Source organism: Pipistrellus kuhlii, unplaced genomic scaffold (assembly GCF_014108245.1).
Source record: "Pipistrellus kuhlii isolate mPipKuh1 unplaced genomic scaffold, mPipKuh1.p scaffold_m20_p_3, whole genome shotgun sequence".
Taxonomy (NCBI): domain Eukaryota; kingdom Metazoa; phylum Chordata; class Mammalia; order Chiroptera; family Vespertilionidae; genus Pipistrellus; species Pipistrellus kuhlii.
This window is the reverse complement of record NW_023425529.1, coordinates 42,527,169-42,771,267: the sequence shown is the minus strand read 5'-3', so window position 1 is coordinate 42,771,267 and position 244,099 is coordinate 42,527,169. Positions and strand designations below refer to the sequence as shown.

Here is a 244,099-nt window from a genome sequence, read left to right as displayed (position 1 = left end):
TTGCTGTTGTCTGTTCCTTCCATTGTGTTATTCTTCACAGTTACAATATCTTTTCTCATGCTATTGAACATCTTTGCTATCATTATTCTGAACTCTATGTCTCATAAATTTCATACCTCCATTTCATTTAACTCTTCTTCTGGAGAATTCTCTTATTCTTTCATTTGAGGCTTTTTTTTTCTTTTCTTTTTTTTCTTTCTTTTTTTTTTTTTTTTTTTTCTCCCCATTTTGGTTGCCTGTTTGGATTTGTGTCTGTGTATTAGGTAGATCTGTTATGACTCCTAATCTCTAGTGTAAGACAATGTCAGATGCTATTTGTGACTGGCCCTGCATACCCTGTTTAAAGCTATCAGCAAACTACAGTGTGTGGCTCCCTCTGCTAGGGCTGAGTGCCTTTAGAACGGACAAAGACAAACACGAGGGTCTGCTTTTCCTAGCTCAAGACCTGGGATTACATCGGGCAAAGACTCAAAGCTTCCAGAGCTCTCGGCCCTCAGTCCCACTGACACTCAGACTTGATTAGCCTCAGGCTATTGACTAAAAGGTGGAGTAAAATGTCTTCCAACAGGGTGGGACAACTGCTTTCCCCCAGGCAAAAGCCTTCTGGACAGCAAACATCTGCCGGAGAAAAATTTCCTCCACAACATGAGGGAATGACTCAGTACAGGTAACCAGAGCAGCTAGCTTCCAAGCTCCACTCCCAGAACCCGAAATCTTGGCTTCTGTTCACACAGCTCCAGTCCACTCTGCCTTCCTTCTGCTGGAGCCCATGGTGAGTGGCTGCACACCAAGTTTTGTACATTGGCCCTTTAAAAGGATGCCTGCTTTTCCAGCCATTTCTCCCTGGCATACAGTTACCTTGCTGCTTTTCAAAGACATGTTATGTGGCACCTTTCTAAGTTCTGGCTCTTTGGGCTATGGGGCCCAGCTTGGGGTTTAAGATCCCAGAGTTCTCTGTGGTAACCCCCCACAGCTGAGCTCTCCCTTCAGAACTCCAGCCGCTGTCTGTGGAAGCCTGATCAGCCCTTTTACACCTCCATACTTCCTACAACTCTCTATGTAGTTCCCACTTTCCATCCTGTTATCAGGGTTCTCTCCAGCTAGTCTTCAGTTGATTTTTCAGGGTGGTTTTTCTGTGTTTTAGTTGTTTTTCCAGTTTAGTCCTGGGAGAGTGTCAGTGTAGCTTTCTTTTACTCCACTGCCATTTTGAAATCTCTGTTTATAAGTTTCTTTTGTTCATTAGAATCCACCTATAAGTGAGATTATGTGATATCTGTCTTTCTCTGATTTATTTGCCTATTGTAATACTCTCCAGGTCCCTCCATGCTGTTTCAAAAATGTAAGAATTCCTTCTTTTTTACAGCTCCATAGTATTACATTGAGTAAATACACCACAGCTTTTTAATCCATTAATCTACTGATGGGCACTTGTGTTGCTCCCAGATCTTAGCTATTGTAAATAATGCTTCTGTGAACACAGGGCTGCATATATTCTTTTTGATTGGTGTTTTGGAATTCTTAGGATATATTTCCAGAAATAGGATTGCTGGGTCAAACAGCAGTTCCATATTTAATTTTTTGAGGAAACTCCACACTGTTTTCTACAGTGGCTGCACCAGTCTGCCTTCCCACCAGCAGTGTACTAAGGTACCCTTTTCTCCACATACTCATGAGCACTTGTTTTTTGTTTTATTTTATTTTTTTAATTTAATAAATCTTTATTGTTCAGATTATTACAGTTGTTCCTATTCCCTCTCCCATAGCTCCCTTCCACCTAGTTCCCATCCCACCCTCTGCCCTTACCCCCTCCTGTCCTCATCCATAGGTGTATGATTTTTGTCCAGTCTCTTCCTGCACCCCCCACACCCATTTCCCCCTGAGAATGTCAGTCCACTCCCCTTCTATGCCTCTGATTCTATTATATTCACCAGTTTATTCTGTACATCAGGTTTTTAATTCACTTGATTTTTAGATTCACTTGTTGATAGATATGTATTTGTTGTTCATAACTTTTATCTTTACCTTTTTCTTCTTTCTCTTCTTAGAAAATACATTTCAGCATTTTATATAATACTGGTTTGGTGTTGATGAACTCCTTTAGTTTTTTCTTGTCTGTGAAGCTCTTTAGCTGACCTTTGTTTCTGAATGTCAGCGTGGCTAAGTAGAATACTCTTAATTGTAGGTTCTTGCTATTCATCACCTTGAATATTTCTTGCCACTCCCTTTTGGCCTGTCAGTTGAGAAATCAGCTGACAATCATATGGGTGCTCCCTTGTAGGTAACTAACTTTTTCTCTTGCTGCTTTTAATATTCTCTCTTTGTCTTTTGCTCTCAGCATTTTAATTATGATGTGTCTTGGTGTGGTTCTCTTTAGATTCCTTTTGTTTGGGGTTCTGTGTGCTTCCTGGACTTGTAAGTCTATTTCTTTCACCAAGTTGGGGAAGTTTTCAGTCATTATTTCTTCAAATGGGTTTTCCATATCTTGCTCTCTCTCTTCTTCTGCCACCCCCATAATTCTGATGTTGGTAAGCTTGAAGTTGTCCCAGAGGCTTCTTAAACTATCTTCAACTTTTTGGATTCTTTTTTCTTTTCGCTTTTCCAGTTGAGTGATTTTTGCTTCTTTGTATTTCAAATCTTGTGACTTGATTCTTGTGTTCCTCTAGTTTGCTGTTGGGTGTCTGTATATATATATTTTTTATTTCAGTCAGTGTATGTTTAATTTCTAGTTGGTCCTTTTCCATATCCTTGGGGGTCTCTCTCATATCCTTGAAGGTTTTGCTAAATTTATCAGCCTTTTCTAGAAAATTCTTGAAAAACTTTATAACCGTGGTTTTGAACTCTATCTCCAGTAGTTTATTTTCCTCCATTTCTTTTGTTTGTGATCTGTTTCTTTGTCTCCACATTTTCACTGCTTCCCTGAGTTGGTAGGGTAGCTTTGTTTGCTAGGTGTCCTATATGGGCCAGTGGTTCAGCCTCCCCTGTTACCTGAGGGGAGACACTCTTGGTCAGGGGTCTTCAAACTTCTTTCATTATGAGAATCACCTGGTGGAGGTGTTAAAACACAGATTCCTGATAGCACTTCTTATAGTTGGGATCCGGGAATCTGTGTTTTAACAACTCCACCAGGTGATTCTCATAATGAGAGAAGTTTGAAGACCCCTGCTCTTGGTGTACCCCTTTGTGGACTGTGTATACAACCTTGTTGTAGTTAAGCCTTGATTGTTGTTAGTATCAGCTGCATCTATGCCGGGAGACAGCCTTATTTGACTAGACTTGGAAAATTGCAAAAGCTTCTGTGCTCAGCTTGAATGGGGCAGAGTTTCAGGGTGGAGCCTACAGCCTTGGCTTCCCATTAGCCCCAACCTATGCGGTTCCTGAGTCTCAGTGTTCCTTAGTATCCTTCAGTACTCGCTGCAAGCGCCTCTGAGAGAAAGGCACCCTCGAGTTTTGCCTGCTGTCAGACAGTCTAGTCTCTCCCTCAAAGAATCTGGATTCCCAGATTCTTGCCTGGAACTGGGGTAAGGCAGTCCAGAACTTCTGTCTCCTTCCCACTAGGACATTTCAGTGGCACAGTCAACAGCCCATCCTCTGCGCATTCACATGCACACCTCTAGAGCTCTGCCTTTTGCCACTCTCCTGAGTTTCCGCCTTACAGCCCAGATTTCCCCAGTATGAGCCTAACCCATACAGAAGTCTGACCCAGAGTCTGACCCAGAACTGGGGATCAGTGCAGTTAGAACTGGGGTTCAGTGCAGTCCAGAGCTTTTATCTCCTTCCCACTAGAGAATGCCAGCCAGGCACTCAGCAGCCCCCTCCTTTACGGCTCCATCCTCTCCACACTCCCGTGCCTGTGTCTCCGTACCTCAAGCTTTTACAGCTCCTCTGATTTTCCTTGTGGTTTTCTCTTTCCTTCTAGTTGTAGAATTTCCAGTCAGCTTTCCTGTGGTTCTGGATGATGTCCATTTTGTCTTTTAGTTGTATTTTTGAAATTGTGCGAGGCTGCAGTTTAGGCGTATACCTATGCCGCCATATTGGTTTCTCAGCACTTGTTGTTTGTTGATTTATTGATGACAGCCATTCTAGCAAATATGAGGTGAAACCTCAATTATATTTTTAATTTGCAGCTCTCCGATGATTACTGAGGTTGAGCATTTTTTCATGTCTATTGGCCATCTGTGTGTCCTTTTTGGAGAAGGGTTTAATTTGGACATTTTAATTGTAGTCTTCCTGGTGTTGAGTTTTATGATTTTTTTGTATGTATTTTAGAATTAATTATTTATCAGATGTATTAATGGCAAATATGTTCTCTCATACTGTGAGTTTCCTTTTCATTTTGCTGGTGGTTCTTTTGATGTGCATGAGCTTTTTAGTTTGATGTAGTCCTATTTGTTTATTTTTTCCTTTGTTTCTCTTGTCCTAGGAAGACCATCAGTATCTTTCACTTAGATTATTCCAACAGCCACCTAATGGGTCTCCTAGCCTCCAGTTTTACCACCTTTCAAATGATTCTTCATATTCCAACCAAAGTTACCTCTCTGGAGTACACATTTGATAGTGTCATTCCTGACCTTGAATACTTTACTATACTGTACAAACTTCAGTATGTGTAAGAAATGATTTGGCAGTGTTGTGAAAGACAAAAAACACACATACACACCAAAAAACAGGTCTGAGAACTTTAACCTAGTGATTTTGACTCATAAGATCTGGGGTAAAATATAGGAATGGGTATTTTTAACAAGACTCCTAGGTAATTCTGAGGTAGATAGTCATACATTAAGGCACAATGTTTATTTATTTATTTATTTATTTATTTATTTATTTCAGCAAAACAGTTTATTTTATTTTTTATTTTTTAATAAGTTTTTATTGTTCATATTATTACAAATGTTCCTTCCCCCCCACCACCATTGCTCTCCTCCACCAGGTTCCCACCCCACCCTCTGCCCTTTCCCCTCTCCCCATTGTCCTCATCCATAGGTGCACAGTTTATGTTCAGTCTCTTCCCACGCCCCCCTCTCCCCTTTTCCCCAAGAATCGTCAGTTCACTCCCCTTCCATACCTCTGATTTTATTATATTCAACAGTTAATATTGTTCATCAGATTTTTTTAATTTCCTTGGTTTTTAGATTCACTTGTTGATAGTTACGTATTTGTTGTTCATAATTTTTATCTTTGTTTACTTTCTCTTCATCACCTTGAATATTTCTTGCCATTCCCTTCTGGCCTGCATGGTTTCTGTTGAGAAGTCAGCTGACAATCGTATAGGTGCTCCTTTATAGGTTACTACCTTCTTTGCTCTTGCTTCTTTTAATATTCTCTCTTTGTCTTTTGCTCTTGGAATTTTAATAATGATGTGTCTCGGTGTGGTCCTCTTTGGATTCCTTTTGTTTGGAGTTCTGTGCGCTTCCTGGACTTGTAAGTCTAATTCTTTCACCAGATGGGGAAAGTTTTCTGTCACTATTTCTTTCAGTATGTTTTTGATATCTTGCTCTCTCTCATCTTCTGGGACCCCCATAATTCTGATGTTGGTTCGCTTGAAGTTGTCCCAGAGGTTTCTTACATTATCTTCAATTTTCTGGATTCTCTTGCCTTCTAGCTTCTGTGGAGGAGTGTCTTCTGGCTCTTTATGTTCCAAATCTTTGACTTGATTCTTGCGATGTTCCCTTCTGTTTATAGGACTCTGTAAAATATTTTTTATTTCAGACAATGTATTCTTTATTCCTTGTTGATCCCTTATCATTTCTTGTTGATCCCTTATCATTTCTTGTTGATCCCTTATCATTTCTTGTTGACTCCTTATTAATTCTAGTTGATCTCTTTTCATGTCCTCATAGGTCTTATCCATCTTTTCTAGGAAATTCTTGAAAAACCTTATAAGCGTAGATTTGAACTCTATATCCAGACGCTTTTTGTCCTCCATTTCTTTCGTTTGTGATCTATTTTGTTGTCGCATTTCGCAGTTACAGATGGGACGCGGTTTCAGGGTGGAGCCTGCAGCTTTGGCTTCCGTCAGCCTCGCCCTATGCGGGTCCTTCAGTGCTCGCTGCTGCCGGCGCCTCTGAGAGAAAGGTGCCCTCGATTTTCACCTGCTGCCAAACAGTCTATGCTCTCCCACAATGAGCCCGGTATTGGGGTTCAGTTCAATTGGAAGTGGAGTTGGAGGTGGCGTTCAGAGCAGTCTGGAGCCCCAGTCTCCTTCCCGTCAGGGCAATCCCGCGGCACAGCCGACAGTCCCTTCTCTGCGCACAGTGTGCGCGCCTCCAGGACCTCCTTTCGCCGCTTCCCCGAGGTTCCGCCTTACAGCCCAGCTCCCTATGGCTGAGCCTGAGTCCCCGGGGTCTGGCCTAAAACTGGGGTTCAGAGCAGTCGGGGGCCCAGCACAGTCAGAGTTTTATCTCCTTCCCGCTTGGGAACGCCCGCCAGGCACTTGGCCTCCCTCCTCTCCGGCTCTGTCCTCTCCGAGCGCTGTGTCTCCGTACCTTGGGCTTTTCCAGCTCCTCCGCGCCTCCTTCTGGTTTTCTCCTTGCTTCACGCTGTAGAATTTCCAGTCAGTCAACCTTCCTGTAGTTCTGGGCAATGTCCGTTTTATATTTTAGTTGTATTTTATTGAAATTGTTGTGTGCGGCTGTGGCTAGGTGTTCACCTGGGCGCAGCCATCTTGGATCCCTATACTGTTCTTAAGGCACAATGTTTAATGGCTCCCCAGTTCTACAAAAAAGTTCACTCTTTAACATGTCTTCCAATGCCTTCTACAATCTTGCCTCTGCATACCTTTCCAGCTTCATTAATGACTTCCTGTACCATAGGCTTAAGTTATACTGAATTTCCCCACATTTTAAAAGAAATGATCTGTTTTCCCTTGTTGATCTTACCCCATCTACCCATTCCTTCCAATAAATCAACCAAACACACAAAATCTTCTGCTTTGCCAATTCTTATTTTCCATTCAGTTTAGACATTAATTTCTCTAGAAAGAATACTGATTTCTAAGTCTGAGTTAAGTATCCCTTCTAAAGGCTAGCAGAGCATCCTGTATTTTTCCCTATCACAGTACTATCTAAAGCAGTCTACTGACTTATCTGTCCTATTGAATCACTGTCTTGTTCTCCAATGAATTTCCAGGTGCTTAGCACTGTACCTAGAATATAGTAAGCACTCAATAAAAATTTATTGAATGAAAAGTAAATGAATGACTTTTACTTAGAAGTATGAATAAACTTAAGAGAAATAAGCTAACATTTTTATTTATGTAATAGAAAATATGTATACCAACAAACAAATGCCAGGAGGGACAATAGAAAAATAACTATAGTGAATGAGCTAGTAAAAAAATGAACAAAGAATTTTTTTAATTAATTAATTAATTAATTAATTAATTTTGAACAAAGAATTTAAATAAGCAGTTCACATACAGAGAGAAAAATAACCCAAATGGCCAATAAGAATAAAAAATCTAGTTTATTCTCATCGACCACACAAATGCAAATTAACCAATGATTTGTACACATTGAAAGGAAATTAATTAGAAAGTGGCCATTGGGGTGGGACTGAGTGAGATGGGCTGGACATGCCCTGGATCCAACTTCCCATGGTCCCTCCCTGGATGGCCACACCTGGGGTGGCACCACAGCTCAAAGGGTATCTGCAAAGTGAGTGGGGTCCCTTCAGCAGGTGGGATCCCTCAGCCTGGCCTGCAGGCATAAGGTCCAAACAACTCTTTCACATCCCTAGAGGGGTCCCAGATTGCGAGAGGATGGTTCTCAGGTGACACACCCCAGAACTGGGCTCCCTCCTCTCCGGTTCTGGGGTGCATCACCCAAGAACCACCGCTGCCAAGTCACTGCAGCTTGGCAGCTCCTGCATTGAATGTTTACCCCATGATGGTCAGTGTGCATCATAGCTACCGGTCGGAGTGTCTGCTCCCTGATGGACATTGCTACTGGCTGGATGGTTGCTTTGTCTTTTATATATATACTAGAGGCCCGAGGCACAAAATTCATGCATGGAGTGGGAGGGGTGTCCCTCAGCCCAGCCTGCACCCTCTCCAATTTGGAACATCTCGAGGGATGTTAAATTGCATGTTTAGACCACTTGGATCAGGTCTAAACAGGCAGTCAGGAATCCCTCTCACAATCCAAGACTGCTGGCTCCCAACTGCTCACCTGCCTGCCTTCCTGATTGCCCCTAACCATTCTGCATGCCAGCCTGATCACCCCCTAACCACTCCCCTGCCAGCCTGATTGATGTCTAACTGCTGAAAAACAAATCAGTTTCACTAAAAAAGAGATGTTGACAGGAAGCCAGGAAGGCTGGTCAACAACCTTAATTGCTCTAACCTTCAGTTGAGACATTGTTAGCTGAAGCAGCCTCCACCTTGTTTGTCCTGTGTAAGTTTCTGTTATTTCCTGCCTAAGGGCTACATGTAAATTTCTGTTTATTTCTTTTCCCCCCAAAGCTTCAATAAAAGGGGATGGCAGGGCCAGAGCAATGAGTAGTTCTCCCACTAGAGTTGGACTACCACCTGGCCTTCCATATCGCCAAATTGAATTTCTTCAAGTCTCAAGTCCTTTCATTTGTGTGCGGCCCTTCTCCAGAACCCGAACACTGAATTGGAACTCTTTCCACGTGGGTCGTGAAAGAGATTCCTATATCTAACTGCTCCCCTGCCAACCTGTTTGTCCCCAACTTCCCTCCTCTACACGCCTGGTCACCCGTAACTGCCCTCCCCTACAGGGTTGATGGCCCCAACTGCCCTCCATTGCAGGCCTGGTGCCTCCCAACTGCCCTCCCCTGCTGGCCATCTTGTGGTGGCCATCTTGTGTCCACATGGGGGTAGGATCTTAGACCACATGGGGGAAGCCAACTTGTGTGTTGGAGTGATGGTCAATCTGCATATTACTCTTTCATTAGATAGGCTAGAGGCCTGGTGAATGGGTGCGGGCCAGCTGGTTTGTCCTGAAGGATGTCCTGGATCAGAGTGGGGGTTCCCTTGGGGTGTGGGGTGGCCTGAGCGAGGGGCCTGTGGTAGTTTGTAGGCCAGACACAGCCCCCGGAGACCCAAGCTGAGGCCCTGGTATCTGGAATTTATTTACCTTCTACAACTGAAACTTTGTAGCCTGGAGTGGAGCCTAGGTCAGCCAGGATGTGTGGAAAGTTTGGCTTCCATTGCTGGGGAAACCCAAGCCTCTCTCAACTGCTCTTTGTGGCTGTAGCCATCTTGGTTGGGGTTAATTTACATACTTGCTCTGATTAGCTGGTGGGTGTGACTGGTGGGCATGGCTTGGACAGAGCGATGGTTAATTTGCATATTGCTCTTTTATAAGGTAGGCTATATATATCCATGAAACTGGCAAAGATTTAAGTCTGATAATACTAATTTTGGGCAAGAATGTAGAGAAATGAGATCTCACAGGTGGCAGGGTAAGCTGAAGGTATATTCCTAGAAACTCTAGAATATAAGTATAAGGTTATCCTCTTAAAATTGTTTATAACAGTAAAAAAAATGGAAATAATCTGAATGTCCACCAGTAGTGGCATATGTATCAATGAAATACTTTAGAGCACTTAAACATCGTTACACATATAAATATGGATAGTGCCTCATAGTAAAGAATAAAGAGTTAATGTCAGTAGTGCCAATGTTTAGAAAACAGAAGTAAAAAACAAAGGATCCAACACAGAAGAAAATCAGAGAATAATGGTATAACTATTATTTGATTAACTTAATCTGCTATTTTTCCAACAACTTTCTTATCATTATGTTTGATACATGATCTACTATTAAGCTATAATTTCTCACCTCATACAAATTCATTACAATAAAACTTTAAAAATAATTGTATTGATTTTAGAGAGGAAGGGAGATGTAGAGAGATAGAAGCATCAATGATGAGAGACAATCATTGATCAGCTGCCTCCTGGACATCCCCCACTAGGGATTGAGCTTACAACCCGGGATATACCCTGACCAGGAATTGAACCATGACCTCTGGTTCATATGTTGATGCTCAATCACTGAGCCATGCTGAGTGAGCAAAATAAAATTTCTTTGAGCTTTAGGAGTACTGACTGCAAAGTGCTATCTTTTTAGCTTTTTGTATAGTTTTTGGGATTGTAACATTGTTTGATCCTACATTAATATCTACAAAATCCTGAATATCATTCACATTAATTTCATGTTTTAAGATTTCAGTTAAATGATGCAATTTCTCCCCATCATCTATCTATAGTGAAGTTATTTCTTCACAAGGCCAAGGAGATGGTTCTAATAAATCAAAATAATTAAAAATGCGCCGAGACCGGTTTGGCTCAGTGGATAGAGCGTCGGCTTGGGGACTGAAGGGACCCGGGTTCGATTCTGGTCAAAGGCATGTACCTTGGTTGCGGGCATATCCCCAGTAGGGGGTGTGCAAGAGGCAGCTGATTGATGACTCTCTCTCATCGATGTTTCTAGCTTTCTATCTCTCTCCATTCCTCTCTGTACAAAATCAATGAAATATATAAAACAAACAAACAAACAAACAAAACCCTTTAAAAAAATAATTAAAAATGCTTTGTTTCTAATAAAACACATAAATTCAGCCGAGACCGGTTTGGCTCAGTGGATAGAGCGTCGGCTTGGGGACTGAAGGGTCCCGGGTTCGATTCCGGTCAAGGGCATGTACCTTGGTTGTGGGCATATCCCCAGTAGGGGGTGTGCAAAAGGCAGCTTATCGATGACTCTCTCTCATCGATGTTTCTAACTATCTCTCTCCCTTCCTCTCTGTACAAAATCAATAAAATATATATTTTTAAAAAGACAAATTCATTACTTTTTAAAGATACATTTTTATTTATTTCCAAGAGAAAAGAAGAGGGAGAGAAATATCAATGATGAGAATCATTGACTGGCTGCCTCCTACACGCCCCCTACTGGGGATAGAGCCCACAACCTGGGCATGTGCCCTTGACCGGAATGGAACCTGGACCTTTCAGTCCATAGGCCAACATTCTATCCACTGAGCCAAACCAGTTAGGGCTAAATTCATTACTTTTTATTAAAATACTAGAGGCTTGATGCATGAAATTCGTGAAGAGGGGGTCCTCAGCCCGGCTTGCACCCTCTCACAATCTGGGACCCATAGGGGGATGTCCGACTACCAGCTTAGGCCCAATTTGGCCTAAATCGGCAGTCAGACATTCTTCTAGCAATCCGGGACATCTGGCTCTTAACTGCTCACCTGCCCGCCTGCCCGATTGCCCCAATCCCTCTGCCTGCCTGCCTGATCACCCCTAACTGCTCACCTACCTGCCTGATCACTCCTAACTGCTTCTGCTTGCCTGCCTGATTGGCCCCTAACCAACTCTGCCTCAGCCCCCACAGATGAGGCTTTGTCCAGAAGGTCCTCTAGAAGGACATCTGGAGGGTGGTTTGGCTGCCCAGTCTAATTAGCATATTATGCTTTTATTATTATAGATTCTTGTGCAGAGCTTCACCTTTATTTTTATTAAAATGGAATGTCTTTAAACTTACCTGACTTAAATCTTTAATATGAGATTCATGCTTTCTACTACCAATTTAAAACTTTCCAAAGCTTTTATGGAACATTTGATTAATTTTTTTTTAAATATATATTTTATTGATTTTGTACAGAGAGGAAGGGAGAGAGATAAAGAGCTAGAAACATTGATGAGAGAGAGTCATCGACCAGCTGCCTCTTGCACACCCCCCACTGAGGATATGCCCGCAACCAAGGTACATGCTCTTGACCGGAATCGAACCCTGGTCCCTTCAGTCCCCAAGCCGACGCTCTATCCATTGAGCTAAACCGGTTTCGGCTGATTAATTTTTTTACTTTATGTTAGTTCATATTGACTACATTACCACTAAAATTTGTCAACTTAAAAAATTTTATTGCCCTGATTGGTTTGGCTCAGGGGATAGATCGTTAGCCTGGGGACTGAAGGGTTCCAGGTTCAATCCAATCAAGGACATGTACCTTGGTTGCGGGCACATCCCCAGTGGGGGTGTGGAGGAAGCAGCTGATTGATGTTTCTAACTCTCTATCCCTCTCCCTTCCTCTCTGTAAAAAATCAATAAAATATATATTTAAAAAAAATTTATTAAAAAAAGAGAATGAAAATTCTTAAAAAATTTTCAAGGTTTTGCAAGAAATCAATGTTAGCTAATTCCTTTGTCAAACCAGAATTTAACAAAAGAGAAAAATGCATACTTTACAAAGGATATGACTGACATAGAGCAGTGGCAGTTCATAAACGACATATTGCCCATCTTAAGCATTATACTTGAGCAATTTTAATAATTTCACTTACAATTTTTTTGCTACAGTTTCTAATTTAATTTAATTTTTGTTGGGTTTGTGATAAATAAAATAAATTTTATCCAGAATATTTTTAAACAATTGACTTATTTTATTTTAGGTACTAAATTGCAATAAATGATTTAAACAGTGCCAAGTGATGACTTCAGGAAAATTTTCTAACAAATTTGTAACTACTCTAAACTTCCTTCCCACTACTGTAGGAACACTATTACAACAAAAATAAAATTAATTTCACTTTCAATTATACATTATCAAAGGCCCAATCATTTAAAGCAGACAATACTGAATTAGAAATATACTCTGTAGTAGCTGATACCAATTATTTTGAAGTAACAAATATCAGTAGAGAAACTGACTCAATTGCATATTGAAGATCCATTACAAAGTGTTTTGTTTATTTTTTTAAATATATTTTATTGATTTTTTACAGAGAGGAAGGGAGAGAGATAGAGAGCTAGAAACATCGATGAGAGAAACATCAACCAGCTGCCTCTTGCACACCCCCTACCGGGAATGTGCCTGTAACCAAGGTACATGCCCTTGACCAGAATCGAAACCAGGACCTTTCAGTCCACACACTGAAGCTCTACCACTGAGCCAAACCGATTTTGGCACAAGTGCTTTTTTTAATTATAGATCCCTAATCAATGATAGCACATAACTGTCATCCTCTTCTATGATATTCTTAAGTAGTTTCATAGAATTTATTTTGCAATATATTTTGCTGTTCTTCTTTATTGCACTGTATCATGTATGTAAACAAATGCCTATATCCACTTCATTTTTCTCTTTTAACTCTATAACCCCTCACTATCAGACAAAGACTACAGTGTTTTATTAAACCATAAAGAGTATTAAAAACTTTTATGATAGTATCAGTGTCTTTATTTAATTTACACAACAAATTGGCAATTGAGTCATTAGGTGCTTACTTCAGCAGCACATATAGTGAAACTGGAATGATACAGAGAAGATTATTAGCATGGCCCTGTGCAAGGATGACATGCAAATTCGTGGAGCTTTCCATATTTAAAAAAGAAATTGAGTCATTAGTTGATGCATCTGACAAATTTTAAATTATGATAGTCTTTTTAAAAAATCATGTTCCTGCTCAAAGTCACTAATTATCCGAGAGATGCAAATCAAAACAACAATGCAGTACCATCTCACACCTGTCAGAATGGACAACATCAACAAATCAACAAACGACAAGTGTTGGCGAGGTTGTGGAGAAAAAGGAACCCTCGTGCACTGCTGGTGGGAATGCAGACTTGTGCAACCACTGTGGAGAACAGTGTGGAGTTTCCTCAAAAAAACTGAAAATGGAGCTCCCATTTGACCCAATAATCCCACTCCTAGGAATATATCTCAAGAAACTAGAAACACCAATCAGAAAGGATATATGCACCCCTATGTTCATGGTAGCACAATCTACAATAGCTAGAATCTGGAAACAGCCTAGGTGCATGTCAGCAGATGATTGGATCAAAAAACCATGGTACATCTACACAATGGAATACTATGCTGCCATAAAAAAGAAGAAATTCTCATCATTTGCAGCAACCTGGATAGAACTAAAGAACATCATGCTGAGTGAAATAAGCCAGTCAATGACAGAGAAACACCACATGACCTCACTCATTTATGGATAATAAAGAACATTATAAACTGATGAACCAAAAGATAGATATAGAGACAGTAAAGCAGGGGTGTCGAACTCAATCAGAGAAGGGGCCAAAATCTAAAATCCAGCCTAAATCGCGGGCCGAATGGTTTACTGAACAGTCATAAACTGACAATGTTAACCAGAAATGTGAATTTAAAATGAGTGGAACAATCTTTTCCTTAACAGTGCTGTTAACCAACTCACATGCTATCAAGCAAAACAGTAATATTGGTATCAAGCAAAACAGTAATATTGGAATGTACCTAAAATGCTCATTGTTTTGTTTTCTGGCTAGATGTCTGACACCATTTTCCCCGGATCAATGAGTCAATGTTCGGTTTTATTTCTTGGGCTGTAGCAACCCGCAAAACAGCATGGAGGTTGTCACCGGTAATGCGTGATCTGTGCTTGTTTTTGTTCAGATTCATTATTGAAAACATCTGTTCACAAAGATAGGTGCTCCCGAACATGGATAGAATACGGGCAGCATGAAGTCGGAGCTCTGGCATTGAGTCAGGGGGCAGTAGAGAGTAGAAGTCCTCAATTTCAACATCCTGAAACCTTGATTTCAGGCCACTGTCAGACTGAAGCTCGATTATCTCCATCTGAAGGTGATGGGGCACATTGTTGACATCAACTGTAAAAGGATTGGCAAAGATGTCAAAGCCTGAGTGCTGTGTTCTAAAGTCAGAGAAGCGCCGCTCAAATTCACTTAGTAAACGGCTAACTTTGGTAGCCAGCCGACTGCAAGGAAAAGTACCAGAAATAGTGGTTGAGATACTCAAACAAACGGGAAAGTGGGCAAGATTGTCCTGTTCCAGTTGGGACTTCCATAGTTGAAGTTTACGCTGGAATGCTGTGATCATGTCAGACATCTTCGTGGTGACTTGTTTGCGTCCCTGCAGCTTCAGATTCAGTTGGGCGAGATGCTCGCATATGTCACACATCATAGCAAAATCACATAGCCAGGCGGGATCCGACAGTTCAGGCAAGGGCTTTCCTTTACTTTCCATGAAAAGAGCAATTTGTTCTCTGAGCTCAAAAAATCTTTTGAGGACTGCGCTCTTGCTCAGCCATCTTACTTCTGTGTGGTATGGCACGTCTCCATGCTCTGCACCCACCTCCTGTAAAAACTGCTGGAACTGGCGATGATTCAGGCCATGTGCCCGTATAAAGTTAATAGTTTTAATGACTGTGGTCATTATGTCATTCATGTCCAGAACTTTTCCACACATAGCCTCTTGGTGGATAATGCAATGATAAGTAATCAAGGGTGTGTGGCAGTGACTTTTTTGCATTCTTTCCTTCATTAGTCCAACCAAACCTTTCTTTTCTCCGCACATTGAAGGTGCGCCATCGGTAGTTAGCCCCACCAACTTTTCCCAGGGTAATTTAAAATTATAGATTTCTCCACAGCCTCAAATATATCTCTACCAGTCGTCGTCCCATGCATGGCAGCTACATCCAAAAGTTCCTCAGTGACAGAGAGGTCGGTCTTCGTAGCACGTATAAAGATGGACAGCTGCGCTGTATCAGTGTTGTCTGTGCTTTCATCGATAGCAAGTGAAAAAGCGAGATAACTGCATGCCTGTTCGGCCAGCTGTGATGATAGATTTCCTGAGAGTTCTTGAATTCTATCTGCAATGGTGTTTCTTGACAAACTGACATTTTGAAAACTCTGTATCTGGTCTGGGCATACTTGCTCACACACTTTTAGCATGCATTGCTTCAAAAAGGCACCCTCTGAAAAACACCTTGAAGTACCGGCAATTTCTTCAGCCACTATAAAGCTTGCTTTCACTGCAGCATCATTTTTCGCTGTAGCCTTTGTAAACATTTGCTGCTGTGATTGTAGTTTGCCTTTTAGTTCTTTAACAATTTTATGCTTTTCTTCCAAAGTATATTTGCCATACTTAACATTATGTTTGGTGTCAAAATGATGACGTATATTGTACTCTTTCATCACCGACACTGTCTCATAACACAATATACACACTGGTTTGCCCTCTCTAAGCACAAACATGTATTCATTTTCCCATTTGTCATTAAATTGTCTGCCTTCACCGTCAACTTTTCTTTTCCTGGACATTTTGGGATCAATATTGGCAGTAAAAGATGTAGTTTATTGGAAATCTGCGTTAGAAGGAAAAAGTTGAAAACTGCACAGGGATGGCTTGATTTGGCAGATGGAGTGGAGAAAAAAAAAGTCAGTCAATAAATGCCTGGCTGGGTACAATAGCAGATTCTGTTGCGATTTTTATGCCTGCACTTTATGCCAGGAACTGGCAGCTTCTGTTGTGTATTTTTTATGCCCGCACACTCACTCTCTCCTCTGCTCTGCCACCCGCACAACCACATAGGATGCCGGACTATAGGTCACGCCTCCTGAATCTTGCATGACTTGTTATCTATGTGGCCGGCGAGGCAGCCGGCGAGATCACAAGCCTCCTATGTCACCGTGCATCATTGTGATGGAACGCAGCGGAGTGTAGTGATGACAGCGCGGTGCGGGCCACATTGCAAGGCCTGGCGGGCCGAATTTGGCCCGCGGGCCTTGTGTTTGACATGTGTGCAGTAAAGCAACAAGCAGACTGCCAAATCACAGCAGGTAGGGTAGGGAGATCTGGGAGAAATAATAGATCAACCGAAGGACTTGTATACATGCATATAAGTACAACCAATGGACACAAAACTCGGGGGAGGGGGATATATATGAGGGGGGGGGCAATGTTAAATTATGTACATAGATAATAATTGAATTAAAAAAATGGGAAAAAACAAAACAAAACAAAACAACAACAAAAATCATGTTCCCCAATTTATTTATTTAGTGGCAGAAATTTGCCTACTAGTTTTATTAGTACCATCTCAAGTTACTAAATATGACTTCCATTCCGTGGACCAATGGACATGCTTTTCTGCTGTTACTCCTAAATGCTGAATTATCAAACAATTCTTACATCCATTCTTTTAAGTCTTTTGTACCATTCTGAAAACACTCCTTTTATAGCCAATTTCATGCTACGAATGTGACAACTCTGGACACAGAGTTGAGAAGAGATACATATATTACACAATATTTCCTTCACACAGACCGATAACCTCAAGAGCAGAGTTATTAGTAAAATGAAGTTAAAAAAAAACATAGCCTTAACCTGTTTGGCTCAGTAGATAAGAGCATTGACCTGTGGACTGAAGGATCATAGGTTCGATTCCGGTCAAGGGCATGTACCTTGGTTGTGGGCACATCCCCAGTAGGGGTTATGCAGGAGGCAGCTGTTCCATGTTTCTCTCTTATCGATGTTTCTAATTCTCTAACCCTCTCCCTTCCTCTCTGTAAAAAATCAATAAAATATATTTTTTAAATGAGTTTTAAATGTTTACTTGTTCTTCACATATTTTACTGTAAATTTATAAATTTGATTTTAATAGTAGTTATGCTTAATACCTGGCTCATAAAATCCATGAAAATTTAGCAGTCAGCCTTGCAAACTGGTAAGTCAACTATGTGTACAGTAAGGGAGGCTTTGGGAGAGCAAGTAATTTGCCTGAGTTGGTAAGGGGCTAAGTCAAGATTCAAATCTAAGTACAAAACTCTGACACAGGTTAGGTTTCTTGGTGAATAAGGGCCATAATTGGCTTGTGCTTGTGTGTGTGTGTCTGTGCATTCATGCATGTGAGTGAGTTTTAAGTTGCAGGGCGTGGGCATATACTGAGGTAACTCCACATGCAAGGAAATTCATTTTCTGGACTACCATCTTATATTGATACCAGGGCCCAGTGCACGACTTTGTGCACATTGAAAGGAACTGTGGGCTTTGGTGAGCATAGATGCGGGTCTGGGCCCATCCTCCACACCCCCACCTAGCCCGTCCTGCCACGGTCCCCAGTCCCGCCTGCCGGCAGCCCGGCTCCCACTGCCGTGGCTCCAATGCCAGATGGCGGTGCCAGCCCCAATCACTTTGTGCCTTCATGGGTGTGAGCCGCAGCTGCTGCCCCGATCACCCCTCAGGAGCAGGGGAAGGTGGAGAAGCCCTGAGGGGTGATCAGGGACAGCAGCCGCCACTCGCACCCGCTGATGGCGCAGAGATTGGGACCTGTACCAGGCACCAGCAGCAAATGCAAGAGTCTGGCCCCATGATAGTGACAGGTGCCCCACCTTGGTCTGGCACCCCAGCTCACCTGCTCCACCATCCCAACACAGCCAACACACGTCATGTTTGATGCATGCCCCCTGGTGGTCAGTGAATGTCATAGTGATTGGTTGTTCAGTTGTTCCAGTTGTTCTGCCATTCAGTCTATTTGTATATTAGCTTTTTATTATATAGGATTGCACACTCTTTTACATTCTGGTTCTGATTGCCAGTTTTGCTAGAGTCTTGATGTTTCATACCTATCCAAGAATCAATTTAGGCTGGATACTTGGAGGAAGAGGGAACAACTGAGTGGTCTATCCATCATCTGCTATTGGACATTTCTCTTTAAATTTTTTTTTAAATTGCTTTTAAAAATGTAAATACAGGTGTTCCCCACCACAAGCCTCTTAACAGGACTACATGAATTCCAAAAGGCTTCAGAAACCTTGTTGTCTGAAACCGTACTACCCTTGGGGTGCAAGAAAAGGAAAGGGCACGCTTCAATCCCAGGAAACTGGGGCAAAAGTTTAGGGACAGCCCTGACTGGTTTGGCTCAGTGGATAGAGCCTCAGCCTGTGGACTGAAAGGTCCCGGGTTCGATTCCGGTCAAGGGCATGTATCTTGCTTGCGGGCACATATCCTGTGGGAGGTGTGCAGGAGGCAACTGATAGATGTTTCTAACTCTCTGTTCCTCTCCCCCTTTCCCTCTGTAAAAAAAAAATCAATAAGAAAAAATATATATTTAAAAAACAAAACAAAACACGCACTTAATTAAAAAAACAAAAAAGTTTGGGGAGAGGAGGACCAAGTGCCAGCTAGCCTTCTTAAAGTTCTCAAAACCTTTCACACAGCCTTTTCCTAAGAACTGTGAGAAAGGCTGGCTCTGCTGGAGGAGAGCCTGGAGATCTGGCCTAGTCCAACCCCTTCATGTAAAAGGGGCCAGTCTGCTCTAGTGGGGGGAAGCGACTTGATGAACGTCAAGCGGTCGAGGCAGCTTTAATGTACAGCTCTTTCCACTACAACACACGGGCTTCCCCTGACATGCCCTCCCTGCCAAGAACTTACCCCGAAGTCACCAGGAACCTGGCCGGGGACTGGCCTACAGTGGAGAGAGCCTGGGACACACCGCCCACGCGCTCCTGAGGCAAACTGCAGTCACTGAGTCAGAGTTCATTAGGGTCACACAGAGATGCACAAAGCCCCAGGCAGTTAAGATACGTGGATTCCTCAGCGTGGAGACTCGGCCCGGGGCTAAGCAGCCCCGCCCCTCACACACGAGCGCGCGCGGCGGGAGCAGCAGGAGCAACGCGAGGACCCGAGAGGGCAGGGCACGCAGCCGGCGGCGCGCACGCTCGCCCCGAGGCCGCGAGGGAGGCGGGCTGACGTGTGCGCGCCCGCGGCGGTGGGCGGGGCCCGGGGCGGGGCTCCGAAGCGGGCCGGGGCGGGGCCCCGGGAGCTGTAGGTGCTGCTGCTTAGGTCGCGCGACAGGTGCGCGAGGCAGAGCGCCTGCGACCCGGGGCAGGGCTGGTACCGGTGCAGAGACAGGACCGCTTGTAGCCAGGTAAGGGCCTGCTCCCTCCGCATCCTCCTCAGCCGAAAAAAGTGACGTGCGCGGACCGCGGCTTTCCTCCACACCGCCTTTCTCCCGCGATTTCAGGGGCGCGGGGAGCGCAGGGAGAGCGACCCCCTTTACCCTCGAAAGAGGGAGTGGAGGAACCGCTGATTCTCCGCGCTCTTCCTTCACTTCTGGGTACTGCCCCGGGGTTGGAAGTAATTATAGAGGGCTGAGCCTTTGCTGCCTGAGGGAGGAAGCTGATAGGAACTCCCTCTTATTAAATCGGGAACGCTCCTTCTTCCTAATTATGTATTTTTTGATGTGGTGGAAGGAGGTGGCAGTTCATCTATAGTCAAAAAGTATATCCCAAGAAAATACTAGTAGGATATTCAACTGCTCTTTTCCCCTCCTTAATTTTTTTTAGCCATTTCGTCCCTCTTTGGCTTTTCTGCCCTGCCATTCTGCCGGTTAAACTCTGTTTAAGACACTTAATAAGTGTCTTAAAGATCCTTTAGAGGTGTTTGGAGACGACAGCAGCCCTTGCAGCCGGATGAATCATCCCCGAGTCGCTATCGTGTATATATTGCTGGCACCTGTCACTAACGCACGTAGGTGTTAATGTAAGGTAACCGTACACCCTGACTACACCTCCTACACTTGAAGTTGTAAGTGCTAGGAGCGAACCATCTGGCGCTTGTCCTTGCCTCCTCCTGGCGCTTACAACAACTGAGTTTAGCTGATCCTGGTGAGAGATATTTGAACTACTATTGTCTTTCACTTAATTTCCAGCTTTCAAAAACCTATCTAATCCAGATGGTTCTATCAATTTGACTCTTTAAGTTAGTCAAGGTACTGAGAGAGTTATCAGCCTTTAAGACAATGCCTCTGTAAGGGTTCGGGGTGTCTTCTTTTGAATGAAAGAATTTTTCTTTTGCTCTTGGTTCCAGTAGTTAAATAGGATACTTTTTATCTGCATAATTACTAATACTATTCACAAATGATAAATTCACAGGGTTAGGAACTGTGAAATAACAAACTTTCTTTTGAGGTCTGACGTATACACAAAAGAAGATGACCCTTAACAAACATTTCTAAGTTCCTGTGGAGTTACAGCCTGGATGAAGAATGATCACGTTTTAAGTATACCTTCAAGGAATTGCAGAGTTAGCAGGGGAGGTTTTAAAGGAAAAAATAAAGAAAGCTGTGCATGCATATATATATATATATATTTCTTTGTTTTGCATCAATAGAAAAAAAAAACACATAACATGGCAATATGTAATTTCTTTAAAAACATTTTTCCCCCATACATTTATTAAGTGCCTCTTGTTTTGTCAGTTCTACTGTGGATTCAAAGTTCCAAATCGCCAACTGTAAAAGAGCTTAAAATCAAATGGGTTTGGCAGATCACTGGCTATAATTTACAGGGTTGGTGAGGTCGATGCTATACTATAGATCAGTCCAGAGTGCTGTGGGAGCACAGATAATAATGTTTGTTTGTTTTAATTCTGCCTTTTAGTTTCCCTTAAAAACAAGACAAAAAAGTAAACAACCACATAGTAAAAACCTTTGAGTAATAGGGTTCTCTTTAATTCATGAATCTGTATCACTTATATTTCTTACCTTGCATTCTGTCCCCATTATGGCCTTTTCAAGATGGGCTTATGTCCTGTTGCTGGCACTGTAGCAGTTCAGTAAATAGTTGGTGGAGCTATTTTCACTGTTCTCTCAGGAGCCTTGAAGTGTTGTTATCAGGTAGTTCATGAACTGTAGAGCTACTGGGGAGAGAATAGAGTATTGGCAACATCAGTAAAGCAGCTGCCATGTTGGAAAAATTGCTCCATTGTGTAACTTTGTTTAACTTGGTACATTCAAACTTTGTTCTAGATGCTGGTTAAAGGTGGGCCAGATTTCAACCTTCTAATAATTGTAAGAAAAGAAAGCTTCAGAAGTGAAAGCAATTCTATTAACAGCATACCTTGGTAACAGAGGATATTTTTTCTTGCTAAGTTTTTCTCAAAATGTCTTTTTCTTTTTTCTTTGGCAGCAGGGATGGGGTGGGTAGATGGGTGGAGAAGGAAAGAGTCAGAAGAGTTTGAAGATTCTTTGTAGAGTTTTGATTATCTGAAGTCTAGCAGTCTTGAGTACTCGTCATATAGCTGTAGGCCTACTGTGTGCCAGTGCCCTAGTATACAGAGGATGAACATGACATGGTCCCTTCTCTGTGACTGTGTTTTTCATTTTTTAAGTAGGATTGTGCATTAATAATAGAGATTGTGGATGTTTCGTTTGGTAATTTGAGCCATGGCACTTGTTTCTTTAACACTGCTTACCTCTTTTCTTTCCATTTACACTCTAGGAAAGTGGTCTCCACCAGGAATTTTTAGAAAGGTATATTTGCATGTATTTTGGGTACCAACAATGATTACATTGCTTTCTTACAATGTTTTCAAGTACAAAAGTTCTTCAAAGACACACAGACAAAAAAGAAAGTTGAGAGTGTGAGAGATCATTGGACAAGTTTGCCATAAAAGGCCTCCTAACCACAGATTGGGAGAATTTGTCATTATTTATACGGACCATGAAACTAGTTTTCAGGCATTCTTAATTCCATATACTCAGAAGTAGATTATCTTTATTTAGATTGGAGTTGTAATCCTTCTGCAGATAGGAAAGGTGGGTTAACTTGGTTCTGAAGTCAGAAATTTCCATAAGAAAAGACTGTTGGTTTTTGGTTGTTTTTTTGTTTGTTTGTTTTTTAAGGTTGCTCTCGTCTTTCACTGTATTTTTTTTTTTATAAGAAGTTAAAGTACTTTATTTTGGATTGTGTACAGTAATCTCTAGGTGACACTAAATCACTTAACACAGACTCTCAAAGTTCTCTAGTAACAAACGAGTGGTTGTAAATTGAGTGGTTTCTACTTAATAATTGCAGAATTGAGATTCTATGGTCAATGGTGCTCTTGGTAGGACTATACTGATATGTTTATTCTGTGACTGGATGCAAAGTCCTTGAGCCTCAGTCAAGTTACTGTGCTAATGAAGACCTCTTCTCATAAAAAGGACAAGGTTTGACCCAACAAGTAATTCATTATTCAGCATGTCAAATGATTTTTTAAAACTTGAAAACGTTTCTAGAGACTTAACATGTCCAGTTATAAGAAGTTAACATGATACCATGAAAATTTAGATTATTTTTATTTTCTTTTAAAGAATTTCTTAACAACAATGCTACTCAGACACTAAGAACTTTTATATTTAGAAAAAATGCAACTTTTTTTGTACTTCTGATAACAAATGTGGAGCTGTTTTTCCTATATTTATCCTATAACAGAGCTTATTATTTAAAAATCTTACACTCGCCGAAACCGGTTTGGCTCAATGGATAGAGCGTTGGCTTGGGGACTGAAAGGTCCTGGGTTCGATTTCAGTCAAGGGCATGTACCTTGGTTGCGGGCATATCCCCAGTAGGGGGTGTGCAAGAGGCAGCTGATCGATGACTCATCGATGTTTCTAACTCTCTCTCTCTCTCTCTTCCTCTCTGTACAAAATCAATAAAATATATTAAAAATAATAATAAATAAAAATAAAAATCTTACACTCTTTCAAACATGTTTTCTCTTGCATGCCAAAGTATTGCCAATTTTTGTTTCATTACCTATTATAGATCAGTAACCCAGATACGCTTTTACTTGGCTTTAGCTTTCTATAATTTCTTTTTTTCTTCCATAAATTGAAATCAAGCAAATGGCCCAGGAGTTCTTTTCCTGATAGTCAGTTTTACTGAACAGGTAACACTTGCTCAGATTTAGCTTCTATCTCCAGTACTAGAGGAAATCTGTCTGCCTTTACATAGTCCCAGTGATTTCCCTCTAATGGCCCTGTCACTGTCCTCCTTATCACGTGGCAACATTTGACCAAGAGGACAACTTCTCTGGTTCTTCCTTTCATTTGGCTTTCTTGATGCGAGTATCTGGTTCTCCGTCTTCTATTTGAATCACTTGCTCCCTCGGTCCTTCAGTAACTCACAGTCTTTTTGCCCCTTAAAATGTGGGTGTTCGCCATGGCCCTGTCCAGAATCTTATTCTCATTATACTCTTCCCCTGTGCAATTTGATCTGTTTTAACACCTCCATGTAAGTGACTTGCAAATTTATCTTAAAAAAATACACACCCATTAAGTCCAGCAGGTGTGGCTCAGGGGTTGAGCGTGGACCTATGAACCAGGAGATCAGGGTTCAATTCCCAGTCAGGATTGCAGGCTTGATCTCCAGAAAGGGGGCGTGCAGGAGGCATCTGGTCAATGATTCTCTCTCTTCATTGATGTTTCTATCTCCTTCTCCCTCTCTCTTCCTCTCTGAAATCAATAAAAATATATTTTAAAAACACACATTAACAATATAATATATATAATTCTTGTTTTATTTTTACAAATACAACTATATATTCACATTTAGAAAATAAAAAGTACATATACTAATTATAAAAAAACCTGGGACAAATTAATTATAAAGAAGATAAAATATTTTATCTGTTCCAGAGAGAACTATAATCTGATGTATTTCTTTTCAGTCTTTTTTTTCTTTGATGCACAGACATACACACACTCACAAACACACAGCTAATTGGGTTCATACTCTTACAGTAGATACAGTTTTGTATCTGCTTTTTTATTTACATTATGTCATAGCTTTTTATGGCATGAAAATCATTTGAAAACAATTTTAGTGGATGTTTAATACCATATTGCATTGATGTTGCATAATTTAACTGTGTACTTGGGTGTTTTGAGTGTTACATTATTAATAAGTGAAAAATTTTTAGAATAACTTTATGCATAAATCTTTGTACAAATCACTCATTATTTCCTTAGGTTAGATTCCCAGAAGTTGAATTACTGTGTCAAATGGCATGAAATTTTAAAAATACTAAGCCTCCTGCCAAATTGCTTTTCATGAAGACTAGGCTAATTAACATTCTCACCTGCAGTGATTGTGAGTGCCCATCATATTGCATTCTTCATAACACTGAATATTATTTTTTAATCTTTACTAATTTGATAAGCAAGTTATTTAATTTGTATTTCTTTATTAGTGAAAGTGAACACTCTTCATACATTCAATTCAATTTCTTCTGTGAATTATGATTTAATTCATTCCCATTTTTATTTGGGCCTTAACATTATAATTATGTTGTTTTTCTGTCTGGGGTTCATTCATTTATTTGGGGGAGAGAGTATAGGTTTGTATTAAGCCAAGTTGAATAAGTGGAACGACAAAGTAGAAAGTGTACAAGAAGTGTAAATTGTGGTGTTTTAAATGCCCATTGCTATGAGAAGCCAGAGCTTGTGATGGCTGAAGCAGCCCTACAAACAGAAAGGGTACTGGCTGCCTTAAGAGTCAGGATTCCCAACTTGGTGTTGGAAACAAACCACTTAGGTTATCCTGAGTAAATCATTCATCCTCTCTGAGCTTCATCTGTAAAGTGAGAAGGTTGGGCTCTTGATCTCAAAGTCCATACAACATGAATAACTCACTGTATATTCTGAAATTTTTTTATCTCCCATTCCTAATCTTCATCCATTTTATTATTTTAAAAAAATATATTTTATTTATTTTTTACAGAGAGGAAGAGAGAGGGATAGAGAGTCAATCTATGAGAGAGAATAATTGATCAGCTACCTCCTGCACACCCCCTACTGGGGATGTACCCGCAACCAAGGTACATGCCCTTGACCAGAATCGAACCTGGGACCTTTTAGTCTGCAGGCCGACGCTTTATCCACTGGGCCAAACTGGTTTCAGTTCTTCATCCATTTTAAATATACAGAACCTGAGGAAAGACTGGGTACAGCAAAGGCAGTTTCCACAGGGGTAGCAAGGCTTAATGGAGCCTGGTGGCAATTTAATGGCTTGCTCCCACTGGACAATAGAAGTTGCGTAGATTGACACTTGGCAACTTGATAAAGTAAGTCTGAAAGCCCTGCTGATCTATGGCACATAGCACCATCATCTCTAGTGAATGTAAAGCAAGTCTTATGTTATGATAAAAGGTTTAAGTTGCCATGCCAAGTTATTTAACAACTTTCACTATTTCGTAGGGAAATTATTTTTAGTGTTTTTCCTTGTGATATGTGTATAAGCTCTTTATTTTAAGAATATCAATTCTTTTGTTTAACTAGATAATTGTCTTTTAATTTATACATGATTTATTATTATTTATCTATAGATCTTTTTCTTTGGGATTCTTTTCTTGCTTTCATGCTTAAAAGTCTTTTGTCATCCAGAGGTGGATTAAGTATTCACTTCAATTTGCTTCTAGTTTTTATGGTTTTGCTTTTTATATTTAACTAGAGGCCCAGTGCATGAAATCTGTGCACCGGTTGGGTCCTTAGCGGCCGCGGGCTGCTGGCCGGGGCCTCCTTCCCTTCACCCAGCCGGCCTCACCCTCTGGTCAAACTCCCAGACAAACTCCCGGTCAAGGGGACAGTTTGCAATTTATGATTTTATTATATAGGATTATATAGGATTTTTAAATTTTTCTTTTTTTACTTTGGAATACCAAATCAGTATGTTTAGTGCCTTTGTATATCTCTGAGCTTCAGATCCATATTTCCAACTACCTGGTAGACCATGTGGGTAATCTTTATGTACCAGGCACCTGCATCCATCCACCTTTTTCCTAGTCTCCCTAAGGAAAAAGCTTGAATTGTCTTGAACACTTCAGTCCTTTTCTCCTCCCACATTTAATCACTAACATTCTACCCCAACAGTGATAATGCCTCAATGCCTCTTTCATGTCTTCTAATTCAGATTCCCCTTTTTCTACTAAAGTTGCTGAGCATCTTTAGAGTTGGCTTGTCATTGCTTTTTCAGTCATTAAAAAAAAAAAAAATAGAACACTGATTTTCAGAGTATGGTTTCTTCAATTACATGTTTCAGAATCACGTGGGGTGTTGGTTAAAGAGCTAGATTCCCAGGTCCTACAGAATCTACAAATAAATATATCTGGGGAATGGAAGTACCTCAAGAGATTAATTCACACACTTAAGGGGAACCAGTGCCCAAGTCAAGTAAAGAAGTTTCTCTGCATGCCACTCAAGACCCCCACTCCCATGCCCTGGCAGCCTATTTTTCCAAGCTTATCTCCTACATCACTACCCACCCACCTGGCACTGTAGTTACACAATGATTCGTGGTTTCCTGGACCCACCCAGTCTTTTCCTGCCTCTGTGCCTTTGCTCATGCAGTTCCCACAGCCTTATGCTCCTCCCCCAACTCCTGCTAAAATCCTTTTCCTTAAGAGCTCAAATAAAATGCCAATTTAAAGAAAAAAAAGCCTTTTCTAATTTCTCTTAGTTGAATCAGTGGCTCCCTGCTTAGTCTTCACTTAGCACTTTATGTTTACTTCTTTTTTTTACCTTAATGCTGTCACTATATATGAATTATTGCTTCCTTACAAGATTATAAGCCTTCTAAGTGAGAACTTTACCTCTTCATTTCATAGCTATTATTCATATAATAAACAATTAAATACACAGTACATGAAATATATCTCATCTTGCAAATATTATTATGTAACAATGTTCAGCTTAATATCACACTTAGAATAAAATTGAAATCTTAACCATTCATTGCTGTCTATCCCGTGTTGCTCAGTGGTTGAATGTCAACCTATGAACCAGGAGGTCACGGTTTGATTCCCTGTGAGGGCACATACTTGGATTGCAGGCTCTTTCCCCATTAGGGGGGAAGAACCAATGATTCTGATCATTGATGTCTCTCTTTCTCTCCCTCTCCCTCTATGAAATCAATAAAAAAAAAAATTGAAATAACTTAATCATTGCTTATAAATCCTTATTCAATCCAGCTTTCATTCATTTCTGTGATCACTTCACTTCTCATTCACTCACTAGCCATATTTTTCCTGCCTCAAGGCCTTTACCTCTGCTGGAAAACTCCCCCATATCTTCTCCTCACCTGGTTGGCTGCCTCTCTCCTTCCCATCATTCAGGTTTCACTCAAATGTCATTTACTCAAAGAGGCCTTCCCTGACCACTATCTAAAACATCTGCCCCCTTCCCTACCACCACTCCAGTTACTCTTTTGTCTTTCTTCACAGCATGTAATTGTCCTGCCTCCACAGTAGAATGGAAGCTACATGAGAGCAGAGACCTTGTCTGTCACTCTTAAGGTTGTATTTTTAACAATTCTGCTTGACACATGGTTAAGTGCTCAATAAATACTTGTTGAATGAATAATTAAGGCTTGAAGATAGACTTTTCACTTTAACAATTCTTGTTTTGGTTCACAATCCAAAGCTTTGTTGTTGTTGTTTTAATGGACAACAGCTGAGGTAGTTCCCCATGAGGGTTCAAATCAGGTAGCAGTCTCTGAGGACTTCTGAAGGTAGCAGGACAAAGGTTTGGATACTGTGATAGGCAGGGCTCAGTTCCATCTGAGTGCAGGTTTTCCAAGGTGTTCCCAGGATCCAGGCCACTGTTTTACTACCTGTCAGCGTCTCCTTCCAGGGTTACTACTGCGAGCCAATACTATTTTATTTTTAAATTGATTTTAGAAAGGGGAAGGGAGAAGGAGAGAGATAGAAACATCAATGATGAAAGAGAATCATTGATTGGCTGCCTCCTCAATGCCCCATTCTGCGATCGGGCCTGCAACCTGGGCATGAGCCCTTGACCATACTCAAACCTGGGACCCTTCAGTCCACAGGCTGACGCTCTATCCACTGAGCCAAACCAGCTAAGGCCAATGCTAGTCTTTTAACACTCATTACATTTTTAAAAGCAAGTGTAGCAAAACTATAATAGAATCCAACTGACTAGAATCTTCAAGTAGCCAGAAGTTTTCTTCTGCTTTCCTTCTCTAGATGAAAAATAAGGAAGCCACAGAAAATCTTCAAGGAAAGTATATTTTCATTATACTTACTATACACTCTGAAATAGGAGAGTGTATTGATTGGAAGGACTGTCAACAACAATTTTAAACAAGGAATTCTTGTTAACAACTAGTTGAGCCAGACAATGTAACTAATCAGTTCTAATATCTTCCTGTTTCTCTTCATTGGGTAACCTTATTTTTTAATTACATTTTTCTTGAAACTGAATGAAAATTTTATTTAAAATAATAATAACAATTTATGATCTTTCAAAATACTTTGACTTTTACTGTCTAATTTAATCTTCATAGTTATGTGAATTATTATGTTTTTTAGATGAAGAACCTGAGACAAAAAAAAAAAAATTTGATTTCCCAAGCCAACTAAAAGATCCCTCAATAAATCTCTCCCAAAAGCTCTTTTAAACAGCACCATAATTTTATGTGATTTTAGAAGGTAAACATTAAAATTTAATTAAAACACTAGCATTAATATGTTTGTAACCAGTACTCATTAAGAAATAAGATGCATTGCATCAGTGAAGATGAGCAGAATTTTATTACTTCTGTGGCTGTGTGATTTGGTAATTCTTTATGTGAAGAATTGTCACAAGCTTCGGTTGTCCTTGATTAAAGCATTGTTCTGTGTTAGCTTCTCAGATTTTTTTCAGAAAGGAAAGATTAGAGAACTTGCCTAGAGAAGAATCACTTTTCAGTAAACCCGTTTTAATTCTCCTGCTTAAGGGACTGGTTAAATTGATCTGAGTTGGCTTTTCAGATTGAGCAAGACCTGAAAAAAACACACCATCTAAAATTTCAGATAAGAAGAATGGAAGCCAGGCCCTTCCTGGAAATGGCCAGGAGTGAAACTAAGAAGCCCTGTATTTGGAGAAATCTTGCTTAATTATTAAGGACAAAGGACTGTATAAGGTGGTATATCTTTAACGGAAGCAGCCTTCTTAAAATAATTGTTTATATTTCTTCTGCTTTGACATTGTGAAGAAGACTCCTTTCATTATCCACTTTGTCTTAATTAAGCATGTAATTGGCAAGACCTGTGAGCGTTTAGGCAGATATTCAATTATATCTTTGTCAAGAGATATGGCAACTGAGAACTAGCATAGTACTGTTTTTTATTTGTATAACATATTTATTGAGCCCCTACACTGTTCCGGGCACTGACATTTGATGCACCGGATGATAAAGTATGGAATGGTACAAAGGTTAAAGGAGAAACAGGCTGTTCAGAGTAAACCTATGCTTTTGTGGCCTTGGTCAACTCTAAATTTCCACATTCTTTTTCCAATTAACTTTGCTTTTCTCTACTTTCCCCCTTAAGGGTTACTATCAAAATTATCTGTTTTTCTACTTTCCGAAAGAGATTTTACTTGCTATGTATGAAAAAAAACCCTTACTGACTTGTTGCCCTTACAATGAGTTAATTATCAACTGGGTGGAAGGGAAGGAGAACTAAGTGAATATATAACAAATTAGATTTGAGAGAGAGAGGTAGAATTAAACTTGGATTTGATCTAGTAATTTCTTAATTTAAAGGAAAAAAAGATATGATTCTTTATGACCTAAAAATTTTAAACCAAAGTCTGTTTTTAAAGGCTGCAACTGGAGGTTACTCTTTTAATCATCTAAGTAAGATAAAAGAATAAATGGTTATTCTTTTAATCATCTAAGTAAGATCGCGCTCTCCCTGTTCTCACCCCTCCCCTGCCCCAGGCACATAACCATTAGCTTCCTCACTCCCAAGCTCCGAGGGCCCTCCCTTTACCTCTATAATTTGTTTCCTAAACTAAATTAAAACAGTATCTGAAATATGGTAAATGTTCCATAAATGTTAGCTACTTTTATTATCACAATCATTATTATTAAGCACATATTTTAGCACTGAGCTAAAAGAACATTTTATTTTTTAAAAATATTTTGTATTGATTTCAGAGAGGAAAAGAGAGGGAGAGAGAGATGGAAACATTAATGATGAGAGGGAATCATTGATCAGCTGCTTCCTGCACAACTGCCCCCCCCCCCCCAGACACACACAAACACACACACACTGGGGATTGAACCCACAACCTGGGCATGTGCCATGACCGGGACCATGACACTCAACCACTGAGCCACACCGGCCAGGCTAAAAGAACATTTTAGAGATGATGCGGGAGGCTAAGGCTTTTTTACTAATGTTACCTAATAAGTAAGGCTCAAGACTTAGGCCAGAGCTGAAAGGAACCTGGATAGAGTTGGCCTAGATATAAAGCATTACCATTTCTAGTTTCCTTTTCTTTTTTGGAATCTTTTTTGTGAGTTTATTTGAGCCAAACAGTCAAAGTTGCCAGGACACAAAATCTCAATAGATTGAGATAATGCTCCCACCATTTCTAGTTTTGAGATACTTAGGAGGATAAGACTGGCCCAGACTACCCTCAGGTTCTGGGAAGATGTTGTTAGCAGTAAGTTGTTAGAGCATGGACATTAGGATTTCTTAGACCAGTGGTCGGCAAACTCATTAGTCAACAGAGCCAAATATCAACAGTACAACGATTGAAATTTCTTTTAAGAGCCAAATTTTTTTAACTTAAACTTCTTCTAATGCCACTTCAAAATAGACTCACCCAGGCCGTGATATTTTGTGGAAGAGCCACACTCAAGGGGCCAAAGAGCCACATGTGGCTCTCGAGCTGCAGTTTGCCGACCACGGTCTTATACTGTTTCAAATGCTGGCTCTGCCTCTTACTAGCTGTGAGACCTTGAGCAATTTATTTAACCTCTGAGCCTCGATTTCTCCTCCTGTAAAATGAGAACAATAATATTTGTTTCATGGTATCATAGGATTAAGTGAATAAGATCAGCTGGAATGAATCACCTTGCATAAGACATGCACTCAATAACTGATACCCAGGCTTATGGTAAGGTGGCCCAAACTTTTGCTTGATTCTGACACAGTCCATCTGGGTGATTAGGATCTGTGTGTGCTCTGGCCTAATAACTCTGGGATCAAGCCAAAATTAAACTCTCAAACCTGTTCTTACATTGGAATGTAGGAGACTCTTTTCAGAAAAATTAGATGTGTTTGGACTCCACGTGAGATATTACATTCTAAATATAGTCCTGATATTCAGAGAACCTTCCCTTCACACATAACCTCCCCACCCCCAACTGAGAGGCATTAGACTGGCGAGTTGAAGGTAGCAGCTGGAGCACAACCCCAAACAGTGATCTCAATGCCTGGATTGTCGTGCAGTGTCAGTCAGACTTCTCAGAGGACTGTGCTCTAGCAGGAATGTTAATGAGCAGTCAAGGGGTAGATGTCCTACAAAAGGGAACTCTACAGAAACTAGGATCTCATCTGTATAGCCAAGCAACAATTCTATGTAGAAAGAATATTAATGAGATCTGGATAGGAATCAGACACCAGGAAAGGACAGCTGCTGTGAGAGGCAATTTGAATTGTACAATGAATTACACATGATATTCAGAAAGTCCTTGTGCAATTTTAAAAAGTAATTAAGTTGTAGAGATAATAAACAATTTATAATCGAAAAGTAAATGTATTGAGTGGCCAATACACATTTGAAAATATACTCGACCTCCCCCATGATTAAAGGAATAAAAACTAAAACAATCATGTATTATTTTTCCCACATCTAGCAGATTGGAAAAAATTAAAAATGTTTAATAATGCTTAATATTGACAAGGATGTTGTGAATCGGCTTTCTCTTTTAGCTGATGGTTCAAATATAAATTGATGCAAATATATATATATATATTTGCATCAATATTTTGGAGGGGGGGAAAAGCAACTTTTTTTGAGAAACATTTGGGAATGTCTATTAAAATGTTAATGCATAGGCCTTTTGAACTACAAATACTGCTTCTGGGAATTTATACTATAGGTGCGCATCTTCAAGTAGGCAATAGCAGAGGCATGTTCATTACAGTCTTGCTCTTAATAATGAAGAACCTAAAGCCACCTAAATGTTCATTGGCAGGGGCCTAGTTAAATAAGACTATTTTGGAGTGAAATAATAAGTGGTCCTGAGGGTTGCAGTAGATGTGTATGTCCTGATGTGGGAAGATGTCCAAGGGGAAATAAATAATGGCCATATAGCACATTCACATAAGACCATTATAATTTTTTAGATGCTTTTTAAAAAATATATATTTTATTGATTTTTTTATAGAGAGGAAGAGAGAGGGATAGAGAGTTAGAAATATCGATGAGAGAGAAACATCCATCAGCTGCCTCTTGCACACCCCCTACTGGGGATGCTCACAACTAAGGTACATGCCCTTGACCGGAATCGAACCTGGGACCTTTCAGTCCTCAGTCTGACGCTCTATGCACTGAGCCAAACCAGTTTTGGCTATAAATTTTTAAAAAAATATTTTTATTGATTTTTTACAGAGAGGAAGAGAAAGGGATAGAGAGCTAGAAACATCGATGAGAGAGAATCATGATAGTCTCTATTCACTGAGCCAAACCCATTTAGGCTATAATTTTTTTTAATGTCTGTTTGTGCATAATGTATATTAGCATCTCTGTGCCTGAGTTTTCTCATTTGTAAAATTAGCATCATAATAATATCTACCTCATGACCTATTGTGAAGATAAAATTAGATACAATATGTAGATACATCCTTTTAGAACGGAGACTGACACAGAGATATGTGTTTTAGTATTATCATTATTATTATTGCTACCACATATAAACAATATTAGGAAGCTTATATTCCAAACTGTGACAGAGGTTATCTTTGAATAGAATGGGCTTGGGGGAAGGGGTGGACAAAAGCAGGCAGACTTCTATTTCTTATTTCTTTTATTGATTTTTTTTTTATAGACAGAGGAAGAGAGAGAAAAACATCGACGAGAGAGAATCACCTATTAGCTGCCTCTTGCACACCCCCTACTGGGTTCAAGCTCACATCTGGGGCATGTCCCCTGCCAGGCTATCAAACTGGCAACCTCTTGGTGCATGTGTCACCACTCCACCAACTGAGCCACACCTGTCAGACCAGATTCCTATTTCTTCCTTTCTTTCTTTTTTTAATCCTAACCCGAGGATATTTTTCCATTGATTTTTAGAGAGTGGGAGAGAGAGGGAAAGACAGAAGTAGCTGTGTGAGAGAAGCACATCAATTGGTAGCCTCCAGCACAAGCCCCTGACCAGGGCTCAGGCTGGGGAGGAGCCTGCAGGCGAGATGCGTGCCCTTGACTGGAATGGAACCTGGGACCCTTTGGTCCATAGGACAATGCTCTACCCAAACTAGCTGGAGCCAAACCAGCTAGGGCCAGACTTCTATTTCTTATAGTTTATGATAAGCAGGCCCATCTCTTGATCTATCACTCTGACTAAGGAAGTTACTGAAGACAATGACAGCTCTGGTTTGGAGTGCTTGTTGAGACCCTGGAGGAGGAGAGGTCCCCAAAGGAAAGGAGGAGGGAGGGGGAAGGAAGGTGGGGCTCTGGGGAGAAAGGAGGGATTCCACCTTGGCTGCTGAAACTCTTTTGAAAATCACTAACGTAATTAAAGATTAAAATTTTTTTAATTGTGCAAGAACCTCATAAAGGCCCAACAATTATATCTGGACTTACTATTTTTGCATTTTAATAACATTTTTACTAATACAGTGATTTATGTTTAATTTGACATTTGAATTAAAACTACTAAAAGTAATTGCTCAAAGTGGCCAGAACAAATATTTAAAAAGAGGTAGTTTTTCTAATAATTATAAAATTAAAAATTTAATGGTTTAAAGAGACCCATGTCATAATTTTTCAAGTTTTATCCAATACTGTGGCATGTATCAGTATTTCACTTCTTTTATTTTCTTTTAAAAAATATATTTATTGATTGATTTCAGAGAAAAATAATGATGAGAGAGAATCATTGATTGGCTGTCTTCTGCATGCCCCCCTCCCCCCCACTAGGCATGTGCCCTTGGCCAGAATCAAACCTGGGACCCTCCAGTCCGCAGGCCGATGCTCTATCCTAGGGGTGTCGAATTCAATCAGAGAAGGGGCCAAAATCTAAAATCCAGCCTAAATCGCGGGCCGAATGGTTTACTGAACAGTCATAAACTGTCATTGTGATGGAAACGCAGCGGAGTGCAGTGATGACAGCGCGGTGCGGGCCACATTGCAAGGCCTGGCGGGACGGATTTGGCCCGCGGGCCTTGTGTTTGACACATGTGCTCTATCCACTCTGCCAAATTGCCTAGGGCAGTATTTCACTTCTTTTCATGGCCAAATAATATATGTACCTTTATATGGATAGACCATATTTTGTTTATCCACTAGTAAGTTGATGAACATTTGGGATGTTTCCACTTTGGGGCCATTGCAAATAATATTTTATGAACATCCTTGTACAAGTTTTTATATGGACATGTGTTTTTATTTCTCTTGAAGATACAACACCCGCCCCCTACCACATATATCTAGGAGTGGAAATGTTGAGTCATTTGATAATTACATGTTTAACGTTTTGAGGAAATGCCAAGTATTTTCCAAAGCAACCACACCACTTTACATTCCCATAAGCAGCATATGAGGCTTTCAGTTTCATCCTTACCAACAGCTGTCAAGCAATATTTTTCTTTTCAAACAATAATTCTTAACCACATCCCACAATAAAAAAATTAGCATTCGCCAAAACTGGTGTGGCTCAGTGGATAGAGCATCGGCCTGTGGACTGAAGGGTCCCGGGTTCGATTCTGGTCAAGGGCATGTACCTTGGTTGCAGGCACATCCCCAGTGGGAGGTGTGCAGGAGGCAGCTGATAAATGTTTCTCTCTGATCAACGTTTCTAGCTCTTTATCTCTTTCCTTTCCTCTCTGTAAAAAATCAATAAAATATATATATATTTTTTTAAATTAGCATTCTTACCCAGTTTATATATATACACACACACAAACAAAAGCTTTATAAAAAAGTACCTATACTATGTGTGATGTTCTGACATTTTCCTATTTTCATTTTGTTTTTTTTTCATTAATGCAAACAAACATATTGGTTCTGTCCTACTGAACTGATTTCACAACTCACTAATTTTGTTACCTGCTACTAGAAAAACTCTAGGCTATTTTACTAATATCCCTTTAATTTTACACAATGAGGAAATTAAGGCACTGGGCAGTGGCAGCTTGTCCCAGGCTAATCCCCTGAACCTGTCTCCCAGGCCCCTATTCTCTGACTTTCCAGTGAGCAGCCCAGCCGTGGCTCCCTGTTGCTTCTTCTATGCCCTTCTATGTCCTAAGTGTGTTTTTGCTTTGGTCAAACAAATTCTTGCTTACTTTCCTAAACACACACAAAGATTGCCGGTTTGATTCAGATCTGGGTATATGCCTACGTTGCTGATCAATGTCTCTCTCTGTCTCTCAACCACTCTCACTTCCCCCCTCTCTCCCTCTCCCTTTAAAATCAATAATAATAAAAATATTTTATTTCAGTGTGTGATGGGTATATCTACGATGCCACAATTACTTCAAGGTTTTTGTTAAAATGTGGTCTACATAGGCCCTACTCCAGACCAAATGAATTAGAATTGTGGGCTGAGACCTGGAAGTCAGTATGTTAAATTTCCTAGGTGATTCTTATATACACTCAAGGTTGTGACCAACTGAATTAATTTTCCTTCTTTTATTTCTCACATTAGCTCCTTTTTTGGGTTCTAGAAATATTATTTGGCATTGTTGCCTGAAAAGCCAATAGTTACTTGAAAGAATTAGCATTTGTAAGAAAATACTTGAATTGCACTGGCTGGAGTTGCTAAGTGGTTAGAGCCTTAGCCTCTGCACAAAAGGTCTAGAGTTTGATTCCTGGTTAGTGGCAAATACCTTGGTTGTGCCCCTAGTTGGAGTGCATGTGAGAGGCAACCAGTCAATGTGTCTCTCTCACTTCTCTCTCTCTCTCTCTCTCTCTCTCTCTCTCTCTCTCTCTCTCTCTCTCTCTCTCTCTCTCTCTCTCTCTCTCTCTCTCTCTCTCTCTCTCTCTCTCTCTCTCTCCTCCTCTCCTCCTCCTCCTCCTCCTCCTCCTCCTCCTCCTCCTCCTCCTCCTCCTCCTCCTCCTCCTCCTCCTCCCCCTTTCTCCCTCTCTCCCTCAAAATCAATAAAACTACATATGTTCGACCACATGGCTCAGTGGTTAAGTGTCACCTTGTGAGCCACTAGGTGACAGTTTGATTCCCAGTCAGGGCACATGCTTGGATTTCAGGCTCAATCCCCAATAAGTGGCATGCAGGAGGCAGCGGAACAATGATTATCATTCATCATTGATGTTTCTTTCTCTTTCTCCCTCTCTCTTCCACTCTGAAATCAATAAAAGTACACTTACTTATTTTTAAATATATTTTATTGATTTCAGAGAGGAAGGGAGAGGTAAAAATATATTTATTTTAAAATATATTTTTATATATTTTAGAGAGGAAGGGAGAGATAGAAATATCAATGATGAGTGAGTAGTAGATCTATCCCCAACACTGATTACATTGTTGTTTTTAATTAATCCTCACTTGAAGGCATGCTTATAGAGAGAAAAGGGGAAAGAGAAAAAGAGAGGAACGTTGATGTGAGAGAGAAACATTGACTGGTTGTCTTCCATATGCGCCCTGACCTGGGATTGAACCCACAATCTAAGTATGTGCCCTGACCTGAATTGAACCAGCAATCTTTTGATATACAGGGCAACATTCAACCAACTGAGCTACTCTGGCTGGTCCACATTGTATCTTTTTGGTTCAAGGGATAATGCTCAACCAACAAAGCCATACCAGTCAGGGCTAGATCTAGCATTTTAGGAACTTAAGACAAACCTCCTAGAGCAGGCTGGAGGGGTCAGGGAAGGCATATGGAGGAAAGTGTCATCTAAGCTGAGACCAGTAGCATAAGACCATGGAGGAGAATGTAAGGACAAAGGCCAGGAATCAAGAGAGAGAAGGTATGAGAAAAAGTATATACAAAGTCCACATGTCAAAAATAAAAGAGTTGTGTGAAACACTGCTGATTAATAATAATGATGATAATATTAAAGATTTACTTAGCATTTATTAAGTGCTAGGAGTATAGTACATACTTGACATTTAGGAACTTGTGTGGTGTTTTTTTTAACATACATTTTTACTGGTTTCAGAGAGGAAGTTCCTTGCCGCGACTAAGCAAGCAACTTCTTTTAATTGTCAAAACAATATTATGAGGTAGGTTCTTTCCCCCCAATTTAGAGAGTAGGAAACAGAGACAGAGTGTAATAACTTGCTCAAGATCACACAACTAATGAGTGGTATGAGATTTGAACAGCTAGATTTAAACTCCAAGGCCTATCCTCTTAGCCTCTATGCCATTCTCTCTGCAGTGTCACATGGTAGACATTATATATAGAACTTTTGATAAGCCAAGGTAGTTGATGGTACATTTTTCAGGGAAGTGAATAAATCACCTATGGTCAACAGAATTGAAAAAAGGCAGAAAAAGAACCTGTAAGTCCTCTTTTTAACTTCAGACATTGTACATACTTTGTTATATCATATTGTCTTTTATGTTATATTGTTTTGTTTGATATAAGCAAAAATACATATTCCATCTCATCTTTTGAGAAAAATTATCTGTGGTTAAATAAACTTACTTTGAGGGGTGGAAGTAAAGGATGAAGATACATATGCTTCGGGCTGTGTTATGTTGTGTCTTCATGGGACGTAGGAAACTATCCAGCATGCAATGGAAATTTTAGGTCTGGAAGTCAGGAAAGTTAAGACTTAAGATACAGCTTTGGGAATCATCTGGTGTGACCTTTGATGACTTGAGCATGGCTGAGCTCACCCACAGAAAGGAGAGAAACTGACACTTGACTAAAGTCTAGGAAGAGGGGTGAGTGGAGGGCTAGAGAAGGGGTTCAGTGAGAAAACTGAGAATAGTTTGAAAGATAGGAAAGGAATCAGAAGAGTTCCATTTAAGAAGAAAAAAAAAAGCAAGGGAAAATAAAATTTCAAAAATGAGGAACAATTAATAATTCAAATGGCAACAGAAAATGATAAAAACTGAGATATGGTCCTTGGATTTGAGTTAAGAGATCTTCAGGAGAATGGTAGGAGTAGAAGCCAGAGCCAAGTGGGCAAAGGGATGCATAGAAGATGAGAAAGTGGAAACAGTGAGTATCTGGAGACTAAGGTTTGGCTGTGTAGGTAGGAGTAAGGTGAGGAGGTAGTTTGAGCTGGGATGGGGGTGGGAGGCATAAGAGGAAAGGGGGTTATTTATTTAATCCATATATACAAATTTCAAATATGTATACACACATATCAAAAATGTGAGCATGATTTTAGGGCAAAATCAGAGATGGAGGTGAGCCGAGGTACTGGGAAGATAGAAGGGAAAGATCAGGGGCTCAGATGGGTTGTCATAACACTTGTTTTTCTCCTGACATATAGGCAAGATGGGGGAACGATGATTCTACCCGAGTGAACTTTTTTTTGCTGCTTCTTTTATCTTTGGAGTGGTAAAGTGTGAATCACTACAGATGAATGTTTGTGAGTGCCAGGTGAAAGTCACTCTGTTTCTTTGGTGAGCAGTTTCCAGAAGTGACATTGTTTCTCATTTATACAATCTGTTCTTCATTATTCTTGCTCTAAATCTTAGTGTTTTTTTAAGAACAAAATATCCTTAGAAGGAGAGGAAAAAATGTTATTAAAGTGAATTTGCCTTGATGCAAACATCTATGTCCTTGTTGAGCCCTGAGAATTTGGTCATTGTTATAATTTTCCTATTGTCTGGGGTACATGTGTCTACAGAGGCCTGGCTAAAGGTCTTCCAAGAACAGTAGCAATGATTATTCTAACATGCCTACAGACTTGTCTGTCGCCATGTTCCTGGATAATAAAGCAGAGAGCCTTTTATGTATAGTATATAAAGTTATTTAATGGTCCCATTTTTTTTTTATATCACTGAGTTTATCTCAGAGTTTAAATAAACTAAAATTATTAATTCATGGTTCTGAAAAAATGATATGTCTTTTTTTGACAATTAGTTTTGGACTGCATAATAAGCATTTTTTTGCACTGATAGTGTTTTGGTTAAAATTTAAACCTTCATGCAATTTTATTCAAGACAAATTTATAGAGTTCCTTTTATTTATAAAGCAATATACTAGATACTAGGAGAGCAAGAGGTCCTTGACCTCAAGAATCTTTCTTGATAAAAAAGATTGACAAAATTATAAAGCAAAGGAAATGACCTATGCTGATTGGGAATAGGTCAGGAGCAGTTCAGGAAAGGTTCTGCAAGATGTAGTCTCTCACTTGAGCCTTGAAAGGCAAATAGATTGAGGAAGGGGAAGCATTCCAGCTGGAATGAGAAAAAAAAATAATGTATTAAGGGAATAGATAATGGTAATGGCATAATTTTGAAATTCTAGATTTCTTTTTATATCAAAATTCTATGGAGATAGGCTTCTCACTATCAGAGAAAGAAGTTACAAATAAATAAAAGGGAATATATACTGGAATGAACCTTGTGGTGCTAGATTGGAATAAAAAGTATCACTATAAATTTATAGTTTAAAAATAAGTATACAGACAGGTAGGTATAGAAATATAGATATGTATAGATACGTAGGTTAATATACTTATATATTTCCTGGTTCTGTCCCCTAGAAGCAATGACATATCAGTAGTAATGAACATGCCAGTACCCAGATCTTGGCTTCTCCAATAAAAGGAATCAGTACTTTTGAGAAATTGTTGATTCCAGGGCCGGGGCAGGGAAAATACAAGATAAGTCTAGAATATCTTATAATGCTGGAAAGTGAAGAAATGCTCAAACAATAAAAAAATAAAATGAATTGGTAGTATGTTGAAAGGACACCAGGGCCAAGCTGAAAGAGCTCCAATGGCCAAAGGTGGGACAATTTGAGCAACAAAATAATTCAGGAAACAAAGTCTGTAGTTTAGTTAATAGTTATTGTACCAATGTTTATTTTTTACTTTTGATAATTATGTTGTGGTAATGTAAAGTAAAGCTAGGTGAAAACTACATGGGAACTCCTGAGGATATTTTTCCATTGCTTTTCAGAGAGAGTGGAAGAAAGGGAGGGAATGAAAGGGAGAGAAAGGAAGAAAGGGAGAGAGAGAAAGAGGGAGAGAGAGAGATGTGAGAGAGACACATTGACTGGTTGCCTCCCACATGCACCAACCTGCCCCAGAGTACTTGCCCTTGACTAGGAATTGAACCCATGACACTTTGGTGCAAGGGCCAATGCTCTAACCATTAGAACACTGCCAGGCTATTTGAGAACTTTTTAAAAAAATATATGTTTTTTATTGCTTTAGCTGGTTTGGCTCAATGGATAGAGCATTGGCCCACGGACTGAAGGGTCCTGAGTTTGATTGTGGTCAAGGACACGTACCTCAGTTGCAGGCTCCATCCCCCTTGTGGGGTCCATGTGGGAGGCAACCAATCCATGTGTCTCTCTCACATTGATGTTTCTCTCTCTCTCTCTCTCTCTCTCTCTGTCTCTTCCACTCTCTCTGAAAATCAATGGGAAAATATCCTCAGGTAAGGATTAACAACACGAAAATAATAAAATATATATTTTTTATTGATTTTATAGAGGAAGGAAGAGGGAGAGAGAGATAGAAACATCAGTGATGAGAGAGAATCATTGATCAGCTGCCTCCTGCATGCAGGGATATGCCCTAACCAGGACTCAAACTGACCTCCTGGTTCATATGTCCACACTCAACACTGTCCAGGCTATCTGGGAACTTTTGTACTATCTTTGTAACTTTGAAAATCTAAAATTATTTCAAAATAAAATGTTTTTAAAAAGCTATTAGCTTTACATTTTTAAAAAAATATATTTTATTGAGTTTTTACAGAGCGGAAGAGAGAGGAATAGAGGGTTAGAAACACTGATGAGAGAGAAACATCCATCAGCTGCCTCTTGCACACCCCCTACTGGGGATGTGCCTGCAACCAAGGTACATGCCCTTGACCGGAATCGAACCTGGGACCTTTGAGTCTGCAGGCCAACGCTCTATCCACTGAGCCAAACCGGCTAAAATTTTTTTCAATCACTACTTTTTACACAAAAATATAGCCTTAGAAATAAATGTAGTTTATATTCTGGAAATAAAAATAAAACATTATGTGGGCATATATTTCACATTGCTTTTTTTTAAAATTTTCCTTTGAATCTTCAAGATTGTTAATTTTTTTTCCCTTTTAACTAGTTGTTCCCGTTTATCTGTTGACATCTAATCTGAAGAGTTTTTGGTTAATAATAAAAGAAAACTTTAAAACTCTGCAATTTAAAAAACAAAGAAACAAAACTCTATAATCTATTTCTAAAAAAATAACATTTTCTCTGAACAAGTGAGTTTGTTGTACCATTGACCCTTGAACAATGCAGACAGGGGTAAGGGAGCTGACCCCCAGGCAGTCAAAAATCTGTGTAGTCAGGCTGGCGTGGTTCATTGACTGAGTGTTGTCCTGTGCACCAGGAGGTCACCAGTTGTGTTTCCGGTTAGGGCGCATGCCCAGATTGTGGGCTTGATCCCCAGTAGGGGATGTTTAGGAGCCAGCCAACAGATGTTTCTATCACTCTCTCCTCTCCCTTCCTATCTCTGAAATAAAAATAAATTTAAAAAATTGCTCTGGTTGGTGTGGCTCATCCCGTTCAGCAAAGGGTTGCTGATTCAATTCCCAGTCAGGGTACCTGTCCAGGTGGTGGGCATGCAAGGGGCAGCCAACCAGTGTTTCACTCTCACATGAATGGATCTCTCTTTCTCTCTTTTTTTTCCTCCCTTCCTTTCTCTCTAAAAATCAGTAAAAAAATTTTTTTTAAAAAAAAGTCTGTATACCTTTGGACTTTGGACTCCCCTAAAACTTTACTACTGTCAACTCGAAGTCTTACCAATAACATAAACTGTCAATTAACACCTACTTAGTATATTATATGTATTTCCTATCTAATAAAAGAGTAATGTGCAAATTGACCATCACTCCAACACACAAGATGGTTGCCTCTATGTGGTCAAAGATGGATGCCCCTATGTGGACACAAGATGGCCACCACAAGATGGCCAGCAGGAGAGGGCAATTGGGAGGCACCAGGCCTGCAAGGAGCGATCAACCCTGCAGGGGAGGGCAGTTAGGGGTGACCAGGCCGGCAGAGGAGGGAAGTTGGGAGCAAACAGGCTGGCAGGGGATTGGTTAGGGGGTGATCAGGCTGGCAGGCAGAAGTGGTTAGGGGCAATCAGGAAGGCAGGCAGGCGAGCAGTTGGGAGCCAGCAGTCCTGGATTGTGAGAGGGATGTCCATCAAAATCGGGCCTAAACGGGCAGTCAGACAACTCTCGAGGGGTTTCAGATTGGAGAGGGTATACAGGCTGGGCTGAGGGACACACCCCCTGTGCACAAATTTTGTGTACCGGGCCTCTACTTTACTATATTCTTACAATACAGTAAGCTAGAGGAAAAAATATTATTAAGCATATCATAAGGAAGAGAAAATGTTAATGGAATTTATTGAAAAAAAATCTGTGGTTTGGCTCAGTGGATAGAGCGTCGGCTTGGGGACTGAAGGGTCCCAGGTTCGATTCTGGTCAAGGGAATGTACCTTGGTTGCGGGCATATCCCCAGTAGGGGGTGTGCAAGAGGCAGCTGATTGATAACTCTCTCTCATCGATGTTTCTAACTCTATTTCTCTCCTTTCCTCTCTGTATAAAATCAATAAAAAAAATATATTAAAAAAAAAAAAAATCAGCCGAGACCGGTTTGGCTCAATGGATAGAGTGTCGGCTTGGGGACTGAAGGGACCCGGGTTCGATTCCTGTCAAGGGCATGTACCTTGGTTGCGGGCATATCCCCAGTAGGGGGTATGCAAGAGGCAGCTGATCGATGACTCTCTCTCATCGATGTTTCTAACTCTCTATCTCTCTCACTTCCTCTCTGTACAAAATCAATAAAATATATATTTAAAAAAAAAAAAAATCAGCCGAAACCGGTTTGGCTCAATGGATAGAGCGTCGGCTTGGGGACTGAAAGGTCCCAGGTTCGATTCCGGTCAGGGGCATGTATCTTGGTTGCGGGCATATCCCCAGTAGGGGGTGTGCAAGAGGCAGCTGATCGATGACTCTCTCTTATCGATGTCTCTCTCTCATCGATGTTTCTAACTCTCTCTCTCTCTCCCTTCCTCTCTATACAAAATCAATAAAATATATTTTTAAAAAATCTGCATGTACCGTGTTTCCCCGAAAATAAGACATCCTCCGAAAATAAGACCTAGCGCATCTTTGGGAGCAAAAATTAATATAAGACACTGTCTTATTTTTGGGGAAACAGGGTAAGTGGACCCGCACAGTTCAAACCCATATAGTTCGAATGTCCACTGTACTTTGCTCTCTTAAATTTTTCAAGACTATATTCAGGCAACTATGCCTCTTGCACAAGTAGCCATCTCAGGAGAGAGAGAGAGAGACAGACAGACAGACAGACAGACAGACAGACAGAGAGAGAGGACTTAGATTGGGCTTATAAGAACAGGATTCAGGAATTTATTAGTGGCAGCCCATTTGCTTTTGTCCCAGCCTGGTTTCTGAGAGCCAGTTCACTAGGTTAGGTAAGCCTATATCAGAGTAGGTTTCCTGGAGCAGCTGAAGACCTCACCCTAAGCAATCACTGGAGGAAGCTGATACCTGGGGCCAAATATCCCAGTGAGTCATTACCAACCCTTAACCTTTCAGAGACCTTTGTTCAGAGATCTTTATTTCCAGGCTCCCGCTCACCTGTAGAATGTTTAGCTATTCTACCTCAACCTATCTGGTATGACAACAAAAAGAAAACAAAAAACAAAGAAGAAGAAGAGCTTGAACTGAGCATTAGAACTCTGGCTCTCATACTAACTACCTGGTGAGTTTGCGAAATTATTGGACCTTTATGTGGTGTAACTCCCGCACTGTAAAAAGAGAGAGAGAGATTTTGGTTACTGATTTCTAAGCTGCTCTCTTGTAAAATTCTGCACATGTATCTAAAATTTGAAGACATCTTCCTTTATAGCAAAAGATTCCCCTTTCTATGTATCCCGTTTTATTTGATATGCCATTGCCCTTACAGTCTGTAAGGCTAAAATCTTATTTTTGTTACATCTGTTTCCTTTAACTCTGGCACATAACTGTCAACCATTCCAGCAGTTCTTTGTTCATAGTCAAAGTGGTAATAGAATGCATATGATCTTAGAGGTTGGGTTTGGAGTCTTGTTTACATACAGAATGTTTGAACCTGCAGAGAATTTTTATAGAGTTTATTTGAGCCAAATTGACAACAACGCTGGGAAGCGAAATCTCAAATACTTCAAAGAACAAGTTCTCAGTTTCCTTTTTTTTTTCCTCTTCAAATTCCAACTTCTATGCAAACTTTTATTATTGAAATTGAAGTTTCTTTTATGCATTTGAAATTAAGGAGGGAGTGTAAGAAAGATTACATGAAGATGGGAGAAAGCTAAGTGGGGACTGGTTTACAGGTTAGTTAAGATTATATGCTTTAGCCCTAACCCGTTTGGCTCAGTGGATAAAGCATCGACCTGGGGACTCAGGGGTCCCAGATTTGATTCTGGTCAAGGGCATGTACCTTGGTTGTGGGCACATCCCCAGTAGGGAGTGTGTGCAGGAGGCAGCTGATTGATGTTTCTCTCTCATTGATGTTTCTAACTCTCTATCCTTCTCCCTTCCTCTCTAAAAAATCAACAAAATATATTTTTTTAAAAAGATTATATGCTTTCTTTTTTTTTTTTTCTTCTTTTTTAAAAAATATATTTTATTGATTTTTCAGAGAGGAAGAGAGAGGGATAGAGAGCTAGAAATGTCGATGAGAGAGAATCATCGATCAGCTGCCTCTTGCACACCCTCCACTGGGGATGTGCCCGCAACCAAGGTACATGCCCTTGACCGGAATCGAATCGAACCCAGGACCTTTCAATCTGCAGACCAACGCTCTATCCACTGAGCCAAACTGGCCCCGGAGATTATATGCTTTCTTGAGGGTGGTTACACCTTGGAGGGGTATTACTTCTGGCATTTCAAAGGGGTGCATGTGAACAATGAACAGGGTTTGCTTTAAAAACCTTCCACTAAAGAAGTTATAGACCTGTCATATAATTACCCACCATAACCAGTCTAGTTAGGAATTTATGATCAGATAACCCTGTGAGGTTATTTTCCAAAGAACTCTTTTTCTGTCCATAGTTGAAACACTGGATTCTGCTTGGGACATACACTGAGTGGCCAGATTATTATGATCTCTGTACACATAATAATCTGGCCACTCAGTGTGTGTGTGTGTGTGTGTGTGTGTGTGTGTGTGTGTGTGTGTGTGTTAGAGGCACAGTGCATGGGTAGGGTCCACCCAGTCTGGCCAGGGCGAGGGGACATGGGCGGTTGGCCGGCCTGCCTGCTGGTCAAACTCCTGGTCAATGGGACAATTTGCGTATTAACCTTTTATTATATAGGATATACACCAAGTGGCCAGATTCTTAGACATTCAAAGATCATAATAATCTGGCCACTGAGTGTATATTAGCTATGTGACCTTAGGCAAATTATTCCACTTCAGTGAACCACATTTTTGAAAATGGAAATCATTCCGGGACCGGTTTGGCTCAATGGATAGAGCGTCGGCTTGGGGACTGAAGAGCCCCGGGTTCGATTCCGATTGAGGGCATGTACCTTGGTTGTGGGCATATCCCCAGTAGGGGGTGTGCAAGAGGCAGCTGATCAATGACTCTCTCTCATTGATGTTTCTAACTCTCTATCTCTCTCCCTTCCTCTCTGTACAAAAATCAATAAAATATATTAAATTTAAAAAAAAAAAGAAAAGAAAAAAAATGGAAATCATACTCTAGGATTGCAAAAGAATTAGTTGAATTAGTAAGTGACCAATAAGTGATAGCTGCTGTTACTGTTTGTTTTGTGTGCAAGCTGCTGCGGCTGGACGACCTCTTTATCACCATTTATCCCCTGCTGCTGTTATTTGTGTATGGCAGTGGAAAAAATATTCAAGGGTATTGTAGCAGCCCAGACTGAGTGGGTCTTTCAGGTGTTGGTACATGTGTTTTTCACTCTCAGCAGGATTTCTGGAATTAAGGAAATTGTTCTAAAGTCTGAGAATAGGACCCTCATTTGAAAGTATGTGAGGGAGATATACCGTTTTTAATGTAAACCCATGAAAGCCAAGATAGTCACAATGGAGAGTATTCCAAGTGGGCCCAAGTATCTCTGAGAGAACAAATGATTATTTCTGATGCTTATCATTCTTGGAAGATACTTGCCACTCTATTCTCATTGAAAGATAGTTTGTATGAGTTTGCAGCTCGGGGTTCAGAGATTTTGCTACCCAATTTTCTACCTTGGCTGAAAGATGGTTTTAATAATGATTCATTTCTTGTAGTGGAAAGAAAATTGACTTGGGAATCAAACAGAATATGGGTTTAATAGCTAAGTGATCATTATAAAGTTATTTAAATCTCTAAATCTCAGTTTCTTCATTATAAATATAAAACAATAAACCAATTTTGTAAAGTGGTTGTGAGAATTAAGTGAGATATGTACTTCCCAAAAGTAGATGTTTTAAAATGTTTATTTTCTTCCAAGAGTCTGATTTTTTAACCTTAGCCTTGAATTTTTAGCTTCCTGTAGTATATCAGTAGTATTTGTATTCTGACATGTGTATCTCAACATGTGTAAAGCAAAGTTCATCATTCTCCCTCTTCTTCCCATATTCATTCTCTCTGTTAATGGCAGCAACTTTCAACATTATTTAAGTTTGATGGTGCCAGCTTTGATTCCTTCTTCTATCCTAAATCCTTTTTCTATTCTAAGAATGATCAATTCTTTCTTTCTTTTTTATTTTATTTTTAATTCTCACCTGATGATATTCCACCCCCCTATTATTTTGTAGAGTGAATGGAAAGGAGGAAGGGAAAGAGGGAGGGGAGAGAGAGAGAAAGAGAGAGACAGAGAGAGACAGAGAGAGAGAGAGAGAGAGAGAGAGAGAGAGAGAGAGAAACATTAACGAGAGAGACACATCAATTGGTTGTCTCCCACATTCACCCAGACCAGGGCCAGGGATTGAACCTGCCACTGAGGTATGTGCCCTTGATCAGAAATCGAACTCGCGACCCCTTGGTCCCGGGTCGATGGTCTAACCACTGAGAAACTCAGCCAGGGCTCTCTTTCAACCTTTCTATTTCCACCTATTTTGATTTTAACCTTGATTACCTATCACTTAGACAGCTTAGGATTTTCTTGATTAGTAATTTACATTCCCATCTTTTCCCTCTTCTCAAGCTACACACTGCTGCAGAATCATTTTTTTAAAACATGGCTTTTGCCCTGGCCAGATAGCTCAGTTAGTTGGAGCATCGTCCCCTACACCAAACGGTTGTAGGTTTGATTCCCAATCAGGGCACATACCCCGAATGTGTGTTTGATCCACGATTGGGGCCAGTTCGAAGGCAAAAGATCAAGATTTCTCTCACACATCAATGTTTCTCTCTCTCTCTCTCTTTCTCTCTCTCTCTCTCTCTCTCTCTCTCTCTCTCTCTCTCTCTCTCCTTTTCTCTCTCAAATCAATAAAAAAATATATCTTGGATGAGGATTAAAAACCAACAACTAAAAACAACAACAGCGACAACCCAAAAAGGCTCTTATTAGGGTGCTTGCTTTTTCAGAAATGTTCTTCATCCTGCCACAGAGATTGAGGAATTCACTACAGAGTTCTTTTCTTACAAATGCACATAATGAGGCTCAGGGAAATTATTTTTTAATTTTCCATAAAATTAAATTAAAAATTATTTTTTAATTTTTCATATCTGTGCTAGAGAGTGGCACCTTAATAAGATTACAAGACCTCAGCTCACTCACAGGCTAGTTCTCTCCTCTATTGGAATGTGGCCCAAACACAGTTTTCAAGGTCTTCCCATTCCATCTTTCCATAGTTGACCTTCAACTTCTAGTGCACCTAGAGTCTAACTCCATTGAAGTCTCCTATGCTATTCCAAATCCCTAATGGTGTAATACTGTTCCTTTCACCCTCACTTGTTGAAATTCTGTTGTTCCTAAATCCCAAATCAATCTGATGTCTTACCCATCAAGCCAGAAAATCAGGTCCTATATTCCAAAACATGCATTGCCTCTAACCACATTCTGTCTTGTGCTATAATTATTCATGTACATGTTAGCAAGCCCTATAGATTAGTACGCACACTATTTGGGTAGGGCCCTCTCGCTACACCTGTCGGAAGTAGTTACTCAGTAATCTGATACCAGGTGATTCTTTCCTTTATCTGTTTCATAGGATGCTAATTATAGTGCTAAGAAATAACAGTATGCTTCTGTGAAGAGAAGTGTGATCAGGACGTGAGTATAAAGAGTGCTTAATGTAGCCTTATATCAAAATAGATGTTCTGACTTTTCTTAACATTCTGGACAAGAGTAATCAAAACCATGGAATTAGACTTGGGAATTAAACTCATTTTCTTAATCATATTCAGTCCTTCAAATAATTTATTCTTTTCCTTTTTTACAAACAAACCTGAGAACGTATCTTTTGTATTTTTTCTTTGATTCAGAAGTGATTTCTGTAGAACTGACAACATTTATACCCACACCTATGCTAGAAGCATAATTGTACCAAATAATGTTTTAAAGTGTTGGTCATTATTTTCTAAAGGGTTATTACTGTGGTTTTACATGATGAAGTTTAGCTAAATTGTTTGTTGTTTCAGTGTCTTTTTCTTGTTAGGGAAAAGGCTGACAATGTTTGGTGGGTTTGTCAGTTATAGACTGGAAAACAAACAGAGAAATATCATATAGTATTTAATAATTCAGGTTTATTTCAAAGAACATGTATAGAATTAAGGTTATTTATCCAGGGAGAAGAGATAATATAAAAACCAAACATTTATTGCTTACTTATTCTATGTCAGGGTATTTATCTTCTTTATTCCTCATAAGGATACGATGAAGTAAGCACTATTATAATGGGTGAAAAAAAACTAAGATTTAGGGACAGACACAGCTTTAAGTGATGGGGCTAACACCCATTTAGATGCCAAAAATGTCTCTAATACAAGAGTTTCTTACCATTAGAAGGTTCTATGTTGGGTCCCAACTTGGGGATTATAAAACAAATTAGTAAACAAAAATAACAAAACTAGTGTTTTCAGACAGAGCTTTAGTTGAGAGAACAAATACTGCACTTGAAAAAGAAGCTCAGTCTTCTAGGGCTGCCTATCACGTACTATGTATCACAGGACTTTTAGTGTGAAATGGAAGCCCAGGTTGCTTGGGTGTGTTCTGCTGTTGTCAAGGCTGTGGGAAGCAGTACCGAGCCATACATTCTACCAGATCAGTTATGCGCTGTGGTTGTAAAGAGTGCTGCAAATAGTCCTGTCATCTATATTTTTCACTCTTTAAATAAGGAAACTATTAACTCATTTCTAATCTCACCTCTTCTGGACAAAGGTTGGAACTCCTTTGGTAATTACTGGGGCAAAACACACACACAAACAAATCAGGGTAGGGACCAGGTGATACCAAGGGCCAGGTTTTATGCAGTCTTTGACTTGGAAGGATTTTAGGAAAGAATTTAAGTAGAGAGGTTTTAGCCCCCTGAATTTAAAGTCATTATGATTTCCCCAATTGTTAAAAGGCTTAAAATAATAATAATTATAACAGAAGTGGTTACTAATATATTATACTTTAAATGCTCTTAATACTACTGTCACATACCTAGTATTTTAAATATATTATCTCCTTAAATCTGTATCAAAAGCCTTAGAAAGGTAGGTAGTATTTTCATTTATTTCAACTGAAGAAACTGAAACTGAAAAGATGACATAATTTGTTTAAGATAATAAAGTTATGATTTTAACTGAAGTCTGTCTTGCCTTAAAGCCCTCGCTCTTTGTATTATCCACGCTCTGTCCCCAGCTCTTTCCCCAACAACAAGTAGTCAGTGCTGCAGAGCTTGGGGAGAGAGGGCAGCCAAAAGAAACTTGGATGTAGGTAGAACCTACTTTGGACCTGAGTCTACAGAGATGCTGATTGTACCTCCCCTGGGATGTAACTCAGAAGAGTGGAACATTTCACTCCAAATGTGACTTTGGAACAGACTTAAGTTCAGGAAAAGGCCAATCGATGTTTGCACAGTAGGGTCAGTCATAAAATGATGGAACTGGAAAAGACCTTTGAGATCATCTGGTCTAACCTTCTCATTTTACAGGAAACTACAACCCAAAGACATTGAATCATTTGACCAAGGTTATGGTTTTTGAGAGAACAGGTAGAAGACTGTGGTCTGCTGGTCTAAGACTCTCTGCTCGCTCTCAACATAACACTGCCAGTGCTTGGATCCTGGAGAATTCTCTTCTGTGTCTAATATTCTGATTTCCTTTATTTAATAGGTATTTCAGTATCTGTGGACAAAATGGAATCAACTCCATTTAATCGACGGCAGTGGACTTCACTATCATTGAGGGTAACGGCCAAAGAACTTTCTCTCGTCAATAAGAACAAGTCATCGGCTATTGTAGAAATATTCTCCAAGTAAGTGCTGATTTTGGTCCAAAAGGACCATCTGTCTTGAGCAAACATTACCACCTGTCAGGGAAATCGGTAAAGGAAGTACATGGTATCAAATGGCTTTATTGAGCTCCTTTTGTATTTTCAGCACTATTTAGGCACTGTGGAGAAGGTGGATGACTATAATAATTGGGAGACACATTTTTCTTTGAATTTTTTTTAGTTGGAGAAAGAAAAGGTTACAAATTCAAAAGGTAATTATAAAACACATAATTACCAAACAAAATGTCACAAGTCCCAAATAAGTAGGAATAAGACCTAGATACAGAGTAAGAGAGTGACCATCATGGACAGAGGCTAGTCACAAAGGCTTCCTGGTTGAGATGAGCTATAAAGCGAGTTTTGATTTAGTTGAAGAGAATGGAATGTAAGATGCACTCTCTACCTGCATTGTCCAATATAGTAGCTACTACATATATGACTATTTTAATTAAAATTAAATAATATTTAAAATTCAATTCATCAGCTGCACTGGCCACATTTCATTACATGTAGCTGGTGGCTGCCATATTGTACATCACAGAAACATTTCATCATTGCATGAAGTTCTGTTGAACATTGCAAACTATGTAGGCAAACTGTTGGCCACTGACTGCATTTTAGTAAATAAAGATTTACTGGGACACAGCCATGTCCATTTGTGTACTGTCTATGGCTACTTCCATCTACAACAGCAGAGTTGCAGCAAAGACCTATGGTCCTCAAAGTCTAAATATATACTAGCTGACCCATGAAGAAAAACTTTGCTGACTTCTACTCTGAACCATGAGTTCTTTGATATGAGGGTCCCTTTCCTGCTTATTTTGTATCCCCAATCTATAGCATGGTGACTTGAACATAGTATCAATAGACACTCAACAAGTATTGAAGAAATTCTATCTATCTATCTATCTATCTATCTATCTATCTATCTATAAAGGCAGTGACTATGACAACCGCAACGACCATTTGACCAGTCACCATGTGTTGCTACCATAGATGCATAGACACAGGTAAAGTCTATGAGTGAACTAAGAATGAACAAGACAAATGCTTGCCCTCATGGAACTTGCACTGTAAGAAGGTAAGGTCAGGGATGAGAATTCAAAATGGTCACCAGCACAGACCTGAGGTGCCACTTCTCAGAGCGGTCAGAGATACACCTAGTAGTGGACTGGGGTCGTGACTGAGGGCTGATGCTAATGTGAAGGTGAGGCCATTCTGTATTTCCCAGAGGAGCCAGTGGCTGCCTAGGAGGTGTGTACCGTGCCAGCACAGCCAAGGGTTCGGCAAGCCTGAGGGAGGGATGTAGAAAAGAGAGACAAAGAGAAAAAGCTGGGTCTAGGTGGATCTTTCTATGTCTGGCTAAGTCCACAGAGAAAAGATCCAGACAGCAAGCTAAGCCTTTATTTTATAGCCAGAGGTAAACAAGGTAGTGGTCACCATAGTTACAATGTTCTTATGAGTTTCACTTGTTTTGGCAGCACTTGCTGCATTTCCCACAGCCCATTAACTGCTCAGATAAGATCTAGGGGGAATCTTAAGGTAAAGTTTAATTATGCTAAGAGGTCTGTGCCCTCTAAGCTGGGACTTGTTTGTGGCTTTGCCAACAGGTCAGTCTGAGGCTTAACCATATAGCCTCTCTCTAGAGAGGTAGAGCTTTTTTGACACTGACTGGCATAGAAACTGACCAATCAGAACCAAATCTAGGTGAACTGAAAGGAGCCAATGGCTGCCTAGGAGATGGAGCTTTTGACACTGACTGGCATAGAATCTGACCAATCAGAACCAAATCTAGTTAAACTGTGAAGAGCCAATGGCTGCCTAGGAGATGGAGCTTTTTTTTTTTAATATTATTTTTTTATTTTATTGATTTTTTACAGAGAAGAAGGGAGCGAGATAGAGAGCTAGAAACATCAATGAGAGAGAAACATCGACCAGTTGCCTTTTGCACACCCCCTACCAGGGATGTGCCCGCAACCAAGGTACATGCTCTTGACCGAAATCGAACCTGGGACCTTTCAGTCCGCAGACCGACGCTCTACCACTGAGCCAAACCGGTTTCGGTGGAGATGGAGCTTTTGATGCTGACTGGCATAGAAACCGACCAATCAGAACCTAATCTGGGTGAACTGCAAAGGCAGAACCTAAGGTGGGGGCTGAGGACGGGTTTTAAGGGTAACAGCTGTTTGGTGTAAGGTATAAGAAGTTCAATTTTTTAATAACCAGTTTGGCAGTAAAGTGCAAATGGCTGGCTATTAGTCCAGATATAAAGGTTATGTATTTTGTCTTCCAAGAGCATCTCCTCCTGCTGAAAAAGGCTCCCCCCCCCCTCCATTTAAGCAATTCTACCCTATATAATCTATCTATACTAATAAAAGGGAATATGCTAATTAGACCAGGTCGACCAGCCATCTTTCAAACATCCGACTTCCTTCAAGACAAAGCCATGGTGGTGGGGGCCGATGCAGAGGCAGTTTGGGGCAGTCAGGCCTGCAGGGGAGAGCAGTTAGAGGCAAGATCAGATTGGCAGGGGGTTAGGGAAGACCAGGCTGGTAGGGGAGGGCAATTGGGGGTAAACTGGACGGCAGGGGATGTCAGTTGGGGGTGACCAGGTCAGCAGGGAGGGCCTTTGGAGGTGACCAGGCCAGCAGGGGAGGGCAGTTGGGGGCCACCAGGCTGGCAGGGGAGGGCTGTTGGGGGCAACTAGGTTGGCAGGGGAGGGCAGTTGGGGGCATTAGGCAGGCAGGCAGGTAAGTGGTTAGGAGCCAGTGGTCCTGGATTGTGAGAGGGATGTCTGACTGCTGGTTTAGGCTCAATACGCAGGCATCCCAGCAGGATCAGGCCTAAACCAGCAGTGTGACATCCTCTGAGGGGTCCCGGATTGGAGAGATTGCAGGCCGAGCTGAGGGACAACTCCTACCCTGTGCACGAATTTTGTGCACCAGGCCTCTAGTCTATATATATAAAAGCATAAGCGATCATTCAACTGGTAGCCATGACGTGCGCTGACCACCAGGGGGCAGACGCTCAATGCACAGGCATGGAAACATGGAACAGACTGATGAATCTCAGAGGGAAGGGCGGAGCGGGGAGGAGAGAGGGTGGGAAGAGATTAATCAAAGATTGAATATGCATACTAGAGGCTCTGTGCACCAGTGGGGTCCTTTGGCCTGGCCTGCGGGGATCAGGCCAAAACTGGCAGTCTGACATCCCCTAGGTCCCGGATTATGAGAGGATGCAGGCCAGGCCAAAGGACCAGGCCACTAGTATACAAATAATAAACTATGATGGGAAATACATTGACTTTGTTCAATAAAGATTCCACAGTTGGGAAGAGCTTAGGGAATATGGTAGTTTTATCTCACAAGTAATTTGTTAATTGATAGGTAACTTCAATGCATTTAAGAAAAGCATGGTAGCCCTAACTGGTTTGGCTCAGTGGATAGAGTGTCGACTTGTGGACTGAAAGGTACCAAATTCGATTCTGGTCAAGGGCATGTACCTTGGTTACGGGCACATGCCCAGCAGGAGGCATCAGATCGATGTTTCTCTCTCAATGATGTTTCTAACTCTCTATCCCTCTTCCTTCCTCTCTGTAAAAAATCAATAATATATTTAAAAAACAAGAAAAAGAAAGAAAGAAAATGATGGTAAATATTTAAAGAAAGTAATTCTGGGAGCTATATCTAGGTAATTAAATACCAATAAGAGATTTCTGTAATCTACAATATCACCTTTTCTTCAATAACAAATCCATCAAGCACCTGCTATGTGGAAAATACTGCCCTTTCAAACTGTTGACCTTGGTTATTGCTTAAGGTGAAGTGAAGGTTGCATGAGACCACCCAGCCCATTTACCTTCTACATTATGCATTTTATATTGCTGTAATTTTATGCCACACATGTATTATTCTTATATTAAAAAATAAAATTAATGAAGCTATTTCAGACAAAAAGGATAAAGATCTGAAGACTATTAAGACTTAATCCCTGACCTCAAGGAACTTAATAGTATATTTAGTATAGTTTATATCCAGGGTATCCCCCCAAAATGTATATATACTTAACAGGTAAGAGCTCAATTGATGTTTCTTTCTTTTCAGATTTAACCCATTGGAAGTAAAAATTATTCAAACTGTGTATACATTTTGAGGGCACACCCTGAGTAAAGGAAGTCCCCAAACTTCCTGAATCTTAAGAATCACATGGGGTACCAGTTATCTATGCTGCATGAAAAAAAAAATAATAATCTTCAAAGTTCAGTGGCTTAAAATAATGAGAGCATTTATTTTGTTTATAAATCTCTAATTTGGGCAGAGCTTGCCTCTGCTCCATCAGCCAGGGTGGCTCAAAGACTGGTGACCTTAATTTTACCTAAAGGCTCACTCAACTCATAAGTGAGGAGGTCGAAGCTGGCAGGCATCTGGGCTCTCAGCTGAGGCCCTGTTTGGAACACCATGTGGCTGCTTGGCTTGGTTGGCTGCATTCCAAGGGCAAACATCCAGACACAGAGGGAGTGATGGAACAAAGGAGGAAGGGAGTCAGGGTGAGAGGATGGATTGCCTTTTGTAACCTAGCCTCAGAAGTTACACATTTTTGCCACATTCTCTCCATTAGAAGTGAGTCACGAAAGCTGGCTCATATTCAGAGGAAGGGGAGTTTGACTCTACTTTTATTAATTCTTTTAATCCTCACCCAATGATATTTTTTCCATTGATTTTCTTAGAGCACATGTGTCAAACACAAGGCCCGCGGGCCAAATCCGTCCTGCCAGGCCTTGCAATGCGGCCCGCACCGCGCTGTCATCACTGCACTCCGCTGCGTTTCCATCACAATGACAGTTTATAACTGTTCAGTAAACCATTTGGCCCGCTATTTAGGCTGGATTTTAGATTTTGGCCCCTTCTCTGATTGAGTTCGACACCCCTATCTTAGAGAGTGGAGGGGAAGGAGGAAGGGGAAGAGAGAATGAGAAACATCGACATGAGAGCAACACATCAATTGGCTGTCTCCCGTACATGCCGGGGATGGAGCCAGCAATAGAGATATGTGCCCTGGACCAGGAATCGAACCAGAGACCCTTCAGTCTGCAGGTTGACACTCTAACCATTGAGCAACTGGCAAGGGCTGACTATTTTTTTAAAATATATTTTATTGATTTTTTTTTTACAGAGAGGAAGAGAGAGGGATAGAGAGCCAGAAACATCGATGAGAGAGAATCATCGATCAGCTGCCTCTTGAACCAAGGCACATGCCCTTGACCGGAATCGAACCCGGGACCTTTTAGTCTGCAGGCCGATGCTCTATTCACTGAGCCAAACCGGTTTGGCATGGGCTGACTATTTTTTAATGGGTGGTATTTCAAAGGTTGTTTTGGATATGTTTTTGTTTGTTTTTTTCATGATAAAGCTTTTTGTTCAAACAGTTTTTTATTGTTTAAAGTATTTACTATGTCTCCTTTTTCCCCTGATTAACCCATCCCTGGCCACTCCCACTCCCCAGGACCAGCCCCCACTGCTCCAGTGTCTGTGTCTCTTGGTTATACTAATATGCATGCTTACAAGTCCTTTAGTTGATCTCTTACCAACACCACCCCACTCGCCACCACCCCCGCCTTCTCTCTGAGGTTGGACGGTCTGTTCTGTGTTTCTTTGTCTCTGGATCTATTTTTGTTCATCAGTTTATGTTGTTCATTATATCCCATATATGATGAGATCATGTGATATTTATCTTCCTCTGACTGGCTTATTTCGCTAAGCATAATGCTCTCTAGGTCCATCCATGCTGTTGCAAATGATAAAAGTTCATTTTTTAGAGCAGTGTAGTATTCTACACTGTTTTTTAATCCACTCATCTGCTGATGGGCACTTAGGCTGTTTCCAAATCTTAGCTATTATAAATTGTGCTGCTTTGAACATAGCGGTGCATATAACCTTTCTGATTGGTGTTTCTGATTTCTTGGGATATATTCCTAGAAGTGGAATTACTGGGTCAAATGGGAGTTCCATTTTTAACTTTTTGAGGAAACTCCATATTGTTTCCTTCAGTGGCTGCACCAGTTTGCATTCCCACCAGCAATGCACGAGAGTTTCCTTTTTTCCATATCCTCACCAGTATTTGTCGTTTGTTGATTTGTTGGGTATGTTTTAAAACCATCCTATATGGCTTACCCGTCCCCCACCTCCCCCTAAAGATTCTGATTCACTATGTCTGAGATGGGGCCCAGGAGTGTTTTTAACAAGTATCCCAGGTGATTTTTTTACCTCTAAGGAAATTTAGGAAGCGCTGGTAGTGGAAGAGAGGGATTTGTGAACTTGAACATAAAGCAGAATGATAGCCTGGCCAGTGTAGCTCAGTGGTTGAGCATCAATCTATGAGCCAGGAGGTCAAGGGCATATGCCTGAGTTAAGGGCTCGATCCCCAGTGTGGAGCGTGCAGAAGGCAGCTAATCAGTGATCCTCTCTCATTACTGATGTTTCTTATCCCTCCCTTTCCCTTTCTCTCTGAAATCAATAAAAATATATTTTTAAAAAATAAAGCAGAATGATAGGTTCGTGCAAAGGATTGTAGAAAGCAGAACATGAATAAAGGAAATAGGAAAGCAAGCCATCTGGCATGGAGAATTCAAAGGGGAGAAGGGACTGGAAGGCGATAAACAATGGAAACAATTGAAGGTTTTCACTCAGGGAGAATGTCATGATCAGACTTGTATTTTAGAAAGATGCTTGTGGCAAAGGTGTAAAAGGTATCCTGGGAAGGGGAGAGGTTGATAGCACCGAGACAAGTCATGAGGGTCTCTTGAGAACCAAAGTGAAAGCTATTAAGGATGGGGGCCAGCAGGGATGGAAAGGAAGGGAAGGATTTGAGACAGTGTTGAGATGTGATTAATGGGACTTGGAAACTCCCTGTTCTGTAGAGAAACTTCTTCACATTCTTACCCTTTTCACCTTCTCTAGCCCCACCTCTCTTCAGCTGAAGTTGGCTTTTCCTTGACATGCATTCTGTTGAGTAGTGTCTTCCTGCTCTTTCTACGCATGCTTCTCTGAATATTCTGGCGCCAGGAATCGGGTGCTACTCCCCTACATCTCCACTCTGTTTCCCGTCTCTTGTATTTTGTGCCTTTTTCTGAAGTTCTAACCCTGTGCTTTTAGACTCACAGCTATCTATACTAGAATCCTCTTATCCTCCCATTTGTTGCATTGGGGGGCCAGCCTCAGGGTCAAACTCCTTGCCTTCACTGAGGACACTAGCTTCCAGATTCATTCTCTTCTCAATGTTTCTCAGTGGGGGTGCTATTAACATTTTAGATGAGGCAGGTCTTCTTTATGCAGGATGTTCATCATTTTTGTCTTCCTTCAATTGCTGGTAGCACCCTGTGACATTGTGACAACCAAAAAAAGCAAAAAGGGGTGAGGGATAAACCCCAATGAGATACCCACGCTTTTCCAAATGTCCCTTGGAGCCAGTAGTGCCTCCAGTAAAGAATCACTGGTCTGCCCTAGCTAGTTTGGCTCAGTGGATAGGGCATCAGCCTGCGGACTGAATGGGCCTAGGTTCAATTCCAGTCAAGGGCACATGCCTGGGTTGTGGGCTTGATCTCCATGGGGAAGGGGAAGAAGGGCGTGTAGGAGGCAGCCAATCAATGATTCTCTCTCATCATTGATGTTTCTATCTCTCTTTTCCTCTCCCTTCCTCTCTGAAATCAATAAATATATATTATTTAAAAAAAATCACTGGTCCACATAAATGATCTGACTGATATTCTGGACTCACAATTTCTTGATCTCCCCTACTTCTTCAACCTGCACCTTGTCTCTCGTGCCCCTGTATCTAATCCCAACCCCCTCATCACCCAGACTCTATCTCTGAAATGTTACATTTGGAAAGGCTACTGCCTGTTTAGAGCCTCCTGAGCTTCCATATGTTATTCCCACCGATCCTGCTCTCTGGTCACACCAGGACACCCAGGCTGTGGATGTCGGTCCCTTCCTTGTCACTTCCTTCCCTGTCTGGCTTGGTCAGTCATGTCAGTGAAACTCTCACACTTTTCTCAGTTCTCTTCTCACTCCTTTACCTTGTCCAGCTCAGTCAGTTCTCATGATAGAGGGTTTGAGTCTTGCAGTTGTACTGAGAGAGTTAGGAAGTTGGAAAAAGCTGTCCATCTTAGGGGCATTCTTCACTTTGCAGTGAGAAAGTGCCAAGGGATCTTAGAGATTGTCACAGCATAGCAGTTTGTCTTTTCTCCAGAAAGGTTCTAAGGGTAAATGGCAGTTATGCAAAACTGTAAATCCCGAACTCATTAATTAGAATTAATTTGCCCAGTACTGTGCTAGACACTTGATAGAAATAGAGACTACTTCTAACCCTAACAAAAATTGCATGAGGAAGGGACATTACACCTGTTTTATAGTTGAGAAACCTGAGGTGTAGAAAGTAACCAGCCCTTATTAGTATTTTGTTTCTGCCTGGTATTTTTCTCCTGATGCTTATATCCTAACTATTGACTGGCTTTGAAGGATGAATAGAATCTTATTTGGTTGGGTGGGAAGATAGCGGTGACATGGCTAAGGGAGGTGTAACAGGAGGTAAGGCACAGGACTGGGATAGGGCCCGATGTGAAAATCAGAGATCTGCCTGGATTTCTTCTCCAGGTTTCTTACTAAGTGAAGACATGATGCTGATACTCCTTAAGGCTGTTGGGGTTCACTCACTGTATGCTCCCAAAGCAGATTGCAGGACTGAGTTCTACAAGGCATATATGAATGTCTACTTCCAACACCTAGTGACCTGATTTTCTCTTATTTTTTGGAACACTGTCTAGTATGGAGTTTGGAATTAGTAAAGCCTATACAAGCCTAGTCAAGAGACTGTAGGAACACACTGGAGGTTTCTCATCAGAAATTAATATAAAATTTGGAGGAAACTTAATCTGGCAGATGATCATAGAATTAGCTGGGCTTTGGATTTTTTTTGGTGTCAGTGAAAATGACTAGCATTTAAAATATATTTTAATGAGAACACTTTCTTACTCTCTTTAAATAAAAACTCAAATCTTAATATTTTATTTTTAATCCTCATCGAGAATATGTTTTTATTGATTTTAGGGAGAGAGAAAGGGTAGGGGAGAGAGAAACATCAATGTGAGAGAGACACATTGATCCATTGCCTCCTGTGTGCACCCCAGACCAGGGTTCAAACCCGCAACCTAGGTATGTGCCCTGATGGGGAATCAAACACACAACATTTTTGCTATTCAGGTTGACACTCCACCCAATGGAACCACCCACCCAGAGCAAATGTGAAATTTTTAATCTGCAACTGCTCTGGCATGAGGACTTCATAGCTCCCTGGGCCACAGGGTTTTTGACGTGACACCACTAATTCCCCAGTCCTCTTAAGGAATGTGTGAGTCATATCTTCCTTTGTTGGAAGTCCTGGTGACAGCCTTCAGGGGCTTGCTTCTTGTCAAATGATTAACTACTTTCAGTTTTGGGTTCACTAAGGAATATTATTGTGAATTTAAGAAGTATGTGCTTTTTCTAACTCAAGCATCTTTAATACATATTTTCCCCAACATGGACATCTTTTTGTACTTTTTATGCTGGTAGCAGTATGCAGTTTATGAGGGTGCTGTGGATCCCCATCATATTTTTCATGAATTCCAGGTGAGAGCTAAAACGCTGGAATTCTTGCTTGGTAAATTTGTGATGAATCAGGTCGGTACAAAAAAGGGATTCCACGCCTTTTGTCATAGTATGTCATTTTCCCCGGGGGCCTGTGATCTATGGAGCGCAAAATCCCGGCCCGGCATGTGGTGACTGTTCTCTGTAGAAGCCATCGGCAGGAAGTTGAGCAGAGGAAAGGCCGCTTGGTTTTTCTAATTGTTAACAATGCATTTACATGTATATATATATAAAAGTAATTTTTCTAGCATCAGAGCTTGTCTCATGAGTACTTTATAGTTCCAGAGTTTTCTTTTACTAAACTTCCCTACTGCATAAATAACTGAATTTGAGTTAAGGAAGGGCCTATTGATGGGTCCATTTGAATGGCTAGCTTGAATTTCACTTACCATTGACTTCAACATAATCCTTTGCTTGATTAAACTATGACTATTTTGGTGGAATTTGGTTTCTTTGCAGAAGGTTCCTGTTTGACTTATACATTTTTAGAATTAAAGGGAATCTAGCTCCGTAGTTTTCAAACTCTCTTAATTGAGTTCTGAATCTCAGGGGACAATCCTGAGAAAATGGGAAGATCTAAAGGGCTGAGCCTGAGCCCTTTCACCCTAGTCGTCCTGCTTTGATCCCTTTTATACGTTAGGTTCTAAATACGATGTCATTTGAACAGTATTCTGCAGCGAAAAGAGTTTAAAAACTACTAATCTGGCTAACCTTCATCCCATTCCTCTGACAGAATATGAACTTGATGTCCAGCAACTATGACTGAAGACCACACCCTACATAGTGTCAGAACAGAGCACACATATTCCTCCCCCTCCCACAGTGCCTTCCCCCATGTCACAACTCTTCCCACTCTTGTTAGCTACTTCGTAGTCCCAAGGAAGAACAGGGTTTATATTTAGTTTTCTTCTTCGGTAACAAGAGAGAGAAAAAATTGACTCTTAGATCTTCCTGGTTAACCTCTTTGCTTCTTTGTAATATTTTAGTGGTGAGATTGTTCCAGAAGAAAATACATTGACTAAAACTTGGGAGTTTCCATTTTCCCTTTTTGGCTCAGTGTTCCCTTTGCTCTATTTGAGGGCTTATAAGTAAGAGTCATGGCTCAGGAACTTTGTTTTCTGGCCTTAGAAAAGTTTGAGACACTGTTATTACTCCCCAGATAATTTTAGCATCCTCCATCAGCTGCCTGCCTCACAGCTGAGCATTAATGAGCAGTTGCAAAATTAAATTCAGAATGTGAAGAAGAAAAGACTGAAAGGAAAAAAAAAAATCTGGGCAGGGAAGAGGGATGATATTTTAATCATAGAAATCTCATTGCAAATATTTCCTCCTCAACTTTAAATCTTCAAAATGCTTCAGCCCCTTCCTCAAATCAATAACCTTCATATTTTGTGTCAGAATAATGCTAATTGCTCTCAGTGCCTTTGAGGAATGTCTGAGGCCAGACTCCTGGTTTAATACCGAATTCAAAAGGATTACGCCTTAGCATCTCTTAGCATTCTGAGGGTACAAAATGTAAAATTAGCAAGAACCCGGCTTGGAAGAAAGCAGTGGTATAGAACCTGTCTCCTTTGAATCTACTATTTTGCAAGTCCTTACTTACAAATAAAAGGGAGATATTTGGTTGGGAGTTTCAAAACAATTCAAGACAGCCATCAGAATATATAGATGCTGCAGTGCTAAAAGGTCAGGACTGAAGATGAAAATTAATTTGATCTTCTTTCTTTAAATCTGTGTTACTGTTAGGACAGTAAAGGGAACTTCTGAACTTATTTACCCAACTACCCACAGTGTAAATATTTTCCTTGGAGAACAATTGACTAAGAGTAAATCCATTTGCTGATTGGCTCTGGCTTTCATATATTGTATTATTGCTGTAATATACTGAAGATGATTACCAAGTGTTGTGGAAACACAAGTTCAAGGCAGGTTCTAAGTGCCTTTGTAGCTATAATCCAGTGTTTCTGCAGTTGGATTTTTAGGTACTCTCTCAGACATATGTGCATTAGACAAGTGAGGAGGGAGGGATATATGTACAAGGACACTCACCAAAGCACTATTTACAATGGTAGAAAACTAGAAGCAATCCAAATGCCCATTAAAAGGAGTATGGGTAAATGAATTATGCTGAATTGATAATGGAAGAAGATTGCCAGGGTAACCAAGGGCTACTGTGTTGCTAAATCGAGATGTTTGTTAGCCTTTGTCTTGCATGACTTCTCACCACTTCTTCCTTCCCACATGTTTTTCTTCTCTTGACCTCACTGGCAGTTTCCTGGTTTTCCTTCTACCTCTCTGCCTGTTCCTTGCCATTGTCTCCTATCACCTCTTCTTCCCTTTCTGACTGCTAATGTTAGGGTCTCCAGGACTGAGTTCTGGGCCTTTTCTTGCTCTACACAAACTTTGTAGGTGATATCATATACTCCTGTGCTTTAATAACATATGTGGCCAAACAAGTCTTAAATTTATAGTATTAGCTCAGATTTCTCTTCTGAGCTCTAGACACATGTATCTAATTACTGCCACCATGAAATGGATGTTTTAGTTAACATGACTAACACTGACCTCTTGATCTTCCCTATCCGCAAATTCACTCCTCCTTCAGAATTCCCCATTCCAGTAAAGTAAATAGTACTTCCATTGACCCAGCTGCCAGAAACCTGGGGATCACTTTGACTTCTTTTTCCCCCACCTCTCATCACCAATCTTGCTGATTCTATCTCTGAAATATGTCTCAAATCTATTCACTTTTCTTTATCTCCAATGCCACCACCCTGGGCCAAACCAGTATTATCTCTCGCTAATGCTACCTCCATTGTCAGCCCCTTCCAGTCCATTCTCCACATAGTATCCAAAGAGCTCTGTTAAAAACATGAATTAGATCAATGACCATTCATTGTACCTAGGATTTTTAAAAGTTCCCCCCCTCCCCCCACTGATTGATTTTAGAAAGAGGAAAGGAGGGGGGGAATGAGAGAGAGAGAGAGAGAGAGAGAGAGAGAGAGAGAGAGAGAGAGAGAGATCTATTTGTTGTCCACTCCTTTATGCATTCACTGATTGTTTCTTATATATGTTCTGACCAGAGATAGAATCCACAACCTTGGCATATTGGGATGACATTCTGAACAACTGAGCTACCCGGCTAGGATTAAGTTAAAAACCCTTAAAAGCCCCTGCTTCCAAGCGACATCTCCTGCTCTCCCCCTTTCTCAGTGCACTTCAGCAACACTGGGAGTCTTTGTGTACCTATACATGAAATGCTTTCTTGCCTTGGGGCCTTTGAGTTTGCTATTTTTCTGTGTCTGGAATGCGTTTCTTGCCTCTTTTTGCCTGGCTAATTCCTTCTGGTCAAACTTCAGATCTCAGGCTAGAGGTCATTTCCACACACACACACACACACACACACACACAGCCCTTCCCCCGCCCTTTCAATTTGTTCCCTTTATTAGGTTACTTAATAATACTCTTCTTCTTTGAAGGATTTATCACTCTATATGTGTGGTATATGCTTATATAAGTGTAATGTACATGCATTAATGTGGAGGAAATGTACATCCTAGCATTAATTCAATGACAAATCCTTTGACTAATCCCAAGGCAGTTTTACACATGTGATCTCATTCATTCTCCCTGCAACCCTGAAAGTAGCTATAGAAAATAATTTTCTAGATAAGAAAACTGAGGCCTAGATGAGTTAAGTGACTTGCCAGATATCATAGTTAATAAGTGATGAGACTGGGACTAACACCCCAGACTTTGTGGGTACTTTCTGCTTTGCCCAGTTGTTTCCCAGCATTCGGCCTCATCAGCTTGGGTATGTTATATCAGAGCAGTTGACAGGAACAGCAGGAAGTGAGGACTACTCTGATTCTCTGCTTCTTCTGATAGAGTTGTTAAAGACAGTTGCTGTCAGACATAGGTTTGCAAAAGACATTTTCTTAAAGATTGAAATAGTAAAAATATAAGTTTAATTTGAGGATGTTCTCTTTTTTTTCCTCCCCTTCTTTGAAGGTACCAGAAAGCCGCTGAAGAAGCAAATGCGGAAAAGAGGAGAAATGTAAGTACTCAGAAGGCCCGGGGCATGTGAGGCCTCAGGAGCAGAGCCTGTGTGGGCCAGCCACCTGCAGCCTCTGTGGGGCTTGGGCTCCATGTCAGCTGAGCCAGGCACTTGTGCCAGCTGGTCTGAATTGTGAGCCATTTGCTCAGGAGAACTTGGCTTAGGTGGAGGGAATCATTTTTTTCACAGATGTACTCCTTTCAAACCACTTTTTCTTTCCCGAGTTGAGAGAAGGACAGAAGGCCAAGGGCTTTGCCTGAGGTTACTAAACTGGCTTATTACTTCTGCTCAAAGTAGGATACAGAGCTTCCTAGGCTTGGCCTTTTTTCCAAATCAAACAACCAGAATTTCTGTATCTCTGCATTTAAGTGGTAGCAGCTGTGCAGCTATTGTCCTCCTCTGGGATGGTTTGAAACAAACTTCTTGACCCAGTCTTGTTAGCAAGTTTCTTAGCTGCAGGATCCATCAAAGGCTTAAGCCTCAGACCAAGCTCTCTGCTCATACCCATTCTCTACTCTCCCTGCCAGCTAACTTTCCAGCTGGGCTGTATGGTGTATTTCTTTTGAAATTTTACTCATTTAATCTTACTGCAGGGCTAGGGGGTGAGGGGAACCTCATGTACTTGGACAAGAAACTGCATTATGAAAATATCCGCCTGGCAATTTTTAGTACCTAACCTATTTAAATTAGTATATAACTTGCCCATGTCAATTTGTTCTCTCTAAAGAGGGAAGTGGGGGAATGCTAAATTGGCCCTAGCTGGTTTGACTCAATGGATAGAGTGTCAGCCTACAGACTGAAAGGTCCCAGGTTCGATTCCTGCCAAGGGCACATGCCTGGGTTGTGGGCTCGATCCCCAGTAGGAGGCATGCAAGAGTCAGTCAATCAATGATTCTCTCACATCATTGATATTTGTATCTCTTTCTCCCTCTCCCTTCCTCTCTGAAATCAATAAAATAAAAAAATAAAAATTGGATCTCCTCAGGTGCATTGTAAGAAAAAGCTACCATCATTTCACTTAGATGCTAGTTTTTTTAAAACATCTATTTATTTATTGTTTTATTTATTGTTTTATTGATTTCAAAGAGTAAGGGAGAGGGAGAGAGATGGAAACATCAATGATGAGAGAGAATCATCAATCAGCTCCCTCCTGCATGCCCCCACTGGGGACCCGCTCCTAACCAGGAATCCAACTGTGACCTGCTGGTTGATGCTCAACTATTGAGCCACACCAGCTGGGCTCAAATGCTGGTTTCTTTTCTTTATTCCTTCTCTTCCCCTTGCCTGCTATTTCCCCCCATTCTCTGTCCTTCTTTCCTTTTACTATTCATTTAGCAAATATTCAAAGAGCACCTACTATGAGCCAACAGGTGTTTTAGGCATTCATACAGACTGCCTCCCTGCCACCAGGGGGTTTAATTTACATTCTAGTGTAGAGAGAGACAAATAAAGATATTTTGTCAGTTGATGATTAGAGCGATGAAACACATGGAGCAGTTAAGAGAGAGAGGTCAAGGAAAGGTTCTGAGAAGGAGACATTTGAGCAGAAATCTGAAGATTTGAGCCAGGAGAAGAATGTTTCAGGCAAAAAGATAAGAGCACATGCAAATGCTCTGGGGCAGAAACATTCTTTGTATGCTTGGGTAATAGGGAAAGCAGGGCAATATAGGGCCATTGTGAGGACCTAGACTTTCTTTTCCTTTTAAAAAAATATTTTTATTTATTTCAGAGAGGAATGGAGAGGGAGAGAGGTACCAGAACATCAGTGATGAGAGAATCATTGATTGGCTTTATCCTGCATGCTCCACCTGGTTATTGAGCCCACAACCCAGGCATGTACCCTGATGGGGAATCAAACTGTGACCTCCTGGTTCACATGTTGATGCTCAGCCACTAACCCACACAGGCCTGACTGAGGATTTAGACCTTAATCCTGATGGAGTGTTTGTGTGCAAAGGAGTGATGTGATCTGGTTTAAATTTTAAAAAAAGGAGGGACTAGCGCTAAAATGGCAGAAATATGGAAACCAATTATAAAACAACTAAGAGGTCTGGTGCATGAAATTCATGCACAGGTAGGGTCCCTAAGCCTGGCCGAAAAGGGCCTTCCAGCTGTCAACCGGGGCCTATCTTTATTCTGTACCACCCCCTGGTGGTCAGTCCACATCATAGCAAGTGATTAAACTCTTGGTCTCCTGGTCAAACTCCCAAGTTTGCATATAAGCCTTTATTATATATATATATATATATATATATATATATATATATATATATATATATATATAGACTAGAGACCCAGTGCACAAAATTCGTGCATGAGTAGGGTCTATAGGCCATATATATATATATATATATATATATATATATATATATATCTTAACATGTCAGTGGTATTTAAAGATGCAAGAGATTACCTAGCGAGGGAATGTAGCTAGAGTAAGGTGACCAGACATCCCGCTAGTCCCAATATTTAGCCAGGATATGAGTTTTATATTATTTTTGTTAATTTATAATGTTAAACTTTAATAATAACAAACAATTGTTGAGAACGGATTATCGAGAACTGCTTACCAAAGTTCGCATTGTTGATCAGTTGTTAGAATTCAACCACCGTTGTTTGGACTTAATGAACAATGGCATTTTTGGGGATTGGCAACAACAAAAACATTTTGTAACTGTCTCTCAGACGATACACATCGTACTGCGTGCTAGTAAACTAGTTAAACAAGTGATGTCATTACAAATCAGCTATTCAGATAATTTAGGTAAATTATTTATTTATTTCATAAATATTGATACATAAATTTTCTTGAATTTAGCAGACAGTACTCAAATTATTTATATTTTATAGTGGCGGCAAAAAGTCTAGCGCCGGCCTTGAAAGTGATACTATACATAATTTTTATTTATTTATTATATTTGTAAATTGTACTTATGTTGAAATTTTAAAAAATATATTACAATACTACTTTTACATTCTATGAAAATTTTTGTTGTTCCATATAGACCAAATTTTTAATCAAGAATTCCCCCCCCCCCTCCCTGGTCAATGGTGTCCCACTTTACCAATGTTAAAATCTGGTCACCTTAAGCTAGAGGGAAGTTCTCAGGACTGAGCTGAAAGGTACCTTGGTGTTTAATGGTTGGAGAGATGAGGAACCAGCAAAGGAAACTGAAGGAGAGCAATTGGTGAAATAGCAGTGAAACAAGAGAATGTCAGGAGTCATGTGAATAAAGTGTTTCTAAAAGGAGAGTTCTCAACAGAGTTAAACACACAGGCTGACAATTGATGGTTGGATTTGGCAACATGAAGATCATTGGTCATCATGTGCTGTTTGGGAGTGAGATAAAGGCCTGATTGGACTAGGTTCAACAGAAGTTGACACCACGAGTGTATAAAAACAATATGGAGCATAAATTTATGGAGGAAGAAGATGTGCTCCCTGTCTTCATGGGACTGTTCCGAGTTTTGAAAATAGAATTTGTAATCCCAGTGTGATAAGTACCATATTAAAGAAATACTCAAGGTGCTGTGTTTTAATTTAGGAAAGATTTATAACCTGGGCTATGCCATGTCAAGAAATGCTTCCCAGAAGTGGTGCCTGCTTGAGCCCAAAGGACAAATAGGAATTAGCTTTAAAAGTAGGGTGAAGGAGTGACAGAGAAATCAGTATGTGTACAATGTGGAGGTATAAGAGAACGGGCATCTTTGACAGTTGACAAGATAATTATCACATTCACCAAGATAGAGAATTTGGGGGGTGTGGGGGAAAATACAGATTAGTCCAGGCCAGTATGCCTCAGTTGGTTGAGCATCATCCTGTACACCAAAAGGTCGCTGGATCAATACCTCATCAGGGCACATGCCCAGGTTGTGGGTTCAATCCCTGTCAGGGTGTGTGCAGGAGGCAACCAATCAATATTTCTCTCACACATCAATGTTTTTCTCTCTCGCACTCCCTCTCCTTTTCTCTCTATCTAAAGTCAATAAAAATATATATTGTTTAAAAAGAGTTTAAAAAAGGGGGAGAGAGGAGAATATTAAAGTATGAGGAATGAAGGAAAGAGAAGGGAGACTTGAGCCTTAGATAAGGATGAGTGTAAGGTGCCTGTAGGGTTTCCAGGAGAATTAATAGGTAAGGAGAAATATCTGGCTAGACTTATGGTTATGAATCATCAACAGATAGCAGGGGGCTGAAACCAGATCAACTATAGAGAATATGTACAGTGAGCAAAGAAGAGGACATAAGACAGAGTCTCAAGGGACCCCACCATAGAAGAGAGGAACAGGGGAAGAGAAACCTATAAAGAAAATTGAGAAGTGGTCAGAAAAATGGGAAGAAATCTAGGAAATGGGGGTATTATATACATCATGGAAGGAACTAATTTTCAAAACTGGGAGTAATCAATAATCTAAAATGCTATAGAGAGATCAAATAAAGCAGAACTGTTCATTGCACTTGACAATTGAGATAAAAGGATGTGAACAGTAATTAAAGAAACAATAAATGAAAAAAAAATAATAAACATGAAAAATGCTTAGCCTCACTAATAATAAAAATTCTTTTTAATTAAATTAAACTATTCATGAACTGTAAATTGTAATGTAAATAGTTGGCAGACTTTTAAATGGATAATATTCAGTATGTGAAGAAGTATGAACTCATATACTGTTAGTGAGAAGTCAGGCAATACTTATTAAAATATTAAATATATTTCATACCCATTGATCCAGCATTTCTTCTTTCAGAAATTATCACACACACACACACACACACACACACACACACACACAAAAAAAAATCACAAGAAAAAGAAAATAAACTTAAAAGATACATATTGCAGGATTTTTTATAATACTGAAAACTTTGAAATAATTCAGATCTTCTCAAAGGAATGATAAATTATGGTACATACATTCAGTAGTATATTGTGTTGTATATTATAATATATATAGTATTATACTATATGGGTAAGATTTCATGTACTGACATGGATAGATATCAAAAGTACATTAATGATTAAAGCAAGGTACAGTATATGTATAGTATCCTACCTAATAAAAGAATAATATACAAAAATAACCATCACTCCACTACATCCACAAGCCACGCCCACCAGCCAATCAGAGTGAGTATGCAAATAAACCCAACCAAGATGGCTACAGTCACAGAGAGCAGGAGGGAGGCTTGGGTTTCCCAGGCAATGAAGGAAGCCAAGCTTTCCACCTGCCCTTGCCAGCCTAAGCCTCCACTCAAGGCTACAAAGTTTCAATTATAGAAGGTAAACAAATCCAAACAGAAATGGTGGCAGTCACAGAGCTGAAAAGAGTGGGAGGCTAGGGTTGCCCCTGGCAATGAAGAAGCAAAGCTTTCCACACACCCTGGCTGGCCCAGGCCTCCACTCCAGGCTACAAAATTTCAATTATAGAAGATACATAAATTCCAACAGAAATGGCTGCCCCGAGCAGGAGGCTTGGCTCCGCTCCAGGCAACAAAGTTTCAATTGTAGAAGGTAAATAAATTCCAGATACCAGGGCCTCAGCTTGGGTCACCAGTGGATGGTCTGCAAACTACCTCAGGCCCCTCACCCAGGCCACCCCATGCCCCAAGGGAACCCCCACCCTGATCTGGGACACCCATCAGGGCAAACCAGCTGGTCCCCACCCATGCACTAGGCCTCTATCCTATCTAATAAAAGAGTAACATGCAGATTGACCATCACTACCACATACAATATGGCTGCCCCCATGTGGTCAAAGATCCTGCCCCCATGTGGACCCAAGATGGCCACCACAAGATGGCCAGCAGGGCAGGGCAGTTGGGAGACACCAGGCCTGCAAGGCAGGGAAGTTGAGAGGGACCAGACCTGCAAGGGAGGCCAGTTGGAGGCAATCAGCCCTGCAGGGAAGGGCAGTTAGGGGTGACCAGGCCGGCAGAGGAGGGAAGATGGGGGCAAACAGGCTGGCAGGGGAGCAGTTAGACATCAATCAGGCTGGCAGGGGAGTGGTTAGGGGGTGATTAGGCTGACAGGAAGAAGTGGTTAGGGGCAATCAGGAAGGCAGGCAGGCAAGCAATTGGGAGCCAGCAGTCCTGGATTGTGAGAGAGATGTTGAACTGCTCATTTAGGACATCCCTTGAGGGGTCCCAGATTGGAGAGGGTGCAGGCTGAGCTGAGGGACACACACATACACACACACACACACACACACACACACCCTGTCCCTGTGCATGAATTTTGTGCACTGGGCCTCTAGTGATTTTATAAAATAAGTATAGTTTATAAAAATAAGGGGGAAATTGAGAATATATACACCAAAATGTTGGCAGTGGATATCTTGGATAGGAGGGATGGGCTGTCAAATAGGGAAAATTATAGCATATATTTAATACATGGATGTATACATTCCAATATTAATTGTGACTTTTTACTCCCAATAAGTTTTTTTTATTACTTTTGTAATTGAGAAAAATAATGTTAAAAATAAAATAACAAAATGGAATTTTTTTAAAGGAAATTTGTGATCTTGATTAGTGCTGCTTCAGAAATATTTTGGTAATAGAATTAGAGTGAATGGAAAGGGATCAAGTGGAAATAGCAGCTATAAGACACTTAACTCTGAAATGCAAGAGAAGCAATAACTAGAGGAAGATATAAAGTTAAGGAAGGGTTGCTATATTTTCTAAACAAACTTGTTATTTTGAAATAATAATGAACCTACAGTAGAGTTTCTAAGCTAGTACAGAGTTCCTATATACCTCCACCCACCTAGCTTCCCCTAATGGTAACATCTTACATAACTATGGTACATTTATCAAAAATTAAGAAATTAACATTGGTGCAACGCTATTAACTACAGACTTATTAGGGCTTACCAGTTTTTCCACTAATGACAGAGGGTTGTTTTTAAGATCCACTAGACTTATAAGAAGTCTGAACTGTCTCCTGAAGAACAAGAAGTGTCCATATACAATATATTTATAGAAGTGACTGATCAGATAAAAAAATACTTAAACATTCTACCATGGAAAGCAAGTTAGAGAAACATTAGGGAACAAGTAGGTAAATTTGTTCCTTTAGCAAATAGTGGGATAACCTAACTTTCCAAAAAGTTACTCCTCGTCTCTCTTCCTCTCCCACTTATTCCTATGACCCAGAAACACAAACCATTAATACCACCACTAGTTATATTTCCAGGTTCCCCTCAAGCATGGAATATGCCATTTCCTGAAATCTGTGCTGCCTGGGCCCTCATCTCCAAAATGACTGTCACTTTTCTGAGCAGCTCTCAGCCTAGGAATTTCTTCCCTTCCTAATCCCACTGCTGTTTCTAATCCCACTGCTGTCTCCTACCAAACATCCTCCTGCTTTTTTAAAAACACATTGTGTTGGTTTCAAAGAATAAGGGAAGGAGATGGATGATAGAAACATCAATGATGAGAGAGAATCATTGATTAGCTGCCTCTTGCACCACCTCTCCTTCCTCCCCCATCCCCCCCCCCCCAGGATCAAGCATGAACACAGGCATGTGCCCTAACTGGGAATCAAACTGTAACTTCCTGGTTCATAGGTTGACACTCAACCACTGAGCCATGCCGGCGGGCCTGCTTTTAATATGAACATTCCCATGTCAATTTTAACATTAAAGCTCATTTGACTCGGCCTCTTCATTTTATAGGTGAGATAACTGAGACCCAAAGAGAGGAAGGGACTTATTCAGGGTCAGTGAAGGAGCGAGGACTCATCCTAATTCCAAGTCAGACGCTCCTGCAGAAAGGACACTGTGTTGCGTCTCCTTGGTGTTCCTGATCTGGATTCAGGCAGCCAATTATGGTCTAGACTAGAGGCAGATCTGCCAAGATGCTCAGCCTTGCTGGGTAGAATGAACAGTGTGCTAAATGTCCCTTTGAGGAAAGAGGCTATGTAGCAACCAAGGGCCCTTGAAAACTTGCATCATCATTGACTTCCCACTGCCTTAATCTAAGAAAATAGTTGGGGGGAAATTAAAACCGTGACACAAATGACATCAACTAGAATCTTACCTTATTTTGTGCCCCCACACCTATAGAGAAAGTAAAAAGAACAGTAAGAGACTTTAACTCAAGTTCAGGATTTGGGTGATGGCTGGGTTCAATGGGTGATCACCACTGTGAGATATGGCTTAAGGGGTAGAGAGGAGCATCCATCTAATAATAATTACCACTTCCTGAGTGCCTATTTATATCCAATGCTACATTACATGCTTAATATATCCTCATTTATTCTCCACAATAGCCCTGGATGGTAGTTTCCAGAAATTAAGAAACTTGCCTAAGGTCACTTGGTTGGGTGGAGCTATGTTATACAAGTAACACATATTTATTGTAGGAAATAAAGATAAAGAGAAGAAAATGTAAGTGACCCATAATCCATTATCCAATGATAACCCAGACTATCTCAATCCAATACTCTGTTCACTGTGCTGACCAGCCTGCTTTTAGCTGTCCTTTTTGTCCTGTACTTTCTTGCATCTCTTTCTTCCCCAGATAGACTGTAGGCTCTGCTCCTTCCCCATCTGTGCTTCCCCCTGGGTCCTAAAGCCCTGAACACCTGGCATGACCTGGAAGTGCTGCCAGGAATGAGTTAAGGGTGTGGGCCTTTAATGCTGTCAGATCACACAGCCCTGCCCTTCCCCCTTTTGTCTCCCAGCCAGCACTTCTGAACTTGTATCCTTAAGTGCTTCTTTTAATAAAAGAGCACATTTGCTCCTCCTTAAAATGCCCCACAGGGATGTTCTCCACCCAGGCCCTCTGTTTGGGACACTGCTGGTATTCTATCACACATCCCTTTCTTCCCAGTCACCACGAGTCAAGTAGAAATGATAATTTTCAAGCTGCTTACAGTAACATTAAAATTATTTCATTTTCTGTAGAAGCTTTTTGTGACATGAAGATGTCTAATTTTATCTTTATATTCATTTTATTACACAATGAATACATATTTATTATAAGGAGAAAATACAGATGCCCATAATCCATGATTCAAGGGTAACCCATTAATTTCCTGATGTTTTTTCTTCTAGAATACTTTTCTATGCTTAGATTAAAAAAAAAAAAAAAAAAAAAAAAAAAGCATGTGTATTACAAAATGGAATCATACTGTCTCATAATTTGCCCTTTCCCACTCAAAAGCATCTTTCCTTGTTAATAAATATACATCGATCACATGATTTGTCTCTGAGAAAGGTAGTGTCCAGTTACCCGGTCAGAATGCCACTTTGATTCCCAAGGCTCCTGTCTGGGCAGGGCAAGGGCAAGGCAGGTAAAGTTGGAGACCAAGATGACTCATCCATTGTGTGGCAGGAGGTACACAGAGCCAAGAGTGCCGCTGGCAGTAAAGGTAGCACCAGCTTCCAGAGCTGGTTGGTTTTTTTTTTTTAATTCTCTCTTTCCCAACAAGAAAACTTTTCATGTTGCTTCTATTTCTGATCCATACATGTTTCCCCCAGTGAATCTTGTCACCCAAGTTTTAACACTAAAATCAAGCAGTTCGTAACTTTAAAAAAAATCTTTATTAAAAGTATTACATATGTCCCGTTTCCCCTACTGACCCCGTTGCCTGCTCGTCCCTTCCCCCTCCCCCCCAGACCTTCCCCTCAGGCTGACCTGTAACTGGTTTTCAAGCCTTGTAGCTACTTGATGAAGTGGCTCTCAGTGTGTGTTCAGAAGAGGAACAGGGAATCTTAATTCCCAGTATAGCTGCTAATCCTGTTTAATTCCCCCGAAGTCATTCACTTCTAGGTGGTTTGCCTTTTCTTTCTCAATTGAAAGACGGGTGAGTCACAGACTACGGGAATGGAGGGCAAGAAGGTAGTATTAGAATTTGTGGTTTGTTGGGAAGGTGGAGCTGCTCTATTTAGGAGTACTTTCAGAATGTGCAACGCTGAATTTTATTTAAACAAGCATGTTTCCTCTGTTATTATGGAACAGCATTGACAGCTTCCAGGTTGTTTTCTATCTGTCTCACATTTTGAAATTAATTCCATTTTGGCCCAGCTGAAAGGTAGCTCTTCTGAGATATTTAAATTTCTGCCCTTCAACCAAGAGAGTGTGTGTCGATGCTTTCATATGAAGCCTGGATATTTCTTAGCCAAAGGGTCTCTAAAATAGTGACTTTTCTGATAACTAACATTTACATATGGACAAACATGTAGAGAAGAGAGAAAAAAATTAGATTATTTTTATTAAGGTATTATATATGTACATATCTTACCATTGCCCCCCCACTCCCATAATTGCCCTCCCTCCCCAGAGTTTTGCACCCAAAAAATTAGATTTTTACGTACAATTTGACTGTTTCTATGCATGTAAATTGTCAGATATAATGAAATATTGTTTATGCAAATACATGTAAAAGTCTGGTGACTTCTTTAAATTTCAATCTTTGATGCTACTCTCCACAATTAAAGTATTGTGTAGTTTCAGCTATATTGCCTTTTTGTTTTTAAAATAATAATTTAAAAAAAAGTAGGATATACCATATAACTTTGTGGCATGTAATGATGAACTTTTGGGGGTGGAATTACTGCTGAATATTTACAGAGTTTAAAGTACCTGGTGTTTGCTTTTTTCTCTCTCATTTCCCCCATTGATCTTTGGATAAAAAATCTCTTGTCTCCAATGTAACTGTCATTAGATCTGGGCTCTCCTTTCTCCTCATTTTGTCCTTATAAGGCTATCCTGTTTTATCACTTCCTGCTTCAGCTCCTGACTTTTTCTCTCTTCCCCTCTCCCTCTCCTGGGTGGATGCTTTTTCTCCATGTGGCAGGGCTGTAACTGTTCACAGCTGTGTGAAACGCCAGTGGACCTGGGCAGCTTGGAGTTTTAACTTTCATTTTACAAAGAACATCATGTTTGATTGTTTCAGCAGGCAAGTCACAACTGGCACTTACTTCTTGTTCTTCTAGAACACCGAAAATCTCCCCCAGCACTATAGAAGGGGAATCCTGACTGCGTTAAAGAAGAAGTGGGAGAACCCAGTGCTGGGAGCTGAGTCTCACACAGACTCTCCGCGAAACAGCAGCACTGAGTTCAGACACAGAGACGACCATCCTCCTGCTGAAGTGGTGAGCAACTCTGCCTCTGGGGCCGAGGCTAAACGAGGGGAGCAGGTCCATCCCAGACCCAGACTTGGATCACCTGCTGACGCCCACATTCAGGATCCGTACCCCCGCACCGGGGACAGTGAACCTCGGAAAGACCACTCAACAGAAAAGAACAACATGGAAAACTGTCTAGTAGGAGAAGCCAGGCATGAAGTAGGAAAGCCTGACATCAGTGAAAATACAGAAGCTACAAACAAAATAGAGAAATACAACGTTCCGCTGAACAGGCTTAAGATGATGTTTGAGAAAGGCGAACCATCTCAAACCAAGGTAAGGATTGAGAACATTTAAGACTTGGTACAGTCATTTCACATGAACAAAGCTGGTTTTCTAATCCAGACAGTTTCAGTAGTGTGGAGCATGTGGTCTGTATGTCTTGAATCAGGTTCAGTGAGTTAATTACAAATCTCGAATTATTTGCCTAGATGGTAAAATTTGTGAGGTTCCAACCCAATTTCATGTGAAATCAAGCTCACACAGCGGTTTCAGGTTGATGTCTAGAAATGAAGAGAGTCTGATGCCAATGTGATTTTGTGTTTTTGTACGCTTGCCCTTTTAATTTGTCTTCCTGTGTCTTTTGTCATTTGTCGGTTTGGGGGTGGAATTATTGCTGAATCGTTCTCTTGGACACAGCTGCAGGCCGAGTGTTAGGGCCAGATTTTAATGTTAAGACTGAGGCTTAGTTGTCTCTGCTCGCTGAATCCTTTCTCCTCTTCTCAACTTCCTCATCTGTGCCTTCCAACAAATGTTTTCTATCAGCTAAAATCCTCTCCCAGGAAAAATCAATGAAGATAGCCAGACTAGCTGTAGCCTTCAGGATTTTTGACTTGCAAATGCACAGGGTTGCATTTTCCTACAACTGTTAATGAAATTTGATCCTTCGTGTGGATTGCAGACCAGGTCCCCAGAGGGAATTACTTAACTAGAAAATGAGTTACATATGCTGGTGACTTATAACACAATCCAGGGGCTGCAGAACTGGTAAATTTTTCCAGTTTTTTCATACTTTCCTGCATATCTGGCTTTGTACATGAGGATGGTTTGTTATAACAGTCATTATAATGAAATAAACAGATATGATGGGTAGCAAAGCCATCATTTACTTTAGATTCCATCTAAATGGGAAAGCTGAGGGTTTTTTTTAAGCTAAATAGTTGGCCCCAATCCCTATATTTGTGAAGTAATGGTATGAAGCGTTCTTTCTGAGATTAAAAAAAAAAATTAGATTACTATCCTAATCCTCAATTATATATGGGGTGACTTAGTCAATTTCTTCCCATAACTTACAGTTCCTGGAGCTTTCCTGCCTAGAAACATTCCTGAGTGTTTAGGGCTCATCTGTTTGAGAATGTAGAAAGAATTTTTAAAGGTTTTCAAACCTAGAACCCTGCTCTGTAAATGAGTTTTCGCTCTGTTTTAACACTGAAACCAGTTGGCAAGAGATGTAACCACAAAGCAGTTTTACAACTTTCCTTAAACTCTCATCCTTCCCAACTTTTAGTCCTCTAGGCCTGCCAAGTCCCTCTTTCTCCTTTATGGTCTTAATAAAAAAAAAATTTTTAATTTAAATGGGAAAAAGAATTTTAAATGGAAGGGAAAAAAATGTCAGAAATCCTAAATAGAGAGGAAGGGGCTTTGTTGTGACTCAAAGCGCCATTGTCAGTCTCCTCCTCACAGACCCTGCTAAGGGGCAGAACAGCTGATGTCATGCCAGCACACACAATGTAGGTTCAGTGCAAAAGGCTGCTGCATGTCAAAACTGGCCTAAGGTGGGAAATGACTGGGATTGCAGCAAACAAAAATGCTGATTATGTGTAAGGATCTGGTGAGAGACTTTTTTTCTCATAAGTGCCTGCTGAGAGATGGGTCAGAACAGGCCTGTCTCTTTGTGGCTGGTCAGAGAGGAGAAAAAATTCCTTATATAAAGAATTGTGAGTCCCCAACCCAATTTCATAGGCACTGAGCAGCTAACGGTCTAGGAAGATTGGGGGTGGGGTGATGGTTGTCCTAAGATTAGACTTTTTAAAGGACCTTTTTAAACTTCTTAAATAGTCATTTGTCACTTAATGGACTGCTAAGGGAGTGTAACACACAGCAGCCCTTGGTTTTATTAGCTGTGTCTAAATAAGTAGCATTATCCATGTTGGAAACAGTATAGATTACTTTGAAAAGTTTTGTCTATGGGCGGGGGGGGGGGGGGGGGGGGGACAATGTTAAATTATGTACACAGATAATAAATGAATAAAAAAAAAGAAAAGTTTTGTCTAATATTTCAGTAAAACTGTTAAAATTTTGTCTACTTTAGGCAAAGGAATAACTATTCAGTTTGAAACTAGGTTATGGTTATTGTTATAATTTCAGCTTTAATAAGGATAAGGCTATACTCAATTTAATTAATTTGTTGTTCCACTTATTCATGAATTCCATGGTTTTCTAATATGTGCCCTGACCAGGGATCGAACTGCAACCTTGGCGTATCTGGAAGATGCTGTGTTGTAGGTGGCAGGAAGGGCACCAGGTGTCTGACCAGTGGGATTAGACCAAACTTGGGTTCAGCAACCTGGGTACTTGGGTTCTGGCCAGGAGAGAATTCATGGCAAGACCCAAACTATAAGAGAACACTTACTGGGTAAACTACAGAAGTAGAAAAAGTAATTCCTAGGAGAAATAGTCTTAGAAAACAAGTTCTAGAGTAAAGGAGGGGCCCCTGGAGCTTGGGATGAGAACGCTAATTGAAACGTGAGGGGTGGGGAGTGGGGCAGCACTGGATCCTCCCTTCTGTTTTAAGGATGGAGATTTTAGGGGAGTTCCTAGGGAAGATCCTAATAGAACATTTCCAGGTGTGTCCATTCAGGATTGTGGTCTCCACTGGTTGATTGGCAGATACCAGGGCAGGGGGTCATTATTCCATGCAGCTGGTCCTGAGGTCAGCCTTGGCTGGTTTTGTTACTTATCTGGGCCTGGAGCTGAAATACAACTGAGGCCTAAATGCTATCTCACAGTAGGAAAGGTCAGGGGGTACAAACCTCATGACCAGTGATATGCTAGAGGAAGTAAAGTCATCCTGGGGGCAAGGTCCCACCCTACAATTGATTGTCCATTGCTCGCCACCTGGGGCTTTCCACCCTGGTGATCTTCTGTTCCTGGCCCATTGTCCTTGCTCTGCCCATGTTTGTCTGCACAGCATAACCAACAGAGCTACCTGACCAGGGAGGGCCTCGTGGTATATTTTAGTTCTTCTAGTTAGTCATATTTTAGTTGTGTTCACTTGTTTTAGATTACAAAGATAAAATAGTACATTGGCTAAAACAGAAATAACTGAAATAAAAATGGAACTTTCCCTTGTCCCAACCCCTTTTCACTTCTTTGCTACTTCTCTCCCCTTAGACTTCTAAACCCCATGAATTTCCCGTAGAATTTCTGTTCCTCTTATTATCAGGATCATTATATGAATGGCTACCATCAAAAAAGCAACAAAACTTCACTTGTTAATAGGAGAAAACAACTGTCCTCCTTCAGACAGTCCAACATTTTTGTGGTTTTCCTTCTTATAAGTTCCTGGAAGAGACGCCTAGTATTTTGTGTAGCTTTATATAACACTGGTACATACCAGTGTGTATGTGTTGCTGTAATGGAGCAAGCCCTTGAGAAAATAAGGAAAGTAAGTTAAAGTCTGATCTGTGGTCATCAGCTATTTTATCTATAACCAACGAATCTATAATCTACGTCAAAAAAACATATTTGCCTTCTTGAAAAATGGGTAGGTGTCTATAGGGAACCTCTACATTGTTATAAAATTACCCATAACATTTTATCTTCTCCTTTCATAGTTAATAATTGTGTGTGTTCCCTTATCTACTTACTGTCATCTTAGTAAGATTCTTTCTTCTGCTTTCTTAATGTCTCAAGTAAATTAGTTGGAATTAAATCCCAAGAAAAATACATATTTGAGGATGTTCATAATTGGTATCATTTGCATATTTTTGAATCATAATTTTAAGATGGGCTTAAGGAGGAAAGGGATTTGAATAACTGTCAACATTACAGTGGTCATCCTAATGTAGGGTAGTATATCTTTAATTTGCTTATCAGAATTATAAATCTTAAATTGATCCAGCATCCTACCTCCATTAGATACATTGTTAGTGCCTTAAGTACAGATAACTGGTTTTGTTAAATAAACACGAGAATTATCCTTGTTTTTTTGTCAATGCTATCTTTCTTGTATATCTTATTAAAATTAAATTTTGCTGATTTATTATTATTCACTCTTGAATAGTTTGTAGCTTCTGTGACTTCAAATGTATATAAGAATAACCTTTCTATAGTGAATAATTTTTCATAAAGACCTCGTACTAGTATAAATAATTTTTATTTATCCCTATTTAATAACTGAGTAATTGTTTGGTCTTTTGTGGTAAGATGATAATGGACCCAGGTATAAAGGTGCCAGTCAAGGAATTCCGATATTTTTCACTGTTTGTTGCCCTAAATAGCTGACTTTGATGTGCCAACTGGTGACCAATAATCTCTTTTCTGCTTACTTTCATGCCAAATAACTACTTAACAGGTTTCTAACTGGTTTTCATTACAATAAAACATGTTGAAAAATAATAGCAGGAAACTGGAACATTCTCTAAGCAATGTTGGCTACATTAGAGTTTGGAGGGGTCAGAAGGACATCATTTACCAAATATTTACCACTTCTGTCTTCTTGCTATTGGACTCAATCCTGGATTAGACAACATGATATGCATCCAGATGAATGTATTAGTCATTTCCTCTAGCCTTCTGACTTATCAATGAGTTACAAGGTGTGAGAAATCCCTATCATGTTCGTAATCCAGCTCACTGCTCTGGGGCAGTTAAGATATTTTATAGATGGAAACAGTCAAGGTCAGAGAACTTAACTGATATACCCAATGTACTGTGGCTGATTGATATCAGAAAAGGACTGAAATTGTGTAGTACCCTTTCTACCATATTACACTATCTTCATGATTATTATAATTGCTTATCAGATAAAAGCAACTGGCCATGGCCTTATACAGTTTTGAAATCTAAGGAAATTAAAACATTAAAAATTTAAAAATTTAAAATTAAAAATATTCTCAAAGAATTTAGCTCTCTATCATTTTTCTTGCCTCATTTTATAGTCTCTTAACTGAATAAAAAACATGAGGGCAATGAAGAGAAGAAATACATCATAATACAGATTTGTACTAAAACTCTTGAATTAGAAGTTTATGGTTTGGGGAAGTTTGGTTTTCTTATATAAATGAAATCGTCATCTGAACAATTTCTTTCTCTCCTCTCTCTCTTACACACAACACACACACAACACACAACACACACACAACACACACACACAACGCACACTATACACACACAACACACACAACACACACACACACACTACACACACACACACACAACACACACACACACACACACACACACGGTAAACCAGAAAGGAGAAGAAAAAGCTAAGTAATCCAGGAAAAAAAAGTAACCATCATCAGTTGTGCACAGTAATATCCTTATCATTGCATAACTAGTTTTTACATGGTTTAGTCACTGTATACTTACTGTTTTATATGCTTATGCTTTATTTTTTTGTTTGGTCTTTTTATATAGACCTTTCTGTGTATCTTCCTAGTTCATGTAGTTATCTTTTTATGGCAACATGGTATTTCATTATATTGTTTAATCATTCCCCAGTAATTAGGTTCTTGTTTAGCCTAATAAAAAAGCTCTAAGCATCTTCTAAGAATTTTTTTTATTTTTATTTTTTTTTTTTTAGTTATTTGGGGTGTTATGGTCAAAAAATATAATTCATTAAATATTTTTCTTACACATTTTCTACTTGTTCTCAACGACTATATTATTTTATAACATCACTAGCACAATCTAAGGACATAGTCAATTATCCAGCACCTCATCACCATTGGTTTTACCATTTTTATCTGTTTACCAGTGACCTGATGCATGAAATTTGTGCACAGAGGGGGTGGTTTCCTCAGCCCAGCCTGTACTATCTCCAATCAGACATCCCTCTCGCAATCTGGGACTGCTGGTTCCTAACCACTCACCTGTCTGCCTGATTGCCACTAACTGCCTTTGCCTGCCTGCCTATTGCCCTTAACCCCTCTGCCTGCCTAACTGCCCTCCCCCACCGGCCTGATCTTGCCCCCAACTAACCTCTCCTGCTGGCCTGGTTGCTCCCAACTGCCCCCCTGCCGGCCAATTTAGTTTTGATTGGTCGGTTTCTATGCCAGTCAACATCAAAAGCTCCGCCTCCTAGGCAGCCATTGGCTCCTCACAGTTCACCCAGTTTGGTTCTGATTATTCGGTTTCTATGCCAGTCACTGTCTCCGGGCCTATCTCCAGCCCTGATCAGAGAGACGGGGCTGATCAGCAGCCCCTGCGGAGACCTGGAGAGAAACAGAGACTCAGCTGCTGGGAAAGCCCGAAGAGGAAGAGAAAGAGACAGGCAATGGCTGATCAACAGCTGCCACTGAGCCTGCGGATCAGACCCTGCCTCTCTTTTTGGGCCTCTCTCTGAGCCTGATCCACAGCCCCCTCAGCAGTCAGTGCTGGGTCATCATGGCAACCCAGCATTCACTGCAGAACTGACTTTTGGTTTTCATTCAAGCCTTCAGTCGGTCATTACGGACCCTGGGTTTTTATATACAGTGGTGCCTCACACAACGAACTTAATTCGTTCCAGGAGCAAGTTTGTTATGCGAAAAGTTCGTTATGTGAAACGCATTTTCCCATAACAATACATGTTAAAAAAAATAATTCGTTCTGTAGCATAAAATATGCTAAGATGACATAAAAAAAGATAAATTTTTTGTTATTATTTTTATTTAGATACATCTAAAAACATAATTTTTTTTAAAATTATATAAAAAAAATATTGAGTTTAACTTAAAAGGACGACTGCCGTGATACGTGCGTGATTTAATTCGTAATGAAGAACGATTGCCGAGATACGTGCTTAAGTTAAGCGCAGTGACTAACAACTGCCTGCAGTGCCTGCTCGGAAGGATGCAATACATCGGCAGCGATCATGGAAGCTCGGGCGAAGCAGTCGTGGAAGCTCGGGCGACTTCGTTGTGTGAAACGAAGTTCGTTGTATGAATCATGACAGGAAGTTCGTTGTGTGCAGCGTTCGCTGTGCGAGGCGTTCTTTATGCGAGGCACCACTGTATTAGGATATTAATTTAATAAGTATGAAGTAATGTCCTTGCTGGTGTTGGTTGAGTGTTGTCCCATGTACCCAAGAATCGCCAGTCAGGGAATTATCCTGGCCAGGGCACATGTGCAGGTTACGGGTTCAATCCTGGTCAGGGTGCATGCTGAGGCAGCTAATCGATGTTTCTCTCCCTCTCCTTTCCTCTCTAAAATCAATATAGATGTTTTCAAAATAGGTATGAAGTATTACCTCTCTTCTTTTTTTTCTAATTGTAAGAGTAACACTTAATTTTTGTAGAATGCTTAGAAATACAGAAAAAGGAGAGACATTGCAGCACTGGAGATGAGTGCTCCTTCTCTATGAGTTGTTTTACTTAAATGAGGTCTATTTTTCCTAAGAAGGTCCTTGGAGAAGGCAATGTTTATCTCACAGTACTTAGAGAAATTAAGGCCAGGTTTTATTTACACCCTATGATAACCCTGCACAGTTCAGCAAAGTCTCACTTTTACTTAAAAGTTGTCCTTTCTCCTCCACCCTTGACTTTGGAGTGATGAGAGTCTTCAAGAAGGTCAAAGTTGAAAAGTTGAAGGAAGGGGCTGAGAGAGGTAGGAACCTCTTAATAAATTAAGGTATTGAAAAATCAACTTTTAAAGAGAACTTCTTATGAAAATAGGATGGAGGGACAGGAAATCTGCTTTTTACTTGACACTTGGGACCTAACTTATTTTATTTCTTTAAAAAAATTTTTTTCCAGAGAAAAGAAATTCCACGGACTATTAGCTAAAAGCCCCAAACTCTTATTTTATTATTTGTACATGTTGATGTGTTTATGGATTCACAGAGAATGTTTAAATAGAGTTAGTTACTATAGTCGGCTGACAGGAAGGAGGACATTTGGGGTGGGGTTAGGTCAAGCCATAGGAAATTCCAGAGAGTCTTAAAGTGTCTTATCTTTTCTTAACAGATTTTGATGATTAAGACTCCCTCAAACATCTGAATAAAAAGAGCTAAAATTCGATAAAATATGTTACAGAAGAGTGTTTCAGTATCACAATTCCTGTTTTTTTCTTTCTGTGTTCCTCTGCTTCCTTGAGAAATATTGAAGGAAACCCCTCCTTCTTCCTGTACTTCAGATTGCCACTTGTAAAATGAGGCTCATAAAATTCATAGTAAATGCATTTGAGAAGTTCTTATTCTGAATATTTGAGTAGTTTGGAGGTGAAAAGGTATTTAGAAAGTGCTTACTGCTTCCCCTGGAATCTCACTAAAAGCAATCTCAGATCTGTATTCCTCCTCAGAACCAGTGTCAGTGTAACTTTGATTTTCAGAGACGTTTCTATTTTTCTCTAAGAATTAGCTTTGCACAGTCACTCTTTTAGTACTTGAAAAAAGGTAATATAGAGTATTGATACGCTATGATCCAGAGGCTTTTCTTTTCTTTTCTTTTCTTTTTTCAGAGGCTTTTCTTTTTCCTAAAGGCTCTTTATTTAATCCAAAGGTTTAAATGAAAAGCTAGCAAAGATTGAAAATTTTATGCATTTAAAACCAAAGAGTCGCTCTGCCCTGGCAGGGCATATGCACTAGTGCTGAATGGCCTTGATCCCAGGAACACCAGTGCAGGGCCTTCCCACGTGACTGTAAGTACAGACAGAAAACTGAACACTCAGCAGATTACGAATGTAACACATACCCTTTGATTTTTTTATTGACTTCAGAGAGGAAGGGAGGAGAGAGAGATAGAAACATTAATGATGAGAGAGAACCATTGATTGGCAGCCTCCTGCACATACCCTACTTTGAATTGAGTCTGTAACCCGGGTATGTACCTTGCCCGGGAATCAAACCGTGATTTCCTGGTCCTTAGGTCAATGATCAACCATGCCAGCTGGGCCACATACTCTTTGAATTGTACTGAAACTTTACCTTGATGGGATGTAAGTATTGGAAATATTGCTCTAGTATTAAGAATGCAGAACTTTGCTGGGACCGGTTTGGCTCAGTGGATAGAGCGTCAGCCTGTGGACTGAAAGGTCCCAGGTTCAATTCCGGTCAAGGGCATGTACCTTGGTTGCAGGCACATCCCCAGTAGGGAGTGTGCAGGAGACAGCTGATCGATGTGTCTCTCTCATCGATGTGTCACTCTCATTTATGTTTCTAACTCTCCTTCCCTCTCTCTCTTCCTCTCTGTAAAAAAAATCAATAAAATATATTTTAAAAAAAGAAAAGAATCCAGAACTTGTTCGCTTTCAGTTTTTTAATTTAAAAAATATATATATTTCTATTGATTTTTTACAGAGAAGAAGGGAAAGAGATAGAGAGCCAGAAACGTTGACGAGAGAGAAACACCGACCAGCTGCCTCCTGCACACCCCCTACCGGGGATGTGCCCGCAACCAACGTACATGCCCTTGACCGGAATCGAACCTGGGACCCGACCCTTCAGTCCGCAGACCGACGCTCCACCACTGAGCCAAACCGGTTTCAGCCGCTTTCAGTTTTTTAAAAAGGACTGTATTTTCAGGCTTCCTCTCTTTGAGCCCTGAAAATTCTAATTTTTATAGTGATCATATTATAGTGTAGCAGCATTTGGAATAAATCTTTGGAATTTCCTTTACTTTAATTATCCGCAAATGAGAAATGTTTTAAAAACAGAAAAAAAATATGTATGGGGGGGTATCCTGCCAAATTTATCTTTTCCCTTTAGCAAGTGATCTTCATTTCCAGATTGGGGGCTGCTCCTGTAGCAACAGTAGGTTGCATCATATGCGTTATGTGGATGTGATTAAATATGCAGCTGACCTGAGTATAATATGGTAAAGTTAGAGTTGCTGCAGCTTATCTTGATTTTTATAAAAAAAATAGATTCAGGGAACATTTGAGATTTGCTCTCAGGCATATGTTATCTGTTTTGGCTCAAATAAACTTGTAAAAATAAAATTAAAATAGATTCAACTAGCCCAGCCAGTATGGTTCAGTGGTTGAGTGTTGACCTATGAACCAGGACGTCACTGGTTCCCAGTCAGAGCACGTTTAATTCCCAGTCAGAGCACTTGCCTGGGCTGCAGCCTTCGTCCCCAGAAGGGGGTGTGCAGGAGGCAGCAGAGCAGTGAGTCTCATCATTGATGTTTCTATCTCCCTCTCCCTTCTTCTCTGAAGTCAATAAAAATACTTTTATTTTTAGCCGAAGCTGGTTTGGCTCAGTGGTGGAGCGTCCGTCTGTGGACTGAAGGGTCCCAAGTTTGATTCCGGTCAAGGGCATGTACATTGGTTGCGGGCACATCCCCGGTAGAGGGTGTGCAAGAGGCAGCTGGTCGATGTTTCTCTCTCATCGACGTTTCTAGCTCTCTATCTCTCTCCCTTCCTCTCTGTAAAAAAATCAATAAAATGTATTTTTAAAAATATTTTCATTTTTTTAAAAAAGATTCAACAAATAATGTAATAGCAAAGCTTATTTGAGGTAAATTATATTAATTGTATATAACTGACTTCTGAAGTGTGGGGAGATGTGGGGAGACTTAAAATAGGCAAGAGTTCAGTCTTAAACTTTATTGTTTAAGTTGATTAATCCATTGAACTTAGAGGTTTAATAGCTATTTACTAATGTTGAATTCAAAAGGGTACTAAGTTTGATCTGTTATATTGAATTTCAGTTACCTTTTCTACTTCATGTTATCTTGAGATGTAAATGATAGGATAGAGTTGAAGGCTCTCATTACAATCTGGAACTATGGAAACATTCCGTGACTAAGTACCTTTCTATTGAGTCACTCTTCGAGGCTTAAAAATTATAATTTTTAATTTTAATTAGAGTTCAACCTTAGATAGGAGAGATAGAAATATAGTGATTTACAGGAATCACAAAATGCTTTACTAAGAAAAAAAATATGTATCATTCACTTTTCTATTTAAAAAAAAAAAAAAAAGGCATAGTCTCTTGCCTTCAATAAGCTTCCAGTCCAGTAGAGGAACACAGAGCAGTTTGATAAGCATTGTCATGGAAGTGTAGCCAAGTACTTTGGGTATAGAGGAAGAACAACTTAGACTTACGCAGAACAGACTTCATAGAGGGAAAGTTGCTTAGTTTACAGAATCTTGAAGGAACAAGCATTTGCTAGACAACAAAAGGATAAAATGGTAATCCAGGTAGAGGGAACTAATTTACAATATCATGGGCCTCACAGCAGTTTGCTTTGCATGGATGTTTTCTCTCTCATCACTGATGTTCTCTCTCTCTCTCTCTCTCTCTCTCTCTCTCTCTCTCTCTCTCTCCCGCTCCCTCCCTCCCTCCCTCCCTCCCTCCCTCCCTCTCCCTCTCCCTCTCCCTCTCCCTCTCCCTCTCCCTCTCCCTCTCCTCCCTTCTCTCTTCTCCCTTCTCCTCCTTCCCTCCTTCTCTCCCTCCTTCCCTTCTCTGATATCAATAAAAGTATATATATATATTTTTTTATTTTATTTTTTAATTTAAACAGGAGAGTAACATAAATTATATTTGGGGAAAATTGCTTTGTATTTTTGTATTACTTGGGATAATGGCAGCATCATAGAGACTTGATTGGAAGGTAGAAGAACCAGTTAGAAAGATAATCAGTAGTCCATCCACTGTAGCAGCAGCAGAGATAAGGTAGGACATAGAAGGGAAATATTAATAGCAGATACTGCTGTCAGGACTTGGCACTTTGGAGACATGTCATTGTCATCTGGGACATGAAGGTTCCCCTCAATGATGTTTAAATTACAAGGCTTTCTGGTTAAGCTGGTTAGGTCCTAATTGTTAGCAGAGAGCATAACCTTGATAGAGTGCACTTATTTTTCCCTGGGCACTTGTGACCATGTAGTGCTTGATACTGATAATATGGAAAATATATTCTGTGGAATATAAAAACAAATATAAAATTGAATTTCTTCTGGATTTTTATTTATAAAGGAGATTTGCAGCCTTCTTTTTTGAACACTGCATCAAGATTTCCCATCTTCTATCAAAATGTATTGCTTGGTTTTGTTTTCCAAACAGATTCCTCGGACCCAAAGCCGAAGTGCAGGTGGAAGGAGGATCTCTGAAAACAGCTATTCTCTGGATGATTTGGAAATAGGGCCAGGTAAGCAGAGAGTTCCATGTGTATGACGTTCTCCTGGAAGTACTCATTAGTAAACAATTTATTTTGGCCTCAGCACCAATGCTTTTGAAGGAAGAGTGGTACAAATTAAATGGAAGCCTATCTGTTAGATACTGTTATTGGAGAGATCTATGGATTGTCTTTCTCCAGTGCTAGTGGGAGTGAGGTATCCCTTTCCCTATTGGGGGCTGCGTACTTATCGAGAAAAAGAATTTTCTGAACCTTGCATGGGAGGATGAGTGACTTTTATTTGCATGTAATTATATCCTTGGGTTTTCAAAGTTCCATTTCCCTTAATCCAGTCGTGGAAGACGTGCAGCTGGGGGTTCAGTAGAACTAAAAGCAAAGCCAGTGTCCCAAGTTTCCTTTCCATGGTGGAATCGGGTGGGGATTAGCATAGGCTAGTTGCAGTGCATCAGTCCACGGTGTGGGGTCCACATGGCCACTGGCCATGTGGGCGAATGCAGGAGTGTGAGAGTCCCGCAAGGCAGGAGTTAAACACGAGCAAGCAAGAGGCAAGAGTGCAAACCAAGCCTGGCCGGCAAGGGCTGGACAGTGATTGAAGCAGGAGGTCACAGATTCCTGGTTGGGGCATATGCCCAAGCTGTGAGCTTGATCCCCAGCACTGGGCATGCCAGAGGCAGCTGATCAATGACACTTCCCTCATTAATGTTTCTATCTCTCTCGCCCTCTCCCTTCCTCTCTGAAATCAATAAAAATATATTTAAAAAATAAAAAAGGAGTGTAAAGCAAGACAGGGACCTCCTTTGTTTAGGAGCTTAGATACCTCAAGTCTTCCCAGGCTTGCAGTGGCTACACTAGTCTGGCCAATGATCTGTTCCCAAGTGTGACTGACAGGCAAGAACCTTTCCTTTATCACCCAGGCTTGACTGGGCATGCATTTAAACTGCAGCTTCCTAGAAAACTGTACAAATTGCTACAATATCTGGCCTTCCCTTTGCTCCGTTCCTGCTAATTGATAACTAGGTTAAATTACAACGACATCGATACAAGCCATTCCCAAATGTCAGTGCTTTCCACAAACAGCTTCTCTGTATTTTTTAATCCATCCTTGTTAGTGGTAACCTATGGTAAATATCTGGTACCTCTGCAGGATTTCAAGGAAACTGCTACAGAGAATTTTGGCTCCATGGTCATTTGAGACTTGGGGCTCTCATGGATGGGCAGTATCAAAATCGGTTATCCTGGTCCCTGGCCAGATAGCTCAGTGGGTTAGAGCATTGTCCCCATACACCAAGGTTGTGGGGTTTGATCCCCACTCAGGGCACATACAAGCATCAACCAACTAATGTATAAATAAAAGTAGAATAGCAAGTTGGTGTTTCTCTCTTTCTTTTTTTTTCCCCCTAAAGTCAATAATAATTTTTTTTAAATGTATTTAAAGATGGATTATCCGTACTACCAGTGGTAACAAAACACCTTAAGGTTGGAATTATGTTTTGAAGGGCATATAAGGGAAAATAGAAGAAATTTATTCCATTACATTACAATAGCCCCAAATTGAGAATCTTGAAACCACTAAAGTCATATTTTATCTTCTAAAAAAGCATCTTTTTGCATACTTCCAGGTCAAGTGTCAACTTCTGCATTCAATTCGGAGAAAAGTGAGACTAGGCGAAACCTGGAGATCCCGCGCCTGTCAGAAACCTCCATAAAGGATCGAATGGCCAAGTACCAGGCAGCTGTGTCCAAACAAAGCAGTTCCACCAACTACACCGTATGTGTTCGGCATCATTCATTCATTCATCCATTCATTCCTTAATCCAACAAATGGTCACTGAGCACAGGAACTAGAAGTGTCACCAGACCCTGACTTGAAAGCCCTGGCTCCTTCCCTCGTCCTCCCAGTCCCCATTCCCTTTTCACAGAGATCCTTCCCTAGCTTTATTTCCATCCCTACCATGTTCTATCGTATTTTGCTTTCCTAGGCCTCATTCCTATCCCAGTCATTTTTTGTATAATGTTACCATTCAGTAATGTCATAGAGTTTTTCTGTCTCTTCTGCTTAATCTTGTTGTTAAAGAAGTGGTATTTTATTAGTTATTACAGAAACATCTATTTTTGTTTATGTTTTTGATTAAAGAAAAGGCAAATAGTGGAGAGAAATATCAGATATATTTGACATTAATATGGGTGGGAGTTTTTGCAAATTTGTATTGATATATAATTCATATGACATAAAAATCACCATTTTAAAGTATAATAACTCAGTAATTTTTGTATATTCACAAGGTTGTGCAACCATCCCCACTGTCTAATTCCAAAACATTTCCATCATCCCAAAAAGAAACCCCATGCCTATGCAATCCTTCCAATTCCCCCAGCAGCCACTAATTTACTTTCTGTCTTTATGGACTTGCCTATTCCAACATCCTATCTAATAAAAGAGTAATATGCAAATTGACCATCATTCCAAGACACAAGGTGGCAGTTGTGGGCAGTTAGGAGTCACCAGGCCTGCAGGGAAGAGCAGTTAGGGGTGACTAGGCCAGCAGGAGAGGGCAGCTAGGGGTGACCAGGCCAGCAGGGGAGGGCAGTTGGGGGGAACCAGGCCTGCAGAGAAAGATAGTTGGGGGGACCAGGCCTGCAGGGGAGGGCAGTTGGGGAAGGGGGGCCAGGCCAACAGGGGAGGGTAATTAGAGGTGACCCAGCCAGCGGGGGAGGATAGTTAGGGGCAATTGGGCCAGCCAGGGAGCAGTTAGACATCAATCAGACTGGCAGGGGAGTGGTTAGGGTGTGATCAGGCTGGCAGGCAGAAGCAGGTGAGCAGTTGGGAATTAGCAGTCCTGGATTGTGAGAGGGATGTCCAGACTGGTGGTCAGACATCCCTCAAGGGGTCCCAGATTGGAGAGGGTTGCAGGCTGGGCTGAGGGACACCTCACCCCTCTGTGCGTGAATTTTGTGCACTGGGCCTCTAGTTTCCTATAAGTGAAATTGTATAATATATAGCCTACTTAATCTTTACTCTTCGTGATGTGATGATTTTCTAAAAAAAAAGAAAATTAGAATAGTGGATGAGAAAGGGGGAGAGAAATGACAAGATAATATACTCAGTAAGAACAAAGAAATTGGTCTTCTAAATAAATTGGAGGGTTTTTCTATTTTATACGTACCTAGGCTTAACTGGCAGGATGACACTATGGAACTGCTTAATTGAAGTTGCCTTTTAAATGCTATTTATTCATATTACATATGTATATATACACATGTACACATATTTATCTTTCAATATTTGTTCCTTCTAAGATTTCAAATTACAATACATTAATCTCTTTTTTTATTATTATATTTTATTTCAGAGAAGAAGGGAGAGGGAGAAGGAGAAATAGAAACATAAATGATGAGAGAGAATCATTGATCAGCTGCTTCCTGCACTCCCCCTACTAGGGATCGAGTCCGAAATCTGGAATCAAACCCCGGGACCCATCAGTCCGAAAGCCTACACTTTATCCACTGAGCCAAACCAGCAAGGACCATTAATTTCTTAATGTCCTATTTTTTAAACAAAGTTGGAAGACTAGTATTGAATTTTATTCATTCCCAGCCAGACTGAAACTGCCTATTAGAAATTGTAACATGTATTTCAGGAGTTGAGCCTTCTTTTTCCCACATTACTAAGTATGCATTCTCCAGTAGTATTTATTGGTGGGCTGTCTCAGGGCGATGAATGATTTCATCTTGATTTTTCACTGTAATTTTAAGAAGAGATGTGTGTAAATCAACAGTGAGTGTGAAAAGTGAGCAAACTTAGACTTCACTTAGAAGGCAGGTCAGGAGATACAGCAAATCCGTGATCTGTGCAGCTCTGTTCTCTCCTGTTGCAGGATTTTGCTGCTTCTCAGTGCCCTGCTGCTATAAACATTCCGACCAAGTGACTCCCTAAGTGGAAAAACCTGTTCAGTGACCTTTTTAAAAAAAACTCCTAATAGAGCTTCTGCATTGCAGTCTCCATCTCTGAAACTTTTAAGCGTTGAAATGCTTTAGGAATTCTTGTAAAAAGCACATTTTATCTCATCCCCAAAGAATTCCTCAGGCCCCCTACAGAGGATGGTTGTAACAGGCACACACTCTTTGGCCATGGTTCTGGAGGCTGGGCTGTGAGATGGGGTCAGGAATGAGTGGTTGGACTGCTGTACTATTGTCTTCAATGCTGGCTGCCAGCTCCTCTCTATTGATGCACCTCCAAAATGTATGCCTTAATTTGGAATTCCACACCTGATTAAGTCAGTCACACTCACACTCCCTTCCATTGGCCCTGTGGCCATAATTATGTTTTCTCCCCAGGCCTACAGAATCACAGAGATCAAAAAGGTACTATGTTTCTAGCAGACTAATGATAGGAAATGTTCATAGTTACCTATCTCTGTATTAATTTTGGGTCTAATATATAAAGTTAATTTTAATAGTTTCTCCTACATGTTCTTTCCAAGGAAAAAAAAAGTTGATTTTGCTTATTCCTATGATAATATTTATGCCTGCTTGGCATGTTCAGGCTCTGTCATGAGAAGTAGAATAAGGTGTGTCTTTGTACTAATGTATGAATTTTATGCGGAAAAAAACCCCCACCATGTTTTTTGAAAGTCTCACTAAAAAAAAGGTTGTTTTATAGTTATCATTAAATATAATTTGTTTTCATATGTATACATCATCCCTGTCTCTCTTTCCAGGCCGGGCATATATATGTGTATGGTCAGTATATTTCCTTAATTATTGGCACTTGGCATCTCCCTTCCCTGCTCCAGAATGGTCTTTTCTGATAAAACTCACAAGCTTTGCATTCCCACAAGCTCTGCTGCTAGAAGAGTGAATCACAAGAACATTGTATGCTGGGGGCGGTCTGTGTGTGTCTGTGTATATTTTCTAATGAGCATCCGGTTTTAGACTAGTGTACAAATACTTAACTCTGAGGTATGTGTCCACAAAGCTGCTTTTGTCGTTTCACAAGTCAGTGGGTTTTGCTTGTGAGAATTAGGGGGTTGGTTTGATCTGAGGCCTCTTAAAATAAAATTTATTTTTCACATTCCAAGTTTACTTAATACTTGTGCCATGAAGAGAATAGTGAGAATTTATTTCATTTTATCACTTTGAGAATTTAAAAAAAAAAATCACAGACTTTTTATTTTCTAGAATGAATTGAGAGCCAATGGCAGTGAAATCAAAATTCATAAGTTGGAACAAAAGGAGAACGTGCCCCCAGGTCCTGAGGTCTGTATCTCCCATCAAGATGGAGAAAAGGTGGGTTTAAAAGTCTAATGTCCAGTTGCCAAAGAAGCATGTGTTCTAAATTAGATGCTTAAAATTAGAAACCACTCTAACTCTGGGCTGTAGAGTGTCTGGGAATTTGGTAACAGCTGCCAAGACAGATTGTTGTTTTTGCAGGTCACATAATTTTGGTTGGGAAGCTCTGCAACTTATAGCTGACCAAATAATGAACCTTCATTGGAAAATTCTTTTGCTCAGCAAATGCTTAGAGGGCATAGAGCTAAAGTGATTTTTAAAAATCTGCTTTGATTAGAAATATTATCTTCAAAGTATTTTTGTATTATCAACTCATTTTATGCAATAAAATTTCATTCTTCCACTCAGTATTTTGAAAGGTGGGCACTATGCTAAGCATGGGAAATGCTAAGCTTAAAAACTAAATATGAACGTACCACTCTATGTGGTCTTTATCTGCAAGGAAGCTAACAGTAGAAGGGAGATGAGTAACAGGTTGGCCATCATAAGACAGTGTGACCTCTGCTATAAGAGGGCTCTTCAGGGCTATGGAAGCTGAGACTAAGGACACTTGCCCTAACTTCCTCAGGAAGGTCATGTCTGAGTCGAGTCCTGAAAAAATGTGTGGAAATAGGCAAAGTGAATAAGGAGAAGTTTGAGTAAAGAAAGAGAAGGGTAGTCCAGACATAACAGAGGTTGGAAATTGGAGATCTAAACTAAGATGACTTGGCTGAGCAGGGGAGGTACATACAGGCCATGATGAGAGACAGGTGGAGGGAGAGGGCCAGAGTGGGTCTTGAAGAGCTTTGTATGCTACCCTGAAGAGTCTGGGATGTAGCCCTATAGTGGTGGAAAGCCAGTGTAAGATTTTAAGCAAATTAGACCTGTATGTTATGCATTTATTTTAGATGAATGGCTTAGTTGGAATAACTAATAATATGACTATCAGGTGAATTTATCATTTTCTTTTCCAGTCCATTACCCAATCTCTTTTACCTTTTGGTCAATATTATAGTGAAATGTTAAGTTAGTTAAGGAGAAAGAGCTTTCAAATCTATTACAGTAATTAATCTTAGGAGAAAAACCATTGTTTCTGTTACACATATTGACACCTCAAAGCCATTCTTCCAAAAGGTGAAGATATCATTAAAATAGTTCTCAAACTTATTTTACTCTAACAGACTTTATTTTTAAAATATATTTTTATTGATTTCAGAGAGGGAGAGGGAGAAAGAGAAACATCAATGATGAGAGAGAATCATTGATCAGCTGCCTCCTGCAGGCCCCCCACTGGGGATGGAGCCCACAACCTGTGCCTGTGCCCTGACTGGAAATTTACAGAGTCGATACTCAACCACTAAGCCATATCAGCTGGGCCCTCTAAAGTTTGCTGTATTGACAGAACACTGACAGGAACTCATGAAATACACTACACTCTTGGTTGGACCAAAGTAGTCACACAGAAAAATGATCTCAGATTAATGGCTACACAAGTTGAATCATAAAACAGAACAGGAAAAATAAATTTAGAAAAATTAAATCCCTTTATTTTACAAAAAATCACAAATATATGTTGAAATAATAAGACAAAATACTTGGCAGTAATGTCTTTCAAAATCATAAAATTACCAAATAAATTACGTACATCCTTGCAACAGTGGGCTCAGGCATGAGTCACAAGTCCTGGAGCAAGTGAGTTCTCTCCTAAGGCTGCCTGGGTTTCTCACTTTTTTAAGTGGAAGATTATGTCTTAAGAATAACAAAGTAAATATGTTTGGAATTTTTTCTTATGGCTTATAAAAAAAGACATTTAAAGGAAAAATATTCCCAGCATGAAATCCCCAGTGTACCCTAGCAGCATAGTTTGAGAAATGATCCTCTGGAAAACAATACATGGATTGTCCCTATATCTAATTTCATGTTTTCTTCTTGATTGGATTCATGGTTTGAAACTGAGACTGAGCTGAACTGGAGGATCAGAACATTTTAATTATAATCTAAAAGAGCTTCAGTGTAACTGAATCACGAATTGGGGAGTGGGTGTGGAAGAAAGGTGTAAAGATATGGCATCGTCTTCAAGCACGCACTGTGGGTTCATAAACGCTTGGCTGCCTTAAAATTCAGAACATTTTTCAGAGTCTCAGCTATCCTTTTGGTTGTTTGCCTAGTTTTGGTTAACCAGTACCTAAGAACTATTTGAACTTTGATTGGTTACAAAAGGACATTAGTGCGAGGTCAAACTTGCCACAAATAGAATATTTTGTAAGGGTATTGTTCTTTCCTTTTCCTATGAATGAATTTGTACTTTTCTTTAATGAAATGTTTGAGCAAAATCTCACGTGCTCTCTCCTGGCTGTTCCTGCAGTGAAGTCATCTGGCTGGACATGTACAATGATGTCATGATTGGCATTAGCTTTACCTTTTAGGTTCAAGGTGAGCAAATTAGAGGAGAAAAGAAGAACATCCTGGGATAGATACACCCACTAATTAGCAAGAATTGAAGAGCTTTTTATGGCCATGCATGACTTTCAGAAATTTTATTTCATATCATTAAATGAAATAATGCATGCAAGGTGATCATTTCAGTGAGCCTCGTAAACACTCAGTAAATATTGGCTGTTATTATACTGGTTCACTTTATACCATGTCAGAATCCCTATAATGAAAAGAGAGTAGTGGGGAAGAACCAACCATGCTGAAATTCAGGTGCAGTCAGGCAACAATTTAATGTCCAATATTTTATCATCATAAATGTATTCAGTAGTTAGGCAGCCTGGTATAAACTCTCAGCATCGCACATAAAGTCCCTGATATCCGAGTAAAAGAATTATTACAGGTAGAGCCCATACTCAGTCTCTACTGACCCTCATTATTTTGAGTGTGGAGGAAGACACCAGGAAGGCTAGGGGCCAGGAGAAAGGTCAGAGAAAGCTAGGAGAAAGTTCTTTATTTAATTTTAGTGGTTTCTGAGGGGAAATATGCACCTACACATAAGATCTGTCATCTTGTTAAACACTGCTATTTTGAGACTGGGATTAAAAAGGGAAACTAACCTTGAAGGTAATAAATACCAGAGGTTGGTTTTATAATAGATACATTTGTTGTACAGCTATCAGAAAGTCTTCTGTGCTGGCAAGCTGGTTTCAGCAGCATGTATTTGATTGGGAAAATTAAAGAATAATAATAGTTTCTATGTGTAAAGACTATTTTGCTTTGGAGTGAGTTGTGGTTTATGGCGAGGAGCTTTGCTCTCCATGATAGAGGGTTTGTTTGCCACCGCTCCCGCTGTCCTCTCCCTTAACCCCTTCCCCACCACTCCAACCCAGCCCTTTTTGTTTTTTGAGAATTGAAAGATATGGTTTAGAAGTTCTTTCATAAAGACAGATGATGCAGAATTTTGGCAGTGGAGTGCAGTCTGCTTCCGGCCTTACTCTGTAATTGAGAGGCATGTTAATATCCTCATAAAAGACGTTTTGCTGCCTCTTGTTTAAATGCTCAGCTGTTCAGGGGCCGTTATTTCCCCCAGGCAGCTGGTGACTGACTGGAGTCAGCAGGTTTCTATGGCACTAACAGCAGCTTGTTCATTTATTTTTAATATGATTGTTAATCCCACCCCTCTTTTTTTTTGTAGGTTTCTGCAACTGAGAATAGCCTGGCAGTCCGTTCCACCTCTGCTGAAGTTGACTACCGTAAGCATTCATTCTTAGATCTGGAGGGTGTTCCCATTGCTGTCAGTGCTGAGAGAGTAACATTAAATTCAGCCGATCAGATCTTTCCCTTGGTTTTAAGGAGTGATGCTTGAATACCCTTCACACATTTTATGGCTAAGGGAGAAGTTAAATTCAACTATATCGATATATTACTAACTTGGAGCAAACAACACTTTTTTTAAAAATATGGGAGAGGGTAGAGAGAAAGAAACATCGATGATAAAGAAACATGGATTGCTGCTTCCTGCAAGCCCCATACTGGGCATCAGCCAGCAACCCAGGCATGTTTTCTAACCAGGAACAGAACCAGTAACCAGTCTCGTTTCATGGGTTGACACTCAACCACTGAGCCACACCAGCCGGGCAAAAATCTTTTCAGGTTTAAAGCTGTAAAAACTAATTTTGAAGTTTCATTTACAATATATATATATATATATATATATATCATATATTTTTTTATTTCAGAGAGGAAGAGAGAGGGAAAGAGAGACAGAAACATCAATGATGAGAGAGAATCACTGACTAGCTGCCTCCTGCATGTCCCTCTCTGGGGATCGATCGATCCTGCAAACTGGGCATGTGCTGAGACCTCCTGGTTCATAGGTTGATGTTAAACCACTGAGCCACAATAGCTGGGCTGAAGTTTCATTTTAATAAAAGTTTAGCCAAAGATTTCATTCATTTACAGGGATAAAGAATTAATATTTGAGTAACACATTAAATATCTTTCTCTACTTATCTAAATATGTACCATAGTCTACTCAGTCTAGACAGAGTCTAGAAATTTTCCTGTTTTGTTAAATTTCATCACCTTTTTATCCTATTTTGGAGTGATTTTGAGTTTCATTTTGCCCAAAGATAAAAAAATTTGGTTTTCTCTTTACTATATCCACTTTGACTCTGATCTGCAGTATTATATCTACACTAATAAAAGAGAAACATGCAAATTAACCATCACTCCACTATACCCACCAGCCAATCAGGATGGAATATGCAAATTATAAGGACAAAGATGGCGGCCACCCAGCTGCTCCAAGCGCAGAGTGGCTGGGCCGCAGAGTGGTGGGGCGGGGGCAGGGCAGGACACCTGCTATGTGAGGGAGGGGGGGTGGTGGGGGTGGGGCGAAGGGATCTACAGGAGGGCACTCCAGCTGCAGCAAAGATGAAGACTACAGACTCCAGCTGGAGTCTGCAGTGAAGCAGCGAAGACAAAAATAGCAGACTCCAGCTGGAGGGAAGGCCTGGGTCCCCAGTACTGGAGGAAAACTGGTGCTGGAAGCCCAGGGAAGGAAGGCCTATTGCATGAATCTTTTCGTGCAGCAGGCCTCTAGTATATACATATTTGGATTTCTACCTTCTCCCTGGTTAATTAGTTTATTAGACGCTTAAAAACTCAGCAACTAAAGTAGAGCTAAACAAATCTCTAGTAAACCCTACCTTATAATTTTAGAGAGAAACTTTTGCTGCTTGAACTCAAGAATATTTCTTTTGCAATCATTTTGCTTGTATAGAAATTTTTCTGGTCCTGGTGGGTGTGACTCGGTTGGGTGTTGGCCCGTGCACCAGAAAGGTTGCATTTTGACTTGGTCAGGGCAAATGCCCAGGTTGTTGGCTTGATCCCTGGTCAAGGGCATATAGGAAGCAGTTGATCCATATTTAGCTCTCACATAAATGCTCCTCTCTTTCCCTCTCCCTTCCTCTCTCTCTAAAAAATAATTTAAAATATTTTAAAAATCTTTTTTCTTAGTTTTGACTAGGTTTGCAAAACATTTTTTTTGAAAAAATGATCCTTAATCTTTTAGTACTTTGTTGACTTAACTCTATATTATAAGAAATTATTCTATGTTTCCTTAGTAGCTGTGTAAATGGCTTTTCTGTGCCTCTTCTTAGTTTTCCACATTATGAATGTATTGGCAGGAAGTTAATTTATACAGATGACACGTCAGTGAATATGAATAAAATTTCATGGAACTTTTTCCATAATCTTTAGCCATGAATATCTGCTATAGGACTAACCAAAAAGATAGTGTCAAATCTCTCTCTCTCTCATACACGTTTTGAAATTTCTGCTCTCAAGTGCCCCAGAAGGAATTAGAGGGAATGGTAACTACCAAAAAGTCATCAAAGTCTATAAATAGCCTTTAAAAATGACAGAAGTGCCCTGACGTTTAGCACCCTGTCCATCTCAAGCCACTAAGTTGTTTGAGCATCATCCCCTGCACTGAAAGATCACCAGTTCAATTTTGGGTCAGGGCATATGCCAGCATGGTGGGCTTGATCTCCGGTAGAGGGTGTCCCCCCAGGGGCAGCTGATCAAAGTCTCGCTCTCACATTGATGTTTCTCTCTCTCCCTCTCCCTTGCTCTCTACCTAAAATATAAATATTTATGTATAAATATATATAGAAAAATATATACACTGAATGGCCAGATTATGATGATCTCTGAAAGCATAATAATCTGGCCACTCAGTGTATATCCTATATAATAAAAGGCTAATATGCAAATTGTCCCCTTGACCAGGCTGGCCAGACCCCACCCATGCACGAATTCATGCACCAGGCCTCTACTATATATATACTGAGTGGCTAGATTATTATACATTCAGAGATCATAATAATCTGGCCACTCAGTGTATATTAAATATATATATGTCTTTTTTTAAATGACCAAAGCTACAGGGCAGAAAGTTCCTTATATAGGGTGATTTGGATCCTGGCTGTTTATGACAAAGGGTGAGAAAACATCCTGGCTGAGAACCTGATTTGTGAGAGACCCTAAGACATAGCTTTTAGCATTAGAATATTCCATAGAAGAAAAGCAGTGTTTTTCCTGGTGTTGAAAGGACCTGTTATAGTGAAGATCCTTTCTTTGCTTTGGGAAAGAACCTTTTCTCTGACTTCCCATGAGGTTTAAAAATTGTCTTCCTTTTGTAACTCAAGCAGGTAACTCCCAGGTTAAGAGTGAGGTCCAGCAGCCTGTCCATCCCAAGCCACTAAGTCCAGATGCCAGAGCCTCCAGCCTTTCTGAGAGTTCTCCTCCCAAAGCAGTGAAGGTATGATGGCAATTTCTCTGTGAGCCTTTGGGCATTGGTGTACTAGTAGAGTTCATTGCACCTCTATCATTATGTTCATTATAACTGTTTTTACTTTCCAGGAGGTAAAAATACCAAACAAGGATACACTTAAGGCCAGTCACTTTTCCTGGAAGTCTCGTTACTTCTGCTCCGATGTTTGGGTCAGGAGAGGGGAGGCTCATGAGAGCACTCAGATTGAAATCTGGAAAACTCATGAAAGTTTTAAGAAAACCTGAAGTTAAAGGAAATAAACTGATTTTTTAAAAGTCCAAGTTCATTAATCTGTGAATGGGTAAAAGCTGAGAAATGGAAAATCTGAGAAATCCATTAAACTAAAATCAGCCCATTGAACAGGAATGTGCAATGTCAACTTCAAAAGAGTGGCTCCCTGGTTTGGGGAACTTGACCATCACATGATTAGTGGTTAGCATATTTAAAGAAAGAATGTGTACATTCCAGAGGGGGTTGGCTAGCCCATTTGCTGTAAAAAAATTAAAAATTAAAAAAATGGACATTCAAGTAACACTTGTTTTGATATACTCTTATATATAAAAGAATACAAAATTTTTGTACTTCAAGAAAATTTTACTTGGCTATTCAACCTATGATCTCTTTTTACTCATCAATTTAAAAAACAACAACAACATCTCTTTCTACAAACAAATATATCTTATATAATAAAGAGCTAATATGCAAATGGTCATCATGCCCTCACGCCTTCACGGCTCAGACACTAGACACTGGGGAGAGAGGAATGGGGACAGGCTGTGGCCCAGGAGAGGGACAAACCACCCACCCTGTGGTTTCAGGCACCAGTGGCTGTGGCTGCAGCCCTGAAGGGGGACAATCTGCACACTCACAGTCCTGGGCGCCTATGGCTGTGGCCCAGGTGAACCCATCCGCCCATGGTTCCCTGCGGCTGTGACCAGCCCAGGTGAAGCCAGCCCAGGTCTTGGGTGCCTGCTGCTGGCCAGAGAATCCTGGGTCCTGGGTGTGTGCGAAGCAGAGGCTGTTAGGGCTTTTGGGCCAGCAGGGGAGCAGTTAGGAGCTATCAGGCCAATAGGAGAGCAGTTAAGGGTGATCAGGCAGGCAGGCAGAAGTAGTTAGGGGTGATTAGGGGCAATTTAGACAGGCAAAGTGGTTAGGGCAATCAGGCAGGCAGAGGGGTTAGGGGCGATCAGGGAGGCAGACAAGTGGTTAGGAGCCAGTGGTCCCAGATTGTGAGAGGCAGTTGGACATCCCCTGAGGGGTCCCGGATTGGAGAGGGTGCAGGGACCCCCCTCCCCGTGCACGAATTCCACTCACTGAGCCTCTAGTTCTCTCATAAAAATAAACAAAGGTTTAAAAATATCCAATACTTGTTGTAGACTGATTATTATTAAAACTGACTTGTTTTCGTTGAATGCTTTGGCAATGTTGTGCTAATTGACTCATTGGGATTAATAACCAAACATACCTACATTCCTTTAGTGTCTTTTCTCCTCTGGTGCTCTCTTAAGTTTTGAGAGAAACTTACATTTTGAGAGAAACTTAAGTTTTGAGAGAAACTCAGCAGGCAGAATTAGTTTTCAGGTAGTTGAGGCTGCCCCATCCTCCTGTGCACATCTGCTGTGCTTGTATCTCTCAACTGTGGGCATGATTGGTCCTTTAATGAAAGTTATTGCACAAAAAGGATGAAGAGAAGAGGACACACGTGAGGAAAAGAGAGAGTCCAGTATTTAAAGGTGGGTTAAAACGAGGGAGGATGGGTAAAGAAGATAAACATGAACCTTTAAAAGGAATCAGGAAAAAGAAAGGAAGCAGAGATTCATGAGGACAGTAAGATGTATTGAAAAGGAGCAGAAGGTAAAGAAAGTAGCAAGAGAAAGTAGAGGGAGAAAGAACTGAGTTATAGTGATCGAATCTGCACATGTGCTGGCCTCAAAGATCCTTATAGGCGTCAGCACTTTTCTTTTTCCAGTATTTGGAGTCCAACAAAGTAGCAAATGCCACAGGGTTAGTTTCCTCTTCAGGAGCAGCCCTGCCAGATGTGAGTCCTTAGGTTATACTTCTGGATTAAGAACAGCTAGCAAATCTGACTTGTCTGTGGGTTCTGTGTGACTGAGGGACTAAGGTAATGTAAGAACTGAAGTCTATTCTTGAGTATTTTTTAATTCTCAATCCAGTCCTAAGTCCTTCCCTCACCTGCTAGATCAGCCTTCTTAGCTATTTCCTGATTCAGACTCCAGGGTCTGAGCTTGAGCGATGAGCCATAGACATCTCACTTAGATCTTCCTGGCATACCATGAAGAGGAGCTGGAGGTATAGCTCCCTGTGCACCTTCCCCGAACCCGTGCCTGCCGCTTTGGCCCTGGTCACTCAGCAGTAGCATGCAGACAGGCCTGCCTTCACCAGCCGTAGATGGCAGGTTCTGAACATTGTCGAAAGGCTGGCCTGCCGCCATGTTTGCCCACGGATCAAAGCCCAAATGGTTATGGTGTACAGAGCCCGGGGTGAGACCCACCCTCAGCTCCACTTTTGTTTCAGAGCAGTTTGTTTTCCTCGAAGGTACCCTTTACATTCTGCAGACAAGTATTTCAACACTTTGGCATAACCTGTCTCATGGTTATAGACCATGAAACAGAAGGTGCTTCTCCATTTTGGGAAATCACATACAGCTAAGAATAAAGTTGTTCACTCAGAATAGATTTTGGGGCCTCACGAAACCTGGAAAATACTGTTTCTTCGTGTCTGGCCGTTGATTGAAAATAGGACATCTAAGTCGAGGCTCAACCCATTTCCAAGTTTAGCTTAATTTAAAAAACACACAATACTGGTCTTAAAAAGTAAGGATTTTGTATCATCTGAACACTGGCTAAAGAACTTAGTTGATGAGACTTGGTGCTAATAAAGTTGAAGTTGCAGATTCCTTCTCAAAAAACGTGTTTTTCTGGGTGCAGAGCTCAGTGGACCCTGTGAGGAGGATCAGAACCTTTTGACTCAAGAGACCCAGAGGTCTCTTAAGCTTTATGTTTTCCCATTGAAAGAGTTACCCCTGAATGTTCCCAGAGGGGAGAGTAAGGGAGGAAGCACAGGGAGTTTTAGCTGGCCTGGGAGCACCTGCTGCCCCACAGTGTCCAGGACAGCCCTGTGCCCGGCCTCTTTGGCTGCTCCTGCTGGTGAGTGTGGAGAGAAAACATGGCAGACCGCAGGAGAGGGTGTGCACTATGGCATCCCCCTCCCCACGCCTGCCAGCTGGCCCTTCCTCTACAGACAGGGTCGGAGGTCTTAGGCTCTTCTGTAGAGTGATCAGGATTACACTAGAAAGGCATCCAGGCACCCAGACTCTTCTCATTATCTGCATCATCACTGCTTCCTCAAAGCACTAGCCTTTCCTCTACATGTAGAGCAATCTGTTTAAGGTGTGAATGCCCCCAAAATGCTTTCAAAATGTTTCACAGAAAGTGAGGGGAATGGTTACGGCTGTATAGAACTGACCACATTTACTATGTGGCAAAGAAGTTTAATTTAATTACCTAGCTGTTTTGCTCAAATTGGAAGGAGGGAATGACAGGCACTTTGTGGTGTTCTGGGAATAGACGTCCGACTTCCATACTGAATGTCCTCCTGATTTCACTATGTCTTTAAAAGCTAATAGCTGTTGCCTCCCCCCACTACAGACACCCATAAACACCCCCCACTGGAGCCTTCATTAGACTAAGAAATATACTTAAGATAGGAGACTGAAAGAATGTAGATGAAGTCATGCAAATTTGTTGGAAAAATTGCTTTAAGTAGATGCTGATTAGCAGAGGCCCTGTAAGATCCCTCAGGTGGGAAAGACATGACAGTATTTATGAACATCAATTATGTATATATTACCTCATTCATTCCCAAATATCCTGAAGTTATTATCTACAAAAGACTGTATTTTGTTCAAACTGCTGTAGTAAGATTATTTCCATTTGGGTTAGCATCTGCTCTCTTCTCCCAAAGAGTTTCCTTTAGTTATGGAAATTTAACAGTCCATGAAAAATAAAAAAATAAAAAGCTTTGTGGGTTTGTGAGTCAATAATTCTGAGTTTTAATTTACTGACTGTGAGAACTTTGATAAGGCACCTGATATCCTGGCGAGTTAGTTTCTACATATGAAAAAGGGTGAGGGAGGGGAGATGGAAAGACATCTTACACGCTGAAAAAAATATATTGTAAAGATTGTTAAATGTCTAACATTCTAATGTTGGCAGTATTTTAAATGTGGCTGTGCCAAGTCTGAGTATGCCATGAAGGCACGGGCAGGATGTATGCCAGACCTACCATAATGGTAGAGATTTTTGGGCATTGACTACACTTCCTGTTGTCTGAATAGGCATGGAGGCAATTACAGGAAAGTGGCTGAGAGCCCAGGACAGAGGAAATAAAAGGGAGGCACAGCCACAGCTACTCTGGCTTGGCGTTATACCATATTGCCATCCTCTTGTCTTTATGAAACTAGAAGGGCCCTTGGGCAGCTGCCAAATAAACCTTAAATAATATCAAAAAGGGTTTATGTAAAAAATGAGTAGGAATAACGGGGATCTGGTAGGTGTGGTTAGTTAGAAGCTTGTGGTTAGTCAGATATTTGAGCAGCATACCTCGGAGAGATTGTAGGTTCGGTCCCAGACCACCACAACAAAGTGAGTTGTAATTTTTTGCCGATGGAAGATTTTGCCTTTATTTTGTAAAAAACACACATCTGTGAAGCGCAATAAAGTGCCATAAAACACGGTATGCCTGTATGATTTTGATATTAAAGAGGAAGAATGATTTTTCACTCGGGTGGGTGAAAGCTCTGCTCCGTTCAAGGCAGAGCCATTGTAGGTCAAGGGTAGAAGGTAGTAAGACATTAAAGAATCGTTAATGAAACACTTCCTGTGTGGGTGAAGGCTCATAAAAGCCTCTCTCCTGAGCTGGGGCATGTGTCAGCCTCAGGTAGATATGGGTGAGGCTGATTTTGCCACGATTAGCTGAGTTCGTTGAAAAAGAAAGCAAACGTGGTCTTATTGGTGGATCTGAGTCTGTAACCGAGTTACAGCTCAGCCGCAGTGAAGCGCTCCAGGGCGCACCAAATGCTGTGTATTCATTGAAGGTTCCTGTTTGTCTTTTCCAGCTTCTGCTTCCTGCTCCCGGTACCTAATTTCTGCTCCTGCCTTCCACTTTCCTCCTAATGTGAGCTCAACTTTCAGCTTTCTCTCAGGTTCTCCCTTCTAGTCACTGGGCTGCTCCCCTCTCCCACAGCGTGCCCTCTCTCTGTACCTACAGCGGAGGGGTGTTCTTTAGCCTTCCGTTCCACTTTAGCGGGATAATACCCATTTCCTCCTGTACCATGGGGAATTTGTCTCCTGCTCTGTCTTTACTGACTGGAATGAATACTTATTTTTCTAAGCCAAATGTTAAAAAAAAAAAAAAAAAAAATACAGAATCCACCCAGCAGCTAAAAAATATTTTCAATCTGATAAATACATTTATCCTGATACTTTCACATTATGTGAATTGTGAGTTGTACCAGCTCTCTTCAGTGGCTTCAAATGTACTATTATACCGAATCATTCTGCATTTTAATGTATCTCCTGCTTGCTAGATAAGGGCCTAGTTTTTTTTTAGAGAAACCTAATTAAACTATTCAAGAACACCTCCACTTAGGCCCTATCTTGTTAGAAGTGTTCATAAGAAAAAAATAATTCAGAGCTCCAAACAATGCCTTAATTACTTCCAGTGGCATTCAGTATTGTAACATTTGATCACATTTGTATACCTCCCTTATGCTTTGGTAGACTAGGTTGTAGCTGTGGTCTTTGATTCTTTAAGTTTTCCTTTTTAGGACTGTACCCCTAGGAATGGAGGGGGTTGTTATTAAGGAGCCATTTCCACTCAGTTTTGCTTCTTCATTCTTAAATACTTTGGTGCTATTTGGGAGTTTCCTGCTAATTTTATCAAACTCCTTTTACAGCTCTTCCCCTTTACTTCCATTTCATGCCCATTTTCTATTTTCATTTCCTGTGTCCAAATCTGCTTGAAAAACCATTCCTACTTTTTGCTTTACCTCCTAGTGAATCATGTGACTTGGGAACCAGCAGTGTGAAATTTTTATGGGTCTATTTTCAGGGTTTTTTTTTTAATCAAAATTCTCTCTTGTCCATACCTGGATTGTTTTAAACTTACCTTAACCATTCGGGTCCTGGACCTTGGAACTCATTTGCATTATTAACACCACCCTGGTCCTGGCAACTACGGGGCCACCCACCCACGTGCCTGTGAGAGCCTCCTGGCCACCTTAACCTAAGCTGCTCCTGCATTTCCTGGTTGAGATGTTTCTGTTTGGGCAAGTGAAGGGTTACACACACCTAAGGACTTGGAACCTCCACCCTTGGTAGCCATGTAACCATTTTTTATTATGTAAAAACTTACAGTTTTGGAATTCTGGCTTTCATCAGTGCTTGAATACCAAGTATTTTATGCTCTTTAGGATTGAGTTTACCAGCTAGAACATCTGTTTCTCATCACACCCTATTCCACTCTTTTTTTACCTTTTTTAAAAATTTTTTATAGAGAGGAAGGGAGAGGGACAGAGAGCCAGAAACATTAATGAGAAACACCGACCAGCTGCCTCCTGCACACCCCCGACTGGGGATGTGCCCGCAACCAAGGCACATGTTCCTGACTGGAATCGAACCTGGGACCTTTCAGTCCGCAGGCCGATGCTCTATCCACTGAGCCATACCGGTTCCGGCCCTATTCCACTCTTTATAAATAGTCCATGATTCTCATGAAGTCGGTTATGACTTCCCATTTTTTTAGTTTTATTCTCCATTGTTTTGTGTGGGGTATTTTTTAAGGTGTTAGAACTTATAGCTTTATTGGGCTATGCTTTCTTCTGGAGTCCTAATAAAATAGTTTGTGGCTCTTTTAAATTGTTCCACTTATGTGTCAGTTTTGACTTTTTTAAAAAACATTATGCCTCGTGAATTGAACAAGTCAAGATTATAAGCAGAGGGAACTAAAAGATGCTTTATCAAAGCATCTTTTCCCAATTCCCAAAGCCAAATGCTCTTCCTCTCCTTGAAAATTTTCCCCTTCAGAATTTGTTCTTATAAAAAGTCTGTCCTATTTTTCCTTAGCACTTGAATGAAACAATCACACTTCCTTCTTGTGTGTGATATTTTCTCCTAATTTCCTGTCTGCAGAAACATTTTGTATGTGCCATTTTGTGTGTTGTGGCCTGTCTAAGCCTTTCTCCTCAATCCACCCCTAGACCCACCCATCCTCAGTGGCTGCTACACTTAGGGCAGCCAAACAGTCTGGGAAGGGGATTCAGGACAGTCTCTTCGCTTCAAAGAGCCAGCTGATACAATCACAGTGGACTTAATTTTCCTGTGAGAATGAATAGGCCGGGTGAGGGAGCCCTTAGATAGCAAAGTAAATTTCAGGGCCCATCTCAGCAGAGTCCTAACTCATCACTGCCTATGCTAAGTGAAAGTTGTCCTTTTTTTTCTTTTTCTAGAAGTTTCAGATACCTGCAAGAGAGACCTGTGTGGAATGTCAGAAGACAGTCTACCCAATGGAGCGTCTCTTGGCCAACCAGCAGGTGTTTCATGTCAGCTGCTTCCGTTGCTCCTATTGCAACAACAAACTTAGGTAAGTGAGACTAAAGCAAGCCATCTCTCTGTAGAGTTGGACCCCCTGGAAGGGAGCCTTTGGCTTTTAGATGCTGATACCAACAGCTATTGTGCTGATAGGATGCTATTGAAGGCCCTTGAAAAAAGTAAAAAGTACTGTTTAGTGATAAGTATTTCGTATCAAATGGTTGAGGTATTTGGAACTTCTTGGTTCATTGATATATTAATTTACATGTTAGGACTGAAGCTTAAATAATAGAGTGGCAGGTAAGACCCCCTATGATCTAATTCAATAGAATGTTTTCCCTTTGTGTCATAGAATCATAAAGTAAAGAAATTTCAGGAGGGTAGTTATCTAATCTCTTACTTCAAACTGTCCTGAGTACTGTATAAATGACAACAATAGCAATAATCATGGACCCGGAAGAGCATGTGTTTTTCTGTATGTTGCTTTGTTTTCTCTCTGAGAAAAATAGTCATTATGAGTATCATTTCTTCCAAGTAACTCAAAGTCTGGATGTAAATGTGGCCAGCTAGGGGAATATTCCATATTAACTCATTGTAATTATGAAGCCAGGATGCTACCTCCTCCAACTTTCCTTCCAGAGCAAGCCTCCCTTCTAAAATGCCCTTGAAAGATGCCCTGGCATCTGCATGACAGCCAGTTCCAGTGTGAAATGGCTCTAGCTCGACAGCTTTCCTTCCACTGAGCCAGCGTGTGCCTTTCTAACTTCTACTCATTGGTCCCTTTTTTCCCCCACTTCATTTTTTTTTTATCCCTCCAAAGCACATTTTTTTCCTGAATTTTTGAATTTTTATATTCCCCTTTAAAATGTCTCACCCTGTGAGAGACACCAAGTCTCCTGAAGGCCTGTCCAGCATGTTAGACTTACTTCCCGGCAACTGCGCACTGTTCTCCTGCGCACTGTATCCGGCCACTAGTCCCTGTTGAGTGCCAGCTTTTTGCAGCACATTGTTCCATTCCTGTAAAGATGTGCTTTTAAATTATAACACAAATGAGAAACTAGGAAGAAGGGGATTCAACTTTTACAAAGGAATATCATTGTAAGTAGCTATATAGGATGTAAATACTTGGGAAATACGTGAGTGATCAGAGTTCCTGGATAAAGTTCTGTGTTTTTTGTTGTTGTTGTTTTTTTTTTAACAATTTTGACAAACGGTAAGGAAATCATTTGAAAATGAGAAAATGTACCAGGTAGAAAGATGTCTTGCAAAGGTTCAGGTCTGGAAGTGGTCATGTTTTTTTTTATAAGGATAATAAAACTGTTGTGCTTTAAAAGAGGAGAGAGCCCAGCTGGTGTGGCTCAGTGGTTGAGCATCCACCTGTGAACCAGGAGGAGGTTACAGTTCAGTTCCCGTTCAGGGCACATGCCTGGGTTGCTGGTTCAGTCCCAAGTAGGGGGCATGCAGAAGGCAGCTGATCAATGATTCTCTTTCATCATTGATGTTTCTATCTCTCCCTCCCCCTTCCTCTCTGAAATTAATTTTTTAAAATGTTTTCAAAAGAGTAGAGAAAAAAATAAGTACACCTTATTGCTACAAAATATAAATAAATAAATAGAGTAGATAATCCTAGGTGATTGATGTGTTTTTATATTTTTCTCACTTGTCATCTTCTGAAAACACTGCAAATTAGATTTCAGCCTGCTGGTGTAAATAAGAACATACAGATTTGTTAACTCCATGCTCTTTTTCTTTTAACAACAGTCTTGGAACATATGCATCATTACATGGGAGAATCTATTGCAAGCCTCACTTCAATCAGCTCTTTAAATCTAAAGGCAACTATGATGAAGGCTTTGGGCACAGACCACACAAAGATCTCTGGTCAAGCAAAAATGAAAACGAGGAGACACCGGAGAGACCAGCCCAGCTTCCGAATGCAGGAGAGACCCCTCAGAGCCCAGGGGTAGAAGATGCCCCCATTGCTAAGGTGGGTGTGCTCACCGCAAGTATGGAAGCCAAGGCCTCCTCTCAGCCAGAGAAAGAAGACAGGCCGGCTGAAACCAAGAAGTTAAGGATCGCCTGGCCGCCCCCCACGGAACTTGGCAGTTCAGGAAGTACATTGGAGGAAGGAATAAAAGTATCCAAGCCCAAGTGGCCTCCTGAGGATGAAATCAGCAAGCCTGAAGCTCTGGAGGATGTAGATCTGGATCTGAAGAAGCTGAGGCGATCTTCTTCACTGAAGGAAAGAAGCCGCCCATTCACTGTAGCAGCTTCATTTCGAACCATTTCTGTCAAGAGCCCCAAATCCTCGTCCCCACCTTTCAGGAAGGGCTGGAGCATGTCAGAGCAGAGTGAGGAGTTTGTAGGAGGAATAGCAGCAGGAAGGAAGCAAGTGGAAAATGCCGATGCCTCTGAGAAGAATGGGAGTGTGGAAAAAACAACCTGGCAAAACAAGGAACCTAAAGGAGAGGAGACAGGGGAGAGGAGAAGTAAGGAAGCTTATGGTTTTGAGATGGGGAGTGAGAATCTTGTAGAAAATGGTGCAAACTTAGATGAAGATGATACAAACCTTTTCAAACAGCAGTCTCCACTGGAACCCAAGTCTCCAAATTGGTCCGGCTTTGCAGACAACACCTCTCCTAAAGAATTCACTACTCAGAATCAGAAGTCCCAGGATGTGGGATTCTGGGAGGGAGACGTAGTCAAAAAGCTGTCTGTGGAGGAGCAGATAAAGAGAAATCGGTACTATGATGAGGATGAGGATGAGGATGAGGAATGATAAACTGCTACGGTGCTGGGCCTTATCTTGTGCTAGTGTTAGTGAGCCATGCCCTTTATCAGAGTGATGTATGTATACAGTTATCTTAGCGTAAACTGTAATTTATGTGAAAGTCATTTGGGGGAAACAGTTCTTGCTTCAAAAATAAATTTAAAAATCCCATACTGCAGCTTATCTCTAAAAGCTAGAGATAACATTACCTAAATCCTCTATTTTAGCCATGATAATATACATAAGTGCTTTAAGGCCTTATAAAAGAGAAGGGGAATATTCCAACTGATATAGTCCAGATTCCACTGTATTCCCCAAAAGGCAATATGAAATAGATAGATGATTAGTATAGTACATTGTTACACTAAAAATTGAATCATTCAGAGGGATTTAGGGGCCTAAACAATATTACTGTATGCACTTTAGTATAAAGGGCACAGTTTGTATATTTTTAAATGAATACCAATTTAATTATTTAGTATTCAACTGTTAAGAAATCAAATATTTAGTCTTTTTTTTTAATTTTTTAGGTTAACTACCTTGCTCAGATATATATGGGGGATTTATTGTTTTGCATTCCTGCTCTTTAAACCACACCCTAAAATGAATTCTTGAGATATAACACAGAATCTTTCTGAAACACCTCTAAGCACCTTTGGTGCTTGGAGAGATCCACTCTCTCCCCAGTAAACTATAGTATTTGCCAATAAGTGTGACTATACCCCCAAGTGATTGCTTTCTTCTCTGGTGGTATCTGTGCTCCTCATACTTTGCTAAAAGATACAATATTTTATTAAGATCTTTTATATTACTGTTTGCCATGTTTGATGTTACAGCAAAATGAGTTTAAAGAAGGAATAACAGAGTGGGGGTGGGGGTGGGAGGGGGGCTGTTTTAAACCACTTGAGCTCAGACCCCAAACCATATATTTCACTTCAGATCCCCTTTCTGGGACACTAAGTTTTTAATTCCTATCAGCTCTGGAATGTATTGATTTTTATGGCAGACAGTATTCCCAGGGTGCAATTAAACCAATTATAGGCTTTTGTGTGTATGTGTGTGTGTGTGTGTGTGTGTGTAGGGGTAATAAGGGGAGGAGGGGGGGAAGGGGGTCCTAGTGTTATGTCTTTGGAACATTATAAGCTTGAGTACATTTGTTGTACATAATTGATATTCCAAATTATATGTGGTGAAGGGAGGCGTTTTAAGCTATAGGCTTTTCTTTGTACTGTATTTTTAGAGATTTAGCTCTAATATTTTTTAGAGATGTAAAATGTTCTGCTTTCTTACAGTCTTGCTTCATCTGAAACATTTTTACTCAATAAAGCTTTAAATTTACATTTGAACTTTTCAATGTTCCTTTTTCATTATTATTTTTTTACATTGTTACAGACTCCCAGGATCTACTGTTACCTTAGCAGTTTATAAAGAAAAATATCTGATGTGGGTTTAAGTGAAGTGCTATTAATATACCTCACCACTAGGTGGTGGTGTTGGGATGATTTTGGGGGCTTTCATCATGAAGGGAGGCATTTTTCTTGAAAATTGAAAACAACTTGGCAAGAGAATTAATGTGTACATTCAAAATGAGCTGTTTGTTTTACCAATTAAGAATGTAATGGTGGGTTGTTATTGTTAATTTTTCTCAACATTTAATAATTTACCTTACAATTAGGCCTAAAATGCCAAATGGAATTTCCAAAGGCCTCTGCTGAAAATGGACTTGTTTTCCACTCTGAGCAAAGGCATAGTTGGTTGTTTGGTTTCCTTGCCTGCACAGGCAATCAACCCAATTGTTAAGGCACTTTATTTTTATTTTTATGGGAAGTGTGGATTTTCTTGGAGAGAGGCATGTTATGTTTTTCAGGGGTGCTGTGCGTTTCAGGGTTTACCTGGTTTTCTAACTACTTTTTGCTCTTGCTCCACCATAAGCTAAAGTCGGTTAGAAAGCCTTGTTCACTGAACAGTTATCCAGAAGCTCCTGTTGACCTTCATAAAATATCCAATCCTGGCTTCAGTTTATCTACTCTTACTGTGACACACTGCTACTCTAACCTATCTACATGATACAATATCTCCTGACTTTATACAATAAAGTCTGAGTGCTTATGGCTGGCATTTATGGTTATCATTTGAGTATGTCACCATATATCAGGTACATGGGCACTGAGATTATACTTAGAACCCTTTTCTATGCCTTTCAAGGGCTAATGTAGACATAGATATAAAAAGTAGAAACAAGCACTAGCTCCGTAATTAGTATAATAAGAGTCATTTTAAGAGAATGACCAGATAAACATTCTTAGAAAAAACAATAAACATTCTTAGAAAAACAAAAATGACAGCTAAATAAAAAGTGTTTATTGTTTATTCTCTCAGTTCTCCCGAATGAAGGCAACTTGTTTGGACTTGATATGTTGATGGTGGCAATAGGATGTTTCTCATTTGGTGAAGTGGGAAAAGGAGACTCTTAAACACTGCATGCTGGTGCGATCACTTCTGGCCAAAGCTTTCATTACATATTTCATGAGCAATAAGTTTTGTAACAGCCAAGAGGTTGAGAAATGGTACAAATGTGTTTTTCTGGGGGTAGATCATTTTGCATATATATATATGTAAATATATGGTTGTGTTTTTTTAAGAGGGGGGGAGGGAGAGAGAAATACTGATGTGGGAAACATTGATCGGTTGCCTGCTGCACATACCACTACTGGGGATCAAACCTGCAACCTGGGCATGTGCCCTGACTGGGAATTGAACCTGCAATTCTTTAGTGCATGGGACCACGCTTAACCAACAGAGCCACATGAGCTAGGTAGGGCTTGGGATAAATCTTGAGACCAAGATCATTGTGTGTTCCTGCATGCCAAGTTAGCATGTTCTCTGTTCCTTTGGGCTCTGATTTGAATTACCATGAGATCATGGAGGATTTACGTCTTTTAAAATGTATCTTGAATATAGATAGGGTAGTTACCATAAGCTATTGTTGGGTTTGGAGAAAAATGGTTTCAGGCAGTGCTTCTCAGACCAGCAGCAAAATCATCACCTATGAGTTTTTTAGAAATTAGAAACGCATATTCATTGGCCCTACCCTGAACCTCCCGAATTAATCTCTTTGGAACAAACTAATGGCTGAGCTGGGGTGCACTAAAGTTTGAGAATCACTGAGTTAAAGCAAACCTAATGTACTCCTTAGAATGGCTGGAGTTTTGTTTTTTCCTTTTCTCTCTTTAAAACCCTTTAACTGCTGCCATACTAGAGTTACTTTATCTGTCCTTAGATGAGAGGTAGAGATTTAGATTTTTAACTTCTTTTAAAACCATTCCAGTTAGCCTCTGATGGTGGAGAAGAGTAGGCGGGACCAGCTCAGATGAGAGCGGGGAGTAGAGAGATGAGTACAGCTGGGAACCGGAACAGCTTTGAGTGGCCTGGGCTGAGAAAAAGGAATGTCCCTATTATGGAGCTAGCCCCGAAATAAAGGGTGTGGCAGTAGGTGGACAGGCAAAAGAAGCGAAGCCAAAACTGATAGGAAAATAAAGGGCGGGACTAGCGTTCTGAGGCCAGTGGGGGTGGGGCCAAGGCTGGGGAGGCGGGGCTGGATGGGGCGTGGCTGGGGCGGGGCCGAGGGAGGCGAGGCGGGGCTGGATGAGGAGCGGGGCTCAGGGCGGGGTGGGGCTGGATGAGGGGTGGGGCTCTGTGCGGGGGCGGGGCTTAGGAAGGGGCTGGATGATGATGGGCGTGGTTAGTGTGGGGGCGGGGCTGAGGGAGGCTCGGGAAGGGGTGTGGCCAGCCTGGAGGGCGGGGTCCACCACGAAGTCCGAGGAATCCGCGGTGAGCGAGGTGGGCGGGGAGGCGAGAGGGGCGTTGGAGAGGCCCGGCTTCGCGGAGGAGGCTCGGGAAGGGGTGTGACCTGGGCTGAGACGTGCGGGGAACCAGAAGGGGCAGGAAGGGGGCGGCCACCGGCCCGGCCCCGCCCCCCCTCCCCGGGCCGCCTCCCCGCGGGTTCCGTTGGCTGTGGCGGCGGCTGAGGCTGCGGCGGCCGCGGGGCGGGCGTAAGATGGCGACCGCGGCGGCGGGCGCCCTGGGCCTGCTGTGGGGCTGGCTGTGGAGCGAGCGCTTCTGGCTGCCCCAGAACGTGAGCTGGGCCGACCTCGAGGGGCCGGGCGACGGCTACGGCTACCCCCGGGCCCGGCACATCCTGTCGGTGTTCCCGTTGGCGGCGGGCGTGTTCTCCGTGCGGCTGCTCTTCGAGCGGTGAGAGCCGGCGAGCGGGCGGCACGGGCGCCGGGGGCGCGGGCCGGGGGGCGCCGGGGGCCGCCGGGGGCCGGAAGCAGACCTGCGGGCAGAGCCCGGAAGCAGGGGCTGGGAGCGGGGTGCAGGGGGAGCCCGGGCTCCGCGCGGGATGCGCGGAGGGTGGCGAGGTGGCCAGGGAGCCTTGGCAGAGTCAGGAGGCTTGGGGCGTGGACCATGGTAGAGTGAGAGTAGAGTGAGAGGGGGGAGGATGCTGGGCCCATTCAATTTCAGGTTCCAGAGGCCTTTGGGGGGAGGGGGGGTTCTCCCAACCTCCACGGATTCTCCAGAACTGGCTGAGTGTGAGCTGCGGCCGAGAACCCGAAGCGAAGAACAGGGAAAGGGCCACGGGAGCCCGAGCTAGTTGGGGCGATGCAAGCTGAAGGGTCAGCGCTAGAGCCAGACGTTCCGGCAGAAGGGGGCGGGTTCATGGGGATCTAAGATTTGCGAGGATGCTTTAGTTTCTGAGCGTTGGCGGGAGCTGGGTTATTTAGGCCCTACATGTTGGTCTGTCAGCTCTTGGCCATGTGCTTGTGTTTCAATAAAATTCCACCAGGGCCCGTAAGAGAGTAGGGTGTGGTGGAGCCGGAGGCTTCCAAAATGTGGAAAGTTGTCAGCTAGTTGCTGATGGGGCCTTGGAGGCCAGCGATGGAAGGGGGAGTGGTCATCTTGAAGGGATGGAGAGCCCGTGGGGCTTATGAGAGAAAACTGCTGTGTTGAGTCAAACTTCTGAGCGCAGCAGAATCACAACCTCTTCGTTAGGCCGTGTTTTTGGAAAAGTGATTTCACCTTTCTTTGAGTGACTGGATTGTCTCTTAACTGTCAAAGCTCTTCAATGAGAACTTGATGTGGTGATTTTATAAGGTGGACTTACAGCTGTGGGTGATTTTGACCAAGTCTACTCAGACTCTGGAAAGGAGACTTCTTTCCACTAGGTTTCTGGTAATGAAGGCGGCACCTGGACACCTTTTGTTCACTTGGGCTTTGTATAGAACATGAATGCCCTTTCTGGGATGCCATAGATAAAATAATCTGTTAGTCTCTGAAAAATTAGTGTTATCTGTTTGATTTGCCCACTAATGACACAAAATCTTTCAAAAGTATTTGCTATGTAGCTAGCTAGTCATTAATTCATTTATTCATAGTGTTTGTATATTATCAACAAAGTGTTCTGCTAGATTTCAACTGCAAAATATGACGCTTTTAAAAAATGTTTTTATTGATTTCAGAGAGAGGAAGGGAGAGAAAGAGGGAGAGAAACATCAATGATGAGAGAGAATCATCTATCAGTTGCCTCCTGCACGCCTGTCACTGGGGACCAAGGACTGAGTTGGAAAACCTGGCAGGTACCCTGACCAGAAATGGAACCATGATCCTCTGGTTCATGGGTCATCGATCAACCATTGAGTCACACCAGCTAGGCTGATGCTTTTAATTGTAGCAAATGAAGCCCAGATGCTTTTTATGGGTCCTCGGAACTTAGTGCTGCAGTTTTTAAAAGTATAGTCATTTTGTAAATGTTATTGGGATGGAGATACAAACCATTTATCTCTCTTAGGATCAGGTTAGTATGAATATGAAGGCTGAAAAAAGAGGAAGACAATGTAATGACCAAGAAGGAAAATACATAATTCAAAACCTGCCAAAAAAATTCTTTGTCCTAAGAAAAGATTCTGTGCTTCTTACATAAATATATACCAATATGGAAATATCTCCACATTAGTGGCAAGAGGAAGTAGCTTGTTGCTTCTAAACACCCGTTTTATATAAACTTACATATCTTCAGCTTTCCATAAAGTTGTCCCAGGTGGCTGAAGACTCTCCTGGCAGAGCCACTGGAAAAGATCCTTTACCTGTGGGAATTCTATCTGAATGTTTCTATGGTGCTCCAGTGTCAGGAGAGTAGGGGTGGACGGGAATACTGAGCTGAAAGCATTCTAGAATGATATTTCTTGGCTAGTATAGATCAGTACTTTGTTCATCTCATGTTTGATCTTAGGAAAGTTTAACCCTAGAAGCAGTCTTGCTATTTTGTTTCTCTTTTAAGACAATACTTCAATAAAACTGACTGCTAGATTGCCAGTTCCTCTATTTGCTCTGGTCTTTCATAAAGGTAATAAATAGAAGCCATTCTTATTGAGTAATGAAAAAAGATATATCAGAAATATTGGTGGTGTCGTTTTTCCTACATTTTCTCATTTCTCAAATCCTACCTACTTAGGTTCTAGAAGCAGTTCTGTAGTTATCATAAACTATAAGAGCTAGAATTCCAACCGCCTTTTACAGATAAAATATGGCCACTTTTCAGAGGTTGCATATTCTCCTGGGGGAAGAGCTAGAACCAAGATGCAGATCATTCCCCCAGCCCAGTGTGTGTATAATGTGGCCATCTTTTCCTGTTCCTTCACCTCCTTTCAAGGGTTAAGATTTAAACTCCTGGTTCCTGGTATTCTAAGATTTGGAGAACAAATTCATGCTCATCTTATTCTTCATTATTTAATATAACATGTTTGACTTGAATTTTGCAATTTTTTAATTGTTCTGCATATTTTAATGAACCTTACACTATAACCCCTGATAAGTTATCTCTATTTGTGTTGTTTTAAGAATCTCCCAAAGAATAAATATAGAGTTTACAATCTGTTCTCACTTTCTCTTTCTTGTCATCAATAACAGTGAATATTTTATTTTTTAAGTTCCTACATCCCCTGGTGAACTGCAGCCCATCTGGTAAGGATGACTTGAAAAGCTACACGATCATTTATGTAAAGTGTTTATATCTAGCTAACTATTGTATTTTGTTGAAGAATTACAGGTAGGAGAGAATTACCTACCAAAGAACAAGAGGCTTTCCTGTGTGGGCCTCTGTTGACTGGTTGCATTGTTATGGCCCAGTACCTTGCAAAAATGCCTTGGGTGTAGCATGTGGTCAGTAAATACTTTTTGATAGTTTGAGAAGGGCCCACCCTCATCTACTCATTTGCCCAGAGGAGTAACTGGAATCTAAATCTTCAATCTGAAATAGATTTTTGGCTTGATTAAGAGAGGCAAAACTATGATTCCTTTGTTTCTATTGTTAAAGTTCACTATACTATATTTGCATGTTGTGTACCTTTCTACATATTCTTTCTCCTCTCTCCCCCGATACACAAATTCATGTTACCCTGTACCTATTAAAAGAGAGATAAACTTTCCCACCTGTTTTTTTAAACTTATTTTAATATTATGTTGATGGTTGAGATCTGAAGGAAAGAGTGGTTCAAACTAGGTCTGCTATGTCTTCCTTAAATTAGATCTTAAAGATAAATTGTTTGAATTTTAATATCTAGTCCCATGAGCACTAGTTATAATATCTTGTTCCTTGGGATTAAGTAGGAGCCTGATTCTTAATATTGACACCGTCAGAGATATATAGGCTCATTATTTTGAATATGATACTGCAATAGGAGCTTTATGTTGCCAGAAGAAAATTTTATGAATTATGCAGGAGGTAGATTAAAACTCTCCTTGCTGCTCATTCATTATTTCAATCCCCTCTTCTCTCCTGTTACTTCCTAGGCAACCTCAGTAGGCTGTCTAAAGAGCCTTCTCAATAGCATTCTCACTGGGGACTGAACATACTCATTTGCTGGCCATCATGTAACTGGCAACAAAGAGTAGTGACTGTGTGTGTTTGTGTGTGTGTGCATGTGTACTTTCTTAACCACTCATCTTCCTCTTGTAAACCTTGCTACCTCTGCTGTATACTGCCTTTGTCTTCCTGTTCTCCCCCACTTCCCCTAAGCAAAGGATGAACTTTTTTTTCCCCTCTTCCCGACAGACCTGCTGTCCCCTCTTGGAACCATAGCATGTCACAGCATTGTGGCCAGTGTTAGAGAAGAGAGGCTTTGGGAAGAATGGACTTAGCTGCTGACTAGGCTGGAAGGGAGGCTGCCAATTCCACTGCATCCCTAAAGGTGTTCTGTTGGGTGTTATTGAATTGTAAATCACAATTAAATCAGGTTTGCAGATCCAGCAGAACGAGATTGAAAAAATGGTCACATGACCCTGCTCTTATCTAAGTATCCACCTCTTAATAAGCTCCAGATGGTCAAAAGCCTAATGTGTTCCTCCTCTCTATGGGAAAACTTCTTTCCCAAGCCCTTTCTGGGTAGTGGGTATTGATGCTCTGCAGATAACCCTGAATACTGTCATGCATGAGGTCAGGCTCCTGGCTTATCCCTAGAGACAATGTATTCGACACTGAAAAGAAATGTGCTAGATGTTTTTGCTTTAGCCACTTCCTGAGTCAGAAAACTAGTTTTTCTTCAAGAAGAAATTCATGAAGGAAGAGACAGCAAATGAAATCTGTACACATACCCCTCCCTCATAGAGCAGGAACGGAGAAATAATAACCTATTTTGACTTCCTTTCAGGGGTATTTTTAGGCAAATAAATGCTGCTTTCTAAAGAATTCACTAAGTTATGAGCTTTTTATACTGAATCCACTTCAATTTAATTGAGGTGTTGCTACAGAAGGAGTTAACCATAATCACTTCTAATTTTTTAAAAATCTAAAACTAGTTTCCTTAGGTATGAAGGCAGTTTTTCTAGCTGTGAAAGAGAATTCTCTCTGAATCACCTAGGATTGTGCTGTGCAGTATAGTAGTTATTATAGTTGGTACAGTAGTTAGTACAGTGGTTAGTACAATAGCTGCTAGCTTTTTGGCATTTCAGATGTGACTAGACAGAACTGAGATGTGTTCTAAGTGTAAAATAAAATACATACTGGATTTTGAAGGCTTGATACCAAAAATTAGTAAAATATCTAAATTTTTAACATTGATTATATATTGACATGCTAGTATTTTGTATATATCAAGTAATTATTGAAATTAATTTCACCTTTTTTACTTTTTAAAATGTGGCTATTAGAAAATTTAAAATTAGCTATGTGGCTCACATATTTCTGTTGAGCAGTGCTGCTGATAGTGACTCAAACAAATGTTAATAATAAAAAAGAATTATATAAATTCACATTTGATTCAGTTTTTTAAAAACAAGGAGTCTTTCTTAAAAAATTATAATAAAAATGAGATTTCTAAAATGTTAATAGTCTATTTTGAGATATCTTTGATTGACAGTGCCTTTAGCCAAGCATTGGTCTGTAGTTTTGCTTTTCTGCATACATCTTCTCAGTTGAGTAGATAATGAGCTATAAACAAACAAGTTTGTCAAGTAGTTAAGTAATAATCATACTATCTGTTATCTTCTCAGAATTATGGAGTTTCTGAAAAGGGTATTCCTTGCAGTCTTTAGCTTTTAGAGTCAGAATTTGTAGGAAGTCTCTATTATAGGCACAGAGGGTCTCAAACAAAATCAGATTGCTACGGTAGATATCAAACTATGTGCCAAGGATAAAAAGGTGAATTAGTCATGATGTCTACCCTCAGAAAGAGAGTGAGAAAATCAGTAGTTAGAAGACAGTGTAATAAATGAATGCAAAAGGGTAAGTTATGGGGGTTTGGAGGAGGTGGATTCAGTTCCTTTTAACAGCTATTAACTAAAATATAGGCTTAATGTCTCGCTAACAACACCCCCTCCCCTGTTGGTTGGACTATGAAGAATGGTAAGAACTTTTTGAGAAAGAGTTTTTTGTTAACCTTTTTCTCTAATTCTCTTATTTGACATCCAGGTTTGTGTGTTTCATTAATACATTAAGTTGTATAATCATTTATCCATTTAAAAATGATAAATTTGTTTGGCCCTGGCTTCAATGGTTATAGCATTGGACATGCACTGAAGGATTACAGGGTCTTTTCCTGTTCAATGGCAAGAACCATGATCCCTGGCTTTGGTTAGGCATATGTGGGAAGTAACCAATATGTCTCTCTCACATTGATGTTCTTTCTCTCCCTCCCCCTCCCTGTCCCTCTCTCCATCTCTCTCTCCCTCTCTCCCTCCCTCTCCCTCTCCCTCTCCTTCTTCTTCTTCTTCTTCTCCCTCCCCCTCTCCCTCTCTCTCTCCCTCCCTCTCTCCTCCTCTCCCCTTTTCCCCTTCTCCCGTCTCATCATCTCCCTGTGCAATAAAACTACAACTTAGTCTTAAATTAGTTTGTATCTGAAGCATTTCAACTGCTTACATACTCTTGTTAATGAAAAAACCATTGAAACCTGTAAAGAATTTTTGTGAGTTTATTTGAGCCAAACTGTCAACATATGCCCAGAAGCAGAACCTCAACGGATTGAGATAATGCTCCGAAGAATGGCGGGGTTACATTTCTATTTATACACTGAAATCAAAGGAGAGACATAGGTGGGTTACATGATATTCATTGGTGATGGAGTAAGGAGGCGGGAGAAAGCAAAGTGGTGGGAAACCCTTAGGATTGGATAAAAAGTAAAACGATGGAAGTGTACTCCGGTCAGTAGCAATTAACATGATAACGAAGGAATTTGAGGCGTCTTTCCTGGCGCCCACCATATTTGGTTGTGCCCCAGGGGCTCAGGAAAAAGGGAAGTTACAAGTTACCCAGACATCTCACAGATATGTTATCTTAGAGGCATAAAGGCAAATGGGCTCAGTAAAAAGATCGAAGTTGATCTTTGTCTGGGAACATGACTACCCACTATGACCTGTTTGTAATTAGATATTTAATTTTCAAACCATCTTTTGTGGTTATTTTAGGTCTCTAAGTTTGCAAGACTGCCACGCACGCCTCCCCTGAGCTTGTCAGGTTAGCATGTGGCTCTTTCCTTTCACATTCTTAAGTAATTTTTATCTCAAGACTTAGTTCCCTTATAAATAAGGTAAGGTATAAGCAGGATGCTGACCCTTTTTTCTCCTCATAGTACCAGTAGGTACATTAAGTGGCACAGGTATTAGTCATAATTCTGTAAGGCCCTGCTATGTGAAGATAACTGTGCTACAAGTGGATAAGGAATGAAGGATATTCTGGTATAAATCCACAGTGTGTGCCTTATCATGATTTAGAATAGTAAGTCCTAGAGGTCCTTTTCCTTTTATTCTGTTTGTGCCTTTTTGTTTTTATTAAATTTTTTTTTGGTGACATTGGTTGACCTGATCATATAGATTTCAGGTGTGGGTTTCTGTATTACAACATACTGCATCATATGCCCACCACCCAGATGTTTCTGCTTTGTTTTAAGAACACATTTGCCAATTTAAAAAAAGTCCTTGAGCCCAGCTGGAGTGGCTCAGTTGGGTTGAGCATCAGCGTATGAACCAGGAAATTGACCCTCAGTTCCCAGTCAGGGCACATACCTGGGTTGTGGGATTAATCCCCATTGAGGGGTGTGCAGGAGACAGCCGATCAATGATTCTCTCTCATCAATGTTTCTATCTCTAGCCCTCTCTGAAATCAATAAAAAAATATTTTTAAAAATTAAAAAAAAATATTCCTCAAAATAAAATGAAAAAGATTACACATAGACAATGCAAGAAGTTCTGGATTTGGTGGTACACTGTCTGACAAGTGCAGCACCTTGTACATAGCAAGCACAAAATGTGTACAACAATGTATACAACACATTTGCTTATATATAGAAAAATCCTATCCTCTTAAGAATTTACTCAGAAAAAAATACATTAAAATGAATGCATGTGTATATAGAATGTACAAGATAATAAATGTCTAGGAGCCACTCACACATACATGAATAGTGTTAGTAAAATTTAGAATTTCTTAAATATTTTTTGTCCTCAGCATTCCTTTTCATTCTTATAAATTATTGAGAATTCCAGAGGAGCATTTGTTTTTGTGTGGGTTACATATACCTATCAACTTTTTTTCATATTTGAATTTAAAATTGAGAAATTTAAGAAATGTATTTATCATTTCATGAAAAATAACAAACCTATTACATGTTAACATAAATAAAGTTTTGAAAAAATAAATTATTTTCAAACTATTTAGTGAGGAGAACAGCATTGATTTTACATTTCACAAATCTCTCTAATGTGTGGCTTAATAAAAGATAATGGGATTCTCTTCAGTGGCTTCTGCATTCACTCTTATGGTATGTTGTTTTGATTGAAGTACATAAATACATACTCTTAAGCTTCACATAGATATGTCATTGGTAAAAAGAAGTATTTTTTTTCCTTTTATATAACAAGTAGTTTCTTAAAGGTTGGTTGCGTTATAGAATCTGAAACCATATCAATGAGCATTTTATTCATGTTAAAAATTTATTAGTCTGCCATACTTTGAATGGATATCATGTATTGCTCATTTGAAAAATACTGGTTCACTGAGTTATATAGCTCTGGCAAATGTTATTCATTATACAATATTTTAAAAATCATATTAGTTAATTTCATAACCTGTATCATCAGAAAACTCAAAGTTTTTTTTTTGTTTTTTTAAAAATATATTTTATTGATTTTTTACAGAGAGGAAGAGAGAGGGATAGAGAGTTAGAAACATCGATGAGAGAGAATCATCGATCAGCTGCCTCTTGCACACCCCCTACTGGGGATGTGCCCGCAACCAAGGTACATGCCCTTGACCGGAATCGAACCCGGGACCTTTCAGTCCGCAGGCCGACACTCTATCCATTGAGCCAAACCGGTTTCGGCAGAAAACTCAAAGTTTATCGTCTAGTCCAAAGGTGGATATAAGTTCTCTAAAATTCTAATTTTACTTGAAAGTTTGAATTTTATCTGAATAATCTTAGTTTATCTGTTGGCCATTCTGTCAGGTAAAATTGCTGTTCAATGAAAAAAGTGATTTGGTTCAGCACACAACTCAGTCAGCCAGGTGCATTTCCTTGAGACAACCATATATGTACTTTAGTGTGCAGCAAAAGTGCTTTCTGTGTACTTCCCATTTTATCACAGAATACTTTTCAGCAGTTTAGTCATTGGTTAAGATTAATAAAAATAATCATTTATATTACTTCATCAAGGACAGTCTTAAGTGAAACTAGTTTTGTTTCTTTTTTAACTAAGAGGACACAGCAAGGAATAATATAACTACTGCTCCAGTTTGGTGTCACTGATTAGATTTGTGATCAGGTGCCATTAGTTTTACCTACCATCCCTTTGTGCCATCATTGCAAATATCAAGACAGTAGCAAAGGCAAATAATATCTTAATATTACTATGAAAATAATTTTGACTTTATGGGCCCCCAGAGAGTATCTCAGGGACTCTCAGGGTCTGTGGGCCATCTTCTGCTGTGAGGGAATGAGATTACCTAGGGTTAGTATATAGAGTAAGAAACCCTGAGGAAACACTTTATTTTAGGAAAAGGAAAAGGAAGAAGAAAATGAAACCCAAAAGGAGATAAGAGATATGACAGCCATACAGTATTTTATCTTAGTTAGCATTTAATAAGTATTTACTTTGTCCCAAACACTGTTCTAAGTGCTAAACATAGTAACTTTATGAGGTAGATAGATACTGTTGTTATCTTCATTTTACAGATGAATGAAAAACCTAAAGCACAGCACAGAGAAAGTTAAGTATCTTGTCCAAGGTGACTCAACTAGCAGTGCATACCGAGCAGTCTAGTTCGACTGCCAAAGAGATAGAGAAAACTGGGAAGAGTATATATAGCAATGAGGAAGCTAAGAAAAGAGTATTTCAAGAGGGAGGACATGGTCAATATAAAATGGTGCTACGAGTCAGGTAAGATGTAGAACTGAAAAACACCTATTCAATTTCACCATAAGAAGATCATTGACAACTTTGGCAGGAGCAGTTTCAGTGGTGTGGAGGGACAGAAACCAGATGAGAGAGGAAGGAGGGTTGAGGAATGAGTGGGAGAAGCGAAGTCAGGACGAGAGAACTTCAGTTGTGAGGTAGGAAAGAACCAGAGGGTGTGAGGGACAGGGAGAGCCTTTTTAAGATGGGAAAGACTTCAGCATATTTAAGGTCTAAGGAGAAGAAATGAGGCTGAAATGAATAGGGGGGTGGGGGAAGAGGAATAAATAGAATGAACTTTCTGATCAATAAGAGAATGCATTTAAAGCACAAGAATATTAATTTTATTTTATTTTTTGTATTTGTATTATTTTTTTTATTTTTTAAATCAATCTTTATTGTTCATATTATTACAAAGGTTCCTCATTTCTTCCCCCCTCCACCAGGTTCCCACCCCACCCTCCGCCCCCTTCTTCTCCCCCATTGTCCTCATCCATAGGTGCACAGGTTTTGTTCAGTCTCTTCCTTCCTCCCTTTCCCCGATAGTAAATCCCTTTTCAGATAGTAAGTCAGTTACTTAGCATTTCCTTATATCAATAATACCTCCACATGCCCAATGATACACTTCACACAAAAGACATTTCCAAATAGGTCAACCAACCTCATCCAGGCCCCGCACAAGGCACTCACAGATCAACACCCCAGCGCTATACTAACTCAACATATCCAGATCTAAGCCTTCATCACTTGATTCAGCAGACCCTCAAGTTCCCACAAAGTTTCCAGCCATGTCTGAGAGGCAGCCTTGGGGCAGGGGCAGGCGAGGAGCGAGCTGTTCCGGGCCTGGCTGCTCCTGGCCTGGCCTCTTTTGCTCTGGTCCATTCCACAACCAGCTGCTCCGGGTCTGGCCACTGTTGCTCCTGACCTGGTTGCTCCCGGCTTGGCTGCTGCTGCTGCTCCAGGCCTGGCCACACCCAACCCGGCTGCTCTGGGCCCGGCTGCTCCGGGCCCGGCTGCTCCCAGCCTGGTAGCTGCTGCTCCAGGCCTGGCCGCACCCGACCCGGCAGCTCCGGGCCTGGCCGCTCCCAGCCTGGCAGCTGCTGCTTCGGGCCTGGCCGAAGAATATTATTATAATTTTAGATAGAGTGGTTCTGCTGCAGGCATTTCCTTCTCTTCTTAGCCCAGATTCTTGAGAGTCTTGGCTATTTTCACTTCTTTCATGCTCCTCCTCATATGTTTCGCTGCTATAACTCATTAATATCTTTTAGAGCCTCTGTTTTACTTACAGGAATTTCTTTGTTAAAGATTACCTAAAATCTCCAAATTGACAAAGCCAGTGGATACTGGATTTCTACCCTTAGTTCACCTTTTATGCTGGTTGTCAATCAGGATTCTGACCTTGTTTCTCTTTTCAATTTGTATTGCTTTCTTATGTAGTCACACCCACGCCCCCACAATTTTAGCTACCACCTCTATTGTTCTTCTCTCACTCTCTTTTTCTTTCTCAGTGAGTGTGTATCTCAAATTCCTTTTCCAAGGGTTTTTTTTTTTTTTTTTTTTTTTGTGGGTTTTTTTTTTTTTTTTTTTTTTTTTTTGCCTATTAGTTCCATTTCAGTGTCCCATTTCAGTACACACAGCTCATTTGTTACTCCCAAATTTGCTATTACCTTATTCTCTACTTGGCTGAGACACCGTAATCAACTTAGTTTCCCAAGCCAGAAACATGAAAGGCATGCTTGACTCTTCGTTTTCTTTTGCCTCTTTCTTTTGCCTCTTATTCAGTCACCAAGTTCTATCAGTTTTATTTTTACTCCTTGGTATATTTTGAATCCATCCTTTCTATTTCTATAGTCTTACTTCAATGTTTTATCATTTATAGCATGGACTTTTTACAATAGCTTTTTAGGTGATGACAGTTCTTTATTAATATTTAGATTTATTCATCTCTTCTCTGACCCCTTGCCCCCCTGTCTTAAGCCTTTCAGTGACTATCAAAACTATACTAGTAGGATAAGGTTCAAGCTTAACATAGCATACAAGGCACCTGTGATCTGGCCCCTAATTACCTGTATAGTTTTTTTCTCCTCTAATGCATTCCATAATTCTCTAAGTAGACTTTGTTTCTTATATCTCTGTTTTAGTACATGCTGTTCCCTCTGTTTCAATGTTCTTTTTACACTCTCCTCTTTCCACTCTGCAGAAGCTCATCTAATTTTTTATGTGATTGATTTATTTAATTCAGTTGTAAAGGGAAAGGACTTTCTGAATCTGTTTTCTATGGAACTCTGCATTTGCCTCTTAAGGGGTACATATGTTTTGGGGGATGATTTTCTTTTTTTCTTTTCTTTTTTTTTTTTAATAAGTTTTTATTGTTCATATTATTACAAATGTTCCTTTCCCCCCCCCCCCCACCATTGCTCTCCTCCACCAGGTTCCCACCCCACCCTCTGCCCTTTCCCCTCTCCCCATTGTCCTCATCCATAGGTGCACAGTTTATGTTCAGTCTCTTCCCACATCCCCCTCTCCCCTTTTCCCCAAGAATCGTCAGTTCACTCCCCTTCCATACCTCTGATTCTATTATATTCAACAGTTAATATTGTTCATCAGATTTTTTAAATTTCCTTGGTTTTTAGATTCACTTGTTGATAGTTACGTATTTGTTGTTCATAATTTTTATCTTTGTTTACTTTCTCTTCTGAAAGAACCCCCTTCAGCAATTCATATAATTCTGGTTTGGTGGTGATGAACTCCTTTAGCTTTATTTTATTAGTGAAGCTCTTTATCTGGCCTTCGATTCTGAGTGATAGCTTTGCTGGGTAGATTATTTTTGGCTGTAGGTTCTTGCTATTCATCACCTTGAATATTTCTTGCCATTCCCTTCTGGCCTGCATGGTTTCTGTTGAGAAGTCAGCTGACAACCGTATAGGTGCTCCTTTATAAGTTACTACCTCCTTTGCTCTTGCTTCTTTTAATATTCTCTCTTTGTCTTTTGCTCTTGGAATCTTAATTATGATTTGTCTTGGTGTGGTCCTCTTTGGATTCCTTTTGTTTGGAGTTCTGTGCGCTTCCTGGACTTGTAAGTCTAATTCTTCCACCAGGTGGGGGAAGTTTTCTGTCACTATTTCTTTCAGTATGTTTTTGATATCTTGCTCTCTCTCATCTTCTGGGACCCCCATAATTCTGATGTTGGTTCGCTTGAAATTGTCCCAGAGGTTTCTTACATTATCTTCAATTTTCTGGATTCTCTTGCCTTCTAGCTTCTGTGGAGGAGTGTCTTCTGGCTCTTTATGTTCCAAATCTTTGACTTGATTCTTGTGATCTTCCCTTCTGTTTTTAGGACTCAGTAAAATATTTTTTATTTCAGATAATGTATTCTTTATTTCTTGTTGATCCCTTATCATTTCTTGTTGACTCCTTATTAATTCTAGTTGATCTCTTTTCATATCCTCATAGGCCTTATCCATCTTTTCTAGGAAATTCTTGAAAAACCTTATAAGCGTAGATTTGAACTCTATATCCAGACGCTTTTTGTCCTCCATTTCTTTCGTTTGTGATCTATTTTGTTGTCGCATTTCGCAGTTACAGATGGGACGGGGTTTCAGGGTGGAGCCTGCAGCTTTGGCTTCTGTCAGCCCCGCCCTATGCGGGTCCTTCAGTGCTCGCTGCCGGTGCCTCTGAGAGAAAGGTGCCCTCGATTTTCGCCTGCTGCCAAACAGTCTATGCTCTCCCACAATGAGCCCGGTATTGGGGTTCAGTTCAGTTGGAAGTGGAGTTGGAGGTGGCGTTCAGAGCAGTCTGGAGCCCGGGTCTCCTTCCCGTCAGGGCAATCCCGCGGCACAGCCGACCGTCCCTTCTCTGCACTCAGTGTGCGTGCCTCCGGGACCTCCTTTCGCCTCTCCCTGGGATTCCACCTTACAGCCCGGCTCCCTATGGCTGAGCCTGAGTCCCCGGGGTCTGGCCCAGAACCGGGGTTCAGAGCAGTCGGGGGCCCAGCACAGTCGAAGTTTTATCTCCTTTCCTCTAGGGAACGCCCGCCAGGCACTCGGCCTCCCTCCTCTCCGGCTCCGTCCTCTCCGCGCGCGCCGCGTCTCCGTACCTTGGGCTTTTCCAGCTCCTCCGCGCCTCCTTCTGGTTTTCTCCTTGCTTCTCGCTGTAGAATTTCCAGTCAACCTTCCTGTAGTTCTGGGCAATGTCCGTTTTATATTTTAGTTGTATTTTATTGAAATTGTTGTGTGCGGCTGCGGCTAGGTGTTCACCTGGGCGCAGCCATCTTGGATCCCCTGGGGGATGATTTTCAAATGCTGCTTTTGAACTTAAGAATTAAATTCTAAACTGACTTCATTTTGCCCTACAAACCTTTATTTAACCATCACCTCAGCTATCTCCTTTGTTTCTCTATCTCTCTGTCTCTCTTTCTCTGTCTCTCACATGTGTGTGTGTGTGTGTGGTGGGGAGTATTCATATCAAAACTATGAATACTCAAAATTACCTGAATATTCAGGTAATTTAGTTACTCGGTATTTTCACCTAATGATACACCATCCTCAGTCTATATAAGACCTTTTTCTTTTTATTGTATTTTCCCCTTCATCCCATTCCTTATTTCCATTTCTTTGATGGTTATTTTTCTTTTTATATATTATTTTTTAAAATAAATCTTTATTGTTCGGATTATTACAGTTGTTCCTCTTTTTTCCCCCCATAGCTCCCTTCCACCTGGTTCCCATCCCACCTTCTTCCCATACCTCCCCCCCTCTACTGTCCTCATCCATAGGCGAATGATTTTTGTCCAGTCTCTTCCTTTTTATATATTAATTTTGACAAGTCACAATGCTTCCCAACTCAACCATGTTGCTATACATCTATATAATAAAATCCTAAGCGACCGTTAAGGTAGAAAAACCAGAACGACCAATCACTATGATGTGCACTGACCATCAGGGGGCAGACGCTCAACACAAGAGCTTCCCTCTGGTGGTCAGTGCACTCCCATAGGGGGGGCGCCGCTCAGCCAGAGCAGGCAGGTGGTAAGGAGTAAAGGGTTCTGACTGCAAGAGGGATGTCCATGGGAAGCAGGCGGACATCCCCCAAGGGGTCCCAGACTAAGAGGGTGCAGGCCAGTCTGAGGGACCTCCCCCCCCCTCCACCACCACCCACCCCAGTGTACAAATTTCATGCACCAGGCCTCTAGTGTAGAAAATAAAATGTGTGTTGCACAATAGGGTATATGAGGCCAAGGCTACAGGCTAAGTGTTTATGGCTACTACAGGCCCCGTGGACTACCCTGAGAACTGAGAGCAGCATCTCAGCATAAGTATAGCCAATCTATGTTACTTGCCATGATACACCAGTGGAGAAGCTTGATCTAGACTTTCTAATATATTTGTGTAAAGTTCATATCCATCAATGATGTTGCAATGAATCACAAAGATAGCAGTGTTAAGTATAGCTCCTGTCTTTAGTATGAAGAAGCAAAGTAGTAATTTCATCTTAATTAACCCATGCTTAGGTCAGCTGCTACCATATATCTGGAGGGCAGGGAAAGGGCAAATTGAAATGATCTCTGTAAAGCAAGACAGATATATTACAATCAGGTTGGATCATTAGACTCATCATGTACCTGGAATGGAAGGAAGAAAGGAGTATCTTCACATTATAGACCACTAAATGTTCACTTATTCAGACTTGAAGGCGAAAGGAAGTCTAGTCTTACAGATTATTTTAAAACTTGGACAACAAATTGATCCTGGAGGGGACAGAAAGTCACAAGAGGCCCTGGCTGGCTCCAGTGAATGCATAAATAAGTGGAACAACAAATCAGTGTTTTTCTCTCTCTCTGTCCCTCCCTCCCTCTTCCTCTCTCTCCCCAAAATCAATAAATAAACAGAAAGAAAGAAAATCATGAGAAGTTTGATTTCTCGGTGTCGTCCAGCACAGCAGTTTGTTTGCAAACTATGTTGTCAGTAATCCTTTACACTCTTAAAAATTATCAAGGACCTCAGAGCGCTTTTGTTCATGTGAATAATATCTATTAACATGTACTGTTTTAAAAATTAAAATGGAAAATAATTTAATATATTACTAATTCATTTACAGATAACAATACATTGATTATATTGATAATATAACTAACACTTCATGGGAAAAATTTCCAAAACAAAAAAACTGTGAGAAAGGATAGCATTATTTTACATCTTTGTAAGTCTCTAATATCGGGCAGCTGTATTCTCATGTCAACTTCTTCATTCAGTCTGTTGTCATATAACCTGTGGAAGATTCCACTGTATACTCATGAAAGAAAGTAATCATTATGAAGTTATAGAATTATTAAGGGAATAATTTTATTGCAAACCTCCTAAAAGTGTCCCTGAAGGTCTCCAGAGCACACTTAGAGAGGTGCCAATCTAGAAGAAAGGATGAATGCCAGGCTCTTTGGATTTGACTAACGTATATGTTCATTTTATAAATTATATACTGAATACCAGGTAGATGATATATTGATAGAAAGAATACATGATTGAGTCCGAACTTCTTTCAAGTTCTACTTTAAAATAATTTCACTTTCTTCATTAAGGTTATTCATTAAATGCATAAATCTATTTATTTAATTTTTTTAATCAGAAAATTTTTTTTCCAACCATAAGTCTTTATATTTGGTTTTGGGCTTCGTGCTATAGCACAAAATAGGTGCCCAATAAATATTTGTCAAATAAATAAATTTTCTTAGGGTCTGTACAGCTGTAACTAACTAGATGCCAGTAACTCTATGTCTCTCATTAAACTCTGTGAACTATTGAGGGCAGGATGTGAGCTAATGACAACCGTAGGATATCAAGTCCCCTCCAATGTCCAGATAATAATAAAAATTATCTTGGCTTCCCTCAGGTGGGCAGGGTACAAGCCTATCCCTGTTCTATGAAAGAAGATTTTTGCTCTTCTCACCTTCTGCTGAAGATATGATCAGGGTACAGTTTGAACTATTAGTTTCTAGAAAAATAATAATAGCCTCCTTTTATTGAATGTTTACTAAGTGTCAGGTTCTGTGCTACGCATGCATCATGTCATTTCATCTTTAAAATGAATTTTCACAAAGTGTCTTAGCTATTACAGTCTGCCTAACTCCAGAGCCTTTAAACACCTGACTGCTTCTGGATTGAGGAAGAGACCTACTTCAAGGGGTAAGAATAGGAATTTTAAAGGCTGTTTTTTTATTTTTGCATCTACCTCTTCATATATTAATGTAGATGAGAAGAAATGGAGGAGACAGACAGAGGTAATTCAGTGCTTTTATAGCAGATATGGCACCAACTCAAAAGCAAAGAGTGACAGCATTAATTACTTTTCTGGATGCTGATCAATGCTGGGTCCAAAATGAGCTCATAGGGCAAGAGTGGGATTCACTGAACCTCTCACAGAAACTATTGAGCACAGAATCTTTGTTCACGATGAGTTTAAACAGGAGTGGGGGGTTTAAATATTTGTACAGAGAATAATATACCAGGAAATATGTTAAAGTATCTACTAGTAGTATTGACTTTTGAATGAACCTTTTGTGTCACCTGTGTAAAAGAGAGGAGAGAATGGGTTACAGATGTGGCTAACTTTGTGCTCTGAATAAATGTTTCCCCATGGCTCAGGAACTTTGGTGATAAGGGTAAAAGTTTTTATAGAAGATAAACAAAGTTTCTTATTCTCAGTCCCTCCTTTAGAGATAAATTCTGGATTCAAATGCAGACCAAGAAAATAGGTCAAGAACACTCCATCTTAGGCCTCCCAGTCATTTTTTTTATCGGACTCCCTAAAATGCTAAGAGAGCATTTGATTTATTCTCAAAATGACTACATGGAGCTTTTTCTAGAGCTGATTAATACTCACAAAAATCTATAGTTGTGGAAAAGCAGGAGATCTTTCTTGAAGAAACAAGGACTAGTTTCTCAAAAATCTAAAAATTAGGAATGAATTACAATTAATGATACCACTATGTAATCTTAGATATAGAACAAAATCTTAGAAATCACCTCATATAACACCTTTTTAAATGATAAAACCAAGATTCAAGATTTAAGTGACTTGGCCAAATTTATATAATTCATTAATGGTATAAACTAGGGCAGGGATTGAATACTAATAGGTAGTTTCTTTCTTCCAAGTATTTCCATAATCTTTTTATTAGGCAGGAAGGTGACCATGACCCAGGATATTTGTAGTTAGGAAGAGCTCAGCCTCCGTTTTACTTTTCCCTCCAATTAAGATCTTGATATTAAAAAACAAAACAAAAAAAAACTACCATTTATTAAGCACCTCCCTGGTTCCAGGGTCTTCACATACATTATCTCATTGGATACTTGCAAGATTCTTCTAACATTTTAATGATCACATGAATCATTTGGGAATCTTGTTAATGGAGATTCTGATTATGCAGATTATTCTGGGATGGGTTTCAAGATTCTGCAGTTCTGCCGAGACCGGTTTGGCTCAATGGATAGAGCGTCGGCTTGGGGACTGAAGGGTCCCGGGTTTGATTCCGGTCAAGGGCATGTACCTTGGTTGCGGGCATATCCCCAGTAGGGGGTGTGCAAGAGGCAGCTGATCGATGACTCTCTCATCGATGTTTCTGACTCTCTCTCTCCCTTCCTCTCTGTACAAAATCAATAAAATATATTAAAAAAAAAAAAAAAAAGATTCTGCAGTTCTAAAAAGCTTCCAGGAAAAGCATTAATGCTGTTGGTCTGTGGACTTTATATTGAGTAGCAAAGATGTTGGTTGATATTATCTTCATCTTATAGATGAAAAACTGAGCCTTACAGAGATTTAGTAAACTGTCCAAGTTCATACAGGCAATAAGTGGTAGACTAGTATTTGACCTAGGTCTTTCTGGCTTTAAAGCTTTATATGTGATAAGGGAAGCCAGGGGGAAAATGGAAAGAGAGCTTATGACCCAATATTTCTTAAACGAGTCACTTCTCAAGTAGGCCAGTGGCAAAATCCAGGATAAAATAAAAAAGTCCTGGTTCCCAGCCAGCTGATTCTCCTTTTCCCTCCCATCAGTCCCCTAAGCAGGATCTTTCCTTCCTGATTAGCAAACTATATTTAGATTTGACTTTTGGGCTTTCTCCATTACAGGTTTATTGCCAAACCCTGTGCACTCCATGTTGGCATCCAGGACAGTGGTCCTTATCAGCCCCAACCCAATGCCATCCTTGAAAAGGTGTTCATATCTATTACTAAGGTAAGTGGGCAAAGAAACAGACGATTCCTCTGAGGGATTGCCCCATAGGGCAGGAGAAGATACAGGACAAGTATTTCGCAAGTGTAAGGATAGGATGGGATGATCTTTCCCATTTGGGTAGTCCATATACTAGGTGTACCAGTTAATAATGTGGATTTTTTTCAATAGATGGAGTTACACATATGTTGATATATATGCAATTTGATACGTATGCTATTTTGTTGTATTGATAGCAAGCTTCAAAACTTCATGTCAAATTTTCTTTTTCTTCTTCTTTTTTTATTAAATTATTATCTGTGTACATATTTTAACATTACCCCCCCTCCCATAGATACCCTCCCTCCCCAGAGTTTTGTGTCCATTGGTTGTACTTATATGCATGTATACAAGTCCTTCGGTTGATCTCTTATCTCCCCCAGATCTCCCCATATGTCAAATTTTCTTAAGGTGTTAACATCATAGATATTTTTACATTTAAAATGTCAAATTTCATACCAAAAAAAGAGCATTTGTGGGACGTTTTAATTCATTATTTTGAAGAAAAAGTTCTCGTATACTTCGGGAAGCTTATGGTGAACATGCTCCATCTCAAGATACTTGTGAACACTGGTTTAAACACTTAAAAAGTGATGATTTTGATGTGATGTGAAAGACAAAGGACATCCAGGTCAACTGAAAAAGCTTGAAGACCAATAATTCCAAGCATTATTGAATGAAAATGTGTGTTAAACTTTTTTGAACTATTAGTTTCTAGTAAATGTTGCTCAGCAAACAATTTACAACTGTTTACAAGCACTGTGAAAGATTTTAAAAGAAGGAAAATGGGTACTGCATCAACTGAACAAAAGACAAATGGAAAACCAAAAAGTCATCAGTAAAATGTTGCTTCAGTGGCATGAAAGAAAGTCTTTTTTGCATCGAATTGTGACTGGCAATGGAAACTGGATTTATTTTGAGAATCCCAAATACACAAAATCATGGGTTGATCCAAGTCAACCATCAACATCAACTGCAAGGCCAAATCGCTTCACAAAGAAGACAATGCTCTGTGTTTGGTGGGATCAGGAAGGTATGGTGTATTTTGAGCTTCTAAAACCAGGTAAAACCATTAATATTGACTGCTATAAACAATCAGTTTGAACCATGCTTTGATCTTAAAACAGCCAGAATGTGCCAAAAGACACGGCAAAGTAATTTTGCTTCATGATGGCACACCATCACACACTTCAAAACCAGTTAAAGATACGTAAAAAGATCTTGCCTGGGAAGTATTAACCCACCCGCTGTATTCACCAGATCTTGCTCCTTCAGATTACCACTTGTTCCGATTGATTGCACACACACTTTCTGAGCAGCACTTCAAAACATACAAAGAAGTGGAAAATTGGGTCTCTGAATGGTTTGCCTCAAAACAAAAGTTCTATTGGGACAATATCCACAAATTACCTGAAATATGGGGAAATGTGTAACAATGGACATTACTTTGAATAAAGCACTTTTGATGTTTCTCTTTACATTATTGTGTTTTCTTTGATTACAAAATCCACCATTATTAACCAGTACACCTAGTAGCTATGAGGAGAACTTTATCTCCTCAGAGAAATACCTTTGGGCTAGGAGTTTACATAATTTGAATTTTAGGCCTAGCAGCCGCCACCACCCTTGCCCCCAGACAAATCATATTTTAAATTTTGTTTTTCTCTGCTCCAGCTTTTGTCAGTTATCTAGTTACATAATTAAGATGGGGACCATAGATAGCCTTTGCAGTTTGGATTTTTAATATTTTTTTTACTCAGCTTGGGCTGGAGGGAGAAGACCAAACAAGGATGTGTATAGATGAGTGATAAAGGTTCTTAATGTGTGAAATAGTACTTTTGTGATGTGTAAAAATTACTTTTTAAATTGTTTTCAGAGAGGAAGAGGGAGAGAGAAAGAGAAACATCAGTAATGAGAGAGAATCACTGACTGGCTGGATGCCCCACACTGGGCATGTGCCCTAATTGGGAATTGAACCATGATCTCCTGATTCAAAGGTCAAAGCTCAACTACTGAGCTACATCAGCCGGGCTGAAAATGACTTTTGAAACCTGGAAAGATAACATCACTTAAGCCACTATAGTTATCACCCCCTTTGCCACTGAACTAGTCAAGGGATTTAATGAGATGTTTGAAGAAAAAGAGATGTCCTGACTCTGGTCATATATCTACAGTATCCTGATGAGAAAAGGCTGGAGGGCCTGTCAAAGCAGCTGGACTGGGATGTCCGAAAAATCCAATGCTGGTTTCGCCATCGGAGGAATCAGGACAAGCCCCCAACGCTCACTAAATTCTGTGAGAGCATGTAGGTGTGCAGAGGGAGGTGGGAGTGAGGAGAAGGGTGGAGTGTGAGTGGACTGAGGTTTTCTTTTTGGAAATGACTTGTATTATTAGGACAATAGTCGATGAATGTGCAGGACTGACTAACTATATTTATTATAGGCAGGAAAGAAGAGCATGGGAAGACTAGTCACCCTTTCTTGGACGTGCTTGCCATTAAGCTAAATGTAGTTCCCTTCCCCAAATACACAGATTGGGAGTGAATTCCTGTAACTGTACTTATGTTGGTAGACATGCACACCCTTTGTACCTTGATAGCAATAGTACCAGCTTGCTCTAAATGGACTTTTTGATGGGCAGCATCCCTTTTCTGGGCATACTATACTTATTTCATTGGGTTTTTACTAATTCCCCTCTGGACACAGAACACTGTATTTATCGTTGTGCAAAGAAAATATTAGGCATTATTATCAAGGAGTAAGATATGGAAGAAAAAGTTTATTAAAGCCAGTATACACTTGTGGATATCTATTATAAACAGCCAAAAGATGTCTCTTTTGGCTTTTGAGGTAACAGTATTTGTCCCTATTTTGGGGACTTAACTTCCTTTTCACCAGTAACTATCTTATCTCCAAATCTGCTATCTTGACTTCTTTAACCCCAAAGACTTTCTTTTGAGTGAATATTCATCTAACCTCTACTCTTTGCCCACCCAGGTGGAGATTCACTTTTTATTTATGTATATTCTGCTACGGAATTAGATTTCTTTGGTCGGTGAGTGTGAACTTTCTCTGATCTTCTTTTGGGTTCTAATCATGCCCACATCTCTAGAGAATAATTGGTATTGATTAAATCAGCATAAGCACAATGGTTTACATAGGACTTGACAAAAAACATTATCCTTCCAAGGAGGAGACAGTTACAGAAATGGAGTCAGTAACTCTTTAAAGTGGGTAAAATAGGAATAATTCCTGCTTTTCAGTTAATTGCCAGAGTCAAAGAATTTCAGATTTTTTTTATTTCTGATTACATGTTTTTTATTTCATTTATATATTTTTCTAAATTATATAATTAAGGTTTCAAAATAAATGAAGCAAAAAGAGGCAGAACTAAAGAATGAGGATAGACAAACATACAATCAGATTGTGTATACTTAAAGATTTTAATACTCTCATCAGTAGTTGACTAAATCACTAGATAAAAAATATCACTAAGGCTATAGTTTTGTACAACACAGTCAAACAATTTGACCTAATTGACACTTATGAAGAACACTACACCAATAGCTGAAGAACATATAATTTTTAAATATATATTTTATTGATTTTTTACAGAGAGGAAGGGAGAGGGATAGAAACATCGATGAGAGAGAAACATCGATCAGCTGCCTCCTGCACATCTCCTACTGAGGATGTGCCCGCAACCAAGGTACATGCCCTTGACCGTAATCGAACCCAGGACCTTTCAGTCCACAGGCCAACACTCTATCCACTGAGCCAAACCGGCCTGACCGAACATATATAATTTTTAAGTACACATGGAATGTCAATCAAGATAGACCATGTGATAGGACAGATAATAAAATCTCTGCCTCCTGGTGCTTACTATAGGCTGTGTTCTTAACATTGATTGTACAAAAAGAGGAGGCAGAATAAACCCACTCCTTATATACCTCAGCCTGGGCCCTTTGTCTAGTCTGTATTGCGACTGGAAGAGGGGCACAGAGAATGAATAAATTAATCTCAGTAATCTTAAAATACTGAATTCTTACAAAATATGTTCTCTGATTATAATAAAATGAAATTAGAAATCAATAATAATAATGAAATGTCGCCGAAACTGGTTTGGCTCAGTGGTAGAGCATTGGTCTGTGGACCGAAGGGTCCTGGGTTCGATTCCGGTCAAGGGCATGTACATTGGGTGCGGGCACATCCTCAGTAGGGGGTGTGCAAGAGGCAGCTGGTCGATGTTTCTCTCTCATCGACGTTTCTAGCTCTCTATCTCTCTCCCTTCCTCTCTGTAAAAAATCAATAAAATATATTTTAAAAAATAATAAAATAAAAAAAAATAATGAAATGTCCATAAAATGTTTGGAAGTTAAACAATTCTGCTACATAATCCATGGATCAAACAAGAAATCAGAAGGGAAATTCTAAAATGTTTTTAATTGAATGATGCTGAAATTACAACATGCCATAATTTATGTGATGCAGCTAAAGTGCTTAGAGAGAAATTTACAACTTTAAATGTTTATGTTAGAAAAAGAGAAAGCTTTCAAATCAGTGATCTAATAAGATCTGGAAAAAGAAGAACAAAGTTAAATCCAAAGTTAAGTTAAAGGAAAGAAATATTAAAAAAAATAAGTAAAAATTAATGAAATAGGCATTAGACAAACAATGGAGGAAACTAATAAAGCCAAAAGTTGGTTCTTTGAAACATTTGATTGAATTTGATAAACCCCTCAAAAAAAGAAAACAGATCAATAGCAAGGAGAAAAAGGGATTATCGCTGTAGATACAGAAAGGATAATAAGACAACATTATGAACAATTTAATAGTAACAAATTCAACAACTTAGATGATATGGGCAAATTCCTTACAGGAAATAATTAAAACTCCATTAGAAGTTACTACTTTTGACTTTTGAATCTTTGACATGGAGATCTTTCTCTTGGTTAACAAATGGAATTATCTTCCTGTCTTCCTATCTCCTCTATCCCAAGTGATGAAGCTTTCAAAAACTATCCTAGAGCTCTCCCTGCCCTTATTTACCTCAAAGCATGATTTTTCTGTTTGTGATAACACTTTAAGTCCTAGAAGAGAAATCTAGGTATTTATTTACCCTTTAGGGGTTTCTAAATTCTGTCAAGAGGGAGAGAACAGGATTATATAGGTGAGCCATAGGAGAATTCTAAAGACTGACCTGGATTATCTGTTTTTTCTTAGTCACCTTGGTTTTGGGATACCCGACAATGCTGGCATAGCTATCCATATCAGGTAGGATCTGAGCACTTATGTATATATATATAAAATAGAGTGGGGGACAGTGAAATCCCAGGAAAGATATCACATTTCCTTGGTATTCTTAAGGGATTAGGGGCTGAGTCTCTTTGAGTAATATATACAGAGTATCTATTTCTTAGGTCCCCATAGCTGTGAAATCCAGTGATCTTTTTGTTCCAGTTCCCCATTATATTCAGTATGATCCCCTAATTGGGCTGGAAACAAAAGCAGCTTTTTGGCACTTAATGAAGTGCTTTCTGGTTCAGGTGTCATTTCTGAGTAAAGGATAATTTGGAGTTCCCTTAATCTATACTATTAAAAGGTCAGGAGTGTTAGAAGGAAAGGCCTAAGTGTATTTAATCCCTTAAAAAGCATTAATTGCCCAGAATTTTAAATACGCTAAAAGATGAGAGCTGAACATATATATCCTATATAATAAAAGCCTAAAATGTGAAGTGTTCAACCTGTTGACCAGTCGCTATGGTGCGCACTGACCACCAGGGGGCAGATGCTCCAACTGGTAGGTTAGCTTGCTGCTGGGGTCCAGCTGATTGGGCCAGACACGCCCTGGAGCCCTCCCGCAGTCCCTCCACAATCCGATCATGTACTGGTGGGGTCCCTCGGCCTGGCCTGCACCCTCTCCCAATCCGGGACCCCTCAGGGAATGTCAGAGAGTCGGTTTCAGCTCAATCCCCTCAGGCCAGGCCGAGGGACCCCACCAGTCCATGCACCAGGTTTAATTCTCCATACTAACCCAAAGCCTGTTGTTAGCTATTGAAGATCTTGGAAGATGATAGGGAGAAAAGACTTAAGTCATTTCTTAATGTTTTTTATGACTATTGGTCCTCCAAGGAGAGATAGTTGCAGACATAGAATGAATCTTTGACTAGCTGGTATTCTAACTAATTCTTTCTCTCTTTCAGCCTCTCACAAGTGGGCTTTATTACTATTATATCATGGAATTGGCCTTTTATTGGTCTCTAATGTTTTCTCAGTTTACAGACATTAAAAGAAAGGTAAGGATCCTGGTTCCCTCGATTCCCAGTAACTTATTGCATCCTCCTTCCTAGCAGCTACCATTACTGCCATTGTGATGGATTCTCTGTCCTGACTGAGATCACAGAAGAGGGAGAAAGTAGGTTTGAATGGACTATTAGCTCTTTGTAATGTTCTCAGAAATGAGATTTGACTAATGAAGAAGTATATTTGAGTCCTTCAGAGTAGCCAAGATGAGAACAGTTACCAGCTAAGCGTACCTTTTTCTTTATTTTCCTCCAAGGCTCTTAAAACTAGAGAGAACATAGGGATAGCAAGGCATGATCCAGAACAGGCCTGAATCTATAAAGGCTAAATTTGGCCGAAGCCGGTTTGGCTCAGTGGTAGAGCGTCGGTCTGTGGACTGAAAGGTCCCAGGTTTGATTCTGGTCAGGGGATGTACATTGGTTGCGGGCACATCCCCGGTGGGGGGTGTGCAGGAGGCAGCTGGTCAATGTTTCTCTCTCATCGACGTTTCTGGCTCTCTATCTCTCTCCTTTCCTCTCTGTAAAAAAAAAAAAAAAAAAAAAAAAAAAATCAATAAAATATATTTAAAAAAAAAAAAAAGCTAAATTTGGCTTTTGCTTGGCATTACGGGCCCTTGTTCTCTCTCTGCTTTTCCTTCTTGGTGACCCCACTTACTCAAAGAATTTCAACTGGAAGGGGTTCCAGATTATTATTATTATTATTTATTTTATTTTATTTATTATTATTATTTTTTTTTTTTACCATTTTCTTGCTATTATTTAGGAAACAAAGATTCAGAAAAGTAAGTTGATTTGTCCACATAGTGACAAATTTGGAAATGACAAGTTTTTTTATAAGTAGACAATCTTCACCTCTTATTGTTGTCCACCTGACATAATGTAGTTCCAGCAGCTCTAGCCCTAATCTGTTACTAACTTATGGTTATTTTTGGTGAGAAAGCCAAAGTAGCATTTATGGGAATGGACTGAAACTAAATCTGAGTTGTTAATTGTTACATAACCTACAAGCTTCATACTCCAATCAGGTGACTTTCACTCTCCTATGATCAGGAGATACAGGTTCCCCTTATTAAAATTTTGTTTTAAACATGACACAAATATAAAGGTTTAAAAATGCACTAGAATGTATATTTTTGAACCCAACTCAAAAGCTAGAATATATTGCTGTATCTGTCTATGTGGGAAATATAACTTTTCATTCTTGTTTCTCCTGCCTTCTCCCACCTTGTGTCCCTCACTGGGCTAAAAGTATTTATTAGCTATGTCTGATAACTCAGGTATTTAGAGATTTCCTCAGGTCAACCCTTGGCATTGGAATCTGAGAAGAAATTAGAGCTTTTTGTTGTTGTTTTTGTTAATCCTCACCAGAGATATTTTTCCCTTTGAATTTTTTTTAGACAGAGTGGAAGAGGGGGCAAAAGTCAGAGAGAGTGTTTGAGACATCGATGTGATAGAGACACATCGACCAACTGGTTGCCTCCCACACATGCCTGGACAGGGGCTGAGACCTGAACCTGCAAGGTAGGAATGTGCCCATGGTCAGAAATTGAGCTGACACCCTTTGATGTGCAGGCTGGCACTCCAATCATTGGGTCACACTGGCCAGGACTAAATTAGAGCTTTTTAACCTGCTTTAAGCTACAATATATTAACATAGATTATGGGTCACTGATGTAGAGAGTTGGGGTCAAATGCTAGGCAGCTTTTTTTCTTCACTACATTTTATTGATTTCTTATATAGAGAGGAAGGAAGAGGGATAGAGAGTTAGAAACATCAATGAGAGAGAAACATCGATCAGCTGCCTCCTGTAAATGCCCTACTGGGGATATGCCTACAACCAAGGTACATGCCCTTGGCTGGAATCGAACCTGGGATCCTTCAGTGTGCAGGCTGACAGTATCCACTGAGCCAAACTGGTTAGGGCCTAGGCAGCTTCTTAATGGAGAGTTTAAACAGAATGGAACTTCTAAGGCTGGGATTAAGATCTTTAGAGAACAATGCAGGGCATTGAGTTGGCTAGCATCTCTATGGCCCTGCCTATACCTGCTTCTTCTATTTCCATTCCTTCCTAGGACTTCCTGATCATGTTTGTGCATCACTTAGCCACCATTGGGCTCATCACCTTCTCATATATTAACAACATGGTTCGGGTAGGAACTCTGGTCATGTGTCTACATGATGCCTCAGACTTCTTGCTGGAGGTAAGACCCCAATTTCTTTTCCCTCATTATTCCTCTATTTCTCTCCTTTGCTTCCTGAGAACAGGTTTTCTCCTCAATTTAATTCTTCCTTTTTCCAGGCAGCCAAGCTGGCCAATTATGCCAAATATCAGCGTCTCTGTGACACCCTTTTTGTGATCTTCAGTGCTGTTTTTATGGTCACTCGTCTTGGAATCTATCCATTCTGGTAAGTGTTAGAGCTGTGGAACTGGTGTAGGAATGTAGCTAATGATACCTTTTGTCAGTTTAGGGAGTAAACCACCAAGAACCTGATGCCCTGCTTTTTCCTTGACCTAACCTCAGTTCCCTTGCATAGTATTTCTAGTGAGGCATGATCCAGACTCAGAGCATCCAACTCACTGGCTGTGGCTTTCCTGAATCATCTCTGAGGAACAGTCCTCATTTCATGCCTAAGTACTTCATTTGCTTTCTTGTGTGCTGATTACAAAATTCTCAGGCTCTTCTTGCTTGTTTTCCTACTCACACCCTCTCTCCTACCCTGACAACACGCACGCACGCACGCACGCACGCACGCGCGCGCGCCTCTCACTTCTACACTCACTATTTCATGGTACAAAGTCAGTGACTCTGGATTGGAGATCACGCTTAGTCTAAGGGAATAAGCTACTAACTATTCTATCTCAATATATGTGCCTGAGGATCTAAGTTCTAGGATTATGATTAAAATTGCTGTCCCAGTTTTGTGCATATTTGAAGCGATTAATAATATAACTGATTCCATTAGTTCCTATGGTTTACACAGTGGAACCTTGGTTCTTGAACTTATTTCTTCTGGAAGGCTGTTCAAGAAGTGGTTTATTCAAAAACCAAATCATTTTTTCCATTTTTTAATTAGTAAATTGAATGAATTTGTTCCAGACCCCCAAATGATTCCCTCTTTCAACCTTTCTTATATGTAGTACATGTCTAATGTACTGTTTAATCTATAAACACTTTACAAACAAAAAGGACATGAAATGTAAATGAAAATTTAACAAAAAGGAAATGAAATGTACAGTAAAAAATAAAAATTTGCATACATACTAGAACTTACCTTTAATGTTGAGAGCTATTAATGACTGAATATGGAGAGGAGGGATGGAGGGATGTTATTGTTGCCCCTTCCATAAAAAACTTCTCTCTTTTGTCTCTTTGCTCCACTAGAATTTGCTTCAGGCTCCCTGGGCCTCTGTCTCACTAAAAACCTATTCAATTATGTTTGTTTTTATCTACATTTTAACACTTTTCTGAAGTGAAACACTGCATTGTCATTGAACAAGTTTGTTGCATAATTTGCTGCATCATTGTCAGGGTGATTTTTCTCAATAAAATTTTGCATTTCTCCTCATTTTCCAAGCATTTTCTTGGTTAGTGAAGTAGGAATATCCCTTCCCTTCTTCTCTGAAGGGAGCTCTTCAGCTGTTGTATGTTGCTGTTCTCTCTGAAGGTCAGCTCAGCGTTGTGGTCCTCCACATCATTACCCACCTCCAAGCCATGGACTTGCCCCGAGACACATTATCCTCCACAACAGATATAGGCTTATCCTCAAAGCCCTCAAAATCTCTTTCAGCCACAGACTCAGGCCACAATTTCAGGCAGATTGCATGGCCTGAAAGACACTTCCCCCTATGCTTTGTCTGTGAGCCTCAAGCAAGTGAGAATATTAAAATGTTCCTTCCAGAACTCCCCAAGAGTTACAATAAATTAGTTTTAGTTTTTTAATCACCTCAAAACATCTCTGATACAGTGCCTTTGTGTAGTTCTTTTTTTTTTTTTTTTTTTTATTTTATTGATTTTTTACAGAAAGGAAGGGAGAGAGAGAGTTAGAAATGTCGATGAGAGAGAAACATCGACCTGCTGCCTCTTGCACAACCCCTACTGGGGATATGCCCGCAACTACATACATGCTCTTGATCGGAATCGAACCTGGGACCTTTCAGTCCGCAGACCTACGCTCTACCACTGAGCCAAACCGGTTTCGGCATCTTTGTGTAGTTCTTAAAAGTTAGGAATGACCTGCTGGTCCATGGGCTGGATAAGAGGGGCTGTATTAGGTGGCAAGAACCTGATAGTGAGGAAGCTGTACTCCTCCACCAACTCGGCCTCCAAGCCTGGAGGGAGGGAAGGAACACTGTCCACTACAAGCAGTGCCCTGAGTGGCAATTGTTTTTCCCAGAGGTATTTCTTCCCATTTAGGGCAAACATTTCATGAATCCACTCAATAAAAAAATTGCCTGGTTACCCATGCTTTGCTATTAGCCCTGCGCATCGCATTCAACTTATTTTTTTTTTTTTTTTAAATATATTTTATTGATTTTGTACAGAGAGGAAGGGAGAGAGATAGAGAGTTAGGAACATCGACGAGAGAGAGTCATCGATCAGCTGCCTCCTGCACACCCCCCACTGGGGATGTGCCCGCAACCAAGGTACATGCCCCTGACCGGAATCGAACCCGGGACCCTTCAGTCCCCAAGCCGACGCTCTATCCATTGAGCCAAACCGGTCCCGGCGCATTCAACTTATTTTTCATGACATTATTTTTCTTGAAAACTCACGGTTTTCAGAACGATAGACCAGTAGAGGCTTCAATTTAAAGTCCCCACTTGCATTCCCACACAAAAACGTCATCCTGTCCTTCATTGGCTTGTGTTCTGGCAGTGACTTCTCCTGTGTGATATAAGTCCTCTCTGGCATTTTCTTCCAGAGAGGCTTGTCTCATCACAATTGAACACTTACTGGGGAACAAATCTCTTGGCCTCTACATATTCTTGAAATTCTGTTATGAAATTATCAGCATCTACTTTGTTAGAGTTAGCAGCCTCCCTATGCCTGACTACACTATGAATGCCACTTCTTTTCTTTTGTTTTAAATATATTTTAATAGATTTTTTACAGAGAGGAAGGGAGAAGGATAGAGAGTTAGAAACATCGATGAGAGAGAAACATCGATCAGCTGCCTCCTGCACACACCCCACTGAGGATGTGCCCGCAATCAAGGTACATGCCCTTGACTAGAATCGTACCTAGGACCCTTGAGTCCACAGGCTGAAGCTCTATCCACTGAGCCAAACCGGTTAGGGAAATGCCACTTATTTTCTTAAATTTATCGAACTACCCCCTACTAGCTTTAAATCACTTTCAATACTCATTCCAGGATTATCTTTTAGGAGGTCAGTATGCAGCATCTTCACATATCATTGTTTCCGAAGTGCTACATCACTGACTAATTGCTTTTCACTTATCAAAATCAACAACAATTTTTCTGCTTCTTCATTTGCCTGTGATCTTTGTTTCATGAGCATTATCACATCTTTAGCAACATCAGCTCTCTTGGGGGCCTCTTTATGTTTTAAAATTGTACAAGTTAGTTATTGATTTCATCATGCCATACACGGTAGCCAAATTAGACATGCAAACACCTCAATCATACTTGGCAATTATTTCTTTTTTTAAGCTCTGTCATTGTTCTCACAACTTTCCTTTTCACTTTGCTACTATCACCTTTAGGACCCATGTGACTTACTGTAATATTTAATAATAATGGCAGCAACAAAAGCCAAAAAAAAAAAAAAAAACCACGTGAAAATATTTATAGCACAATTTCCTGAAATGTTAACAATGTGAAGTTTAGTGGTAAACTGACTCATACTCAGGCATTCTCTCCTGTTTGTCACCTGAGAGACACGTGATTACATATATACATACAGGTGAAAGGGTTGTTGGGTCGAGAACCGAAGTTTTGTTTGACAACCAAGACATTTTTTTCCATGAACAACTTAGTCAAAAACCGGTTTGAAATGGGAGACATTTGAATGTTTATCTTCCTGTACCCCTAAAGATAGAAAACTTCATAGGCTGCCTTCCTTTCTTTTCTCATTGTGGATGAATGTCCATGGAACTTCAACTGAGAGAGAAGGTACAGGGAGAAAACACAGGTTCTGCTTCTCAGGGAACTCAGCTTCATCCATATCTGCCTGGCTTAGACTCTACAATCTGACCACTGGTCTCCTTCTAGGATTCTGAACACAACCCTCTTTGAGAGTTGGGAGATTATTGGACCCTATCCCTCCTGGTGGCTCTTCAATGGCCTTCTCCTGATCCTACAGGTTCTGCATGTCATCTGGTCCTACCTAATTGCGAGAATTGCTTTCAAAGCCTTGATCCGAGGAAAGGTGAGGATGAAAGATGGCTTCTTTCTTTGGGACTGAGTAGAAAGATGGATATTACTCAATAGGCCTTCTCTTTTGATCTAACCAAGTGAGCCCCATCCATACGAGAAGACCCAGCAAAAAGCCTAGGGATCCATAGTTTTCACCTTTTCTATAAGTATGAGTGTTTATCCTCTTAGGACGATTTAGATGTAAGAGGAAGGATCTTCCTTCTTCCTATCTTTTAGAAATGACTGTTGTTAAATAATGAACAGGATTAGGTTTTAGAGAAGACCTCAACCATTTCCTACCCCTTACCTACGTACTTCAGTAGATTTCATAGTTTTTATTTTTAGCTGGGGAGCCTTTTTTCAAGGAAAACATATGCATAGCTCCAAGATAAAAACTGTAAAGGTAGTGATTGCCGAGGGAGTGGGGTTGGTTCACAAACCACCTCAAAATGACCATTCTGTGATGTTCAAGATATGGTTTATGTGAGAGACAAGTACTGGCCTCATCCCACTGTTGTATGAGGCAAGGATCTTAAGTAAGAAGGCTATTTAGGGTTTCAAATACCCATCTTATGCCCAGGGCCCACAAGCACAGAGAGAAGTGTCATTTAATGATAAAATTCATAAGTGAACCGAGTTCTAACACAGTCAGGCTTTAATCAGTCTAAGGGCTGGGGATTCAGCCTTCAGTAATACAGAATCCCAAGGTGGAGGTGGGGGTGGGTCTGCTAGAGGACACAGTGACTCTAGGACAAAGGGATGGAATGTTACCTGGGCATATAGGACCTCTTATGTCTGTCCCTTATGGCTGCAATTGGTTACAGAACTTGCTCAGTGTGTCTATGCATCTTGCTATAGCTACTAGACATCTCTTTTCTCCCCTGCTTTTCTTTTCTGACCAGGTGACTTATCCAGGAAGGATTACACCCAGATTCTATATTCTCCACTCTTTTTTCACCTCCTTCCTTTTTTCTATGCCTGGCGGGAGCTGGACAATTTCGTCTCTTGCATGTAAGTGTATCTGTGCTTCCAGTATTCAGTGAAGCATGTCTTTCTGAATGTGTTTCTCTTCCTTCCTGCTTTCCTCCATGTTCCCATGTTGTCTGAAAGCATGCCCCCTCTCCTGACCTTGGTGGGGCCATTGTTGACTGGAGCTCAAGCTGCTGCCAGATTTTCCTAAATGGAGGCAAGAATGGAGTCTGCTCTGTTTGTTTTACTTCCCCTCTCCCTTTTTGAGCCTCTCTTTACCTCAGATCTAGACACACTGTGCTCTCTGGTAGACATTTTCTAAAAATCAGGAATCAATTAGTTATCTGGGTTCAGAAGTCAACAGCTATTATAAACCATAGAATCTTAGAGCTAACCAAAGCAAGTGCCCCACTTCATAGAAATAACAATTGTACTTTTATTTCCTTTTCACCTTTATTTACTTATTTAAAAAACAGCACATATTTATTATCCTTTAGTTCTGGAGGTCAGAAGTCTGTCATAGGTTTCATTGGGTTTCTCTCTTTTACTTTTATATGGTCCATTGTAGAGAATTTGAAATATTTTGTTTGATATGCAGGATAATTTAGATTTGAAAACACTGCTCTAATCCAAACTATTCATTTGAAAATATAAAACAAAAAAGCTGAGGTTAAGCAGTCAAGATTCACAAATAGAACCATGATTGGGACTGGGACTCTTTCTCCCGTGATTGCCAATCCACTTTTCACCATGTGGATCTTGGGAATGCCAGAGTTGCACAAGAGAAGTGATCTTGCTTTCAGGAAAAGGGAGAAGATTGGAGAAATGGCATCATAGGATATTGCTAATTGCACCCAGAATAAGTAGAACTGCTGAAAAAGTCCTAGTATGGATCAGTTTTGGAAACAGAACAAAACTCAGGATAACCAATATGAATAACTGCAATCACCATTACCACCAGAAGACAGGCACAGTGATGACAGTCATATGCATTATTTATGTTTTCCTTTTTCTACTTTTTGAGATGGAAGGAGAAAAAGGGTGTCTGGAGTATCCCTCAAACCTAAATCAGAACTCAGGGAATGATTTCAGCTCTCTTAGGCTGGTCCTGAAAGACACACACCTCAACCAAACTAGCTACTTATTCCGTAGAGAATAAAAACAGAAATGATAAGAGAGAAACCCAGGAAGCAGGCAAAGGATATTCAAAACAGTAGCCATGGCCCAGATAATGTTTTGAGTCAGGTGCCACCAGAAAGTAGGCCAAATTGGAAACAGTGTAAAACATGGGCTCTGTGGGCTTTGTCTTACGTTTCCAGAAAAGTTCTGTCCTCACCTTTCCTGCCTTTGGCCCCATCCCACCTAGGTATCGAAGGATGACCGCAGTGATGTGGAGAGCAGCTCAGAAGAAGACGATGTGACCACCAACACAAAGAGCTCCTGTGGCAGCAGCTCCAGCAATGGTGCCAGTTGGGTGAATGGTCATATGGGAGGCAGCTGCTGGGTTGAAGAGTAAAATGGTTGGTAAGGGGACTTAAGCACACATGGACTTGTAGGGCCACTGGCAACCTACTCTTCTTGGGCCTCCCCAAACCTGCACTCCTGAGACTAGAGGTCTGCAGCACTGAGGAGAATCAAAGAAGCAAATATTTTCACTTTTTTAAAAACTATGCCATTTTGTATTTAATAGCCTCCAGGTTCTTTCCATAATATTTGCTGTGTGTGTGTGTGTGTCTGTGAGTGTGAGCGTGCGCGCGCACGCGTGTGCGTGTATGTGCATACACGCCCATGTGCATGAGTTTCATTGCCTGGGTTGGGGCACAATTCTGAACTAGGGCCTCTAGGCCTTACCTGGTCCACCTCAATCCCAGATTTGGCTGCATCTTGAATTATTCTGGTTCTGGACTATCCCTTCCCTTCTTGTCCATGACTCTTGAGGCTCTGGACATCTAAATGGAGCAGCCAAGTTAAGGTTTCTGCACTGTTCTTCCTTCAGAGCTGGAATATTTCACATGAAGTTGTGTAGAAACAGATAACCATGGATGAATGGCCAGGATTGCTGTGACCCCTAGCTACATCTCCTTCCTACCACCTGGTAGTGACAGGGACAGCTGCTGATAACCCTGCTCTTTACTCAATGGTACGCAGGGGATGGGGTGGGAGAGGGTGAGCAGAGAACTAGAGGAGGACAACAGCCACTGGGTGAGCTGTTAACGGTTTATACTATTGTTTACTCTTCTGTGATTAAAAGTGCTTCACCCTCTTCTGCTATCTCAAACTCTTTAGTGACTCTATCCCCAATTCCCTGAATCCATAAGCCAATTAAGGATTTTTTTTTCAGGTCTGATTCTGAAGCCATTGGATACCAAATTTTTTCTTTCTGTGCGTGCTGGGAAGAGAGTGCGTACATTTTAGGACTTTATGTTTTAAGAAAAGATAAACATGTATAGTAATCACAAGAAAAAATACTGAGCAGATTAAAGTATGTATATCACCAAACCAACAAAGACTTTGAAGAGCTAAGACACTTTTAGTTAAAAATACAGATACTTTTAGTTAAAAATTTTAAAATTATGAAAAGTGAATCTAAGCAGATGTTTTCCCTTTTAGCCCATGGAATAACAGTCTTCCTAGTCCAGGTGTTTCTCTAGTTGAGGTCTTAGCAAAATTACCAATAGTAGTATTTATTCACTGGCTGGTATGGCTCGGTTGGGTGTCATCCCATGCACCAGAAAGGTTGCTGGTTCGATTCCTGGTGAGGGCACATGCCCACATTGTAGTCTCAATCCCCAGTAGGCAGCTGGTTGATGTTCCGCTCTCACATTGATGTTTCTCTCTTTCTCTAAAAATCAATAAAAAAAAATTTTTTTTTTAAAGAATAGTAGTATTAATGTCTTAGGATAGTTTTCTGCTTTGTGAATATTCATATCAAAATATTTCCAGCCCTAGCTAATTTGGCTCAGTGGATAGAGCATCAGTTTGAGGACTGAAGGGTCCCAGATTCAATTCTGGTCAAGGGCACATGCCAGGTTGTGGGCCAATCCCCAGTAGAGGGCGTGCAGGAAGCAGCTGGTCAGTGATTCTCATCATTTATGTTGTGTGTGTTTTTAATATTTTTATTGATTTCAGAGAGGAAGGGAGGGGGAGAGAGAGAGAGAAACATCAGTGATGAGAGAGAATATTGATCCGCTGCCTCCTGCACACCCCACACTGGGGATCGAGCCCACAACCCCGGCATGTTCCCTTGATTGAAAGCGAACCCAGGACCCTTCAGTCTACAGGTCAACTCTATCCACTGAGCAAAACCAGCCAGGGCTCATCGTTGATGTTTCTGGCTCTTCCCTCTCACTGCCTCTCTGAAATCAATAAAAATATTTTTAAAATATATATATACTGCCGAAACTGGTTTGGCTCAATGGATAGAGCGTCGGCTTGGGGACTGAAAGGTCCCAGGTTCGATTCCGGTCAAGGGCATGTACCTTGATTGCGGGCATATCCCCAGTAGGGGGTGTGCAAGAGGCAGCTGATCGATGACTCTCTCTCATCGATGTTTCTGACTCTCTCTCTCCCTTCCTCTCTGTACAAAATCAATAAAATATATGTTTTTTAAAAATTAAAATATATATCTGAGTGGCCAGATTATTATGATCTCTGAATGCATAATAATCTGGCCACTCAGTGTGTGTGTGTGTGTGTGTGTGTGTGTGTGTGTGTGTGTGTGTGTATTAGAGGCCCGATGCATGAATTCGTGCATGGAAGGGGTCCTGCCATCCTGGCCAGGGGGAAGGGACATGGGCGGTTGGCCGGCCTGCCTGCTGGTTGAACTCCTGGTCGAGGGGACAATTTTCATATTAACCTTTCATTATATAGGATATACACTGAGTGGCCAGATTATTATGTGATCAGAAATCATAATAATCTGGCCACTCAGTGTATATATTTCCAGGTGCTCTAATGTACATTAAGACATATGTAGTATTTCATTGTCAGGGAATTTGAATGCAGATTGAATGAAATAGGTTATTGTTCTATGAATCAGATACTTAATTGATGTTTACTGACAATATAGAGATATTGACCCTACTAAAATTACCTTACTGAGTGGCTGGATTTTAAAAAGACTTACTGTGGTGTAGGAGAAAATTAAGTTCTAAAAAAAAAAATCTTACAAATTTAGTCATATCTAGTCAGTAAGAGTAAAAGATTAGCTCAGCCAGCTTGGCTCAGTGGTTGAGTGTCAACCTAAGAACCAGTAGGTCATAGTTCGATTCCCAGTTAGGGCACATGCCCAGGTTGCGGGTTCGATCCCTAGTGTGGGGCATGCTGAAGGCAGCTGATCAATGATTCTCTCTCATCATTAATGTTTCTGTATCTCTCTCCATCTCCTTTCCTCTCTGAAATCAACTAAAATATATGTATTTTAAAAAGACTAAAACACTGAGGTCTTACAACTATTGTAGTTCCTCAACTTACCTTATTGTTAAATAGACTAGTAATTGTAAAATATGAATGAAATGCTTTTGAAAGTCAGAAAAGATATGTATTTTGTTTCCCAGGGGAGAAAAGAGAAGATTATTTACTAGTCTGGCTAGAAGTAAGTGTTGCCAATCTCTAGGAATTCAGTCAGGGCTGTCTACTAAGGTACCTGCACATGACCTTCTGAAATTTAAACAATTATTTTGTAAAGATGCAACCAAGTCCATAGCTAAGACATAGCTTTTTATTATATGCCAGGCACTGTTTAAAGCACTTATGATAAAAATGAAGCAAAAAGAGATTAACTTGCCAAAGGTCAGGCCAGCTAGTAAAAAGTCAAACACTGTGTCTCCATTCTTTTCTTTTTTAAATATATTTTTATTGATTTCAGAGAGAAGAAAGAGATAGAAACAGCAGTGATGAGAAAGAATCATTGATTGGCTGCTCCTGCATGCCCCACACTGGGGATGAGCCCACAACCTGGGCATGTGCACTTGACCAGAATAGAAAACTGGGACCTTTAGTCTGTAGGCCAGTGCTCTATCCACTGAGCCAAACCAACTATGGTCACAGTGTCTCTATTCTTAACCACTATATTTGACCACTTCCCAAAACTTCATAATGAGGAAGAATAGATGTTGAAGAAACATTTAGCCAGAGGCATAGACTGATTAGAGTTTGTCTTGGATAAGTAAATAGAGATTAGGGTCAATTATAAGAACAGGTTCTTGTTCTGAGAAGGAACTATGCATAAAGTGGGTGAGAGAAAGGGTGTTAGTGGGTGTGAATACTAGATGATAATAGTGTTATGGCAGCAAGACAGTCATGAGGCTAGTTTTATAGATAGACTAGGAAGTTTTATGCCTGAGAGGAAGGAAACTGGTGAAGAGCTGGTTAGATGCAGACTCACATCATCCCTACCAGAGAACTAGGAATATTGGTGAGAGAAGCAAGGTATTAACCTCTCCTCTGTTTAATATAAAAGGTTTTTAACTTCATTATTTAAAAAATAACATGTCTGTGTAGTTTTACTACTTAGAAAATGATCTTACATACATCAAAAAGTGAACGAAAGAACAGTTTTGAGCCGAAACCGGTTTGGCTTAATGGATAGAGCGTCGGCTTGGGAACTGAAGGGTCCTGGGTTTGATTCCGGTGAAGGGCATGTACCTTGGTTGCAGGCATATCCCCAGTAGGGGGTGTGCAAGAGGCAGCTGATCGATGACTCTCTCTCATCGATGTTTCTAACTCTCTATCTCTCTCCCTTCCTCTCTGTACAAAATCAATAAAATATATATTTTTTTAAAAAGAACAGTTTTGAAAGGAAGGATTATCCTCATACAATCAGTGAATAGTATGGTTATTACTATGTAGTTAACCACCCTAAAATACAATGGCTTAAAAGAACAGTTTATTATTTCTCATGGTTTGGTTGGTTGACTGAGCTGAGCTGGTGATATCTCATGTGACCCCAGTCTGATGGCAGCTGGGAATAGTCATTTGAAGACAACTGGGCTGGATGTTTAAGATGATTTACTACTAACCTGGGTAGAAGTTAGTGTTGGCCGATCCCTAGGAATTCAGTCTGGGCCATCAACTAAGGTACCTTCACATACCCACTCCGTGTGTTGGGCTTTGCACAAGTGACTGTGTTCCAAGAGGCAGGAAGCAGAAGTTACTAAGCCATTTAAGAGCGTTGTCCATAACTGCTGCATATCACTTCCACTGTATTAAAATAGTCACTGGGACCACCTAGATTCAGAGGATTGTGAGATAGACTCTACCTCTTGATGGAGTGGCACAGTCATTGCAGAAGAGTGTGTGGAAGGGAGAGACAGTTGCATTCATCTTTGAAAAATTGAATCTACCCCAATGAGGAAACTGAGTAACAGGAGTTACTTAAAAAAACACAAACAGCCCTGGCCAGTTTTGCTCAGTGGATAGAGCATTGGCCTATGGACTGAAGGCCCCCAGGTTCAATTACAGTCAAAAGCACATGCCTGGGTTGTGGGCTTGATTCCCAGTGTGGGGCATGCAGGAGGCAGCTGATCCATGATTCTGTTTCATCGTTGATGTATCTATCGTTCTCCTTCTCCCTTCCTCTCTGAAATCAATTAAAAAACATATTTTAAAAAATAAAAATTAAATAAAACAGGGTAGTGAGCACACAGTGCAATGTACAAATGATATAGAATTATGTACTTGAAACAAAATGTTATTAACCAATGTTCCCTGACAATTTTATTTTTTTTTAAATCCTCAACCAGTGATTTTTTTTTTAATTTTAGAGAGAGAGAAGCATCAATGTGCAAGAGAAACATTGATCCACCACCTCTCCCCTATGCACCAACTGAGGATCCAGGCATGTGCCCTGACCAGGAATCAAACCTGCAACCTTTTTGGTGTATAGGACTATACTCAACTAAGTCACCTGGCCAGGCACAAATTTAATTTTAAAAAAAAACTTAGATTGCTCATTATGTATTATGAACTCTCACATTATCACAATCCTAAAAATAATTATATGAGTTTAGTAGGTGATAGTTTGCTGGTTTTAAACCAGGTTATTCATACTTAATTTTGTTTTAAGTTCTTTAGACTTTAAATCCATTATCTATGCAGGGGGATATTTTCAGTTCAATAAAACATTTATTAAGGGCCTACTTTATTACAGGCACTGTGGCCAAAGCTAGGGACACAAAGATGAACAAGATCTGCTTTCTGCCCTCAAGGAGCTCATAACCCGGTAAGGGAAAAAGAGCAATGTGATAAGAACTATCCTAAATTATTCTTGGCAAGGTGGGAGAAAACTTGAAAGTGGCACTGGGCCATTGAAAATGATTAGAGTTTTGCTTGGAAAATAGGAATGGAAAGGTATTATGTTTAGAAAAGATGTGAGAGTAAATGATAATTCTGGCTTAATGCATACTAAAATAGGCTGAGTGGCAGATAAGGTTTTTTTATATATAACATTTTTTATTTATTTTCAGAGAAAGAGAAACATCGATTTTTTAATGCATATCTGAGGTTCCAAGAAAATGTCACAAAAGCCACAAAGAGAGGAATTGAAAGCTAGAGCAAAAGGCAAACAGTTGCAATTATTGGAGGGATAATGGGCATATAACTTAAGGACTTGGGTTTCAATGTTGACCACAAAAGAAGAGTCTAGCCCCATGCATAAAGCTGGAACTGAGACCTCCAGCTGAGGCTGGGACCTTGAAAAAGCAACAGACTTAGTGAAAGGGAGAAAACTAAAAAATTCACCCAGTTGGCAAAAAGAGAAAGCAAAGAAGTTCAAATACTTGGGCTTTGGTTCAGGAGATGAAAGAATTTTCTCCAATTCTGGGCCCACATGTGAATTTGAGAATCTAAAGACACATTTCCTATGTGGTCTGGGAAACATCTCAACCCACACCCAGTCCCAGGTAAGAACTTGCATAAAAATTGGTCTCAGATCAGTTTCCATGGGGCTGCTCTCTGGAGAGACATGTACATGATGGTACAGACAACATGGGATTCTTATACCGTCACCCCCACTCCCAATAAAAAAGATCACCTCAGCCCTGGCTGGTGTGGCTTGGTGCACCAACAGTGTGCAGAAGTATTGCTGGTGAGAGTGAAATTGACATACCCACTTTGGAAAAGCAACGATAACTAGTAAGCTAAATAATTCCTATTTTGGAGAAAGTAGCCCATGGGCCCAAGAAAATGTATCATAAAAGGATACACATTGTGTTGCTATTTGGGGGGGGGGGGGTAATGGCCCATTGATCTTTCACTAGATAAATAGAATAAATTTATTTATTCATACAATTGGAATTACAATTGACTCTTGAGCAACACAGGTTTGAACTTATATGCATATTTTTTCAATAAATATGTAATTGACCCTTCATATCCCTAGGTTTCGCATCCATGGATTCAATCAACCACAGGTCAAAAATATTTTCAGTCCTCATATGCAGAGGATTGACTGCATGCACTGTGCTACATCATTTTACATGAGACTTGAGCATTCACAGATTTTGGTATCTGGAAGGGGGCGTGTCCCAGAACCAGTACCCTGTGGACGACTGTGGGTAAATTTTGGGGGAGTCTAAAGTTATACGTGGATTTTCAAATGGGGGCTTCGGCACCCCTAATCCCCATATTCAGGAACCAACTGTACAACAATTAAAATGAAGAACTAAGTTTTTCTGTCAATATGAATGTATTAGTCTGAACCAATAGGATACATATGTACATACAGATATATTTAAAATATAGCCCCAGCTGGTTTGGTTCATTGAATAGAGTATTGACCTGCGGACTAAAGGGTCCCAGGTTCAGTTCCAGTCAGGGACACATTCCTGGGTTGCAGTCTAGATCCCCAGTGCAGGAGGCAGCCAATTGTTGGTTCTCTTATATATGTTTCTCTCCCTCTCCCTGCTTCTCTGAAATAAAAATATTTTTAAAAAAATAATATGTTCTTATATTTATCAGTCAAAAACATTTTTTTAAATACCTATTTTAAAATTTTTAGTGTAAGGAACTGGCTCACATGGATATGGAGGCTGAGAAACCCCAGGATCTAGAGACCCAGGAAGGCTGGGCATACTAGTTTAGTTCCAAACAAAGTGTGAAGGCAGGGCAAGACCAGTGTCCCAGCTCGAAGACAGTCAAGTGGAGAGAAAGAATTCTCTCTTTCTCTAATTTTTGTCCTATTCAGGTTTTCAATGGATTGAATAGGCCCAACCACATTGGGGAAGGCAATCTGCTTTGTTCATTCTTCAGATACAAATGTTATTCTTAACCAGAAACACCCTCAGAGATGGCACCAGAAATACTGTTTTACTACTATCTGGGCACTCGTGGCCCAGTGAAGACAAAATTAACCAGTATAATACAATGGGTAAATGTAAAAAAACAGTGTTGGGTGAAAAAAGTCAAGTTGCAAAAGAATATGTCTCAGTTGATGCAATTAATATTACCTTTTTAACCCCCAAATAATATTAAGGATACTTCCATAGAAATAGTACAGAAATGTACAGCTACTGAAAGGTGGATAGTGTTTATCTTTGTGGAGGGAGGATGTAAGATGGGTTTATTTTTGGTGCTCTTAAATAAGTTTGGAATAATTTTATTTTTTATTTTATTTTTATATATTTTATTTATTTTTTACAGAGAGGAAGGGAGAAGGATAGAAAGCTAGAAACATCAATGAGAGTGAAACATCTATCAGCTGCCTCCTGCACACCCCCCACTGGGGATGTGCCCACAACCATGTAAATGTCCTTGACCGGAATCAAACCTGGGACCTTTCAGTCCGCAGGCCGATTCTCATCCACTGAAGTTTGGAATAATTTTAATTTTTTTAATGTAAAAACAAGTACATGGCAGTTTCAGGGAACTATAATCTGTTGGAGCTGTATCAGAGTGATGAGATGACAATAAGAAGGTGGTTTGTGGCAGATTGTGAAGAACCTAGACAAGCATTCTGAAGATTAAATTTTATTTTTCTTATTGTTTTTTTCATATACTTTTATTGATTTCAGAAAGGACAGGAGAGGGAAAGAAACATTAGTGATGAGAATCATCCATTTGCTGCCTTCTGCACGCCCCCATTGTAATCAAGCCCACAACCCGGGCATGTGCCCATGACCGGAATCAAACCCAGGACCCTTCAGTCCACAGGCTGACTCTCTATCCACTGAGCAAAACTGGCTAGGGCTGAAGATTAAATTTTAGATGACAGGTCTTGGGGGCTTCTGAAGACTAAAAGCAGTAAAATTAGTCCTGTAAAAGCAGTCATAGGGCTATAATAGAACTTAGGGCTTGACCTTACAGAGGTACAAAAAAATGGTTTTATAAAAGAAGGTAGGGAGGTGGCTGTGCTAGCCTGGCTGGTGTGGCTCAATGGTTGAGCATTGACCTATGAAAAGGAGATCACAGTTCAACTCCCTGTCAGGGCACATGCCTGGGTTGCAGGCTTGATCCCCAGTAATGGGTGTGCAGGAAGCAGCCAATCAATGATTCTCCTCGTTGATGTTTCTATCTCTCTTCCTCTCTGAAAAACAATACATAATATTTTTTTCTAAGAAAGGAGGGGCTATGAGTTGACATAGGCCAATATGTAGTAAGGATACATATTAAGATTATCTGTACCACCTTCATCTCAGTCATCTGCATACATTTATTTTTCCTCTAGTTCAATAAGGTCTCTGCTAGGGCAGAGATTTTAACCACAGCCGCAGACCTACCAAAAAACAAATTTGGGCCAAAACCGGTTTGGCTCAGTGGATAGAGCGTTGGCCTGTGGACCGAAGGGTCCTGGATTCGATTCCGGTCAAGGGCATGTACCTTGGTTGCGGGCACATCCCCAGTGGGGGGTGTACAAGAGGCAGCTGATCGATGCTTCTCTCTCATCGATGTTTCTAACTCACTATCCCTCTCTCTTCCTCTCTGTAAAAATTCAATAAAATATATTTTTTTAAAAAAATTTGGAATCTGCTTTCACTCAAATGAGTGCTCCGTGAAAGCCTTCTAGGAAACAATACTAAACTTTTTGGCAGCATCACTGCTTTGCTGTCTGGGGTGATTTATTTGCTGTTTATTAGAAACTACATGATTTTTATTTTTTAGCCATTCTGTTCAAGTCTTTGTCTTTTATTGAGAGAATTCATTTCATTGATATTTACTGTAATAACCGAAGAACTTAATTATATTCATTTTAATTTGACAGCAAATATGTCTGTTCTTACTAAATACAACTAGTTCATGCTCAATAAATACTACACAACTGCTTGAGTTTAGGTTTTCACAAGCTATATTTGAAATGACTATAGGTGCTCTAAGTGAAAATAACTGTTAGACAATTGGAGGTAGGGGATGACTGGAACCTAGGCCAGGAAACAAGATGACAGATACACACTGGCATTATCTGCTGTATGAGAGTTCTCAAAAAGAAAAAAATACAGAACCAATAGGTTAGACTCACGCAGGTGTGGGGAACCAATTTTCTGCCAAAGGCCATTTGGATATGTATAACATCATTTGCAGGCCACACAAAATTATCAACTTAAAATTAGGCTGCTATATTTGGCCAATAGTTTAATGAATGCACCCCTAATGCCTTGGCAGGACCAGACCAAATGATTTCGAGGACCTTCCTTATATATCCCTTGGGCTGGACATTCCCTACCCCTGGAGAGAGCAAGAATGATTGATTTCACCCAGCTGGTGTGACTCAGTGATTGGGCATCGACCGTGAACCAGGAAGTCCCCGGTTCGATTCCCAGTTAGGGTACATGCCACGGTTGCGGGCTCCATCTCCAGTGGGAGGACGTGGGAAGCAACCAATTGATGATTTTCTCTCATCATTGATGTTCCTCTTTCTTCCTCTCCCTTTCTCTCTCAAAACCAATAAAAACATTTTTTTTTAAAAAAGAATGAGACTGATTTATTTTAAAGGCTTGCTTCTTACAATTGTAGGGACTGGCAAGTCTGAAATTTAAAAAGAAGATGGCAGGCTGGAAATTCAGGGAAGAATTGTGTTGCATTCAAGATCTACAGATTGGAACTTCAGGCAGGGTTTCTGTGTTAGTTTTGATGCATAATTCCTTTCTTGGGAACCCTGTCTTTGCTCTCAAGGTCTTCAACTGATTGGGTGATGCCCATTCACATTACAGAAAATAACTTGCTTTACTCAAAGTCTGCAGGTATGTATTTGGTCTTCATCCTAGGTTTTTGGCGAAGAACTTCTGAGACCTTGGAATCTCTAGAGTGATGATTGTGTGTGTGTGTGTGTGTGTGTGTGTGTGTGGTGTTTTTGTGTATGCCAATAAGATGACTCTTGGTGGGCCCCTAGATAATTTCAGAATTGAAGATGGTTGCCAGAGGAACCAGACCAAGGCAGGATTTGAGGGCTGGGATTTTCAGGGATTGAGCTAATTGCAATTTATTTAACCAGGCTTATGTGATGGAATCTCCATAAAAACACTAAACAGACAGGGTTCAGAGAGCTTATGGATTGGATAATTTGAGGTGCTGATGGGCGATGTGTCCAATGCCTTGCCCAATGCATCTCTTCCACTCGACTTCCTGAGTGCAGGTGTCTTTTCTAACAAACCAGTGCTAGTGGATGAAGTGTTTACCTGAGTTCAGTTCTGTGAGCCATTATTGCAAATTATAAAACTTAAGGAGGTGGTCATAGGCACCAATTTGTAGCCATGTCAAGCAGAAGTGTGGGTAACCTGGGGACCCACTGGTGGGAGGCATCTGAAGTGGAGGACAATCTAGTGGGACTGAACCCTTAACTTGTGGGGTCTGCACTAACCCGGGGTAGTTAGTGGCAGAATTGAGTTATAGGATACTCAGTTGGCATCCAGAGATGGAGAAATTGTTTGGTGCGGGAAAAACACATACATTGGGTATCAGAAGTGTTGTGAGCAGAGGAAACAGTTTTAAGACTCCTTTAGCCTCTAACCTAACTCTACCTCACCCTACCCCCAATTTAACAACGATTGTAAGTTTGGTGTGTCCTTTCAATCCATTTTTTATACATTTTTAAAAATATTTTCACCAATACGTTTTCATCCATAACATAGACTATGAATAACTACATTCTGTAATAATTTTCACCATGGATTTGTTATGTATCCTCTATCATATGCCATTTCTAATGTATACATTGATCTGTTTTTATTTTATGCCACTGGTCTCTTTGTCTACTCCTGCACTTATACCCCAACATTTAGATTACTATTAGCTTTCTACTGTGTCTTCATATCTGATAGGCCTAATCCATCTTCTTTGTTCCTTTTCAAAATTAGCTACTTGTGCTTTTAAACTTTTTAATTTTATTTTTTATTTTTTTAGCCCTGGACAGGTAGCTCAATTAATTATACCCCAACATTTAGATTACTATTAGCTTTCTCCTGTGTCTTCATATCTGTTAGGCCTAATCCATCTTCTTTGTTCCTTTTCAAAATTATCTTAGCTACTTGTGCTTTTAAACTTTTTATTTTTTTTATTTTTATTTTTTTAGCCCTGGGCAGGTAGCTCAATTAATTAGAGCATCATCCTAATACACCAAGGTTGTGGGTTTTATCCCCAGGCAGGACATATGTAAGAATCAACTACTGAATGCATAAATAAGTGGAACAACAAATCAGTGTGGATTTTTTTCTCTCTAAAATCAATTTTAAAAAGATAATTTTTATATGAAAAATGTTATCTTTTATAGACACTAGGCCCAGCGATGGGAAGGGGAAGAGTCACAGAAACCTTTTTGGAAAGAGAGGATAAAAAGGTGGGTAGAGATGATGTTCTATTCAGAAAGAAAGCATGAACAGGCATGAAAACAAGAATCTGTACAACCAGTAGGCAGTTTAATATTACTAGAACAAAGGATGAGGTGGGAACATGAGGTGGGTCAGCTCTTAAGGACCTCATAAGCCATACTAAGGAGTCTAGACTTGACCCTATAGGTCAGGGATTCTTTAATCTATTGTCTCTGGTTATGCTTCAGAGGCAATCTAACGCAGGGGAATGCCATAATTAAATTTGTTCCAAATAGATGTCTCTGACGGAAATGTGGCAAATAAATCTGATGAGGTCAAGACTAGAACCAAGACCACTAAAAACCTTCTGCAAAAGTATGGGCATCGTCCCAACATGCCAAGGTCGTGGTTCAATCCCCGGTTAGGGTATATATGAGAATCAACCAAGGAATGCATAAGTGGAAAAACAAATTGATGTTTCTCCTTTCCTCTCTTAAAAAAGAAAAAATGGATAAGCAGGAAATTATAAGAGTAGAACTGATTAAATGGATGTCTAAATAGTAAAAATTAATAACAGTACCTGGTTTGGATTAGAGTGCAAGGAATAGTCTAATCTCACTTATTTCTGACTTGAATAATAGCGTAATTAACTAAAATAGGAAGAAACCACAAGTAAGTCCTGGAGATGAGACGGACCTGTCAGTTGTGGACCTGTCATGTTAGAACTATTGGAAATTCAAGTGGATACATCAAGCAATTGGATATACCTGAAACTTAAGTCAACCTGTAAGACACAGACTTGGAGGTCAGCAGCAGGCATTAATGGCTGACACTATGTTAACCCTTTGCACTCCAAACCATTCTGGACATTGGTTACCAGCTACTCGACGCTAATGGCGGAAACGTGCGTTGAATTAACTCAATTCCCCGTAATCACTAATAAACTGCAATGTCCCCTGAGAGGGGACATCCGAGTGATATGCTAGAATTCCGATGTCCCCTGAGAGGGGACAGCGGAGTGCAAAGGGTTAATCATGTGCCAGACAGAATGTTAAATACTTAATATGAATTATTTAATATTCAAACTAATCTTTTAGATTGGGAATTATTTTTTTATCCCCATTTGACAAAGGTAAACTGGGGAGTTAAGAGTTTATAACTGGCCTATTACAAGATAGCTAAAATGGTGGAGCCAAGATACCAGCACTGAGCACTTAACTACATTCTGTAATGTTAGAACCATTAATTACCTAGAGAAAATATAGCTTAAGAGCAATGGGCCGAGGACAAAATTTTGTAGCACATTAGTGTTTAAAGTGGGCAGAGAAGCCAAAGCTGGTTTGGCTCAGTGGTAGAGCGTTGGTCTGCGGACTGAAGGGTCCCCGGTAGAGGGTGTGCAAGAGGCAGATGGTTGATGTTTCTCTCTCATCAACGTTTCTAGCTCTCTATCTCTCTCCCTTCCTCTCTATAAAAAATCAATAAAATATATTTTTTAAAAAATAAAAATAAAGTGGGCAGAGGAAGTCAAAAGAAAAAATCAAAGTGGTAGAAGGGAACAAGATAGTGGTCCCTACCTGCAGCCAAAGTAGAGCTTCAGTCCTCAGGAAATAGAGGACTGAAATCATCAGTGGATGTGGCACAACGGAGGGGATGTTGATGGAATTTCAATGAAGTAGTGGAGGTGGAAGGAACTTTTAAGTCTCAGAAGTGCTACCATGTGAGACTTCTCTTGAAATAATCTTCACAGTTTCTTTTGTTAGCAGGGGAGGACCCTAAGTAAGTTTATATACTAAGAAGAGATAACTAAAGGAGCAAGGAGTAGAGTTAAGAAAGCTAAGGATGAGGCAGAGACGGCAGGGAAGTTGTTTAGGGGACCAGCTATGGGCACAGGCTGGATAGGGAAGTTTAGGCCCATAAGGGACTGACAGATTGGAATAAAATTAAAGGAGTCAAACCATTTGAAGTCTCCCAAGTTCTAGAATATAATGGAATGAGAATATAAGAAATCGCTTCAAAAAAGACTGATTTTGTACTGTTTTAAAAGTGGCACAGGGGGCAGCTGAGAAAATGGTGACGCTGCCTATACAGGTGAGAAAGCAGAAGAGGCAGCAGAGTCTTTGGTTAATACACCAAGAGAGGATGGGAGCAAAAGGGGTGAAAATGTAAGAAAGCCAAGTTGGTTTTTTATTGATTTTAGAGAGGGAGAAAGTAGCATTGATTTGTTGTTCCACATATTTATGCATTGCATTCATTGGTTGTTTTGTGTATATGCCCTGAGATCAAACCCACAACCAGGAAGTATGGGACAATACTCTAACCAACTAAGCTACCTGGTCAGGGCTAAAGCTGGGTTTTTGTTGTTAATGCTCACCCAAGGACTTTCCATGGATTTTTAGAAAGAGAGATGTGATGCCAAGACTGGTTTGGCTCAGTGGATAGAGCGTTGGCCTGCGGACTGAAAGGTCCCAGGTTCGATTCCAGTCAAGGGCATGTACTTTGGTTGCTGGCACATCCCCAGTAGGGGGTGTACAAGAGGCAGCTGATCGATGATTCTCTCTCATCAATGTTTCTAACTCTCTATCCCTCTCTCTTCATCTCTGTAAAAAATCAACAAAATATATATTTTTTTAAAAAGAGAGATGTGAGAGACACATCAACTGGTTGCCTCCTGCATGGGCCCCAACTGGGTTAGGGCTTGCAATCCAAGTACATGACCTTGACTAGGAATCAAATCCAAGACCCTTCAGTGCACAGGCTGATGCTCTAACCACTGAGACCACTGGCCGAGACTAAAGCTGTTTTTTTTAATCGTGGAAGAGGGCTTTCAGGTGAAAGGTTTAGGAGTAAGGGACAAAGGTCAGAGGAGTATGCACAAAAAGAATGAAAAAGGAAGGAGGTTGATATTTGTGGTGATCACCAAGCACATGAACTAGTAAATCTCAAAATTGAATGGTGGTGGTAATACCTCTCTTCATAGTTGGGTTTTACCTTGAATACATTTTTCTTTCAAATCCTCTTCACAGCACTGTAATAAGACCTGCCGGTTTGATTTCCCATACAGTGGAACAGCGAGAAATTGACCCTTATGCTAACACTACACCCAATGAGCTTATGGAGGTGAACTGTAATTACTATAGACTGCCCAACAACCCTTCCTTTTGGGAATTGAGTCTCTTCCACTTGGTGCAATTTTGAGAGGACTATTAAACAAGGCCTCTGCCTTCCTTAAATGCTGCACAGTAACTGGTGCAGGAATGGTCGCTGACCAAAGAGCTCTGGTCTTTGGTGAAATTGTCAGGGGATTTATACAGCTGCTAGGACAGTCATTTTTATGAGGTCATGAAAGTTGATATTACTACTCCTAAAACTGTATAATACCCACTTCATGGGTATTAAGAGCTCAAGATAGTGGAAATCCAGTCTATGACTAGAAAACAGGTAGTTAAGAGCCCACCTCTGTGGTCGTAGCCTATTTAAATAAACAAAAACACCAAGACACAGACAGACATGACAAAATATTTAATGTCTGTACATGTGCCTTCCCCTGCCCCAATTCCTGTTACGATTTGATAGCCTCCTTATATGGCAGTTCCAGAGAACACAATGGGCACTGATCCCCAGCAGGACTTGAAAACCATTAAGGCCCTGGTTCTCTTGATTTGGATGATTGTTGGTGAGCTCTTTCCACAGCATGCCTCAGGCCTCTCTGGTCAAGGAGAAGAGCCCCAGTTCTATAGGTCTCCTGAGGTCTTCTGTTCTTCTGCAGCCTGGCGCCGGGACATGCGCCGCTGGAAAAAGTGGTAGGCTCGAACACTGCAGAGGTAGCCCCCATACACAGTAAGGAGCATCATGGAGGCGGAGAAAGTCTTGTAGCCAATGTCAGCTAGTTGCTTGGCAGTTGGCATGTCGTCCCCTACAAAGAAAGACTGAATTTAGACACCAGGATAGGTCTCATGTGCCAGCCCACTTCCCTATTGAAAGCCATTCCATAACTTCTGCATCCTGCTTAGTCTGTCTCCTCTACAGAGATGCAGAGTCTTATAGTGGAAGACAACGTTTGGGAATTCTAAGATTCAAAATAAAATCTACACGAGACACAGACATACAGCTGGAACCAGGTGAATCCGGATGACATTTTTTGGAAAGAAGTGACTGTTATGGACCACCCAGAAATGTTAACTGGTACATTAAGCATGCATCGGTTTTTCTGGCTAACAGGCAATTAATGGAGGTAGCCAGGGATTAAACATTAGCAGTAAATTATTCTCTGTAGGAGATCAAATGGGAACTTTCTAGGCAATATCCAATTTATTTTCCCCATAAAAACAATCTTATTCACAGTGGTTAGGTTCCCAGGTTAGCCCTCAAGTATCTGTTTAAGCCATAATATTCCTGAAATAGTGCCAGCCTTCCACAGCATTAACTCTTAAGTTCCAAACACAACACAAAGCACCTATCCCAACGGCTAAAAAGAAATGGAGTCCAGAGCAAATTAACTCACATTTGCATGAGATAAATTACTTCTAATTTAACCATTCCCTGGATATTCTGAGCTAGAGAACAAGAGAAAATCTAGCATGGCAATCTCTCATCCTGCACAAAACATTCCTCAGTTTGGGACTATGAATGTGTTCTTAGACTCCTCTTTGTTGAGGGAATTGAAATAAAAAGATTAGCTGAGATTAGTGAGAATATGTGGGAGAAGAAAAAGCGCAGGATTAGCTGGTTTAGGGAGTCGAGAGTGGGGTGAGATAAGTGCTTCTCTGAGTGAGTTATACGGTCTGAACATTTCCTTAGAGCCAGCCCTTGAAGGTGGACTCCAAGCTGAGCTGAGGCATAGCTTCCTTGAATTATAATTCCAAGTGACTTTAAATAAGGTCAGAGGAAGAAAACCAAATGGCACAGTCTCAAGATGAGGTTATCTGAGCTTTGAAAGGACCCCAAGCTGTGAGACTGAAGAAAACTCACACAAAGAGCAGATTAAGAGACTTGCAGACCTTCAACCTCCCCCCTGCTTCTTTCCCCTCACATTCCCCATAACCCTGGCCAGATGCTAACCACTCCTTTGAGGAGCTGAAGGAAGAAGGCTGGAAGCATTCACTAGCCAAGAAACAAAATGGTACAACCTGGCTAGAGTGACAGAAGACTTAATAGACTTGATTTTGGTATCTAGAATCTCACTTCTCTTGTCTAATCCAACCTAAGATTGTTCCTATTTTCAAATTTTAAAAAACTCTTCACAGGGTGTAGAAAAGAAGACAAATGCAGAAGTTCAAAGAGACTTATTAACTGAATAGATTAGGGCAAAGCTGATAATATCTCCAAGTTAGGAAGCTTTGTCCATTGGGACACTTACTAGAAATAAGAAATAAGAACCAAGGTGGTAATCGCACCGTCAGTCAAGATCTTGAGTTGGGATTTGGACATCTTAAAATTAAGATGCTCAACACAATATTCAGGTGATGGTGGCTATTAGGCAGATGAACATGCAAATCTGGACAGCTCTTGGGCGGTGACGAGTGACACCAAAGCAGAGGATAAGACCAGAGAGATAAGCCAAGGAAACACAAATTTGAAGAAGCAAAATAATTAGGGAAATCCTGCTTCAAGAGGGGGGCTTTTTCGTTTAATATATATATTTTTTTATTGATTTTGTACAGAGAGGAAGGGAGAGAGCTAGAAACGTCGTCGATGAGAGAGAAACATCAACCAGCTGCCTCTTGCACACCCCCTACTGGGGATATGCCTCTTGCACACCCCCTACTGGGGATATGCCCGTAACCAAGGTACATGCCCTTGACCGGAATCGAACCCGGGACCCTTCAGTCCCCAAGCCAACGCTCTATCCACTGAGCCAAACCGGTCTTGGCTTTTTCGTTTTACTATATCCCTCTTCCTGGTTGAAAGTCTCTGCTGTACCAAGTCACCGCCACTGACGGAAGTGTGCTGCATTTTTCAGGTGTACTGGGCCAGAATGAGAATTGGGAACCACTACGGCAAAGTTATGTGCCTTGAAGACTGGTCATATGGGAATAGATGACTAGGTCACAGGTAAACCTAGGGTAAAAATTTAACCAGGGCCCCAGCAGGCCCACGAACCCCGACCCCCTCCAAGGTCAGAGCTACTAGAGTCAGAACGTGGAGGGCCAAGACGCCCCGCTGGAGTCAAGGTTTGACAGGAACCTACAGCTGCAAGGAGCTTGTTGAGCTGGACGCAGTGCAAATCGCGGCCTCGTCCGCGGTGCAGGATACACCGGTGACTTCAAGGGCACGGAAGCCTGAGGACTAGGGCACGGGAGGATGCGGCCCAAACTGGCGCGCCTCCGCTCGCCCCCGCAGACGGCGTACCTGGAGGTTGCAGCTCGCTCCCGTCCACCGAGGCTGCACGGGCAGCGTCCCGCCACCAGTGCGCGCGGCACCTGACACGAGGGCGGCGGTCCAGGAACAACCCTAGACACTGAGGTGCTATTGGTCAGGGAAGCCACCTTTCCCCCTCCCGCCTACCCACCCCAATTACCTTCTGGGATACGACAACTCAGAGAGAGCGCACCGCGTGCCGGACACCGAGGCGGGAGCGCGCGCCGCCCGCAGCCCCGCCTCCTTGCCGTCCTGGAACTTCCGGCTTCCGGCCCAGCCACCCTTACTACGCATCCTCAGACGAGCCTCGGGGTCCAGGAGGCCCGTTGGATTCTGGGGGTTGTAGTCATTCTCCGTTGAGAGAGGGTCTCCGGTGACTCAAACTCTAGAACTGGAACTTTTAAGTACCCAGTCACGAAAGAAGAGGCGGTCTTTGCCGCGGACTCGGTCAATCGCCAGTCCCCGGCCCACGGCGCAGGGAAGTCGCCAGCAGCGGGGTAGGTTCCCCCCGGCCAGCCCTCCGGAGTTGAGCCGCGCGCCTCCTCCAGCCTGGCGCTGCCCTCTGCCCGGTGGCCACGCTCAGGTAGGAAACGACCCGCACCGTGAGGCCTGCACCGCCACGGAGGCCGCAGGCCTGACCATCGCCACGGAGTGGGCACGAGGGCTGCTTCTGCCCTGTGTGTGGCCTCTCTGCCCGCAGGCGGCGTGAGAAAGTCCCAAAGCAGCTCCGGGAAGGAGAGGAGAGGGTGCCCCGTGGGGGAGGAGAACTGCGTGGGCACTGCTAGGGGCAGGGAGCAGCTGGGAACATCAAGGAGGGCTTTCTTCTTTTTCTTTTTTTAAAATATACTTTTTATTGATTTCAAAGAGGAAAGTTGAGGAAGAAAGAAATAGAAACATCAATAATGAGTGAGGCTCATCATTACTGGTCGCCTCCTGCACGCCCCCCACTGAGCCCGCAACCCGGGCATGTGCCCTTCCAGGAATGGAACTGTGACCTCCTGGTTCATAGGAGGATGCTCCACCACTGAGCCAGCCAGCTGGGCAAGGAGGGCTTTCTTTTTCCCCCCTTTTCCTTGGGGTAGAAATGAAAACACACAGCATACAAACTGCCGCAATGCACGGAAGCACCCTTCCCCAACTCGTTTCTGGAAAATACACACATACTTTATTGGGTACACAAATAGCCTCATTTGAAGGCCTTAGATTCAGTTAACTGTGGAGGGAACAAGGGTAGGCAAAAGTGTTTGACTACCTAAACAAGGTCACAGCCGTGCTGAGGGAAGGGAACTGCCTGCCTGCCCTCACTCTGACCTGTATTCAGCCAGCGCCCCTCACTGGGCCAGCCAGATCTGGGGTGGCTTTTTTTCACTGGAAAGTGAATTCTCAGCAGCTAGGTACTGAGAGGAGCCTGCCTCCCTGGTGAGGCTGGGAATAAGAGAGGGTTAACATGGTGCTGGCCAGAGCTAGTTATATGCCTGATGCTGCCATACAGGAAGCTGAGACCCTTTGCTGAATTCGAGGAGCATCTTAGGCCCTCAGGCTATTTATAGCCAGAGCCTAGGCTGCTGACCAGGGACATTCCCTCCCCATCCTGGAGCAAGGCCAGTGCACAGCACACTCCTCCCCTTCTCCCCTCCTGTTCTTCCCTTACCCTCGGACAGCCGGTGTGCCACTGCGGGCACACTGCTGTGCTGCAAGGACTTTTTAAAACATGCGATACCTGACTATTTAGTCAGGGCCACTGACCTCTTTTCCCTTAAGTTCTCAAATAAAAGAATGACAACAGCCAACACAACAATAGCTGTCCAGTGTGAATGATTCAAAACTATACCTTTTTTTTTTTTTTTCAGATTGGTCGTGTGCCACAAAATTTTAGTCATTAGTTTATGTGTGCCATGAGATGAAAAAGGTTGAAAATCACTGCTTTAGGGGTAGGGTGCTTTTCATTCTTTCCCTCCTCCAGTTTTCTAGCTCTTGTGAGAAGGCGTATATATCAGATGACAGAGGGCTGGCCTTGGAATGTCGTGACCCACCAGCATGGGACATGGTCACCCTTCCCTACCCCTGATCAGCTTTTGGGCCACTCTCTGGCCACCTGCCCTCTAGAGCAGCTGGTTAGCCGCTCTGCAGGCCGCTAAGAAATAGGTTGAGGTTTTGGGAGAAGGAAAAGAGGTGGAGCCAAGGATGTCCTGGGGAGGGAGCAGGAGGATCCCAGCTGAAACCAGTCACTGGAGCTCCTGAGAAGGGAGGCGGGGCAAATACAAAGGTCACAGGGAGCAGCGTGATCCGAGCCTGCAGTGAAAAGGTGTAGCTCTGTCCACGGGGGAGGGGGAGGGAAGACTTGGAAAGGTCACGCACTGTGGGGAGGAGCTGGCAAAAAAAACTAGGAACCAGGAAGTCCATGGGGAGAATGACAAGCCCCAGGGTAGCAACTCTGGTGCCAGGGCAGCCTGGGGGAGGGGAAAGGGAATGAACACAGGTTTCTGAGGACGCAGATGTTGCTAGGAGAAGCTAGAAGGGGGTTGAGATCTTTGTATTTTGTTAACAAACACTGAGATCCATTGATGCTGTGCAGGGCCTGGCAGAGGTCAGACAGAGCAAAGGAGTCCCTATGTCAGCTCAAAAGCCCAGATCTCTCCCTGACGGCCCTTGCCGCATCCCTCTTGTGGCTGAGATAGTTCTTTAGCTACTGACCTGGGCTTGGGGACAGAATTCCTGTTCTGTGTGAAGCACCAGTGGGCACCCATTGCCTCACTTCCTTCTCCCTCCGCCATGCACACCCAGAGGCGGCAGCACTGGGCCTTCCCCGAGGACAGGGAGAAAGCGGGCGCCACATCTGGAGGGGATCAAGGCCTCTCTCTCCATTGCTGCTGAGATATGGCAAGAGGCTGCAGGCTGCTTGGTGGTTCAGGGTCTCCAGACAGGTCACTGGGCCCTACAACTTCCTGTCGGTGAAAAGCTGAGAAGGGGCTGCTCTGTGGGGGGTCCCAGATATCTCGGTGGCCAGGTACACAAACTTCTGCCTGTCTCCATGGGGTAAAGAAACTGCCTGGCCTGGGCCACGGCCCTGCTCACATATGTTCTGGATGATTCTGGAGGCAGCGGATGAATTCACCCACTGGCTGGTTCTCGTAGCATATTTTGTACACAGCCGTGAACAGAGGGAACCTGGAATGGAGAGGAGAGACCCAGCTTAGCCTTCTTGTACATCCTCTAACCCCCACTCCACATCCCCTTCGAACCCTCCAGTCTCCTGCCCTCCCACCTTTGAGTTCAGGGAGCCTCTGGTTCTCAATTCCCAGCTGCTGAGAATTTTAACTTCCCAGCTCTGGGTTTTAGGGTCAGGTTGTTAATTGCCTCACTCCCTATCATTGAACTGGCCAACACGATTCCCTGAAATGGTTTTGATCCAAGTGGACAAACCTCTTAACCTCTCTGAGCCTCGGTATCATCACCTGTAAAAGGGGGCCAGTGTGGCACAGCGCTGAAGGGATTCTGAATCTGTGAAGAGCTTCATAAATGCCAGCTTCCTCCTCCTCATCCTCTTGCCCAGGCTGTTTGCTTTACCAGGAGGCTTTACTCTGACCAGCCATGAACCAATCTCTTGAGCCCGTTTCATTCTCTCTTATCCCAGGATTCTTTCTCCGCCAAGAGAGCTCTGCCCTGATCAGCCATCACCCGCTCTTGTCTGTGTGCTTCACATAAAGCAGCACTTTGACGTGGGGACTGTCCTCACACCCAGCCCCCAGGACAGAGGTCAGGGACAGAGGGTTGGCTTTAGGTGAGCAGCTTAGACTCAGGATGATAGACAGAAAAATAGGACAATTTATTCCTAGTCCTGCTTATTCCTGCAGCCCAGAGTTCCAACCCCCACAGCAGAGAATGAGGAAAGAATGGAGGGAGGCCGTGAGAGGGTGAAGCAGTGTGGTATAAAGACCACTAGACTGGAAGGAGTTCAAAGACCGTGAACTCCTAGTTGGGGGACAGTGGGCATCCAGACTCTTTCCAAGCTCTGGTCTCAGTGTGTGTTAACGTAAGATAACATTTCCCTCTCTGCCCACTTTACTACAGATTGAGGAGGGTTCAAGAACTTTAAGAATGGGGAGAGCACTTCCGGCTGTGATTCCCTGCACCAGTGGGCTTGGTCCCCAGTGGGGCTGTGGCAGACACTTACTTTTGTACCAAGCGCTTTTGTTGGAGGATGCTGTGTAGCTCCCGGGCTGTCTGGGGCCCCTGTAGCTTCTGCCCATTCAGCATCTCTGTCTCCAGCTGCTCAATAGTCTGAAAACACAGGACAGGTGGATGGAGATGAGAGAGAGAGGAGGATTAGCGTGAGGTTGAGTCCGGGGCTTGATGAGAGTAGGAAGGTCAAGGAAAGAAAGGCTAGCAACGTTTACAAACTTAATGTTTGTGCTCAGGAGACACCTCAAGCCAGGTTCCTCTGCCTCGACACCTCTAAGCCCACCCTTTGTCCTCCATTCTCCCCGGCGCCCACCTTTCCTGTGCGGGCAAAGGCCTCGGACACCCTGCGGTTCCGCCCTCCGTAGCAGGTGGTGATGAGGTCAGCGATGCCACAGCTCTCCAGGAAGGTGGCGGAGGACACAGGGCCCTTGCAGAAGAGCTTGGCGAAGGCGATCATCTCCATGAGGCCCAGTCGGATCACCGCTGCCTTGGTGTTGTCGCCAAAGCCCAGCCCATCGCAGAAGCCAGCCCCCACGGCCACTACATTCTTTGGAAAATGGAAGTCACAGATGAGAAAGGATTCCCTTCTTCAGGGCCCACTCGGAGCTCTCGCCACCTGCCTCATGCTGCTTCCATCAGCTATGATATGCCCACTGAAGGAGTGAAGCGTAGTGGGTGGCTCTGTGACTATTTCTACCTCGTGGTTTTCCCACTTGTGCTCTCCCCTAGCCTGGGCTTATGCTGCCTGGCTCCCCAACTCTGCTCCATCCTCCATCCTTGAGGAATTTACTGAAAACCAGTCTTCCATCTGGCTGGCTCCCCCGCCCATGCCTATCGCTGATATCCACAGCTCTGTCTAGGGTCCAGAGTTCTAGCCATCAGTCTGTCTGGGTGTTCTGGGCATCTCCCATGAGCCTGAGTGCTCCCTCAGAGCATCTCCTCTTCTCCTTGGACCGCCCCTGGAGCCAGGGAGAGGGATGTCCCACAAGAAGCTACAGGGAGAAAGGAGGAGGGGGGTCCTGTGTCCGATGGTGAATAATCAGCCCGCCTAAATGATTTTGGCTTTGCTTCTGCAGTTCTTCCTACGTGTATAGGATTTGGTGGGGAATGGAAGCAACTGCCTCTGAGGGAGAGCCTGGAGTACCAGTAACCAGGAATAGCTAAGCCAGGCTCTCTTCTCCCCACCCCAGGATCTTCTCCCCACCCCCTAGCTGCTTCTACGTCCTTCTCACCTTCAAGGCCCCACATATCTCTACTGTGTCCACCTCTTGCACCACCGTGATGCGGAAATTGGGCGTCTGCATGAGCTCTTTCAGAAGCAGTCCCTGGGCATGGTCCTTGCAGCCTGAAATGGAGAGGGGCAAGGCGTTAACAGCGGACTCTTGGCTCTTCTTTGCACACCTGCCCTAAGCAGGACCCGAAACCCTTTCCCTCAGGGTGTCCCAGCCTTCCCTCACCTCTGATGCTTGGGTCTTCTTCCTTTGTCTGCCTTATGGGGAGAAGATGGCTAAGTGGGTTTGGGGGAGGGAGAGTATGGAGCTGCTTTATGTATGTGGGCTGTAGTGGGGCTCTCACCAATGGTTGTCTCACAAAACTTCTCATCAGCCACCTCGTTGGCAATGTTGGCCCCCATCAGCACATTCACAGGGATGCCAAGTCGCTCCCCAATCACTTCAGAGATGAGCTTCAGCCCGTTGGGGCCCTCGTCTATGCCCTGGGCACAGGATGGGCTCAGGCCAGGCGCTCCTTATGCCCACCGAGGGCTTCCCACCTAGAAATCCTACCCTTTCCAAATCCGCTGTTCATCAGTGTCCCCCGACCCCCCAAATGTCCTGCTGCCATCCCAAAGCTAGATGTAAGGAGCGTGGATGGCATATGAAAATCCATCCGAAAACTCTCCTCCACCTACTCTCTCTCCAAGGCAGTGTATGTCCACATACAACTCACTTCCAAGTTCCCCAGACCAACTTCCATCCCAGTCACTGCTCCAAACCAACCTCTCTCTCACATTCCTCAGCCCAGCCTGCTGCTCACACCCCGGGGATCCTTTGGACACCTCCTAAGCTCCCAGGTCACCTGCCTCCAAACCGGTCTCTTGTCTACTCCTCAACCAACCTCCCTCCCCGTGGCCCCAGCATCTCGCTGTTTCCCAAGCCACTCCTTTCCGCTTCCCAGGAAACTCTTAGCCTACTTTTGCCATATTCTCTCCTCCACATTTTACCCACCCCGAGCCCCACAAGTTAGCTGCACCCCCATTCACATGGTGTCCCTGGCACCTTAATGAGAGAGATCCCGATGGCGCCTGCCTTCAGATGGCCCGTGAGCTGATCACAGAGCTTGCCGATGAACTGATGGGGCACCACAAAGATCAGGATGTCAGCATCCGCGGCAGCCTGGACCACATCTGGGACAGCCACCTGTGGGGTGACCGGTGTTCATGGGCTGATAGACTTCTTCTGACCCCCATGAAACCCCATTCAGTTCAGAAGCTCTAAAAGCCAAAGAGTGAGGCTTGTGGGGGAAAAGACGACCAGTTTGGGGTTGAATCTGGAAGGGCTAAACTTGGAGGAATACGTCACTGTATTCCTTCTCCCATCACCACCATCCCTCTCTGCTCCAGTTTTCCGGGGCTCTTGACTCTGGGAAACCTCCTCCCAGCACCCTCCTAGCCTTTGGCTGCGGGACAGTTAGAGGCCAAAGGAGGCCTGAGCTTGGCAGGAGGAAGAGGCCAAGTGATTTCATCACCCCGCTCCTCAGGGTCCCGAACGGGGAGGGAAAGCGCCAATTCTTCTGTCTTCTCTGGGGAGTGAGCCACGTGGATTTGACCAAAGACCTTAAGTCCAAGGAGCATCGTCCAAGTCTGCTAATAACCCAGTGAATAAGTAACTGGATTAGAGCCTGAGGCAGGCACTACCTGAACCCCAGGCCTGGGAGCCAGAGAGCCTGTCTGGTTGCCACAGAAACCAACTTCCTGGTCTTCTTTTGAAGACCTGGGAGTCCAGAAATGGTGGCGGGGGTGGGGGTTCTCCTGTTCCAGAAAGTGCCCAGGAAAGCAGTTTGGGGGCTGTGCCTAGGAGTGCCCGGTGCCTGGAACAGCCTTCCTGAGACACTTCCCAAGTCCAGGTAGCACCGGAAATGGCCCCCTTCAGCAGGAGGCAAGCACACCTCCCCTCTCCCTTCCTTGTAGGGAGTTGGAGCTCACCACGTTGGAGGGAAGCTTGTGCCCTGGCAGGTATTTGACATTTTCATGCTGTGTGTTGATGATCTCTGTCAGCTTTCTGCCCCCGACGTCTTCCTCAAACACCCACATGGTCACCCGTGGGTCAAAATGTGCCAGCTTGGCTGCATTGCCACCCACAATCTTGGCGATGGCTGAACCCCTGGTAGGAGAGGGAGCACAGAAAGTGGGGGTGTGATGGAGGAGGTTGGCAGGGGAGGGGACAGCCCACCAGATTATTTACCTTCCTTGTCACCCACACCCCCAAACCCAAGCAGCTTTTAAGCAGAGAGCACTGGAGGCTCTTCCGTGCCGAGCAGGTGCGGGGCCAGGGCCAGGCAGGGGCCAGGAGAGGTCTGGACACCATCTGTCCTCCGGGGCAGGGGGAGGGGGGCACAGAAGATAGCAGCAGGGAGGGAAGAGGAGTCAGGGTTTTTTCTACCCACTGCCTGCCTCCTGCCCACCTGGGCCTCTGTGTTCTTGGGGGATCCCCCTTCCTCCCCATACCTCTCGGCAGAGCCACTTACCAGTTGCCGGAGCCTAAAATGCAGACTTTCTTGACAGCCATGGTGCCGCTTTTCTGCCCGAGCCGGCTGGTGCACACTCCCAGCTCTTCTCTCCGCTGGGAGCATATAACTCTGCCACACGTGGGTGCAGCCAAGCCCCGCCCTCCAGGGGAGGCAGGCGCCTAGGGAGACAGCCTGGCCGAGCCAGGGAAACGGGAGAAAGGGGTAGAGACAGGTGGGGAACTGGAATGGGGCACAAACCACGCTCCACTGTTCCTCAGGTTTGCCAGCTGATGGTGTTGGCAGTCTTCCTTTGGCCCCGGCTCAACCCCCCGTACCCCCCTGCGACCGTCTCGTTTTGAAGTCTGCCAAGAAAAAGCCCAGATAAGGAGCAAGTGACTAGCCCGTCACTCCCTCCGGTCTCGCAGCACTACAGTGTGCTACATGCAGCCCAGGTAGCAGGTACAGGAATGTTTTCTTTTCCGGGGTATATGTCTAGTATATCCTCCTGCCAGGACTCCAAAAAGTGCTCTGCAGTTTTGTCCTCTAGCAGGGAAGGGACCACGTCCCTGGCCCCACACTGGCTGCAGGGCTGTGAGTCGGGGTGGGCCCACTTTTAAAGCTGAGACCACAACAAAGGTAAAGGCGTGCTTTGGTGACAACCCAGCCCAAGAATGAGACCCCAGGAGCCCTGACGGACAAGGTCATCTCGGTTACCCACAGCCCTCATCTCAGGCACTCACCAGGGGCCTCCTCACCTGTCTCCCCACCTGAACGTCTTCCAGGAAGGGAGGATGGGGAAGGTCAAAGTGAGAGGCTCTGATGCCCACAGGTTTCCTTTTGCGACTCTGGGCTTGAAGACAGGAGAGAGAAGGTGCCAGCGTGCTCTCTCTCTCAGCACCCTCAGTTCTTTCTTGGGGTTTTAAACTACCACACTCGGGCCGCCTCAGGTCGGTGGCTAGTTTGCAGAAGCCAGAAAAGGGGAAAGGAGGCTGGATCGGAGTAGCGGTGACCTTTGTGAGAGCGTGTTGGTCTCCGATGCTGTGATTAAGTGGGGTGGGGAGGGGAATGGAAGCAGCTTTCAGCAGTTTAGGGCTCTCTATCGCCCACAACCATCTGTTTGACTCCGAAGGGAGCTCTGGTTTCTAGGCTGATCTGAAGAGAGGTGAAGGGCCCTAACACTCCAGCTGCCTGTGCACCTTGACCTAGAGGGCAGAGTCCATTGTGTGCTCACATGCTGACCTCCTGAGCTGGCAGACTCCTAAGTGGGTGTTTCCAATCCCTGGGGCCACTGTTGGCCGGCAACAGTGATAAACACTGGGCTAGAGGGGAATCTGTGCAACCACTGGGTAAGGGTAAGTGGGCATGAGGTCAAAAGCGATGGTTTCCAGCCCGCCCACTGTGTCTCAACTGAGCATCAACTCATGCACCAGGTCACAGTTCAGTTCCCGGTCAGGGCACGTGCCAGGTTGTAGGCTCGATCCCCAAAAAGGGCATGCAGGTCAGTTTTTCTCTCTCACCCATGTTTCTATCTCCCTACCCCCTCCTCTCCAAAAATCAATAAAAACATTTTCTTTAAAAAAAGAACAATGGCCGAAACCGGTTTGGCTCAGTGGATGGAGCGTTGGCCTGCGGACTGAGAGGTCCCAGGTTCAGTTTCGGTCAAGGGCATGTACATTGGTTGCAGGCACAGTAGGGAGTGTGCAGGAGCCAACTGAGCTATGATTCTCTCTCATCGATGTTTCTAATGCTCTATCCCTCTCTCTTCTCTGTGAAAAATCAATAAAATATATTTTAAAAAATAATAAAAATAATAATGTTCTAATGGCTGCCCAGAAAAAGCCCCCCATATTCTCTTTCCACGGCCAGAGTCCCCACAGGAGAGAATAAACACAAAATCAGTTGTTTCCCTTAGGAACAAAATTGTACCTCTACAGAGCCAGCCTGGCACAAATCACTCCAGTATGCACTGGCTCTGAGACAAGGCTCCAGTGCCAGGCTGCCAGCTGGGAGAACTGATTATGGGTGATGGAAGAGAAAGAATGCTTCTGTCCTTAACACATGATGGGAACCCCAAAGAATGGATATTTATACATAAAATAACCCCATTGTTTTCCCCTAAATTCTTCCATCTCATTATGCTCCTGTAGTAATTTTTAGTGTGGAGACAAAGAATTTCTTCATTTATATAGGAATAAAGAGTGTGCAGAGATCCAGAATGGCTTGTCATAGGAAGTTATCTGTATCACTAGGCTCTTCCCAAGAGCGAACTATTGATAGATTTGCTTGAAATTAGTAAAGGTTCATCAGTTACTCATTACACATGTAATTAGCCTGGGTAAAAACAGATGCTATTTCAATGTCCTTGACATAATTTTTTTCCACTCCAAGTTACCACCCACACTCCTTTCTGCTTTCCCTACTGAAATCTGATAAACCCCCAAGTTCCAGATTAGGAGGTGGTTTTCTCCTTGGCGGGTTTGACTGAAGACAGGGAATGCTTCAGTGTTCCCATCCCACTTTGGAATGTGCTTGCACGCATGCTATATTCTAAACCCCCTTCTTGGGTAGAACCAAGCAAGACAATGGCACAGAGGAGGAAAGTAATGAGCCACCAGCTGGGAAGCAGGTACATTATGCTGGAAACTGCTAATGGGAGTATCAATCCTGAGCAAAATCTTCCACGTTCTGCCAGTGAGGGGCTGGTTGACTCTAGTGTGAGGATGACAACACAGCAAGCCTTTCCATGCTGTCTTAGGAACTGAAATCTTATTCAGGGCTGTGCAAGTGGGACTGTAAACAGTAGGTAGGCAGAGAACAAAATGGTTTTAGCTGTGCAGGCCCTGGCCCCAATCCAGACAGGAGCCCTGGTAAGTGGAACTCCCTTGGAGGACGCTCAGGCTCATTAAGCCTAAGGGATCACAGGCGCCGACGGACAGTGCACATGAAGGAGCACACTCAAGCCCTTGGAACTCAAAAGGACAAGGGAGATGTCAGTACTTTCTTGTTAGTACTTTCCCACCGGAGCTGGAGACAGCGATGAAACCCAGTGACCTCGCCAGCCTAGGTCTGACAGAGTGAGTTCTCAGGTGAGGACCTGAGGTCCACAAACCTTTTTCTATTGTACCACATCCCCAGCACCTAGCAGGTGCTCCCAAATAGCTGTCAGACAAAATGCACAAACACCGTAAAAGCACTGGAGAGAAAAGCTCAGGGAAGAGCTCTCCCTTAGGAGGTGAGGGGACCCATCTTTCAGAAGATTCTTTTATTAAAACTGGGTGACATCGATAAGGGGACAGTACAAAAAAAATTTTGGTCCATGAAAAAAACATAATTCAGTTAATAAAAAGTTATCTTTTACAGGGACACTGTGTAGGAGTGCCGAGCTTTCTTCTCACGGTTCCAGCCCCAAGAACAGAGGTTGTCCAGTGTCACTGGGGAGCTTTCAGGGGAGGGGTGGGATGACAGAAGGAAGGAGGCAGGAAGAAAATTCTGTCCCCAACGTGGAACAGGCAGGGATGCCAGCGGGGAGGTGCTCGCAGGAGCCTGAGGAGAGGTGGGAAGCAGAGGCTTTGTCAGTTCTGTGGGTTGTGCCCAGCTGTCTCCCACCCTGCTGTGTTGAGTCTGCGAGCCTGGGATATGCTAACTCGGGGCGATACACCTGGAAGAATCTGAGGCTCTCATGGAAAGATGCAAAACCATCTCAGTCCCAAGGGGCCAAGATCACAAGGTCCTGCTGCTACCTGAGGGGCCTGAAGCTTTGAGGGCAGGGGCTGGGGAATCCCATCCTGTGAGGCAGGGAGGAAGGAGTCACAAACCCAACTCAGAGGTCTTCTGCAGCCCTGGGCGCGTTCACTCCTCAGTGCCCAGAAGTCACCAGCAGCGTCACTGGGCAGACAAGGGGCAGGAAGACAGGGTAGCCCAGGGCTTTTACCCGTGTGACTTGAGGCCTGTTTCTCCAGGAAGGGATGGGGAAGGCAGAATGGAGTAAATGAAAGCACACCTCCACGCAACGGCAGGAAGGAATAGCCTCCACTGGTGACAGCGGCCGGGTTAGATTCCTGGGGCTCTGACAGGGAAAGGCAAGATTCCCCCACCCAAATACCCTGCGTTAGGACGCTTAGGAGGGAGTCCTAAAGAGCAGCTACGAGGAGTATGCTGGGAGGGAGCAATCCTTAAAGAACAAACTCCAATACTGATGTAGACCCCCTACGAGGGCGTAAGAGAAGCACTGAGACAGCAGGCCAATCCGGAGACTGCAGACTGACCGGGGCCTCAGTGGAGCTTGAGAGCCAGGGTTCCTTTAGTACTAGAGGGCAACAAGTGAAGGGGGAGTTTGCTCCAAACCTGTGGAGGGAAGGAAGGACATTGGGTTCTGTTATCAGGAGAGCCAAGATCAACTAGCTTATAGAGTGCCCCCAGGCCTGAGTCTTGGAGAAGGGAATGAGGCTCCCAACTCCTCGGTCTCTGAAGGGCAGGATCAGTGTAGCTGGTCCCCTTGAAGACCATCTGGCCTTGGGCCTAATCCGTTCAATGCACTGATACCACTACAGGTTCTCTCTCTAATACTATCTAGAGGTCCTATGCGGACCAGGGGAGGGTAGAGGCACCCAGGGACTTTGTGGGGCAAAGGGAAGCTGGGGGTGGGGAGGGGTGGGTGGGAGAAGAGGGTCACAGGTATCTTGTAAGACAGAAATGTGAGGCCCTCTTCATTCTGGTGTTGTCCTTCAACCAACAGCATCCCCTGGGAGGTCCCAAGCAAGACCAAGGCAGGTGCGATGAGGCAGGCAGAACGGGGCCCAAATAAAGAATCGGCGCAGCCAAATCAGGGCTGTGGGAGAGGCCCTATGTATTTCGGATTCCCAGGGCTTGCTCTAATTCTTGCCGTCTCTGCTGCACCTAAGGAGAAAACAGTGGAAGGAGTGGAAGATGAGACAAACCAGGAATAGGCAACTCATGCCACTGACCCCGCCGGGGAGCAGACCCTGCCTTCTGTCGCTTTCCCGTGCAGCCCAGCCACCTACCTTGGAGTAGAAGTATCGGCACACGGCCTCCTGGGCCCACGGCTGGAAGTAGAACTCAGCTCGGCGCTCTTCCTCTGGGTTGCCCACCACATCCGTCATGGTCTGAGGGAGAAGGCAGAGAGGAGAGAGAGAATAGATTTGTTTCCTTTCTTTATGCCCGTACAGAAGATGTCAGAATCCTAACCCACCAGTACCTGTGAATTTGATTTTATTTAGAAATAGGATCTCTGCAGATATCAAGTTAAGGTGAGCTCATACGGTAGGCCTAACCCAATAAAACTGGTATCCTTATAAGAAGGAGAAATTTGGGCACAGAGACAGAGATGCATAGAAGGAAGAAGTGAAGACAATTGGAGAACACCATCTGCACAACAAGAAATGTCTGAAGCTACCAGTTAGGACAGGGGCCTGGAACAGACCCTCTTAAACAGCTCTTGAAGGAGCCAACCCCTGAGGACACCATCTTGATTTCAGAACTGTGAAACAACAAATTTCTATTGTTTACACCCAATTTGTGGCAGTTGACTACAGCAGTCCTAGCAAACTAACTAACGAAACGCCCACAGTCACCCTGCAATCATCAAGTCACTGCCTGCTTCAGGGATCCTTTCCGGAACTCTCGGTCCCTTCTCAGCCTCTAAGAGTCAGTCACCACAGGATGGCGAGGGCTAAGGGAACATTTCACACATTCTGCGCTTGTTCCTGCCTTCTTGCCTCAGCCTCTGGTGCACCCCTCACTAGGAAATAACAAATTCTTCATGAAGTCTGGGCCAGCTATTTGAGTCTTATCAATCTCCCTTCTCCTTTTTTATTATCTTACTGATATTGGTGAGATCCAATAATGTCTGATATGGCTTATTACTTTTCAAATCACAGCCTACTTTCCCCAAACCGAATGCATGCTGCTTTGAAGCAGAGATCTTTTCCCACCTGTATCCCCTGTTATATGGTGCACAGTGACAACAAATACATGTAAGATACACACTTGATGATTCTACCTCCATTTCCCTACTTAGTTGTAAGACAGACCGTAGAATGTGCTAAAGATAATCTGGTCCCTCACTAACTCTCTGGCTCGTCGTCTCTACCAGATGTCACAGAAATCATACAAACATATGCCTCACTGGGAGAATCCAAGATGGCTGCTTGGGTAGGCAACTAGCCGCAGCCGCACACAACAATTTCAATAAAATACAACTAAAATATAAAATGGACATTACCCAGAACTACAGGAAAGTTGACTGACTGGAAATTCTACAACAAGAAGCAAGGAGAAAACTAGAAGGAAGCGCGGAGGAGCTGTAAAAGCCCAAGGTACGGAGACACGCGGCGCGCGCGCGGAGAGAACAGAGCCGGAGAGGGAGGCCGAGTGCCTGGCTGGCGGTCCCAAGCGGGAAGGAGAGAAAAGCTCTGACTGTGCTGGGCCCAGCACCAACTGCTCTGAACCCCAATTCTAGGCCAAACCCCGGGGACCCAGGCTCATCCATAGGGAGCCGGGCTGTAAGGCGGGACTCCGGGGAAGCGGCGAAAGGAGGTCCCGGAGGCGCGCACACTGCGCGCAGAGAAGGGCCGGCCGGCTGTGCCGCGGGATTGCCCTGACAGGAAGGAGACAGGGGCTCCAGACTGCTCTGAACGCCACCTCCAATCCCACTACCAACTGAACTGAACCCCAATACCGGACTCATTGGGGGAGAGCATAGACAGTTTGGCAGCAGGCGAAAATCGAGGGCACCTTTCTCTCAGAGGCGCTCGCAACAAGTACTGAAGGACCCTGAGTCTCAGGAGTCGCATAGGGCGGGGCTGACGGAAGCCAAGGCTGTAGGCTCCACCCTGAAACCCCGCCCCATCAGGAAAGCTGCCTGCGAAAATGCCTAAACCAAATAGATCACAAACGAAAGAAATGGAGGACAAAAAGCGACTGGATATAGAGTTCAAAACCACACTTATAAGGTTTTTCAAGAGTTTCCTAGAAAAGGCCGATAAAATAAATGAGACCTATGAGGATATGAAAAGGGATCAACAAGAAATAAAGAATACAATGTCTGAAATAAAAAATATTATACAGAGTCCTAAAAACAAACATATGCCTCACTGAACTGAGACCCTTTGCCACTTTCCTAAGTATTTTTACCTTGAGGTCCCGGCACTGAGACTGAAGCCAGTCATTAATGAAACCCTGAGGGTCTCTGGCAAAGCTCAGCATGAACTCCCGCTGAGTCTTCAGCTGATTGATAGTTTCTATTGTCTCATGGATCTGAAAGGAAGAAGGAAGCTCATAACATTTTCAAAATGGGGAAATGCAAAGTTAAATGGAAGACAGTGTGGACACCTCCTCGTGCTACTCCCAACCTCGTACCGAGCTGCCCAGAAAGGACACCGCTGCCCAGAGCTGCCCTGCTCCAGCCCTCACCTTTCTTTCAGGAGGTAACTTGCACTGTGGCTCTATTTACCAGACGTAAGAGAAGTTTTCCTTTTAGTCTCTGGTGCCCATTCTGGGGGAAGCTACATGGTGAGTACTTAACCCACAGCACAGACAGGTCTAAAAACACTCTTGGGTAGAAAAATAATACAGAGGCCTGTCTCAAAAGTTAGGGTCCATGGATTTTTTTTCTCTGCCTTCTCTTCTCATTCTCCATACTCTTCCTGGCAATTTCATCTACTCAGATGTCTTTCATTACCACTGACAGGATAATGAGTCCCAGTCTGCAAACTAGAGTCCATTTCCTAAACTCCAACCAATCCAATGACTTCGATTGCACCTTAAACTCAGTAAAACTGTCCTAACCGGTTTGGCTCAGTGGATAGAGCATTGGCCTTTGAACTCCAGGGTCCCAGGTTCGATTCTGGTCAAGGGCATGTACCTTGGTTGTGGGCACATCCCCAGAGGGGTGTGTGCAGGAGGCAGCTGATCGATGTTTCTCTCTCATCAATATTTCTAACTCTCCCTCTTCCTTCCTCTCTGTAAAAAAAAAAAAAAAAAAAAAAAAAAAAAAAAAAAAAAAAAAACACACACACACAAAAAAACACACAAAACAAACCCACAATAAAATATATTAAAAAAAACAACTCTGTAAAACTAAATTCACTACCTTTCCTCCAACACTCGCTTCTCCTCCTTTTGCCAATCTGAGGAAATACTACTACTCACCCAAACTAGAACCCTGGGAGTCATCCTAATGCCTCCTCCTCCCCACCATCCCCATCTAAAGAGTCCAAATCCCTTCAACTCCACATCTCAAGTAAGTAGATAGACTTGACACATCTCAAGTCTATCTACTTACTTCCCTCCGAACTGTCCGTACCCTAAGTTTAGACCCTCCATATATCTCACGTGAATGACTGCACCAGCCTCCTAACTGGGCTTCCTGCCTCCAAATCTGCCTCTTAAAATCTGCTTTCACCCATCCCGACAGTGATCCCTCGAAATGCAAACAGCATCAGCCCCTCCTGTCTTCAGTATTAACAGGCGTTTCCTGCACCAAAGTTTCTTAGTGATTATGCTCTACTTTCCTATCCAGTTTCCTTTCCCAAACGCCCCATCACAGGCCCCTGGAGCTGGAGCTAGCATACAAATGACATACTTCTTGACAATGCTAGGCTCATCTTTGGACCTGTACACTCTGCTCCCTTTCTGGAATGTCCTCTGCCTCCTACACCCTAAGCACCACTCTCTTTTCTCCCCACTGTTAATTTCACTCTGTTGTGCAAGATTTTGTTGAGGTATCAACTCTTCTGGGAAAGCCTCCCTGTTCTCCCCTCTTGGCTTTACTTGTAGAACTATGTCTAATAAAGTTAAAGATAATAATAATAACAGTAGCAGCAATTATCATTTGTTTTTATGTGCCAGGCACAATGTCATGCCACTACTTGAGTTGTCTCATTTAATCCTTACAGCAAGCTTGTAAATAGTCTTTATTTCACATATCAGAAACTGAGGCTCAAAGCTATTAAAAGGTATAGCCAGAAGCAGAACTCATGTTTGTCTGGCTCTAACCAACACCAACCACAGTGCCTCACACATACTGGGTGTCAATACATTTTTGAATACCAAGAATCAAAGGCAGCCTAGAAGCTGTGATAGAGGGCTGGCAGCACCCAAACTACCCAGGTAGAAGCACCTACCTTGTTGTCTAGAGTAGCAATCTCCTGCTGGCTGGCAGTCGACAGTAGAAAAGAATTCATCTGGGTCTTCAAGGTGTCATCCACTTCCACATCAATGTCATAACAAGCCGTCTTTTTCTGATCATTTGGGTCAACACTGGGGAGGAAATCAAAGGGGCCTGGTAAAGGGCTTGTTCCCTAAGACCTAATTACATAGGGTAAAAAAGATGGCTTAAGAAGGAAGGGAAAGAAGTTGATTTCAAAATTCCTTTTGGGTGTGACAGAAATGTTCTGTATCTTTCTTGTGGTAGTAGCTACAGGGTATAACACATCTCCCCAAAGTCATCAAACTATACTTTGAACAGGTACAACTTATTGTATACATATAAATCTCAATAAAGTTTAAAAAGTTTGTTTAAAAAGTTAATGGTAGCCAAAACCGGTTTGGCTCAGTGGATAGAGCGTCAGCCTGCGGACTGAAAGGTCCCAGGTTTGATTCCAGTCAAGGGCATGTACCTTGGTTGTGGGCACATCCCCAGTAGGGGGTGTGCAAGAGGCAGCTGATTGATGATTCTCTCTCATCGATGTTTCTAATTATCCCTCTCTTTCCTCTCTGTAAAAAATCAATAAAATATATTAAAAATAAAAATAAAAAGTTAATGGTAAAAATTTAAGTGGAACAAAAGATATCCAGTGAAAATAAGTTTCTCCCTCCCCAAAGAAAACCACTACTGTAGTATCTTATATTATCTTTCTGCCTGTTAAACTAAAATTGACCCTGAAAATACATTCAAATAAAACATACACCACACAAAATAAGTGCTCAAACTTTAATTACAGGAATATAGAACAGACCAACTTCTACTAACCCAAAGTACAGGTAACAGGAGTTCCTACTGGCTGAGTGATGGCTCACAGTCTAAGAGAGGAAGGCCTTTATTGGAATTAATACAGAGTAAGGCTAAGAAGGCAGACACTATACCCAACCACAGAGACATGCTGCTTTGAGGAGGAAGTACCTTCCATCATGTTATATGTGCCTAAATGCCTTGATCATCCATCTTCTGAACAAAAAAGTAGGTGGAGGTAACGGAGGTGGAGTGTCAGACTGGAATGCCCTACCATCCAGAGAAAAGATGGCAGCCTATCAGCGATGAACTGGTAAATGTCTAAAACAGATTCTCCAAAGGAGAGGAGAAAAGCCCTGGTTTGCAGCATTTGCCAATTTCTGTGGTTTAAATATTCCCAACATGGTTGACTTCAAGCTGCCAATATTCCATCGCTGATCAAGGAGTTGGGAAGAGCTGTGCAAGTTACACAGTATTACATAGTACTTCCACCGTACAGACACAGCAGACATAAGTAACCTTGAAAACATAGATACTAATAAATAATTAGAAAATGAACATTTGAGTAATATTACCCTCATTTTAACATAATACATTTAATTCTAAGTTCATATAATTTTAAATAACAGCTATGTTTAACAACCTGCTTGCAAAGTTCCTGAAAATTTGACAGTTGGCTTGTGCAAGCTGATACCAGCCAGCACCAGCACACCACTACCTCCCATACACATGCTTACCTGATGACATGATTAATGATGATGGGTTCTGGTGGCATAAGCAAGGCGTGGAGCCTTTGGGGGATCTCTGAAAACTTCATACGTTGAGACTCAAAGATCTGTGGAAAGGGGGAGGGGTAAGAAACTGGCACTTTGGGTACAACCAGGGCTCCGAAGGACTCTGGCAAAAGAACAGGTCCTTCGCTTACCTGCTGCAGGTACTTGTCACAGATGACAAACTCCCGCTCGTGAGGGTCCTGGAGCTTATGCGTCTTTATATATTGCCACAGCGCTTGAATGATCACTGGACGGGTCTGGGTGTGGATGCCCAGGAGCCTAGCCAGGCGAGGGTCTAATTTAAACTGGGGAGGCTGCAGAAAACCAGAGAATAAAGAGATGAAGTGAGCTGAGTCTATATGCATTTTGGGGTGTTTAGCATGACCATACATTCAAGTCACTTAACAAGTAGTACAGTAGTGTTTTCTCTGGGACAAACACTAGGAGAAATTCAGAAATGACTAAGACCTATTCCTATATCTAGGGAACTTAAAGTCTGGTGTAATTATCCACAACTAAAACTTTAAAATGTCAGACTGCTGCCCTAGATGGTTTGGCTCAGTGGAGAGTGTCAGTCAGCAGACGGAAGGGTCCTGGGTTCAACTCCGGTCAAGGGCACGTACCTTGGCTGCAGGCTCGATCCCTGGCCCTGTTCGGGGCTCATGTGGGAGGCAACCAATTGATGGATGTTTCTCTCTATCCCTTCCACTCTCTCTAAAAAGCAACTGGAAAATACCTCAGGTGAGGATTAACCAACCAACCAACCAAACAAATAAAAACAAACAAAAATGTCAGCCTGCTGATAACGTGGCTGTGAAAGCCAGACCCCCTCGCGTCACCATGGCATACCTGGTAATCCAGCATCAGTAGGACAGTACACCGGACATTCACATCTCCCGGCCGCTTCACCTGGAAGCCGTCCGTCTCCTGGGTAGTGGCGGTCCTGTGCCACTGCAGAGAGGAAGATGTCAGGGGGTGCTCTCCCAGGGGAAGAGCTGGGGTGGGAGGGAAGAGCTTCTGTAATGACTGAATTCAACTCTGATTACTGAGGCTACTGGAAAAGAGCAATAGCATGAGAGTTTGTTTTTTAATTGCGATGGCTTTGGGATTATTGTCTGTTTAAGTAGAGTAACCTTTTAATTCTTACTGCTCAGGATCACGTCTAAATTAGCCTAAATTTCCATTGATGATTTTATCTGCACAATGGGTAGTACACATGTGCATAGTAAAATAACACAGCTATCATTTACTGAATACGTACTATGTGTGAGAGTATTCTAAGACATTTACTTGGGTTCTACCATTAATTCCCACAACATTCATACCAGATAGGCACAGATCAGCCTTCTATTTTGCAGAAGAGAAAACTACTGCTTAGAAGAATGAAGTTTGTCTAAGGTCAAACAGCCAGTAAGGAATGGAGCTGCGATTTGAGCTCTGATGTGTCTAACTCTTCAGTCCACATTCCTAGTCACTACCATGCTTTAGTTAAGCATATTTACAATTTCTATGGATTCTATGACTTACTTCCCTTATTAGATGCTAAAGACCTTCCCATGTCTCTTAATGGTTGAGTTAAGGGGCTGCAGCTACACTGGCAAAAAAAAGGAGCAGGTTAAGTTCCCTTGGAATGCTGGACTGCCTCATTCTGGTTTTGACTGTATCCCAAAGAACACTGTTGCTAACACGGCTTTCAGAACATTGCATAATCAGGCATTAAAACAAATTCTTAATTTTGGGATGCAAATCTAAACATAGCAGCGATCAAAAGGAAGTCCCAGATCTGTAACAGTAACTTTGGCAAAGACTAGAACCCTAACAGTTAGCCCGTCTAATTATAGAACCTGCTACCATGAAAAAGTATGAATGCTGTATGCTTTACTATGTCTCAACCTTATTAATAAGCAAGATACATGTGGCATGTAAAAGCCGGGCATGTAAAAGAGGCCTCCATTAGAATTTCCCTTGAAAGTGGAGGGAGCAACTAAGATACTGTAGTAACATTAAAAAGGTGAGACAAGTCAGACTGCAAGAACTTGTCTTTGGTCCAAACAGCTAGTGCCACCTGGAGGTCAATGTGCAAACTACAATGATGGTAATGTACCCCTGGGTTAAGTCTTTATTTTTTATTTATACCTCCCCCTCTCCCTAGACATTAAAATTTGACTCCCAAGTCCATCATCCTTCAGTCATAGAATCAAAGTCTAGAGGCAGAACTACTCACTTCTACCAGATGGTTGTCTGGCCCGTACAGGTCTTTGTCCAGTTCAATCACCAAGGATTTAAAAAAGGAAGAAAACTTCCTTTTTTGTTTGGTGGCATCATATTTGGACAAGGCTGACTAGAGGAGAGAAACAAAAGGTCATGTTAGAGAAGCCCAGAAAGGGGGGGCGGGCGCGGCAAACAGCAATAGGAAAACTCAAAAATGTCTTTTCAGCCGGGCTGGCGTGGCTCGGTGGTTGAGTGTCGAACTATGAACCAGGAGGTCACGGTTCAATTCCCGGTCAAGGCACATGCCGGATTGTGGGCTTGGTCCCTAGTCGGGGGTGTATGGGAAGCAGCTGATCAACAATTCTTTCTCATCATTGATTCTGTCTCTCTCTCCATTTCCCTCCCTCTCTGAAATCAATAAAAATATTTTTTAAAAATGCCTTTTGAATATCTCTTAGGAAACAGAAAGGTAGGTGTGAATATTAAGTCACAGTAGCAACAGAACCCTGAATAAGCAGTCTATATTATATATAGGGTCACTGACTTACTTTGTCAGGTTAAGCCAAACCATTACACATAAAGCGAGTCTAAACAGAGAAAAGTCTGACTATAGAGGGGAAATAAATCTCAGGCAATGAACAGCCAGAACAAAAACAGCTTTATTTGGATAGAATGACAGCACCAGCACATGGGCTGGATCTATTAAGAGAAGGAGGCTCTGACACTGAACCCTGGTTCTCCTGCAAAAATGCATTCACATTAGCTTGCCTGTGAACAGATAAAAACAGAGAGTCAGAGAATATAAGGGAAACGTGAGCTTCCCCCAGGGGCTTCTGGGGGAGGAAGTTTGGGGGCTATCACCTGTCAGCTGATGCTCCCCATGAAGCAATCAAGGGCCTGTCAGATAAATCTGTTCCACTTAAACTGTGAGATGTCTCCAGTGAACATTGGGAAGACAGAGATGCCACAATGGGAATCAAGGACCTCAAGAACTCAGAGGAAAATATGGCCTCAAATTCTAAGTGCAAGCTCACTTGAATGCGTGCACACACACACCAGAATACTCTGCACATAATGCTAAATTCAATGGCCAGTAGCGTCAGGAGGAAGGTAAATAATAAATCTAATCCCAGGACAATAAGGTTCTCGATAAGACACCACAGTGAGGGCCAAGCTGTGGGAGCCAACACAAAGAACCATTGTCTTCAGCACAGGGAACACAGTGACCCATCCCCCGCTGTTCCCGACAGGAGCTGTGAGCTCCAGTTAGGCTTCCTGCCAACCAGACAACACTGCTGGTTCCCAGCAGCTCCCCCCTCCCCCCCCCCATGCAGACCCGTGGTGGACCTTGAACTCACATCCTCCAGGAGCCGTCCTTCTACCCGAAGCTCCCAGGAAGCCACCGTCCCTTCCCCGTCCTCGGCATCTGACTTTGCCGGATTGAAAGTGTTAGAAATGAAAATTCGCAGCTTCCGTTTTTGCTGAGGAAGGTAGAAACAGGATTGGTGGTGGGGCTTCAGTGGTTTGACGCTGAAGACAGGGTCTCCCCAAACCCCATTATTCCTAACAGACTGGCTTAGTGTCTATCCAGTCCCTAGGGTGGGTGGACAGAGATCCCATCTAGGAGTGCAGGCCATTGGTCGGAGTGCAAATGTATATACTGAGATGATATACTGAGATGCAGGGTGGCAGAGTAGTTGTAGCAAAAATATGGACAAGGGCCAAGACCGGTTTGGCTCAATGGATAGAGCGTTGGCTTGGGGACTGAAGGGTCCTGGGTTCGATTCCGGTCAGGGGCATGTACCTTGGTTGCCAGCATATCCCCAGTGGGGGGTGTGCAGGAGGCAGCTGATCGATGTCTCTCTCTTATCGATGTTTCTAACTCTCTATCTCTCTCCCTTCCTCTCTGTACAAAATCAATAAAATATGTATTTAAAAAAAAAAAAAAAAAGATATGCACTAGGGCGTTAGATAGCCTTTAAAAAAAAAAAAAAAAATATGGACAAGGTATAGTATATTTCTGGTGTAAGAGATACCAAAAATCCCTCCCCTTTGGCTGTTTTGTTTTTATGTTCCTAATGTAAGTCTAGTTCATAGGTGGATGGGAAAGATGCCACTTAAATGCCAAGGAGAGCTGTGCTGCGCCTTGGATTTCTCATCCTAGGTCTGTTGCAGGTTCCCGAATCTTCTCCTTTGGTTCTCTGCCTAGGGCACTCCTCCTGTGTTACCTTGATGGGGCGTTTCAAGGCCTCCTGTATATCTAGCCGCTTCCTCATGATAGTCTGGTCCAGTTTCCTTTCAAAAGCCAAAAGATCCATATAGGCCTGGGATTCTGGTACCAGTTCACGAATCTTAGAAACAGAAAAATATTATGTGGATATAGAGCTGACCATCTCTATTCTCAACCTCACCACACCCTCAAGAAGACCTACAGCCTGGACTCACCCTTTGAGGTAGAATTTTGTCAGCCATCTTCTTTTTCTTTGCACTGTTCAAAAGAAATACTGTTATCAGGTTGGGATGGAACTAACCAGAAAATGAAGATAGGGTGTCAGCACCTCCATTTATAGTAAAGTGAAGGGATGAAAAGATTTTCTCAAATCAAAGACATTCTTCCCTCAATCCCCCACCCAACATGAGGCATTCTCAATAAGCACCATCTGCTGACAGGGCACCACCATTTCTTGGTTCAGATACTCCCACCACCTGAGTTCTCATAGGTTCCCTCCCTCCGTCCCTCCCTGCCCCCCACGGTCATCTTACTTGTGGTTTCGATTTTGGACCGCCTGCTGCTGGACCTGCTGGATCTGCTGAGGAGCAGGTCTCTTGCGGGACTGGTCCATCCCTGACTGAGCCAGGCCAGGTCGGACTGAAGGGTTCCCCCCGTAGCCAGGGGGTCCCATGGAAGGTCCCTGAGGTGTCATTCGGCTGCCTGGCAGCATACCTGGTCTCTATAGAGGGGAGAGGACCCAGAGATGTCATAGCTTCCCCTACTTGGCCCACGTGGGGGATTCTTGAGTTCTTTGAATGAAACAAGGCCAGTGGGGGGGAGGGCTAGGGGTGGAGTACAATGGAGGGCCCTCTGCCTCTTTGAAATGCAAATCACTGAAGCTTCCTCTGCTCCAGTAGGAATTCGTAAGAAAATATTTCTCCAAAGTAACAATCAGATCACCCTCAAACCCTCCCTAGTCTACTTTGTATCTGTCACATCGGACTTCTCTAGTTCAGACAGTGCTGTCAGCTACTCCCTCCTCTGGCATGGAGCTGCCCACGCCCTCATGCCCTCCAGGTCTCAGCTGCCCACACCGGCCCCACTTCATCCACCCCGGATCCACGGAAACCATGCCCCCGGGAGCAGGGAGAGATGCGACCTGCCTCCCCACCCTCACTCAGGGCCCAAATCCCGCCAGGGAGCCCCTCCTCCTCCTCGCCCCACCGCTGTCACTCCCAGGCCCCCGCTCGGCTCCGCCCCGGCCGCGCGCCCCTCCTCCAGCCCCGCTCACCGGATAGGCCGCCCCGGGCATCGGGGAGCGGTACAGCCCCTGGCCCGGCGCCGGGCCCATCCGCACGGGAGGCCCCGGAGTCCCGCCCGGGCCCAGGGCAGCCGCCGCGCCCGCCCCTCCTGAGGCTCCGGCCCCGCCGCTCGGAGCCACAGACTGGAAACCCGCCCGGGCCGCCATCTTCCCCGGAGCCGCCGCTGCAGCTGCACAAAGAACCGGAACCGGAACTCCCCCCGCCCCCGGCGCGCCCCGCGAGCCCCCCGCGCGCTCGCCTGTCCGCCCGGCCGGCCGGCCGGCACGGGGAGGCTCAGGGCAGCGAGACTGCGGGCTAGAGGGGGCAACTAGCGGAAAAGGTGTTGGCCACGCCCTCCCGCCTTCGCGGTCCGGGAGGAGAAACCATAGAGAAGGGCCCTGGGATAGAGAGGCCCTGGGAGCGGGCGCCCCCAGGCGACGGGAGGGAGACAGGCCCTGGAAAGGAGGACCCCGGCCCCAGCCCGGCGCTCTGATGGGGACGGTGGTGCTGGACCGGCTTCTTCTTGGCGCAGCGTGTTCAGTTGTTCGTTCCCCTCCTCTTACTGCTGGAGAAGTCCGAGGGACTGAAGAGGAGAACGCACTGCTTATTCTCTTTTACAGACGGGAAAGCTGAGTTCAGAGAAATTGACTTGGCAAAGGTCACTAGGTTAGCAGCAGCAAAGCCAAAGCCCAGAATCCACATCTGGCTTATACCTTACCTGCGGCTCATTGCACAGAAAAGGTGCCTCAAGAACAACCTCATTAGAACGGCAACCCAACGAATTCCCTGGCTTTCAAACTAACCTGCTTCCAAATTTTAAGTTTATTTTAAAATTTGACTCTGCCTCCTCTTCAAAGCATCCTTTGTGCGAGGACTTCTCTTTAGGGTTCTCTGTTGCCTTAGACCCCGCCCTCTTTCCCTGTCCAGTGGTTCAAACCATTCCTGGTGTGATGGCCAGCCAGTCTCATCCCAGGAGGATGGGGGTCTCCCTGCTCAAGCCTCCTTATTCCTCCCCTGACTATTTGGCCCTAAACCAAGCTTAGCTCTAGGCTAAGGTGACCAGATCGTCCAACTTTTGGCGGGACAGTCCCAACTTTCAACAATTTTTCCTGCGTCCCGCGGCGTTTTAAAAAAGTCCCGATTTTTGGAAAGATTAGAAACTCAATGGGAAGGCTTAAATGCTATTCCGATAAGAGAAGAAGACACTGATGAGGAGTGGTTGAAACCCAGTTTATTAGACCAGAGGCATGCGTCACCCATAGCCTTGCCTGCTGTTCTCCATCCCGTGCACACACCCCAGGCCTTGCTCCTGCTTCCCTCTGGAGAGATCTGCTCTCTAAGGAATTACTAGGAACTAAACTTCCCAAAGATCCTAAAGCCTCACCCTCCAGCTCTAGGTCAATGCACAGGGGACCGGCCACAGGTCCTGTTCTGGGGTTGGAGACCAAGAGATTGCTGGGCAGAGAAGGCCTGGGAAGGGGCAGGGCCCTGACCTGGGAGGACCGCCTAGTGGAAGGGGCCCAGCAGGCCCTCTATCTCACTCACTTTCTCTTTAAGGTAGGAACAGCGCTCAACTTCCCCTCTCTTTCCTCCCACTACCAAACCATACCTCACCAGGAAATACAAGTGATGGGTTTGGGTATCGGACGAGGAAAGGGGACTGGGCCCTAGAAGGAGGGAAAGGCCACTGAGGGAAGACCTCAGCTCTGCCTGTCAGCACCCCACTGCTCCATCAAAGCAGTCACTGGCCCACAGCTCTCTCTCTCTTTGAAGCCCTGGGCTTGGTGTGCGCAGCAGGTCTCCCTCCCTTGGGTGGGGCTGTCTCTGTATCCGTTCCTTCCGTGGGAGAGGCCGCGGGCAGCCTTGCAGAGGACTCTGGGGTGGGAGGAGCGGGGGAGGGAACGTTAAGGCTCCAGGGAGGACAGAGAGTGCCCCGGTGAGGGGGAGAGGAGGAGGCCAGAAAGAGGCAGAGCTTGTGATTCACAGCTTCCTTTATGTCGCTGCCGAGACAGTGCGAAGGTTACAATGCGCGTGTCGTCTCCTTGTGCTTCTCAGAGGGATGTGTGTACACAGTACAGACACCAGGGGAGAGTCCAACTCTTTATACAGGTGAAGGCATTCAGAGACCAGGAAGGGGGCAGAGACATGGGAAGGGGCACTTGGGGGGGGGGGGGGGGGGGGTTCTTGGAGACAAGAGGGGATGGGGGGCAGAGACAGACAGAGTTAGGGGAGAGTATATACAGAGATATAGCAATATAGAGTCTGTATCATATAGAAATAGAAAATGCGGATGAGGTTGTCGAGAGAAGCAAATGAAGTTGGGAAAGAGGACTTGGGAGAATTCCATAAGAAAATTTATGGACGTGGCCTTCTGTGGGGGGCCCCCCGGGAGCGGGACCAGTGCCCCTCTCCCTGAGCCGGAAGCCAACCAGCTGGATCTTTTGTGGGACGGAGAGGAGGCTGCCTCCTGGGGTTTCTGTCCAGCAGCTCTGGGGTGGGGGTGGCCTTGTAGGTATCAGGATGTGGCCTACAGCACCAGGGCCACATCTTGCCCCCCATCTCCACTTCTTCAGGGGATCCTTACCCCACCTCCCTAGTGACTCACACGGTGTATGTGTGGGGGCGGAGGCCGGGGCTTAGTTCCTACTTGGAGACTTGGGGCTGGGAGGTGGTCACTGGGCTGAGAGGGTCTCTTAAGGCTGGGAAGCCCCACCTTCACCACCACGATCCCTCCCTTCAAGGTACATTCTCTGGTTTAGGGCCAAATTCCAGATCTGAATGATCCCCTCCACTCCCCCCCCCCCCCCCCAAGAGGGGGCTTTGTGACTGGTGGCAGCAGAATGTAAGTGTGGACACTCAGATGACAGACAGCCAGACAGACAGAGTTCAGGCTGGGAGCTGGGGAGGCAGCGTGGAGCAGAGAGGGGCAGCCTGAGGTCACTTGCCCAGTTCTCTCTTTTTTTAGTTTCTTTTTTAGATTAGTTTTGTTAAAAATAAAAAGGATAGGGTAGAGACAGGGAGAGTACTCTATGGTCAAGACTCCTTCCTCACCACAGACAAGAGGAAAGGGCTGCCCAGGAGTGGGGGGCTGCCTTGGGAGGGGGAGGGTGTCCCCAGGGCAGATGTGGGGGAGCACTTGAGGGCCCCCTTGCTCTTCTAGCCCTCCTCATCTAGGCCTTTGGTACGGTGGCCTGCAGGGCTCAGCAGGTAAAGTCCTCAAAAGTGCCTCGCGCTGGGTGGTGAGGTAGGATGTTGGCAGCATACGTCATCCCGGCAGGATGGCCCCGCAGGCTCTCACAGGGGTTCTGGAGGAATGGCCAAGACAGGGACCGGTTATTGGCAGATGGTACTGGGGCATGGGGAGGCAAAGGAGGAAAGGTAGCAAGGGGTGGTCCAAGGGTGATGGGGAAGGGGCTGGAGGGGGGCACCCATCTCTGGCTCCCTCACGTGTCTTTTGACGTCATCCAGGCTGAGGGCCACTCCCTTGTCTGCGCTGCTCCTTTTGGCCTCCTTCTGGCATTTCCCTCGTCTGCACAACCTGTGCTTAATGACCTGGGATACGTGGGGTGGGGAGTGGGTGTGTGGGTGGCCTGGAACCCCACGCCGAGCCTTTCGTGGCCCCTGCCTGGCACACCCTCCCCCTCGCTTACCTCATAGGCGTAGTCAAAGAGCTCCAGCACCGTGAGGATGCTGGCACCAATGAACAGCCCCATCTGGCCCCCAATGTCACCTGCAGGGGGCACAGGGAGATCAGTGGGGTCAAGAAACCATGGGAGCGGCCGAGCAGAGCAGGCAAGTCAAAATTGCAGAAGGATAGATAGCCTTCGCACAGAAGGAGCACAGAGTGATTCTGATGGAGGGTGGGGTTATTTTCTCCTCCATGCCTTTCTGTGTTGTGTTTTTGTTTTTTTTTTCTACTTTTCTTAAAATGCATAGGTGTTATTCAGAAAAAAATTGTTTATAAAATACCCCAACACTCTTATTCTCTAGGCAAATGTTCAAGGGTGTATGAAATAGTTCCCTATTCACGACCAGGCCTGTCTCTTCCTATTTGCCCTAAGAGAAGGCTCAGCCCCCTCCCGCCACCACATCCCAAGGCGACAACATTTGGGGAAAGGCCCCGGAGATGGCTGAGGGCAGAGGTGAGCAGCCCGCTTTGGGTGGGAGGGTGTCACACCATGCCCATGACATGGGGAGGGGACAGGTGCCATCAGCAGCTCACCCAGGAGCCCTGCAATCTCATAGGCCTTCTTCTGTTCAATGGTCTCATAGTTGAGAACTTCAAAGAAAATGTCCAGCACCAGGATGTTCTCCCTGCAGAGGGGTTGGAGAGGAGACCTAGGTTCAAGTCACATCTCTGTCCCTGACTAGCTAGGTAACTTTCCTAAGTTATCCTCCGAGTCTCAGTCTCCACGTCCATCAAATGAGATGCTGATGGGGATACCTGCCCGTCGGGGTTGCTGTGAGGATTAAGTGGGATGGCATATACAAAAGGATGCTCCATACCCTAGCAAGTGCGAGGCGATCCCAGGCACAGCAAGGAGAATGACAACAGAGGATGAGGTGAGGAGGAAGGAGAGAGAGGCACTTTCCCTGCTTGTTCTGGCTTGATCTTTCCTCACCCCAGATTCAACTCCCTCCTGTCCGCTGGCCCCCCACCAGAGCCCGCTGACACCCCTCCCAGGCCCAGCCCAAGAGCCCCGCCCTGCAGAGCCAGCGCCCTTACCCTATGTACTGCTCAGACTTGTTGAACTTCTTGGCCAGGTACTTGGCGGATGCTTTGCTGGGGATCTTGACCATGGACAGCTCCTTGGCATAGCGGGTCAGATTGCAGGGCATTTCACACACACAGTACTCCTGGTCCTTCTCCACCAGGAAGTCTGTGCCCAGCCAGGTGAGAGGCGCCAGTTGAGTGGTGCCTTCCTGCCAGCACCTCCCCACACGCACATCCTGGCCTTGCCCAAGGAACCCAAGCCCCCTCCTCTTCCCTCACCTCGGCCCTGTGCCCTCCCTCACCAGTCTCCTGGGGTATATCCTAGTCCTATCTCTCTTTCCCTCAGAGACTTGAGCTGCAGAGGAGAGAGAGTGAGGGCCCCTCCCAGGTGACCCTGGTCCATCTTTCACGGGGGCCGTTAGAGTTAAGTCCCCAGCCTTGCTAAAGCCAGACACGGGAGCTTTCAGGTGAAGCTTGATCCAGGAGTGATTGGAAGTGTATGGGAGCTTGGTCTGAAAACCTGAGCCTATGGCTGGCAGCCCCTCCTCCCCTCCCCCAGGCTGCCCCAGGCAGGGTCGCTCACCCAGAGCGGGATCCGCACACTCCTTGTACTGCTCCGGAGTGCAGTACGGGGCGTCCCCTGCAGAGGAGAAAAGGCAGTGGCGTAGGATGAATATGGAAGGGCTCCGAGACAGTGGTTGTGACAAAGATCTAGAAGCTGGAAGAGGAGAGGGTGGGACTGGCTACTACCCCGTCTGTCCTGGAGGTGACCCACCCCGCAGTCCGCTCCTCCTGGACCCTTCCCACCCGCCTCTATGAGGACAGGCAGGCAATACAGAGCCGAGACACGTGGGAATGGGATGGACGTCTCCTCCATGAGAATGGGGGCTGGAAGTGGGGAGGGAGGAGCCAGCTGGTCTTCCTCGCGTGGTGGTGGGAGCTGGTGAGGGGCAGGGGAGCTGAGGGGCCCACCTGGCATGTGCACCATGCGGCAGTTACAGTTCTCCACCAGGTAGCGGGTCTCACAGTCGATGCGGCAGGCGGTGATGCTGTAGGAGTCGAAGAAATCCGAGTCCATGGTAACAGCTTTGCAGGTGCCCCAGGGTGGGGGCAGGTAGATGAGCTGCTGGGAGAGCCGGGGAGCTGGAGGGTGTGGAGACATCTCCCCCCACCCCCACCCCCCGCTCCTGTCACCTTGATGGGTTCTCTAACAGGACTCAGAACTCTGCACCCTGCCCCGCTCCCTCCACCGCTGCTGAGCGTCTTCGAGGTTAGAGAACATCCCCGTGTCTCAGCTCATTCGTGCTTCTCACTGGCCAGATGGCTCCTCCGCCCCTCCTGTTGGTGACGGCCCCCAGCTCCGTCCTGTACACCCCCCCCCCAGGCCCGTCCTCCTGCAGCCCCTCACCCTCTGCTCCTGGCAGGCCACAAAGGTCTGGAACCCCGGGGCCACACCGAAGCCCAGCTGGTCGATGAAGGGAGGCTCGTCCTGACTGTGGATCTGCACTTTGATGCCAGCTTCGAAGGACGTCTCGTCTAAGGGAACGAGGGGGGAGGGTGCTGAGAAGGCTCCCGATTCCCTAACTCCCCCAGAGCTGGGGCATCCTGCCTCTCAGGGGAACAAGCACAGCACACTCTGGAGCCTGAGGAGGGGCTGTTTAGGGGACCCCAGCCCATCCCGAGCTGCCGTCGGGGTTCACCAGCCCCGGGCTGCCCTGGTGACCCCTGCACCCTGCACGCTTCTCTCTTACCTGGCTCCGGCTCTGCACACTGGTGCTTCCAACGCTCTCTCAGATGCTCTCCATTTCTCCCCCCCCCTCCCCTCCCTTCTCCCCCACCTCTCTCTGCCCCAAGGCCCCTGAGACCAGACAGACAAGAGGCAGCCCGAGAGAGGGAGTTATTTATAGAGCGAGTGGCAGCCGCTGATGGAGAGGGATGGCTGGTTACCTTGGAGAGCAACTGAGCCAGGAAGGGGGAGCCGGAGGAATGTGAGTGTGGCAGTCAGGCAGGTGGCATCGGGGAAGGAGACGGGGAGATGCTGGGAGGGAGGTGCGGGGGGGAGCCCGGGGCCTGCCTCAGGCCCCACAGGAGACCCAGGAGTCCCCTGGCAGAGGCTGAGGCCTGAGCCGCGGGGAGGGCCCTGCGGGGTGACATACCCGTCTCCCCCCACACAGGCAGGTACTCGTCCTGCTGGATGTCCAGCATGATCTCCAGTCCGTTGCCCGTCCCACCCTTCATGGTCTTCAGCGGCGGACGCCCGTCTCGGCCGGAGTTGAACGTGTAGCACTTTCCGTACCGGGTGAAGACCTGGGGGGAGGGGGCGGGTGAAGAGCCTGAGAGCCCTGCCCGCCCCTGCCCGCCCCGGCTGTCCCCGACTGCCCAGCTGCTGGAATGGCAGTGCCTTCAGGACCGGCCCCTCCTTGCAGCCCGTTCGCCGTTCGCCTTTGTTCCCACCCACTCTGCCTCCTGTGCCCGCCGTGTGCGCCGAGAGCTGAGCCCCGTGGGACTCCTTTGCTACCTGGATAGGCTTCCGGGTGGGTCTGGCCAATGGGTGGCATCGGTAAGGGGTCAGGGGGCAGAAGGAGGGAGGGATGGGGCACCTCTCCTTCCGGCCCCTCACGTCGCTGAGAGTTCTGGCGGTGGCTGACCCTCGGTGACAACCCTGCCAGGACCCCTGCCCAGCCCGGCGCCGCCTGTGCTCCCTCGGCCGGCGGGACAGTGGCCACTCCTGCGGGCGCCTCGGGCCCCTTGTTGGTTTCCTTAACTCTGTTCAGCGCCCAGAGAACGGGCCTCGTTACATCTTTCCAGTTGAACTCCGAGTGGCCATCCTACTCCTGTGGAGACCCTGACGCAGACCCTCCAACAGCGGATCCCACCGCCGCCTTACCCTTGGCTCCATCCCAGCGTCTGCGGGGCCCTCTCCCCAGGACCCGCCTCCGAACCAAGTGAAGCTTTCCAGTGTCCTCAGGCCACCGCCCCCGTGCTCATCACTGTCCCATCATCGCCAGAACCTGGAAGTGAGCGCAGCTGCCGTGCCAGGGGCCGGGCTCACCACACCAGCAGCTCCCCTCTCAGCGCCGGGCACGTTTGGCAATGCCAGAACTGTCAGGGCTTCCAGACAGACCCCCAAGGGCAGCCCTTAGCGGAGGGTCACCAGCCCCAGGCCAGAAGGGAGGGAGCCAGTTCTCTACGGCCCTGTCTCCCCAGCTTCCCTGAACGCCCCGGGTTCCCACAGAGTCACAGGTGGGCACAGGCTCAGCCCGGAGACCGAGAGAGACCGGGTGTCTGGCCGGACCGGAGCGGCAGGGGCAGGGGGCCCTGGGAGCAGAGTCCCTGCCCCTTCCGCCTTCCTAGAGCAGCCCCCCCCCCCCCCCGCCCCCAGAAAAGAAAACATGCTGCCCCCCATTTGGGGAGCCAGGTCCGAGGACGGGGTGGAGAGAACTCTGACAGCTCCCAGCCGCCCAGCCCGCTACAGGGCTCTGTGGCAGTCAGGTTCCAGGCTGGACACACACCAGCCTGGCCTCCCCTGGGCTGTGAGGAGCGCCCAGGGCTGGGCGCGCTGGTCCGGCCTGGCCCTGGCTCGGAGCGGGGCTGCGGGCCGGCGGACTGCTGCTGCCATCTTGTGGTCCTGGGTGAGAAGTGTCTGCTCTACCCTTGGGTTCAGAGGAAGGAGCCCAGTGGGTCCCCTCCTCGTCAGGTGCTGCTAGATGCCGCCCCCCCCCCCCCCCCCGCCCCGTCTGAGGCCCAGCGGACCCATCTGTCTGCAGCCACACTGCGGGGCACGACGTGATGCCACCCACCTGCTCCTGCACTGGGAAGGGGGTTGGAGACCGAGGGGGGGGAGGGGAGGGAGGGCGTGGCGCCTGGCTCCTGGTCAGACAGAACTGGAAGCTGAACTGGGGGAAAGATGGGTTTCCTCCGCAGGAAAGGCCTTGGACTCCAGAGTGGCAAGGAGGTTGATTCTCCCAATGAGGGCTTCCCCGAGAAGAGGGTCCCTGGCCACTTGGAGCTGGGGGTGCGCGGGTGTGTGTGTGTGTGAGGATTTAAAGGAGGCCTGTTATCCACCCTCAGAGTAACATGTGCACCGCACACGCGTGCGCGCGCGCGCGCACACACACACACACACACACACACACACACACGCGCACACACGCACGCGCACACTGTAGGAGGAACACAGGAAGACCAGGGAGGATGCAGTGAAGGCCCCGCCACGGGAGCTGCGGGGGAGGGGGTGGCGGGGTGGAGATGAGGGCTCCGCCTCCCTCCCGCGCTCTCCCACCTCCAGAAGCCAGTGGCGCCTGCCCCCGCTCCAGCCCAGAATTGTCACCTCCTGGCCCAGGCACCCACCTGCTGGGCAGCAGCTAATTACCGACGAGCATGATATAGTTTAATATTTTAACAGGAAGAGCGGCACTGAGATCAGAAAGCCAGCTCAGACCCAGGGGCTCCTGGGCGAGCCTGGCCGGGCCTCTCTGGGACACCCACGGGCGAGGGGGGGTCCAGGTGAGGCGGGGAGGAGCAGGGCCCGCCGGCCCCAGCCCCAGAGGGTCAGGGTGAGCCACGGCAGACACGCTCGGGGCGCCCGCCGGGCTCGGGTCTCCACTCACCACGGAGAAGTTGTGGGGGCCGCAGGGCCCCCCACAGTAGGAGCAATAGAGCAGCATGTCCTCCAGCCGGTGGCAGGAGCGGTTGTAGAAGCGGTGCAGGTTAAAGGGCTCCCCAGAGAAGGCCTCGGGCCCCGGGGGCGCCAGGGGCACCCCGGGGTCGTCGCTCTCGTCCATGCCCAGCATCGGGGCCAGGTAGAGCAGGTCCGGGTAGCTGAGCTGGGACAGCCGCACGGCGTTGGTGTTGCAGAGGGTGACCGCCGGGAAGGCCAGCTCCGAGGAGGCCACCTCGTCCAGCAGAGTCACGTGAGGGTAGCTGAGGTAATAGGCCACTCGGTCCCCTACCTGGCACAGGAAGGCCCCCAGCGCCAGGACAAAGGCCACCGCCCACAGGGCCTGCCGCGGCCCCGGGCCCCCTTCCACGAATATGCGGTTGGCGCCGTGGAGCGTGCAGCTGCTGGCGAAGGCCACCAAGTCCTCCGGCAAACCCCCCTCTCCGGCCTCCCTCCTGGGCGCCTCCTCTTCCTTCTCTTCCTCCTCCTCTTCTGACTCTGAGCTGTCCCGCTGCTGCTGCTGCTGCTGCTGCTGCTGGGGACCCTGAGCATCCCCCAAGGGCCCGGGGGCCTCCTTCCCAGAGGAGAATGACACAGAGCAGAAGATCTGGATTGGCATCTTCACCAGGGGCTTCCTGGCTCCAGCGGGTTGGCAGGAGAAAGGTGAGGGAGAGGTGGTCCCCGGCAGGGTCTGGCGGGGCCAGCCACGGGCCCTCCGGCCAGCTCTCCGCCGAGGGCTGGCCCCAGCCGCGACCTTCCTCATCGGGCCCGTGTGGCAGTGTGGCCGAGCTGGGCGGGGCGTGGAGCGAGGACCGGCCTGCCCCGCCGGGAGGGCGGTGTCTGGGCTGATGAATAATTGAAGCAGAGTGAAAGGGCGGCTGATGGAGGGGAGGGGACCTGGCGCGCCCCCCCTCCCCCTTTTTTAATTTTATCAGCAGCTCCAGCAGGAAGGAGAGAGTTGAAGACAGAATGGAAATCTGGAAAATCCTAGGGGCTTCTGCTAGCCACCTCTCCAGGTGAGACGGGACCTGGATAGTCCCTTGCTCTTTCTGCCAAGCCAGCAAAAGTCCCTGCACACACACACACACACACACTTTCAAGCTCCCTCTTGTCCTCCAATCTGTTCCTCAGCCTTCCCCTCAGCCTTCCCATCCCAATTCAGGGTCCTCTCCCTCATCTCCCCCCGCTGTCCAGCCAGGCCTCTGGCATATCTGAGCCCCCACACTCTCTTGGCAGTCTCTCAGACCTCTAATCCCCCCTGATCCCGACTCACAATCCCCCCAATTATTTTGTTTGACTCCCCAATTCTCCCAATACACCATTCTACCCCCGTTCTCTTCTCCTTATTCCTTTGGAGTCTCCGTTTCCCTTCAATCACTGTCCTGACCCCAATTTACTTTCAGTTATTTCCTGAACCCCCAATTCTCCTGCAAGCACCCTCCCTCGACTCCCAATTTCCCTCCAGCCAGTCCCCGACCCCGTTTCTCCTCCGCTCCGTCCCCTCACCCACCTCTGCTTCAGGTCAGCACCCTCCTCCCCGCTGCTGAGCTGGGCTTAGGTCACTTTCCCCTCTTCCCTTCCCTCTGTGGCTTGGGGGGCAGCCCAGGTTCCATTAGCACAGGTCCCTCCGTGACCACAGACTCATTTATGGCCAGTTCCCAGCACTAGGGGGAGGGACCCCAGCTCTCGCAGCTGGAAAGCTTCCTAATGGATCACCCCTCCCCACCGCCCCTCAGCCCAGGAGAGGAGTTCCAGGAATTCTCTTCTGGTGGGGGAGAAACTGAGGTCAGGGCCGGGACCGGGTCCTGGATCAGGTGGGGCGTATTGGGAACCAAGCTGGGTAACCCCCAAACCCCTCAGCCTCACAGACACCCCCAGCCTCTCAGTCTCTGAGGGCCCCGTTGTCCCCAATTTCTCATTCCCTTCCCCCAGGCCCCCGGCCCCTCTGTGGGCTCTGATTACTCAGGGCCACTGGTTGAGGAACTTGAGCCACCAGCCAAGTCTCCAGGGCCTAGAAGGTGACCTGAGGAGGGAAGGGAGGGAGGTGACGCATATTAACCCTTCCTCTGCAGGGCCCGGGGAGGAGCCCTGGGGGTCGGACAAGACTGACCGCTCCTTAACCGACCCACAGCCCCAGGCCCCGTTCCCTTCCCCCCATCCCTGTCCCCTCCTTCCCTGCTCCCACACGTCATCCCTCCTCCTTTCCGTTTGCACGCAGACCCCGGAGTATGCTGGCTGTGGAAGGCAGGGTGCCAAGTCCCGGCAGAGCTGACTGATGTGGGACCTTTAGCCTCGGCTCCGCTGCCAGGGACACAGAGGCCCCAGAGAAGAGCAGCCTGAGATCTGGCCCCTCTCCATCCTGAGGCCACTGCCCTCAGACTGGCCTCCTCCTCTTTGCCCAAACAACAGCCCTTCAATGGTCTCCTCCCCACCCCCATCCCTGCCCCTGCCGTGTCTCCCCATTTTCAGTCCACGCTATGTAGCTGTGACCATTCTCCCGCTTAAAGACCTTCTCTCGTTGCTTAGTGCCTCTTGGTAAAAGTCAACCCCACCCCACAGGCCTTTGCGATTTACCTTCCATCCTTACCGCCCCTTCACCGCAGTGCATCGTCCAGCCTCCACACCCTTCCCCCATTCTGCAGACACACCAGGCTTATCCTTAGTTCCATGCCTACTCTGGACTCCATCTGAAGCACTACTCATATTTCAAGACCCTCCTCATACATCACCTCCTCCACACAGCCTTCCCTGACTCCACAGGGCACAGTCAGTGCCCCCCAGGGAACAGACTAGACGGCCCGTTTTGCTCAAGGCCCTTCAGGCAGGATAGTGAACAGCATGCTCACAGGGGCTATGGGAATGAAAGAGCAGGACCCAAGAGCCAAGTGGAGAAACAGGAACCAGGAAAGACCGGGAACACGCTGGGCAGCCAGAGAGAGATGAGAGACTCCAGCTGTGGTTCTCATGCTTCTGTGTGCAGCCATGGGCTCCTTCTCTGCTTCCTGCTCTGTGTGCATTTTCATCCTGCCCACCAGGCCTCAGCTGCTGGACTTGGGGTGTCCTCAGGCAGGGTGTGAGAGGTGGGCTCCAGCCTTGGGCTGGAGAAGGGGCAGCCTAGGTTGAGGCTTGGCTGGCCCTATGTTCCACACCCACTAGAGGGCAGTGTCCCCCCCTTCAGATGTCCTGGCAGGGGAAGTAGATTGGACTTCCAAAAGGAGGAAACTACGGCAGGGGGAGCTTCCAGCGTGGAGGCCTCACTCGAGACAAGGGCGTGCACACATGGCTGGACACTGCTTCCCCACTACAAAGACCCAGTGCGCGCACCCACACACTTCTACACATAGACACACAGCCCTCTTACGGACAACAAAACGTAACACACACCCTAACTGCTCTTCCTTATCCATCTTCTAACTTCCTCTCCGATCCCAGCTCGTTCCAGCAGACAAATCCAAATGTCTCATAATAATGGGAGGGGAGGCAAGCAGCACACACAGAGGGCCCAGGGAGGGGGCCAGGCAGACACACATGCAGAACAGCACTCATTCTGAGTGCTCTGTCCACCGAAGCGGCCCTTCCCCGCGTCACTCCCATGCCGGGCTCTCTTCAGCTGTGAGCGCTCCCTCAGCGGGTTCTGCCTCTCCCTACATCTCTCTGAACTCCAACCACCCCTCACATCTGTGGAACGTTTCATGCTTTTCAAACGATAGCTCCCGGGATCCTTACACAACCCAGTGAAACAATCAGGTTGAGCGATTTCACCCCCATTTGACAATTGAGGAAACTGAGGCATGGTGACCTCTTCCAGACTCATGGAGAGCAAGTAGAGGGCTTGAGACTAGAATTAAGTTCTTCTTCTCCAAATCCCTTTCTGTCCTTTCATTTACCCACCAAATACTTCCTGAGGGTTGTGTGCTGAGGACACAGGGAGAGCAGATAAAGGACCGGGATCCTGCCGTCAATGAGCTTACTGTCTAATGGGGGAGGCCGACATCAGTTTTTTTAAATCACAAAAATGAATATGAATGAAAAGTATGATAAGTTATGAAAAACTGGTATTATGAGGGTGAATGATAAGGAATCTGACCCAGACAGGTAATCAAGAAAGGTCTCTCTGAAGAAGTGATGTTTGAATTGCACTCTAAAGAATAAGAAGGAATGTCTGGCTAGTGTTGCTCAGTGGTTGAGCATCAATCTATGAACGAGGAGGTCATGAGTTTGATTCCAGGTCAGGGCACAAACCCAGGGGTGTGCAGGAGGCAGCTGGTCAATGACTTTCTCTCATCATTGATGTTTCTCTCTCCCTCTCACTTTCTGTCTCTGAAATCAATTTTTAAAAATTTTATTTTAGCCAAAACCGGTTTGGCTCAGTGGATAGAGCATCGGCTTGTAGACTGAAAGGTCCCAGGTTCAATTCCAGTTAAGGGCATGTACCTTGGTTGTGGGCACATCCCCAGGAGGGGGTGTGCAAGAGGCAACTGATCGATGTTCCTCTCTCATTGATATTTCTAACTCTCTATCCCTCTCTTTTCCTCTCTGGTAAAAAATCAATAAAACACATTTAAAAATCTTATTTTAAAAAACAAAATGTGGTATATTTGTATAATGAGATACTACACAGCACTGAAAAAGAACTACTACAACACACAATAATGACGCTGAATGTCACAGACACAATTATAAAGGGGTGGGGGACAGACATAAGAGGGAATCCACTGTATAAGTTCAAGACCAGGTGACAGTGTCTATACTGACAACAGTGAGAATAAAGGTTAGTTTTTATGCAGCAGCATTGACTAGGGAAGGGTCTGGAGGAACTTCCTGGAGTGCTGGAATGTCTTACACTTTTATTTTTTATTAATTTGTTTTTTAATATATTTTATTGATATTTTTACAGAGAGGAAGAGAGAGAGATAGAGAGCTAGAAACCTCAATGAGAGAGAAACATCGACTAGCTGCCTCTTACACACCTTCTACCAGGGATATGCCCGCAACCAAGGTACATGCCCTTGACCGGAATCGAACCCGGGGCCCTTCAGTCCGCAGACCGATGCTCTACCACTGAGCCAAACTGGTTTTGGCTGTCTTACACTTTTAAACCAGTGTAAATACACACCAATGAAATATATAAAATATTACACTGTAAGATACAGCAACAACAAAAAATACTAATGAAAAATTCATCGTTCTACTGTTAAATCATACCACCTCGTGATTTTATAGAAGAGGAAGGGTTGGGGCTGAGACCTGAGTGGTGCCAGCATTTAATGGTCCAACAGGAGAATGAACTGGCAGAGAGACAGGAGTGGCTAGACAAAGGAGGAAGCTGAGACGGTATGGTTGTCTGGAAAGAGAATAGTTGGGGGGAAAAAAAAAGAGGTGATGGTCAACCTTTTTGAGTGTTATTGAGAGACCAAGGATTTAAAAAAAATGTTTGTGGGGATTTGGCAACATGAGGGGCACTTAGCGAGAACCATTTGGGTGAAGTGCTGGGGCAGGAGGGAGGCAGCCTGGAGTGGGTTGGAGAGTGAGTTAGAGACGAAAAAATGAAGACAGCGGAATGCATACGTCACTTTTAAGAATGTTGCCTGTGAAAGGAAGCAGAGACATAGCGTGTGTGGGCGTTAGAAGGGGCTGTGGAGTGCAGACATCTGTATTTTGGTTTTTATCTTAACCTTACAGCCTGACGCACAGTAAGTGCTCAGTAAACGTTGGTGTCATAGCGATATAATTCAAGATGGGAGAATCAATCGTAAGCATGTTTCACTGTCATTGGGGAGGTTCCCCGGAGAGGGAGAGCCTGGCTGGAGAGGAGGAGAGCAGAGGGAAAGAGCGGGTGGAGAGTTCAGCCTAGATAAGACGGATGCTCCCCTCGGGGGCTGGTTCCCAGCGAGAGCAGGAGACCTTGTCAGAGGCTTCCATCATCTCGGTGAAGCGGGAGCCAAGGTCATCCGCTGGAGGTGAGAGGGGGCCGGAAGGTGGCTATTTGAGAAGCGTCTAGAAGTTTGCAGTAATCACTGGGGAGAGCAGGTTGACCAGGAAAACACAGGGGGTTGCCAGGCAGCGCTGCAGCCCATTTGAGGGTGTTGGTCATGAACACACTGCGCTTCCAAGCTGGTCTCTGTGTGACTTCCTCCTGGAGCTGCCTGAGGAAAGCAGCAGTGGGCTCCTCTAAGGTGGACTTGGTCAAAGGGAGCAGGGGAAAGGCAGAGGAATCAAAAGAGGTGGTGTGCTCGCCCGGCTGGGTGTAGCTCAGTGGTTGAGCGTCAACCCAGGAAGCAAGAGGTCACCAGTTCGATTCCCAGTCAGGGCACATGCCCAGGTTGTGGGCTCTATCCGCAGTGAGAGACGTTCAGGAGGCGGCCAATCAATGATTCTCCCTCATCATTGATGTTTCTATCTCTTTCTCCCTCTCCCTTCCTCTTTAAAATCAATTATATATATATATACAATATATATACAATATATACACACAATATATATATATACAATATATACACACACAATACATATATATATATATATATTTGGTGTGCTCAACTTGAGGCCAGAAGCACCGCACAGCTTCTCCCCAGAGGGGGCACAACAGAGGTAATTAGAGCACTCTTCACCACACACCATACTCTCACACACAAAGAACCTGGACTTAGAAGATCTGAAGTCAAGGCCCTACTCTGTCATCTACTGGCTGCATGACCTGGAGCAAACACCGAATACCTCGGAGCCTCAGTTTCCTCATCTTTCAAAGGAAGGGATTAAAATGTTCCTGCCTCCCAGCTTTATGAGGGTCGCATGAGCTAAAGTAAAGGGAATCTGTTCATTGCAACGTGAGACGGGAAGAGATGATTAATTTTGCTGGTATGTGCTCCGCATGCAACCAGAGGTTTTCCACACAAAAGCTCCCTCCCACAAGCCACACAAAGTGAGCTGCATGCCTCCATGCACATCCACACACATCACTTCACACTCTAATCTACAGCCACGGTCTCCCACTCAGACATGCACACTGAGGGGCACATGTGCTTGCACACTTGGGGCACACAGGCAGGGAGCCGAGTTGGCTGCTGTCCATGGTCAAAGCCACTGCAGCAGTCTCTCCCCTGGGGACGTTCCCAGGCTGGCACGATGATGTGACACACCATACACACACACACACACACACACACACACACACAGCCCAACCTCCAGGCCCCAGGCCTGTCAGAGGCATTGAGAGGGTGCAGAAGAGATGGGCGGGGAAAGGATTTTCTTTCCAAGAACTCGGGAGTTCAGAGAAATCACAAGTTGCCCTCCCTCTGCCTTGGGACTGCCTGGGGTCGCAGTCTCCGTCTTGTAGTTTGTTAAGGGAACTTGCCCTCAAGGTGAATACACAGTAGTTTCATTCTCATTTAAGATTTTTCCCTGAGGAAGAGGTCTGTGCCATGTGCCCAGGACCGTGGGTGCCGCACATCCGTTCTCCATGGCAGCGTGGGCTCAGCCAGCGTCCCGGAGGCTGCAGGGGGGGCTGCCCCTCGGCAAAGGATAACTTCACAGTCTGCAGGGGATCGGCCCCAGCAGCTCCGAAACGGACGGAGCCTATGAAACTGTTCCCAAAGCATAGCCCAGGAATGCCAATACCCGGCCTCACCCTCCGCCCGAACTAGGTACCACGTCTCATTCTTGCAGTCTGCTTCCCAGTTTGCCTCCCAGAATTCCAGGCAAAGGTCCTGACCGGAAGGCTGTCACTCAGAGGGCAGAGGCTCCTGGAGCAGCCACCTCAGGCACACAGCGAGGGAAGGCTTGTGCCTAAGGGGCCGGCAAAGGCTAGCAATGACCCTTGCTGGGGAGGACTGGGCTGGCCACCAGCTGGGCTGGCGTGGGGAGAAGCCACGTGTTCTAACCTGGAGTTTCTCAATAGCTGAGCTGGGCTGGGAGAGTGGAAGGACGCCACCTCGATGTCGAGGAGCCTTGCGTTACTCCTTGTTCCCAAGGCTTCTGTCAGTGCTGCCCACCGCTCAGCTCTGAGCCTGCCCGGGCACGGCCCTTCCCTCTAAGCTCCCTGAGGGCAGGGCCAGACTCTGCCTGTTCACCACCCAGCTTCAGCCTGGCACTCAGAAGAGGCTCTGCCACAAGAATAAATCAGGTGGAGACGGACACACCTCCTGCCTAATATCCAGCCTCCCTCACCAGCCCCCAGAATTAGAACTGTCTTCCACAAAGTTGAATCATGCTCAGAAGCAACTGCCACCGGCCACAGAACCGTCGCCCTCACTGGGATCCCCGGACTCGCACCTGGGGCCGCAGGGCCACACCTGGCAGATGCCCAGAGGCTGGGGCAGGAGAAAGGCGCTGGGAGGTGCGGCTCCCGGGCCCCTTCCTGCTCTGCCCCCAGAGGCACTCAGTAACTCACATCAATTCCCTATTACTTTAGCCAGAGCCAGGAGATCAATTATCTTGGAGCAGCCTCTTAGCTGACAATAGTCTGGGAGAGGGGTGGAGTCAGAAATGCTAGGGGAGGGTAGAGGTGAGAGAGGAAACTAAATCAGCCAAGGGGATGTGTAAGTGGAGAGAGAGAGAGAGAGAGAGAGAGAGAGGGTGGGGGGGGGGACCCTTCAATCTAGGGTCCCTGGATTCTTGCAATTGGCTGTACTCTCTCTTCTCAGGGAGGGAAGAGCAAAGGGGAGGATAAGGGAGGATAAGGCTGGAGGAAGTTCCAAGAACCTCCAGGTCCGGAGTGCCTCTCCTCCGAAGTTAACCTCTCCATTCCAGGCTCTCCTCTCCCTCTGCAATCCGTGCATGAGCCCCTTTCACCCACAAAGACCACCAGGCCTCCAGGTGGAGTTGCCCACGGCACCCCCTTTCTCTCTGTGTGTGGCAGTCTGGGCAGCCTACCCCTCGGCAGCCCCTCCACTCCCTGCTAGTCCTGGCTCCCCCTGGGCCCTGTGATCCAGCTCTGGTTGCTGGGAGAGGACTTCTCCCTCCCCTCTGGGTCCCCAAATCACCCACCTCACCCCCCCCCCCCTTGTACCAGCATCTCATCCCCATAGGTGCTCCAGGGCATTTCTGTCCTCCAGAACCCTGGGGATTTCTGTGTGCATCCTCTTCTGTCCACCTCTCCTCTCGGGGATTCCTGCCTCTTCCAGAGTCCTGGGGACCCCTCAGGGACCCCTCATAGATTACTGTCCCCCAATCCTTTGTGCCCCACTTCCATCCCCTCCTGAGGGAGCATACTATCCCCCTAGGATTTCCTTCTCTGCCTCCCTTTCCTTCTGTTCTAAGGTTCAGCAATGAATTCCGTTTCTCTCCCCCAGGCAGAGGCTCTGGGTCTCAGCTGGCGGAGGGGGTGGCATAGGGCAGACTGGGCAACCATCTGCCAGCCCCCTCCCCTCGGTGCTGTTCAGCATTCCAGCCACATTGCTGCTCCCAATGCCAGGGACAGATAAGGTGCAGCTGGAGGCTGGCACCAGCTGCGACTGTGCTCACTCCCTCAGCCCAACCCAGACACTGCCAGACAGCTGCGCCCCCAGACCCCCTCCAGGGGACCCCTGCCTTGCCTGGGCCTGGGTGGCATCGAGGTGGGGTGGGAGAGAGGAGCCCTTGTTGCCCTGGCAACCAAGCACCCCGCCACGAAGGGAAAAGGTGGCCAGGGCAGAGTCCTGTGGGCGGGCCTCTGGTTGCTCTTTTGGTGGCTCAGGAAAGAGCTCCTGAGGCCCACCCAGCTGCTGGGGATGTCTCCCCACGGCTCTCCGTCCTTCAGTCCCAGAGCTTCCAGCCTGTTCCTCCCCATTTAGCCCATGTTTCCCATTGTCACCCCACTCCCCCAAGCGGACTCAGCGCAGCGGGGGATGGACCTGCCAAACATTGTGACCACCAGTCTGTCCCCGCAGGTTGAGCTAGGATGTTTGAGAATATGCCCTCCCATGGCCCCCGAACAGACACATCCTCACAGACCCTCACACAGTCCCTCACAGACCCTCACAGAGTCCCTCACAGACCCTCACAGACCCTCACAGAGTCCCTCACAGACCCTCACAGACCCTCACACACACCCTCACAGACCCTCACACACCCTCACGGACCCTCACACAGTCCCTCACACACCCTCACACACACCCTCACAGACCCTCACACACACCCTCACACACACCCTCACACACCCTCACAGACCCTCACACACACCCTCACACACACCCTCACAGACCCTCACACACCCTCACACACACCCTCACACACACCCTCACAGACCCTCACACACACCCTCACACTCACCCTCACAGACCCTCACACACCCTCACACACCCTCACACACACCCTCACAGACCCTCACACACCCTCACACACACCCTCACACACACCCTCACAGACCCTCACACACACCCTCACACTCACCCTCACACAGTCCCTCACAGACCCACACACACACCCTCACACACACCCTCACAGACCCTCACACACACCCTCACACACCCTCACACACCCTCACACACACCCTCACACACACCCTCACACACCCTCACACACCCTCACACACCCTCACAGACCCTCACGCACCCTCACACACCCTCACAGACCCTCACACAGTCCCTCACAGACCCTCACACACACCCTCACACACCCTCACACACACCCTCACACACCCTCACACACCCTCACACACCCTCACACACCCTCACACACCCTCACAGACCCTCACACAGTCCCTCACAGACCCTCACACACACCTTCACAGACCCTCACACACACCCTCACACACCCTCACACACCCTCACACACCCTCAGACCCTCACAGACCCTCACACACACCCTCACACAGACCCTCACAGACCCCCACACACACCCCCACACACACCCTCACACACCCTCACAGACCCTCACAGACCCTCACACACCCTCACACACCCTCACAGACCCTCACACAGTCCCTCACAGACCCTCACAGACCCCCCCACACACCCCCACACACACCCTCACAGACCCTCACACAGTCCCTCACACACCCTCACACACCCTCACAGACCCTCACACAGTCCCTCACACACCCTCACACACCCTCACAGACCTTCACACAGTCCCTCACAGACCCTCACACATCCTCACACACCCTCACAGACCCTCACACAGTCCCTCACAGACCCTCACACATCCTCACACACCCTCACAGACCCTCACACTTCCTCACATAGTCCCTCACAGACCCTCACAGACCTTCACATACCCTCACAGACCCTCACACTTCCTCACAGACCCTCACACACCCTCACAGACCCTCACACATCCTCACACACCCTCAGAGACCCTCACACATCCTCACATAGTCCCTCACAGACCCTCACAGACCCTCACACACACCCTCACACACCCTCAAAGACCCTCACACACACCCTTACAGACCCTCACTCACACCCTCACACACACCCTTACAGACCCTCACACACACCCTCACACACACCCTCAGGCACAGTCACACAGACCCTCACACAGTCTCACACACACACACCCTCACATACAACCTCTTACAGGTTGGATGAGGGTTACCCTTTGAAACCTGCAAAGGAGTTCACCTGATGTCCATGCACACTGTACTTTGCAGACACTGTGAGCCAGGGCTTGGACCCTCCAGTTAAGAATCTCTGCTCTTGGGGCGGGGGGCATATCTAGGGATGGGTTTGGGATGGGAATGGGGGAATAGGATAATTATGTGAGACCATAATATATATATATATAAAATTTTACAAAAAGAAAGAAAAAAAGAATCTCTGCTCTTGAGGTGGTAGAGGTGCCAAGATGTCTCCCCTAAGCTCTAACCCGAAACAGATGTTTTCTGTCAGTGTCACATCGGCCTAGTGGGTAGATACACCCCTTTTGGTCTGGCAGGGGCTGGCAAGGATGAAAAGGCAGCTGTTCACTATGAGACCAGGAGAGAAGGGAGAAGGTAGAGTCCTGGCTAGTGTTGCTCAGGGGTTAGAACATCAGCCTGCACACCCACGGAGGAGTCCAGGGTTTGATTCCCTGTCAAAGGCGCACACCTGGGCTGCAGATTTGATCCCTGGCACCAGCAGGAACACGTGTGGGAGGCAGCCAATCTATGTCTCTTTCTCTCTCCCATCGATGTTCTCTTTCTCCCCCTCCCTCCTTCCTTTCCACTTTCTCTAATGAGGACTAACAAAGAGAAGGAAAGAGAGACAAATAGAGTGAGAGAGTGGAGCAGAGCATCAGGCCAGGAGTGTCTGCATCCCTTAGAACCAGGGAGCTGGAGGAGTGCCAGACCTGCTCCACCAGGGAGATGTCAGACATGGACTCACAACATAGGTCCCCTCCATTAGGCGCATCCCCATGGGCAGACGCGGTAGAGTTCCTGACATGGAAAGGATCCGGCAGTGGGGTCAACCAGAGAGGGTAAAAGAAGGGGCTGAGGGGTTTGGGTTCAGCCAGATTAAGGGTCAGGTCTTCTTTGATAAGGGCTCAGAGACAGCAAACACCTGGTCTTGCCTGACAACCCAGACCAAGAAGTGCCTACAAGCTCCTGGCCTGTATGTCTTTCCCAGCAAAAGGAAGAACTCAGATTACTCCAGAATTTTCTGAACCAGGCATATCTCCATCTGATAATTAGAATTGTCCCCTCAGACAAAATAGAATGATCACATTCCAGTAATTTCATTTCCATAAACCAAAACATGCCTTAGCAACACCACTTGGAATCTCTCTGGACATGAGAAATGAATGGAGCAATGGAACGCTCTCTATGGACCATCTGTACCCTCATCTTACACCTTAGCCCTTCCCTCCCTCCCCCAGCACACAAGCCATCCACAGAGGGATGGTGTTCTCGTTCTTGGTGGCCCCTTCTGCTGGTGTGTTGGGAGCAAGGCCTTGGCTTTCACCTTCACCTTCGCCAACAGCTCTATTCTCTTGGGAGCACAGTGAGCCTGGGAGCCCTGAGGGCGAGGGCTCCGGGGAAGCCAGGACTCCCCTGTTTTGAGGAAGGGAAAGAGGGAAGAGAGTGGTTCTTGCCTCACATTAAGCTCCCCATCAGCTTGGCTCAGCAAATCGTGCGATCCTGTAACTTTTGTCTGGCAGGACAACAAGAGCTCGTAAAACCAGTCTGTAGAGCGGGGCTTTAAGCGATTGGGAAGTCCGCCTGGTGGGTGTGGCTCAGTACTGAGCACTGACACAGGCTCCGGAGGACTCCGATGGGACTCCCGGTTAGGACACATGTCTGAACTGCAGGGCCCATTGCCCTGTCTCTGGAAGGGGGGCTGCAGGAGGCAGCCATCGACAGATCGATGTTCTCTCTCTCTCTCCCTTTTTCTCTAAAAAAAAAACAAAAAAACCCCACACATATTAAAAAAAACCTTAATTTAATTAAAAAATTGGGAAGTCTTGTGTAACCTCAGCAAGAAAAAACAAGCACGACCTTTCTACAGGCTCAACCTTTCTACACAAACAAATGCGGTTCATGCTCCCACATCGCTGGGAGGAAGCAAGCAAGGAGGGAAGAGAACGGGCAGGGAGAGAGGGAGGCTCTGAGAGTGGAGAAGTGGGGGCTGGCATGGAGAGCGAGGCTGGGTTTTCAAAGGGCAGTGGCCAGAATTGGAAGTAGATACGCTGGCTCCAGGGTCAGCAGTGTTAACAAAAAGAGCGCACTGCATTGGGACTTACGGAGACACGTTCTAATCCTGAATCTGTAACTAACCGGCTCCCTCTCCCTCTCAGTTTGTGCATTCATAAAATAGAGATAATATGGCTGTTTGTCCAGGGATAACATGGCAGGGGTCTAGAAAGCATTCTGGAGGAGTATCAGCACCGTCCTCTCATTCACTGTTATTTTTCAGACACGGCTCCGGGCCCTCTGGTCCCTTTCCAGCCTCTTTCTGGTTCTATGCCCTCAGGAACCTGTATGATGCTTAGCATCACCCGGGACAGAGAGTGCCCCTAACCCTCTCTGGGGTGCTGGCTCTAAGGCAGCCCACCCATGGGGCATCTCCATTCTAAGAAGCAAAGGGAGCTTGCTGTTCAGCCATGACTGGGTAGCCCAAACATCTCTCCTTCCTCAGACCGTGTGGCTCTGTGGCTCTTGGTGGCAAGGGGGTAACCCAACTGGACAGTGTACGTCTAGTGTATGTGCTGTGTGTGTGTGTGTGTGTGTGTGTGTGTGTGTGGAGTGGCACGGAGAGAATTCCTATCTGGCTATTTAACAGAAAGCTTCCCTTGCTTTTCACGTTTCACAGTGCGTCTCAGACTTGAATTCAAGTCACCCAGGGATCTTGTTAAAATGCAGATTCTGAATCAGGAGGTGGGGGTGGTAAAGTCTGCATTTCTTTCCAGCTCCCAGGGGATGGTCCTCGGCCCCTAGCCCCCAGCGCTGACACCTGTGGCGCAGAAGGCGAGCTTGATGGGGTCAAGGCCATGCCAGGCTGTGCGTGTGCCTGTGCGTGTTGTGCGTTGTGGCACATCATGGACACAAGGCTGAGGCTCCAGCACTCTCTCAGAACAAATGCACCCCATGCTGGACAAAATCCCCGCGAGCCCCCGGGACACACAGCGTCCTCTCCCAGCGGAGCCAGCAGGATGACAGGACTGCCTGCTCCCAGTCTCCTCCTCCGGGGCCGGCTGAGCTGACTCACACTCTGCACACTCCACCGCCCCAGGGGACTCACTCACCACCTTGAAGTCTTCCGCGCTGCACACCTCCCCCCGGAACTGGCAGGAGAGCAGCATGTCTCGGATGTCGTGCCCCGCTCGGTCATAGAACTCGCGCATGTTGAAGGGCTTGGGCTTGAAGCTGCGGAAGTTGGCCTTGTCCTGCAGTATCTCCAGCTGCTTCTCATCGGCCATCTGCGTGTCCGGTATCTCATACCTGGGACCCGGGGGCGAGCCGCGCATGGATCAGCATGATTTTCCGTTCCTGCCTCTGTGTGGCCTCCAGTGTCAACCCAACCTCCAGGGGGTGGGGGGAGGGCAGCATCCAGCCCTGTGGGTAGGTCTGGGCACAGGCATAGAAGAGAGCAGGGCGTGTCCAGAGGACCTGCCCCACAGGATCTGAGAAGGCAGAAGGCTCTGTAGTGGCTGCCTGGGGGCTGGGCATCTCAGCACAGCGGTGAGGGTGGGGGGACAGAGAGATCAAAGCTGGAGCCATGGCTCTCATAGTCCCTACCTGTAAAAGATGACCTGTCCCCATCCCCTAAGTGAGAAGATCAAGACATAGCAGCAGGAAGGTGGGGGAAGGGTCACTCCGAAGAGGGTGGTGATGTCTTACAGCTCAGGCCGGGTGGGGGCAGGGCTGGTCTGGACTACGCTGTGATCAGAGATGGGGTGCCCTTAATTGAGTGCTCAGCAGTACCCCGATTCCTTTGCAGTGAGTGGCAGGCTGGATGGGGACGGGAGGCGGAGGTTGTCTGGGCTTCACGGGGTTAGGGACTGGGTGCCTGGGAGCTGGGGTGCATGCAACTCCAGGAGCCGGGCTGGGGGATGGGGGAGAGCCACCCACCTGTTGTTGAGCAGGGCCAGGAGCTCCCCAGCGTGGTACAGGTCATTCTTGGAGACTTGGCTAAAACGGAACTCGTTGAGGTTGCACAGCGTGATGGCAGGGAAGGTGAGCTGGGAGGCAGCCACCTCGTCAAGCTTGGTGACATGGTGGTAGTTGAAGTAGTACTGCACACGCTCCGTGCACACACACAGCAGCACAGCCAGCGAGCCCAGGAAGCACAGGGCCCAGAGTGCCCGCTTCAGCGACAGCCGCTCATAGGAGAAGATATGGGCCAGGCCGTGCAGCGTGGAGCTGCTGGCAAAGGCCTGGATGCTCACCGGCTGGACTCCACCCACCTCTTCCTCCTCAGCCTTCAGTTCCATCCTGGCCCAGGGGATCCTGAGGGGAGGAGAGGGAGGCATTATCCTGGGGTGAAAGTACATAAAGGGTCCCTCCAAAGGTGTGCATCTGAAGTTCCCATCCCCAGAGGTCACAGCAGACTCCCTGGGGGGCTAGCCCAGAGCTGGCCGGCCCAGGAACATACCCCCAGCAGGGGGTTCCTCCACAGGCAGGGGCTGGGAATCAGTTCAGGCCAGGAGAATGCTCTCCCAGAGAAGCTTCTCAGGCAGGGGAGACAGCAGGCATAGTCATCCGAGGGCGAGAGGGAAGTCCCAGTGTTCCCACAGGCAGACACCGGAGTTCCCTCCAGATGTGGGGTCACTCTGGGACAGGAATGTCCACCCCATCTTGGAGATGAAGACTCCCTCAGATGGGCTGAACCCGGGTCAGGAGCTCCTGGTCAAGGGTGTCCCCAGGGGTGGCCTCCCCCCACTCCTTCCTGAGCTAACCCTGGGCCGGAAAGCCCCCAGGGCGGTGGGTAGCAGTCCAGGCTGAGCGCTCACCTGCAGACGCCTCTAGTTCTCCTAACCCGCAGGCTGTATGTGTGTACGTTTGGGGAGGGGGGAGGGCCGCCCGCGGTGGATACATGGGGGGGGGGGGTTCCCTAGGACAGCGAGCTGTCCGCGCCCCGGACGCAACACCCCCACTCCTCCAGCCCAGCTTCTCCCTGCAGCCAGAGCCCCCATTCGGCCCCCGCCCCCCTCCCCATCCACCACGCCGCCCCGGGAGCTGGGGAAAGCGAGAGGGGAGCAAAGTCCTGGCTTCCTCAGCCAAAGGCAGGGGGATCAGAGACCCACCTTGAGGGGCTTCGGGAACCCGGCGATCCTGGGGTTCGGGGCCGGACGCGGGCTCAGCGCCGAGCCGCGGAGGGGCGCATGGCCCGGGGCGGGAGCCGGCCGCCGCGGCACCGCGCAGAGCCCTGCAGGGAGCGGCCCGCTCGGCCCGGCCCAGCCCGGTCCGCCCGCCCGCGCGCACTCGCTCGCTCGCCCGCCTTGGCTCCGTCCGCCGGGCTCGGCGCGGTGCGCGGTGCGCGGTGCTCTCAGCGCCGGGATCTGCAGGGATCCATCGTCTGTCCGGCCGGGAGGCGGCGGAGGAGCGGCGAGGGGGAGGGGAGAGGGCGCGCGTGCGCGCCTACGAGTGTCTGCGAGGGTGTCTCCGCGCTGGGCGCGCGCCAGGCCCCCGGACCTGGGACCGAGACCCGGGGCTCCCGGCCGCCTCGCCCCCTCTTCCCGGCCAGTCCCTTTCTGCGAGGCCCTACGGTGTGTGTGACTGTGTGTGTGTGTGTGTGTGGTGTATGTGGTGTGTGGTGTGTGTGTGTGTGTGTGTGCGCGCGCGCGTGCTCGCGGGAGGGAGGGAGGGTGTCTGCCCCTAGCGTCCCCCTCCCCGCTCCGTCTCCTTCGGATCGATGCTCCTGCCTCTTGCTGCTGCCTCCTCTGGTGGCACACATGTGCGTGCACGCGCACACACACACCACACACATACACACACACATCCCGAGTCACACTTGACTGATTCAAGCACTTGCCGGTGTGGAGACAAGGCACACATACAGACCAGAGTCACAGCACACCGCTCACACCCACACACCCCAGGCCTGACCCGCAGGGCAGGCACTCAGGAGCTTACACATATTCCTCTGTGCCTATCCCCATGTTCATGTGACATGCACACAACATGCACATATATAAACAAACACACAGCTTTGGCCACCCAAACCCCATCCTTATAGCTTTGGGGAGCATAGTTGCAACCCCTCAATGCTACCTCTAAAGAAGGAGCAGAGAGAAGGAAGGAGACATAGGCAGAGATCAAGGGAATTCAGACCGAAGTCAAGAAACAAGGAAACAGAATAGAGGGGTGCTAAGGAGGGGGGAGGGTTAAGTGGGTGGAGCGGGGACAGGACAAGGAAAGGATGGAAGGGGGAGCTGTACTCAGAGGACAGAGCAGAATTCTGGGGCCCTGAGCCCAGGCCTGGGGCTGCCCCGGTAGCTCTCACATCTTCCTTCTCTCCCTCCCTCTCTCTCTGAGAGGTCTTGAGGGGAGGGGGGCTCCTATCCAATTAACGGAGAAGGAGCAATCAAAGGGAAGTTGTTAATTTGCTGATGCTCATTAGAGGCTCTTAGCACAGAAAGTGTTGAGGTCTGATGGTGTCAGATGATGAGCAGAGGGTGTGGGGGGCCAGAATTCTATCTCTAGCAGCTCCTTCACTCCACTTGTAGGCTGGCACGGCTCTGGGAGAAAGGGGGTGAGAGGTGTGTTCTCAGGGCTTTAAGGACCGGGAAAGGGCTGGCACAGGGGATGAGAAGTTGTGAGGGGTTGGGGGCAGGGGGTACATGGGAAGTCAGGGGGAGAGCGGGAGATCCCTAGAGGAACTGTGGGCTTAGGACTGTGGAGGAGGAAGGATGGGATTCATTTCCTAGGGGCCTAGGTTTGGCGCTGCCAGAAGGAAAAGAGGATTTTGGGTTCTGGTCTTGAGTTGGGGAGCTGTCCAGCAGCACCAGGCGGCCTCAGAGGGCTGTCATGTGCCTGGGCAACCACTGGGTGGCAGCACTCTCACAGATACTTAGAGTCAACCCAGTGAGGCTTTTGGGAGTGGGAATTCCGTTGGGGAGTGCCCCAAACAGGGAGCCAAGGGAGACTTGGACAGTCCGGGTCCCGAATTCTTAGTGTCCTCAGGGGATGAGAGGACCATCTTGAAGCATCTGCAATTCCCTTAGTTCCCCACCCTCGCAGGCTAAGTGACTGACATACAGAGCTTCTTGAAACGGCTGCAGATTGCTTCAGTCACCTGGGATGCTACTGAGGGAGCAGCGTGGGTGGAAGCAAGGTGAGGAGGTGAGGTGGAGGCAGGCAAGGACTGATTGAGGCCAATGAGCAGCCTCAAGGGGAGTTCGGGGGAAGAGAAAAGATGTGACTCAGGGAATTTCAGTTTCCAGACCCGGTCCTGCCATTCACTAGCCCGGGGCAGGACCTCTCTGACTCAGTTTCCTCATCTGTAAGATGGGAATAATATTTATTTCACAGGAGTTACTGGGAATTACATGAGATAATGCATAGAAAGTGCTCGGCACATTCGCTTGAACTTAGTAAATCCTCAAAAAGTAATATTAGCCTTGATGTTTGGGTCCAGTGGTAAACCACCGGTGCAGCTGAATCGGGGCAGAATCTGACAATGGTTCAACCCAGGCTGCATATTTGAGTCAGCTGGGGAGCTTTTTAAAATGCTGATGCTGCCCGGACCGGTTTTGCTCAGTGGATAGAGCGTCGGCCTGCAGACTGAAAGGTCCCGGGTTCGATTCCGGTCAAGGGCATGTACCTTGGTTGCAGGCACATCCCCAGTAGGGGATCGATGATTCACTCTCATTGATGTTTTTAACTCTCTATCCCTCTCTCTTCCTCTCTGTGAAAAATCAATAAAAAATTAAAATGCTGATGCTGTGTCCCCATTGGAGAGCAATTCAATCAGAATCTGGGGGTGGGGCCCAGATTTATTAACTGTTCAAAACCTTTAATATACAGCAGCCAGTCTGGAGAAACTGTGATCTTCAGAATCTGTGGGTCTGAATCAAGGCTTCAGCATAATTCTCCAGCCTTCAAAGTTCTTTCTTCTTTTTAATTTGAGAGAGAGAGAGAGAAGTTTGTTTATGCATTCATTGGTTGATTCTTGTATGTACCCTGATCAGATCAAACCCGGAGCCCTGGTATATTGGGATGACTGTCTAACCAACTGAGCTACCTGGGTAGGGCTCAAAGTTCTTTCTTAGGAAAAACCTAGGTCCCTCATGCTGTTGTTTCCTCTCCATCTGAGGTGAGGCGAATCCCTGAACACATTCCCCATCCCTGCCCTATGCATTTCAGCAACCCTCCACTGAGGCATTTCCTGTGTTAAGCCCCAGGATTGGCCCTGGGGCCATGGCAAGGAGTGGCATCGTCCCTGCCTTCAAAATTTCCTGGTGTCAAAGGAGAGATGACATGTTGACCACTGGCTCTAGTGCAAAGGCCAGGAGTGAAAATGAGGAATGGGAGAGGGCAGAGGGGCAGGGGGCGAGCCAGCCTGACGGGTTTGTGGAGCAGAAATGAAGAAGGGGGAGATTGGCTTCAGAAAGACAACACTTGAGAGGCCCAAGGACTGTGATGAGTGTCCCACTGCTCCTTTCTGCTTCTCTGGGTCACGTACCTCCCGTTCAGACTGTGACAGAGTCCAGCTCCTCGGCCTCTCCTCAGCCTCTTGTCCACACGCCCCTCCTCTCTGGCCCCTGCAGTTCCTGCACCTCGGTTCCCTTTCTCTCCTGGGGCTGCTGAGAGAGAAACAGGCCTGGAGACATTCCTCCCTCCACTGGCCTGAGGCCAGGACCCACTCAGGGCTCTGGCATCCTGCTGACCCGGGTTCAAATTCCATCTCTGTCACACCATCGCTGTGTGATCCTGGGCAAGTTACTTAACCTGTCTGAGCCTCACTTTCTCCACAGACCATCAAATCTGGCTAATGCCCACAGCGGTGGAACACGCATGCCTAGTAAACAGTAGGTGTTCCATCAATAGTGGCGAGTAGTGTTCCCTCCCTCTCTCTCTCTCTCTCTCTCTCTCTCTCTCTCTCTCTCTATATATATATATATATATATTATTGATTTTATTTTATTGATTTTTTTACAGAGAGGAAGAGAGAGGAATAGAGAGTTAGAAACATTGATGAGAGAGAATCATCGATCAGCTGCCTCTTGCACACCCCCCACTGGGGATGTGCCCGCAACCAAGGTACATGCCCTTGACCGGAATCGAACCCGGGACCTTTCAGTCCGCAGGCCGGACGCTCTATCCATTGAGCCAAACCGGTTTCGGCCTGTTTTCATCTCCGAAAGGCTGATGGGGGCAAATTCCCCATGGACTCTTCCGTTGCAGATGGTCCCATCTGCTCTAGGTTCGGAAGCGCCCTGCAGCCTCCCAGAGACAGAGAGGAGGGAGGAGGGCAAAGAGGGGGGCGAGGCACCCTGGGACTCCCAGGCAGCTCTTCTCTGCTCCCCCATGCGTGAAATCACAGGCGCCCCCATCTGTCTGCATCCACTTCGTCTGCTAGCTCAGCAAATGCGGAGACAATTAAGGAGTTAATTAGCAGGCGGGTGGGAAGGGCTGCGGACCTGAGGCTGATGGGACCCAACCACTCCCCCCTGCCCAGCCCTCCAGGCTCCGTGTGGAAACTGTGACCCTCGTCTTCTCTCCCTGTTTCTTTTCTGGTCCAAATGCTCCTCTTACCCTCTTTCCTAATTTCTTTGCTACACTTGTCCTTTCCCCCAACCTTGTGCTGGCCGCCTCTTCTTCCCCATTTCTCTCTCTAATCTCTCTTCTTCCTCATTTAGCTTCTCCTCCCACCCCCACCCCCCCTCCCACCCCCCTGCTTTCCACCCAAGTCACTGCCTTCTCCATCTCACTCCTCCTCCCCATGCTCTCTTATCATTCTGGCCCCTCTTTACTCCCCACTCTCCCGCCCCCCATCACCCATCCTTCTCCAACTTGAATGGGGGTCTCAGAAAAGGCGCCTTGTTTGCTGGTTTTTGAGTATGGGGTTCACTATTTGCTACAGGAGGCAGCAGGGTCCAGGTTGCCTGCCAGACTGGGTCCCCACCTCTGCTCCCCCTCTCCCATCACCTCCCCCTCCCCGCTCTCTGGGTCCCACCCCATACCCTCTGCTCCTCTCTCTCTCAGGGTCTGGCGGTTCAGTGCACATCCAGGACGATGCTGGAGCCTTTTCTCCCCCTCTCTTCCTATGGGGACCTGCACATGTCCACCTTTGTCCCATCACACATCCCAATTTGTGTCATCATGTCACATGCTTACAGAGAAAACACAGGGAGACTGAGAGACAGAAAGGCGCAGAGCAAGGGCGAGGTGGAGAAATCGGGGCCAAGGCAGAGATTAAAAGGGCAGATGTCTGGGAGGGAGGAGGAAGTGGAGAGGGGGGAGGATGGGGAGAGAGGGTACAGAGAGATGTAGGAATAGAGATAGGGGAGAGAGTGAAGGTCCCTGCCTGCTTTTAAATCCTGGGTCTTCGAGAAGAGTGAACAAAGGAGAAACTAAAGGCCCACAGAGTGTCTGGGCCTTTTCCTTTTCCAGAAACTTCCCCGGTGAATCCCTTACCTGGCCCGGGCCTCCTGCCCCTCCCGGACCAGCTGCCCTGGCCTCTCTGTCTTGTGGGCTCTAGCGGCCCTGGGAGTAGGTCTGTCCTCTGTCCCCCCTCCCACACCTTCCCCTCACGGGGTGCTCCCCGGAGTGGGCAGCAGCGGTGGGTCTTGACCTCTGGAGGAGAGGGGAGGAGAGGAAGGGCTGTGGACAAGGACAACCCTCCTCCCCCAGACTGTGCTCCTCCCACACTCAGTGCATTGGATCCTGGGCACGCTGAGGGCAGGGACAGCTGCTCAACAGTGCTCAGTGAGTTGCCTAAAAGGAAAGCACCCGTGTGCTGGGCCTGCAGTTCCCTAGGCTCGGAGACACTGTCCTTCCTCTGCCCTGCAGGGCGCTTGTGCCTCTGAGCTGTCCCCCAGCTCAGCACACAGTCCTCCCCTTTCCCATCGCTCCCTGCAGGAGCCCCTCTGCAGCCTTCCCCTCTGGACCCTCCTCCCGGTGGACCCAGGCCCCTCTGGAAGGCGCAATCTCAGCGGCCTCCGAGCGCGAGGAGGCAGGGCCGGTGAATAATTCATGGGGCCGGGAGGCCCTTATCTCCCAGGCCGGCCCCACCCGGGGCCCCCGCGCCGGGCTGCTGTCCCGCGGCTGCCCGCTTTATCTCGGCGCCCAGCTTGTAATGCAGCCCTCCATATCACCGGCAGAAGGGGAGATTAATTTTCTGGTTTTGCATGGGCGGGAGGGGAGGGGGCGTGGGGAGGTGCCGGGGAGCAGGAGCTGGGATCTTTCCGATTTCAGACTCCAGCGGCTTAATCCTCGGCGGCCCGCGGAAAGGGGAGGAGGGGGTGCTGCCAGCCAAATTTCATCGCCGCGGCAGCCTCAACACAGGGCGGGGGCGGCGAGGGGCCAGCAGACGGAGCGGCAGCGCGCTGGCGCGGGAAGGGGACTTGTTTGGAAACAGGGAGGAAGCGGCCTCTCCGCCCGGGCGCGCAGGCGTCTGCGCGGCTTGTCAGCAGCCCCGGGGCCTCGCGGGGTGAACACGGGGGCTCAGCGCACAGGGGCTCACCTCGTGGGGAGTGGCACCAGCCTTGGTGTCTGCCACACCTCACACAGGGCCTGGCACAGAAGAGTCTAAAAAACAATGTGGCCTGACTGTGGGCTGGATTGGGGGAGGCGGGGGGGGGGGATTGTACAGATGAGCTGAGCAGACAGCTCCACGGGCTCCAGGAATCTGGCGCTGCCATCTCTCCATCTGCTCCGTGGGCCCTGGCACACGCACACTGCTGGCTCGATCGGTTTCCTGGTGGGGACCCTGGCCTGGGGAGCCTGCAGGTCCCTGGTGCTTCTGCTTCGATGACACAGCTACCTAGAGCTGGAAGAACCTCCACCTGTTAGCGGAGCACCTGTTACGCAGCAGGGAGAGGGGAGGGCAGCCGTGCGTCCCTCAGGATCAATTAGAAGCGAGTCCTGCCTTCAAGGAGCTTCTGGCCCAGTTGGGGTAGCCAGACAGTTAGTAGGTAATTGACTGATGCATGACAGCGTCATGCTTGCCAAGGAAGAGCTACTAATTAAGCTCTCCCGGGGAGGAGAGAGCTGGCGATGACCAGGAAAGTATCTCGGAGGATGTAGCATTTGAGATGGGTTTTGAAGGATAGGTAGGAGTTTGAATTGGCATACAAGAGAGGCAAGGCATTTCAAGAGAAGGAATAGTACAGAAGAAATGATGGTATGAGGGCAGTGTGAAACAAGGAGATAGTAATTTTGTCTGTCTGGCAGGTAAAGAGGGAATAGTGAGGGTCAGGGCTGGGTGGCAGGCAGAGGTGAGGGCATAAAGGTGCCTGACGTTGTGTGGTTGAGCGTGCATTTGTCTTGGATTATTGGGAAGCAACTAAAGGACTTTGTGCAGGGGGTGGCATGATCAAAATACCGGGGGAAGATAACTGTAGCCAGCATTATCAAGCATTTGGGTGCTGGGTATTGCTGTAAGTGCTACAGAAGGAATTCTCTCATTAAATCCTCACAACCACACTCCTAGAAGGTGATAATGTCATCCCATTTTACAGATGGGGAAATGGGGTCACAGTGGTATTGGAAATAGAAGGGGGGTTAATTAAAGACAGCAGAAATCACAGATAGGAAGTTTAGGATAATACATTCTTTTATGTATCATGTACTTTGGGGCTTGGAGAGAAAGAAATACTCATTTTTTTTCTACTTTGATGTCCAATTTATTAATCTTTATTTGATTATTAACATTTCCCTAAATATTCTCTAAATATACAACCAATAGATCAAAAACTTATGAACTTAGCAAATTATATTTCCCCAAATATATAAATATTGATTTCAAATGGAATCAATTAAACCTCAGAAATCTGGTTTTCTTAAAAGCTTTATACATCCTAAAAAGCAGACAAAACAGTCAAGACCGGTTTGGCTCAATGGATAGAGTGTCGGCTTGGGGACTAAAGGGTCCCGGGTTCGATTCCGGTCAAGGGTATGCACATTGGTTGCGGGCATATCCCCAGTAGGGGTGTGCAAGAGGCAGCTGATCGATAACTCTCTCTCATTGATGTTTCTAACTCTCTATCTCTCTCCCTTCCTCTCTGTACAAAGTCAATAAAATATATTTTTTTAAAAAGCAGACAAAACAAACATAATTACAATGATTGCCCCAAAAATTGCCCATTATAAAAGCAGCATCATGAATTTAAATGTCTTTGATCCATATTTTCAATACTATTATTTTTATTCTTACTCCCTTTTCTTCCTGGAATAGGATTTTTTCTGACTTAAACTCAAGAGCATGTACCTGCCCCAGCAGGAGGCGGCTGCAGACTGGGGTGACAGGGACAAAGGTCCTGGCAGGGCGGGGCTTCCAGGGAGAGTCTCCGGGCTTCATTTTGCAGCCCTTCACCTATTCATCAGGAACTCTGCTCTTCACACTTGGACCAATCACAGATTCTGAATTTTTGTGTGTGACCTTAATCTTTTCCCCAAAATGATTCTAGTTCTGAGTACCTTATCTTTACAGTGCAGCTCCCTGTGTTCTGAGTGGGACCTGGTCTGGTTCAGTTAAATCTAAAGTCCTTGGTCAATTGGTTAACTGGAACTACGTCCATGCCTTCCTTCTCTTTGGCTGCTAAAACCTACACTATTGTCAGCTGAGGCGCTGAAGCACGTGTCTAAGATGAGGCATTAAGAGCTGAATTAGGGCAGTGGCAATGGAAATAAAAAAGGAAAGGACAGTTTTCTGAGACTCCATGAAGGCAAAATTGACTTCTATTAAATGGGAGAGAATAGTTTACCTTATAGAATCAAATGAAAATACATGTGAAGGTCCTTTTTACCATATAAGCACCATTAAATCCTGTTTGTTTTGCTTTCTTTTCTTTTTTCATCTTTATTGTTCATATTATTACAGATGTTCCTCTTTTTCCTTCCATAGCTCCCTTCCACCCAGTTCCCACCCCCTGTAGGCTCCCCCTCCCCACTGACTTCATTCATAGGTGTAAGCTCTTTGTCCAATCTCTTCCTGCACCCTCCATAACTCCTTCCCCCTCCAAGAATTATCAGTCTGCTCTCTTTCCATGCCCCTGATTCTGTTACGTTCACCAGTGTGTTCTGTTCATCAGGTTTTTTATTCATTTGATTTTTCAGTTTACTTATTGATAGATATGTATTTGTTGTCATTTTGTTGTTCATAATTTTTTATCTTTACTTTTTTCTTCTTCTTCCTCTTCTTAAAGAATACTCTTTAGCATTTCATATTATAATGGTTTGGTGGTGATGAACTCCTTTAGCTTTTTCTTGTCTATGAAACTCTTTATCTGACCTTCAATTCTGAATGATAGCTTTGGTGGGTACAGTATCTTGGTTGTAGGTTTTTGCTATTCATCAGTTTGAATATTTCTTGCCACTCCCTTCTGGCCTGCATAAGTTTCTGTTGAGAAATCAGCTGACAGTCGTATGGGTGCTCCCTTGTAGGTAATTAACTGGTTTTCTGTTCCTGCTTTTAAGATTCTCTTTGTCTTTTGCCCTTGGCATTTTAATTATGATGTGTCTTGGTGTGGTCCTCTTTGGATTCCTCTTGTTTGGGATTCTGCGCACTTCCTGGACTTGTAAGTCTATTTCTTTCACCAGGTGGGGAAAGTTTTCTGTTATTATTTCTTCAAATAGGTTTTCAATATTATGCTCACTCTCTTCTTCTGGCACCCCCATAATTCGGATGTGGGTATGCTGGAAGTTGTCTCAGAGTTTCCTTACATTATCTTCATAATTTTGGATTCTTTTTTTCCTTTTTGCTTTTCCAGTTAGATGTTTTTGCTTCTTTGTATTTCAAATCTTTGACTTCATTCTTGGGATTCTCTAGTCTGCTGTTGAATCTCAGTATATTATTCTTTATTTCAGTCAGTGCATGCTTAATTTCTAGTTGGTCCTTTTTCACATCCTTGAGGGTCTCTCAGAGGTTTCTATAAAATTCTTGAGTAACTTTGTACCTGTGGTTTTAAACTCTATATCCAGTAGTTTGCTTTCATCCATTTCTTTCATTTGTAACTTGTTTCTTTGTTTCGCATTTTGGTTGCTTCCCTGTGTTTGTTTCTATGCACTAGGTAGATGCGAAGTCTCCTTGAGTTGATAGAGTGGCCTTGTGTGCTAGGTGGCTCAGCCTCTCCAGTCACCTGAGGTGGACTCTCATGTTGCACCCCTTTGTGGGCTGTTTGCACAGTTTTGTTGTAGTTAACCCTTGATTTCTGTTGGTATCACTGGGAAGAATTGACCTCCAGGCCAATTGGCTGTGATGACCAGCTGTGTCAACGCTAGAAGATCTGTTGCACAGGAGACATCCTTATGGGTCAGGACTTACTTCAATGGGGCTTTGGTGCTCACTGAGTCTGCCCCTTGAGTGTGTTGCTTATAGATGTGAAGAGTTGCAATTCAGTATGGTCTCACACTGACCATTGGGTATACTGGCTCTTGGATCTACAAGAAGGTGCAAGGTCAGGCATTATCTGGGGCTACCCAGCAGGAGCTACAGAGACATCTGCAGATTCCTCTCTTTGGGTTTGGAAGTGCCCAGAGGAGGCCCAGCTGTGAAGCAAGACTGCTACTGCTGCTAGGCCTTGGGCCTTCTTTTGGAAGTTCTGGGGCTCTCTGATCCAGCTGCAGTTTGACAGGTTTTAGGTGGAGAAAAGACAGGACATTCATATGCAAAAGCCCATGTGCATAGCTTGGCGCATAGGTTGTAAAATGGGTGGGGAGGGGTCTCTGGGAATCATGAGGGTGGAGCAAACAGCAATGGCTGTCAGTCATCCCTGCACCAGAGAGGTCCCTGGATCTCCGCGTCCCATACTCCCATGCAGGAACAATGATTTCTGTGAGCACTTCTGAGAGAAAGCCGCCCTTGTGTTCCTGTCCTGATGCCAGACAACTCAGTTTCTCCCCGAATGTGTCTGAGTCCCCAGAGTCTTGCCTGGAACTGGAGTTCAGAGCAAGTGGGAGCTTGTATCTCCCTCCCGATTAAAAGAGCAGCACATCCAGGTGCCAGCACTTTCCACGCCTCCGCACCTCTTACCAGTCTCAGTGCGCTTTCTTCCCCTCTCTAGCTGTGGAACTTCACCCAGCCAGCTTTCCCGTGGTTCTGGGTGGTAGTTGTTCTGCATTTTAGTTGTAGTTTTGATGTGGTTGTGGGAGGCAGCAAGTATAGCTGTTTAATCTATGCCACCATCTTGGTTCTCCCCTGGTTGTTTTGCTTTTGTTGTTATGCTACGATTATAAGACATCCAAGGACAAAGTTCAGGGAGTTCGCCCGAAGGAGAGGAGGCAGGAAAGGAGGCTAAAAGATAAAGGGAACTGAGAAAGAGTGGTCAACAACAAGAGCCAGGAGAGAGGTGCCATGTAGACCAAGGGGCTGGGAGGCATGAGGACATTTAGGTGAGTTTCATGGAGGTCCAAGAGGGAGGAGGTAAATATCAAATTAGGGTTGGACAGCATGGGTGTGCTGTCAGGGAGACAGGAAGTAAAGGAGGTGTGTAGGTGTGTGATATCTTAGATAGAAGTGGCAGATGATAATTGCCTGGTATGCTGATGAAGGCCAGGGGGGGGGGGCACTGCTGATTCTAAGATCATGTACCTGGGGGTGGAGGGCCTGGGCAGGTGCAGGTAAGGAAGGCTGGGTGGTTCTAGATTCCTACAAGCGAGAGAACAGAGGATTCCCACTGTGACCAGGTTCGGCTATCCTTTGCAAAGAGAAACTATTCACTAGCCATGTGGTCCTCAGCCTTCTAGCAGAACTATCGCCTTCCACTCAACCTGCACTCTTCTCATGGAAACAGAATCAGAGAAGCTTAGAACTGGGGGTCTCTACAGGTCCTCTAATCCACCCTCCACCTTCAACTACCACACGGAACAGGTGAGGCTCGAGAGCAGAAGTGGCCGGACGAGTGAGTGACAAAGCTGGGATTACAATGCTGGTGTCCTGATGCCCAGTGTAATGTATTTTCCCGTCACTCAGCCTGGTGATCCTACTGCAGAGGACCTGGACCACGACACCCAGTCTCACTGGCTGCCGAAAGAGGCTTTTCCAGAGAAGTGGGCTTTATTTTGGCTTTCCGAATCTAAAAGCCCTGGCATTGCGGTAGGGTTGGGGGGCTTGGTCATGGTCATTGAAAGTATGAGACATTGGAAAAGATGAATCCTATCTGTGTTTAGAAGAACAGGGATGTTAGTTGGGAGATTTAAAGAACAGGCAATCAGAAGTAGGAAGAGCCCTAGCCAGTTTGGCTCAGTGGATAGATTATCAGCCTGTAGACTGAAGGGCCCTGGTTTGATTCCGGTCAGGGGCACGTACCTCAGTTGCAAATCAGCTTGGTTGAAGCGTATGGGGGAGGCAACCAATGGATGTCTTTCTCTCACATCCATGTTTTTCCCTCTCTCTCTGTCTCTCGCCATTCTCCTCTTTCTAAAAATCAATGGAAAAATACCCTTGGGTGAGGGTTAATTAAAAATTTTTATTTAGCCGAAACCAGTTTGGCTCAGTGGTAGAGTGTCGGTCTGCGGACTGAAAGGCTCCAGGTTCGATTCCGGTCAAGGGCATGTACATTGGTTGCGGGCACATCCCCAGCAGGGGGTGTGCAAGAGGCAGCTGGTCGATGTTTCTCTCTTATCGACATTTCTAGCTCTCTATCTCTCTTCCTTCCTCTCTGTAAAAAATCAATAAAATATATTTAAAAAATTTTATTTAAAAAAAAAGGGAAGAGATTAGGGGCAGGAGATGGAGGTAGGGGGACACTAGAGAATGGGATCCCTTGGGCTCAACGAAGCTCTGGCCTAAAGCCCAGGTGAACGAATAATTGCCAGAGGGAACATAAAATGGCGGTGTCCTCTGGGATGGGTACCTGGAGACCAAGGACTCAGCATAGAATGGGTGAGTGTCTTTATCCAACTTGAAAGAAGCAGAGCCCAGCCTCCAACTGGCAGCACCTCTCTATCTCCCCTGGGTCTCTGACCACTCTCTTCTCCCTCCTCCCTTTGATTGCTGGTGGTAATTGCTCTCCATTTGGCGATTACTTAGCTCATTGATTGCCTAAAGGAGAGTATCAGCCTAGGGTGGGGGTGATTGGCAAAGAAAGTAATAGGGAGGGAGGACTCCAGGGGAATGGATATGGACCTGGTCCTGACATGGGGGGCTGGAGTATGGTGGAGGAGGGTGGTCTTACGTACCTAGTCAGCTGGGTTGCTCTGCTCAGATCTAGTTTGGAAGAATTACTTTTCAAATATAATATGGACACCAATATTTTCATCCTCAGATACCCTACCGTGTTGGATCCAATTGCACTTTCCAACTTTCCACCCCTATCATCACCCTTGGGGTAGGTAGCCTTTAAGGTGACTCCCAGTGACCCCTGCCTCCTAATATTCATGCCCTGGTGAAACCCTGTCCCTTCAAGTATGGGCTGTACTTAATGGCTCTGGTGAATATAGTTCAGTGGAGATGATGGATGTTATTCAGGATGACATAAAAGACTGTGGCTTCCATCTTGGACAGTCGCTCAGCTGCACTGAGGAAAGCCAGCTGCCACGCCATCAGCCACCCTATGGAAAGACCCACATGGAAAAGAACAGTACCTAGCAAGGTCCAAGGTCCAAGGCCCAGGAGGACTGAATCCTGCCAACAACTGTGTATGTGAGCTTGGAAGCAGATCCTCCTCCTGTGGAGATTACAGGTGAATTTACACCCCGAGCTGACACCTTTTTTGCAACCATGTAAGAGACATTGAGCCAGAGGCAGCCAGCTAAGCTGTGCCTAGACCCCTGGCCCACAGAAACATGGGATAATAAATGTGTGTTGTTTTGAGCCATGAAGTTTTGGGGGTAACTGGTTATGCAGCAATAGGTAATTACTTCAGCCACCATCACTGTCATTACCACCATGCTCTCAAGCTCCCATCATAACTGCTATCACGGACGTCACTGTCACCACCTCCCCACCTCTACTTTAAACCCAAGTATAAACGCTCGCATGAGCACCAGCACCACAATCATCACCCCCAGCTGCGGAAGTCTGTACCAGGCTCCGTGCAAGATTACAAACAGGTAGGGAACACAGCTGTGCCCTCAGAGAATCAGTTGGGAATTCTCTTGGGGAATCAGGACAGGTTCATAAAAGTGAAAAGCAGTCCAGGAAGCCTATGCTGTTGCCATGTGGGGTAGTAAGGAAGACTCCATGGGAGAGGGGCCCCAGTTTAGGCCTCAAAGGATAAGTGAGATCTGGACAGGCAGAGGGGGAGGGGAAGATATGGAACAGTTTGATGTGTCAGGTGAACACTGAAGTGAGGTGGTCTGGATGGAGGGGAGGACCATGCAAAGAAGGGTGGGAAATTAGGTTGGAACCAGAAAACAAAACAAAACAAAACAAAACAAAACACACATGGAGGGTTAATGCATTTGCTCAGGGCTCTCCACTTTCCAAGCATTCTCGGTGCGGAGTTGATTAAAGATCCGCCCAGTTTCCCAGCTCAGCTGTAGGGTTTGAAGGCTTTACCTTCTGCTCCAGAGGGAGGCAGTATGGAGTGTTGGGATCCAGCCAACCTGAGTCACAATTCTTTCCAACTGCTAACAACAGGTAAGTTGTTCAACTTCCCTGTCTATCATCCTCCCTGTCAGGCTGTTGTAGAGACCAGATATCATAGGAGAAACATTGCATTGTTTCCAGACACATGGCAGCTTGGAGACACATGTTAATTCTATCTTCTAGCCCCACTGCACCTTCTCACACCCAGCACCTGTCATTCACCGGGGGGCTGGGCAGAAGTTCATCCAGGCAGACAGGCCAGCCACACTGCCTGACTCCTGGGGCCCCATTCACATGTGGAGATGAGGTTGGAGGACTTAGGAAGGAGACCGTGTTGATCAGGTTTGGTCCGGGAGAGCTGACTCCTCAGTACAGGCCCGTTGTGACCAAGAAATCACCTCATCTTGCCTTTCCCAGAGTCCCCCACCACCGAGGAGGGCAGAGCCCAGAGCCAGGATCCCAGGGCCAAGCGGGACCCTCTGAAGCTTCTAGATGAACCTTAGGCTCATCTTTCAGCCAGGGAACCTGCCACAAATCCCACATGACAAGGCAACGCCATCCTGACAGTTGTTTACAGTGTTCATGTTGGTAGCTTTGTCGATAGCCACCAACACCCTAGGACACAGGCCTCGATATTGCTTCACCCCACTTTATAGATAAATAAATGGGAACGCAGAGAGGTTAAGTGATGTTGCCCAAGACCACTGAAGTGGTGAGTGGCTGAGCTGACCCCAGGTCTCAGGATGCTAAATGCTGCGTTTCTCCCGAGCCCACACTGCCCTGGGGCTCAGAGGCCTGCATGAAGGCCCTGGGCTGGGAGGCTTGGGCGCAGCAGGGGGGTTACAACCCAGGCCTCGTATCCAGCCCCTAGAGCAGTGTTCTTTCTGCTCCATCACCCTGCACGGGGAGAAAAACTGCTTCTGGGAAACAAGTTTGGCAGTGGAAAGGGAGAAATGAAATGATGGCGGGGGAGAGAGGAGGGAGCTGGAACCCTGCGGTGACTGTGGAGGATGGGGTCGATAAGGAGATGGGAGGGCTGGGATGCCAGGGTCCCTGGTTGGCTGGGGCTGGGAACAGCCCTCCCCGTGCTGTAAGGCCTGGGGCTGCAGGCTGCTAGTGCTCCTCCATCAAGACCCCCAAGAGCCTGAAATCAAATATTCCTCCTCCCCTGCGCAGGCAGCCTTATTGCCTCTGACAGCAAATGTATTGCTCTAATCTGTTCTCATTTTGCCAGACTGGGCTCCATTCTGACCTCCCTCGAAGGCTCACAGAGGTGGGCGGGAGGCCCCCAGGTGGGAGGGACGTGCAGAGGGCTGGGCGGAAACTGGGGCAGCTTCGGTGATCCCCGATTTGATACGGCCTGGTCTCTAGAAGGCTGAGAGAGACTGGAGCATTTGGTGATCTCTGGGGGGACCCGTGACTGAGGAAGCAGATGGAAGAGGCCATGAAGAAGCCTGCCCGGGGCCCCAGGGAGACAGACTTCTGCCGAGCAGACAGACCTGGAGTGTGTGTGTGTGTGTGTGTGTGTGTGTGTGTGTGTGTGTTAGAGCCAAAATTTTAAGTTTGGGAGGTGGTCCTGTTGAGATGGGGGAAGACTGGGGTGTTCCCGCTCTCTCCAGCGTGACTGGCCTGGCCCCCTGTCCTGCTGTCCACTTTGTTGCCTAGAGAAGCCTTGCTGATAGGATGCCCCCTGCTGCTCTGGCTGCCTCTCCTTCTGGTCTTCCCTGATTAGATGAGCCCTCAGGAGAGGCATCATGGGAGGGCCAGAGAGGGGTGGGGGTGTGGGAGGAGCAGGCTGTGGGAGGCACTCTTTTTGGGAGCCAGGGCTGGTGCCCAGAACTCCAGGCAGAGGGTGATTGTGGGGAGGAATGCAGTGTCAGGGACAGCGGGGGTCAGTGAGAAGGGCACACAGGTGAGTGGATTTGGCCAGGGAGAAGGGCGTGGCACATCTAGAGCAACAGTGAGGCAGGCGGGGGTGTGTGTGTGTGTCCAATGTTCTGGTCTGAGGAGGCTGGAAGGACGTGTGTGTGTGTGTGTGTGTGTGTGTGTGTGTGTGGTCTGTCTGTCGTAGGATCCCCGTGTCTGAGCACCTGTCTGTCTGTATGCACCTTCAGGTTGGGCTGGAAAGTTTTGGGGATCCTCACAGTTTGTGAAAGGGAATGTGATAGGAACTCAGCCTCTGGAGTATGTGTGTGGGAGCCCGCTTCTCCCTCCTTGAGATCCTCTGGTTCTTGCCAGGGAGGAACTCAGGACAGAAGAGGCTGAGCTGGGCCAGAGCTCCGCCCGGGGCTCAGCAGGGTTAGAGTGGGTTAGAGGAGCTGCCAAAGGGAGCTCAGGGGAGGAAATGGCAGAATAGAGGAGGACAGCCCACGCTGCTTCGAGCCCTTCCCCACCTATGTCCAGACTGCAGACTCTAAGAAGTCTTTAACTTCTCTAAGACGCAGCTTTCTCCTCTGTAAAATGGGAGGGAATTAGCAGTTGAATATTCCCCTCAAGTTGAATATTCCCCATGAAGTGATTGATTGAGGATTATGATTGCATCCATAATCTCCCTATTAATCCTCCAGTCAGCCCTGTGAAGTAGATTCCATTATTCTCATTTACCACAGGAGGTTACGGAAGTTGATCAGAGAAGGTGAGAGCCCAGATTTGACTTCAGGTCTGACTCCTCTGAGAACTGGCTCTTGGCTTGACTTTTTTTTTTTTTTTTTTTAAAGATATATATTTTATTGATATTTCACAGAGAGGAGGAAGGGAGAGAGATAGAGAGCTAGAAACGTCGATGAGAGAGAAGCATCGACCAGCTGCCTCTTGCACACCCCCCACCGGGGATGTGCCCGCAACCAATGTACATGCCCTTGACCGGAATCGAACCTGGGACCTTTCAGTCCGCAGACCGACGCTCTACCACTGAGCCAAACCGGCTTCGGCTTGGCTTGACTTTTAAGATTAACAAATAGTAGAAGAGTTACTTGTTACAAATTACATAAATCCCCAGTCTTTTTAAAGAACCAGCTACTTTCCTCTCCCTCCTCTCAGCCTATCTCTCCACAGTTCCAGCCACCTGAACCCAGAGTCGGGAAGGCGCCTGCATTTTACTTGGCGCGGGGTTAGCAGAGGTGGACACAATGAGGAGGGGACACAGGGGTGCGTAGGGGACAGCGGGGGCAACAGAAGGCGAGTGGATCCTAAACCTGTTTGCACCTCAGAATCTTTTTTAAACATGAGGGGTGTTTTGTTTAAAAAAAAAAAAAAATATATATATATATATATATATATTTTATATATATATATATATATATTTATATATATTTATATATATATATATATATAAATATATATATACAGAGTGGAAGGGAGAGGCATAGAGAGTTAGAAACATCAATGAGAGAGAGTCATTGATCAGCTGCCTCTTGCACACTCCCTACTGGGGATGTGCCCACAACCAAGGTACATGCCCTTGACCGGAATCAAACTTGGGACCTTTCAGTCTGCAGGCCGACGCTCTATCCACTGAGCCAAACCAATTTCGGCAAGTCTCACTCTTTATGAATCTAAACTTTGGATCCATATTTTGAATGTTGGATGTGCCTGACCAGCAGGGCTTGGGCAGGGGCTGGTGAGAAGACCTCCTTGGATACAGCCTTTCAGTAGTTAGTACAGAGCAGCGGTCCTCCCTACCCGGAGAGTAGCATCGGCATTCCCTAGAAATGTGCTAGGAATGCACATTCTCAGGCCACACCAAAGACCTCCTACTGAATTAAAAACTCTAAAATTGGGGCCCACCAACCGTATGTTAGCAAGAGCCCTTAGGGGAGTCCAGTGCACACTAACATTTGAGAACCTCCGGTACAGAGCAGGGACCTCGTGAAGGCCAGGATGTTGGTGGAGATGGCTCTGGGTGCGGTGAGCGAGCTGTGGCCTGTTTTGAAAGAGACTAGAACCTGGTGGAGATGATCTTAGTGCCTCAGTACCTGTACCCTCTCCCTCAAGAACGGCTCCTCGGAGCGTGGGCACCTGGGAGAGGCACACATGTGTTTCTGAAGGGACTCGGTCCTGTTAGAGTCTGATTTATTTCAATACTTTATTCATTGTAAGCGGGTGATTTCTAGGCGTGAAGCAGGGAATCATGGATTTGGGAAGTTCGTTTTTGTGCTTTTTTTAATTTTTAATTTTTTTTTTTTTTTTTTTTTTTTTTTTTTTTTTTATGAGAGAGAAAAGGATCATCAGAAGAAAGAGAGGACCCTGGCCAATAGCTCAGTTGGTTAGAGTATCCTCCAGATATGACAAGTTTGGGGGTCAGATTTCCAGTCAGGGCACATATAAGAATCAACCAGCGAATGTATAAATAAGTGAAACAACAAAGCGGTATTTTTCTCTTTCTCTTTCTCTAATCGGTTTTAAAGAAGAAAGGAAAAGAATAGACAGGAAGGCAGAGAGACACAAAATGATAAGAACTACTATTGTGGAGTGCTTACTGTGTGCCAGGCACTGCCTCATTTAATCTTCCCAACAGCCCTTTGCACTAAAATGACCACCCTCATGTAATAGGTAGGAAAATACAGACACAGAGAGTTCAAGGTTCCATCAGGAAGGTCATAAGGGATGGAAGTAGATCTTGAACCAGGGCCCATAGAACCCCAGAGCCCATGCATTTTACCACTAGGCTTTGCTGCTTCTCTTAGAAACATAGGAGGGCAGAGCTGTCACTTGCTCAGAAACCTCCAGTGGCTCGCTAGTCTCTCCAGAATTATATGGTGTTCAAGGTTTCTCACCGCATGGCCTCAAAATTTTTTGCAGTCTTACCCTTCCCCTCTCCCCGAACCCCCCAGTCAGACAGGATTTAGCACTGCAGCCGCACTGGATTTTCTCCGTGTTACCTCCTGACCACTTCACTTCCCACTCCCCTCCCACCGGGGCCCTATCCCTCTGCCAAAGCTTAGCTCAAATGCCTCTTCTGCCAAGTAGACGCCCCATATTCCCAGGCAGAAACAGGCTGGCTCTCCGGGAAACCCCAGGACACAATCCCCGCCCCCGCACCCTGCTGTGTGTCCCCACCCCACCCCCCTCGGGCTCAGCATCCTGCCTGGAATGCAGAAGTGCCCCAAACATCTTGGTTTAATTGATAGAGGAGAGACTAAATTCTCCCGTGGAGGTGGCGAGTGAGATCTCTGGAGCTGGAGATGAATGAGAAGGAACTGGAGCGCAGAAACCAAGGGGGAGTGCAGAGAGGATGAAGTTAGGCGGTGACCAGGCGGAGCACAGAGAGGGGCTGAGTCTGCTACGCTCCCTCTGCTCCGGACCAACGACGGAGCCGTCTGTCTGTCCGGACTTGTGTGCGGGTGGCGGGCCGGGGAGGTGGGGCGGGCGGGTCTCCGGCTCCCTCCGGTTAGCAGAAACCCATAGAGGCTCCCGGGGTCAGCGGCTGCTCCTCCCTGCGCGCGCCGGTGGGAGGGCGGTGGGTAAGGTGACTATTGCACCCCCGACGGCGCGTTCCAGTAGAAGCCCTTTCCCAGCCATTTCCTCGCTGGCGCCTCGGAACCACCAGAGAGTGGGCTCTCCGGACGCGGGAGGTTAAATTACCAGGCCAAGAGCACGCCTCTACTAAGCAGCAGGCCAGGAATCGAACCTTTCTGGCACCAGAACTCATGCTTTTCCCATGATGTCTCTTTCCGAAAGAACTACAGTTTGGGAAGAAGGGGTGTTAGGACACCGCCTCCCCCCGTTTCCTGTACTGATTTCTCACTGGCCTGGCGCGGCAGGGAAGGGGCTGAATGGAATGGGAGGGGTGTGGTGGCGCTTTGGACGGAGGAAAGTGTAGGGGGAACAGTGTTCTTCTCAACCCCCTATTCGTCGCTTGGTTCTCAGGGGTTGGGTGGTGGGGTGGAATGCCACCACCAGGCCACTGAACTCCCTTCTGCTTACTCTAATAGCTATTTATTGGAGCTGCAAAAGCAAGAGAATATAGCAGTTACTAAGAGGAGCACCCATTTTTGTTCTTTGGGAGTTTATAGTTCAGTAAGGAAAATCAGGAATATTTACTGAGCACTTACTGTGTACCAGGAACTGTGCTAAGTTCTTTTAAAAATATTTTTATTAACATCAGAGAGGAAGGGAGGAGAGGGAGAAAGAAATAACAGTGATGAGAAAGAATCACTTCTTGGCTGCTTCCTGTACGTTCCCCCTCCCCCGACTCTCCCTCCCGGGGATGAAGCCAACAACCTGGTCATGTGCTTTGACTGGAATCCCTTTAGTCAGCAGGCTTACCCTGTATCCACTGAGTCAAACCGGCTAGGGCCAGGGTCGGCAAACTGCGGCTCTCGAGCCACATGCGGCTCTTTGGCCCCTTGAGTGTGGCTCTTCCACAAAATACCACGGCCTGGGTGGAGTCTATTTTGAAGAAGTGGCGTTAGAAGAAGTTAAAGTTTAAAAAATTTGGCTCTCAAAAGAAACTTCAATCGTTGCACTGTTGCTAGTTGGCTCTGTTGACTAATGAGTTTGCCGACCACTGGGCTAGGGCATGAATATCTCATTTCTTCCTCTCATAAACTCCGTAAAATAGGTGTGATTATGATTTCCGTGCATAGGCGGGTGAGCAGAGGCACAGATGACTTGTGAAAGGCCATAGAACTGGTAACTGGAAGAACCAGGAAGATGAAGCAAATACTTTTGTTTCAAAATATATGCAAGGAATAGAACATTGTGCTAGGGGAGCTTATAGCAAAGGCATGGCTCCCGGCCTCAGAGACCTCCCTGGAAAAGGTGGAAAACAGTTAAGCTGCCCAGAAGGGTGAGTAGAATTTAGCCAGGTGAAGAGGCAGTGGGGAGTGGGAACGGCATTGCTAGAGGGACTGGAATTGCAACTCCAGATACAAGGAAGGGCCAGGTTAGGGGAGCCTTGTTAAGGATTTTGGTCTTTAAGAGGAGGAATGGGTTTAAACAAGAGTGACTTGAGATTAAAATTGCATTTAAAAAAATTCAAGGTGTAAATGCAAGGGAAGGGTAAACAGTTTCATTGGTGGTTTGGACTACTGAATTGGACAAGGGTGGTGCCACTACGAAGGAGAAAAATGGGCACAACCAAGAAGCACTCAGAAGTTGCACTCAGTAATTGGATAAGAAGTGAAAGGAAGAGGGAGGAAGCTGAGCCATTTTATACCTCCTTCTCTCCCTCACCCCCAGGTGCAATCATTTAATAAGTCCATTTAACTTCATTAATATTCCCCCCCCCCTATCTCCTTCTTTCCATCCCTACTGCCACTGGCCTAATTCAGCCTGCGTCCTCTCTGCCTAATAAAGCAAGAATATTTATTTTTAATTTAAATTTTGTTTTCAATTACAGTTTACATTCAATATTATGTTGTATTACTTTTGTTGGCAGCAAAAATAGCACCAGGTGTTAGACAGGTGGAATCAGACCCGACCTCAGTTCAGCAACCTCCACACTTGAGTTCTCCGTAAGAAAGAATTCCGAGCCAAGACTCAAACACAAGCAAAAGTTTATTTAGAAAGCCACAGAGGTAGAAGTGAGCCGTAAAAGAAATGGGCTCAGGAAACAAGTTGCAGAGGTGATAGAAGGGCCCTTGGAGCTTAGAAGAAAGAGGGAAAGATAGCCGAGACTGGTTTGGCTCAGTGGATGGAGCGTCGGCCTGCAGACTGGAGGATCCCGGGTTTGATTCCGTTCCAGGGCATGTGCCTTGGTTGTGGGCACATCCCCGGTTTGGGTGTGCGGGAGGCAGCTGATCGATGTTTCTCTCATTGATGTTTCTGTCCCTCTCCCTTCATCTCTGTAAAAAATAAAATAAATCAATAAATATATTAAGAGAGAGAGAGAGTGAGAAAGAAAGATAAAGATAATGCAGCGGGTGGAGGGATGGGGAAGAAGGTGGGGATAGAAAAGGCACTGAAGAGGGAGAGCCGGCTGGGTCTTCATCCTAAGGACTTTCTAGGGTGGAAGTTTTAGGGTCAGTTTCAGGGGAGGATCTCAATAGAATAAAATCAGCTTTCCAGGTGTGACCTCTCAGGATGGTGGTCTCCACTGATTGGTTGGCACCAGTGCAGGGGGTTCATTAGTCAATGCTGCTGATCCTGAGGTCAGCCTCGACACAGCTTTTCTGGGTTTGTTGCTTTTCTGGGCCTGGAGCTGCAACACAACTGAGGCCCAGATCTCATCCCTCAGGGTAAGAGCTTAAGGGAGCGTTGTGCAAGGACTAGCATGGGAGTCCCTTGAGGACACTCTTTGGCCTCCTGTTTATCCTCCATCCAGGCTACTGCAAAATGGTTCTGCTGCGTGGCTAGCGACGTGCCGGGGGAGGAAAGGTCAGCGAAATGGAAGGTCAGGGGCTTCTAAGTCTCATGACCAGCAATATGCTAGCGGAGGAAAGGTTATCTTGGGATGGAGGTCCTTGTTTTCCCAGGTTTGCCTGTTGCTAAGCACCCAGGACTTTCCATTCTGGTGACTTTCTATACTTGGCCTATTGTCCTTGTTCTGCTCCTGTCTGTCTAACTGCCTACGACAGTTCCAGGTGTACAATATAGTGTTAGATAATCTGTCCTTTACAAAGTGACCCCTGCTGATACTTCCAGTACTCACCTGGCACCATACATAGTTAATACAATATTATTGACTATATTCCTTATGCTATACTTTACATCCCCATGACCATTTTGTAACTACCAATTTGTACTTCTTAATCCTTTCACCTCCTTCACCTAGTCTTCCAACTTCTCTCCCCTCTAGCAACTGTCAGTCTGTTCTCTTTATCTATGAGTCTGTTTCTATTTTGTTTGTTCATTTGCTTTTTTGGGTTATCTAGATTCCTCCCTCTTTTTTTAAATTGATAAAAAAAAGAAAAACACCCCCAAACCTTTGTTTTTATTGATTTTTTTTTCAGAGGGAGAGGGAGGGGGGACAGAGAGAGAAAGAGGGGGAGAGAAAAAGAGAGAGAGAGACTTTGATGTGAGAGCGAAACATTGATATGCTGCCTTCTGCACCCCCCCCACCCCCACCCATCAGGGATCAAGCCCACAACCTGGGCATGTGCCCGGCCTGACTGGGAATTGAACTAGTAGCCTTTTGGTACACTGGACTATGCCCAACCAACTGAGCTATACTGACAGGGCTCTCCTCTTTTTATTTCAATTATTGGCACTATTACAGATGCCCTCCACTTTCTCCCCTTTTCCCACCTCAATCCAGACCCCCCTCCCCTCCCTCTGACCTTCACCACTCTGTTGTCTGTGTTCATGGGCTATGCATACATGTTCTTTGGCTATTTTCTTCACCTTCTTTCATCCAGTCCCCCATTCCACCCTCCCTTGTGACAACTGTCAGTCTGTACCATGTATCCATGCCTCTGGTTCTATTTTGTTTGTCCATTTATATTGTTCTTTACATTCTATTGTACATATGAGTGAAATCATATGGTGTTTGTCTTTCTCTGACTGACCTATTTAATTAACATAATACCCTCTAGGGTCCATCCAGACTATTGCAAATGGTAAGACTTCATTCTTTTTATGGTCAAGTAATATTCCATTGTATACATGTTCCACAACTTTTTTCAATTTGTTCATAATTTATTGTACAAACTGAATATCACATGAGGTGCCATTAGCTGCTCCAGGCATGGGAAATTAACAGATGAGGTGCAGTTCAGAATTCATTTATGCTGGAGTTAATTTAGACCTTAACTTGAAGATAAAATCTGCAAAGCAATGCCTCCATGTGTGGCCAGTATACAATTCATTCTACCTGTGTAAGAATTGAAATATTTTTTGATACCAGTGAAATGGAATTGGGTGACAGTTTCTAAACTTGTCATGAGTTCAATCTTGCAAAAAACATGGATTCTGCAGGCTGCATCCTTCAACATATGCAACTATCCCTGGGTCTACCATGTATCACACCTTTTTTTTAATACACTAATCTATTGATGAACATTTGGGTTTATTCCATATCTATGCTACAGTCTTTCTATCCTTAGGCTTTTTTACTCTCTAGACCAGGTGTTCTCAACCTGTGGGTCGAGACCCCTTTGGGGGTAGAACAACCCTTTCACATGGGTCTCCTAAGACATCTGCATATCACATACTTACATTATGATTCATAACAGTAGCAAAATTACAGTTACAAAGTAGCAACAAAAATAATTTGATATTTTTTCTTTTTAATTTCTTTATTGTTGAAAATACTATAGATGTCCCTCCTGTTTGTTTATTGTTGTTTTTTTCATTGATCTCCTCCACCCTGGATCTGTCCCTCCCAGTCCTGCACCACTCTGTTGTCTGTGTCCATGGGCTAAGCATACATGCATATAAGTTCTCCAGATAATCATTCCCTCTCACACCCCCCACACACAACTTCCCTCTGAATTCCTTCTGAACTTCCCTCTGTTTAATGCTTTTATGTCTCCGGATCTATTTTGTTCATTAAATTCTATATTAGTGAGATCATGTGATACTTAGCTTTCTCTGATTGGCTTATTTTGCTTGTCACCTGCATATTGAGGTAAATGTCCCTTTATAGCTCTAAACCTTCATAAATTGTTTGCTTGTATATTTGTTTCATTTATTTGTTAATCCTTACCCAAGGATATTTTTTCCATTGATTTTAAAATATATATATTTTAGTTATTTCAGAGAGGAAGGGAGAGGGGGAGAGAGATAGAAATATCAACAATGAGAGAGAACCATTGGTTGGCTGCCTCCTGTCCAGGCATGTGCCCTTTACCAGATGGAACCTAGGTCCCTTCAGTCAGTAGGCTGATGCTCTATCCACTGAGCCAAACCAGCTAGGGCTCCATTGATTTTTAGAGCGGGTGGAAGGGGGTGAGGTGGGAGAGAAACATTGATGTGAGAGAGAGACACACACACACACATCAGTTGGTTTCCCTGACTAGGCCTGGGGATCAAACCTGTGACCCAGGTATGTGCTCTTAACCAGGAATCAAACCTGAGATCCTTTGGTCCTACGGCCAATGCTCTAACCACTGAGAAAAACAGGCCAGGGCTGCTTGTACATTTATTAAATATACAAGTGACTTATTCCTCAGAGGTCACACGATCTCCCTGTTGCCAGGAATTTGCCACCTCTTTCTATCTGGTAAATTCCTATTCACACATCAAGACCAGCTCAGATATCAAGTCTCTGGAGGCTTTCCTAACATTCCCACTTCCATGATAGGATTAAATGCTTCTTCATCTGCACTTCTAAAGCACTTTACACAATTTAGTCTTAGTGCTTATTTCATTGTATTACTATAGGTATGTAAGGAGACACAGGCTAATGCAATTGAGTCCTTCTGACCGAAAGGGTTGTTGGGAAGTTTAAATGGGATAATATATGTACAGCTAATATTTTCTTTTCTTCATCTTTTTCCTAATAATAGCAATAACAATCTGTATTGCAATTTACAAAGTATAAACTTTAAGTATGTTTTTTAAAATGTATTTTTATTGATTTCAGAGAGGAAAGGAGAGAAAGAGAGAGAGGGAGAGAGAGATCAATAATGAGAGAGAATTATTGAAAAGCTGCCTCCTGTGTGCCCCTACTGGGGATGGAGACCACAACCATGGGCATGTGCCCTTGA

The 244,099-nt window shown here is 44.3% G+C and overlaps 6 protein-coding genes and 2 non-coding genes across 22 annotated transcripts; 4 read left to right on the top strand and 4 right to left on the bottom strand.

The window, feature by feature from the left end:
* The first annotated feature begins 13,250 nt into the window (after window positions 1-13,250).
* LOC118730976 lies at window positions 13,251-13,359 on the top strand. Its single transcript, XR_004991700.1, has one exon. It is a non-coding gene; the product is annotated as a U6 spliceosomal RNA (small nuclear RNA).
* Window positions 13,360-19,542: 6,183 nt separating this feature from the next.
* On the top strand, window positions 19,543-110,934 carry LIMA1 (LIM domain and actin binding 1). Of its 3 annotated transcripts, none has more exons than XM_036457504.2 (11): window positions 19,543-19,689; window positions 51,035-51,176; window positions 64,889-64,934; window positions 75,879-76,346; window positions 88,285-88,369; window positions 89,977-90,125; window positions 93,536-93,643; window positions 97,257-97,314; window positions 100,276-100,388; window positions 107,929-108,062; window positions 109,772-110,934. In XM_036457504.2, the coding sequence occupies exons 2-11, from the start codon at window positions 51,058-51,060 to the stop codon at window positions 110,787-110,789; spliced, it is 2,298 nt and encodes a 765-aa protein (XP_036313397.1). In that variant the 5' UTR covers window positions 19,543-19,689; window positions 51,035-51,057; the 3' UTR covers window positions 110,790-110,934. The 3 variants fall into 3 exon arrangements, with proteins under 3 accessions (XP_036313397.1, XP_036313400.1, XP_036313399.1); XM_036457507.2 differs by having other exon boundaries at window positions 19,544-19,689; window positions 100,279-100,388; XM_036457506.2 differs by lacking the exon at window positions 19,543-19,689 and adding an exon at window positions 44,371-44,484.
* Window positions 110,935-114,662: 3,728 nt separating this feature from the next.
* On the top strand, window positions 114,663-149,898 carry CERS5 (ceramide synthase 5). 8 transcript variants are annotated; one of them, XM_036457513.2, is made up of 11 exons: window positions 114,663-115,034; window positions 133,842-133,947; window positions 136,158-136,288; window positions 136,980-137,037; window positions 139,209-139,259; window positions 140,189-140,281; window positions 142,361-142,489; window positions 142,588-142,694; window positions 146,523-146,679; window positions 147,569-147,677; window positions 149,002-149,155. In XM_036457513.2, exons 1-11 carry the CDS (start codon window positions 114,838-114,840, stop codon window positions 149,013-149,015), a joined length of 1,152 nt encoding a protein of 383 aa, XP_036313406.1. In that variant the 5' UTR covers window positions 114,663-114,837; the 3' UTR covers window positions 149,016-149,155. The 8 variants fall into 8 exon arrangements, with proteins under 8 accessions (XP_036313406.1, XP_045443926.1, XP_036313407.1 ...); XM_036457511.2 differs by lacking the exon at window positions 147,569-147,677 and having other exon boundaries at window positions 114,668-115,034; window positions 149,002-149,898; XM_045587971.1 differs by lacking the exon at window positions 147,569-147,677 and having other exon boundaries at window positions 114,898-115,034; window positions 136,158-136,292; window positions 149,002-149,898.
* On the top strand, window positions 137,852-137,987 carry LOC118731076. The gene has a single exon (XR_004991775.1). It is a non-coding gene; the product is annotated as a small nucleolar RNA SNORA51 (small nucleolar RNA).
* A 14,978-nt stretch (window positions 149,899-164,876) lies between the features above and the next one.
* On the bottom strand, window positions 164,877-168,040 carry LOC118729929 (cytochrome c oxidase assembly protein COX14). 3 transcript variants are annotated; one of them, XM_036457519.2, is made up of 2 exons: window positions 167,889-168,040; window positions 164,877-165,284 (listed from the first exon to the last, which is right to left on the bottom strand). In XM_036457519.2, the coding sequence occupies exon 2, from the start codon at window positions 165,274-165,276 to the stop codon at window positions 165,103-165,105; it is 174 nt and encodes a 57-aa protein (XP_036313412.1). In that variant the 5' UTR covers window positions 165,277-165,284; window positions 167,889-168,040; the 3' UTR covers window positions 164,877-165,102. The 3 variants fall into 3 exon arrangements, with proteins under 3 accessions (XP_036313412.1, XP_036313414.1, XP_036313413.1); XM_036457521.2 differs by lacking the exon at window positions 167,889-168,040 and adding an exon at window positions 167,720-167,882; XM_036457520.1 differs by lacking the exon at window positions 167,889-168,040 and adding an exon at window positions 167,559-167,713.
* Window positions 168,041-170,245: 2,205 nt separating this feature from the next.
* On the bottom strand, window positions 170,246-175,788 carry GPD1 (glycerol-3-phosphate dehydrogenase 1). Its single transcript, XM_036457516.2, has 8 exons — window positions 175,655-175,788; window positions 175,113-175,290; window positions 174,187-174,327; window positions 173,486-173,624; window positions 173,143-173,255; window positions 172,224-172,457; window positions 171,903-172,009; window positions 170,246-170,896 (listed from the first exon to the last, which is right to left on the bottom strand). The coding sequence occupies exons 1-8, from the start codon at window positions 175,693-175,695 to the stop codon at window positions 170,800-170,802; spliced, it is 1,050 nt and encodes a 349-aa protein (XP_036313409.1). The 5' UTR covers window positions 175,696-175,788; the 3' UTR covers window positions 170,246-170,799.
* On the bottom strand, window positions 175,704-192,445 carry SMARCD1 (SWI/SNF related, matrix associated, actin dependent regulator of chromatin, subfamily d, member 1). 3 transcript variants are annotated; one of them, XR_006742838.1, is made up of 14 exons: window positions 192,094-192,444; window positions 191,354-191,541; window positions 191,036-191,078; window positions 190,819-190,941; window positions 189,949-190,071; window positions 188,604-188,720; window positions 187,229-187,330; window positions 186,532-186,693; window positions 186,344-186,441; window positions 184,780-184,915; window positions 182,789-182,911; window positions 180,658-180,759; window positions 179,902-180,532; window positions 175,704-175,828 (listed from the first exon to the last, which is right to left on the bottom strand). XR_006742838.1 is itself a non-coding variant. In XM_036457508.2 (13 exons), the coding sequence occupies exons 1-13, from the start codon at window positions 192,268-192,270 to the stop codon at window positions 180,479-180,481; spliced, it is 1,548 nt and encodes a 515-aa protein (XP_036313401.1). In that variant the 5' UTR covers window positions 192,271-192,444; the 3' UTR covers window positions 178,884-180,478. The 3 variants fall into 3 exon arrangements, 2 of the variants coding, with proteins under 2 accessions (XP_036313401.1, XP_036313403.1); XM_036457508.2 differs by lacking the exon at window positions 175,704-175,828 and having other exon boundaries at window positions 178,884-180,532; XM_036457510.2 differs by lacking the exons at window positions 175,704-175,828; window positions 189,949-190,071 and having other exon boundaries at window positions 178,884-180,532; window positions 192,094-192,445.
* An 874-nt stretch (window positions 192,446-193,319) lies between these two features.
* Window positions 193,320-218,555, bottom strand: ASIC1 (acid sensing ion channel subunit 1). Of its 2 annotated transcripts, XM_036458329.2 has the most exons (12): window positions 218,119-218,555; window positions 216,944-217,321; window positions 216,118-216,313; window positions 198,974-199,124; window positions 198,226-198,353; window positions 197,790-197,940; window positions 197,401-197,457; window positions 196,830-196,983; window positions 196,326-196,417; window positions 195,754-195,833; window positions 195,551-195,655; window positions 193,320-195,408 (listed from the first exon to the last, which is right to left on the bottom strand). In XM_036458329.2, the coding sequence occupies exons 2-12, from the start codon at window positions 217,303-217,305 to the stop codon at window positions 195,304-195,306; spliced, it is 1,581 nt and encodes a 526-aa protein (XP_036314222.1). In that variant the 5' UTR covers window positions 217,306-217,321; window positions 218,119-218,555; the 3' UTR covers window positions 193,320-195,303. The 2 variants fall into 2 exon arrangements, with proteins under 2 accessions (XP_036314222.1, XP_036314219.2); XM_036458326.2 differs by lacking the exons at window positions 216,118-216,313; window positions 216,944-217,321; window positions 218,119-218,555 and adding an exon at window positions 201,428-202,266.
* Between the last annotated feature and the right edge of the window lie 25,544 nt (window positions 218,556-244,099).

Coding starts and splice junctions, on each gene's coding strand:
- GPD1 (XM_036457516.2), bottom strand. CDS start 175,695: ATGGCTGTCAAGAAAGTCTGCATTTTAGGCTCCGGCAACTG. Junction 175,291..175,654: donor ATTTTAGGCTCCGGCAACTG/GTAAGTGGCTCT, acceptor CTCTCCTACCAG/GGGTTCAGCCATCGCCAAGA. Junction 172,010..172,223: donor CCTTTGCCCGCACAGGAAAG/GTGGGCGCCGGG, acceptor CTGTGTTTTCAG/ACTATTGAGCAGCTGGAGAC.
- LOC118729929 (XM_036457519.2), bottom strand. CDS start 165,276: ATGCCAACTGCCAAGCAACTAGCTGACATTGGCTACAAGACTTTCTCC.
- CERS5 (XM_036457511.2), top strand. CDS start 114,838: ATGGCGACCGCGGCGGCGGGCGCCCTGGGCCTGCTGTGGGGCTGGCTG. Junction 115,035..133,841: donor GTGCGGCTGCTCTTCGAGCG/GTGAGAGCCGGC, acceptor TCTCCATTACAG/GTTTATTGCCAAACCCTGTG. Junction 142,695..146,522: donor CTTGGAATCTATCCATTCTG/GTAAGTGTTAGA, acceptor GTCTCCTTCTAG/GATTCTGAACACAACCCTCT.
- LIMA1 (XM_036457504.2), top strand. CDS start 51,058: ATGGAATCAACTCCATTTAATCGACGGCAGTGGACTTCACTATCATTG. Junction 76,347..88,284: donor GCGAACCATCTCAAACCAAG/GTAAGGATTGAG, acceptor TTTTCCAAACAG/ATTCCTCGGACCCAAAGCCG. Junction 90,126..93,535: donor GCAGTTCCACCAACTACACC/GTATGTGTTCGG, acceptor TTTATTTTCTAG/AATGAATTGAGAGCCAATGG.
- ASIC1 (XM_036458326.2), bottom strand. CDS start 202,240: ATGAGGAAGGTCGCGGCTGGGGCCAGCCCTCGGCGGAGAGCTGGCCGG. Junction 197,458..197,789: donor CCGCATGGTGCACATGCCAG/GTGGGCCCCTCA, acceptor TCTCCTCTGCAG/GGGACGCCCCGTACTGCACT. Junction 195,409..195,550: donor TGGATGACGTCAAAAGACAC/GTGAGGGAGCCA, acceptor CCATTCCTCCAG/AACCCCTGTGAGAGCCTGCG.
- SMARCD1 (XM_036457508.2), bottom strand. CDS start 192,270: ATGGCGGCCCGGGCGGGTTTCCAGTCTGTGGCTCCGAGCGGCGGGGCC. Junction 190,072..190,818: donor CCTTGAAACGCCCCATCAAG/GTAACACAGGAG, acceptor TACCTTCCTCAG/CAAAAACGGAAGCTGCGAAT. Junction 180,760..182,788: donor CTCAGTGCCGGGACCTCAAG/GTAAAAATACTT, acceptor CTTCTCCCTCAG/ACCATGACGGATGTGGTGGG.